We start from the raw sequence: 243,793 nt of genomic DNA on the forward strand, positions 1-243,793 counted from the left end.
CCAGGCTGATGATGATGATATTTCTTGCTCTTCGTGCCAATCGACTCCCGGGCTATCGATTGCACACAGTGCCTTCGTCCTGGGTGTGCCCTGTCTGCACACTGTTCTCAAGTGACCTTGCTCAATGCAATTATGGCACTTGCCATACCGGCAACTTTCCGCCGTGCGACGTTTACCGCAACGGAAACACTCTAGGCATTCATTCTTGACTCGTCCCTAGTTTGACAGCCTCGCATTAGAACATAACCTTCTAGTCCAGAATGCCTTTGTGAACTGGATGGATGGAAGGTAGGAGCGTCCCCTTTTAAACGGGGTGATAGCAGTTGCCACCATGCTCAGCTTTTTATTTTGCCTTTTATTTTGGTTTACCTATGTTGTGTGTTATTAAAATTCGTAATTCTTTTAAATACGTCTTCCTACCCTTTTAACCTTATGTCACCTCTCTGCTTTTGAGCCACCAATCCTCCAATCGGCTTTTGCTAATTTCCACCGTGTCGCGTGGTTAGTGCCGCGCGGGGCACGAGCACGCAGGGACGGACCGACACGTACCGCCATTTGCTTAGACGAAAAGGGAATGACCATCCTTTATTGGGCCCGAACATATATAGAGACAGACACACACAGGTTATAGGAGGCGCCACACTCTGGTGGCAGCCTAACAAACAGGGCTGAACTGTGGCGACCTCTACATCTCCCCCTTGAAGCATTGGAGGTTAGACGGGAGAGATTCGGGAAGCCAAAGGCGTCAAAAGTTTGACAAGTTCAAACGGCGCGGCGGAACAACAGGCCGGCCGTAACGTGTTAGTGTGACACCGTCGCTGCGGTCACTGACTGCAGAGGACTGTTGCACAACTGTCCGAGGGGGACCGTTGATTCCACAATGTTGGCAGGCTGAAGTTCCTGACAGCGAACTTGCTGCAGTGGTGGTGGTTCCTCTCCGGAAGCAGTAGGCCCGAAAGGCACTAGGTGACGCCGGTTGCACTGTAGGGTGCCACCTCGCTCTGTTTCGACCACGTAGCTTCTTGGTCTTTGCGCCGGACTGAGGACCGTAGCCTGCGCTTGATGAAGTCGCACCCAGACACGCTGACCTGTTTGGAGTGGCGGTAAGTCTCGAGCTCCATGATGCCTGTTGTAGTTGTCCGCCTGCTTCTGCTTGTAAGTCACATCCTTGGCGACGACTTCTTTCGTTGGGGGCCAGTTGGGACATAGCTGGGAGTCTTGCTTTGGGACTCTGGTTCTGAGTTGACGTCCCATCAACAGCTGGGCTGGACTAAAGCCGTTGACTCCTGGAGTATCCCGATAGCTGAGCAGAGCGAGATGAGGATCCTTTGACTTGCGAAACAGGTCCTTGATTGTACGCACCATCCTCTCCACCTCTCCGTTCGAATGAGCGTAGTATGGACTGCTGGTCCTGTGGTTAAAGCCGTATGACGCTGCAAACGCCGCGAACTATTTCGACGAGAACGGTGGGCCATTGTCTGACCTGACTTCTTGCGGGATTCCATGGCGGGCAAAGATGAATTTGAGAGTGTCGATGACTGCCTGAGCTGTCGTGCTCCTCAGGGTCACCACCCCAGGAAACCTTGAGTAATAGTCCACCACCAGGATGAACGTCTGGCCGTTGAGGTGGAACAAGTCCATTCCAAGGAATTCCCAGGGATGTCCAGGTAGGGCCGTGGAGAGCAGGGGCTCGGTAAACCTCACGCGGGTGCAAGCGCACTGTTCACAGTTGGCGACGAGAGAGGCGATGTCCGCCGAGATACCAGGCCACCAAACTGACTCCCGAGCTAGGCCTTTGGTTCTGTTGATGCCCTGATGACCTTCGTGCAAAAGCGTCAGGACCGCTGACCGAAGGGACGATGGGATGACTATCCGGGCGCCTTTCAGCAGAACACCGTCGCAGACAGAGAGCTCGTCTGCCACCGAGGCGTACTTTGAGAGGTGCAGTGGTATCTTGGTCTTTTGTGGCCAACCATGCTGGCAGTAGGAGGCCGTCAGTAGGACGCCTTGCACTCACCATCGGACTCTTGTGCCTGTCGCACGTCTTTAGGGCTGAGTGGCAAGACTTCCGACGTGCAGCCGACTACCTGTGCTGCAAAAAGTTCGATAGTGCCTAGAGGAGTGGGTGGCTTGTAGGTGATGCGCTACAACGTATCGGCTGTGGCTAGCAGCTTTTCTGGCACGTGCAGCATACGGAGCTGGTATCGCATGGTCTTCAGCCGTAGTCTCTGAATACGAGGCGGCAACATGTCCAGTTCCATCTTGTCGAGAAGTGAAACGAGTGGCAGGTGGTCACTCTCGACGTCGAAGGGGATGCCACGGACGAACTCGTCGAACCTTTGGATAGCCCACGTCGTTGCCATGCTTCTTTTTCAGTCTAGCTGTAACGCTACTCGGTCTCAGTCATTGACCTCGAAGCGAACGCGACTGGGCGGCGCTCTCCTGAGGGTTGCGTCTGTAGCAAAACTGCGCCGAGTCCGAATGAGCTTGCGTCTGCAGACACCGTAGTGGTGTACGACGGGTGGTACTTGTCCATGCACCTGTCTGACGTCAAGAGTTCCTTGATTTTCTCGAATGCTGCCTTTTGCTCGTGCTGCCACACCCACCTTGCAGACTTGTTCAGTAAGGCTCTGATGGGCGCTGTGATGTGGCAAGAATCTGGCAAGATGATTCACCATTCCGAGCAGTCTTCTAACGCCGACGACGTCCGTTGGAGCTTCCATGGCTTTGACTGCTTCGACCTTGCCGGGATCTGGCCTGATGCCCTGTGCTGAGACGACGACTCCGAGGAAGGAGACCTCGGGTACCCCAAAACGACACTTGTCCTGGTTCAATGTGATACCTGCTTTTGCAAGGCGAGATAGTCTGGCGTCATGTTCCTGGCGGGTGCGTTCAAAAACCAAAATATCGTCTATCATATTGGCGACTCCTTCTTGGCCCTCCAGGATTCTTGCGATCTGCATTTGGAAGTACTCTGGTGCGGAGGTGATGCCAAAGGGGAGCCGGCAGAAGCAGTATCGGCCATATGGGGTGATGAATGTCGTAAGCTCTTGGGAGTCGTTAGAGAGCTTCACCTGGTGGAAGCTTGCGGTCGCGTCCAGCTTCGAAAAAAACTGTTGCATCGCTGAGGAGGCCAAGGACTTGCTCGACAGTTGGTAGAATATGTCGTTCCCGGAGGACGACCTTGTTTAGTTGTGTCAAGTCGACACAGAGCCGGTAGGAACCATCGCCTTTCCGGACGACGACGAGACCCGAGCACCATGGTGTTTGCTTATCGACCCTACGGATCACGCCTGCGCTTTCCAATTTGTCCAGCTCGCGGCGGGAGATCTCGAGCAGCGGGATGGGGATCCTGCGAGGCACGCTTAGCGAGAAAGGTACGGCACCACGTTTCAACCGGATGTTGTATTCGTCCTTGAGGGTGCCCAATCCATTGAAGAGCTCGGCGTGCAGCGTCGCTTTTGAAGTCTTGAGTTGATCAAGAAATCGAACTACTTGGAGGGCTTGGAGCGCTGGCAGTCCCAAAAGAGGCACAGTGAGAGACTGGATCACGTAGAGGCGCTGACAGCTTGTTTTCCCTTGCCACCGAAGTCGTGCCACATACGAGCCCAGCACGCGCAGTGGCTGTCCTCCCGGGCCAGTGAGCCGAGTGTCGACTTGGCCGAGTTTGGCGGGCAAGGTAGGAAAGTCGCTGGGAACGGCAGATACTTCCGCTGCGGAGTCAACCTTGAACTGCGCTGTGTAGTCGTCAACGGTGACGTCGACGAACTTTGCCGAGGCGAGCGTCGCGACGGCGTGCAGGTGAACGGAGCTGAGCTTGTACTGCTTGAACTTCCGCGAATGGCATACTTCGGCAAAGTGGCCTTTCTGTTTGCAGAAGTTGCAGGCGGAGCGTAGGGCCTGGCAGTCTGAACGTCGATGAGGCGCGCGGCCGCAGAATTCACATGTGGACGGCTCGCGTGAGCGCTCTGTTTGCGGCTGCGGCGAACGAGGCTTAGCGCCGGAGCGACGGCGAGAGGGGAACTTGTTAGCTTTTGTGGCGTCGAGGTTGAGCTCGCGGGAGTGCTCGGTGCGGTTCTGGGGCAACGCCTTTTCCCTGTCGGCGTCTTCGCATTGACGGACTTGTGTCCAGGCGTCCTGTAGTGTCAACTTCGCGTTCCGGCACAGCTGGTCCGAGAGACGGGAGTCGCGGAGGCCGACGACGAACCGGTCGCGTACGAGCCTTTCCTCGACAACGGCTGACGGATAGTTACAGCGCTTAACCATCCTGCGCAGTTCTGCGTAGTACATGTCGACGCTTTCGTCGGGTAGCTGAACACGTCTGTGGAACCGTGACGACTCGTAAAGCTCGTTTGCCGGGTGCACGAAGTGCTCAGTGAAGCGGGAGGCAACGGCTTGGTATGAAGCGAGCGACTGGGCATCGAGCGAAAAGGTGTCGAGAAGCGGGCGGGCCTCCGGGCCCATGCAGTACAGTAGCGAGCGTACCTGCATGTCTCCCGACGCTTGCGTCAGTCCTGAAACCTCTGCGTAGTCTTCGTAATGGCTGAGCCATGTCGCCCACGTTGGCGGGTTCGCGAAGTCGAACGGTGCCGGCGGCTGAAAGTTGACGCCGTACAGTTTCGGCGGCTCGCCGGTCTCGAGGGACATCTTGGTGCCTTCTTATGAGGTGAGGGCTAAGGCAGGGGGGCGTTATCCGGCCACTTCTGACACCATGTCGCGTGGTTAGTGCCGCGCGGGCACGAGCACGCTGGGACGGACCGACACGTATGGCCGCTTGCTTAGACGAAGAGGAAATGACCCTCCTTTATTGTGCCCGAACATATTTATACACACGCAAGTCACAGGGGGCGCCACACTCTGGTGGCAGCCTAATAAACAGGGCTCAACTGTGGCGACCTCTACAGGGACCATTTGAGATTTACCGTAGGGTAGGTTGCAATACTTACACGCTTGAAAATGGCAAACGATGGAATGCATCCAAACTTGTGAAATGCCCTGCACTACAGTATTTTCTTGGAGAATTCACAGACAAGAGTCACTCCAGTGACTACCCTTCCCTTGATGATTGTCTCCCACCTTTTCTTCCAGTTACTACTGGTATAGGGGATACATTACGTTTCTTGTAGCGTAATCGTGCAGTACGCACATCATTACTACGGTGCTGACCGCCATACGAATTGGCCTTTCATGCCCAAATGCTTTTTCAACATTTTCAACACTTAGGTCGTTAGCATTCTTACGGGGGCACTATCACAACTTGGAGTGTAAAGTGCTTTTACGCACAATGTTCAATTCACGAGAGCCACAGAGGTGCCTCGAGTCAGACTCAGGGCGAACGAGCCGCCCATCAGTGCTGTCCCAGGGGGCACACAGATATTTGCACTCAAATCAGATCAAGTTTATTCATTACAAACAAAGAAACGGTTACATTTTTGTTTTACAGACGAGGGTCCCAAAGTCGAAGACTGTAACCGGGACCCTCGGTGGGTAATTATAAGAAAAAAAAAATTACATAGGTGGCAGGACAGGAATAAAACTTGTAGAATGTACACTAAGAGAAACGAAGAGCTCTAGTGCAACAACAGAAAAGTGATTATGATTACAATGTACAGTAATACTAACAAATTATACAAATAACATCGGCGTACAACAGAACCTTTCAATTATGTAAAGAAGGAACAGAACGAAATAGAGAAAAATATAATCGGCAGGCGGAAATGAACATGAAGTAAAAATATCAGTGTGCTAAAAATATACATATACAAAATTTCAACAGACATAACAAGCATGAGAATACATAAAAAGAAGCATTTATGAACAAAACGACTAAAGGCAACAGCAAGCATGTGAGCAGCAAAACATAGGAAAAATAGTGATAATAAATAAAACATTTGGAACGATAATTGCGTCACTGCATCAAAAGGAACTCTTTAAAAGATTTTTTGAAGGCATAGAATGATGTGAGTGTTTTTATGTTTGAAGGTAAGCGATTCCATAAAGATATGCCAGCGAAAGATGATGTTAGTTTACCATAGTTGGTACGGACACGAGGCAGTAAAAAATTTCTGCTAAAGGCAAACCTAGTTCTATTGTAGTTACGTAAATTATTTAGGTCAACGAATTCGTAAAGGAATTGGTTGTTAAGTAACTTGAAAAATAAGATTGTTAAATTATATTGAAACAAGTTCACAGACGTTAAAATGAGGTTTTGACGGAGCAAAATGGATGCATTTTACTGGCGAGGACTGCTAGTAATGATACGAATGGCTTGATTTTGTAAATGCTGAACTGATGACAAGTGGCAATTGTAGGTATTGCCCCAGGCAGCGATTCCATAGTTAATATGACTATGAATAAAAGCGAAGTGAAGTGATAAAAGAGCCTTGTGAGAAAAGAAGGGGCGTGCTTTTATTAGAGCGCGAATGCCAAATGCCGTTTTTTTCTTAATATTGTTAACGTGGGAGTCAAATTTGAGGTTAGCGTCCAGGAGAACACTGAGGAATAGAACAAAGTCACCGGGTGGAATTTGATGAGCACCAAGTGTTAACGCTAGTGGAGAAGTTAGGACCCTGTGACCACTATTGAATGTATTATATTTAGTTTTCTCGGGATTAATAATTAGGTAATTACTTAGACACCATTCTATAACGTCAGTTAGCGCAGCATTTAACTTCGATGTTAATGAGATTAACAACGTGTCGGATAATGATAAGGTGGTGTCATCGGCGTGTAAAACACAGATGAATGTAAAAGGTCGGGTAAGTCATTAATGTAAATAATTAGTAGTAATGGACCGAGAATGGACCTCTGGGGTACACCTAAGTTAATTATTTTAGTTTGAGAAAGGGCACGCGCTACAGAAACCACGTACTGCCTATTCAACAAATAGCTTGTTAATAGAGTTAAGGCGGGACCAGTAATACCGTATGCTTCAAGTTTAGTGGACAAAATGCTGTGATTAATCGTGTCAAAAGCTTTGGTGAAATCCAAAAAGACAGAGCCAACGAATTTGCCACAATCTATAGATTTCTTAATAAAATCGGTTAAAGAGAGGAATGCTAAGCAAGTAGAACTTCCGGAACGGAAGCCGAACTGACAGGGATTAATTATACTAAATTTTTCAAGGTAGTTATTTAAACGTTTAACTAATAAATGTTCAATAATCTTACTTAAGGACGAAAGAATAGATAGTTAGAAATTTAGAATGTTAGAATGTAGTTAGAAATTTGGTCTTTGGCACCCTTCTTAATTACGGGAATAAGCTTTGCCTTCTTTAGACATAGAGGAAAAGTGACGGATTCGAAAATGCGATTAGTTATACATATTGGTTCAGAAATAATATTAGCAACGAACTTTAAATGGTGTGCGCAAATGTCATCTAAACCTGGGCTTGTGTTTTTCAGGCTACAGATTGTTAAATACACCTCTGGAACAGTAACAGGGGAAAGAAAAAATCAGTGAGGTAATCTAGACAAGGTTGGCTGAGTGACTGGGTTGTTATTTATTTGTGACAAAGCAAAATAGTCGCTAAAGGCATTGGCGACATGAGTGGGCTCGCCGTATGTTGTACCATTCAGGTTAATTTTAGAACATTGTTCGGACGTAGAAGATTTATTCATGAATTCGTTCAGCAGCTTCCATTGTTTTTTAGAGCGCAGCTCTTTGGCGTCCGTTCCTGGGTTTCGCGTCGTCGTCGGCCTCGTAACCAGCTCCGCCCCCCTTTCATCCCCCCAGCGCTAGCAGCGACCGACTGATACCGCTGGATGCCGCTGACGCCGCTAGAGAGTCAAGATAACGTGACTGCATAGAACACCGTCGCCGCCATGCAGAAAGAGGAGGAAAGGGTCCCCCCCCCTGTTCTTGTGTGGCGGATAGGGTGCTCTTCAGTTGCCGACGCACCGGTTATTTCACGTAGGCCCCGGCACGTCGACGAATACGTGACCACCTTCCCACGGCTAGACCTGGTTCTTAGCGCTGCGGAAGCGAGGGTATCATATTGTTTGTGTCGGCATCGGCGGCGTTGTCCCTGAAACCAACTCCGCAGCTGGGGTTGACTCACTATCGGCGTCAGCGGCATCAGTCAGTCGCTGCTATCTCTTCCCTCCTCCCTTTATCGTGTTGTCCGCTTGCTGCGCGCGCTTCTGCCCCCATCGTTTGCCGCTGGGTGTACACGCCGCCCCCCTCCCCCCTCTTCCTGCGAGTCTCCGGTTGTCAAAGCGCCGGCTCGAACTTAATTCCTTTCTTCGCTCCTCCTCCAATGCAACCCCTGTGCGGTGGCAATCAGAGAGCCAGATCGGTGGCGGCGGATGTGTATATGTGCACCGCCCGAGCCGAAATTGCCGCTGCCGTTCGCCCTGTGCGGTGGCAATCAGAGAGCCAGATCGGTGGCGGCGGATCTGTATATGTGCACCGCCCGAGCCGAAATTGCCGCTGCCGTTCGCCACTGCGAAATTATCTTGCTGGTAGTAGCTGCCTACTTCGCCCCTACCGCACTCACGAAAGACGTCGTGCACTTCCTGCAACTCGCATTAACCGTCCATCGATCCACACCGATGTTAGTAGTGGGGGACTTTAATGTTGACATAAAGACAAACAGCAATTTCCTAACACTTATGCGGGAGAACATCCCGTTCCTCTCGCTCGTAACGCGTCCCACGGCTGTGACAACCTCGCGAGGCACTTGTATAGATCTCGTCTTTGAGAATTGGTGTACCAAGTCGAACATATATCAGTCTATTTCTCCGACCACAAAGCTTCCTTCATGACTGTCAAGAACTGTTAGTGGAGTCTTTGTTAAAGGATTACGTGTGAAAAATAAAAAAAAATTCTGTGATAGCGCATACATGTGTTGGTCGATTTCTTTGCCTCAATCTATCGAAAAGGTGAAACAGCTTATTTGCTGCGCTCAAATTTCGCATTAGGAAGTAACGTAATCGTCGGTAATTTTTTTGGATTATTGCTGTGTTTATTAAATTCATTATCATAGTAGCGCCTTTTAGCCTGTTTAAGTAGCGTGTTAAGAACATAACAATATTTTTTATAACGCAGGGCCAGATTAGAGTTAAAACGTTGCCGCTTAGTTTTCCTGTATAGGTTATCTTTCTTCCTTAAGCTGGTCAGTAATGCGGACGTCATCCACGCGTTGCAGGCCTACTTATATTTATTCTTACACTTAACGGTCCGGGTGCTTATTGAAACGGCATGTAAAAACAACGTAGAGAATTTATCAACTGCTGCTGCCGGATCTTCCAATAGATTGACCTGAGTCCAATTAGTATTGCTAATGGTATCAATAAATTTATCTTTGTTAAATACTGGTGTAGTGAAAGAGATGTTGGGGATTGGCGCTAGACTGTTAAATGTAACGAAAATGGGAAAATGATCGGTCATATCAGTACGCACTACTCCCGACACAGGGGACGGTGTTATGTTAGATAACGCATGATCAAGAAGTGTCTGCGTTCCGTTATGGCTACATCTGGTATGGCAGTTAATAAGCGACTCGTAGCCATATCCGAAAAAGCAGTCTCAGTAGGCAGAATATGCGCTGGTATTTGTATCGAGTAAGTTGATGTTAATGTCGCCAACGATTAAAACATTCTTGTTTTCTAACGATAATTTGTTAAGTATGACGTCAAGAGCAAGTAGGAAATCAGTGACAGAAGATGATGGGGAACGGTAGATGGAACCAAGAATAAGATTTTTCCGATTATGTGCAAAGAAAGGTTGCTCAGCCTCAATCCAAATAGCCTCACAGGAACTAACATTTATTGAAAGATCGTGCCTACGGGTGTAAGTGACGTCCGAAGCAATGAAAATAGCAGCACCTCCATGACTATCAGACGAACGATGACAGTACTCAGAACTGTAAGATGGAAAACCGTATAAATTGAAATCGTTGTCAGAAAGCCAGGTCTCAGAAACACAAATAAACGAGAAAGAGTGATCAAGATTGTTGATAAAGTTACTAATGTTATCATGGTTCCTCCTAGGGCTTCGAGCGTTAAAATGGATCAGTGAACGATTATTGCTTGAAAGTTGATATTTGAATCTTTGTGGGGATATCAAAGACATGGCAGATTAAGGTGCGCACGCGCAAGGAAACGATGAATGAAAGACGGTTAGGTGAAGATGCGCAGGTCCGCCTCAGATGAAATGCGGAATACTTTGCTGTCACTGGTCTTACGAGCTTTAATGAGGCAACTATCTGTCCACAGGAACTGCCAGTTGCTATCCTTCTTCAGGGCGAGTGCCTTCGCGAAAAGCCTCAATTGTTGTCGGGAGTTAAATCGTCATTTACAGAGACTGGAGCTGGGGGTGGAGTGGAGCCTGAGAAACCAATTTGGTTAGTTTGTAGGCGAGCCTTTCTCGCTTTGCGCAGAAATTCGCTTTTCTTGTCACGCCAGCAGAAGCGGGCAATTACGTTTTTTTCGCCAGACTTCGTAGGCACGCGATGTGCGGTGTATAGGTCAGAGGGCGAAACAGGACATTCAATCACGCCGCCCATTAATTTGAGAATCGCGACACAGTCCTCCCCATCGGTGGACGAGACACCCTTAATCTCAATGTTATTCGTTCGACAATACTGTTCGAGATGCGAGACTTTCTTTTCAAGCTCGTTATTGCGTGCTGTCAGGGCTTTGTTCGCTGCAAGCAGTTCACCCTGTTTCATCATCAATTCATCGAAGACGCCGCTTAGGTGTTCGACACTCGCACTGAGGGTAATATGCTGGTTCAAGCCCTCGCCGGACAATTGATCCTCGATTTTCGATGCTAGGTCGCTTACCAAGGTCTCCATCTTTGCATTGAACAAGGATTCAAGCATATCGACTTTTTTCGATAATTCCGCGTTTGACGGCATTCTTCAGCACAAGACAATAGAATTGGGCAGCAAGAAAGTATAACTGGACAGCAGTTGCGGCTAGAATAAAACGTTACAAAGTCTTGTACAAAGATCGCCAACCTGGGAACAGATTGCAGGAGAATTAGACGCTGTTCAGACCGCCGCAACTGCCACTGCCAAATGAAGACTGGTGCCTTGCAGCGGTTCTTATAGTTTGTCCAGGGAGCAGTCTACGCAGACGCAGCCTGTCGGGACGAGCCCCACTAGGTGGCCCTGCGCAGTTGATATGGCCGCACGTGAAGGTAGCCACGGAAGCTCGCAGAAATCAGCCTGGGAACAGATTGCAGGAGAATTAGACGCTGTTCAGACCGCTGCAACTGCCACTGCCAAATGAAGACTGGTGCCTTGCAGCGGTTCTTATAGTTTGTCCAGGGAGCAGTCTACGCAGACCAAGCCTGTCGGGACGAGCCCCACTAGGTGGCCCTGCGCAGTTGATATGGCCGCACGTGAAGGTAGCCACGGAAGCACGCAGAAATCAGCCTGGGAACAGATTGCAGGAGAATTAGACGCTGTTCAGACCGCCGCAACTGCCACTGTCTACTTTTGTACTCTGAATTTTTTTTCATGTGTGATCTGTGTGTGCAGGGCTGCATCTCATCGTCTTCCCAAGACGGGTACTGAAAATATGCAGAACTGGAGTGCAATCGTGTTCATTTTCAGTTTTCATGTTGTGCGTTCTTCTTAAAATGGGGAAGCCAAAGATGTCATTTTCTATTGTGTAAAGATCTCATCACGAAACACGTGTGTTACAGTGCTAACATGTGTTCTTCTGTAACTAGTAACTTACTTTTGTTGCGAGGAGAGCGAGTAGCGCATTTTCCTTTCAAGGGAGAGGTGATGTGGTATTCAAGAGAGAGGTGATGTGGTATCCCGTGTTGGCTTCTGGTTTCGGTTTTGGGTCGTTTACCTCAGGGCGCCACTTAGCGCCAAACGCTGTAAGTTGCCTCCTGTTTCCCCTCGCAGAAATAAAAGAGCATTATTTGTCTGGTTATGGTCTGGTCCCCGACTGTAGCGGTCCGGCTCTTTCTTGCACCGCTGCGCGGCCCGGCCGTTTAGGCTTCATGCGGTAAATCTTTCGTCCGGCCGCCCCGTCGAAGCTACAACAGACGCCTTGTCGTCCTTTCAAAGCAAGTCTCCACAGTAGACCTAGTGGCGCCGTTCGGCTGGAGACTGACGGTCGGTTCCTAGAAAACGCCAACCCCGCTGCTGCAGCTGGCTCGGAAAACTTTGCATGTCGGCACCTCTGCAGGCCGTTTCTAACACTATATGTGCCTATCACTTTATTTCGTGTGGCCCTCTGCAACAGGGCTCAAAAGTGTGCTCTCTCAAGCAGTAAGTGCATGCTGTAGTTTTAAGTATGATTTTCTCACTTGTATGGAAAACAACTTACTTTCGTTAATAAAATCACGGATTTTCACTGGACGCAGCGAATGCCCAGGTATTTAAAATGTCCTCAACGCGTACTGAAAAGATCCTCGAATGTTCTGAGGACGTCCTGAGGATGTGCTAAGGCCAGGCAGCGATGTTTTGAGGCTCATGTGAGGACGTTCAAACGTACTCAATTGTATGTCCCGAGGATGTCCTGCGGATGTCATTGTCTTGTCTGAGATAAGACGTCGACTGCCATACGTAATAAATTTTACTGCTCCTTCAACACAAGAGAAATAGCGTTGCTAATATTTACTTATCTGTAAACGCCGCTTGAGGGCACCTTTTATATTGATAAAGCATTTTCATACATTAGAGTTTGCTGTGAACGGTGTCTGCAAATGTCAGCCGTGGAGGCGGCAAATGTAGCAGACGAAACACGCTGCGTGCTGCAAGACGCGTGTTCCATTTACAAAGATCGCATCGCAGCTGTGTGGTTATCAGAAAGCCATGATCGATAAATTCGTGCAAGCTGCGTAGAAAGGGCGTTGTTCAGAGACACGGCACAACAGTGTTGGCATAGCGGAAGGGAAGTGATTAAGCAGGAAAGGCGGGCCGACGAATAAGCGGAAATTGTGCAGCGCTGTTTTGTATTTGGTTTTCCGATTTGCGCACAGTTGAATATAGTGCGCCAACCGCTACTATTCCATATACCGCAACTGCGCAGGCCGAGAATGCGCATTTTGCCCGTCTCTATTGTATTGCCTCCAAGATTAGTAACGATGTTTTGAATCCAGGAGGTCATAGTAACCTGCGTGCAGTTTATTAATTTGCGGCGGCGCTGTAAGAACACCTAGAAAACCCAGAAGGCTCCTGTTAGGATTACAAGCAGCGCTAGGTTGTAATTGCATATGCCTTGTTCCTTAGCAGCGTGCAAAATGTGAACTAAGTTGTAGCCAAGTCAATGGGGCTAGATGTCACGCTGTAGGGAGAATTCGTGTGAACTCGGTGTGTAGATTGGGCTAGTCTGTCGTCTCTGCAGTCTTCGGTTGCTTTTCCGACTCCGTTCGCTGTTTGCCCCGCCGCGAACGTCAGCCGTGCAGCGAGGGGCTTACTCGCGAGCGGTGGTGTGTGTGTGTGTGTGTGTTTGCTGTTCTTGGCGTGCCCGCTGACTCTACAAGTTACTCGAGTAGATACTGCGGTTTCCAGACGACACCGGCAGCTATGAAAGCCAGGCGTCGGGTGTTGGGATGCTGCGCCGTTTAAAACGGCGACGAGCATGGAAGACTCTCCGGCTCGCCTCAACGGGCGAAACCGTCGGCGGCTGTCAGGTGGGTTTCGCGCTTTTGCATATAGCCCCACCAATTCGGCGCTAGGACTAAGCCGATTGAAACATCCGCTTAACGTCGGATTAAACGCTTGGTTGGGAGCCTGATCCGGTGCGCCGGAATCCACCTCGCGAATTCCGCAGCAGCTTTCAACGTTCCGTTCCTTCGGGAGCGTGAAACGGTCGCATCAGGCGGATCAACCCCAATGTACTTCTAAATGGCGTTCAAGCTACTGTGTGCGACTCTCGCAAACGATTTTCCGCTCGAATAAATTGTGTTGCGGGCTACGCTTGCCGAAACCACTGTACCGAAACCACAGCGATCTTTACCGAGAGTTTGCGAGTTGCGGATCGTACTTGCATCCCGTTGATTGCTTGCGCGATGTCTGCGCATATGTATGTCATCCTGGATACGGGAATCCCCCGCAGATGACTACGAAGTCTCGATGACACAAGCAGCAGTTGTCTGAAACAATCTCACCGTTATCTTCAAGTAGGTCACTGCAGCCCGATTTGGCGCGAGATAATTGGGGGTGCCCGCTGACCCCGTCGCGTCGTTTGGACCTGGAAAGAAACAGCGAGACGGTGCTCTCCGCTTTCCCGCTATGTTCAAACAAGCTCACGCGCGACCGCCTCCGTTATCGCGTAGGCGACGCACATTCCTCAGGGATGAAACCGTCGGAAAAAGCGTTCGTCCTTGCGTGATTTGGGCGAGAACGGATGTGCATTCGGGCCTTCACGGAATACTTGGACGCGGCTTCGTGTCATTTTTATTTTATTTCATTACGGCGAGCCCCCTTCGTAAAGCGCGCGGGAAAAACGGACGTGGAGAAGGCAATGAATGCTAGCAGGCGAAACAGACGCGATGGTTCTTCCAGCTGGCGTCGAGCTAAGCTGGTAAAGCGAAACTGTGAGAGGCTGGTTGATCGCCGTAGCGTGCTTGGCAGTATGCTTGCAGAGAGGCTTGCGCTGTCCGTTGCAGACGCCTTTTCTTTATAAGCTCCCAAGCACGTAAACCAAGCGCATACTTAGTGCTGCGGGGTTGCACTTTTAGGCAGTGCTTAGGTGCGCGGCTAATTAATAGTCAATAATTACTAGAGTTTAGAAGTGAGAGCAAGGCGGGAGAAGATGCGGGATGCCTTTCAGTTGATTTCATTAAAGAGAAACAGCGCGGTTATTGCGTACACGTGCTTAGTTGATCGCGCTGTAATGGCTGGTTGCTGTTTCATTCCTTTCTTTTTGCGTGCATATTTTAGTATTAGTTTAATAATTGAATTATTCGATGAAGTACAGTTATAGTGGCCGTCGCGTCATGACCAGACGCATGGAAGCCCTTTGGTGTCAGCGATTCCGGCAGCGGTGCGAGCGACACGAGCCCCGATGTTGAGTGACCGAGGCTCGCGAACTTCAGTCTCTGCGTACCCGCGCTTTGCCAGCTCTGTCCTGCAGCGTTGCAAAACAGGGGGCTTATTCGGCAGACACACCTCAGCAGCCATCACACAACGGCGTTCCTCGCAATGAACGACTGCCGATAGCGTGCCGCGGAATGTCGAGCTCGACATGGCGAAACGTGCTTGCACAACGACTCGGGAAAAGGACATCAATGAGCTTTATTGACCAGGCGGGCCAAAAGCCGCGACTGCAGCTTGACCAAAACCAGGCGGCCGTGGCAGGCTTTTTGTGGCGATGCATAGAAAACCACGCAACATGGTTACAGTGCATAGTACAACGGTACACAGCAATGAACAACGCACGCAGGCTATATGTATTGCAGTAGCAAAGTTCGCTGCTTTTCAATGACTACGCAAGTATCAATGAATCAGGCTTCTAAAAACGATGACATGTGGAATTATACAAGCAGCCGCTATAAGACTGCCTGCTTCATTGCGTTCAGGGAGCTGTCGCAATGACTTTATATCGAGCCACGTTGAAGAAAGTCAAATGGGGGCGCAGAGTGTTTCTTTCTTTCTCGAAAAGTTTGCCCAATGGCATAAACAGTTAAATATATAGATGTAGGCCGGTTTCGGCGAGGTGCATAAATAGTGCTCGATGGTTGGTCCCACAGTCTCGCGGGACGAAGGCCCACTGGTAGCGCCGCCGGATCTGGTTTAGGCCAGTGCATGTCAGCAGCAGGCGTTTGATTGTAGCTGCGAACGCTCGAGCTGAGCAATATGGGAAGGTATCCGCAATTGACCCATTTAGGCGTGGCGAGGATAGGGTAAGTGGCGTCCCCACATCAAGTCTCCGCAACAGCACCTCCTCCACAAGTTAAATGGTGCAGCGAAGAATCTCCTTGCTGTGGAGGGCATCACTCTGGGGATTACTTGGAAAAAAGTGCCCCCAAAGTTGATGGCAGTTCACTGTGGGCAGCGTCAGCTTGTACGTCGGCAGAAATAGTGTCTCGGGGAATCCACTGTATCGTCTCTGCAGTCATTTGGTGTACTTCGTCTGTATACCTTCCGAATCTTCTTTCAATATGCCTGTGCATATTAATATAGTCGATGTCGGCGGCGCTGAAGTAGCTGTCACCAAGTTTGTTGTGTCCCGTAAGGCCAAAAGTTTGGCACTGACAGATGGGACCGAAGTTGTCGGACGGCACGCTTAAGTGGCACTTAGGGTTGGATGCCCTGGTGGCTGTAACCAGTGGCGTAGCCAGAAATTTCATTCCGTTGGGGGGCTCACATTGTAGCTTGGCCTCCTCCTTATAGAATTTGTCGAGGGATCAAATACGTGAATAATACCTGCATTGCAATTGCCAAAGATGCTGCAAACGAATTTTTGAACGCTGCACATTGTCAAAACAAGTAAAATATGGATTTTCTCATAAAAGAATATACTCTTATATCCCAAAAATTGTGCCCGAAATAACTGATGAAGATGTTTCCATGTTTTGTGTCTATTTAATAAATAAAGAAAATATCACACATACTTTATAACTATATCGATTTGAAACCAGTAAAAGCAGTGCATGCCGCTGATATGAAAAATGTAAAGACCTTGATATGAAGAAGTCGAGGGCAAATACTTTAATGAAACATTGTCAGTCGAGAACCTTGTTTACATTTTTGTACATATGCAATGGCCAGGGTAAAATCTCAATGACGCTGTCCTTTGTTCCAATATATTGCACAGGTAGAGCTGTCAACGGTCATGTATAGTGAGTAATTGCACCGAAATTATAGTTGCAACAGAGAGTACATATAGAAAGCAGGAGTTCTGCAAGATATACGAGGGCGAATAAGATGAAAGTGAGCCGATGCGAATATATGACAACCGGGGCACTTTATTTAAGAGTAGTCTCCATGAGCATTGAGACATTTGTCCCACTGACTAACGAGTTGCGTGATTCCTGTCTCGTAAAGCTCCTTGGGTTGCTACTTCAGAAAGTCTGGAACTGACTCCTTCCCGTCATCATCCGACAGGAATCTGGTTCTCTTGAGCTGCTTTTTTTTCAATTGCCCCAAATTGTGAAAGTCGCAAGGCGACCGGTCTGTGCTATATGGCGGATGTTTCAGTGTTTCCCACTTGAACTTTGCCTTAACCACATAAACAACGTGGAGACGGGCATTGTTGTGGAACAAGATGACCCCATTCGTCTATTTTCCACGTTGTTTGTTCTTGATTGCGACACGCAGCCGATCTACTGTTTCACAATGCCGGAAACGATTGACAGTCTCTCCAGGTTTAGCATATTCAATCACTAATGGACCCCTCACGATCAAAAAAAAAAAAGTCACCTTTCCACCAGAAATGATGGCCTTTTCTTTCTTTGGAGGGGGGGGGGGGGGGTGAAATCGAATGTTTCCACTGTATGCATTGCCGTCGTGTTTCGGGCTCCTAATATTGGCCCCATGATTCGTCCCCACTGACAATTGCAGCCAAGTCGTCACCCTCATTGTGATAGCGGATCAGATGAGTCAAGGCAGTGCCAAACTTCTCCATTTTCTTCCGGTGGCTCAAAATCTTGGGCATCGATTGCGTACACATGAGCCGATAATGAAGATGTTCATGAATTATGGTGTGAACCGAACCATGACTGATGTTCACCCGCTCTGCTGGTTCATCTATGCTTATCCTCTGTTCTTGTCCAATCAGCTCATCAACCTTTGCATGTGCGTTAGGCGTGATTGCATGGTAGCTTCGGCCCGGTCTTGGACTGTCTTTCCAAATATCACGTCCTTCTTTGAACCGTTCGCTCCAGCGATTTACAGTGGCAAATGAAATGCTATGTTCAACATGCATGGCAGCCATACGGCGACTAATTTATTTTTGGGAAACACTTTCAGCTGTAAAAAAACCTCACGCCACCACGCTGTTCAACTTTTCGAGCGTCCGTTAAGTCACGCAACAATGTTCAACCAAGTCTATGAGAGCATTCAAGAACATTTATCCTCACACCTGCATGTCACTTTTGTAAATGAGAGATGCCTGTGTGCTACGCGCATTCCTCACAGATAATGAACCAAACCATTGTTGCGCGGGGTGGGTTGGCTCACTTTCATTTGACTCACCCTTGTACATTGTAAATGTGAAGGTACAATGGAATGTACAAATGTGAAGACACAGCTTGATAAAGGGCAAAAAAGTGTCACTGGAGAGAAAGTTCACTGCACGCATACGCAAAACCTCGCAACAAGATATGTAAATATATGTATAAGTCTCCAATAAATCTACATATCTAAGAAAAAGTTACTGTATATAATACGTCAAACAAGGCAAATAAATATGTTGGGCAATCACAGATCACAGAATCCTAAGGCCCCACTCCCCCTGACGTATTGCGCGAAGGCGGCGCGCTTCCTTCCCGCTTTTCTCCCTTGCGCACACAAGAGTGAGCCACCATCATCGGCCACCCCCTACGTGAAAAAAAGAAAAATGTTGATATTCTTTTCTGCGACATGAGGGCACAACTGAACCACCACAACGCTTCGTCTCATCGCACCTTGCTGCGTGCTTTGTCAACTTGTCAGATAGTGTGTTGATTTGGCTTGTCTCATTGTATGGTCCGATGTACGACTAGAAATGTTTACGCACCTTTGGTGTCAAATGTTTATTACTACATTATACCCACAAAGTTCCGGAATTCAAAATCTAAAGCACGACCTTAGAAATGTCAATGCATCTTTCCCATCAAAAGTTTATGAGAACGTTATGCCCATAAAGTTTCGGAATTAGAATCCATGCGCTCCGTAGAGTACGCGCCTCCGCAAGATGCCGCGACAAGCCCGCTCGCCATCAAAATGCCCTTGAAACTTTGTGCTCGTATGGAGATCCTTGCGTTATGCGACTCCCGGTGCATGGGCATTGCCATGAAATCCAGCCCGAGTTTGCAATGTTCGCACTGAAATGTCTTTGCAAGCATGAAAAAGACATTCTAGACAAAATCCAGAATGATTTCTGTCACTAGGGTTGTTTTGGTCAACGGTGCATGGCGGCACGAAACAATTCCGTCCGGGTTCGTGAATGAAGGAGGGCTCGAGTACCCGCCGTTAGATGCTCCGCAGTGCGGTGGTGATGAACGATAAATGACCGCCGAGCAGCCGTACGTGTCGGTGTTTATTGGTGTGGTGACCAATGTTGCCTACTGAGCGTGGCGGGCCAACCAAGATTATGCCCGAGGGGGCGTCACATGCTTGTTACACCCCCTTACCCCCAGTTTGTTTGTTAAATAAAAGAAACAAGCCTCCATGTTCAGAGCATAAGGCTCTGCCTCCGTCCTAGCCACGTCGACGGTGCCTCCTACCCAGGCGAGTAAAGGTCCGGTGGCTTCCGCCGTCGAGTACTCCACCTGGGAACTGGTGTTGACAGGCTGGGTGTGACAATGCCGGGTGCTGCCTGAGCCAGCCTCACTCCATCCGGAGGGTGCGCAGTGGTCGGGCTTGTGAGTGGTGCTGGGCTCGACACCGGCCCAATGGGCGCCACACCACTGGCAACGCTTGCTGTCTCCGAGGTGGGCGGTGCTCCGCTGGAAGTGACTGGTGTTGCCACTAGTCCTCCTGCGGGCTGGAACTCTGAAGTGGCAGGTCCCGAGACGAGGCCTAACATGGTCGGCGTGTCTGTGCCAGGTCCCATCTGGCATGCGGACGAGCAGCAATGAGGCGCTGGCAGGAGACGCCACGTGTCTGGTGGACCAGGGTGGGCCAGAACGGAAGTTCCTGGTGAAAATTGGAGCTGCCGACTCCGGCAAAGGCCCGGGATGGAACCCTCAGTCAGCAGCCAGCTTCTGCTTCAGCTGCTTCAGGAGCACTGTGAATCGGAGGTCCGGGTGCAAGACGTCCAAGGGTGTCTTGACCATCCGACATTGTGGGGCGTGGTCCGGTACTGAAGCAGTATGCGGGCAATCAGCGTCCGGAAATCCCGTCTGGCTCTTCTTGAGCTTGTCCTTGACGGTTCGAACCACCCGCTTGGCTGCACCATTTGAAGCAGGGTGGTATGGTGGAACCACCATCCGGCGGATTCCGTTCTTCGTCAGCCAGGCCAGGTACTCTGCGCTGGCAAAAGCAGGACCATTGTCGGACATAACGTCTGGCAACCCCTGGGCGGCAAAGACCTGTTGTAGCGCTGCAGTGGTCGTGCCTGCTGATTGAGTGGTGACAGGTAGAACTTCCACCCACTTCGCAAAGGCATCCACCACCACCAGGAAGTAATGGCCCTTAAAGGACCCCCCAAAATCCACATGCAGGCGGGACCAGGGTCTCTGAGGGAATGGCCAGGGGGGGATTTTCACATGACGCGAGGCCCGCTGATGATCCTGGCAGATTTGGCAGCTCTGCACCATGTGAGCGATGTCCTGGTTCAGGCCAGGCCACCAAACACGGGACCAGGCCACCATCTTGGTTTTTTCCACTCCAGGATGACCTGCGTGCAGCAGCTGCAGGACCCTGGACCGGAGTCTTTGTGGGATCACCACCCTGGAACCCCACAGTAGGCAGCCCTGCTGCAAGCTCAGCTCGACAGCCTTTTGGCTGTAGGCCTGCTGGATCAATTCCTCCCCACGGGACATCGTCTTGACTACCTGAGACAGGACTGGGTCCCGGCTGGTCACATGCGATACTGCAGATCTGGAGAGCACCTGCGGGTACGCATGCTTCAGCATGAACACTTCAGCAGGTTCTGGAACAGCAACAGGCTTCTCAGGCAGGGGCAGGCGGCTCAGGGCATCAGCAGGTCCCAGGGCCTTTCCTGGACGATAAACCAGCTGGTAACTGGAAGCTGCCAGCCTCAAGGCCCAGCATACCACTCAAGATGCCTGTACAGGAACTGCCTTGTCAGGCCCCAGCAGCCCTAACAGCAGCTTGTGGTCCGTGACCGCCTCGACCTTCCAGCCCCACAGATACTGGTGGAAGCGTTCGACACCGAACATGAGGGCCAAACCTTCCTTGTCCAGCTGGCTGTAACGTTGCTTTGCAGCATGAAGCCAATGAAAAGCACACGACAGAGGGCGTTGCGGGCTGTTCCTGGCCGTTCCTGGACGGCTCTCACACCCTGTGGCGACGCATCTACGATCAGGGTGACAGGCTTGCCAGGATCGAAGTGTACTAGCACTGGAGCCTTGGTGATTAGCTCCTTGCTGCGCTGGAAGGCCCGGTGCTGCTTATTCTTCCAGACGCATTGCTGACCATCTCAAAGCACAAGATGGAGCGACTGTAGATGCTCCGACAGGTTCGGCAGAAAACTCCTGTAGAAATTGATGAGGCCGAGGTAGCTCTGAAGCTCCTTTTTGTTCTTGGGCTTAGGTGCCTTGAGCACGGTATCAACTTTGCGGGGAGCCGGGGCTAGGCCAGCCTAGGAAATGACATGTCCCAAGTACTCAACACTGGAGGCCAGGAAAATGCGCTTTCCCAGCTTCAGCTTAAAGCCGGTGTCCTGTAGCCGTGCCAGGACGTTGTGCAGGTTCAGCAGGTGGTCCCCGTCGTTGCTGCCAGTAACTAGGATGTCATCCAAGTACACCGCCACGTGCCTCATGCCCCTGAAGAGGTTATCCATCTCCCTCTGTGATGTGGCTAGGGCCAGGCACGTACCCAAGGGGGCGCCCGGGGGGGCCTGGTCCCCGGCCCCCCTGAAATTATGATGCATGACCCCCCCACCTCCCCACCCACGCCACCACTTCTCCCACGCCTTCCTAAAGCGCCACCAAATCAATATTGAAACTTGACAGCTTTTCGGCGGTCAACATTTTGCTGCCTTTTTCACTCCTTTTAGATAGTGGTAGTTATCGTCATCTCCCGGAGTGTGAAGGCCAGTTTCCTTATCGATTCGGTGCCCACGCGATTAACTCGAGATGTATTCAGTTGTCACCATCTTTTCGACGGTCACCCACATCGCTGTTGCTTCGTTAGTTCAACCTTCTTTGTTTAGACTTATCCGGGGACCAGGAAAGGGATTTGGTTCGTGGTCAGCTGGTCTGTATGCACGTGGAACGAGTTGCGGCCAGAGAAAATGCCAATTGTGTTTAACTTTTTTTTTTGCTTCATTATTTCCTCTAATAGCGGCTCGTCGCGACGCTGACAGGTTCTCTGAACCATATACCCGTGATATGGGTTAGAGCATAAGGTGGAAAATGAAATAATACGAAATGGCATCCATCATCAAACCCTACAATAACCCTTAAACTCATGGGAAATATGACTGTCCCCCGTTAACTCGTCTGGATTTTCGCTACTTGTAGAGCTCTTTTCGTACAAAATTGCCAACTGGAAACAAGAGTCGCAAGTAGTTGAGAAATGAGGCGATCTACTAAGGGAGACAGCCAAGGCAACAGCCAAAACAGGAAGGGAAAGCGAAAATTATCAAATTTAACTGTTGTTTATGAAAATATTTATGGAACAACATCTTCTTATTTAAAAAAGAAGTAGAACCGAGAAAGGAAGTGGAGAACAGTTCCATGTATTCTGTATGACGCTTCTACAGTTATCATTCGAGCCACCTAACGTAGCCACTTCTCTGCTGTGCTTACATAGGTGTTTTTCTAACCTTCCGTGGTGGGCGTAGTACACCTAGAATCGCAGCGTCCTGTGCCCTATGCGGTTATACGGGTCTGGCAGCCACGCATCGTTACGTAACTTCTCAAATAACAATACGAGTCGGTTGTGGCACTTCACTTCGTAGAGCATACTAGAGGGATTCAAAAGAACTGTGATTGTTCCCCAAATATATAGTTCTCTAATTCTTCCAGAGCTAATTCAAAAACGCTACTATAGTTGGATACAAATTAAGTCTGCAGTCAAGCCCCGCCCACGCGCTCATAACCGCCAGCCACTGTTCCTCCGCGAGGATGCAAATAATTCGTACTTCAAACATTTCCTATTTCCCAAATAAGGCGGTAACCACAAAAATAAAATTATTAGCGTGTAATTTTATACCTTCTGCCTTGCCTATTATAGTGGAATGGCCAAAGACTAATTCTTTTATTGAAATGAAATAACATGCTTGCTTTGCTGCAACTATTTATTGTCAAGTTTCATTTCAGTTGGCAGTGAAGTTTCACGAGTAAAACGGGTTCAGCAGTGAAATGAACGGCACCACAGACTTTTAAGATGAAATGCTCTGACTCCATTCAATTTGTCCATGTCTGTTGCACACCTCATTGCTTCCGCCAATGAAAAAACTTTTCAAGAATAGCAGACGCTCCGGAGGTATCAAGTACGACGCCATTTTGAAAAGGCCGCATGACGACGATTTTGTTTGATTCTGTGATTGACTGGCAAAGTAACACAACTCTGTGCGCGGTTTGTGTGCCTTGATTGGCAACTGCTGTTTTCTTTAAGTTGTATTCTACTAAAGTCAACTTTATTTTACACTTTGGCTTCTTTACTTCTTCTTGGCAGTGTTCCTGCGCTTCTTTCCTGCGCAAGTCCATTTGACGTAGTTCCTTGTTTGCCAAGTAAAGGAGAGGTGTATCGCACAGGTGTATCTGTAAAATACACCTTATTTCGTTTCTCTTTTGTGGGTTTACGCATTTTCATGGCAAATGGTAGACATTATTCACATTTGTACTAGTAAAATACCCCACCCCCTCATTTGCATAGAAGTTACCTTGGGGTGGGCCCCCCCCCCCCCCCCCAAAAAAAAAAAAAGAAATCATGGGTATGGCCTGGCTGGGGCTGAGGCCACGCCAAAGGGTACGATGGGTCTGGTACTCTGCCACTCTGGTACGATGAGAGCGGCCCATTCAGACGTCTTGACGGGCATGAGGATGCCCTCTCGCTGTAACCGTTGCAGCTCTGGGATGACCCCGTCCTCCAGGGCGAACGGCAGTGGGCGAGGCTTGAAAAAACGTGGCTGGGCTCCCTCAGGTACATAGATGCCAGCTGTCATGCTGGCGAATGTGTCCACCCCTGGCTGGAACAGAGACTTGAACTTGGTCAGGAGGCTGGGGACATCTTTCGCAACATGCAAGCTGGCTTCCTGGTACTCTGGCAGACGAACGCCCAGTGCATGAATCCAGTTTCGGCCCAGCAGTGTCGGCGACGACCCCTTGGTTAAGTAAAGGGGTAGGGTTGCTTCCCTGTCGGCAAAGTGAACGTTGACCTGTGCCTGACCCTGGACCTGGGAGAGATGCCCGGAGGAGCTGCGCAGCATCACGCCCGATGCCTCGACAGACACGCTGGGGAAAGTACGCTTGAAGAGCTTCCCGGCCATTGCAGACAAGCAGGCCCCTGTGTCGAGCTCCATGGAAATGGGGTGCCCGCAGACTTCGACGGTCAGCATGTACGGCGGCACAGACGACGGAACAAAGCCTGTTGTGCCACATGTCGAAAATCGGTGGGTCCTCGGCCACGATGTGGAGCCTGGCCGCGGAAGAACTTGAGTCTGCTGCCGCATGCTACCGCCGCATACCCTTGCGACGGCAACCTTGGCCGCAGGCTTGTGTGGTACCTGGGCTTGAACCAAGCTGCTGCTGCTGTCCATTGTTCGTCCTCCCCCTTCGGCATAGCCGTGCCAGGTGCCCAGCTTTCCCCCATGTGAAGCCTTGTGCTTGAGAGAACTGGCACAGTGAAGGGGAGTTGGCACCACCACAGCGACTGCAGGTACTGCCCTTTGTCGCCAACTTGTTGACCGCCACTTCTGCCGATGGTGAGCCAGTCGCACGGGCAATCTCGCCTGCGTCCTTGTAGGTAACTTCCATTGCCAGCACTGTCTTCACGGCGTCATCCAGCGAGGGGTCGGGAAGCTCCGGGAGTCGTGTCCGCAGACGAAACCGTCCCGGAGCAGCGAGTCCAGTTGGTCCCCGAAAACGCAGGCACTCACTAACCCTTGTAGCGCAGCAACGAACTGCCTGAGGGTCTCTCCTTCCTGGCGGCTCCAGTTGTTGAAGCGGAAACGCTCCATTAGTGTGGATGGTGCTAGGTTGAAATGCGAGCGCAGTTTGGCAAGCAGCTGACCCAGCGTCTTAACATGCGGCGTGGCTGGCTTGAGAAGGTCGAGCAGGAGACTGAAGACGAGGGTCTCGCAGCTGGCCAGGAAAATGTCCCGCTGTTTGGCCTTGGGTGCGTCGTTTGCCCGGAAGAACACGTGGACTTGCTCCTTGTAAACTGGCCAGACGGACCCATCTCCACACAGCGGCATGGTGGCAGTAACGGGGGGCAGTGTTTCGCCGCTCGTGGCGGCGTAGCACGATCCGTGGGTACTCATCGCCAGTGTCTCGATCCATCCGGATTCATTAACGAAGGAGCGCTCGAGGCACTCTCCGATAGATAAATGCTCCGCAGCATGGTGGTGATGAACAATGACTGACCACCGAGCAGCTGTGCGCGTCGGTGTTTATAGGTGCGGGGACCAATGTTGCCTACCGAGCCTGGCAGGCCACCGAGCCTGGTGGGTCAATGAAGATTATGCCCGAGGGGGCAGCACATGTTTGTTACAGATTTGGCTCGTCTCATTGTATGGTCCGATGTACGACTTTAGAAATGTTAATGCACCTTTGGCGTCAAATGTTTATGACAACATTATACCCACAAAGTTCCGGAATTGAAAATCTAAAGCACGACCTTGGAAATGTCAGTACATCTTTCCCATCAAAAGTTTATGAGAACTTTATGTCCATAGAGTTTCGGAATTGGAATCCATGCGCCCCATAGATTACGCGCCTTCATGAGATGCCGCGACGAGCCCGCTCACAATCAAAACGTCCTTGAAACTTTGTGCTTGTATGGAGCTCCTTGCGTTATCTGACTCCTGGTGCATGGACGTTGCCCCGAAATCCAGCTCAAGTTTGCAATGTTCGCGCTGAAATGTCGTTTTGAGCATGAAAAAGATGTTCTAGACAAAATCGAGAATGATTTCCGGCGCGGGGGGTTGTTTTGGTCGGCGGTGCATGACAGTACGAAAAAATTTCGGAAAGGGGGCTGAAGCCCCCTGGCTACGCCCCTGGCTCACGGTGACAATAGCCGCAGAAATTCACTTCCATATCGCAAAAATAATCATGAATAGCCGGGCGCACGATTGTGAGGGCACAGCTTCTCGAGGCGCCTTTGTTGCAGTTGCCAAGTGGCATATATTGACAAGGCTTATACTTTATTATGACCATAGGCAGCCCCGACGCAGAAAAGAAATGAGAAAACGGGACAAAGAAGTAGTCGCACAACACAGGCGCTATTCATTCTATACCTGCGAGGACAGTTGAAAGGGTATCATTGTTTGCATTCCATCTGCTGCTTAGTTGTGGTTCTGATCAACTACCAACTTACTCGGCTAGTAATTTCAATTGCAGGGATATATAGTGTTGATATAGTACAACCATCCAGTTCCTAACGTCGTGTGGGCACCGAACAGATAGTGCGCCATGCAGTGCCATGCTTAAATGGAACAGCCTATTGAAGACCGTATACACTTTTTAAATGGCACGAGCTTAGCCTTATACGCGTTATCAATGTGTGCGAGGTTACAGCACATACACGCCACCTTAACAAATCGAAGGGTGGCTGAGCGTATTCAGCTTGTTTAGCGGATCATCATCAGGTGATGCGGCGGCCAGAGTGGTTGGGAAGCGAGGTCATCATCATCATCATCAGCCTGGTTATGCCCACTGCAGGGCAAAGGCCTCTGCCATACTTCTCCAACTACCCCGGTCATGTACTAATTGTGGCCATGTTGTCCCTGCAAACTTCTTAATCTCATCCGCCCACCTAACTTTCTGCCTCCCTCTACTACGCTTTCCTTCCCTTGGAATCCAGTCCGTAACCCTTAGTGACCATCGGTTATCTTCCCTCCTCATTACATGTCCTGCCCATACACATTTCTTTTTCTTGATTTCAACTAAGATGTCATTAACTCGCGTTTGTTCCCTCACCCAATCTGCTCTTTTCTTATCCTTAACGTTACACCCATCATTCCTTCCATAGCTCGTTGCGTTGTCCTCAATTTAAGTAGAACCCTTTTCGTAAGCCTCCAGGTTTCTGCCCCGTATGTGAGTACTGGTAAAACACAGCTGTTATACACTTTTCTCTTGAGGGATAATGGCAGCCTGCTGTTCATGATCTGAGAATGCCTGCCAAACGCACCCCAGCCCATTCTTATTCTTCTGATTATTTCAGTCTCATGATCCGGATCTGCGGTCCCTACCTGTCCTAAGTACATGTAGTATTCCCTTACCACTTCCAGTGCCTCGCTACGTATTGTAAACTGCTGCTCTCTTCCGAGACTGTTAAACATTACTTTAGTTTTCTGCAGATTAATTTTTAGACCCACCCTTCTGCTTTGCCTGTCCAGGTCAATGAGCATGCATTGCAATTGGTCCCCCGAGTTTCTAAGCAAGGCAATATCATCAGCAAATCGCAGGTTACTAATGTATTCTCCAATTCTTCCCAATCCAGGTCTCTGAATACCTCATTTACATCGCCATCATTTATTGGTCCTTAAAGACCCCTGGAAGAGGCATTACATAAGGGGGGGGGGGGCGGAACATTGAAGTCAACAACGTAGGTCACTGTCAAACATTTTTGCAATCAGTGATCAGCAGGATATATACAAAAGAAAAAGTACGAAAACCCTTTAAATTAACACCCCGCAACCCCCGGGGAAGGGGGAAGGACTGCGGCGGAGGCGATGGAGAAGACGGAGGAGGCGACGACGACGAAGAAGCGATAAAAGACAACAGGGACAGACTGGTCACGTACCACGACATACTGACACACTACACGAAACAAAGAGAAGCATACCCACAACCCCACAAACAACTCGACAGGTCTCAAGAAACAGATTGGAGAAGATTGCAAACCAGAACGTTCCGAAACCCAGTACACTTAAACAGAATAAATTCAACACAATATCCAGACGCTAGCTGCAAGCTCTGCAAACACGAACACGCAGACATGGCACACATCTTGTGGAAGTGCACACAGATCAGTTCAGTATACGTAGAGGACAACATAGAACCGGACCTTCTCGAGGAGCGATGGCTAAGCGCTCTGACTAGCTCAGAACTAGACGACCAATTATGGGCTATCCAGCGGGCCCGGGCAGCGGTGGAAAGGCTATGCCTCACCGCACACAATGCCCGGGTGGCCTGAGCCCGGGCTGGCAACCTCGCAGGTCCTTTTTGCATTAAAGTTTTTTTCCGTCCGTATAAAAATAGCAACAGTAAAGTAAACAGAGGCAAACAGAAGCAGGCAAGAATTTTCACATCATGTTTTGAAATAGGGTGTCAGCAACTGCCGGAACTTATATGGATCGCGTTCTATTACAATGTGGTCTGGTAATGAATTCCATTCTTCAATTATAAGAGGCAGGAATGACTTGTTAAATGCGTTAGAGGAGCCGTACAGACGTAGAATGCTCATGGAGTTGAAAAGACGGCGTGATGTTCCGAGAGGTGGAAGCAGAAGAGAATACCGAAGCGAAGGAAAACAGAAGTATAGCTTATGAAATAATGACAAACGGGCGATTTTTCGTCTGTGCGTCAGAGGCTTGATGTCAAGCGATAATTTTATGTTAGTAACACTGGGGTGGGTGTCGTAGTCAGATGAAATATATCAGGCTGCACGGTTTTGATTGGCTTCTAGGCTATCGACTAGGTAAGCCTGATGTAGATTCCAAATTCGGGAGCCAAATTCTAGTTTGGCTCGCACAAAAGTTTTGCAAGCTAGACTGCGAATAGAGGGAGAGGAGAAGCTGAGGTGCCGTCTGATGAACCCAAGTGATTTCAATGCATCAGCTGCAATCTTCGTGATGTGCTCGGACCAGGTGAGTTTGCTGGTGATGTGAATTCCAAGATAACGGTAAGATTCAACTTGGGAAAGGGTGGTTGAGTACAACGAATATGCGTAGCTGAGGTTAGTGCGCTTGCGTGTTACCTGCATGTATTTGCACTTTGATACTTTCAGCTTCATTAGCCATGTCGAACACCAGTCTTCAATTCTGTCTGTCATTTTGAAGCAATAACTGATCATTGGATGTGGTTATGTGGCGGTACAAGACGCAGTCATCTGCGAAAAGACGAATGCACGATGAAATGCTGGAAGGAAGATCGTTTATGAAGATTAAAAACAAAAGTAGGCCGAGCACCGAGCCCTGCGGGACACCAGAAAGAACTTCAGTTGTGGGCGAATGATCATTATCGATAACAGTGAATGAAAGTTTGGCTAAAAGGCGCTGATGGGGTACACGATCGAAAGCTTTCGAGAAATCGAGATGTATGACGTCCATCTGAAATGAAAAATCTTAATTTAGGTGAAGATCGGTTGTGAAATGGAAAAGTTGGGTTTCGCATGAGTAACCGGGTCTGAAGCCGTGCTGGTTGGGAAAAAATAAGCTGTTGGAATCAAGGTGAGATGCAACTTGTGAATATATTATATGCTCCAGTAGTTTGCAAGCAATGCATGTTAGTGAAATCGGTCGGTAGTTAGAAGGATCAGAACGGTTACCTGCTTTAAAAACCGGTACTACCTTGCTCAGCTTCCAGTCATCTGGAATTGAGCCGGTAGCAGGCGATTGCACGAATATTATTTGCAGAAACTGGCTTGATATGTACTTGGTGCATTTCAGTATCTTAGACGATATATTATCCAATCCAGGGGCGCTTGAAACTTTAAGCCTTTCAATAAGTTTTATGATACCATGTGTAGTGATGATAACAGGCAGCATCTGTGAAAACAGAAACTTAGATAGGGAAAGGATATCTAAGGTTGGTTCATTAGTAAAAACTGAGGAAAAGTAAGAATTCATTACATCACGGCGTTTGTCTGGTGGAACTTCAGAACCGTTATTGCTAACCAATGAGATATTATGTGTTGACTTAATGGCTGGAGTTAAAAGATTCCAGAATTTTTTTGCATTGGAGCAAATAATGTCCTGTAAATCCAGATTATAAAATTTTCTTTTTGAGCATTGCAAAAGTTTTGTGTAATCGCGAAGACAAGAGAAATACCTTTCCCAACGCAAAGCGCTATCCGAATGTTTTGCTGCCCGGAAGAGTCGCTTCTTTTTATTTGAGAGTTTTCTGAGGGCATTAGAAAACCAGGGTCTGCTGGCCTCGCCTCGAATGCAAACAAGGGCTATATATTGGTCAACGAGTGATAACAATTTTTGTTTGAAAAGCAGCCAATTTTCATTTACTCTTCTGGAAGTGGAGGACATGTGGAAGTAATGAAAAAAAATTGTCCAGCTCAATAATATTCGGAATGTCAGCCTTCTTATAGTCTCGAATATATTTGACAGATAGTTGACGAGTAGGGATGGGTACGGACAGTTTGAACAAGAAGGAGCAATGATAGCTGAAACCGGAAATGCATGATAATGACTGAATGGATTCAGGGTTCGAAACAAGAACAAGGTCAAGAGTATTGTTTTGGCAGGTTGGCATGTCAACTATTTGTGTAAGATTGAAAGTAAGAACTAACTTAATAAACTCCTTCGATTGGCCACTGTGCACCGATAAGTCAAGCCAGTTAATGTCAGGGAAGTTGAAATCGCCACAAAGTAAGCACCTCGCGCGGGGATAGCGGGCCTGAAGATCTAGTAGCATTGAATACAGTTTGTTAACAAATGAAATGTCAGGGCCTGAGGCATGATAGCATGCAATTAAAATTATTGTACTGTAAGGCAGTGTTAATTTCAGAGCAACAATCTCATGATTACTGATTGGTAAGACACAGAAATAAGGCACACTTGACCTCATGAAAACAAGCACACCGCCACCCCTCCGCCCCACTCTGTTGCGCCTGTACACTGTGAAAGATCGCACATCGTGTAGCAACTGATCATTTGAGATATCAGAAGTTAGCCAAGACTCAGTAAATATTGCTATGTCTGTACTGCTATCATTTAGGAAGGCTTCAACAGCGTCTTTCTTCGGCAGATAGCTACGAATATTGGCTAGAAGAACCGGCAAAATATAATAAGTCGGTGCGAAGTATCTCACGCAGGGTGACTGCGGCGGGGGGTGTGGTGGCGACCCGCAAGCGGGTGGCGATTGCCATAATTGCAATTCGTCGACAGAATTTGTTTTGGAATTGTATATGAATTGTCTGCCATTCATGGTGAGCTTGTCGAATTGGATATTAAAGTCAGTGCCCCTTTCTTGAGCGTGAGTGAAAAGCATTTTTCGGGCTGTTGACACGCGTGTTGAACAATCATCACGAATTGCGTAGGACGTATCTTTAAGCTTGGGTCCCGCTGATAGAATGTTAGATTTAACTTTGAAACACCCGAATTTTACAACTCTAGGGCCTCCTGTAAACCTCCTGTAAACGCTGGGAATAGCATTGGAGAGATCGCATCTCCCTGCCTGATGCCTTTCTTTATTGGGATTTTGTTGCTTTCTTTATGGAGGACTACGGTGGCTGTGGAGCCGCTATAGATACCTTTCAGTATTTTTACATTATGGTAAAATGATGGTAATACAATGTACCTTATTGGAGCCATGTACAGACCGCCTTATACGCCACCTGAATTTTTGGAAGACTGGAACATGCTTTTGTTTTCCCATGTAAATGAAAATACAAGACTAATAATGGCCGGCAACTTCAACTTACCTGATATCAACTGTGAAAATTTTTCCAGCAGGCATGTAGAGGCTGCAAGTGCCAACATGTTTCTTCAAGTCATGCTTTCGCATAACCTGATACAAATTGTGAAAGATCATACAAGAGTTACTCTTACGTTGCAGTCATTGTTGGACTTGGTTTTTATCTCTAGTAAAGTGTATGAATGTGATACGTAAGTAGAATGTGGTATATCTGATCACAAACTGATCTCTGTGAATGTGATCTACAGCAGTTGTGTCAGAACGAAATCATATACGTATACCTATGTTAAAGATTATTGCCATGCAGATGAGAAACCTTTGTTCATTATTTATAAATGTCACTTGATGATTTTCAAAGTGCATCAGAAACGGAATCTGTTGAAGAGCTGTGGAGGTATCTTAAGCAAACAGTACAGCACTGTGCAGATCATTTTATACCCACACGGGCAAAAAGAACAAAACAACGCAATCCGTGGATAAATAGAAATATAATTCCTATGATACGCAACATAAAAAGACTGCGCAAAGGGAAAGCTACGATAGCAGAAGTCTCAGCTGCTAAAAGGAACCTAAATACAGAACTGAGGCAGCGTAAGCAATTCTTTTGACAAAATGCTTGCTAACTTTCTAAAAGTGTCCCCAAGAAAATTTTTGCATTTTTCAAAGATAATGGTGAAAGTATTGAACAGATATCACAAGGAACGGAAATTATAGAAGAGAGTGAAATTTGTGACAAGTTCAATCGTTATTTCCTGTCAGTGTTCGTGAAAAGTCAAGATGACGCTGAAGAATATCAGTTGCCTTCTTCGTTTCCATGCTTAATGGAAGAGCTCTGCATTAGCCAAGAAGGAATGCTTAACCAGTTATTGTTGTTAGACACAAAAAAATCTGCCCGGCCTGATGGCATACCAACTGTATTTTTATGATGATAGGCAGCGTGGTTATCTTATTATATTTCAAAAATCTTTGAAGTGTTGCTTGTTACCCCAAGACTGGCGCAGTGCAGTTGTCCCAATATTTAAGAGTGGTAATCGATTGTTAGTAAATAACTATATGCCTGTATCTTTGACATCTGTGGGCTGTAAACTGATTGAACACATAGTAGCGAAACATATCCGACAGTTTCTAGAAAAAAAAACAGATTTCTTATGTCCTTTCCAGCATGGCTTCAGATCCGATCTTTCTACCGTTACGCAACTCATTGAAACAATTCATGATTTTTGTATTTCTCTGGATGCAGGTCAGCAAACTGGTGTTATATGTATTGATTTCGCAAAATCTTTTGATAAAGTTTCCCATCATAAACTGATATTTAAACTTCACAGTGTAGGAATCGATATTCAATTGCTTGATTGGATTGGTGCATATCTGTTACATCGTCAACAAGCTGTTAAAGTAAAGAACACTGTGTCGAGTAAATTATAGGTTTATTCAGGAGTACTGCAGGGCTCTGTATTAGGGCCTCTTTTGTTCCTGTTATATATTAATGACATTGCTTCAGTTGTCGAATCACCTGTCAAAATTAAGCTTTTTGCCAACAACTGTTTAATTTACTGTCCAGTTGCATGCATCGATGACCAGCCTAAACTTAACCACTGTCTTCAATCATTAGGTACTTGGTGCAAAAAATGGGGAATGGAAATTAATTATAAGAAATCCACTTACTCACACATAAAAAAAATAAATCTCGGCTTTTGTTCGAATATTGCCACATCCTATATGGTCGCCGCGGGTATGTCCCAGGCGATGAGAACAACGCTGAAGTAGCGCGCGAGTAGAAAAACAGACGACGACGCGTTGACTGCTCTCATAAACTGCTTTTACACGTCCTCGACACCGGCTTTCCCATCTCCGACTAGGCTGTGACACTGGTGGAGGTGCGGGGTAGGATTGCCTCATGATCGGCACCCCTTCGCAAAGCCATACATCGAATGCGGAATCATCTGCGTTCATCAAAACTCCTGTTCGCCGATACAGTCGCCGCCTGCTAGGCCTGACGCCCGAGTTCAACCCTTTGCAGGACCCTGCAAGAACGCATCTACTGATTTCCGCCATGGCCACTGCAACTCCATCGCAGGTGACGCTGCAGAATCCCAAGATCCCAGAAAACTTCCATGGTGACGCTTTTGAAGTTGCCCGAGATTAGCTGGACCAATTTGAGCGCGTAACCAGTGATAATGACTGGGGCTCCCAGCAAAAGTTGTCTAATGTTTATTTTGTGCTTCAAGACAGTGCGCGTACATGGTTTGTGACCCAGGAGAAAAATTTGACCATGTGGGATGCCTTCCGCACCCAGCTGCTAGACATGTTCACTAGTAGCGACAGAAGAGACAATGCACAGCGCCTTCTCCAATCCTGTATTCAAAAACCAAACGAGAGCGTTGCCATGTTTGCAGAAGATATGGCCTGCCTTTTTCGCAGAGCAGACCCTGAGATGGCCAAAGAAAGGAAGTTGTGCTATCTCTTGCACGGCGGGAAGGAGGAACTGTTTGCCGGGCTCGTGAGGAACCCACCGACGACGGTGGCCGAATTTACCAAGGAGGCTACCGCTATAGAATGGGCACTACAGCAATGGTACCACCAATATGATCGCAAGAGCTCGCTGGTGAATGCTTCAATTCTACCTGAGAGCTGCAGCATGTCTCTGCATGAAGTCATCAGAGTGATTGTGCGAGAGGAAATCCGGCAGCTCGGGATCTCTCCCATGGCACCAGCGGTGGCTTCTCGTTCGGGAGGAAGTTCGGGAGGAAGTTCGAGAGGCCTTTTCGTCGCCCGACTGGCAGGCGGTGCCGCTATGATTAACCTACACGGAAGCTGTCTGCCGTCCACCTCCCGCCACTTCGATGCTGCTAACACCGTCGACCACTACAACGCAGCCATCACCACCACCCCCGACGCCCTATTTTCGACAGTCACAGCCGCCGCCAACTATGCCGTATCGCTGCCAGTCGATCGCTGCGCCTAGTTTCTACGGTGAATCCCCTGCCGGCTACCTGCTTCGAAAGACCGATTTGTGGCGCACCGCTGACCGCCGGCCTCTGTGCTTTCATTGCGGCGAAGCAGGACATGTTTACCCCGCGTGCCACTACCGCGCGGCTGGGTATACAAGATTTCCCAATTGCAATTACCCTGTGTCTGATGCTGCACATAGCTGTGAGGGAAATTCTACAAACTTTCGGCCAGAAGGTTCAACGACGCCTAGATCGCGTTCCCCTTCTCCGGCTCGTTACACCACACCGACCCATCGCGATTTTTCTGACGCCTCTAGGGGCAGGTTCCCTAGCCCGTGCCGGGGAAACTAGATGCAGCGACCTCCGGGGGTGAGGTTGCAAACCGGCTAGCTACCCAAGAGCCCCTCCCCCATCTCCGACGATCGACGACTCTACAACTCCGACGACTCCAACCACACCCCCTGTAACCAATGCCGTCAGCGCCGATCTTGTCGTTTGCATTGACGGCCACCAAGTGGCCGCTCTCGTCGATACTGGTTCACATTTTTCAATAATTTGTCAAAAGCTGGCCGATAGGCTGAGAAAAGTGAAAACGCCGTGGACCGGGCCCAACATCAGAACTGCCGGCGACCAGTTGATGCCGATTGGAAAATGCACAGCCAGGATAGTAATCGCTGGTGCAACCTTTGTCGCCACCCTCGTCATTCTCTTTGGGTGTTGTAAGGAACTTATATTGGGGATGGATTTCTTGAGAGAGTATGGTGCAGTGATTAATGTTCATGACCTCGTCGTCACATTTTCTATGACCTCGGACGACGTCGACCCCGCGGAACACCAGCGACCCCGCTTACGTATCGCTGACGATGACGTCACGCTTCCGCCGCGAAGCTGTTCTCTCGTGCCTGTAATCTGCGAGAACTTGAACACCAGGACTGGCGTCGCTGAACACATCGACGCACTGCTACTGAGTCGAAGGGTTTCCATCGCCAGGGCCGTAATTAATGTAGACGATGGGCATGCTGAACTCCTGCTGACAAATTTTACCGGGGAACGTCGACACATTGCTAAAGGCACGGCTGTTGCTTACTTCGACGAATTTACCTCAATACAGGACTGCCTCTCAGTGGAGCTATCCAACGTGGAACAGCAGCCGAAGCAGCGCGATTTTTCATCGAAGCCATCGTCCTAAGGCATGGCGCTCCCGCAGTGGTCATAACAGACAGAGTAGCTGCGTTCACGGCTGCGCTTCTGGATACCGTTTTGCGACTAAGTGGTACGACTCACCGAAAGACCACGGCTTATCATCCCCAAACCAATGGGCTGGCCGAACGTTTGAATAAGACTCTGGCAGACATGATGAGTATGTACATCGACGTCGACCACAGGAACTGGGACGTGATTTTACCATATGTAACATTTGTGTATAACACGGCTCGCCAAACAACACGCGTGGCACCTTTCAACCTCGTTTACGGCGGGGAAGTGACAGCAATGTTGGACGCAATGCTGCCACACGAGTGCGGTGACGATGGGACTGGCGCCGAGGAATTTACGCAACGTGCAGAGGAAGCCAGGCAGCTTGCGCGTTTGCGAATCAAAGAACAACAGGAATATGATGCCCGACACTACAATCTTCGACACAAACCCGTCACATACGTCGGTGACAACGTGTGGGTCTGGACTCTTATTCGTCGGCGGGGGCTGTCTGAGAAGCTCCTGCGAAGATACTTCGCCCGTACACAGTTCTGCGCCGCATCAGCGATGTGAATTATGAAGTTGTCCCCGACAGTCATAACTGCTCCAAACGCCGGCAGCATCTGCTCGAGGTTGTGCACATGCTTCGTATGAAGCCATACTTTTCCTCATGACCTCAACTTTGCACCGTCTGTGCACAGCCTTCGGAGATTGGTGCATCAGGACGATGCTTTTTTTTCCAGAGGAGGGGCAAAGGCCACATCCTATATGGTCGCCACGGGTATGTGCCAGGTGATGAGAACGACGCTGAAGTAGCGCGCGAGTAGAAAAACAGACGACGACGGCGTCGCGTTGACTGCTCTCATAAAGTGCTTTTACACGTCCTCGATACCGGCTTTCCCCTCTCCCACTAGGCTGTGGCAATAAAACACTGAGGAAAGAATTTGAGCAGTGTCACCAGCTTCAAGTACTTGGGCGTAACAATTAACGATAAAATAAATTGTACTCATCATGTAGAAGATGTTTATCAGCATATAAAATATTATGCTTCTTGAGGAAAAAAATGCCAAAAGCGACGAGACGTAAATTTATTGGAATATAGAACTTAGATCCGTCCGATCTTAGAATATGCTAGTACAGTATGGAGTCTGCATCAAAAGGTTCTTAATAAATTGGAGCGTATTCAGCGTCTCTCTCTGTATGTTTTATATGCGCGAAATATAGGCGCACAGACTCTGTTGCGGTCATGTAGAGAGTATGTGATTTGGAATCATTAGAATTAAGAAGGCAGAATTGTCGATTAAAACTATTTTTTCAGATAAGGCATGAGAAAGTAAAAATAAAGAAAGAAACATACATAAAGCCCTAGTCTAATAAAGGATTCCTACGATCAACTAACGACTTCCTGGTGCAACCAATAAGAACCCGTACTGATTTTTCATTTTTTCTTTTTTTTCCTGACGCCATAAGCTTATGGAACAACTTACCTAAGAAGCTGTGCAAAAAAATGATGTATGCAATTTTCAAGCTTTCATTGATAGTCATTTCGATTAATAGGCTGTCATTTGTTAGTTGACCATTGTATAATGTGTGCTTGTGTTGAGAACCTTATTCATACACCCTCCCTGTAAAGACCCTCAACAGAGAGGGCCAACAGTATGACTAAAAAAAAAAACTAGTGATTGGTCTGCTTACCTACCCACAAACTCGCTCCAGCGTATTGAAAATCAAAGTATACACTTGGCATTAAAATTCGCGTGCCTATATGGTAATATTATGATATGTTGAGCATGCATGACATTGCAGGTCAGCAACAAGTGTCTCCCATGAATTTCAAGCTTCATTGTTTTTCACCTCTGGTTCGCATGAGGTGTGGTTCACGCATCGTTACATTGGGTTGGTGCGGCAGTTGGGCTATGTCGTGCTTTGTTCGATGTTGGATTGTGCAACATTTTGACGAGACACACAGAAGAGGAACACACACCACTGAGTGGTACTTGCAACTATCGTTTTATTCCGTTAGTGGAATAAATACAGGAAGATACTCAGGGAGGGAGGGCGGTAGCGACAAAAACAAAAACAAAAAAATGTTTTGACAAACAAGGCCATCTACCAATGCCAAGCCAGCTTTGTCATGTGATAATTTTGGCTGCACTCGCCATCGCAAAAAAAGGAACAGGATACGAAATTTCCGATTAGCACGTGAGGAAATCTAATTCCTTTGCGCTAAGGGAGACTGAGGGCGTGCTCACGCACATACTTCCCAAACGCGCAATCTCAGCGGCTTTGATTATCTCTCTTGTTATTTGGCTGCCATCTTTGCTCACAATCTTACAATTCTTAAAGAATGGCTGACATCCGCAATCATTACAATGTATCCCAAGGTGTCCGGCGACTGCTTTTGTTTCATTCTTTTTTTTCCCTCAGTCTTTTCCCTCAGTTTTTTTTGCCCTCAGTCTCCCTTAGCGCAAAGGAATTAGATTTCCTCAAGCGCTAATCGGAAATTTCGTATCCTGTTCCTTTTTTTGCGATGGCGAGTGCAGCCAAAACTATCATATGACAAAGCCGGCTTGGAATTGGTAGATGGCCATATTTGTCAAAATATTTTTAGTTTTTTTGTTTGTTTTTGTCGCTACCGCCCTCCCCCCCGAGTATCTTGCTGCATTTATTCCACTGACAAGGGAATAAAACGATAGTTGCAAGTAGCGCTCTGTGGTGTGTGTTCCTCTTCTGTGTGTCTCGTCAAAATGTTGCACAATCCAACATCGAATATGCTATACCAACACGCCCAGTCGTCAACCTTGGCAAGTGCTTTGTTCGATTTTTCCGAGCTTCACGTTTGATGTGTTGGCTAAATGTCGAGCATCTAGCAGAGCTGGCAAGAGGCAGCAGGCGATGGCTGTCATCGGTGCCCTCAGATGCCATGCTGTTTACTGCACAGCCTGTTTAACAAAAATATTGAACAAACACATTGCTTCTCACAAGAACGAAGGACGCACCTTCAGGACTTGGAGAACCGTGCAGAGCCGCTCCGTTTTAACTTGTGGGTCAACAGCGCGAGGACAGGACAAGAAAGGGAACAAACACGAACGCAGACTATTAACATACAATTTATTTGAAAATAAACAGAGCTTTATTTGAAATTCCAACCTTACTTGTACGGTAGACCCTTTAAGGCTGTCAGTGATCACCACGCCCTGTGCTGGCTTGCCAACCTCAAGGATCCTTCAGGCAGACTAGCTCGTTGGAGCCTGCGCTTACAAGAGTATGACATATGTAACAGTTGTCTACCGATCTGGGAGGAAGCACAGCGACGCTGACTGTTTGCACGTGCACCACTCCCTACGACGCCATTGGACCGTGACCATGACTTGCCATTTGTCGGCGTTATCGATGCCATAAAGATGGCTGAGCACCAGTGCGCTGACCCTGAGCTGCTGCCGCTGATCGAGCACCTTGAAGGAGTTGAAGGTGTTTAACTCCGCTCGCTCATGCACAGCTTATCATCGTACTACTTGCACAATGTCCTTTACAGGAAAAACTGTGGAAGCGGTCTCAATACGTACCTCCTTGTCGTGCCGTCGGCGCTGTGCCAAGACATTTTGCAAGCCTGCCATGATGAGCCATGCGTGGGACACCTGAGATTCGCTAAGACATTAACAAGGATACGACAGAAGTATTACTGGCCCCGGCTTTATTCTTCTGTGCAACGGTACGTGAAGACCTGCCGCGATTGTCAGCACCGCAAGAAATCGCCAGTTAAACTGGCTGGCTTTCTCCACCCTGTGGACCCTCCTCAAGCACCGTTTCAACAAATAGGAATGGATCTACTTGGGCCATTCCCAGTGACCTCATCGCGCAACGAGTGGATAGTTGTAGCTACCGACTACTTAACCCGGTACGCCGAAACCGAAGCTATTCCGCAAGCAAACACGTATGAATTGGCCAAGTTTTTTGTACCCCACATCGTCCCATGACATGATGCTGCACCGTCTGTTGTCATCATCGACTGCGGTACAGCATTTAGAGCCGAACTTATGCAGGACGTTCTCCAGCTGACGCATTGCTCTCACCGTAAGAGCACTGCATATCACCCTCAAGCCAATGGATTAACGGAACGTCTGAACAGAACGCTGGCTGATATGCTCTCCATGTATATCAACGTAGAGCACAAGACGTGGGACGAGATTTTACCCTATGTGAACTTTGCGTATAACACTGCTATACAGGAGACTGCACAGTTCACGCCGTTCGAACTTGTATACAGGCGCCACATCACATCCACACTTGACGCCATGCTACCTACCTCTGGCTGATAATAGCCCGACCAGTGAACACGTAGAAGGGTTCGTACAAAGAGCTGAGGAAGCACGCCAGCTTGCTCGGCATCGTATCTGGAGCCAACAGCATACTGACACCCTTCGATACAATCAGGGTCGACACAACGTCCATTACAATACCGGCGCCTTCGTGTGGGTCTGCATGCCCATCCATTGCCGTGGACTCTCGGAAAAGTTGCTCCGCTGGTATTTTGGTCCCTACAAGGTTACACGCCACCTCAGTGATGTGACCTACGAAATCGTTCCCTGCAGTTCTGACCCCGGTTCGCCCCGTCGTTGTCCTTGCGCTGAAGTTCATGTAGTGCACACGAAACCATACTATGCGCGTACGTGAATTCCGAGATGCACCTGAGGAGCTCCATTTCTTGTCGTCGCTGAAAGAACTTTTTCATGCGACCGAGATGGACACAGTGTGTTGCGACTGACTTGCCCCCTCGACAGACACGCATCGTTGGCCCAGCATGCGTGGAACTCCTGCTGCTTGTTGCGGCCTTCGATGCTGAGTCGACCGCTGCCCGGGATGTTTTCACTGCCAAACAGTGCGTGGTGTGTTCATGCACTTGATTGTACATCCGCGAGGTAATGCATTGTTGAAAATAGCCGTATCTTAAATAGGTTCATCGTGAACCACCCTCTCTTATTGGTGAATCCTGTCGTGTCTAATTACGCGTGCGTATCGTCGCATAAATAGCGGCAAGATTTTACCTGTCGTTAATATATTAATTATGCAAAGCATCATTATCATTACTTATCGCTGTGGCAATGTGAAGCATGACATACAGCAACATGGATTCTAAAGATACAAATGAGATAGGTGTAGCAACCACACGAAAAAGAACTCGCACGTGAATATTAGTGGCTGCAAATCGTTCACTGATAAGAGAACAAAGTAAAAAAATACCTAACTGCTATGAAATGTGAGCTAGCAGAATGCATTGTGTGTTTTTATAGAAGCATTCAATCAATCTTTATTATTAGACTTCTCGTTGGTAACATTGCAGCATGTGAAATATAAAGAACCCTAAACTCCAAGACTAGCTGCAGTGGTACCTTGGTGACCATTGCATATGAATAGTACGAAGATAAATGGCACTGAGAACAATAAAAATAATACATAAAGTAAAGAATAACACTAAGCATAACAGAGTAAAAATCATACTAAATTTAAAAAATTAACGGTCTCGCCTTTAGGGTGAAGCAATGAACGCCATAGCAACGTGTTAGAATGTTATAGGACGTGTAAGACTCGTAGCTGTAGCGGCAGCGTTAATTGATGTAAGCATAGGCTAAGTAAAAAATGAGCTGTTGTCTTAAGGGATCCTCCGTTTGAATCCTGCCTTTGGACAATCTCATTTATATTAATGCCAACATCTTTCTAAGCGACTCCCCGCAGGGGCGTCTGCTTCAGCAGGCGTTTGATGTGTTGCAACACCACGTACCCGAGCACACGAGGGTTAGACCCTCCCGCGTGTAGCCGTGCGCGACTTAGCCGTGTCTGGGGAAAAGGGGATCCTGGGGGTTGAGCTGATGCTGGGTATTTGGACCTTTAAGGCCCCCCGGCGGAGGCAACACACCCCTTTGGCCTCTGCTTCACATAGACGGCACCCCCGGACTGACCCACCCGGGGGAAATCGGTAGTTGCCTTTTCCTGTCCCCCTCTTCAATCTTTTTCTTTCCTTCGTCACTTCCTAATTTTTCTAGGCGGCTAGGGTTAACCTTGTGTATGTGCCCTCCCTTGGGTATGTTATATTAGGTTATAGCAGCAATGCACGGCTGGCGTCTGCAGCATTACACGTTAAGTGCTACAGCGTCCCCCTGTTGGGCTCCGTGGTGGGTGGCCACCATTGCCGCTGAAAATGACCGAAATATTATGGCAACACTTGCTTTTCCACGTCTACTTGATCGTCACCCTCAAAAGAGGGGACGCACCGATGAAATTCTTAGCCTCTTCAAACCAAAAGAAATTTTCCCCCGATTCCAAGTTGTTCACAGAGAAAAAAACGGAAAAACCAGCTAGGACCGTATCCCCATTCCTTGTTGCAAAAGGCTTGACTGATGCACTTGGCCCAGGCTATAAGGTCACCAAAATCTCGAGCGGGGACCTGCTCCTTGAAATCCATGATAAAGAACAGTACAACAAACTAAACAAACTTGTGGCATTTGGAGATATTCCTGTAACAGTCTCCCCTCATCGGTCTATGAACACAGCGCGCGGTGTAGTATCTGATGCAGATCTCATCGACTTGTCCGAAACAGAGCTGTTAGAGGGCTGGAAAGAGCAAAATGTTACTAACGTCAAACGAATCATTATCCGAAGAGAAAATAAAGAAATTCCAACAAAGCACCTGATCCTCACTTTTGCCACTTGCGATCTGCCACAAACAATAGAAACCGGATACACAAAGATAGCTGCCAGACCATACATCCCTAATCCAAGAAGATGCTTCCAATGTCAAAGATTTGGCCACGGATCGCAGAGCTTCCGTGGTAAACTCACATGTGTGAAATGTGGAGTTCAAGGTCACACCTCAGACAAGTGTGAAGCAACACCTCACTGTGTAAACTGTGATGGTGAACATCCAGCATACTCCCGATCATGTCCCAACTGGAAAAAAGAAAAGGAAATTATCACTCTTAAAGTACACGAGAACATCTCTTTCAAGGAAGCACGTAAAAGGTGCTCACCGTTCCATACCATAACGTATGCCGATGCGACGCATCAGGGGGCAGCGCCGCACCGACCTTCGCCACCTGCCCAACCCGCACACAGCGAGTTGTTGGCTGTGGCATCCCCCGCACCCGAGGTGGCAGTAGTCAAATCTGCTCCACCCACCAAGACAGAGAGGCCGGCTACCCTGGGTACGTCGGGCCTCAAGACCACGCCTCGCCAGGCGAGGTCTGACAAACAAACAAGGAGCCCGCAAGCGCGGGCATCCAGTGCCTCCCAGGAGGCAATGGACACAACACCGGACGTTTGGTGCCGAAACACCGGCGTGGCTCTCTTGAGCTCGCCAAAACAACCAAAAAACCCATAAGAGGGCCAGACGACGGTCCTGTTACTTAAAATACACCACTACACACCTGAACCCAGAACACTTCTCATCCCAATAAAATGGCTGTACAAATTATTGATTGGAATGCCCGTGGCATTCTAAACAACTTGGATGACATCAAGGAAATAATACGAGTTTAATCCTAGGCTGTTCTGCGTTCAGGAAACACACTTGAAAACATCAAATACAAATTTCTTACCACAATACACATTATTCCGCAAAGATCGCGATGATGGCCATGCCGCGTCTGGTGGCGTGGCTATTATAGCTCAGAGGTCAGTTGCTTGCCAACACCTCCACCTTCAAACTAATTTTGAGGCAGTAGCAGTTAGGGCAATCTTATTCGATAGGCTGGTTACGGTCTGTTCACTTTACGTACCACCCGAACATCGTGTGCAACTAAGGGAACTTGAAACGCTTGTCAATCAACTCCCCGAGCCATTCATTTTAACTGGTGATTTGAACGCCCATAATACGCTTTGGGGTGACTCGCGCTGCGATACAAGAGGGCGTACTGTAGAAGACTTTCTTTTATGTACCGGTGCGGTTCTGCTGAATATAAAAGAACCCACTTTTTATAGCACCACACATAAGTCATATTCATCAATAGACCTAACCATAGCCTCTCCATCTATAATGACGTACCTTGATTAGAAGGTCCTAAAAAACCCTTACGGAAGTGACCACTTCCCTATTCTCTTAACTTTAACAAAACGAGCTGATCCCGCTCCACAGATTCCCCGATGGAAAATCGACTCGTCGAATTGGGAACTCTTTGAAAAGATTACGTATTTACAGCGCGATGATTTGCTCTCTTTAGACATAGATGATGCTGTGCCATACTTCACACGTTTTATTATTGACGCCGCTGAAAAATGCATCAAACAAACTAACGGACTTACTAATAAGCGTCATCTGCCTTGGTGGAATGACGAATGCAAAGAGGCACGGAAAAAACAAAATAAAGCTTGGGACCTGCTTCGTGACTCTCCAAATGCGGAGAACCTCATTAATTTCAAGAAGGCAAAATCACAGGGCAGGAGAACACGTCGACGTGCTAAGCGAGAAAGCTGGGAAAGGTACATATGTAGTATCAATTCGTACAAGGATGAGGGTAAGGTATGGAACAGAGTGAACAGATTAAAGGGCAGGGAAACACAACCACTTTCTTTAGTAAACGCTCAAGGCGACCTCATGAAAGATAAGGCAGATTTCCTGGGCAAGCATTTTGAAAATATTTCTAGTGCCTGACACTATGCGCCAACTTTCCTAAAGTTCAAGGAACGTATAGAGCGAGAGCGCCTTGAACGAAAATGCGCAGCAGATAAACCGTACAACCGTCCGTTTAGTCTCGCTGAACTGAAGGCTGCTCTCAGTTCCTGCAGCAACTCAGCACCAGGTGGTGACCGCATAATGTATGCAATGATCCAGAATATGCATCCAGAAACATTGAAGACACTTCTGTCTCTTTACAACACTATGTGGGTATCTGGGCATATTCCATCCTCATGGAAAGAAGCGATTGTCATCCCAATTCATAAGCAAGGCAAAGACCCCGCATTAGCCAGTAGTTATAGGCCAATAGCACTAACAAGCTGCATGTGTAAATTATATGAAAAAATGGTAAATCGGCGTCTAATCTATTTCCTGGAAAGCAACCGTCTACTTGATCCCCTTCAATGTGGTTTCAGGGAGGGTAGGTCAACAATAGACCACCTTGTTCGCATTGAGAGAAATATTAGAGAGGCTTATATACACAAACAATTTTTTCTCTCTGTATTTCTGGACTTGGAGAAAGCCTATGACACAGCATGGCGATTTGGAATCCTGCGAGACCTATCTGCAATGGGCGTACGGGGCAATATGTTAAACATGATAGAAAACTACTTGTCTAACCGCACATTCCATGTTAGAGTAGGCAATGCCTTGTCCAGGCTCTTCACTCAAGAGACTGGCGTGCCACAAGGGGGCGTGCTTAGTTGCACACTCTTCATTGTGAAAATGAATTCCCTTCACAAAGTTATTCCATCTTCAATGTTTTATTCAGTATATGTGGATGATGTGCATTTAGGATTTAAGTCTTGTTACCTTGCAGTTTGCGAGCGCCAAGTTCAACTCGGACTGAACAATGTCTCAAAATGGGCAAATGAAAATGGCTTCAAGCTAAACCCCCTCAAAAGCTCCTGTGTACATTTTTGTAGAAAGAGAGGCTTGATACAAGATCCAGATATTACGCTGCATGGACAACACATAACACTCAACACTGAACATAAATTTTTAGGCATAATACTTGACTCAAAACTAACCTTCATCCCTCATATCAAGTATCTGAAAGCTAAATGCCTTAAAACAATGAACATCCGAAAGATACTGTCACACACAACATGGGGAAGCAACAGGAAATGCCTCATTAACCTTTACAGGAGCCTTGTACGATCGCGGTTAGACTACGGTGCCATAGTGTATCACTCTGCTACACCCAGTGCTCTCAAAATGCTGGACCCTGTGCATCATCTTGGTATCCGCCTCGCCACCGGTGCCTTTAGGACGAGTCCGATTCAAAGCCTCTATGTAGAATCTAATGAATGGTCGCTCGATCTGCAGCGGTCATATTTTACTCTTAATTATTTTCTGAAAGTACAAGCTAACAAAAATCATCCTTGTTATCCCACCATAAACAATATGACATCTGCAACACTCTTTCATAACAAACCTACAGCCAGAGAGCCATTCTCGATCCGTGTGAGAAAGCTGAGCGAGGAAATGGATGTCCCTATTAATGAAAATCGTCTAATGGCTTCTGCCAAGCCGTTTCCGCCGTGGTTGTGGCGCATCATTGACTGCGATACGTCATTTGTGGAGGTAACAAAGCACGCTCCAGAGGCCCACATTCATATGCATTTTCTAGAATTACAGTTTAAATACTCGTGTCCAGAATATTACACAGATGCATCTAAATCACATGCTGGCATGTCGTATGCAGCCGTCGGCCCATCCTTTTCTGAGTCCGATCTTCTGCCCCCTCAAACAAGCATATTTACAGCAGAGGCGTATGCAGTATGGTCGGCTGCAAAACACATCAAACAGTTAAATCTACAAAGGCGGTCATATACACAGACTCATTAAGCGTTGTGAAAACATTGATGTCATGCTTCAACCACAGAAATCCAGTAATTGCAGATCTTTACTCTCTCCTCTGCACTATTTATGCCTCTGGCCAACACGTAACGGTATGCTGGGTGCCTGGACACAGAGGTATTGAAGGTAATGTCCTGGCAGACCGAATTGCTACCTCCTTAGACACGAAAACTTGCAACATGTCCGGAGCCGTTCCGGTCTCAGACCTAAAGCCATACTTACGGAAAAAACTAAGAAACCACTGGCAGCATAAATGGGACGCTGAAATCCTTAATAAACTCCACATAGTTAAGCCACATTTAGGATACTGGCCATCACTGACCAAGTCCAGACGAAGTGATGTCCTATTCTGTCGTCACAGAATAGGGCACACTTACGGTACACATAGCTTTTTGTTGACTGGCGGAGAACGCCCAATATGTAGTAGATGTGGGGAGACACTCAGTGTTCAGCATGTCTTCCTAGAATGCCGCGAAACACAAGTCGAGCGGAAAAGACACTTCCCCTTAGCATATATACAGTGTATACCACTTCACCTGGCACTGTTTCTAGGCAGAGAACCGCTATTTGACATGCAATCTACCTTGGCCTTTTTAAGCGACGTTGACACGCTCCACGTTTTCTGTCCGAGAAATTCGTAACACGGTCTCATGCGAGAGGCCACGGTTGCGATGTCAACCTTTGGAATAGCACACGTCTCCGGGCCCTTGCGCTCAAGGTATCCGCTGAGGCTCTTGTGCTACTCGTCAACAATCACCTGTCGATTTATATTCATGTAACGCTATAACACCATATTTGTACATCCCATACTTGCATCATACCCTACTTCAGTCATTCTCATATTTTTTTATTCCTTATGTATTTAAGCAATTTATAGCTCTCAGTTTTAGGCCTCTCTACAGCCACGTCACATCAGCCATTAGTCAATTCAGTGCTCATCACCACTGCCTTGGCGCTCTTTGGCCACACCTGGCCCTTGCGCCAATAAACACTACATATCATCATTTCTAAGCGACTTTACCACCACTTTACCATATCGCATGTTTCAAACCTTTTTTCTGGACCAATCGCAGGGTAGTGCACAGTCGTGTCAATAAATATACACCATTTCCAGGTTTGAGTTTTGTTGTTGTTTGGTACCTTTAATATTTAAGTATGAAAACATTTAAGATAGGTGTTGGCATTTCTTTTTCTCGTTTTTTAAATTACATTTGTTCGTGGGCTGCCATTGTAAAAATTCTGAGAAATCATTTTGTAAAGAATGTAAGGCCCGGTCCGGTATGAGCAACTTTAGTGATAGACTGGCGTGGCGGTGATGCCATGCAGCAATTTCTCTAGACATCGAAATAATTTCGTGCATAGTATATGTCATTCTGTTAACCTGAACCATAGTTGTTGGTACATCATATACCGTTTGACTTGTGCATTGCATTCAAAATGCCCCACCCATGTATCCTTTGCACTGATTCATTTTGCTCCTGCCCTGTGTAAGGTGGTACTCATAGTCTTTCCCGTATGCAATCTTGTCGCTGACCAGTGTCGCCGACGTGCAGGTGACTCTACAAACAGCGACAGCATGCCAGACAACCATGACTGCGACTTCGAGCCGGCCCTCGAGTTCGACGACACAGAGCTGGTGCAGACCTCGCTCGGTGAGCTGCGTCGCCTTTGCTCATTGGGTGCTCCAATAAGTAGGTGGACTCAAAACCCGAATGGCGGGGCCACACTTCTCTGTACGTCCAGCTTCACCACCATATGTCGGAACACGTAAAAGCCCGCCATGACGGACAGTGGGAATTGAGGTTCCGCAGTTTGTACGATTATGTGCACTGAAATATTTACACCTCACCGTAAAAATTGAGTTACAACGCTTATGTAAAGAAATACTTTTATAAGTTTCGAGCCCAGCAGATAACTGGTCTTTTTTGCCGTGCTTTCGGTTACGCTAACAAATTTGTTTCAAACACAAAGTTGAGGCGTATGGCGTACATCAAAAAAGACTGACGCAACTTTTGACCGTAAAACGTTAGCTGTGCAATTCCATGAAAAAAGGACAAACCAAGGTGAATAATTACGGCAGCGATAGCTGAAGGTGCTGTGTTCATCGAGATGAAAATCGTGCATGTGAAACGTATGAAAGTACACATGATCGGAAACTGTCTTACATTAGCAAACACGCACCATGAGAGTGTCAAGAAGCAAGCTTCAAGTCGCGGTTTCTATCATGGTCGTGGCTGCAGAATTTCAAACTGGGCAAAATGCAAGAACGCTCGTGCACTTAGATTTAAGTGCACATTGAAAAAATCTGCAGGTGATCAAAGCTGTTTCCGAGTCCCTCATTACACCTAATAACCAGATGGTGGTTTTGGCTCCTAAAGCAAAAGAATTTATTCCTTTCAGAAAGTGAAAAAGCAAGGCACAATGTACGATCGTTAAACACTGATAAATGAACACCATCATTGCAGCAATCTAGCCTAAAGTATAAGCCCATACGTTCGCCTTGTGAACATTTCCTGCCTGTGGTATAGTATAATATTTCCCACGAGACTAGAAATGAAATAGACTTTATACTCTGCACTAACCCTGGCATCATACAAGATGTGGACGTGCTCTGCAAGGTGCGCTGCAGTGACCATAGGATGGTAAGAACTCGAATTAGCCTAGACTTGAGGAGGGAGCGGAAGGAACTGCTACATAAGAAGCCGATCAATGAGTTACCGGTAAAAGGGAAAATAGAGGAATTCCGGATCAAGCTACAGAACAGGCATTCGGCTTTAACACAGGAAGAGCACGTTAGTGTTGAAGCAATGAACAACAATATTACGGGCATCATTAAGGAGTCTGCAATAGAAATCGGTGGCAACTCCGTTAGACAGGGTACCAGTACGCTATCGCAGGAGACGCCAATGTATGACCATTTCTACTACATTTCTACTACAAAGCATTCACACACAAGAGATGCAGCATACTTTCAAAATGTAACTGATGTGCAGTACAAACCAGAATGCAACTGAGAAATAACAATGAAAAGCAATAAGTCGGTGAACAGATTATCCTTATAATTATATCCTTATAACATGCCCACACATTGAAACACAGTGACGGAAGCTTTTACGCAACCTATATAACTTACATATACCTTTACACCCTGCCCAATTACTGGCAGATGACCCGCTAGTGCCATTTACTAACCTCTTCCACTTTTTAGAGACAACTGGTTATTTACACAAACTATAATGCAATGCAGGTTCTCCCGCTCTAACATTGCATTTCCTTTTGTCTTGTGACTGGCGCAGCATGGCCTTAGTTGCCTTGGTGCCATTAAACACCAACTAACCATCTAGTCTGTGTCCATGTCCCTTCACGCTACAATCCAAGATCATGATTTAGTTCTGTTGCACCCTTCGCAAACATAATTCTAAATAACTGGCAGCTCTTCCGAGTCTTTAAGGTGCATTTCTGTAACCGCATACACCCCTATTTGTTCTCTATTTAACTGCTCCTCAATCTCTACCCACTTTTCCTTTCTTCTGCCGCCATGCATGTTTGTGTAGCCTATTGCATGGTGAGCTTTCTTGTTCTCTTCCTTTTTCTGCTATTGACGGCGATGCTATTCTGAGGTTCCCCTATGGAATCTCCTTGATTACTACCTACCCTGGCCTCCTGAGCCCCCCGTGCCCCCCCCTCCCCCCAAAGAAAAGAAACAATTGCGTGACCAGCAGTTTGCCAGCCCACTTCTCGTCCAAGCCTGTAATTGAAGTGATCCCATTTTGTTCAAGTTTACCACACCTTCTTACTTCCCTGTTTACATCTACAATCTTGAGACCTTTCTCTCGGTTCATTGTTCATATGGCCTCATTAGCAGCCACTACTGCTCTTTGCACGTTACTGTCACGTACAGGCACCTTCAGCCCCGTGCACACCACAATCTGCACCTGAGGGGACAGCTCGCGCCAGTCGTCTACCCCATTCGCCAAGCACAGGGCTTCCCATTTGCCAAGCACTGGGTTACCCATTCGCCAAGCACTTGCCTAGTACTGTCCCTTTTTTGTTTAGGACGTCATTTGGCCCACCTGTGCCTACGACAAGGTAGCGTCCATGGACATTTTCCGTGAGCTTTGCTTTTGCTTGCCCCATGACAGCGCCCAGTGTCCGTCCTGGAAATGTCCCTACCGCCGCTCTTTTGTCACCTTTCACCCTCTCCACAATTGCCTTTGAGCTCCTAGCCAGGTTTGAGTCGCCAGCGATAATCACCCTTTCACTCTCTCCTACTGTTGAGACCTCTCTTTGCATTCCTTTATTATCCTTTTCCGTGTGATTCGGAGTTGACAAGGGACACAGGCAGAGGATACAGGGGTCAAGCGGAGGGAAGAAAGAAAATCTCTGCCAGAGGGGGTGCGAGAAAGGCGGTCGACTTGTGCCGTGCGATGGGCCTCCACAAGCTCTGAAAGAGTATTCTGGATGCCCATCGCTAGCAGACGAGAAGTGGGGTTGTAGGTGGGAAGCGCAAGGCCGACTTGTAGGCTTGGCGGATGAGACAGTTCACCTTGTCTTCCTTGGCGTGAGAGAGAAAGATATAGAGGAAAGAGTAGACAAAGTGGCTGAGGACGAAGGCCTGGACAAGACGACGGAGGCCGTGCTCGCGCATGCCGTGGTGCCATTTAGTGACATGCCGCATAAGTCGGATGGTCTGGTGGACTGTGGTAGTTAGGCGAGAAAGGACGGCAGTTTATTTGCCGTTGGATTAGAGGAGGAGACCCAGAATGCAGAGGCACGAGACAGAAGGGACGGGTTGTGCGTCAATAATAGAGAATTTTAGTGCGTCCAGTGTGCCAGCTGGTGGTGCAAAGCTTGACCACACAAATACAGAGCCAATTACTATATTCTGCTTAGCTGCTGGTGTAAATTTTCAACAGCAGCATAATCATGTTCACAATTACGCCGCTGCTGAAAATTTGCACCAGCAGCGAAGCAGTATACAGTAGGTTACTGCAATTTTAGTTCTGTGTTTGTCTGGTTAAGCTCTATGCCACCAAGTGGCTGCACCACTCCGGTCGCTCATGTTTATGCCCCAGCCCATCCGGCAATCCGCCCAAACCACCCCGTTTGCCAGAATAGCAAACATGCTAAAAGTCTAATGATGCTAAGGGTGGGGGATGAGGTGTGGGCCGTACCTCGAGCCGGGAGGAGTAGAAGCTCCAACGTTGACGGGGGAGCAGGCCAGCCCAACTGCACGAGCATGACCGGCGACGGCGTCTGCACCTGCCTGGAGGATGGCATCCATCTCTCCAATATTTTCGGTGGTCACCCAGAGGGTGATATCATCGGCATAGAAAGCATGGCACAGGTTAGGAAGGGTAGCGAGAGCGCATGCCATGGGGAAAAAGGTGAGGTTGAAGAGAAGGGGGGAGAGGACACAACCCTGGGTGGTGCCCTTATTTCCAAGAAGGATATTTGGAGAAAAGACGGCCTAATGAGATATCAGCCATGCGACGGGCAGGGAAAGCCGTAATATAACCGTGGATACGAGGACCCACGTTAAGGATGGAAAGAGCGGCTAGGATGGTGGAATGGAGGACGTTGTCAAAGGCTTTCGTCACGTCCAGTGCCAAGACCGCACGAGTGCGCTTGGCATGAAGAGGGTGAAGAATCTCTTAGGAGAGCTGGAGCATGATGTCATGGGTAGAAAGGGAAGGGCGAAAGCCGAACTTCGAATCTGGGAAAAGGTGTTTGTTGTGTAGAAAGTTCTGCAAGCGATCGAGAACAACGTGCTCCAAGAGCTTACCGAGACAAGAGGTGAGGGAAATGGGGCAAAGATTTAGGATGTCTATTGGTTTGCCAGGTTTGGGGATGAAAGTTGCCTTAGCGTGGGTCCAATAGCAAGAGAAGAACCCGGCTGAATTTTGGCGTGAGCAATGTAATGGTGTGAGTCATTACACTGTTTCAATGTGAATAGCGTTATTTATTTAGAAAATACCTTACAGGCCCTGTCAGGCATTGAGTAAGGAAGGCAATGTAACAGTGAGCTGCTGAGTACAATGGAAACAACTCAAAAATAAATCTAACACAACTATACAGTGGCTGAACTAAAAAACAAAACAAAGCACAGAATGCTCAAGCATAACAGCAAATAAGAGGAAGGAGATTAAGTAAAATGTGCGCACAGGCATTCACGCAATATTTTACGATCAGTTATCGAAACGATTTCATCTGGAAAACCATTCCAGTGGGATACGGCGTGAGGTACAGTAGATAAATTGAAAGCAGTAGTTTTACCGAAAATGCGCTTGAAGCTAAAATGATCATGTAATCTTTAGGACGTATGGGCAGGGGTTTCGAGGGGTAATATGCATGGCTTATCGGAATGAACATATTTGTGAAATATACAGAGCGAAGCAACCTTACGGCAGATGTGTAGGGGCTGTAAAGAAATATTGAGCTTGATCTGCGTTATACTGGAGTTCCGATCAAAATTCCGAGTGATATATTGGGCAGCTCTGTTCTGGATGCATTCCAGCATGGTTATGAACTATTCAAAATACAATCTGCGGAAACGCTATTTGCGATAATTGAATGTGGTGTCATAGCTGGTGTAGTATATCGCCCCCCAAGCTCAAGCGTAGATGACTTCATATCCATCATGGAAAGTGTACTTCAATGTGTAACCTCGCATTCCCAGATAATAATCAGTGGTGACTTCCGTACAGATCTGCTAAAGGATCAGTGCCATGACTGCTTGTTCCTCCTACAATCATTTAATCTTAGAAATGTTATAACCGAACAAACACGTTTCTCTGAAAATTCTGCCACACTTATTGATCACATGTTGTGCAGTCTTGATACTAATGTAGAAGCTGGTGTTTATGATTTTGCGATTGCTGATCACCACCCGACTTTCTTTTCATGCCACAATCGTACTTACACCATACTCGTAAAACAGAAAAGTTGCTCCCGAGATATCACACACGCGTTAATTATTTATTTATTTATTTATTTATTTATTTATTTCTTCATACTGTCAACCCTCTGCTGAGGGTCCTTACAGGGAGGGTTTAAATACAGGCAGACCATATATACAGGTGCATCAAGCGGCAGCAGAATCACAAAAATACATGTTTAACAATTTTTCTAAAATTATACGCAAGTACGCACCCTCTTGCAACACACTATGTTCGAAACGCTGTATAATGACGACGTGCAAGTAGAATGCGGTAACATTATTTGCAGTATCACGAGTGCAATTAAGCAGTCATCGTATACGTGCACACGACGTAGGTATGATCACGCCATATGTCCTTGGATAACACAACCTATTCTAGCACTACTGAAGAAAAAAGATTACTATTACAATAAGCTGAAGTTAAACAAAACAAATGAATATTACAAGGCTCAATGTAAGTACTTCAGTAATCAGTCAGTTAGGCTAATGCGTAAATCTAAAAAGGCATATCATGCACGTCTCAATGCCTGTTGCAACATAAAACAAACATGGCAAATAGTCAGAGAAGTGACAGGGCTTGATAACAAAAAGAAAATTCTCCCTGACAATGTCACAAATAGCCTTACCAATGATTTTAATGACTATCTTGTCACTGTTGGCGAAAACATTACGAAACAATTTAGTACTGCACGGCCCACCATTTGTGTTGAAGAAAAGTGAAAACAGATTTAGCTTTCAGGCCATAACAGAAGAGCTGGTGATATCTGCTATAAAAAATCTACAGTTGAGCAAAGCCACAGGAATTGATAGTATGCAAGCTAGGGTACTAAAAGACAATCCAGATATTTTGAGTGCTTCACTTTGTCATCTATTTAACCATTCATTGAATGCGAATTCCTATCCAGATGTATTAAAGACGGCCAAAGTTGTACCAATATACAAAACGGGCAACCATAATATTCCCAGTAGCTACAGACCGATATCCGTATTGAGTAGAGTAAACAATATCTTTGAAAAATTAATCGCTCAACAGCTGAAGGACTTGGCAAGAATAACATAATTTGCCCGGAACAGCATGGTTACGTCCCAGGGAAATCCACATCAACAGCTGTGCTTACTTTACCTCAAATGCTGAACTCTGCCCTCAACCATCAAAAGAAACCCGCTGTGGTTGCTCAGTGGCTACGATGTTGGGCTGCTGAGCACGAGGCCACGGGATCGAATCCCGGCCACGGCAGTCGCATTTCGATGGGGGCGAAATGCGAAAACACCCGTGTATTTAGATTTAGGTGCACGTTAAAGAACCCCAGGTGGTCGAAATTTCCGGAGTCCTCCAATACGGTGTGCCTCATAATCAGAAAGTGGTTTTGGCACGTAAAACCCCATAATTTAATTTTTTTTAACCGTCAAAAGATTGTTATTGGAATTTTTATTGACATAAAAATGGCATTTGATACCATTTGTCACTTGGCACTACTGAAAAAAATGATGTGCTATGGTATTATCGATGGCGCTCATGACTTCTTTTCCAGTTATCTCACATTGCGAAAGCAGAAAGTACTAATTGATGGTTTTTTATCCGAATCTGGGAATGTCACATGTGGTGTACTGCAAGGATCCATATTGGGTCCCATTTTATTCGCTCTATACGTTAATGATTTCCCTCGAATTCTACGATCATCTAAAGCATTAATGTATGCGGACAATACCGTAATTTTATTCACAGGTAGTTCACTTGAAACCTTACAATATACTGTATCCAATGAACTACTAGCTGTTTAAATGTGGTTTTGTGAAAACCAACTATTACTAAATGCTGATAAAACAAAATACGTTGTTTTTCATTCACGAATGAAAACTGTGAACTACGTTTCAATTCATCATCATCATCAGCCTGGTTACGCCCACTGCAGGGCAAAGGCCTCTCTCGTACTTCTCCAACTAACTCCAGTCATGCACTAATTGTGCCCATGTTGTCCCTGCAAACCTAACTTTCTGCCACCCCCTGCTACGCTTCCCTTCCCTCGGAATCCAGTCCGTAACACTTAATGACCATCAGTTATCTTCCCTCCTCATTACATGTCCTGCCCATGCCCATTTCTTTTTCTCGATTTGAACTAAGATGTAATTAACTCGCGTCTGTTCCCTCACCCAATCTGCTCTTCTACCTGCCGTGGTTACTCAGTGGCTATGGTGTTGGGTTGCTGAGCACGAGGTTGCGGGATCGAATCCCGGCCACGGCGGCCGCATCTCGATGGAGGTGAAATGCGAAAACACCTATGTACTTAGATTTAGGTGCGCGTTAAAGAACCCCAGGTGGTCAAAATTTCCGGAGTCCTTCACTACGGCCTGCCTCATAATCAGAAATTATTTTGGCACGTTAAACCCCATAATTTAATTTTTTTTTTAATCTGCTCTTTTCTTACCCCTAATGTTACACCCATCATTCTTTTTTCCATAGCTCGTTGCGTCGTCCTTAATTTAAGTAGGACCCTTTTCGTAAGCCTCCAGGTTTCTGCCCTGTACGTGAGTACTGGTAAGACACAGCAGTTATACACTTTTCTCTTGAGGGATAATGGCAACCTGCTGTTCATGATCTGAGAATGCCACGTTTAAATTAGCATATTATTAAACAATCGAACCATTGAATGGGTTCCAACTATTAAGTATCTATTAAGTACCACTAGCTGCTTTAGGCTATGGGACCAAATATCGTTGTACGCACTTTTCATAATTTGGTGTAATTAAATTCCCTTTTGATTTGATGATGATTTGATTCTTGGTATGGTGACCATACAGCGGATGCAAATTCTAATTGTGGGCGTATGAACTTCAGGTATGCTAATTTATGCACGTCAGCAGATGAATTTTGCAAGTTGTGACTCGGAAAGCCAAGCGTTTTAGATGCAGTTGCGCAAGTTGTAGTAATATGCGAAGACCAAGAAGAGTTTCTAGTGAGGTTTACACCAAGGTATTTATAGGTTGTGGTACGTGAAAGAGTCATGTTATTTAAGGTGTATGTGAATATGGAGCTAGTGCTCTTGCGGAGGACGATATATTATTACATTTGGAAGGGTTAAGAGACATTTTCCATATATTACACCAGTCGGTAATTATGGGAAGGTCATTCTGCAAGATGGTATGATCGTTAATGGAATTAATCGTTCGGTAAACAACACAATCGTCGGCGAACAGTCATATGCAAGAGGAAATGTTTGAAGGTAGGTCGTTAATAAATATTAGGGAAAGCAGAGGCCCCAAGACACTCCCCTGTGGTACACCAGACGTGACCTCAGTAATAGAAGAAGGACAATCGTTAACAACTGTAAATTGGCGACAAAGCGATAAGAAGTTTCTAAGCCAAGAAAGGGTTAGTGAGTCGATACCCTAGATGAGATATCTTAGAAGTGAGCCGGCAATGGGCAACATGATCGAATGCCTTTGAGAAGTTCAATTGCGTCTGTTTGTTCAATTGGTCAATTGATTGGAGAAGTCCAGTTGCGTCCAAAATCGCATCTGTTTGTTGACTGTTCATACTGCTGTGTACATTGGTGGTGAACTCCACTAACTCACAAGATAGACCTTTCCTGAAGCCATGCTGTTTCTGAAAGAAAAAGTTATTTTTTTCTCTAGGTGCGAGTAAATGTGCGAGGCGATTATGTGTTCAAGTACGAGCAGTAAAACAGCGCTAAGCAGGACTAGGAGAGGGACACAGACGACAGCACTGTTGTCTGTGTCCCTATCTTTGTCCTGTTGTTTAGCGCTGTTTTACTGCTCGTAATCATGAACCAACCGGCCCAAATGCATACTCTTCTGCAGTGTTCAAGTAGTTTACATGACACAGATGTTAGCGATATTGGGCGATAGTTTTCAGGCCTATGTCTATCTCCAGTTTTAAAAATGGGGACAACCTTCGCAATCTTCCAGTCAACAGGCAAGACACCAGACGATAAGGACTGCTTGAAGAGATGATACAGAATGACACTTGAAAGAGATACTGCGTTTTTTAATAGCTTAGTGTTAATATTTTCATTACTACAGGCAGATGTTGTTTTAAGTTCTTTAATGAGGCTAACAGTGTCTTCAGTTGAGATATTTATGGGTGCCATAAATGGGTAATCGTAATCCGGAACCAACAGGAATATCGGAATGGTCTTCCTTTGTAAAAACAGAAGAAAAAAATGCATTAAATAGCGATGAACATTCCCCGTCTGAAAGAGGTTGTTGTTTGTCGTCTAGGAGGGAAATGTCCGAACTGTGATGGGGTGTTAACGTATGCCAAAATTTTTGCGGATTAGTCTTCAGGAGAGAAGATAAGTCGTAAGTGAAGTACTTGTGAGTGAAGTACGACGTTTATCGTGGGATGGGTCCAGCTGGCCTTTCTTTTTTCTTTGTGTGTGTGTGTGCATGAGGTATAACTTTCCAATTATGCTGAAGGCTACTTGCATATGTCAAGTACAAAATTACCTTTATTCACACCATTTGCTACTCCACAGTGAAATTTGAAGGTTTGTTATATTCTGCCAACGCGTACAACTTGGAAGAGAGAACCAGCTCGCATCTGATGGCACAGGTGCTGCTATTCCAGAGCCCCTTTGCACCTGATTGGATGCAGATGTATGCGCTTGTATGGGAGTGTTCAGCCTGTTTGTGGGGAACGTCGTTTTGTGATTGAAAGAAGGTGCGAAACCGACATGCCTTTACGGGACGACTACAGTGACGTCAGAATCAGTTTATCTCCCGCGAGAGTGCCGTTCCGATTTAAAAGCCCAGAACCAGCGTGTCGGAAATATGGAAAACCGCCTAGGAGAGATTAGTTCCGAAAGCTGTGCGAAATATAGCTTCGTACTGTAGTGATACGTCCGAGGCTAAGTTCCCCTTCTACAGATAAGTTGTCAATAGATTATTGACATCAATTTGGTACCGGGCTGTAATCCAGGAGTCTTATCACTCTGATATGTTGGTAAAACTTTATTGGATGACAAAACTTCATTGGTATGAATGTGATAGAGACAAAAATATGAACTGCTTGTTAAAGGAAAGAGACTGAAAACATGACTAGAGTTGACGTTCGCCTCCATGACGGTGAGAAAAACTTGAAAGTGTTGTGGATGTCATGAAGTCACATTACAGTATAACCAAGGCTGTAACGCTGATTGCAAGAGGTTAACTGTTAAGATGGAATAGGCAAGTGATAGAGAGAAAAGAATACAGAGAAAGGCAGGGAGGTTAACCAGAGGTAGTTCCGGTTGGCTACCCTTAGAATGGAAACGTGTGTGTCTGTTTATTTGGCGTCTTCATATTTTATAATATTTACACAGATATCAGACTACGAGTCCAAAATCACCTTATAATTTTGATCTTCTTTGCCGAATCTCCACCGAATTCCCCCTCCACTGGCCTTGCACATACGTACCTAATGGCATCCCCCTCGCCCCATCATTTGTCCAACCACACTGTGGTGCCCGCAGTGTGCACACAACGGGGCTCCAAGGTGACACTATCCCAAATTCCATTACATCAAGGCTGTTGCCACAAATATTTTGCAGTGCAACGAGTCTCTTATCTCACAACCTCGCAAGACACACTTCCCCGAAGAAAACACTTCCACTCCCCGTTGGGGCATCTGGCCTGTTTGTGGAATGTCCTGGCATGGTGCAGTTGAGCAGCGAGGGGTTCACTTCAAAGTCACGGCACTGCTTCTGCGCGCCACCTGGAGGAAGCCCCAACTCACAGTCAACTCACTTATGCACTCTTTGTAAACCGCAGCTCCACCACCCCCTATGGCTATAACTCCCCACCACCGTCTTGGTGTCGAACCATGCGTCTCTTTTGATCACCCTGCATGACCTCTACATGCAGCCGCCCGCACAAACAACGCTGAACTCCACTATCAGTATGACAGGCCGTTGACCAATGACAAAACTTATGCAGATCGAACGCACCTGTCGCAATCTATCTGAAGTGATGTAGTGTTCATCGATTGAAAGAGGATACTCGGATTGCATGGCGGCCAGTGGCGCTTTTCGTGGCCAGTGAGCGCTGTGTGGTTGCTGATGCATGCCGCAATGCATCACAAATGCTTTCACATGATACAAAAATGCATCCATACCCAGCGCCCACCGGTGGCGCAAAAGGTGCCGAGCAGCCTCCGGGTATCGCTGTTGAATGTTTGTTGTGCATAAGTTTATCAATAGTTGCGCTCGCGCTGGTGCACATGAAAGGAGTGCATGAGTTTTCCGAGCAGTTTGTTTGTTTCTCATTGATAGGACATTGTGTAGCTGTTTATTTTGCATCGTGGTGCCGAAGGAAAACACTGCCGTTATTGTTTCACATCATGGCAGATGGCAGCATGTTGCGGTGACGAGGTTGTCCAAAGTGATGTGCTCACACCCATGAAAGAACACCAAGCACCATGTATCACCATGGCACATCCTTTGTTGATGAGCGCTAGTAGGCTTCTTACTTGTGTCACAGTCAACACGGCGGGGCTGGCACCAGCAGTGCTGAGCAGCGGCCGCGTTTCAGTCGCAGCAATGTCAACATGGTTCCGCACGCCAACCCGAGTCTTAGATAGAGGCCAGCACGGAGCAATATATGCGTGGAAGGGCACAGCTATGGCAACACAGTGCCTCCTGCATTTTCTTTGGCTTTGGTTATATCAATGGAATTAGCATTCGTTCGAAATTTCGATGAGCCTCTTTGATGCCAACTTGGATCACTGGGTAGCCCATCGTACAATGGGTAGAGCATCGGACTGCTGTGCTAAGGGAACTGGATTGAAAACCAGTCGTCGGACGAACTTGCGTCACTGGGTACGTGATACTCGGTATGTGTCTTGTGTGTTTCCGCTGGTTTTTTGGTCTTCTTTACGATGTACCAACTAGCCCAGCTCACCGCTCTGCTATTTTGATAAGCCTCTTTGACGCCAACTTCGATTACTGGGTAGTCCATAGTATAATGGGTAGAGCATCGGGCTGTTTGTTTGTTGTTTGTTTATTTATACTGTCACTCCAAGGATGGGACCATTACAGGAGTGGATAGAAATACAACAAAAGATATGCAAAATATCGGTACATGTGGAACAAAGAACAATACAATAGCAGTATCTGTAAAAAGTGACATGCAGTGATCAAAGACAAAATACTCGCAATATGCGCATCAGAAACAAATGCTATGATGCAGTCATATCCGGAAAAATAAGATTCTCCAAACCAGCAGTAAAAGCACTGACAGAGGAACATGTGACAAGTGGATTGGGTAATTCATTCCATTCCTTGATTGCCCTAGGAAAGAAACTATACTTGAATATATTATTCCGTGTAACTGGTGGGTGTATGTATAAGCTGTGCTTGTGTTTGGAGCGTTGATCTGGTGAAATTATACAGAAATCAGTGAAATTAAGTTTAACCTGGTTATGAACAATTAGGTAGAAAATTTTCAGTCGGTCAAACTTAGCCCTTAGTTCTAAAGCGGAGAGGTTTGCGCGTCTGCATAGTTCAGTAGGAGAGTGCACGCGCTGATACTTATTAAATATGAATCTGCTGTGCTAAGGGAACCGGGTTCAAGACCAATCGTCGAATGAACTTGCGTGACTTGGTACGTACGTGCAACTCTGTATGTGTCTCTCGTGCATTTCCACTGGTTTTTATCCGCTTTACAATGTACCAACTAGCCGAGCTCACCGCTTTGCTACTTCGATGAGCCTCTTTGACACTAACTTGGATCACTGGGTATGCGTCACTGGGCAGTTACCGCTTTTCATAATAGTAGTCAGTGGGCTCGTCGGCTGTCTGCCAGTCAGCATGACCAACCAGTTGCTTTTTTACATGCAGTTTTTCCTCTTCGGCATGACAGCAGTCAGCGCATTGAAAGATTCAGCGTCCTTGTTCATCACCACAGCAGCTTCCTACAGAGACTGCGCTTACGCACTGCCACACCATGACGATCGCTGGGCGTCAACGTGTCCAGGCCTATCGACATCATCAAGAGTGCGTAAAAGAAGCCAGCCACCACCAGCACCTTCCAGTGGGCTCGTCGGCTGACCGCCAGTCAACATGACCAACCCGTTGCTTTTTTACATGCAGTTTTTTCCTGTTCAGCACGACAGCGGTCAGCGCATTGCAAAATTCAGCGTCCTTGTTCAACACCACGGCAGCTTCCTACGGAGACTGCACGTACGCACTGCCACACCATGACGATCGCTGGGTGTCAACGCGTCCAGGCCTATCGACATCATCAAGAGCACATATAAGAAGCCAGCCGCCACCAGCACCTTCCAGTGGGCTTGTCGGCTGGCTGCCAGTCAACATGACCAACCCGTTGCATTTTTACATGCAGGTCAGTAACGAAGCTTTTACTGTTAAATCCAGCGATAGATGTTTCATCCAGCTGATGTGCCCATGCAGCCTTTGTATGCTCCGTTTGGTTGTTCAGGATTTTGTCTTCTCTTTTCTAATGCTTTCTGGGGACGTAGAGCCCAATCCTGGACCTGGGCCTACGACTGATGAACTGTTAAACGAACTACTTAATGGTCAGAAGAAAATAGAAAAATAGTTGGATGAAATTGAAATGAAACTAAAGGTGGTTGACTAGTCGGCATTGGCTAATAAAGAAGTCGGCAACGAAGTCTCTGGCCTCGAGAAAAGTGTGCAGAGATTGCAAGACAAATTTGTCGATTTAGAAGATCGTTCCAGGAGGAACAGCCTTCCAGTTTTTGGGGTCAAAGAAACGGCTGCCGAAGCTCATGATGATCTAAAGCAGTCTGTGTTAGAGGGTGTGTTTAAGAGCGTTCTTGGTGTGCAAGTTTCTTCGGCTGAACGACTTCATAGGATTGGGCGCAGACATGGGACTAGACCATGCCCAGTCACAATCAAGCTTTTCGACCACTGAAAAAAAATGGCCGTACTACAGAATTGTTTCAAACTGAAAAATAAAGATATTTCGGTCTCGGAAGACTTATCAGCACCCACAAAACTTAAAAGAAAGAAACTCTGGGATGGCGCCTCCGAAATTAGAGCTGCTGGGGGGAAAGTCCAACTAGTGTACGACAAAATTAGGATTAATGGCGAGCTATTCCGATGGGATGGTGTAAGTGACAGAAGGATTCGCACAGGCAGACAAACTGAAGAAAGACAGCAGTCACAATGAATCCAAACTGATGCCCAAAAGCCCCTCCGTTTCATCAACCTTAATGCACGTAGCATTGTTAATAAATCTGATGATATTGAAAGTATCATTTTAACACACAAGCTGCATATTCTTATAATCACGGAAACTTGGCTTCAACCCGATTCTGACGAGGAAGTAACACCACCAGGTTACAGAAGTCATCGTAAAGATAGAAGTTCGCGCGGCGGTGGTGTTGCAATTATTCATCAACAATCACTACTGGCGTCCAGGTTACCTGATATACCTGCAATTGAGTGCGTCCTCATTAAAGTATATTTGGATGGGCACAGTTTAATCGTAGGAGGCTTCTACGTCCCTCTACTCAAGATAACTTTTTGCTCGAGCTGAACAAATTCTTTTGTTCTAGCAAAAGCTATTCTTGGAATGTCCTCTTGGGTGGCGACTTTAATATGCCTTCAATCGACTGGAGTGCTGATTTTCCTGAGCCCCTTTCTAGTGCTGCTGAACCTTTTGTTGACCTCATACTATTGCATGATTGAGCTCAGTTAGTAAAAGAACCCATGCGCGTTGAGAATGATACAGCTTCAATTTTAGATCTATTCCTTGTAAGCAGTGCAGTGCTCATTCATGATCCCGAAGTACATATTTTTTACGGAGTGATCACAAAATGATTTCTTTAACAGTTCAACTTGGCCGTTCCACTGAAATCAAGCAAAAAACATGCCTCCTTCCAAACTTTTGCCACGTTAAGGACGTAGACATATTGGACGCCATGGATAGGTCGCTGGATGATTTCATACTTCTTTCTGAATCGGGCACGTGCTGCGTGAACGAGCTGTGGTGCTCCTTTAGGAACCTAGTCTTAAAATGCGTCAGGTACTTCGTTCCAACGAGACTAAGCATTCGACAGCGCATACGCCCATGGATTACAAAGGAGATAGTGCGGCTGGAACGTAAGGCTAAATGAATAAGAAAACAGCACCGTCAGTATACCACAAAGGGAGTAAACTTTCCAACATACGTCTGCAACTAAAGGAAAGCATTAGAAAAGCGAAGGAATACTATCAGTGTGTCTTTGAAGAATTTTCTGCTGTCTTCCCTGGCAAAGTTCTGGCGTCATATTTCTTAGAAAAAACAGCCCTTGTCCAGTTTCCACATCGACGGGAAAACCGTAACTGATGAAAGTTTGATAGCAAAATCTTTCAATCAATTTTTCGGTTCGTTATTTATGGATGATGACGGTAGCAAACCAAGCTTACCTTCCAGTTGATTGCCCGCCAATTACAAAAATCTCAGTGATCGAAGAAGGCGTTTTATCTCTCTTGTTAAATTTGAATACAAAGAAATTGGAATGGACGGCATACCTGCTCGCATGCTATTGAAATTACTTTCGTTGGCAGGAGATATTGAGACTAATCCTGGACCTAGAAATGATCCAACTGTACTTCCTGCTGATATGCTTGATGTTCTGAAGACGTTGCAAATCGGGCAGTCGGTCATGCTTGAGCAGCTAAATTCAATTAGGGCAACCCTTGCTGATCATGAGAAAACGTTCAGCAAACTCGGCACACAGTTGACCAAGATTGAATCCGACCTGTTGTCACTTTCAAATATAAAGTCCCAAGTAAATAACATAGAAAGCGTCGCTAATAGCAGCGCTGCTCAGGTAATTGTGCTGACTGACCGCATTAATGAGATAGAAAACAGATCCTGAAGATGTAACCTGTTTTTTTATGGGCTCAGCGATGCGCGAAATTAGTCGTAGCGTGTTTCTGAGGAATCGATAATTGAACACTGCCACAAAAACCTGGGCGTAACTATTCAAAGTCGTGATATAGAACGTGCCCACAGACATGGAACTTTTCAGGAGGGAAGACGAAGGCCAATAATAGTAAAATTCGGCCACTTTAAAGATAAAGAAGGCATCCTTTTCTCAAGCGGTAAGCTGAAGGGCACCGAATACGGCATTAGTGACGACTTCTCCCCGGAAACTCGTTTGGCCAGAAGACGTCTAGTCGAATTTGGAAAAGCGCAACAATCTTCATTCAAGCTCCGTTACGACAAACTTATCTCTGGCCGAAAAACCTACGTTTACGATCACGCTAAACAGTCGGTTGTCGAGCGTCAATCCTAGTAGCAAGTGCAAAATCCACTGAGGCTGACTCAGCGTTTTAAGCACAATCTATCATTGCTCTACACTAACATCCACAGCCTAATACCCAAACGGGATTCGTTATGCAGCCTCATTTCCTCGTTGTCCACTAACATTGTAGTGCTAACGGAAACATGGTTAAATTCCACAATACTTGATTGCGAAATTCTTCCTGATCTACCAGAGTTTGATATTTTTCGCAAAGACAGGTGCGATGGAACCCGTGGCGGCGGTGTGGCTATTGCTACTCATCGCCAACTTAAGTGCTCTTTTGTAAATATAAGAACGCCTCTAGAAATGATTTGGACATGCTGCCATGCCACGTCACCGCGCACGCTCATCGGCTGTTGCTATTGTCCACCCAGCACTGATAGCTCCTTTCTTTCGTTTTTTCACGGTGCGTTGTTTGAACTAACAACGGCTTATCCTAACACCCCCATACTGTTACTCGGGGACTTCAACTTTCCAACTACAGTAGAACCCCGCTGTTACGTTCCTCACTGCTGCATTTTCCCGGCTGCTACGTCGTTTTCATCCGGTCCCGGCATAGCTTCCATAGGACCCAATGTATAAGGAACCCCGCTGTTACGTAGTAGGTGTGAAAACGTTCCCACATGATGCGTCGCAACCCGAACCCGTTTGGGCTAAAGTAGGCAACGCGCTCCAACCGCCATTTTGGCTTTTGACGAGTTTTGACCGGGCTTGGCTATGGAACTGGCTGCAAGAAGCCGCATGCCAGTTCGAGAGGCCGCCACTAGGTGGCCATTCGTGAAAAATGCTCTCACTATTATCACTGTGATTACGGTCACCGCATGGTTTGTTAGACGGGTCGGCTTAAGGAGGAAGGAAACTCAGGAGTGGCCCTGACGTCACTCTTTGTGAAGCTATAGCTAAAGGGAAGCCGGAAGTTGGCGTTGCTCATGGCGTTGCTCTGCCTATCAGGCCAGCTCTCCTCTCTTGTTTACATTTCTCGCGAAACCACGCCGCGCTGCGTGCAACCGGGCTGCTCGGACGCGCGCGCTCCGCAGCAATACTAAACACTCGTTAGCACGTTAGCATGATTACGGCAAAGAGGGCAAAATTTCCCACGGATATTCCTTCGTCCGTTGCCATTGCCGTGGCGCGGTGACGACGAGGAGCACGAGCCGCATGATGCCGGGGAGTTGCCAAATCCTAGCTTTGGAGAAGCCGTCGCGGCTCTCGACCTCCTCCGCAGGTACGTCGCACCTCACAGCGACGCTGACAGCAATGCGGCCTTCCAGGCTATTGAGAAACGTGTGGTGATTTCTATTGAGTGAAAGAAACGGCAAGCCACCATTCTAGACTTTTTTAAGTTCTAAGCGCACTCTGTGGAAATAAATTGTGTATAGTTGAAGCTGTACTTTTTTAATTGGTTTTCTGAGCTTTCCTCACTGTTGCGTTTTCCCGGCTGTTACGTTTTTTTTCCTCGGTCCGGTGAAAAACGTATGAACGGGGTTCCACTGTATTATTGGAGTAACGTTGCGTCATGTCTAACACAAACAAACATGGCTAGCGAATTTATAAACATTTGCTAAACCTACACGAATAACTCAACACTCATCAAATATCCTAGATCTCGTCTTAACGTCACACCCCGATAAGATGCCTCCTCTAACTTACGTCAGTGGTCTTAGTGATCACACCATCATCCGTGCCACGTTTCCTTGCATTATACTGAAAAGTAAGATATCAAAGAAAGTACTAACACGATATGATAAAGCCGATTATTCAAGCATTAATCGTGAACTTTCTATCTTTCATGATCAACTTGCCCTTACGTATCAGCGGCGGTCGACCAAGAGTAACTGGGCACTTTTCAAAACAAAAATGCTGCGTTTAATAGGTCTTTACATTCTAACTATCACGATAAATGAAAGAGCGCATTCCCCCTGCTTCAACACTACTTTGAAGCGCTTTAAACAATAAGAAAAAAGCGATTATTTCGTGTAGCCAAATGCTCAGGTTCTTCTGCGTGGGAAAAATATACCAAGGCCACTAAAGCATAGAACTCATTAAAAGCACACACAAAACGTAATTTCTCTTCTACTACCGTCCCAAACGTGTTGCACTCTAACCCACGGCGTTTTTGGAAAACGATAAAACCCAAAACTAATAGCTCTATTTCTCTATGTGATAATTCTGGCTCACCCATTTCTAACTCAAATGTTCCTGATGCCTTGAACCTTGCATTTTGTTCAATGTTTACAAAAGAACCTGCCAATGAACTACCAGACTTACCATTTTTCGATTTTACACCAATGGAAAGTATTAATTTTAGGCCGGTAGGCATCGTTAAGGTAATAGATGGCCTGAAGTGCTCATCATCCTGTGGGACCGACGGTATTAATGCCAAAGTGTTAAAAAATACGAAGTATGTCTGTAGTTCGATCCTCTGTATCATCTTTCAGCAATCACTTGACACAGGCAATGTTCCAAGAGACTGGAAAACAGGGAAGGTCATTCTAGTCTTCAAGAAAGGTGATCGGTCTTCCCAAGGTAACTACCGCCCCATTTCACTCGCCAGCATATGCTCAAAGATCATGGAACATGTCATTTACTCTCATGTTGCTAACTTCCTAACTTCAGTGAAGTTCTTTCACCCTAATCAACATGGCTTCAGGAAAGATCACCCATGCAAAATGCAGCTAGCTTTATTTATTCATGATATTCATTTAAACCTCGAATCTAACATTCCAACTGACGCCCTGTTTTTAGATTTCAGAAAGGCTTTCGATAAGGTTCCACATTCTCGCCTTTTACTAAAATTATCACGCCTCAACATTCACCCACTTGTTCTTAACTGGATCCAGTGTTTTTTAACTAACCGAAAACAGTTTGTATATGCTAACAACCTTACATCTTCCGTTTCCTCCGTTCTATCTGGTGTACCTCAGGGCATTGTTCTTGGGCCACTCCTATTTTTAATCTACATCAATGACCTGCCATTCCCTGTAACCTCTGCAATACATCTTTTCGCTGATGATTGTGTCCTATACTGCCCTATCAATACCGTCGCAGATGTCTCTACTCTTCCGGAGGACCTCTTTCGTATTCAAGACTGGTGTGCTACATGGCTCATGTCCCTAAACGTTAGTAAGACTGTGCATATTTCATTCCATCGTCGACCTAGCTACATCCTCCCTGTCTACAAGATTAACAACTGTACTACATCTACTACTGACTCATTCAAGTACTTAGGAATTCACCTATCCAAACATTTGTCTTGGACAAATCATGTAAGCCACATAATTAATTCAGCTAACAAAATTCTTGGTTATCTTCGCCGTCGTAATCTCTTCATGGCACAACCACCCCTGAAATCAGTTGCCTATAAAACGCTTGTGCGACCGAAACTTGAATATGCATGTGCTATCTTTGACCCTTACGAAACTAATCTCACTGAAGCCCGTAAAAGTGTACAAAACCGTGCTGCTAGATTTATTCTTTCAGATTACTCATATCACCACTAGTGTTTCATCACTAAAATCTCAACTAGACCTATCGCCTCTTGCCTCTCGTCGTCGCATCTCTCGCCTATGCCTCTATCACAGGTTTTTTTTTATTCCATACCTCGTGACAGCCAGCTTGTCCAGCTGGCTCATCGTGTTCGTCGAACAGGCCATCCGAACTCGATAATCCCACCACAAGCTCGCACCACTACGTTCCTGCAGTCATTATTCGTCCGAACTGCCCGAGACTGGAATGGCCTTCCCAGACAAGCTGCACTCATCCGCGATACAGCACGCTTTAGATCTGCCATTGAGTGTTCCGACTCATCTTTCTAATTTCGACATCATCAATCCCGCCTTTTACATGCCCACCCCTCATGTAATGTCCTATTTTGGACCCTTGAGGTATTAGTAAATAAATAATAAATGAATACCTACTGCTTTTCTCATGAGATATGCCGAGTGGTGTTCGAAATATCTGTGTATCCTATTTAGCAAGTCTTTATCTTGTGCAGAAGTTCTGGATGACTAGAAGTACGCAAAGGTTACCCCACTACCCAAATCAGAAAACAGGTCGCTTATCACTTCATACAGACCGATTTCATTGTTACCATCATGTAGAAAAACTCTTGAGCACATTATATTTAAGCATATTTTGGTGTTCCTGAATGACAACAATATAATTGGTTCCAGGCAGCATGGGTTTCGGAAGGGACTGTCTACAACAACACAGCTACTCGAAACTATCCACGAACTCGCAGCAATTCTAGACAGACAGGGCCAAACTGATATAATATTCATAGATTTCGAAAAAGCATTTGACTGCGTGTCTCACACTAAACTGCTGTTAAAGCTACAAACAATACTTAAAAATGATTCTTTGATTTCATGGATTTCTGCATATCTGTCGTTAAGGCGGCAAAGTGTGTTTATCGACGGCGCGCATTCTGGATCAGCACCAGTTCGGTCGGACATTACATAGGGGTCCGTCCTTGGGCCTCTTTCTTTTTCTAATCTTTGTCATTGATTTAAGGGGGGACGCGGGTTTTACATCGCAAAAAATGGCCAAAAAATGGATTTTTTGAAAATCACATTTTCAGTTTCTATAACCCTTTTTCTATCTGATACCCAAATACCATCACTGTAAACCACTTAGAAGTGCTCAAAAAAATTCGTTTTATCAGCCAAGGTGGGGAAAAATCTCGCGCAAATCAAGAAAGAACAGCGTTTTTCACGCCACAATATATCCGGAACGGCGCGACCGAGCGCCGCCATCTTGGTCTCGTTGGAAAGCGCATTTCTCCGTCTTCAAATTTGCCGCTTCAGCGATATCCTCCATACAGAAACAAGCGCACAAAAAGCAAACGATTGAAGGTCGTGCCGGAGTCTGCGATTGGCCGCGCCTGCCACGTGACTCCAGCGCGGTTCGCCATTGGTCCGGCGCTCGCGTCGTCTGCTCGGCTCTTTGCACCTCGCGAGTTTGATGTCTCCACTCGCCGTAATCTCGACGTGTCAAAACGGGCGCTACGCGGACATCGCAGTAGCGTGGCTGATCCCTACGCTTGTGGACGTTTCAGACTCGCGGCTAAGCATTCCGGGCATCGGCTACGCGGACTTCGCGACCAAGATTCACGCGCGGAATCCTCGGACATGCGGCTAAGCCTTTCAGCACTCGGTGTTTCGAATTCATGATAAATTCGTATCGCGCACGCAATCCTCGGAAACGCGGCTAAACATTTCGCGCATAGGGATTCTCCGACTCGGCGATCATGCACATAGCGCGCGGACTTCTCGGACCGTCACGTAATCATTTTGTGCATCGGCGCCTCCGACTGAAACGTGAAAATACGATTATTTGCAGATGACTGTATACTATATCAAGAAGACAATAGCGTAAATGATCAGGTCCGTTTGAATTGTTCACTAGCCAAGGTAGAAGCATGGTTTGCCACATGGCAAATGAATGTTAATGCAAAGAAAACAGTTGCTATGTCAGTAACACGAAAACATCACCCCTTAAAATTTTCTTACAGTTTCAGTGGTAATAATCTATCTGTGGTTAGAAGCTACAAATACTTAGGCCTCGTAATTTCATCCGACCTCAGATGGAACGAGCACATATCTCATATTACAAAAAGGCAACGCGGCAACTTTGTTATTTGAGAAGGACGCTATGACAGTCCACACAAGAAATCCATTTTCTGGCGTACAAAACATATATTAAACCAATTCTTGAGTACACCTCGGTAATATGGGATCCGTACACCCTGAAGAACATTACACAATTAGAAAAAATTCAAAGAAAATTTGTTTGATTCGTATTCAACTGTTAGAGCTGGCACGTATCTCCGACTGTTCTTATTAGCAAAGCCAACTCGGAAAAATTAAAATTAAGGCGATATAGGGACCGTCTGAAATACATGTATTTACTTTATCATGATATGCTGGGGATAGATAAGGGTATGTATATTACTTTAGTTACCAGGCGTGCAACACAATCTAATCATCTGAAAAAAAATAAAGGAATTTTTGTGCAGAACAAACATATTTAAAAACATGTTTTTTCCTCGGACGATAGGTGAGTGGAATGCAGTCCCTGCCATACAGTTGAATGCCTGACAGTCCAGTCATTTTGCAACATGCTGAATAGCGTTTAGACTTGATATGTATGTGTATGCATATGTATATGTGTGCATAAATTTAATCTTTCTTTCTTTCTTTTTGATTTACATTATACGGAAGTGCTTTTTTTCGCTTGCTTGTCATTATTATTTGTAGATTTTTGCTGCTCAACCAACTGAGCATGCGCGATGTCTTTCAGCATACCAGTATGAATGTGACTCCTTGTTATTAATATCGCGTTGTTATCAGTATGCCCTGTACAGCTCGTGCGGTTCAGCGAATGTACATATTCTAAAATATATTGAAATTGTGTAAAGCTTTTTCCTTCGATTGCTCTGTACGACTTGTGCGGATCAGGGAATATGTCTATTGCAATGTATTGAATTCTCGTAATGAATTTTGCTGTTCATTTTTTTTGTTCATCTGTATATCGCACTGTCCACTCCTGCCCAAGGCCTAAGACTAAGGCCGGCAGTATCCTGTAAATAAATAAATAAAACCTACTGGGTGTTTCTGAGAAGACCAATTAAATAAAAATAATCTGTGGCATATATAGCATGCTTGTAATCCATGAGCTGTATTGCTCAAGCAGGCGGGCATTACTTGCACAACACATGGAAATGCATAATCGACTAATTTATGAAATCCCCAATTATCTTTAACTCATTACCTCAAGGCGCATATTACAAGTTTAAAATTGTACATTGCAACGTGGTTCTGCTTGGAACGAATTTTTGAAATGACACCAGTTTTGAAATATTAATTCCTGAACTTCCAGAAGAAATACATTGGTGTTGCAGTTACTTTTCTTCTTCATTGCATAAAATGGTGCTTTGTTAAAAAAAAGTGTAACAACAGTGCAGTTTTTCCGCCTGTTCCATGGCACATATCTTGAAAAACGGTTGCATTCAGAGAATTATCTTCAAGTGGATATATGCCATCGGGTGCAATTTGCTCATTGCAGTGTGTACCACAAAACCAATCCAAAAACCAAACCAAACCAATTTTTGGAAGTGACCGCCTAGTGATTTGATTGTCTGTTACTATCCCTTGCCTTTTTTTCTAGTTTTTTTGTTTTTCTGTGTCTGTTTCCGTTGATTGCTGGCACGTACGTTCATCGATGCGCAATGTTATTTTTTCAGGATTTTATCGCCCCCTTCCCTTTCACTTCTGCCTTTCCCCTTATATGTGGTATCCGTCTTCCGTCAATAAAATTCAGTTGACAGTCAGCCCTTGTGTCTCGTCCTTGTTACTTTGTGGATGCATGTGTTAGCGCTGTTACAATTTTCAAATCAAGTATGCACCAACTGGCCCAGAAAGAAGTTTTAATAATAATGTACCACAAGGTTATTGCTTAAAATTTGAATTAGTCGATTATGCATTTCGATTTCTCGTGCAAGCAATGTGTGCCTCTTGGAGTGCACTGGTTCAACGACTAGAATGGCTTTATATCTGCCACAGGCGATTTCTTAAGGGTTGCCAGAAACATAGGGTGTCAACGCATCAGAGTTTATTACTCACCTCTTGACCTTGTGGTCATCACACCAGCTCATTTGAGCCACTCCAGAGCTGTTTATCCCCAGTTCCACCCATCTGATCCTTCTTCGTACAACCAACTCTGAATGACTTGCCTCGTCGCGTGGTGCTGCACTCCCATATTATCGATTGTATTTTATTTATGCACCTCATGTTATGCTCCTGTATAGGGTCCTTTGAGGTAACCGAATAAACAATTGCATGCTCATCAAAATAAATTGCTAATCACATTAACGTGTTCAACTATCCTGAAATGAATGCGCAGCTAAATAGTTCCCCCAAAATTAAATGCAACTGGCCCCTTTGATTGCGTTGTCGAATCTGAGCAGCCGAAAATGCACCACCGCAGTACGAGCGCTGTGTCTGTTCTGGCCGCTCTCTCTCTGGAGGCCCAATGACTGTTGTGTCCACCTGCATGCGTAGTGGAGTGTGCCGCCTTTATCTTTAGATAAGGGTTCCACGAGCAGCGTACATGATAAGGACCGCGCGTTAGCCAGAACGGATAGGCTTGCTGTCCGAAAGCAGACCACCGATAATACCTTTGCTTCCCATCTTGAGGCACGGTGAACAATGTCCCAACAAGACGCCTCAGGTGCGTATACGTGGGCGATTGTGGACTGCGGATTGCAGAGGCGTCGGCACTTCATGAAGGTGGCCTTTTGCCGCTGCCGCATTTCAGCATTATAATGCCGACAACTGCGCATGTGATGTGGTATTATAAATGCACGAAATTTCCACAATATTGCCGACTCAGTATTCACATTCATGGTGTAAATCTCTGAAATTCCTTAAATTTCAGTCATTCCACCCTATCTGACTAGTGTCGCCTTGTGTCACAGAACCAAAGCCGCCCTTTTTTATCGAATCTGCACCGGGTCAGCGCAATTACTCCAGCTTGGCGGTGCAATACGGGACGTATAGCGCAACATTGTTCTGTGTGCACTGCTATGATCTCACTGATATCAACGCATAGCGCAACGTGTTATAGACGGAATGAAGTACAAGAATCGCCCCACATGCAAGCGCAGTTGACAATGGGTTATTCCATGCGAAACGTCCCAGACTCAAAAAGTGACCATTATTGAAGGGGGGGGGGGGGGGGGGAGTGCTGGATGTAAAAAGGCATAGAGTTTTTCACTATATTACCTAGAGGGAAATCTGGCGCTGCTGCGCTGCGGTATGCATGGGAATGCCAGTATATTGTGACTTCGGATTGGCATCGTTCTCGCAGAGCGAGGCAAGCACCGTTCCATCTGTCACAATGATTCATTTTCAACTAAAACTGCACGTAAGAAGCTGTTTTAGCTTTATTATTGCACAAAAACATGTTTTGTCTAACTGGGAGAACTTGTTATTGCATGTGCAATTATATAAAACATAAAAAGTATCAGCAGGCCGCTAAAGTTGGAGGACACACGACGAGATTTGCGCTCGCTTTGAAACAGTTTGTTGTCTGTTCTTGCTTTTCTTCGCTTGGCCATGCATTGTAGGTGAGTAAAGATGTAATATGCGTGAATTGAAACGTTTCATTAGATTTTACTTTAAGAACGCATTATTTGTGTAGCCATATCCACATTTTAGACGAAGCCTCTTACGACACCAGCCAACACAAGCCTCACAGACACATATACAGTCATTCCCATGATGGCACAGCGCCCCTTAGGAAACTCCCATAGACAGTGGCACAAGATTTCCCTCTAGATGTTATAGTGAGAAACTATGTGACAAGGTTTCACTGAAGTGTTTTTTTTTAGGTTACGTGAGCGCTTTGAAATTTACGTAAAGAAGCAAAAGTTGGTTGGAGGTACATGTTTTTTCATTCAGGTCTGAAACTAGGTGCAATAACAGTTTTTCAGAACATTGTATTGGCATCCTTCTTACATGTGACGTCTTAATTGAAAGTATTTTAGAATTTTATTTGGCTAAGTTAAAAAACAATAAATGTTGCGTTTTCAGGAAGCTTTTGTAGAAACTGCGTTTGTTTTTCAGGTACAGTTTTTCTCCCTTTTTGCCTGTTGCTATGGTGTATGCTAAAAATAATTTGTAGTTATTAAGAAATATATATTTTTCTAGAGAAATACCTCCAAAGTTGGGAAAAAATGAATTTCTGGCAGCATTCAGGCTGAATTTAAGCATTAAGGCTCTGCAGATAAATATATGTCAGATAGCTCAATTAGCTTGTGATCTCGTATTTTTATTTGAGTAAGTTTTGTCTTAAGCAAGAAAACAATTTTTGAATTCAACAACTAATATCACAGGCACTGCCACCACTCTCCTCATCGTCTGCACGTCATCATCTGCTCTTCTTGTCATCTGCTGGCCAGCGGGTGGTGGCTAGTACACGGGGTGATAATCTTTCAGTTTTATAGAATTTTTAAAAGTCACAGACACCATAATTGTAGTCCTCGATCTGGATTGTTCAGGTAGGCGGACATTACTTGCACCAAAAGTCGAACCACATATAGCCTGTAAATAATACTTACACGCATTGCTTGGTCTATTTGCAGCCATGAAAATACAAAGGCCTTCGTATGTCTGCAGTTGCAAAATGTTGCTACTGGACATTATGAAGCAGATTCCAGCCCATTCTATTTCCTTGGCTGATGTTTTGATATAACCCACGCCAAATCAATTTATTACATATTTATTCGATTATAAGGCGAGGGTTATACTATACTAATCATTATACTAGTCCACAAAAAGGGAGACGTTAAAGAATTCAAAAATTATAGGCCCATTAGCTTACTCCCAGTATTATATAAAATATTCACCAAAATAATCTCAAATACAATAAGGGCAACACTGAACTTTAGTCAATGAAGGGAACAGGCTGGCTTCAGGAAGGAATATTCTACAATAGATCAAATCCATGTCATTAATCAAGTTATCAGGAAATTTGGAGAGTACAATAAGCCTCTTTATATAGCTTTCATAGATCAAAAAAGGCATTTCATTCAGTAGAGATACCAGCAGTCATAGAGGCATTATGTAATCAAGGAGTACAGAATGCTTACGTAAATAGCTTGGAAACTATCTGCAGAGGTTCTACAGCTACCTTAATTCTACACAATAAAATCAGGAAGATACCTATGAAGAAAGGGGTCAGACAGGGAGACACAATCCCTCCAACGCTATTGATGGCGTGCTTGGAAGAAGTATTTAAGCTCTTAAACTGGGAAGGCTTAGGAGTAAGGATCGACGGCAGATATTTCAGTAACCTTTGGTTTGCCGATGAGATTGTTCTATTCAACAACAATGCAGACGAGTTACAACAAATGATTGAGGACCTTAACAGAGAGAGCGTAAGAGTGGGGTTGATTATTATGCAGAAGACAAAGATGGTGATGAATAGCCGGGCAAGGGAACAAGAATTCAGGATCGCCACTCAGCCTCTAGAGTCTGTGAAGGAGTATGTTTACCTAGGTAAATTTAACTACAGAGAATCCTGATCATGAGAAGGAAATTCATAGAATAAAAATGGGTTGGATCGCATATGGCAGACATTAATTGTCAGCTCCTGACTGGAAGCTTACCATTATCATTGAAAAGGAAGGTATACGATCAGGGCATTTTACCAGTGCTTACATATGGGGCAGAGACTCGGAGACTGACAAAGAAGCTTGAGAGCAAGTTAAGGACCATGCAAAGAGCGATGGAACAAAGAATGCTAGGCATAACCTTGAGAGACAGAAGGAGAGTGGTTTGGATCAGAGAGCAAACGGGTATAGGTGATATTCTAATTGACATCAAGAGAAAAAAATGGAGCTGGGCAGGACATGTAATGTGCCGGTTAGATAATCGTTGGACCATTATGGTTACAGAATGCGTACCAAGAGAATGGAAACGCAGTCAAGGATGGCAGAAGACTAGGTGGAGCTTTGAAATTAGGAAATTCACAGGCAGTAGTTGGAATCGGTTGGCGCAGGACAGGGGTAATTGGAGATCGCAGGGAGAGGCCTTCGTCCTGCAGTGGACGTAAAACAGCTGGTGGTGGTGATGATGATGATGGTGAGGAGAGGGTGCACTTAGGTGACCTGCGAAAAAACACAAGCATAGGTGCTAATGTAAGGCGATGTAGAGTAGCCAATGGATTATTCAGGCTTTGCGGCGATTGCTCGAAATAATCAGAAACCCCCTGAATAATCGGAATACAGTCATACATTTTTGTAACGAATTGCTTGGGACCCCTAAAATCCTTTGTTATAGAGGTCACTTCTTTATAAAGAGAACAAAAATGATTTAACGTGAGTCCAAGAGATGCTTAGTGAAATAAGTCTATATATTTTTGTGCAGACTTTCCTTGATAAAATGCGCAATTCCAGTGGTTCACGGCAGCGAAACACGGGAATGATATGATGTCAGGTAAAAAGCTACAGCTATCGCCTTCCTTGCCGTCTGCAACCATGCTCAGAGGCACTTCGTCACTGTTATCTTTGGTGACATCCATATACCGCCCTAGGTAGCTTTGAAGACGTCAGTTATGATGATGTCAACTGCGACGTCAGGTGCCACTCCACCCACAGCAGCACTGCATTACACCGCGACTGGCAGCGTATGAGTGTAGAAATCCCTGGAGCAGTACAACACTCCCTGCCATTGGCACTTTTGTAAAGTACATCGCTAACGCTGCCGTTAGCACAGAGTGCAGCCAGGTGGCCTCTGTGGAGGGCCGAGCATGTGATGTTCGTTGCAGGTCAACCGTTGGCGGCATCTAAATTCCTTAGTTGTTCAGGCAATTTCATTGCAGTAGTCTTCGTTGTACTCACGTACTAGTACTCACGTACGGTGCAGAAACCTGGAGGTTTACAAAAAGGGTTCTACTTAAATTGAGGACGACGCAACGAGCTGTGGAAAGAAGAATGATAGGTGCAACGTTAAGGGATAAGAAAAGAGCAGATTGGGTGAGGGAACAAACGCGAGTTAATGACATCTTAGGTGAAATCAACAAAAAGAAATGGGCATGGGCAGGACATGTAATGAGGAGGGAAGATAACCGATGGTCATTAAGGGTTACGGACTGGATTCCAAGGGAAGGGAAACCTAGCAGGGGGCGGCAGAAAGTTAGGTGGGCGGATGAGATTAAGAAGTTTGCAGGGACAACATGGCCCCAATTAGTACATGACCGGGTAGTTGGAGAAGTATGGGAGAGGCCTTTTCCCTGCAGTGGGCGTAACCAGGCTGCTGCTGCTGCTGCTGATGATGATCAATAATGTAATAGAAGTTATTATTTATGTAGTTATTATGTATTTGTCCATACAACTATCAAAGGCATGCTGCAATGAGAGACTACTGAAACAAATTCACTGTTAGAAATTTGGCGGCAATGATGCAAAACATAGTCTTATTGTTGCCTTGTTTACTGAAGCTTTATTTCTGCTTCCTTGTTTAAAAATTGCCCTTTCGTACATTCGTGTTCTTTCTTCGAGTTGATTAACATATCTTTTGCATTTTCCTTTTCAAGGCACCCACGGGACTCTCCCAATCAAAGGTGAGGCAATTGGCTATGTGCAAGGATGTGCAATTGAGTTTAAATTAAATGTGGATGAGAACAATGAAGTTAAGCTAGTTCTCCCACTTGGTTACCTGTCATTGTAATGTGTGATGGTGCATGACAGGGGCTAAATGCTCTCTTGATGCAAAACTAAGTGTTCGGTAAGGGATTACGTTTAAAAATGCAGAAAAGGAGGTGTGTCTACAGCGGCTTGTGAGGCAGTGTCCGTCAGCTGATGGCAGCAGCATTGAACACCACACTCTTGCACGTGTATACAAAAAAAAAATGAATGGCATTACCAGAATTTATTATGCACATTTATGCTGTTACTGATAAATATGGATATAATATAATAAGGTGTTTTGTAATGGATAACTTAATGCCTTCTGGTCTGGCTTCTTGTGTTTCGATTTCATTTCATTCGCATAGTATTTGCCTTTTTGCCTGCACATGTAGGTAATGTGGTTGCATTGTTTTGAACATGAACTCGTGCCTAGTGATGTTTCTTTGTTTCCTCTAATTGTCAGTCAAATAATAAGTAAGTCAGTCAATCAAATTATGGTGCCCTGGAAAAGCCGTGAAGTCTTTGTGTTAGTGCAATAAATGATAGCAGTAAAGGGCATAACGCAATGTCAAAAGCATTACAGTATGGAAGTACTACCACTAAATATGCGAATGATCACCACAGTGAAAAGAAGAATGAAGTTGACAAGTGTGGCGAAATGGCCTTGTTGGTGTGTCTTGAGTGGCAGCAGCAGTAGTAAAGACAAAACACAGGGAGACGCAGGGGTATCCGGTGTGTGTGTGTCTCTCCGTTTTTTGTCTTTGTACTAGGTGCTCAACTGCTGCCATGAAAAGAGGGCTGTATTTTCATCACATGGAAAGTATAATATTTCGGAAAAAATGATAAGAAGGTTGCAGTTGAGGTAGCTGAATAGCTGTAACTTTAGCAGCACCCCCCAGCTGTAATGTAGCGCCCTGACGACAAGAAGGAAGAGCTTTCTTTGAGCACAGTAGCAGTCTACATTGTAATGACAGGATGCTTTAGCTAGCTCAAGTTTTATGAGCTGGTATGCATGGAAAGTGCAGAGATGCTCTTCTTGAGCAACAAGGAGGAGTTTCGGCAAAGGGCTTGTCTGGGCCCTATTGTCATTGTCCACTTTTCAAAATGCTGGCCTTAGGTTCAGCCTTCCCTTGTTTTGTACTGTGTTCATCCATTCAAGTGTCCGCTTTCGTGACTACTTTTTTAAGCAAGGCTTAATTGGAAGTGGGCTAGTTATTAGCAGTCAGTGGAACATTATTTTCAACAATACAAAAGCGATGTACAAAAATATTAACCCTGATAGCCTATAATGTGGCTAGTTACCAGTCCAATAACTGTACAACCAAGAATGTACGAGTCAGCTGGAAACACACACACACACGCACACACCGGGTGTCCCAATTACCTTGGACCAAGATTTTTTTAAAACCCATGAGCTCTAGAGAAATCGTACCGACTGCATAGTAGCCGTAGTCGTGCGTATTTACAGCGACTATATTTTTCATCACAAAGTATTAATTGATTTTAATTAGTAAACTTTTAATTATTGCTTGAATCATAAACATATCAATTACGAAGTTGTAGTTGTAGCACGAAACAAATTGCATTTGTTTCGAGCTAGGCTTTGCCTCGTTGGTTTTTCTGAGAAAAAACGAAGCGCGCGAAACATCCAAAATACGAAATAGATACGCGCTTGCACACCGCTACTCAAGCACTCCCTAGCAAATACCATATTTACTCGCGTAATGATTGCACCCCTGAATCTTGTCGTCAAAATTTGATTTTTTAAACTTCCCGTGTAATGATCGCACCCCGAACTTGCTGCAGCGATATGTAGTTTGCCAAGTCTAGCTAATAATGATCGCGCTTACCATCTGTCGAATGCTACACGAACGACTCTTCAAGACAAACCAAGCGGTCTGCACGCACTAAACATACTTAAGTAGATGGCTCATTTCATTACTTTTGTGGCGACACACTCCGCGCATATTTCTGCGCACCCTCCGTCTTCCTATCAACTGGCCCAGCATAACACAGCTGCTCGCTGGACTGCATGGTCGATAAAACATAGCGCCACCGCCATGTCACCCGAGGTATGCGTCACTGACGGTGGCTATAAAAACAGGCTGCCTGGCTGAGAAAGACCGCTTTCTACCTTCCGCTACTGGGACGAACGTAGCGTTGGTATGTCTGTCCGCTGCCATTGTTGGTCGATTAAAGAGTCGTTATGTTTTTATGTTGGGATTCGTCCTTCGGCAGACACGACATCCCACACTTTCATCACTTCCCGCACTTCTATGACAAAAAGAGGTACAACCAAACTTGCCTTTATTATGTAGGCTTTATAATGGTTGTGGTCAACAACAAAAAAGGCACCTTTCGATTCTTCTCATCTGCACTCGTGGGCAAGCAACAAATCACGAGCGGCAACGATAGTAGCCACGTTTACACTGATATGTTAGAAGTGTACCCTATTCATATGCTGACGCTTGTAACACAGTTAAGATATTCGCCTGCCCTTAGCGGAAACGTGCCGTATTAGGATATTAGTGAAGACAGACGCTGCAGTTTCCGCAGCATGCCGGCCATGTGTTTCTACGTCACTGGCAGCTAAGCGTGCCCTTCTGTTTCTATCCCCTCAAAGTGGAAATGGCTACGTTATTACTGTAAACTTGTTGATATTAACGATATTATTCATCACTGATAAGGAAGAAACTGTTTCAATGCACGTAATGTACTCACGAGAAGAAAAAAAAATCGCGTTTGGCGCGTTCAACTTGCTCCGCCAGCCGCCATTTTTGTTTTGGTGTCCCGCACTACATACAACAGCAGCCGCCTATTTGTTAACCTGTTGTCATCCTGCAGCAAACGCGGGATGAAAAAAAATGTTTTCTTATCGCGGGAAATTTCACCCGCGTAATGATCGCACCCCTGAATTTGCGTAAATTTTTTTGACAAACATGTGTGATCATTATGCGAGCAAATACGGTAGCTACAGATACACGGCTTTACTTGTAGCGGCAGCTCGATACAGGGTTTCACGCTATGTAATGGTCGCGGCATCATGAGAACACACCACTGACGCATTGATAAGCGTAGTGGAGCCATAGGAGGGAGGGAGGCATTTCAAAGCTGGGAAACTGTGACGGCGCACTTGTGCCTGTAATTTTGCACACTCATCTTGTTCTGTAGATAGGCACGCCCAGAACGTATGTTCCTTTCATTCCCTTTAGCAGTAGAAACAAACCTTGCCAGGCTATATCCATCTAGTGCATTTTGGCAGATCTGTATGGCCAGCGTATGCTGTTGATTACGTAAATCATTTTTGCTTGATGTGTTAGTTTGTACATAATAACGAAAGATCTCAACTTTACCACACCAGTGACCTGCTCTGGGGGCAACACATGGAGAGAAGAGGAAGGCAGCCAAGCTATTCGGGATGTAGTATTGTGAAGGATGCCTGAGTCCGTCAACAATACTTAGAATGTATGAAGTCCTTTGCGAGATGGGTAGCTTCACAAGAAAGCGACACAGGACTGCCCCGGTAGTTCAAGAAGCAGAAACTGATGTTTTGGCGTTCTTTGCTGCTAACTCTCACTGTAGTGTGCGCAATGCCAGTGCAGAGGCCGGAACCTCAAGGTCATCTGTGTGGAGGATATAAAAAAAAAAGGTCATGTGCACCCATACCATGTACATTTTTATCAAAAACTTGAAGACCGAGAGTTTGAAAATGGACTTGACTTTGCCAATTAGATTTTCATGAAATGTGAAGTAGAACAGGACGTTCTCATTCATGTGCTTTGGATGGACGAGGCAAATTTCTCCAGAAATGCACAAGTTAATCTTCACAAAGCGCACTACTGGAGTGATGGGAATCTCCACTGGCTTGCCCAAACATTACACCAATACCAGCGGTTGTTTAATGTGTGGTGCGGTATTTTTGATGGCAACATCATCGGACCCATCTTTTTCGACAACACCGCAACGCTACATCGACATCCTCAAGGGCCCTGTGAATGGCGTCTGTAGCAATGTTCCACTTGCTCACTTTCGGAACATCTGGTTTCAGCATGATGGTGCTCCTGCGCTTAGTAGTAGTCAGTCTCTAGCGTGGCCTGATAAGCTTTTTCCTGGACCGTGGATTGGCTGGCACGGACTTGTACCCTGGCCTGTAAGGTCACCAGACATGACACCGCTGGACTTCTTGTTGGGCTACGTGAAAGATTTTGTGTATAGCAGCGAAACTACTGCACTGGATGCCCTAAAGGCAAAAATAAGCAGAGTCTGCCATGAGATCCCAACGTCATTAGTCAAACCTGCAACAGCACAAGTGTTGGAAAGAAGCAAGTACTGTATTGCTTCAGACGGGGACCTGTATGAGCAAGTGGCAGTTTTACGCCAGCTCAAAACTGGCGTAAAACGTGACTGTTTAGTGCACCTTAATGTTACCCTATCCTTACATAAAAAAAAAAGCTTGCGACAAGGATAGAGATAGGTAAAATACTGCTTGGTTTTCCCTCTTTTCCAGAGTTCAAGAGACAGAAAGGGTAAATGGCTAAACCAGTTGCACCTTTGGATGTTTCTTTGTGGGCGGCTGAGACGCCTTACATGCTTTTGGTTTATTTTTTATTGAAATAAACTCCTGAATAGCTCTTTTTTGTTCTTCTGAGAGCTGGCCTTCTTTCTTTTTTCATGCTGTTTCACGTACTGTTTCTTTGTTTTAACACAGGCTGAATTTCTTTTGTAGCTTTGTTTTATGACATTCGAAGGTTAAAGCTATCCTGAGTGCCTCGTGATCGAGCACAACATTCATGCGTCTGCCAGATGCAGATGCGAGCGCACATCCATTTCATATTTCATGGACTTTTGTTTTTTTCTTGGAAAAAACAACCAGGCACACTTCGGCATGAAATAAATGCTTGATTCTGAGGTTGTTTAAGGTGCGTTACAACTTTGTAATTGACATGTTTGCTAATAAAGCAATGTATAAAAAGTTTGCTAATTAAAAGCAATTAATTAATACCGTGTGATGAAAAAATTATGATTGTAAGTACACAACTGCCGCTCTCGTATTTTTTAAAAATCTTGCATATATATATATATATATATATATATATATATATATATATATATACACACATACATACATACATACATACATACATATATGAGGGTTGATCCAGAAATATAGTTCCCATCAATTTTAGAAACAGACATTGTTTATTCTCATAAAAACATACATAATTTGAAAAGTGAAACTTTGCTCTATTTTTCTACATTATCGCCATTTTTTCCACGCATTTTTGTAGAGGTTGGGTGTTGTTGTGAAGCAGCGTTACACCGGCTGCCAATCGTCCTCGCCGGTGGTTCTGGATAGCTCGCCTCAGTTTTCTTAGTGTTGCACAATATCTGTTTGAGTTGGTTGTTGTCCCACGTTCCATGAAATCGATTAGCAGTATCCCCTTACGATCTCAAAAAACACTGGCCATGGCTTTGCTAGCAGAAGGAGTTTGTTTGAACTTCTTTGCAACTGGGGACTGCGGGTGACACCACTGTTAGGATTTTTGTTTCATTTTGGGAGTGAAATGAAACACCCACATTTCGTCTCCCCTAGCAATGGAGTCCTGCAATCCTTCCTTATCTTCTTGACACTTTTGAAGAAACTGGCGAGCACAGTCACGACGTTTCTCCTTGAGGTCTGATGTCAATAGTCGCAGTACCCATTGAGCGCAACACTTGTGATATGCCAATTTTTCTATCAAAGCTCTTTCCACTGTACCGTAAGAACTCCCAGGAATCTGAGCAGCAAGTTCATGGACGGTGGTCCTCCTGTTTTGAAGCACTTCGCGTTGGACCATCTCGATAACCGTCTCCTAAACTGACAGTCTTCCACTCCATTCTTCATCGTGGACTTCCTTCTGACCAGCACTAAACTCCCTGCACAACTTTCGGACGTGTTGAACGGACATACACTTGTCGCCATACACTTCTGTCAACTGACTATGAATATCCACGGGTGGAGTCCCTTTGGCGTGCAAAAAGCGAATTACGGAACGAATCTCGCACTTGGCGGGATCAGCAATGGGAACCTTCATGTGGGACGGCTGCTAAGCCAAAAATTAGCAGTGCAGCGAAGCGTGGCCAAGGAGAATCGGAGAGTGGGGGAACAGCCGCACATAGCAGTGTTGCTGGATTTTGCCTCGCACCTTCCTGTGTGTCTGGAACTCTTTGGGAACCTTATTTCTGGATCAACACTCATATATATATATATGTATATGTATATAATATTGCCGCATTGCTATTTGTGCCAAATACACCCTGATGACGACAACGATGACAGGGCTGCTTGAGAGTACGAGCACGAGAAAGAAAAGACAAAGACCTTCTTTGTGCTGGCCTGCATCCTGCACGTCCTTTTCGTGTACAATGTGGTACTGCTACTTGCCGTAATAATGCCCCTGTGCTTTGTGACCTGCAACAATATATATATATATATATATATATATAATATATATATTTAAGCCCGCTATATGGAGGAAACTTCATGAAAGAGAAAATTTGTCATGCACCCTATTGTAGCTGTGAAGGAAACTCAGAAACTCGGTTTCTCAGAAAGAGGTATATAAATTTAACATAGAAATAGATTGAAACCATATCTCCCACAAACATTATAAGTTTACTGGTCTTGCATAGACAGAAAGAATAACTTATGCCTAGTCCAAAGTTATGTGCAGTGTTTATCTCAAGGGTTACTTATCATGTTCCAAATTTTAAAATTAACTTTTAATATTATTTCGCTATAAATGTTAGGACATTTGGGCATGCGAAAATTCCCATAGACTGACAGGTCGTGTATTAGATATAATAGAAAACATCCATAATGAGTGGATTTGAAGCACAAAAGACAACATGCCGGACAGACAGTGCTTGTCTATTCTGAACGACCCCGTCTTTGTTTCAGGTTTCAAATATACTCATGTGTCGTGTTTTAGACTTGAGAGGCTGAGTGCCACTTGTTTGTTGAACCTCTCAGCTGCCGAGCCCAACCTCGCGGTGCACCTTGATCTGAGAGACACAACGTCATCAGCCAGTGCACGGTCGGGGGCGGCAGCTAATGGCCGGTACTGCAGCAGCAGCAGCAAGGGTGGCTCCTCGCCCGAGTACCTGGACTCCTCGCCGTCCCTCTCCGAGAGTCTGCTGGATGACAACAACTACGAGGCTGTGCTGGGCCTCGACCTTGAACCGCCCCCGGAGCTGTTTCCGCCCGATGAGGGGCGACGACAGCTGGAGGACTTCACTGACATCGAGTGCCATGGCATCGTCGACATTGCCGGTGAGCAGCATGGCAGAACTGCTTTGGGCAGCGGCAGTTGCTGCGACGACACAGGGTGATTAGGTAAAGTTGCAAAAGTTTTTAGTACCTGGTAAAATGAGAAACATCATTTATATTGGAGGAAAATGAGCCATGCAAGGGAATCTGAATCACTCCATTGTTGGGATGTACCCCCATTGGCATCATATATGTCATCATTCATGTCTGGAATGCAAGACAGTGAAACAAATTCCCAGCATTGATATATGAACAAAAAGAGTATAAGCCTAGTGGCCCAGTTTTAGTAAGTCAGCCACAGAGTAAGAGGAACGGGAGTGCCAATTTGCCTGATAAGACATTCCAACTCGGGCACCCGCGAGTGAGCTGCTTTGTGACCCAAATCGTAGATGGCGTGGAAACTTGTTGCCCAGAGCTGTGTTACCTGCAGTGGCCCAAGCGCAGCATTGCGTGTGGCGAGGAATAGTGGACCTTCTGTTTGTTGTAGAGGTATGCATGCATTTCTGCTGGGGCTCCCGTGTATGTGTGCACACACAAGAGCCATGTGCATGCGCTAGCGAATACCGCTCGCCCTTTGCTGAAGTTTGCACGACATTTAGTTGCTTTTAAATGCATAAAAATTTACTTCTGTAAGTTCCAGTGTCGTGATAGTGGCTGTTAAGCAACCAAGCTTTTTATACTGGTATGCTTTTACTAAAGCTACATTCGTTATTAATGAACTGAAATAAAAAGCTTAAACTGCTCTACACATGTGTGCATTCAGTCGATCACTGAGTAATAATCTCATGCATAGCGTTGCTTACTTTAGCGCGTTTTTGTATCTTGTCTGTGTTCGTGAACTTCAGTTAACAATTAACGGAATGTTTCGGCGTGTGTCATGGCGTTCTTCAGCCAGCATGCTATGCAATATATGAGTCTTCCCACCAGGCCAACATCTATGCCACTTAATTTGGCAAATGGTGGCAGTGGTGCCCTAAAATGAGGAAATGCAAGGCACTCGGGAACATCTGGAAACTTTTGTTTTATGTTGGAACTCCTCTTAAAACAAATGCAAACTTATTCAAGTTACGGTCATGAATGTAGTAGCAGACAGGCACAAACTAAGGGGCCTTTCATATTGTTTTCTGCTGAGGTTAGCTTAGTGCCTGCAAGCACCATCATAAGCCAATGTGCCGCTACTGCTACGTAAGGTCAAAGGGCGTGATGTTATCACCTTTATCCCCATTAGTACAACTGTGATGGGCTATTTTAACGACACAATATTTTTTCAGTTTTGTAAATTAGCTGATCCTATTTTTTTTTTATGCTGCAGTCGCAATTGATAAATGTGCCGCAATGATATACTTCTTCAACCAGTCACAATAGTGAAAGTGCATATTGCCACTTGACGCGTTTGTTTCTCAACTTTAACTGCTGCACGGGGTGAATATTTGGCGCCAACAGCTATGGAGAGATAGAAAGGCAGGTGAGGTGCCTTGCCTTCAGCCATGAAGGAGGGGAGCAGAGCACACGGTGAGTGCCTGTTATAGCCAGGGAATTAGTTTGCAGCACCAAATGCATTTCAAGACAGGCGAGTTGGCACTCAGGTACTATGGCGATGGAAAGAAATGCGAACAGCAAAGCGCGTGGCCGAAGCGTAACTGAAGGTATAGTGCACGCCCTCCAGTCATCACCATAGACAGGCGGGCACATCCGGTTTGATCACGCTGTGCGATGGTGTGCCCCTATTCTGCGATATTTTTGTTTCTGTTCTGCTTGTGTTTTGTTTGAAAACGAGGAAAGGTGACGGTACAGTAATGATGACAGCGCGAACTGTACCATCGCGATGAAAAGAACCGCGGAAAGCCTGGCTTTTGGCACAGTCAGCGCTAGTGCGAGGATACGTGTCCAACTATCATCTGCTTTGGCTGTTGCTAGGTGAATCTCTGCTTTCAGTCGGTGCCACTGTAGCACTAGGATCTTGTCCCGGCTGGTGCTACTGCACTGCGTGTGCTTTCTGAGTGCCAGGCATGACTGGCAGATAAGCTTTTCTTGCCAATATGTTCGGCAAGTAAAATGTGGCATGCTTTCATGCTGTCGCGATGCTTGTGTGCTTAACAGAACTGAAGCGTGAATTCCAGACCATAGCAAATTTATCGGTCTAAGAAAGATATAAAGAACAACTGAAACAAAAGCTCAAGCTGGCACAAAGTCTGAGGAAGTCACGAAGCAGATTTGCTCGACAAAAACATACTTTGCAATAATTAATATTTGCCGAAATCTCCTTCGGCCAGGATGACGGATTCCATGCGAGGCAAACAGGTCTGTGGCTAGCTCACTGCCACGAAGCCTGTCCCACTCGGCGGGGACAGCAGCCTAAAGGGAGTCCTTGTTCATATAATGGAGTTGCAGATGTGACAAGCGTGATTTCATAATTCCCCAGACATTTTCAATTGTATTTGTCTGCTCCTTTTGCTGGCCACGAAAGTTTACGGATGGCAAGGTTCTCTAGCAAAGCCTCCACGGAACATGAAGTATGGGTTGGAGAAAGGTCATGCTGATAATAGAACAGCCCATCCTTGAATGGCCCATCCAAAGCAAAGGGTAGGACAGCCTGCTTGAGTACATTGCAGTATTCTGCTGCAGTAAAGCGTTCATCTAGCCGTATAAGGGGACCCAAGCCTTCGGTTGTAATGGCACCCCACACATTCATGGAGTAGCGCCCACTGAGGCTTGTTAGCTTGAAGCAGGTGGGATAAACGCTGCATAAAGTAAAAAAAAAAGAATGTTAAGTTTGTGTTTATGTGTGTCAAAGTGGTATAATACGTTTAGCCCAATTGCTGCTGTATCCAAACATTTTTCTTGTATATTGTAGCGAAGTAGGCACCTGGCACTAGAACAGGGACTGCGCTGCAACTCTAACATAGCTTTTATTCGTTCGCTCAGAATGCACCTTGAGCCGTTAATTCATGACATGCAGCAACCAAAAAGTACCCAATCTTATTGCAGAACACGTCTGACTTTAAAACGCCGAAATATGTATTATGTCCTTTAAACGATCGGTAGTCACACCCTCATGTGACATTCGTCGTAGAGCTATCTTTGTTAAATTTTGATACTACTCTGACCACACTAGCACTAAGTGAACGAATTCAGGATCACATATTTACAAAGAGCATCGCAATTCAAGAACACTAGGGTGCAAAGGCTTACCGATGATTGTCTTGACGCCAAACTGTTAGTCTCTCGTGACCCTTCGTGGTAAATGTGCTCTCATCTGCGAATATCACCTGGCCCCAATCCTCCACAGTCCGGTTTTTGTGCGATTGTGCGAATTGTAGATGGGTGGCTTTGTGGTGATCCGAAAGCAAAGGCTTTCTTGCGGCTGTCCTGCTGTGAAGGCCCACTTCGTGGAGGCGCTGTTGAACAGCTTGAACGTCAATGTTTAGCCCGAGCTCGTTTTTATCTGCAGGGCTGTTAAAAAAGAATTGTCTACGGCGGTTGCGATAATTAGTAGGTCGTGTTCCGCGGTTGTGGAATGTGGCCGTGAACCGTGAGCGAGGTCCGAGAGTCTACATTCAGTTTTGTAAGCTTTCAAAACTCTGTTGACTGTTGAAAGCACTTTTCCGGTAATCTCTGCAATTCTTCTCTGGGGAATTCCTTGGCGGTACAAAGCGATCATTCCGATCCTGTCAGCGTCTGACGAACGCGGCATGTTTTTCTTTTCAAACTGAAGGGACTCAAGCCGATAGCTTTGCTCCTACGCTATAGGAGAATAGATCGTGCTTGTGCAGCTCCACTACCAATCATCATTCTTATTCTTGAAGCTTGTTCTTTTATTTCCATGATCACCGCTGCCTCACGGCAGCGAGGATCAAGCTCGTACTTAACACTTCAGTTCTGTTAAGCACACAAGCATCACGACAGCATGAAAGCGTGCCGCATTTTACTTACCGGGCATATTGGCAAGGAAAGCTTATCATCGGCCAGTCATGTCTGGCGCTACGGTGGCGCTGATTGAAAGCAGAGATTTCGCCTAGCGACAGCCAAAGCATGTGAGAATTGGACACGTATCCTCGCACTAGCGCTGTCTGTGCCAAAAGCCACGTTTTCTGCGGTTTCCGTTTCTTTTCATCGCGATAGTACAGTTTGCTCTGTCGTCATTACTGTACTGTCACCTTTCCTCGTTTTCAAATAAAACAGAAGCAGAACAGAAACAAGAATATCGCAGGATAGGGGGTGCACCATCGCACAGCGCGATCAAACCAGATGTGCCCTTCAAGGGATGTACGGTAGCACAATTAAAAGACGGGACAAAAGAAGACACACAAGGACACACACAGCACTCACACAGAGTGCTGTGTGTCTTCTTTTGTCCCGTCTTTTAATCGCGCTACCGTACACCCCTTGAAGATGCATTACCAACAAGCCCACATTGCAACCCTCGGATGTGCCTGCCTGTCAATGGTGATGACTGGACGGGGCGCACTATACCTTCAGTTATGCTTTGGCCATGCGCTCTGCTGTTTGTGTTTCTTTCCATATCCATAGTACATTTCACTCCGTCGGCACAGCCACATAAAGCTAACAGACAGTGACAACAAGGAAAGCATAGGGGAGAATTACTTGTTTGTTTAATTTAAATGTAGAACTTTTAGATACAGGAAAATGAAAGTGGGTGAAGGAACAACTGGCAGCAGGGGGGATACGAGCACACGTCTTCGCATTGCGCGTGCAACATGCTTGCCAGCTGAGCTACGGTGACACCGTTTTCCCTTCCACTTTTTCAATGGTTGGAGAAAACGAGTTACAGCGCTGAACAACGGCACATGACTGTGACAGACGAAGTGCTGTCTCAGTCATCGGTATTAAATATTTATTATTTTGGTGCGTATGAGGCTGGGTTTGAGACAAGATATCGACATAATAAACAGTTCTTTTTATGAAGTGCATCAGCTTTTCAATTATAACCTTGCAGTAACCCAAGATATTTCTTCTACTCGTACCTTCAAGGTTGCATGTGTATCCACCTTTCTTTTCAGTGGTACCGATGTATGCTGTTTGCCTTGATGCCAGTGAAGAGAGAATGTTGAGTTACAGTAGATGGTTCATCTCCATAAGTGTCAATGAACACAGTCGACCCCGGATATATCGAACTCGAAGGGTATCGTGAAATAGTTCAATATATCGATAATTTGAAATATAAAATATGCATGTCTAAAGCTTCTCTAACAACTCCACACATCTCAAGGCAGTATCCCGATGTCATGACTAACGGGAACTTACCGATCTGTGCATCCAAGGCGCGTAAAAAAACAGAAATGCAGTGGGATGACCAGAGCACTTGGGAAGAAAAAAATCTGTGACCTTTGCTTACTTTTTCTTCTGCACCATCAAGTTTGTTAAGCTCTCCTCAAGCTTGTTGACAGTAGAAGGATTGAAATCTGGGCCAGTTAGTACATACTTGAAGGAAAAAACCAGTCGTTGTGGTGTGAACCTCTCCTCTTGTCCTTTGTGTTTTTTGACTGGTTTTTTCCTTCAACTTGTTGACAGTGTCCAAGTGAGAAAGGCCAGCTCCTTCCATTGTGCCACAACAGCGACGAATGACGCTGAAAGCTGATGCAAGTTCAGCTGCAATGCATGGTGGTTGGTCCTCTTCGTCGGAACCTTCGCCGCTGCTCGAGTCTGCGTCCTCGTCACCCATGATGTCAGCCACAATGCCCACATCAGCGCGATCCGCTACAGCTTGCATGCCGTCGTCAGCGCTGACGAAATCGTGTGCTGTAACGCAGCCTGGGATGGTGCCTGGAAATGCCGAGAGCTCGTGAAAAAAAAAAAACAAGCGTACAATGCCTTCTCGACCTTGTCAAAGGTTCGGACGCACACATGACACACTCCACGGCGACTGGACTGCATTGCCTTGAGCTTAACATCGGCTTTGTTCTTCAGGATTGTACTCAGGGTGTTGCGAGGAATTCCGAACGACTTTTTCTCGATGGCGACCAACGACTTTTTCTCGCCAGCCTCCACCTGTCGAATGATGTCCGCCTTTGTCGAAAAATCCAAATTCTTGCATTTTTTCGCGGCCATGGCTCCGGTACATGCGCCAAAAGCGGAAAGAAAAACGCACTGCACCACACGAGTCTAAAGCCTTCACGTTGGCCTCGTGAATAAAAGGAACAAAGCAAATCGAAAGACGCACCGCTCGGCGTCTCCGCACTACCAAAAGCCCAAACTGCACTGACCTTGTTTGTCTCGCTGCACCAGCGGTGTCAGCCAACCAAAACACTGGAAACGGGCGCATGTGGTCAGTGTGGTTTCTACCTCCCGCTTCCCTTTCACACCCAATCGCACTCCAAGTGCTCCTCGTCACGTGCCTTTTACCCACACGCCCCTTTCTCAGAGTGCGGAGCGGCGCGCGTGAGATCGCAGGAACATCGGGAGATGTTCGTGAGGAGAAGCGCACTTGCAGGGGTGAAAGAAGCGCACATGCCAGGGCGCAGCTCAGCACGGAGTTCGATACATCTATATGCCGGCGCACGGGAGTTCTATATACACGAACAATAGCGCTGTACTTTTGCATGGGATTCCCAAGTGGATTTTTCAACTGTTCGATATAGGCAATAATTCGATATATCTGGGATTGACTGTACTACGCGTATGTGGCTTAGTTTACAGAGGTATCTGTAGATAAAGATGGAATGAAATCGTCTACTTCAAGGTTTTCCTAGGGGTGAACCTAGACAAACTAATGCCAACTTCCTTTGTGTAACTATGCAGTTTAAAAAAAAAAGGAGTGCCTCTAGCCATGTGGCAAGCACATGCCGTAACATGGCAAAACCGATGATGACACTTTGCCCAGTGTCCCTTGTCATCATCGGTTTACTTGCAAGTGTGCACATTTTTTTTAACCAGCCACAACACTGTTGGGTGCACAACACTCAGTGCACACAGGTGTTCACCAGTTTTATATGCATTAACTATCTTGCAGTGAGCTGCAGGTTGCTGCTTGTGATGCACATGTATAATTGCTGCAGTCAACAGCAAATATTGAAAACTCTCGCCGAAGTAGTTCAGGCTCGCGTTGATGAGTATGGGGCTGTTTGTTTCCAGAACACTATTGGCACCCCCAGTTGATAGATGTGATGAATTATTAGCCTTGTATCTAGCATCCACAGTTGTTAATCACAACGGGAAGTTCTTCGTGCAAAAGGCCAGGATATGCATCGGGTCACACCTTGCACCAGGACTGAGCGACCTTCCGCTAGCCGAGTTTGACAGAGACCTTGAAGGCAGTGGGTTGCCCATGTGGTAAAAATTTTCCACTTCGTCGGTTGCCCACATGGTCAAAATTTTCTGCTTCGTCGGTGATTATTCTGTCGTCTTCCATGGGACTGCAGAAAATGCCACACACAAAAAAGAAGAATTGTTTTTCGAATTCTGCAATGCGTTTATCATTACTCTCACCAGAGAAGTCCCTGTTAATGACCACATCCGCTTCCTCAATATGGACTTGCACTTCATGCCAGAGCATGCCTGCTGGATGTGTGCCCCAAGGTCGAAAAAATGCCTTCTTTCAATTGACTCCAACCACTCCAAGTTGGTGAAACGTACCATTGCACTCACCGCTATGAAAAATGCATTCACACGGTCAAGCCCTCATTGAGTGGCACAGAGCTTTGCCTCGCAAGTCAAGCGATTGGGAGAAGCAAATTTCCTTGATTTTCTTTTATTGGACGTTGTGGATTCCCGCTGCATCAACTGCGAAGAAACAGTCTTGCGCCACTGAAGAAAAACAACAGGAAAAAACCGCCATCATCTCTTATGTGCACCGAATATCACATAGAATCAAGAAGGCTGCAGGATGCTCCAAAGTTAGAGTTGTGTTTTCGGCAGCCAATAAACGAGGTAGTTTGTGCAAGCATGTGAATCTGGGTGGCAAACGGTCTAAACCCTGCAGCAAGAATCACGTCAGAGGCTATGTGGCATGCAAGTGCGGCGTCGTTTGCAAAATACCTGTCTTGTGGATATGTTTGTCTTGTGGATATATATATATTACACACTCTGGAGCATATCTCTGGAGCCCCCGTATATATATGTGTGTGTGTGTGTGTGTGTGTGTGTGTGTGTGTGTGTGTGTGTGTGTGTGTGTGTGTGTGTGTGTGTGTGTGTGTGTGTGTGTGTGTGTGTGTGTGTGTGTGTGTGTGTGTGTGTGTGTTTGTGTGTGTCTGTGTGTGTGTGTGTGTGTACGGGGGCTCTTGCAAATAAAATTAGTTGGAAGTAGTGCCTGGTTGTCTTTAAAGAGGAAAAGAACCGCGACTTCAGAGAGGACGTAAGACGAAGAAGTGGACAGGATGAGCGGTGGCTAGCAACTGAGGTTTATTACCATGAAACACATAACAGCGAAAGGCCGCACCTGCGCGCAACGTGCCTTAACATACTGAAGAGGCTCCTGCATTCACCTTGTTCACATTTTGCTCATCGTCTTGAAGAGCAAGATGAAACACAAGTGGCGAAAAGCACCCTAGATGACCATGGAAAGTGCCAAGGGGCAAAAAAAAAAAAACATCTATCACTGGTTAATAAAAAATCAGGTTTCTTTATCTAGGAGAGCCAGTGAAGGCTCACTTACGCACGTGCGCATGTGTGCCGCTTCTGTAATGTCTCGCTCAAGTATAGAATCTGCCCGTCCTACAATGATGGCTTGATTGAATTTGGGGTAGCAACTTTTGCATTCCCTGGTGTATCCGGGGAGATTGGCGCTGCTATCACCCTTCAAGGAGCGGAAGTACTGCCACAGTCTATCATTAATACATTGGCCAGTTTGGCCAACGTAAACACTGCCACATCGTGGTGGAAACTGGTGCACCACATTGGTGGCACAGTGGTACTTGTGCTTAGCAGTACAGGTGACCTTGCGCGGACCGTCTGCCATGTGCCTACATAGTTGGGGTAACTTGCAGGGGGCTTAGAACAAGAGTTGAATGCCCTGTTTAGCCGCAACATTTTTCAGGTTGTGTGCCATTTTTGTGCACATAGGGCATGACTTCTAGGGGGCCTCTGTTGCGGGGGGTCGCCTGCTCCTGCCCACCTGCCTTGTGCCGCAGCTTGCACAACAGTGATGCCCACTGCCTGATGAAGGGCTGAAGGAAAGCCTGTCTGTTCCAGCTTATTTACTTGGGTTTGAAAACTTTCAGCTGTTGCTGGCATGACTTCAAAAGGGCTGACCTCAAACAAGTGATAGCTACACCTCTCTTAATTAGTTTCAAGTGTGAAGAGGAGAACAGTAAAATGGCCTTCTTAAAATGCGACATATAGGCCCAGCACACATGATCAAGCATCTCAAAGGAAATTTGTAAGTCTAAAAACTGAATACTCTGCTCTTGCTTCTGTTCAAGGGTAAAATTTAAGGATTTGGAGCAGTGTTTAAAAACTTTTAGTACTTCTAGTACACTGCTATGACTCGCTTTGTGGTCAACGTTTATGAGGACTAAGAAATCGTCTACATATCTAAACACTATTTAACACCAAGGTTGGTGGCGTCAAGCTGAGCTTGAAGCTGGCGGTAAAACCTAGCCAGCTAGATTTCGCACAGGATAGGCGCTACACACGAACCTATGCAGATGCCCTGTTTTTGGTTGTATAAGTAAGTTCCTTTCAAATTTTACAAGAGTTGCGCGTAGGTAGAACCTTAAAAGTTCCAAAAAACCTTCTCTGGAGATGCCAAAATTGTTTTGAAAAGACACTACACCAGACAAGTCGATTAGTTTGCTGACTGTGTGAAAATGTTCATCATGCGGAACAGAGTAGAAGAGCTCTTCAATATCAAAATGCTGAAATTCGCACTTAAGTCACTTTGTTGAAGCACTGCTGTCACATCTGCCGAACAGTTAACCTTGTATGGGTCTTCAGACGGGAGGCTGTTGAGATGCTTCATGAGGTATCTGCTGAGGATGGCCTGCCAGCTGCCTTTTTCTGTAACTATTGTTCTTAGGGGGCACAAGTCCTTAGGCGCCTTAGCGCAAAAGAACATAGTCAAGCCATCACCCTTAATATCTTCCACTTATCTGTGCAGGGTTTGAAGATCCATCTCTTAGAGCAAGTTCAAAGCAGCCGATTTCACCTTAGCTGGTTTTGAGCTGGACTTTTTTGTCTTCTTTTCGCCGTCCGTGTCCTTGTGTGCTTGACCTGTCTTAAGGAAAATGTTTGAAAGCCAGTTTGTTCACTGTTTCCTGCTTCTTTGTGTCCCACCAGGTGGCGATGTGTATGGTCGCAATGTGATAGTCATCTCGGCATGCCGACTGCCACCCCACAAAGAGCTGAACCACCCCAAGTTTCTCAGGTGCGTACCATCAATGGCATACACTCACGCTGATCTACCGTAGCGACTACTGTTTTACACTGTCCCCTTGCTTGTGCAGATGGTTACTTCATTAAAACTTCTTTCTGGGCGTGTCTCGTCTATGATACTTTGTGGTTGCATTTGTTTGCACTATTACAATTTTTATGTCAAGATGGTTACTTTGCAGAAAAGAATTGTGTGCCTCCCACACACTGTGGGAATCGGTGTAAGCAAAGCTTTCTGCATTGTTTGCTTTGATTGACGATAAGTAGCGGTGATGTTTACAGTGAACGTTTCATTTCTTCAACATTTAGTCCAACACAAGAACGGTGAGTTGATGTTAAACTTTACCTTGCATGCACCACTGCTGCTTGTGTGCGTAGTACTCAGAACACATAGCGGGAGGTGTTTGCTTGAGGCATTGTTGTCCGCCATACTTCATAACATCTGAGAGAGTTTAGCATATGCATTTGCCTCACATGGCACATCCCATTGTGGCGGAAGTATTAAACTGTAATTGAATTATGGGGCTGTACGTGTCAAAACCACAATCGGATTATGAGGCATGCCATAGTGGCGGACTCCTGATTAGTTTTGACACCATGATGTTCTTTTAAGATGTCCCTAAATTAAGTGCACATACATTTTTTTATTCCACCCCTACCGAAATGTGGCTGCCACAGTTGGGATCAAACCCTTGACCTCGAGCACTGCCATAGCCACAAAGTGACTGCGGCGGGCACAGAAGTGTTCATTTGATGTGTGACCGTTTCCATAGTTTCGCCTAGACCCTATGGTGCGCTTCAATGCGGATCTGCTTCTTCACAGCCTGTGTAAGTTGTCCACTTGAGAGATATGCATGGTGTTTATCTTTCAGAAATAGAAACGTACTGTACCATACCTTGAACTTAAATTTATCCTGTTTGCCCACAACCGCTCTCGTGTCTAGTAGTAGCGTTGACTTGCCTTCTCATGTCACCTTTTCTTTATCCCCCCCCACCCTTGTATGGCAATTGTGAGCGAGGAGTGGCAAGGCTATTGTTCACTCGTTGCATGACTGCGTCGGTTCTACCCATTCTCTGCTTCTACTCCCTCTCCCCTCTACCATTCTATCTAGCTTCCCTCTGGACTTGCACGTTAGTAGAAAGTGAAGTGCTGCAGTTTCTGCAATGCTTTTGAGGGGGCTCACGGCTAATTACAGCTGTCAAGAGGCTATGTGGCGATGCCCAGGGAGCTCCAGAGGGTACATGCACATTCGATGCTGTGCAAAGTCGAAGAGAGTTTCTCGCATTGCCTTTCCTCTCTGCCGCGCTCCTGCCACATATACATGCGCTCTGAACGACCCCTTGACGCAGTGTGCCAGACAGCAGCAGCAGCAGCAGTGGGAAAGTCGAAAGAAGAGGCAAAGAAACCTTCGCTCTATAGGGTCTCTAAAGGCAAATATTTAGTCAAGCTAAAGTGATAGGTTAGCGCTCCAGAATCTCCAAGGCCTCAATATTAATGCGAACAAAGCGTGCGAACAGCTTTACCTTACTGATATATTGCCATGCACTTGTGCCACGTGCTTGGGCCACTCGCTCCCAGAAGAAGACGAGGACGAGCTGGCTCATGAGCTCACGCCTTGGTCTTTTGTCAGTGCTGTGCTGCTTCCTCAATGACGCGAACTTTAATAGCCTCTTTTAGAAGTCTCCGTTCAATTAAACGTGACATCTTATGGTGGAGGTACTGGGTATTCTAGACCTGTGCAACAGAGCTCTCCTAGCAGCAGGAAAGTTCGACCAATACCGGAGCTCACGCCAGTACACCGCGCCAGCCAGAGAATCCAGGGACTGGCCCCTGAGTCTGAGCCTTTACTTGTGAGGACAACGACAACGACAGCAGGTATGGATGCTACATCCCATACTATCACAACTAACCCTGCGACGGCTGTTCCGGTACCTCATGATTACACGCTGCAAAAACCGTGCGTGCCAAGTCCCTTCCATGGCGACTTTCTGGAAGACATGGAAGACTGGCTGGTGAGCTTCAAGCGCATAGCGGAGTTCAATGGATGGAACGACGGATCAAAGCTCTGAAACGTCTATTTCAGCCTCTTGGACGGTGCCCGCACGTGGTTCCAAAACCGCGAAGATAGATGTGTTAACTTTAATGGCCTCTATTAGAAGTCGCCTTTCAATTAACCGTGACAATATAAAGACTGCTCTACTGTCGACGACATCATAAAAGAGTGCTGACGCTTTGAGAAAGTAAAGAGGTGTCGTGTCAAGCAACAATTCATACGGCCCCCTAACACTGCCGTTGCCTCAACGTGTGAGGACGTCCAGCCGCCTGGTACCAGAAGCATCTTGTGCGGTGTGAAATTGAGGCTGCACCTCCATCTGTTCCTCAGGCCTATTCTTTTGAGACCCGCGCAGCAGTACCGTTGATCTAAGTCTTCGCATGCAAAAAGTTGGTGAACGAAGGCATTCATCCTATCCAGTTGTCCTGCTGTCACGATCCGCCCGGGTTCGAGAACGAGGGAGGGCTTGAGGCAGCCTCCATTAGACAGACGCTCCGCAGAGTGGTGGTGATGAACGATGACTGACCGCCAAGCAGCTGTGCTCGCCGGTGTTTATTGGTGCAGTGACCAGTGTTGCCTACCGAGCCTGGTGGGCCAACGAAGATTATGCCCGAGGGGGCATCACATGCTTGCGTCACACCCCCAGTTTGTTTGTCGACAAAAAAAAAAAAAAAAAAAAAAAAAAAAAAAAAAAAGCTGCCAACTTTAACGTATGAGACTCTGCCTCCGTCCCAGCCAATTCGACGGTGCCGTGCCTGCTATCCAGGCGAGTAACGGTCCAGTGGCCTCCGCGGTCGAGTACTCCGACGGGGCACCGGTGTTGACGAGCCAGTTATGGCATCACCGTGTGCTGCCTGAGACAGCCTCCGGAGGGTCCATAGTGGTCGGCCTTGTTACACCGGACCAACAGGCGCTGCACCACTGGAAACGCTTGCCGCCTCCGAGGGGGGCTGTGCTCCGCTGGAAGCGACTGGTGTTGACTCTAGTCCTCCTGCGGGCTGGAACTCTGAAGTGGCAGTCAAGAGTGCTGGCCGGGTCCCAAGGCGAGGCCAAACATGGTCGGCGTGTCGGTGCCACGTAGCCATGCTGGCATGCGGACGAGCAGCGATGAACATGAGGGCAAGGCCTTCCTTGTCCAGCCATCTGCAGCGTTGCTCTGCAGCCTGAAGCCGACGAGAAGCAAACGACACAGGGTGTTCCTGGCCATCCTTGTCTCGGTGTGCCAGGACATTGTGCAGGTTCTGCAGGTGGTCCCCGTCATCGTTGCCAGTAACCAGGATGTCGTCCAAGTACACCGCCATGTGCCTCATGCCCCTGAAGAGGTTGTCCATCTCCCTCTGAAATATGGCTGGGGCTGAGGCCACGCAAAACAGTAAGCACGTGTACTGAAAGAGCCCCAAAGTTGTCGATATCGTGACACACTTCAGGGAGGCATCCTGGAGCACCAGCTGCTGGTAAGCATCTCTGAGGTCGAGCTTCGTAAACTTCTGTCCACCGGACAACGCTGACCAGAGATCTTCGATCCGGGGCAACGGGTATTTCGCAACGGTACCGACTGGGTTGATGGTAACTTTGAAATCCCCCCAGATCCTGACACTGCCGTCTTGCTTGAGGACTGGTACGATGGGAGTGGCCCATTCAGATGTCATGATAGGTACCAGGATGCCCTCTCGCTGTAACCGTTGCAGCTCCTGGGTGATCTCGTCCTTCAGGGCGAACGGCAGTGGGCAAGGCTTGAAAAAACGTGGCCAGGCTCCCTCAGGTACATAGATGCCAGCTGTCGTGCCGGTGAATGGGCCCACCCCTGGCTGGAACAGGGACTTGAACTTGGTCAGGAGGCTTGGGACATCTTTCGCAACATGCAAGCTAGTTTCCTGGTACTCTGGCAGACGAAGGCCCAGTGCATGAGTCCAGTTTCGGCCCAGCAGCGTCGGCGATGACCCCTTCGTTAAGTAAAGGGGAAGGGTTGCCTCCCTGTCGCCAAAGCAAACGCTGACCTGTGCCTGACCCTGGACCTGGGAGAGTTGCCTGGAGTAGCTGCGCAGCATCACGCCTGAAGTCTCAATGGACACGCCGGGGAAAGTACGCTTGAAGAGTTTCCCGGCCGTTACTGACACACTGGCCCCTGTGTCCAGCTCCATGGAAATGGGGTGCCCGCAGATTTCGACGGTCAGCTTGTACGGCGGCACAGACGACGGTACAATGCCTGTGTGCCACATATCGAAAATTGGCGGATTCTCATCCACGACTTGGAGCCTGGCTGCGGAAGAACTTGAGCCTGCTGCCGCACGCCCCCGCCGCATACCCTTGCCACGGCTACCCTGGCCGCGAGCTTGCGTGGTACCTGGGCTTGAATCAGGCTGCTGCTGCTGTTTGCTGTTCGTCCTCCCCCTTCGGCATACACGTGCCAGGTGCCCAGTTTTCCCGCACGTAAAGCATTGTGTTTGAGAGAACTATCACTGTGAGGGGGAGTGGGCACCACCACAGCGACCGCAGGTACTGCCTTTTGTCGCCAGCTCGTTGACCGCCGCTTTCGCCGACGGTGAGCCAGTCGCACGGGCAATCTCGCCGGCGTCCTTGGCAGCAGCTTCCATTGCCAGCGCTGCCTTCATGGTGTCGTCCAGCAACGGGTCGGGAAGCTCCAGGAGTCGTGTCTGCATGGCGGGGTTGTTGATTCCGCAGACGAAACGGTCCCGGAGCAGCGAGTCCAGTTGGTCCCCGAAGGCGCAGACACTTGCTAATCCTCGTAGCGCACCAACAAATTGCCCGAGGGTCTCTCCTTCCCGGCGGCTCTGGTTGTTGAAGCAGAAACGCTCCATTAGTGTGGACGGTGCTGGGTTAAAATGCGAGCGCAGTACGGCAAGCAGCTCACCCAGCGTCTCAACGTGCGGCGTGGCTGGCTTGAGAAGGTCGAGCAAGAGGCTGAAGACGGGTGTCCTGCGGCTGGCCAGGAAAGTGTCCCGCTGTTTGGCCTCGGGTGTGTCGTTTGCCCGGAAGAACACATGGACTTGCTCCTCGTAAATGTGCCAGGCAGACCCATCTCCCTTGAATGGCTCGAGCCTTCCGTACAGCGGCATGGCGACAGCAACGGGGGGCGGTGTTTCGCCGCTCTCGGCGGCGTGGGACGATCCATGGGTACTCGTCGCCAGTGTCACGAGGATCCCATCTTCGTCGCCAGTGTCACGATCCACCCGGGCTCGGGAACAAGGGAGGGCTCGAGGCACCCTCCGATAGACGGACACTCCGCAGCGTGGTGGTGCTGAACGGTGACTGACCGGCGAGCAGCCGTGCTCGTCGGTGTTTATTGTGGTGCGGTGACCAATGTTGCCTGCTGAGCTTTAGCAGGCCACCGAGCCTGGCGGCGAACGAACATTATGCCTGGGCGGCGTTACATGCTTGCTACAGTGATGCCTTTTTTCAACGAGGGAAAAGCAGACATGATCCTTGTCCTAGTAGCTGCAAGCAGACAGAGACGGCAGGCAGCAAGAATAGTTCGAAGCTGGCACCCGGGTACGCGACCGAGCCGGATGACAATATGCAACACCTACGAGTCGCTGAAGCAAACCAGAAGCTTCACAAGAAAGAGGCAGAGAGCTTCAGTCATAAATAATGAGGTTCGCTCCAATGTTTTGTGTTTCATGGCGGCTAATCCACACAGTAGCACGCGCTGCATTGCGCACAGCTCGGTGTGTCCAACTCAACTACCTGGAGGATTTTGAAAACAGCTGGACTGTACCCCTAGCATCTGTAGTTGCATCAATGCCTGGAGTCAAGGGATCTCTAAAAGAGACTTGACTTTGCGAATTGGATTTTGATTCAGGAGGAGCAGGATTCTGACTTTCTCACCAAGGTACTCTGGACTGACGAGGCGAACTTTTCCCAATATTGCCAAGTAAATATCCACAATGCACACTATTGGAGTGAGCAAAATCCCCACTGGCTAGGAAGATCCCGCCACCAATATCAATGGTCTTTTAATGTTTGGTGCGGAATATATGACAGCACAGTCATTGGCCCAGTGTTTAACAACACTCTGGCGGCAATAGGTATGTGAGTTCCTCAAAGAACCTGTTGAAGACTTCTGCTGCAACATGCCACTAGCCTGGCTTGACGCAATGTGGTATCAGCGCGACAGGGCCCCAGTCCACACCTGCAGTCAAGTACGAGCATGACTCGATGTTACCTTCCCAGGGCAATGGATAGGAAGAGACGGGCCTGTCCTGTGGCGGGCAAGGTCACCCAGCCTCAACCCTCTTGACTTTTTCTTGTGGGGCTATATTAAGGATCACATATACACGACGGCAATGACGACTCCAGAAGCCTTGCAGGAGATGATTGAAGTCTGCCAGATCATTTCACCGACGGTGCTCAAGGCAACGACAGCAAGCCTTCTCAGAAAATCCCAGTATTGTATCGCTGTAGAAGGTGACCTCTTCAAGCACTTACTGGGAAAACGCATGAAAAATAAACATAAATTCAGTGAAAGGCGGTGTCTGGCCATTTAAGATAATCTTATTCTACCATTTTCAGCCTTCCGAAAACTGAGTTTTTTTATTTAGGGATGTTCAATTTCCTCACAGCTATTGCGAAATGACGGACTTGTTGCTTCCTGAAGCACAAGCGATAACCGCTGCATTTGCTTATCGCTATAACAAACTGTCGCGAGGGGAGCACATCACTGGTGTAAATGGGATAGTCAACGCCTACGTCGCTGCCCTGTTGCCTTTTAAGCGGCTGTTTGTGCGCAGAATGTTTCGGAGCAGTGCAATCATGACATGCAAGCGGCATGTCACGTGGTGTTTTCTATTTCGCCGGCATCATCAGTAAGCTGAAATACACTAATACTTAACGGATAGAAATACAGAAACTGTTTATTCGGACATTTTGCAAACCACTCTGCAACTTTCTAATTGGAATTTTTTTCCTAGCTTCGTTACTTCAGAAGTTGGTTAATTAATATTGACTAAAAATCTAAATTAAGCAAAAATACAAAAAATAGCATGACACACTATATACAAAAGCATGCACTTTTGTATTTATTTAAATACAAATACAAGCTGGCTAAAGTTAGCTGAGACACCCTGTATACAGTGACTTTTGCTTAGATACGTAGATTTATTGAAGACTTATACGTATATTTAAATATCTTGTTGCAAGGTTTTGTGGATACATGCAGTGAACTTTGTTTTCAGTGACACTTTTTTGCCCTTTATCAAGCTTTATCTTCGTATTTGTGTATTCCACTGTATCTTCGCATTTATAATGTATATTTTGCAGAACTCCTGTTTTTTATATTTGATCTCTGTTGCGACTATAATTTCGGTGCAATTACACTACACGACCGGTGACAGCTGTTCCTGCGCAATACATTGAAACAAAGGACAGCTTTGCTGATTTCAAACTGATATAGTTCTTAAGTTCGTGCGATATTTTCTTTACTTATTAAATAGATAAAAAATGTGGAAGCATTGATATCAGTTAATGGCAAAATTTTTGGGACATACGAATATATTCTTTAATGAAAAAATACATATTTTACTTGTCTTGACAGTCCTTAGCGTCCAAGAATTCATCTGCAGCATCTTTGGCAATGACAATGCAGTTATTATTCGTGTGTTTGATCCCTCGACAAATTCTGTAAGGAGCAGGCCGAGCTCCAACGTGGGCCCCCCGAACGAAATTTCTGGCTATGCCACTGCCTGCCAGGAATGCGGCTTTGCGCCAGTGTATGGGTCCTGCCGTGTTCTTGCAAAGCACAAGGATAAAGATGTGCGAGAGATTATTGAGGCTCAGGCTATCTGTCAGAATAGTGATACGTGTGTTAGTGCCCCTTTGGTCGACTTGTTAGATAAGGAGATGGCTTTTTTGGATGGTTCAAATTTGGATGACATGGCACCACTGTGCATGTGTTAAATAGGTGGTTGTTTCCTGAAAATAAAGTTGTGGAAGTTAGTGCATTGTGGTGTCGTCTCCCTTCTGTCCTTGTTCTCTGGCGCTAAATATGCTTTACATAAACCCTTTTCGACATCTCCCTGTAACAATATTCTGTAATATTGGCAATGGCTTGCGGCAGGGCATTCCTCTAGTTTACTGACGAAACCAAAAGTGACTGTAAGCGAGTGTGTGCAATGCTGTCATAGCTAGCCTTATTCAGCACGGCATTGTCAAATTTTGCTTGGTGTCATGACACCACAATAATGTCGATGACGCCAGGATTTGGCATTTCCGGGCTAGCCTTAGTATCGTCAAATCAAAATTTCTTACAAGCATTTTCCGCAAGTCATACTTGTCAAGTGTGAGTCCTTTACATGTGAGAGAAGTGTGGTCAATGCTGTCCGCAATCTTCAATTACTCCTGTCTCGCGTTAGCTAACTCCAAGTTTTGCCGACAAATTTATTAACTTCACCATACCGCCTAATTGTCTGCAGTTTTCGACTGCACTTGCCTTCCCCTTGGCACCCATGCTGTAATTCAAATGGTCCACCAGTTATCTGCCCTAAGCATTGCATGGCCTGCCAAGCTCTATTCTTTTCTCTTAATGCCAACTAGAATATCGGTTATCCCCGTTTGCTCTCTGATCTACACTGCTCTCTTCCTATCTATTACCATCACGCCTAACATTTTTCAATCCATCGCTCTTTGTGCAGTCCTTAATTTGTTCTCTAGCTTCTTTGTTAACCTAAAAGTTTCGGCCCCACATGTTAGCACCGGTAAAATGTACTGATTGTACACCTTTATTTTCAATGATAATGGTGGGGTTCCAGTCAGGAACTGACAATGTCTCCCGTTTGTGCTCCAACCCATATTTATTCTTCTATAAATTTTCTTCTCATGATCAAGGTTCTCTGTTAGTAATTGACCTAGATAAACTTACTCCTGCGCACACACTCTAGAGCCTGGCTGCCGATCATGAATTCTTGTTGTCTTCACCGGCTATAAGATTACATTTGTCTTCTGCATATTAATCTTCAAGTTTACTCTTAAACTTCCTCAGTTAAGATCCTCAATCATTTTTTGAAATTCATCCCCGGTGTTGTTGAACAGTACAATGTCATCTGCAAACCGAAAGTTGCTGAGAAATTTACCGTTGATACTCACTCCTAGGCCATCCCAGTCAAGTAGCTTGAATACTTCTAAACATGCAGTGAATAGCATTGGAGAGATTGTGTGTCCTTGCCTGATCCCTTTTTTGATAGGTATTTTTACTTGCGAAGAATTAAAGTAGCTGTAGAGTCTTTGCAGATATTTGCCAAGGTATTAAGGTGTAGTTCCCATACACCTTAATTATGCAATGCCTCCATGACTGCCAGTATCACTACTGAATCAAATGCCTTTTTGTAATCTGTGAAAGTCATATAGACAGGTTCGTTGTACTCTGCAGATTTCTTAATTACCTGATTGGTAACATGAATGTAATCCATTGTAGTGTATCCCTTCCTGAAGCCACTGTTTTCTTAATTGATTGAAGTCAAGTGTTGCCCTGATTCTATTGGAAATTACCTCGGGGGATATCATATTCAATACAGAAAGCAAGCTAATTGGCCTATAGTTATTCAATTCTTTAGCTCTCTGGTACACTTGCAGTCGTGAAGCATTGCGTATAAAGGGCGGCAAGCTTTTCATGTGTGATATCCTCTCCATCTTTGTTTAGATGACTGTTATTCCATCTTCTCCTGCAACGTTTTTCTAGAGAGCGAGTTGCATGCCATCAAAAAAGAAAAAGGGAACTGCAAGGGTAAATTGGACATACACTGTAGTAGCATTGTAACATTGCAAACAATGACGGAAAAGTCAAACAAGAAACTGAAAAAATAATGCACTACTGTATATCGGAATTAAATATCTCCGAGACCAAAAGTGTCGCTAGAACACTGCACTGAAGGGAGGGGGTGGGGGAAGAAAACGGGCATAATGGCTGAGGCATAATTTAGTAATACAGCTCAACTGAATGTTTTCCTTTATTCCTTTTAATTTATAAACGATAGTGAATATGAATAACAAAACAGTTGGAGACTGCGCCAATGTAGTGTGTGTCTGTTCATGGTAAAATTTCAGACTGTGCAGTTTTGCACTGTAGCGGGTGCAAACAGGCACCATGTGTCTGTTCCTGTAGCACTTGTTAAATCTAGAGTGCATTGATGACAACACAGTTATGCCAATGTGCAACGTAACAAAAGCATGCAACCCAGCGTCTGCAGCTGCATTTTATTCGACCACTGCTGCTGGCAGGTGGCACCAGACAGTGTTTCCTACAGTGTTCTTATGCTCACTGAATACAACTGTGGCTGCGCCAGAGTTGTATTCAGTGCTTGGTTAAAACACGTTGGCGGGCTAGTTGGTTAGAATTCATGGTAGAGTGTATAAGCGCGACTGGACGAGGACGAAGAAAGAAACAGATACACAGACACAGCGCTTCACTTTCAACTATAGACTTTATTTTCGCACGCGTCGATAAATATATACCGTGCGAGCGGAAACAAACGTAACAGCAGAAAAAGAACATTGAGTGGTACATTTCGTTGAACCGGACACGTGTGCAAGGCAATGGAAAAAAAGAAAAAACATGTGAAACAGATACACAGACACAGCACTTCACTTTCAACTATAGATTTTATTTTCGCACGCGTCGATAAATATATACCGTGCGAGCGGAAACAAACGTAACAGCAGAAAAACGTAACATGTTTTTTCTTTTTTTCCATTGCCTTGCACATGTGTCCGGTTCAACGAAATGTACCACTCAATGTTCTTTTTCTGCTGTTACGTTTGTTTCCGCTCGCACGGTATATATTTATCGACGCGTGCGAAAATAAAATCTATAGTTGAAAGTGAAGCGCTGTGTCTGTGTATCTGTTTCTTTCTTCGTCCTCGTCCAGTCGCGCTTATACACTCTACCATGTATTCAGTGCACAACACAACAGCAGCATCTCTGTTGCTTAATTCTCATCCTTCAACGGTGCAAATGTTTGTCTCACCGAACCTGTCATGTGCATGTGTCTATGTGTAGTGTTACTTTGCACTCTCTCTTGAGCAGATTTGTTGGAATGAGTCTACTGTGCCACTCGCCAGAGGTCTTGTCCTTTTACGGCACTCCCATTCATTCGCGTCCTCTGGCTGCAGGTACCTGATGCACACACTGGATCAGTTTGTGGAGAGTGACTACACGCTGGTCTATTTCCACCACGGCCTCAACAGCAAGAACAAGCCATCCCTAGGGTGGCTGTGGACCGCCTTTCGCGCGTTTGACCGCAAGTACGAGGCATTATATCATTTTGCAGTCGTTATGCTCATAGGTGGTGGCAACTCAGCGGAGTCCTCACCAGGGTGGTTGTCCCTCCTGTATATAGTGAGTAGCAACAGGGCTGGCAAATTCAGTCTGACCTGCCGAGGAGGCTGGCTGCTTGCTAGTGAATGAACATTCTAACATTTATGGCGTTTTTCACTGGTCGGTCTAGAGCAGCCGCCGAAATCCCCGAGCGAGCGCTTGGGTTGCACAAGTCCGAATCGGCCAGCGGAGTGCAAAGACGCTCCGCGGCAGTCGCAGAGTCCGTCATTTCCATGTCGTGCCCGCAAGGATTGTGCATAGACAACATACACAGAAGGCTTCGTACAGCACTTGCGTCACCTCATAATCGTTGTCATCCGAGCTCTCGTTGCCAAACGTGAGCTCTACAGCAGCACCAAACGCAGCCATTTTGTGAAGCAACACAATGTTGTGCGTACTGACCAGGTACCCATTTCACTTGAAGACGGAAGTGAGGTGAGCTATTTTCACCCTAATCCTCGCCTCGGTGGCGGAGCAAGTGAGAGTGATCTGCGCGGAGCGAGTTGATCCGAAACGACCAGTGGAAAGCGCGAACCCGCTCCAGATCGATCAGTGAAATTCGGATTTGTTGCCACGGAGCAAGAAATCCTGCTCCGAATCGACTAGTGAAAAACGGCATTAGTGGGACATCTGTCAAAAATACGGCCAATTTGAAGTAATCTTGGAGGAGAAAAAATGAGCCACCATCAAGCAACAGGAAGAGTATTTCTATCATTTTCATTGAACTTTGCACTAGTAATGCCAAGGCGTGGATGTATAGGCATATTGGTACTACTGCATTGGTAAATGTAAAATCGCGAAGCACACAGAGGCAATGCCGAACATCACAGTTCTCTTTTATGTAACAGTGCTGTGGAGTTTAGCTCATTTTTTGTCTTTGTGTATACATTTTTTAAGGTCAGCTCTGAGGCTGAGATGTCAATTGTCAAGGTCTTGAGGGCCTGCCTCGGCTGCGGCAGGACATGAGTTCAAAACCACGCTACCACCAGTTACCCACTGGTTACTTGGATAACGCTTGGCTTTCTTTAGGGGTGCGATGTTCTGGGGAGAAAGCCCATGCCATGGAAATCCCGTCGAAACCCCTGTGGGCACAGTAATACTCTGAAAAGGGGGTTCAGGGCCGCTCCCATGGTGGCACTTACCCATGTGTCATGCTAAAGCATCTAGTATTAGGCAAGCACGTCCTCAGGTTGGGTAGAAACACCGCTTTACAAGCGACCCCACAGTGGCCGAGCACCTGGCCGGGAGTGTGCTTGTACCTATTTTGCTTGTAGGTACTTGGCGGCAGCGCTATAGTGCGTCACCCACACCCGTGGCAGATGCTCTACCAGAATGTCGTCTGTGGTTAAACTGTTCATTGTGTTTAGCACATTTGCCACCATTCGAAGCGATCTATGAGAGCTTAAGCAGGGATAAGAAGCGTCCTGGAAAGCATCCTTTGCCAATGTCAGCATGCATCTCTGAGTTGGATGTACTCTGTTTTGTTGGTGCTGCACACTATGTTTTTCAACACTAGAGGGTGTTACGGAAACTTGCACGCATAGCAGTAATGCTTTAGGACCATTTTTGTGTATGTGAGTGTGTGCGATGAGGAGATCATCCCTGGCCTGCAAGTGAACATGGAAGTCAGGAGACTGGATCTGCGCAACATCTGCGAAGCCCTGGCAGCTTTCAACAACAGCCGTGGTTTATTAATCAACCGCACCACATTCTCTCCTGTGAGAGGCAGAGGTGAAGAGCAGATGGGACAATGACTTGACAAAGACAAGACAGTCACCTAAGTAACTTGTAACAGAAAGCAGCACACAATACACACAGTCACTTGGGAGGTTACTTCACTGACATGGGCCACTAAATATGTAATGTATACAGTTAAACTTTAATATAACGAACTTCAGTATACATAAATTCTCATTATAACGAAGCGTATTACTTTTTATAATTTGTTGTCCATAGAACACCATATATTTAGAACCTCAATATAGTGAAGTGTGCTTATACTTGGTTTCAATATAACCAACTTTCACTACCAACACCGAGACAATAAATTGAAACTTCTGCGTACACAGGTCAAATGGTCAAATTACATGCGGCTGCTTGTGAATGCACTTCTCAAATTGCACGCCGTGCAACCAAGAAGGGGTAGCATTCATGCGATTAAGTGTGCGCGAAGGATAGGGGTAGGTTGGCGCACATCTCCTTTCTTAGCGCGCCTGTGGCTGCACATGGCTGTCGGCGCGGCTGAGCGTATACGCAGCCTGTGCGACCTGTTGTAGAGGTAATCTTCTGCATGTACAACGAGTGGGCATGCCGAGATGGCATGGCAGCATGTGTGCTGTCTTCCCACGAATTTTGTACCGGAGGAGGTACCAAACAATAATCTCGAGTTTTGTAGACAAGTTGAACCAAATGAGAGGCAGACAAGGCACACCACTGCCGGCGCTTTTCTTCCCCACGGTGGTCGACAGTATCAACCATTGGCGCAGAGCAGATGCAAAAGTGTGACTGGCTTCGTTTCATACTACTGATGGGAAGGTATCCTTGATCGACATGGCATGAAACCTTATCGTTCGTTGCTGACTCCGAAATTCAACAAGATGGAATATTTTTCTCATTGAAATGTACTTTATCTGATTGCCCGATACTTATGAAATCTTTGCGGCCCCTTCGGTCTAAAAAAACTATCATTGACTGTACTTACTTGCATAAAAGGTCGAATTGCAATATAATGAGATTTCTATATAGCAAAGCCAATTGCCAATTATACTGACTTTGTTGTATTGAGCTTTAACTTTATATAAAATGAAGAGCAGCACATGAGCTAAACAGGGCTATGACATTGAAGGCGTCTATTCCTACCCTCAGATGCAATTGTGTATATTTATTTATTTGTTTAGAAAACACCTTACAGGCCCTGTCGGGCATTGAGTAAGGGGGGCAATGTAACAAAGAACTGTGAAGTACAATGGAAACAACTAAAAAATAAACGTAAGACAACTGTACAGTGCATTGCACTACTTTCTGTTAGAAGTACTATGTATAACACACTAGGCCATGAAAAAGTTTAACTTAATTAACTAATATAGCCAGTTTATTTTTGTTCCTTTAACGTGACCTAAGGTTGTAGTGTTCACCAAGGTTGTAGTGTTATTATGTATTACCCACTCCCCTCTAATGCTTTGCCCTGAGGGTAAAATAAATAAATAAAAATAAATAAATAAACCACGACATCGTCATTGCTTACAATAGTAAGCAATGAAGCTTACACAGCAGCTTGCTTACACAGTTTATAGTAAAGATGAATTCAGTCAATAAGATTATACCGTCATCTCTTATGCACTCTGTTTATGTAGACGATCTCCAAGTGGCTTGCTGCGCTTCAAATTTGCCAACCTGTGAAAGGCAGCTTCAAATGACAATAAATAAACTTACACAATGGGCTACCAAAAATGGTTTCCGTTTCTCCACACAGAAAACAGTCACTGTTTTGTTCTCTCAGAAACGAGGACTACACAGCGATCCAGCGCTAAAATTGAATGACGTCATACTGCCGGTGAAACAAGACCATAAGTTTTTAGGAGTAACCTTTGACATCAAACTAAACTTCCTAGCCCACATTAAAACACTAAAGATTAAAGCAAATAAAGCTCTGAAAGTTCTATCCCATAAGCACTGGGGTTCCGACCGAACCTGTCTTTTACGTATTTACCGGTCTCTTGTGCGTAGCCTTTTAGACTACGGCTCCGTGGTTTACGGCTCAGCCAGACAGTCCTACATCCAACGACTTGATCCTGTACATAACCTGGGATTGCGACTGGCAAGTGGTGCCTACAGAACTTCACCTATTCAAAGTTTATACGTCGAGTGTAATGAACCCTCCTTACAGCAGCGCAGAGCATTACTCACCTTTTCCTACGCACTCAGAATTCAGTCATCACCGCAGCACATATGCTACAACATTCTCACACAATGCAACTCACGCTTACACTATACAAATAAACCGACCATGATTAGGCCACTTGTCCTCCGGTATGAACAATACTGTCGGGATTATGACATTCCCCACGAAGTCCTCCAGGTTGCCAAGAAACCGCAACAGTTGGCCCCGTGGTACGATTTCACACAGTTGTGCGACTGGACATTAACACATTTAAAGAAAAGAGACACTCCACACGAACACATCATACAAGGATTCCGTTCTCTTCAGGACAAATATCAAAACCACATGGAATTCTACACTGATGCCTCCAAAACAAAAGAACACGTGGGTGTAGGGGCCGTAACAGAAAATTGGGAAAAAAGTATTCGTCTACCAAAACATGCCTCTGTTTTCACTGCTAAAGTTTATGCTGTATGGGTTGTAGGTAAAAAGATTATTACTGGCAAGTGCAAAAACACAGTCATATACACTGATTTGTTAAGTACACTGAAGGCTCTAAATCTGAAATCTGAGTATGAACCCCTGTTAGGAGATATACTAAACATGGTTGCGCTTAACAAATACGGAAGATCAATCCGCTTCTGCTGGGTACCAAGTCATGTTGGGATACCAGGTAACGAAGCAGCAGATAAATGTGCATCGATGGCAGCGCACAAAGACATAATAAAAACAACACTTCCATATAAAGATAGTATCCGTGCCATTAAGAAGGCCTTGACGTCAAAGTGGCAACACGAATGGGACCATTGTACAGAAAACAAGTTGCATCTCACTAAACCCGTACTTGGTGAGTGGAAGTCGTGCAACCACCAGGAGCGCTTCTTTGAAGTAGTTTTATGCCGACTACGCATTGGGCACACACACCTCACACACACTTATCTACTTACAAAAGAAGACGTGCCGACATGTGAAAAATGCCAAGAACAACTAACAGTCATGCATATATTACTCACATGCACACACATTGAAGTACAAAGACGAAACCTTTTGCACACCCTATATCAAATGCACATACCTTTACATCCTGCTTTAATTTTAGGAGATGATTCGATAGTCCCATTATCTGACCTGCGTAAATTACTAGACTACACTGGCTTTTTACACAATATATAGATTAACACAGCCTTTCTGCTCTTAAATGGTATTATAAAACACCTCGTGTTTGGCGCAGCATAGCCTTAGCCGCTTTTGCTCCACTAAACCACATTTAACTAACTAACAACAGAACTTCATCATGCCAATGTTCGGCAACCTCGAAGCACTCGATGGATGGTGGCCATGCTACGTTGAGTGCCTTGAAGTTTTCTTCATTGCCAGTGACATTGCAGCAGAAAAAAAGAAGTCAGCCTTCTTTAGTCATGGACAGAAGACGTATGCTCTCTTGTGAGATCTTGTTAAACCTGCCCTACCTTGCAAGAAGTTATTTCCGTCTTGGTTACCATTACTGCCGGAAGCCATCTGCTGTTCAGTGTTTTAGGTTCAACATATGCATTCATGCGGGAGTTGAGTCTGTAAGTGACTTCATGGCATCACTCAAAAGTCTCTCAGAATACTGCAACTTTGGAACTGCGCTTGGCAGTATGTTGAAGGACCGTATCGTATGTGGCATCAACGACACAACTGTGCAGACGAGGCTGCTCGAGAAGGCCGACCTTACGTACGAAAATGCCATCAAAACTGCTGTTGATATGGAAGCTAGTAAGCAAGATGCCGGCGAGATAGCAAGTTCTAGCAGAAGTTAATTTCCTACGCATAAGGTTGTGGCATTAAAGGTGCTTGCCACATGCTACCGCTGCGGGGAGGAACACCTCACAATCGAGTGCAAGCGCGTCAGCCATGCATGCAACTGCTGTCGAAAGTAGGGACACATTGCTCGAGCGTGCAGCTTGAAGAGAAAACGCACTTCATCACGGAAGGGCAACTCTCCAAAACTACATGGCTCTGCATCTTCAGCTCGTAAAATGTCAAGTGAAATGCATCAAGTCAACACTGTTGACAACAATGCACTTTGACATGTGGCCAATCGACACCGTTGCGCCTTTGCCGCCTTTTACTGTGACTGTCACCGTTTGCGGCAAGCCGCTCCGTATAGAGCTGGACACCAGCGTAAGCATTTCTGCCATTGCAAGAAAACGTCTTCAGGAGTTACTACCATCGGTGACTTTCATGCCACCAGACTTGCTCCTATGGAGCAAATCTGCTCACACAAGTTTAGGGCAAAGAAGATGTTGCTGTACGTACAGTTCCGCGACAGAAAAGCTGTCTTACCTTTGTTCCTGACTAGGAAAGGTTCACCAACACTGCTAGGCCGCAATTGGATTTGACATCTGGGCATTGATATTGCTGTCTAATGTTCATGCTGTTTTTGATATGAAGGACGTTATTCAAGCATTCCCTGAGGCATTTGAACAGAGCTTTGGATTTTTCAGGGGCCCAAAAGCGACAACTCGGGTTCCGCAAGGTGTGGTACCCAAGTTCTTAAGCCATGCCCCCTGTCTTTTGCCCTGAAGAGCTTTAGTGCCTTTGAAGGGAGGGCATTCTCGAGCCTGTTGCCTTTTTTGCCACGTTGCCTATTGTTCCAGTGGCTAAGAAGGATGGTCATGCCAGAATTTGTGGATATTTCAAGATTACTGTTAATCCAGTGGCCACGTTGGAAAAGAAACCAATTCTGAGAATTTAGGATCTTTGGGTCAGGGGGTGAAAAGTTCACCAGACTGGATTTGAAGGATGCCTACCAGCAAATATAATTCTCGATGAAGACTCTAGGAAGTATGTTACTATTTCCACACATATGGGGCTATTTCAGTTTACACGTCTTCCTTTTGACGTTTCATCTGCACCAGCCTTGTTCCAAAGAAAAATGGAGAACCTTCTTCGAGGAGTGCCGCATGTTGCAGTATATATTGATGACATTCTTGTCACTGGTCTGAATGATTCGGAGCATCTCTGCAACCTCTGTGCTGTTCTCTCTAAACTTCGTGATGTTGAAATTTGACAAGTGTCACTTTTTTGTGCCACAGGTGGTGTACCTAGGGCACATCATAAGCAAAGGAGGGCTATCTCCAAGCTTGAGCAAGGTATCTGTAATCCTTCACGCACCTGCACCCTGCGACATCAAGGAACTCCCAAGCTTTTTGGGGCTTGTGAATTTCTACAGGCATTTTCTTCCAAACACTTCTGGATGCCTCCGCCCTCTGCATTTGCTTCTCAGGAACGAGCAAAAATGGGTGTGGGTAAAAGAGCAGGAAGATGAATTCACTACAGGGAAGCAATTGGTAACACCAGCTTCTGTCCTAGTACATTTCGAACCAGAGAAACCACTGTGCCTCAGTTCTAATGCATCTCTGTATGGGATTCGTGCACTTTTGGCACATCGAGAAGCTGATGGTCGAGAACTGCCCACTGCCAGATATCTTCCACTTGCATGGAGAGAAGCGATTGTGGTCCCCATTTTGAAGCAAAGTAAAGATCATTCGTTGGCAGCAAGTTACCGCCAGATAGCTCTCACAAGTTGCCTTTGTAAGCTATTTGAGAGAATTATTAATAGCCGAATCATACATTTCCTGGAATTAAACAAAATGCTTGATCCCTATCAGTGTGGCTTCAGAGAAGGGCGATATAAAACCGATCACCTTGTGCGCATTGAAAAAAATATTCGTGACACCTTTCTACATAAACAGTTTTTCCTATCCATATTCCTCGATATGGAGAAGGCGTACGACACAACGTGGCGCTACGGACTCGTCAGAGACTTGTCGAGAATGGGCATCATGGCAATATGCTAACCCTAATAGAAAGCTATTTGTCTAACCGCACTTTAAAGGGGCCTTAAAGGGGATCCTGGGGGTTGAGCCGATGCAGGGTGTTTGGACCTTTAAGGCCCCCGGCGGACGCAACACACCTCTTTGGCCTCTGCTTCACGTAGTCTGCACCCCCGGACTGACCCACCCGGGGGAAATCGGTAGTTGCCTTTTCCTGTCTCTTTCTCCCTCCAACCTTCATCTTTCTCTCACTTTCCATCTTTCCTGTCTCCTTCTCATTTCTTTATTACTTCCGATCTTCCTGGTAGCAAGGGTTAACCTTGTGTGAGTAGTTAACCTGGGTTATTTCATATTTGGTTATAGTGGTAGCGTACAGCTGGCATATCTAGGCCCTGGTTTTACAGGCCCTGCAGCGTCCCCCTGTTGGGCTCCATGGTGGGTGGCTGGTGCTACTGCCGAAAAATACACTCTCACTTATAGCTAGTTATTTCCCTTCACTACCTGATCGCTCCCTGAAGAGGGGGCGCACCGAAGAAATCTTTGAATATTTTGGATGCCAAAAAGAAACTTTCCTGCAATTTCATGTCATCCCTTCTGAAAAACAAGAAAAACAAGCACGAACAATCTCACCTTTCGTTGTTTCGAAAACCCTAACTCAGGCACTTGGACCAGGTTATAAAGCATCAAAGATGGCTAGCTGTGATCTCCTTTTGGAACTCCATGACAAAAAGCAACACGAGAAACTGCCTAACCTTGTATCATTTGGAGATGTCCCAGTGACAGTGACCCCGCACCGCACGATGAACACCACTCGTGGTGTAGTCTCAGATGATGATCTGATGGAGCTTATGGACGTTGAACTATTAGAAGGCTGGAGCGATCAAAACGTAATCAATGTTAAGAGGATTCTGCTAAGGCGCGATGGAAAGATGATTAAAACAAGACATCTAATTCTTACCTTTGGTTCAAGTGTGCTCCCTTAGAGTATTGAGACAGTATATGTGAAGATCCGGGTCAGACCATATGTCCCAAACCCTCTGAGGTGCTTTAAATGCCAGCGAGTTGGCCACAGCTCATCGAACTGCCGAGGCCGCCAAACTTGTGCAAAATGCAGTGCTCATGAGCACTCTGCCGAATCGTGTGAAAACACTCTCCACTGTGTGAACTGTGATGGGGAGCATGCCGCGTACTCATGGTCGTGTCCATCCTGGAAAAAAGAAAAAGAAATTGTAACCATCAAAGTAAAGGAAAATATAAGTTACGAGGAGGCACACAGGCGGGTATCCTACATGCCCAAGAACTCTTGCCGATGTGACGCGCCAGGGGGCAGTGACACAAAGGCTTCCGGCGGCTGTCCGACCCACAGGCAGTCAGTCAGCAGTTACACCATCTGCCCCCACGGCGGTTGCAGCTAGCGCTGCTACGCCAACCCAGCAGACGGGGCCATTGACCCCGAAGGTGGGCGCAGCTGAGGTTGCCCCAAACTCCCCGGCCCCTTCCAGCACTGGCAACAGCTGGTGCAGCCAAATCCCTCAGGGAGCCCCATCGACCTCCGGGCTGGTGGGCGCAGGGGCCTTGCCTTCCGAGGCGGGACCCTCTCGGGAAACTTCTCGCTCGCTAGAGTGTGAGTCCGGCGCCTCACAAGAGGCAATGGACACTACACCTATCCTCACGGCGCGCCTAGCGCCTAAGGAACGGCGAGGCTCCCTCGAGCGCTTCAGAAAGGGCAAGGCACTGCTTACAGGGCCTCGAAAGAGCTCTGTAATCTAATCTCTGAGATCTCTGTAATTAATACTTCTGTTTGTGTACGCACAGCACCTATTTACTTCCAACATGGATACACAAATAATTCAATGGAACGTCAGAGGTTTCCTTAGAAACCTTGATGATGTGCAAGAACTCACCCACAAACACAATACAAGAGTACTGTGTTTACAAGAAACACACTTAAAATCTAAACACACGAATTTCCTCCCACACTATGTTACATTTCGCAGGGATTGCGATGATGCTGTTGCATCATCGGGCGGTGTCACCATTGTTGTTCATAAAGGCATAGCGTGTCAACGTTTGCAGCTACAAATGCCCCTTGAAGCAGTGGCGGTTCGTGCTGTTCTCCTAAACAAACTCATCACCATTTGCTCACTTTACATACCCCCGCATTACCAATTAAACAAACATGAATTTCAGTTCTTTATAGATCAAGTGCCAGAACCTTATGTTGTTCTTGGCGATTTCAATGCACATAGCAGCCTGTGGGGAGATTCTCGTATCGATGTGCAAGGTCATCTTGTTGAACAGTTCCTTTTTTCTTCTGGTGCATCTCTGCTGAATAAGAAGGAACCCACATATTACTGTCTTGCAAACAGAACCTTTTCTTCAATTGATCTTAGCCTAGTTTCCCCGCCTATACTGCCTGAACTCGAATGGGAAGTTACCAACAATCCTTACGGGAGCGACCACTTCCCCATACTGCTAAGATCACCTAAAGAAAACGAATATCCACCACAGGCTCCTAGGTGGAAGATTGAGACAGCTGATTGGGAGAAATTTCGAACTCTTACTAGTATCTCATGGGCTGACATGTATTCGTTAAGAATTGATGCTGCACTGGAGTTTTTTACAGCCTTCATAATAGATGCAGCATCTAAATGCATATCAGAAGTAAATGGCTTGGCGTGCAAACGGCGTGTCCCGTGTTGGAACACAGGACACGACGAATGTAGGATCGCTCGTAAAAAACAGAACAAAGCGTGGGGGTTGCTACGCGCCTCTCCCACTGCGGAGAATCTTGTTAATTTTAAGAAAGTAAAGTCCCAAGGCAGGAGAACGCGCTGACAGGCCAGAAGAGAGAGTTGGCAAAAGTTTTTATCGGGAATCAGCTCGTACATACATAAGGCCAAAGTCTGGAACAGGGTTAATAGGATAAGAGGGCGACAAGCATATTCACTCCCTTTGGTAAACATACAAGGCGATACCCTGCAAGGTCAGCCAGACTCACTTGGGGAGCACTTTGAGAGCATGTCGAGCTCAACCCATTATTCTCAATCCTTTCTCAAATACAAACAAATAGAATAATGTAAGCCAATAATACGAAAATCCAGACAGAATTAACCCTATAACCGGCCTTTCAGTATTGCCGAGTTGAGAGCTGCCTTGAACACATGCAAAAGCACTGCACCGGGACCTGACAGAGTCATGTAGGACATGATCAGAAACTTACATACTGACACACAAGTTACACTACTCACACTTTTCAACACTATTTGAGCTGCGGGATACCTCCCATATAAATGGAAAGAAGTGATTGTGGTTCCTGTCTTGAAGCAGGGAAAGGACCCTTCCTTGGCAGCAAGTTATCGTCCGATAACTCTTACAAATTGTCTGTGTAAGCTTTTTGAAAAAATGGTTAATCACAGACTCATACACTTCCTTGAACTAAACAATATGCTCAATCCCTATCAGTGTGGCTTCAGAAAAGGGCGGTCGACAACCGATCATCTTGTGCGCATTGAAGGATATATCCGCGATGCCTTTGTATGCAAACAGTATTTCCTCTCGATATTCCTCGATATGGAGAAGGTATATAATACAACATGGCGTTACGGGATCTTGCGAGACTTGTCGCGAATGGGAATCTGTGGAAATATGTTGAAAATAATTGAAAGCTATTTGTCCAATCGTACCTTCCGTGTAAAAGTCGGCAATGCATTGTCACGTCCTTTTACGCAGGGAACTGGTGTACCCGAGGGAGGCGTGCTCAGCTGCACTCTCTTTATCGCTAAGATGAACACACTACATGCTTCACTACCACCAGCCATTTTTTATTCCATATACATAGACGATATTCAAATAGGCTTCAAATCCTGCAACCTCACAGTATGCGAAAGACAGGTACAGCAGGGCTTAAGCAAGGTGTAAAATTGGGCAGACCAAATGGATTTAAAAATCAATCCCCACAAAAGTTCTTGTGTTCTTTTCACAAGAAAGAGAGGCCTGATCCCAGATTCTTGTGTAGAACTGGGCAGACAACAAATTCCTTTCAACAAAGAACACAAATTTCTTGGTGTTATACTCGACTCCAGGCTTACTTTCATTCCTCACATAAAATATCTTAAAGGAAAATGTCTTAGAACAATGAACTTACTTAAAATCCTATCCCATACAACGTGGGGTAGCGACAGACAGTGTTTATTGAATATTTACAGGAGCCTAGTTCGATCAAGATTAGATTATGGTGCCATAGTATATCACTGTGCTGCCCCGAGCGCGCTAAAGATGTTAGACCCCGTTCACCATCTCAGTATCCGCCTGGCCACTGGCGCGTTTAGAACAAGCCCTGTCGAAAGTCTATACGTCAAGTCAGATGAGTGGTCACTCCATTTTCAGAGAACATACATCAGCTTAACGTATTTTCTCAAGGTTCGCTCTAATAAGGAACATCTGTGTTTCACAACCATTAACGACTTGACGTATGAAATACTTTTTTGGAATAGACCCTCTATGAGACTTCCTTTCTCACTGCGTGCAAGAGAACCTAGCACAGAAATGGATGTCCCAGTTCTCGAACATCTCCTAATGCCGCCAGCTAAGCTATTACCACCCTGGGAGTGGCAGGTGATAGGCTGCGACATATCCTTTGTAGAGGTCACAAAGCATGCTCCTGACCTCGAAATCGCTGTGCACTTCAGTGAACTTCAATTGAAGTACTCCTGCTGCGAATTCTACACAGACTGAAATAGTCCCTTCATCATATAGGTTGTTTCGCAGAGATAGGCAATCAAGAGGAGGAGGGGTAGCAGTAGCAATTAAAAACAATTTGAAATGTTCAGTGTTAGATGGTATTTCGGGCCATGAAAACGTGTGGTGCAGGATCACGTATTGCGATAAGCGCATAATCTTGGGGGGCGTATACAGACTGCCGAATGCGGCACCTGAATATGTTGAAATGATGAACGACTATCTTTCAAAGCACACCAATACAAAGTCAAAAATTATTGTTGCTTACCCAGAATAAATTGGAATACTCTTACACATGACGGTTGGGAAGTATGAAGCTGAGAATCGCTACTGGACACCGCCTTCAGTTTTTTTTAGGTCAACTGGTTACTGAAGATGCCTGGATAAGTTCATCCTCATCGTCGCTTCTAGGCCTAATATTCGTGAGCAGTAGGCTGCAGGGATTTACTGTGTCCATTGAAAATGGTATTTCCCATCACAAGGCGATTATCTTATCTTGCCCTGTATCAATGACTCGACAACACAAAAAACCAGTCTCCATATATGTAAAATATTATGCGCGTGCTGATGATCCTGCCGTGTTCAGCTTCTTGGAAACAAACTTGCCGGAGTTCAATAGAATGACAGACGTGAACGAACTGTAGTCATGTTTTAAAGACTTTGTTTCTTCTTGCAAAGCTAATTTTATTCCACAAAGGAAAAAAAACGTATCAACAGAGAATACCCATGGGTAGCCCGAGAAATAATACAGATAAAAAGAAAGATAAAACGCCGACGGAAAAAAGGAAAGAACGGCGCCACCTATAATCTTATTATTACTTTACAGCATAAAATCGCAGAAGCCAAATCACGTTTTCATAACATTACCTTTGTTCATGACTCAGAACCCTCAGAAATTCTGACGATATTTGGCTGATAAACACAAAACCATTTCACAAATAAAAACTTCAGATACCTATATTTCCGAACTGGAAGGTATTGCGAAGGAATTTAACACTTTTTCCAACCTGTTTTCACAAAACATGCCTCTAACGCCCAGCTAGAAACGTATCCACTGATAGTGTCCATGCCAGAGTTAACTATAAGCGAAGTAGGCATCATTTCTTTTTTAGGAAAATTGGATATGATGAAATCCCCTGGCCCTAACAACATTACTAATTCATTTCTGAACCGTTATGCCAAATGGGTATCCAAATACCTGCACAAAATATTTATCACCTCCCTTGAAACAGCAACGTTAGCAGAAGATCGGCACAATGCTAAGATCATTCCAATTCCCAAATTGGGTTTGAAATTAGAATGAAATAACTAGTGCCCTGTGTCGTTAACAAGTGCTTGTTGCAAACTATTGGAACGCATAATTTTCAAAGCCATAATATCCCGTTTAGAAAGAAACAATCTGCTTTACAGCCGACAACACGGATCTAGATCAGGTCTGTCAACCGTAACCCAACTTGCTGAGTTAACGGATGAAATATCTAGTGCAATAAGCAATGGAGACCAAATAGACGCAATATTCTTAGATTCTTCCAAGGCATTTGATGTTGTCCCGCTTCAAGATTTAATTACAAAACTATCAGCTTTTGGTATTGACAGCTAAATAATTTTATGGATTTGCAGCTTTTTACTAAATCAAAAACAAACTGTGGTCATAGATAAATATGTCTCGCAGCAACTTGAAATTTACTCAGGGGTTCCGCAAGGTTTCGCTCTTGCCCCCATCTTATTCCTTATGTACGTCAATGATATCCAGTTCAGTGCTCATGGAATGGTACAAACGCAGCTTTTTGCTAATGATTGTGTAGTATACACAGTTGCACGTAATATAGGACACCAAATTGAGCTAAACAATTCACTTCAATCCATCTGTTCATGGTGCGACACATGGGGCATGATACTTAATGTGCTCAACACAAAATGCATCACATTTACTAACAAGAAAAATCCACTTCATTTCATGCATACTCTAGGAAACACCTCATTCATTAATATCATGTCAAACCTTAACTGGGAACTTCACATCTCCTCCATATGTCAGACCACTGAAGGTAAGCTGCCCTTCTTACAAAGGAAGCTGCGCAATACTCCGCCACATGTCAAATTAAATACCTACAAAACACTTATTAGACCATCATTAGAATGTGCTGATTTAATCTGTAGCCCTAATCAAAAACACCAAATTGATAAAGTAGAGCGCTTACGAAAACTGGCAATCACATTCGTATATTCTGATTATTCAAGGCAATCCAGTGTCTCTGGACTATTATCGAAAGCGCATTTAGAACTTCTGGCACAACAAAGAATAATCTCAAAACCTAAATTCATTTACCTTTTGTACCATGGACACTTCAAAATTCCACGGTCACGTTACTTATTTGATTCCTTTTTGCACCTATCAAGAACTAATCACAGTAAGGCAGTTCGCCAACCTCCAAGCCGCGTTGATATACATAAATGTACACTGTTTTCCTCCGCTATCTCTTACTGGAATGACTTACCTAACAGTGCTGTGTGTTGTAATACTGTGGAATCTTTTGTAACCAAATTTAAAACCATTCATTTTTGTTCATGATTGCTGTTGTTTTACCTTTGTATCCGCCGTGGTTGCTCAGTGGCTATGGTGTTGGGCTGCTGAGCACGAGGTCGTGAGATCGAATCCCAGCCATGTTAGCCACATTTCAATGGAGGCGAAATGCAAAAACACCTGTGTACTTAGATTTAGGTGCACGTTAAAGAACCTCAGGTTGTCGAAATTTCCGGAGTTCTCCACTACGGCATGCCTCATAATCAGAAAATAGTTTTGGCACGTAAAACCCCATAATTTAATTAATTTTTTTTTTACCTTTGTAACCACTCCTGCAAGCGCCGTCAAAGCCTGCAGTATGTTCAAATAAATAAAATAATTAATAAGAAATGTAAACCGCACAGATTTATATATCGATTTACAGCTTGCATGAAATTGGTATGTTTATGATGGTTTTGCAGACGTACTATTCACTAATTAGTGCTATATTTTATAACAGTATATACTAATGCACCAATTTTGCCCACTTTAATTGTATTAAGATTCAGTTTACAGAATTGTGATAGTCTTTCATTGTCAAGTTACAGAGTTGTAGACTTGAAAGTAGAGTGTCTTGACATTCCAAGAAATTTCAAGAATAAAAAAAGGAATTAATGGCCTAAATAAAAGTTCTGCTTCCTACAGTCACTTCAACTTTTTCTCTTAAATCCAACAATCCTCATCAAAATTGGTGCAGTGGTTGACGAGAAATATTTGTTCATTCCCATGTATTTACACAGGAACTCCCAAAGGAAAGGGTCTGTTTAATCTGGGTTTGGCCCTTTAAGCACGTGTTAGGTTTCATACCCATGAAAATTTTTTTATCATAGAAAGACTGAGTTGTTTTGCTAAAAAGTTCCCTAAACTCGATTGACCATTTATGTACAACTTTTCGTGCAACATGTGCTGGCCTTCTGCTGGCAAGAATGTGAACCGGAAGATCAATCTTTGATAACAGATTCTTTTTGCCCAACAGATTCTGCAATGGCATCGTAAGTATTTATACTAACAAAGAGCATTCATGCCCTCTGTAACTGCTTCTGTGAGCTAGCTCACCATGTGGCCAGTCCACCACTGTGGTGAAATTCAATTGTGGCTTATTGTCACAGTTGAAACCACTCTTATAACAGTACCAGTCTTAACAATGTATTGGACCCATAACTATGAGCAGCTTGGGCACTGTGACCCTTTGTCTCTGTTTTATGGCAAAATAAACCGGTTACTACAATGTTCCCATGCTGCGTTATTGGTTATAACTGAAATCTGGCTACTGGGTATGTGTGCCGAAAGGAAAACGAAAGCAAAATCCTGGAAAAGAAAAGAAAACGTGAGCCATCACACCCGTCTGCATGCGGTGTGCTTTCACCTACGCTGCGTGCTGCGCACGTCGCCCAACACTCCTTTGCTGCATCTCCAGCCTCACGCGTACCTTTCACGCCTTCAGAACCTGGCTCACAGTGCAACGAAGGCGCGTGGGTGGTGGGTGTGGCATCCGGTGCAGGTGTGGAAGCTGACATTCTTTTTTTCCAGCATTTTGCTTTCTTTTTCTTTTCAGCACAGACACTCATTAGCCATATTTATTGTACATTGTTGTAAGAAGTTTATCATAGAACACAGAATGTTCACGGTGCTACCATAATTTAAATGGGTCAGACTTTACGTCTTTCTGTCTTATAAAATGTTTGATGCCAGAACGCTATTTCTTTTTATTGAAAAATCTAAGGCGTCTCATGGAACAACTACTGCTCTAGTAGAGGTTTTTGAATTGCTGGAAGGTCCATGTAAATGTAGATGTGGTCAAAATAAGGTTTGTTGAAAAGAAGCAGAGACAATTGCTTCAAGGCTAGCAGTGACAAGTCTGCCTTTTTGGCAATCCCAGGAATTCAGTGGCACATGTGAATTTGCTGGAGGCACCACAATGCCGATGTTGGGCGTTTCGCTGGCTTGAAGCCAGATGGTGTGCAGTAATGGTGTCTCGCCACGATACCACAGAATGTGGTCTGTGGCCTTCGCACTGGAAGATCGGCTAAATGGTGGGATGGTAGCCAAGAAAGGTGCTGAATGTGCACTCTTAACATCTCGACAACTGTGTGAGTGGTGATTTGGTGCTCCTGTGCAATGACAGTGGTTGCAGCTGTTGAAGAACATCTCAGGAGGCCAAGACATGTCCGAAGTGCATGGGATTGTATGATCTGTAGTGCAGGTGAAGTTTGTGAACTCAAACGCATGTGTCCAACTGTGCACTTCTTCCTTTACAACCAATTCTCCTACATTATACAAAAAGCACCTCAGTGCTGTGGTGCATCACACAAGCTGTGTGAGAACATGGTGTGCACTCCCGATTATATTTCTGAGTGTTGGTGGCATCAGGCTCAGTTTCTGGCATCATCAGGAATAAGAACAGCTGCCTGGGGGAAAGCATTGAGAGATTTTGAATACTTTTTCAATACAATCTCGAGGCTTCAGAGTGGATCACCAGGATGGACAAACTGGATCATTGAAACGCTCAATTGTTAGCGTGACCGTAGTCGCAAGCTATTAGACGTTACTGTGCAAAAAGGGGGGAGGGGGTAGCAGCATCGACATCGAAGAAGATTTCGTTGCGGGCTGGATTTCGCGATACAGCGTACTATCAACTATTAGAACCCATAGATGACGCCAGTTTGAACCGGCACTATTCAATAACCTGCTGATCCTTCTAGGCACTTCTCTGATATGCACCAAGGCATATCACCCCATCGCCAATGATCTTGTTGAACGTTTTCACTGCTTCATCAAGACCTCGCTCAGACCGCAGCCTAATGCCACTCACTGGTCCACATCACTACCACTGGTTATACTGAGTCTTCGGGCTACACTGAAGCAGCATCTGGTCTTTATGCCTGCCAAGATGACTTTTGGAGCACCACTGCGCCTTACAGGAGAGTTATTCCACCCTACCATTTCATCGCTGTGCCCTAACCCCACCGACTATATCAGCAGGCTGCGAGCTCCATTTCGATCACTTCGTGCTCCTAAACCACGCTGCCAGGAACGTACCTCATCGCATATTCCCAAAGAGCTGCGACATCCTCTTACAGGAGAGAACACCACAGCCACCCAAAGTGAACGGACGTGCCTTCGGCGCGCTCCGGACCCCGAAATCTACCCGAAGAGAACAGACGTGCCGTCGGTATGCACTCCGAAATGATCAGGTGTGAGCTTTGCCCGTCGCTCCCTGCCCGGGCCTTCCAAGCCACCGTGTGCTGTGTGTGCCAGTCACCACGGCATACGCACGAATCTCCTCCGTTTGCACCGCTTCCGATCGCTAAACCTACCACCGCCCCGAGCTGCTGACAACGGAGCATACCAAGGTGCAGTCGCTGCCTTCCTGTCTGTTCACCATGCCTCCATGCTACGTGACAGACAACGAAGGCTGGTCTGTGGCAGCTCCTCGATGACCAAGGTGTAAGCCAACGGAGACTTTCCTAATTTTGCGTCCCTCTGCTGGTCTGCAACTTGCCACACTATGGCCCCATGTGCTCCACTTTGCCGTGAGTCGTGCAGCCCGCCTCACGGACTCTGAAACCCTATCAGTTACTACCACAATTCATGCATCAAGGAACCTTGCTAACCTCCATGTCACGGACTTAAACATCCTCCCTAAGCTGTCTGTCATTGAATCAGTGAACATTTCGAACCGACTCTTCCCTATTAAGATATACGAGCTGCCTCCGCATAACTCCTGCAAGGGTGTGATCCATCAAGTTGAACCCCACACTTCATCGACAGAGCTCCTCAAACACCTCAAGGCTGACACCTGCGACATCTTGTCTGCTTGCATGATGGGCAAGACCAGCACAGCCCTCATTACATTTCGGGGATCCCATGTCCCGTATACAGTGTATTATAAGAACGGGGCGCAGCGATGCGCACCTCACCACCCAGGGCACAGTTCTGTCACACATGCCTGGCCATCGGTCACCGACAAGACGTTTGTCCATGCCATGATTTACCCCGCTGCAAAATTGTGGCACTGACATCCCAGATTCCGAAATACCACACGAGTGCAAGCCTGGCTGTCTAAATTGCGGCAAAGATCACGCTGCCGATGACCCCGGGTGTGAGGTACGTCGACAGGCTGATCTTGCCGTCCGCAAAGCCGCCTACCTCAAACGACTCGGCCTCCACGAAGACCGATCAACTGTCCGCTCCTCTGGCGACATCAACTCCACTCCGCATTGTCAACAGCCCCTTCAGGACTCAACCGTACCGTCGAAAACTAAGAAACAAGCGGAACCCCCTCGTGAACGTAACACCTCTAAAGCAACAGGACACACTCCTAATTGCAGCCGCAGCAGCCCCCCCCCCCTCCCCCCCAACTCTGCTCCCAGCCTTCAAGAACTCACCGGTAAGTCAGCCACCCCTCCCTACCCTCTCCCAACTACTCTCCGCACCCTAGCTAAACAAAACGCACAAGATTATCGCCAGGCCCTGATAAAAACTATAGTACCTTATCCTCCGAATGCATCCCGTACACTTACTATCGACCCAGCCCCTGTAGCCTCACTGCCAGCAACTGAAAAAAAATGGACGAGTCCAATCCTACCCATCTTGACGACGGCTTTTCTTCCCCCTCCTCACATGTACCCCCGATCCCCTGTGCCATTAATTCCGATGTTATCAAACACGCATGTCCAAGCTGCTAACACCGTAATGGAAACCCACTTCAATAGCAAGCTCGAAACTATTACTTCATCCTTTTATGTCAAACTTGAAGCTACCATTACCTCACTCACTTCTAAATTCGAAACAGTGCTTGAGGCAAGCCTGGCCCGCACACTCGATCAAGTAGCCAACACTTGTGTTCCAACATGATATCTCTCGTACCAGGTAAAATCTTTCTCACTGCGCCCAACTAGCATGGAAGAAGCGGCGCTAACGCGCGTCCGCAAACCATCTGGGATCGTTTGTCAGCCCCCTATCCCCTACCTGCAACGCCGTCAGTTGAGCACCATGAGTGATACACCGCACGTTTGGCAGTGGAACTGCAGAGGTCTCGCCCGCAAGCATGACCTCTTGACGCAGTACATTGCCACTCAGCCGGGCAAACCAGACGTCATTCTAATACAAGAACCCAGCTCATCGATCTCTATCCCCGGATATAATACACAGACTACACCAGAATCTGAGCACACTCTCCTTACTTTCACACGAAAAGGTCTAGCCCTCAACCCTGTCCAGCACATGCCATACAGCCACACTGTTAAACTATCTCCCTCACGCCCTTTTGCAAAGAATCCAGTTCATCACGTCTGTGTAACAAATGTATACAGCCCACCAAAACAGTCCCTTCAATTCCTAGAATCAACAGCACATCTCCGATCCTCACGATCACCTCATCGCCGGATATTTCAGTGCACCTCATACAGCATTGGCATACAAAAAAATAGTGCCAAAGGCACGAAACTCCTAACCGTCATCCAGCAAGAACGACTCACCCTTCTTAACGATCCCGACTCACCTACCCGTCATGGGAACTCTGTGCAACAGGACATTACACCAGATCTCACCCTCCTCAAAGGTCCAACCAAGGCCACATGGACCAATATGCATGACACGTTCAGTAGCGATCTTATGCTTATCAAGATCACCCTCCAGGCTCCCAACTATAGATGATCGGTCCGCCCTCATTCACTTACTGACTGGAATAAGTTTTGTAAGGACTCCAACTCAGACAATCTTTCCACCCCTACTGACTATGACACTGGGATGCAACAAATTCATCAGCGCACTCAGCTTCACACCCACACCTTAAAGCAATCAGAGGATGCACCGGCAGCTGATGCCCATCTTCTTCAGTTTTGGGAGGCCCGTCACAACCTTATACACAGGTGGAGACAAAACAAGTGGAACCACTGCCTCCACAAACGCATCTCCCTCGTCAATGATGAAATTGCCACTTATTCAGACTTTCTTACATGGGAGCAGTGGTGCAGCATTTGCGATAAACTCAGCGACACCCTACACCTTGCATCGGCGTGGCGTCTAGTCCATGGACTACTTAATCCTTCTCAAACTAAAATGGCTGCACGCACGACCCTAAGCAAAATTCTGGACGAATCCGCATCTCCCGACCACCTTTACCATGCCCTACGAGCAAACCATATCACCACTCCTATGCAAACCGCGTACCAAAGACTACTCTGGGCATGAACCTAACAACATCTCCCTGGCTGCGGACATCAGGTTAGCCGAAGTCGAACAGGCTGTGGCTGAAACCCGTGTAAACATGGTGTTGTGCCCCGACAATCTCGCTGTACACTAGCTTCACAATCTAGCTGACCAAGATTATGACAACCTACTTGAACTGATGAATAGTGCTTGGCATTCCGATACACTACCTAGAGCATGGAAGATGGCCACAATCACCTTCATCCCCAAGCCGGGCAAACCGCATATCATTGACAATCTTCGACCCGTTTCCCTCACTTCTTGTGCGGGAAAGCTTATGGAGCGAGTAATCCTCTGTCGAATTCACACACACCGGGACACTACACAACACCTCCTGCACTCCCTTCTCGGGTACAGACAACACATTTCAACCCAGGATGCGCTTCTCCAACTCCAGGAAGCAATATTCGCATCCCCAGCAACGCTCAACTGAAGGCAGTTCCTGCAGTCGACTTCGAAAAGGCTTTTGATAATGTCCATTATGACAGCATGTTAGAGCAGCTCCAAGGAACGATGTGGAGCCAGGCTGTATAACTATGTCCGTTGCTTTCTTCGCAGCCGCACACACTGTCTCAGCTTAGGCAGCGTCACATCCCCAAACTACGACCATCCCCAACGCGGCATTCCACAGGGCTTTGTACTGTTGCCCACTCTTTTCAACCTCACCATGTGCCACATACTTCGAGCGCTGGTCACCATCCCAGGTATACACTACACTATATGGTCAGTCGAAGCAACTGACCACGGTGGCGGTCAGACCTGTGACACAGCAGAGGGTGCTAAGAATCTCTGGGTCTGGGACAGGCCACCATTGGAATCTGAACCTGGCAACGTTTAACGTTAGAACGTTATCTAGTGAGGTGAGTCTAGCAGTGTTATTGGAGGAATTAGAGGGTAGTAAATGGGATATAATAGGGCTCAGTGAGGTTAGGAGGACAAAAGAAGCATATACAGTGCTAAAAAGCGGGCACGTACTGTGCTACCGGGGCTTAGCGAAGAGACGAGAACTAGGAGTCAGATTCCTGATTAATAAGGATATAGCTGGTAACATACAGGAATTCTATAGCACTAACGAGAGGGTGGCAGGTCCTGTTGTGAACCTAATAAGAGGTACGAATTGAAGATCATACAGGCCTACGCCCCTACATCCAGTCATGATGACTAGGAAGTCGAAAGCTTCTATGAAGACGTGGAATCGGCGATGGGTAAAGTCAAAACAAAATACACTATACTGATGGGTGACTTCAATGCCAGGGTAGGCAAGAAGCAGGCTGGAGACAAGTCAGTGGGGGAATATGGCATAGGTTCCAGGAATGGCAGGGGAGAGTTGTTAGTATAGTTTGCAGAACAGAATAATATGCGGATAATGAATACCTTCTTTCGCAAGTGGGATACTCGAAAGTGGACGTGGAGAAGCCCGAATGGCGAGACTAGAAATGAAATAGACTTCATATTCTGCACTAACCCTGGCATCATACAAGATGTGGACGTGCTTGGCAAGGTGCGCTGCAGTGACATGGGATGGTAAGATCTCGAATTTGCCTAGACTTGAGGAGGGAACGGAAGGAACTGGTTCATAAGACGCCAATAAATGAGTTAGCGGTAAGAGGGAAAATAGAGGAATTCCGGGTCAACCTACAGAACAGATATTCGGCTTTAACTCAGGAAGAGGACCTTAGTGAAGAAGCAATGAACGACAATCTTATGGGCATCATTAAGGAGTGTGCCATAGAAGTCGGTGGTAACTTCGTTAGACAGGATACCAGTAAGCTATCGCAGGAGACGAAAGATCTGATTAAGAAATGCCAATGTAGGAAAGCCTTTAACCCTACAGCTAGACTAGAACTAGCAGAATTTTTTAAGTTAATCAACAAGCATAAGATAGCTGACTAAAGAAGTATAATATGGATAGAATTGAGCATGCTCTCAAGAACGGAGGAAGCCTAAAAGCATTTAAGAAAAAACTAGAAATAAGCAAGAATCAGATGTATGCGTTAAGAGACAAAGCCGGCAATATCATTACTAATATGGATGAGATAGTTCAAGTGGCTGAGGAGTTCTATAGAGGTTTATACAGTACCAGTGGCACCCATGACGATAATGGTAGAGAGAATAGTCTAGAGGAATTTGACATCCCACAAGTAATGCCGGAAAAAGTAAAGAAAGCCTTGGGAGCTATGCAAAGGGGGAAGGCAGCTTGGGAGGATGAGGTAACTGCAGAGTTGCTGAAGGATGGTGGGCAGATTGTTCTAGAAAAACTGTCCACCCTGTATACGCAATGCCTTATGACCTCGAGCGTACTGATATATTGAAAGAACGCCAACGTAATCCTAATCCATAAGAAAGGGGATGCCAATGACTTGAAAAATTATAGACCGATTAGCTTGCTGTCCAGAAACCTGGAGGCTTACGAAAAGGGTTCTACTCAAATTGAGGACGACGCAACAAGCTATGCAAAGAAGAATGATGGGTGTAACGTTAAGGGATAAGAAAAGAGCAGATTGGGTGAGGGAACAAACGCGAGTTAATGACATCTTAGTTGAAATCAAGAAAAAGAAATGGGCATGGGCAGGACATGTAATGAGGAGGGAAGATAACCGATGGTCATTAAGGGTTACGGACTGGATTCCAAGGGAAGGGAAGCGTAGCAGGGGGCGGCAGAAAGTTAGGTGGGCGGATGAGATTAAGAAGTTTGCAGGGAACGACATGACCACAATTAGCGCGTAACCAGGGTAGTTGGAGAAGTATGGGAGACGCCTTTGCCCTGCAGTGGGCGTAACCAGGCTGATGATGATGATATACCCTGATGATATCACCCTTTGGGTGAATCACGGCTCAGCAGGACACATACAAGACACCCTGCAACATGCTCTAAACAGCATACCCACATCGGCTTGAGATGTTCCTCCACCAAATCGGAACTATTACTAGTCCATAACCAGCGATGGCAACCGCCTCGCATAAAACTCGAACGGCCTCCCTATACCACAGCCTAAAACTACACCTCTTGGGACTCCACATCCAGCAAGATGGTGGTGGCTCTACCACTGTCAATCACCTCCTAAATCAGGGCTAGCAAGTTCTCGGCATGCTCCGTCGTATTTCCAATTCCTCTCGTGGGCTGAAAGAAATGGATATGTTCAGACTTTGCGATGCCCTATTAATATCCCGCCTGCGCTACCATCTCCCGTACACTCGACTTACCCAGCAGCAGAAAACCAAGTTGAACGCCTTGATACGTAAAGGCACCAAGCTGGCTAAGGGACTTCCCCTTAATACCAGCAGTCAGCGCCTGGTCGAAATGGGCTGTCACAACATGATTGAATGAACTTGTGGCCATCCACAGACGGCGTCAGGAAATCCACCTTCTTCTCGCATGACAGGGACGGCACATTCTAACGTAACTAGGCCGCCATGTTCTACCATGGTCTCACAGAAGATCCCCCTCCCTGCATACACTGCGGCAACCGGCCAATCACCAATCACATTTTGTGGATATGCCACCTGCCCCCTTCTAGACTTCCTTATCCCACCTCTTTATCCCAACCTCCAAACCCCCGGTGGCTGACTATATCTCAACCGCCATCAAGCGCACTGACAGAGGCGGCCTGGACTGAGGCCACCTACTCGGTAATCCACTGAGCGACACTAAAGTTTTCTCTCTCTCTCTCTTACATTTTCGTCTGCCATGATTTCGTATGGAAGCCCCTGCAACGCCCTTACGACGGTCCATATCACGTCATCTATCATGCGGACAAGCATTTCACTGTGGACTTAAATGACCGACAGGCCGTTTAATATCTATTTATCTATCAGGCCATCTCTATCGATTGCCTCAAACCTGCCTTAGTTGAGGACCCACTCCCTTAATCACCAGATAAACCAATTAGCCCAGAGCCATTTGGTCCTCGCCAGTCATCAAACACACTTCAACTCCGAACACCTCGACCCAAACTCTTCAAAGTATCATTCCAGCTACCTGCATGGCTCCATCACTAGAGGGGGGGGGCCTCCTGCAGTAGCATCGATGTCGAGGAAGATGAGGAGAATGGTGGCTGGCTAGGAACAGGCAAAGTGGGCAGGTGGCTCGGATCAGGTGTGACGGGCACGAGGTGGCTGGGAGATTTATCTGCCAAGGAATGACTGTCAGCTAGGGCCTTCCGCTGAGTAAAAATATACTCTTGTTTATTGTGGCTCATTGTCATCACTGATTTTGCACGCCTCAGGGGCAAACTTATTCACTCAACATCCTGTCTCGGTGAGTCGGAGTTCCTCGATTCGTCTGTGCCCATCGGCATATTCTACTGGTAGTAATTCAGCTAGCTGGCATTGGTGAATGTAAGGTGCAGTGATGCTACCACTGCACCCATTGTGCCGAACTGTGCTGAGAGGCAAACTCTGCCATATCCTGCTACATTTCTGCAAAATGTGAGAAATCTGTGCCCACTCTGTGCTGAAAAGGTTGCTCGTGCTTTCAAAAAATGGAACTATGCCCTCAAGCGCCGTTTTACTGCAACATCTAAAGTGGCATCGTGTGGACCAGCTCCGTGGTGGGCTGAGTCAAGGGATTGTATTTCTTCCATGGGTTGCTGTCTATATTCAATGCTTTCCATCCCGAAATGTGCCGCTTGCTTAGGCAATGGGACAACCTCAATGTTCTGGCAGCAGCAAGCAATGACGCTGGTGCCAAGCCATGCCTCATGCTCCTCTATGAGCAATGGGGGCTTTAATGTAAAACGGTGACAGAAGTTTCGGACACTTATGGTGTCTCACTCAATTTTTGCAACAAACGCACACATCGGCATTTACATAACAGCTGTGACCAAGTTTTCCACTATTCAATTTGTCCCCTATCTCCCTTTTTTCATTGTGTGGCAATTTCGTGACGCAAAATGGCCTACGGCTGCTACCAAAATTTTGGTTGACATGGCCGCAAACAGCAACTTTCGCCATTAGATACTGACGAAGTGCTGCAGGTCAAAACTTGCTATATCCTATACGGCTGTGACAAAAATCTACTGCCAGCTGGAGCAGTGGTGGGCAGGCCATCGCACCAAGATGGCCTCGAGCACAGTCGAACCCGACTATATCGAACCCGTTTACATCTAATTATTCCATATATCGAACAATTTCTGGACACGGTAAAAGTTACCATGAGTATACAGTGGAACCCCGTTCAAACGTTTTTCACCGGACCGAGGAAAAAAAACGTAACAGCCGGGAAAACGCAACAGTGAGAAAAGCTCCGAAAATGAATGAAAAAAGTGCAGCTTCAACTATAGACAATTTATTTCCACAGAGTGCGCTTAGAACTTAAAAAAAGTCTAGAATGATGGGTTGCCGTTTCTTTCGCTCGCTAGAAATCACCACACGTTTCTCATAGCCTGGAAGGCCGCATTGCTGTCAGCGTCGCTGTGAGGTGCGACGTACGTGCGGAGGAGGTCGCGAGCCGCGACGGCTTCTCCAAAGCTAGGATTTGGCAACTCCCCGGCATCATGCGGCTCGTGCTCCTCGTCGTCACTGCGCCATGGCAATGGACGAAGGAATATCCGCGGGAAATGTTGCCCTCTTTGGCGTAATCATGCTAACGATTGTTTAGTATTGCTGCGGAGCGCGCGCGTCCGAGCAGCCCGGTTGCGCGCAGCGCGGCGTGGTTTCGCGAGAAACGTAAACAAGAGAGGAGAGCTGGCCCGATAGGCGGAGCAACGCCATGAGCAACGCCAACTTCTGGCTTCCGTTTAGCTATAGCTTCACAAAGAGTGACGTCAGGTCGACCCGTCCAACGTCCAACAAACCATGCAGTGACCGTAATCACAGTGATGATAGTGAGAGCATTTTTCACAAATGGCCACCTAGTGGCGGCCTCTCGAACTGGCGTGCGGCCTTTTGCAGCCAGTTCCATAGCCAAGCCCGGTCAAAACTTGTTAAAAGCCAGAATGGCGGTTGGAGCGCGTTGCCTACTTTAGCCCAGGCGGGTTAGGCTTGCGACGCATCATGCGGGAACGTTTTCACAACTACTACGTGACAGTGGGGTTCCTTATACATTGGATCCTATGGAAGCTATGCCGGGACCGGATGAAAATGACGTAGCAGCCGGGAAAACGCAGCAGTGAGGAACGTAACAGCGGGGTTCTACTGTACATAGCAAAAATTATGCATACATCGAACAAAACTAGTAGCGACTCCCGATATATCGAACGTCAAGCGGCTGAAAGTGCCTCCGGAAGTTGGCTTTCCCTCGCGGTGACGGGAAAACCCGGCGGCGCGGCTACATCCAACCGCTCTCCCTACGTGACCGCGCTACCTCGGAGCCGCCGACACCCCCCTACAAAAAATGATCCTGGCCCGCCCGCCCGCAGCGCTTGCTCAGACAGCCAATCAGAGGCTCTTGTGCCCTCGTCGTGCAAGATGGCAAAAGTGCGAGTTGTCTCGCTGCTTATCTGATTCATTGTGTGCGCTTTCTCCCGCAGTGTTGCCGTGATGAAGCGGCAGAATTCGCCTTTCGTCGTGAAGCTCGAAATCATCAATCGGGTCGAACGTGGTGACAAGTCGGATGACCCCGCAACGTACAAGATTCTGAGGTGCACTCTCGGCACGATCTTGAAGGGGGAAATTAGGGCTAAAGCGGCCTAACTCTCGACCCGGTGCCCGTAGTGCCCGTGGCGCCTGACGCGTACGCACGGCCGTGTACGAGTGGTTCATCCAAAATAGCTTCAGCCGTACCGACTTCCACGTGCTCGGTGATGACTGTAAATTCTGATTAATGCGACGAAGCCGTTGCCGTTGTTGCCGAAGTTTGGAGCGAGCTGTCAGAATTTCCGGAAGCTGTTGACGAATCAATGGTGGACGAGTTTGTGAGCGCAAATGATGGTGTCGCGACCACGGGAGAGCCCGGAAACGAAGACTACATTGCCCACATCGTGCTGAGCACAAGTGAAAATGGGCACAATGAGGAAAGCAACAAAGGAACCTTGCCCACATCCTCCAAAGTAATTGGTGCACTCGCACTAGTCCAGTGCTTCTGCGCGAATGCAGAATGTTGCGGCCTCAGCTGCTCCGACTCCTTAAACAAAGTGGAAAAGTGTGTTCCCATGACGCAGCGAAATTGCCCAAGCAGAAGAAAATGCAGGACTATTTTGTGCGAAACTAAGGTAGTTTCATCAATAAAGTGATCTTATAAATGGTGTGTGCTTTTATGACATCCAATTATTTAGCAGGCTTATATCGAATTATGCTCTATATCGAACTGATAGGTTTTTTTTGGCGAGTTCGATATAGCCGGGTTCGACTGTGTTCGGACCAGTAAACCGCTTTGTTGATTGGGCGTGACATCAGAGGCTTGACTGGTGGCCGGAAGCCGATATTCAGTCTGCGAGCGACATGTCGACAACTACAGCAAACACTTTCGCGAAGTTTGTTTTTGTGCTTACTGGATAAAATGGTGAAAGCTCGAGTGTAGGCAGAAATCACAGCCTCATCTGACAGCGTTACATGTGCACAGTCAAAGGTCATGCGTATACCTGCACTTTGCGATGGTGCGACATACATTGAGCTGTGTGACGAGCAAAAGCGAACTGCTCCCACAGTCTTGACCATCACAGTATTTTATGTAGACGGTTGTCTGTGAATCACAGCACAGGGAGTACACATAAATATTTTATACCGCTGACAGTGCCTTTTCTCAAAAGAGCACTCCATCTTAAAGAATACATTTATAGGAGCAAGATCACGCTGAAGGTTTTCAAAATACTTCTGAATTCTTTACGTAGCACGTCCAAGTGTTTCCATGCTTTTTTTAAGCATTTCTTAGAACACCACCGCTTTGTCGCAGTCCACAGTAAGGACTGCGATAAATAAAAAGGGGAGGCCGTTCCTGCATTTTTAGTGTTTGGATTTATGAACCAGTGATCACTTACTGGCATTATGAAACATCGTTCCTGCGCACAATTGAAGATGGACGAGAAGACACAGACAACACGAACACCGGACTTCAACTGAATTTTATTCATGGACAACAGGGCTTTATGTACACAGGGAGAGGGGGGGGGGGCTGCTAGTGCGCAGGACCACCAAAAAATATATCCTTGGTCCAGGCAACAGTCATCAGAAGTGTCAAACCAAAAGAAGAAAGGTATAATAGCAAAAGGTGAAAAAAAAAAAAAAAGGTGACGAAACCTTTACCTTTCTTTTCTTCCCCTCTTTTTTACATCACTCAGTACAATCTTGGTCATCTCCCGCCCTACCTAGCTGATTCGACACACTCGTTTGCCCTGAGATAATTAAGTTCTTTTTTCCCGAGTACAACAGCAGGAGCACTGACACAGTAATCGTTTTCATTGGAGATACAAAATGCTTCAAAAATCTTTCCCGGTTTTTCTGATTGCTATATTTGCACAACACACGTGTTAGTTCGAAAAACGCCTGGCATGCTGCCTTGTGCGAGCAACGGCGAATGTGGTCGGCTAAATGACCAGCGCCACTTAGTGAAGTAGCATTCCTGCGGTGCTCTAGCAGGCGTTCATTCAGACAGCGCCCGGTTTGGCCAATATAGCATTTCCCACTGGCGAGGGGAATACTATACACAACACCGACGTCACATTCAACGAGGGCTTTGGTGTGCTTTATTTTGCAGGCTGGCTTCTTCTGGGATTTGTTTACTAGGCGTCACATTCGTCCCAGCTTTTCCGGTGCTGAAAACACAACACGCACCCCGCACCTGTCGCCAACCTCCTTGAGGCAGTGAGAAACCTGGTGCCAATAGGGCACTACGACTGAGCGCTGTAGCAGGCGTGCGTCTTTTTCTAGCCTGCGCCTCCCACCAACCTTTACCTCGCGAATCTGGCTCTCTACCACCGAGGCCATGATTTCTCCGTGGAACCCAGCCTTCTCCAGACGCCTTAGCTGGGCATTGACACTCTCACGAACTTGATGTTCGTAAGACTTCTCTAGAGCAGAGCGGATGCAGTTTTTTGCTATAGCTCTTTTTATGAGCTTGGAGTGGGCCGATTGATGATCGAGAATTAGTTTTTTCGACCGTGGCTTGTACTGCCAGCACACGTGCGCTCCATGAAAAATAAGACACATGTCGAGGTACTGGATGCGACCATCGTGCGGCAGTTCGTGCGTGAACTTCATTCCAAAGGCGTTACTAGCAAAAATATCAAGAATGTTGCCTATACTGTTTCCTCTATCCTGAGCATCAGTCGTATTCATTACCACAAGGTAATCGTCGACATATCTAAAAACTTTCTGCACACCTGTGTTGTAAAGGGACGCTTGAATGCGCTTGTCAATACTTGCTAAGAAAATGTCGCTTAAAAGTGGTGCTAGGCAAGAGCCGATGCACACTCCTTCTTTTTGGATAAAACAGCTGTCATTAAAAGTGATATTGGTGGATGAGAGATAAAAGGATATTAGGTCTAAAAAATTGTCGGTTGATAACCCAGTCATGTTTTGGAAGGCCACTGGTGCCATGTCTTCAATATGGCTTCTAACCACGCGGAAAAGCTCAGGATGAGGCAATGAGTAGAACAAATCTTCTACATCGATAGAAAATGCAAACCTCTTTTGACACGAGGTTTCACAGCCAGAAAAATATTCGATAACCTCTGTAGAATTTTTTACCAGAAAAGGGTCTTCTAACGGAATGGTACTAAGGTGCTTCTGCAGATACCTTGACAAGGTGCCCTGCCAGGAGCCCTTCCCAGTTACAATAGCCCTGAACAGAACAGATTCCTTGTGTGTCTTTAAAGTAAAGGAAACACTCAAAGACACAATGTCAGCAGCGTTGATGCTCTCTTAATTTTTCTAGGTTGAGCTCTTCTTGCTTTTATTCCTTTCTTCTTTTGGTTTGACACTTCTGATGACTATTGCCTGGACCAAGGAAATATTTTTGGGTGGTCCTGCGCACTAGCAGCCCCCCCCCCCCTCCCCCTGTGTACATAAAGCCCTGTTTTCCATGAATAAAATTCAGTTGAAGTCCGGCGTTCATGTTGTCTTTCTCTTCTCGTCCGTGTTCAATTGTGTGCTGGACTGATGTTTCATAATGCTAATCACAACCAACTAGCTCAGCTGTCCATACTTAGCGATCACTTATTGCTTTTGCACGTATTGCCCGTTGTAAAAAGCCCATATAATATAATTTGCAGTCACTTCTGTAAACCCAATCAGAAAGTCCATTTTACTTTTCCGAAATGTATATTTGGCTGCTCTAAAAACTGTTCCAAATTGGGCTGGGCTTGTAGCATCACTGAAGTTGTAATAAATGCCCTTGTAATTGTTTGCACTACTGCATTGCTGTTCCTTTGCCCCAAGAGCACATTTGAGACCCCATAGCGTTATTATACTGTATTTGCATCTAAATACTGCAACTGCGAATATAATGTGAGCAGGAACTTTCGATCCTTCAGAAAAAGAAAAAAAAATGTAAATAATAATTATGATTCAAAGTGATGTGGCAAAGAAAGAGAAAACAATACATGAAATCCAATGCTCAGAGGGCTTTGTTCGTCATTACTACGAACTGCACTGACTTGAAAGGACGAGTGCTGACGTCTTTGTTACTGTCGGACAGAACGCTGTCGTCCACAGCGACATCCACCTAGGTTATTGGACAAACAGGGCTCAGGGAGGCTGAATGACGACATGAGCAGCTGTGCACATGACAAAAAGAAGCCTTTATTGCTGTCTGCCTGCTAAATATATACCTGTTGCAAAGTGCGGCCTGCTTGCTCTCTGTGCCATCTCGTAACTGCAAACTCAAGCACATGGCGGCAACCATTACATCTTCCTTCCCGAGATAGTTACAGATCCAACCTGCATAGTGATCACACTGCACGACTGTATCACATTTGCTTTCATTTATCATGTTGAGGCGAACTTGTTTTGATAGGCAGCCCCTGTATTTCAAGTGAAGGAGGTGCGGCTGTAGAGCGGAGGCGACGTGCAGGATGAACTGTGTTGCAACGTTCCCTTTGTTGATGGCGAGAGTGCTGCCCATCCTTGGATATTCTGGCTTGCTGAAAAAGGCACCAGGTAGTGATGATTGCCCTACAGAATGCTGCTAGGAGTCTCAACCACATATGATCGAGGTCGCTGAGCAGAGCTGAGAACACGACCGCTGCAATCACCCGACCGCTGCCCTTGACCCACACATCATCCCCTGGTTTCAGAGGACTTAGAGGGCTTGCACTGTGATGGCGATTTAGTTTTTTGCCTGTTGCACCTTGGCCATAGAAATCTGTGCCTTGAACTCCCTGCGACTGTGCCATGCCAGCAGAAGTTGTTCTGGCAATCCCAGAAGGCAAGATTGCAGTTTTTGTCCCATCGGTAATTGTGCTATAGAGAGGCCCAAAATTCCAGGTGTATTTTGGTAAGCAAGTAGGGCCAGATATGATTCTGAGCTTTTCTCAAGCAGGTCCTTCACGGTCCGCACCATTCGTTGCGCCTCACCATTACTTTGAGGGTATTGAGGACCGCTTGTCTCACGGCGGAATCCGTAAGGTCGAGCGAACTCAGGGAAAATCCTTGGATGCGAACTGAGGTCCGTTGTCTTTTCGCACAGCATCTGGAATCTCGAAACAAGCAAAACAACTTCTCACCGCAGCAATGACCGCCGATGCTACTGTAGTCCCCAGTGTGATTGTTTCAGGGAATCTGGAGTAGTAATCGACTATCAGGACATTGTCACGTCCTTTAAACTGGAATAGCTTGATTCTCAGGCACTGTCATGGCCTTTCCAGTGTGGAAGTTGGTATCAGTGGCTCGCAACGCACTACTCGAGTCTTGGCACATTTTGCACATAGAGCCACAAGGTGTTCAATGTGCATATTTCAATTTGGCCTTCAAACGCACTTTCGGGCACATTCTCGACAGTGGCGCACCTCTTGATGCCCTTCATGCAGCAGTGTGAGGGTGTCCTGGCATTGAGCAGATGGAACGACGATACGGCGATCCAACAAAAGCAAGCCTAACTGCGAGTCGGCCTAGTTGGAACAGATTCTTCGTAAAACTTTTTGTGCGCAGACAGACAGGGACGAAGAATATAAGCAACACGAGGACGAGCGCTAAACGCTCGTCCTTGTGTTGCTTCTATTTTTCGTCCCTGTTTGTTTGCGCACAAAAAGTTTTAAGATGAAAAAGCAAGCCATCGTACACAATCAGTCTGTCTCTCTTTTTTTAGTATATAATCTATGTGAATTGGTACTCTGTTCCTGGGTGGCCAGCCTCTCTCACAATATGTCACAACTGAGGAACTCTCTCCATCCCAAGCTTGACGAAGACGGATATCGTCTAGTCCACTTGCCGCTAGTAGAGGTAAATCCTTGAGGACTTCACTTACTTAGATTTCCAAGCTGTTAATGACTTTTGAGTTTGGCGAGTCGCAGGGTGGTCATGATAGTAGAGAGTGTTAGTTTAGGGTACACAAGCGGTTTGTGCAGGCAAGAACTAGGGGCAATGGTACTGCGCTTGTGCAGACCCCTACGTCTGGGTCTGCGCATACATAGTGCCGTCGCCCCTAGCTCTTGCGTATGCAAGCCGCTTGCGTCTCCTAATCTAAATCTCTCTAGTGTATTGGCCGTAGCTAAGACTTTTCCAGGTACATATTTGACAATGTACTGATAGCGCATCAGCTTGGTCTGCATTCGCTGTACTCGAGGTGGCGAATACTTCCAGGTCCTTTGTCAAAAGGAGAACTACAAGCAGAAAATGATCCGACTGGACCTCAACGCTTACACCATCGAGGTACTGTCGAACCTAGTCACGGCCCGTGTGATGGCCAGAGACTCCTTTTCCATTTTACTGCAGTGTCCTTCTGTGGGAGTGAGGGATCTTAAAGCCTAGGCCAGAGCACGTCGAATTTCAGAAGCTTGGTGCAGTGACGCGAAGCGCCGAATGATGAGACAAGACTGCATTGACGGGGAACCATGGAACTGACTTTATTCCAATGGCAATCGCTTATATATTGCTGATTTAATTGACAGCGCCCCCTATACACAACACATTCCCCCCTCATAAAAAAAGAAAGGAAAGAAAAATCGATCCACTTTCGCGCACTCACTTCACAGCACATGGCACGAATGACGCTCTTACAGTCAGGTAAGCTCGTAGTCTTCATATCGCGCTGGCATTCTTCTTGTTTGTTCTGGCCTGGTGCGTGGTGGTGCTGTGGTTGTGGCCAACTGCGACCGACAGATGGCCTGCTGATCGGGAACCTCTAGTATAGACTCCGTTACTGTGGGCTGTGCACCGTCAGAATGGGTAGCGCTTCCCTGGATCTCTTCTGATGGCACCATTTCAGATTGATTCATGACGGCAGTAGGGATTATTTGCTCCGCCATCTTCCCTATGGGAAGATCCAGGTCACAGGAAAACCCTGAGGCTGCACTGCGTTGCGCTGTAACCGTGTCAGCTAGGGCTTGTGCCTGTCCTGTCCCTACTTTACCAATTACTGTTAATTTTGATGCGTTCCATTTCGTGCCGTTTGCCAGCAAAAACGAATTCGTACCCACTCGTCTCTCCACTTGGATCGGCAAAGAAAACGTGTTTCGTCTTTGGTCCACCTTGCTTTATTTTTACGAATTCGCCTGGCTCAATGGTAGACGCTCCGGCACTTCGTTTTTCATAGGTGTACTTTTTGTTCGTTGTTGCTGCTCCGTATCGCGCTGTTTCAATTTTTCCATGGTGACATGCGGCTTATTGAAAAATTCCCTTTCTGGAAGGCCGACAACATCCAATCTTGTTCTGGATCTTCTTCCATGCAGTAGGTAAGCCGGTGACGGTCCTGTAGTTGCATGTGGGGTGGCCCTGTATACACCCAGGTAGCCCCAGATTGCCTCCTTCAGTGGTCTTCGTTCCAATGCCATAACCTGAATATATTCCTTGAGAACGCGGTTGAACCACTCAATCTGACCATTGCATTGATGGTAGTACAATGTTATAACGCAGTGCTGGATTCCCTGATCTCGTAAAAACTGCTCAAAACATGTCGACATAAACTGACGCCAATTGTCAGTCGCAATGCTTTTCGGGTACCCTTCTCTCACAAAAAGTTCTAAAAGCACTTTCACTACTGCCTGTGCAGTCATTGTGGACCCAAATGCCACCTCGGGCCACTTGCTGTGGTAATCAATAATAGTGATTGCAAACGTTCACTCCGGAGGGGCTCGCTCCATCGGTCCAACAATGTCGATTCCAAGCTTTTTCCACGGCTTCTCAGGCCACATTACTGGCTCCAATGGGGCCATTATGGTTTTTGCAGATTTATCTGATGCTTTGCAGATAGCACAATTCCTAACCAGAGATTCAACATCACTGTCCATTCCGGGCCACCAGTACTGTTCCCTCAACCGTTGTTTGGTCCTTACAATGCCTGGATGTGATTCATGTGCCATCATGACCAGCCTGGAAGTGAGTGTTGCTGGGGGAACGACCTGTTCAGCTCGAAACAGTAGCCCATCTATAACCAATAGTTCTTCTTGTATACGAAAAAACAACCTTAGTTTTCCAGCTAAATGGCCCTTTTCCGGCCATCTGGACATAACATGCTGTGCCACCTCATTTAGCAATGAATCCTCAGCTGTTGCTGCTTGCAACTCACTCTTAGTGATCATGCTGGAAATCACAGCTACTACTTCCTCCACAGGTTCGTCCTCTGCAGAGTTCAAAGGTAATCTAGAAAGCGCATCCGCAACGACATTGGTGTTCCCCTTTGTGTACTGCACAGTGAAGTTGTATCTCAACAGTCTAGCACACCAGCGTTCAATGCGCAGTGGGAGTCTTCCAACCCCATTTGTGGACAGCAGTGCCACCAAGGCCTGATGATCAGTTCGTAAGACAAACTTGCGGCCCCACAGATAAACGTGCCAATGTTCGCACACCCATAAACATGCCAGCACCTCTTGTTCCCCGGTAGAGTACTTGCGTTCTGTTGGAGTTAGTGTCCTCGAAGCGAATGCCACTGTACGTACTTCTCCGTCGACTATCTGCTGTAGCACAGCTCCCAGTTCATATGCCGAGGCGTCAATGGTCACTAGTACAGGCAAAGACTCGTTGAACATAGCCACCACCCCACATGACGACAGCATCTCCTTGATCCTGCAAAAACTCTCCTCGGTGCTCTGGTCCCACACGAACTTCTGTTCTTTACGAAGAAGCCGTCGCAGCGGCTCCACCACGTATGCATAATTGGGAAGAAAATTGGAGTAATAGCCTACGAGCCCAAGGAAAGACTGCAGCTAGACTACATCAGCAGGCATTTGTGCTTTAATCACAGCATCCACCTTTGACTTGAGACTGGAATTTTCTTCTGTGAAAAATCCCGCAGCATCGCTGAAGCCGCAGTGAAAGGGAACCTGTTGGCGAACTTGGCTTGATAAACGTGGTCAGGCAAAATAGACACCAACGACCCAGTATCTACCAGCAACTGAAGTGGCTCGTTCTCAATAACGACGTCAACGATCAAAGTCCTTCGTTCCACTTGTCTGACCACCAACACAGTGAGCACGTCCTCCTCGCTAGCGCCGTCGTTTCGGACCGTCTGCACATCCCGCTCCACTGACCTGCCACAGACCGCTCGGAAATGTCCCATCCTGTGGCACTGGGAGCAACGCTTCCCCCGTGCTTTGCATTCCTGTGAATTAGCTAGGTACCTTGTAGAGCCGCACCGGTAACACCTGCGCACCGGCGTCATTGCCGCGTCGCTGTCTGGGCTTCTGCCTTGAGATACGTGCTGCACTATGTCCGTTTGCGACCACCCTTGGTCATAGATCGCAGCACCCTCCGCTTCCTGCTCGTACGTCTGCTGCATTTCCACTGCCTCTGCGAGTGTAAGTTGTGACCCCTTCACGAGCAATTTCTGGCGCAGCTCAGTGCACTGTACTCCGTCAACAACCCTGTCTCGCAGAGCCGCTTGCAAGAAATGCCTGAAGTCGCACGTCTTTGCTAACTGTCGGAGGGCACTGATGTACTCTCGTATCGGCTCATTCGGCAGTTGCCGACGTAACGTGAATCGACGTCGCTCGACCAGTACGTTGGTAGTGCTTGAGAACTGCCGCTCCAATAGGCCCAACGCCTCCATGTAACTATCCCCTTCACTTGCCTCCGTCTTGTCTTTTCCTGCTGGTTTCCTTGCCTCCGGCTTTTGTCGTGTCTGACGTTCGTGCCAGCTCTGGACCCAATGTGCGAAAAACACGCCGTCCCTTGACCCCAAGACATTGCAGCAGAAGGGCCTTTTTCCGCAGGGGCGGTTGTGTGTCCAGCCCCGTCGCTTCAGGGAAATTTGTGAAATCATCACGCGCCACTGCTCCCATGGAATTTTCGCATCTCCAGGAGTCTCCAGGAAAGGTGGTAATGGCGGTAGTCCGTACGCTGCCATCTCGTAGGTGACGCCCCTTGGAACAGCACGAAGCCAGGTAAGGGAAAGCAGTTTGTCGTTAGCTCGCTAGCTTCGCCGACTGTGCCAGATTGTAGTGACGTGAAACACCGAATGATAAGACAAGACTGCATTGACGGTGAACCACGGAACTGACTTTATTCGGATGGCAATCGCTTATATATAGCTGATTTAATTGACAGCGCACCCTACACATTACAGTTCATTCTGGAGCAAGCCGGCTTCCAGGCCATGAGAGCTTGCATCAGCCGATACTATAGTTGGGTAAAGTGGGATGTACTTTGCCACACATGTATCAGAACTGAGCAATGACCTAATGCGGGCGAAAGCTTGCTCTTGGCTGTAACCCCAAGTCCAGGTGTCGTTCTTGTTCAAGTGTGAACAAATGGGTGCATAGGCGTCAGACAGGTTTGGAATTAAGTTGGCCACATGGTTGGCCATTCCAAGGAATCGGCGAACATCGTTGACATTGACTGGTGGTGGGAGGTCCATGATAGCCTTGACCTTATTTCGGAACTGACATTTCTTTTCGTTGAGTGCTGCCTGCTTGATTTAGGCGAGCCAGGATGTCAGCTAGGTGTTGGTCGTATTCTTGGTAGTCCCTACCGAAGACTAGTGTATCATCTATCACATTGACAACTCTGGTAGTGCCTTCAGGTAGTCGTGACATGAAGCATTGAAAAATATTTGGGCACTTTCGCGATAGCGAAAGAAAGACGTCTGTAGCTAGCAGCCAAAAGAAGTGATGAACGTTTTCAGTTGTTCACTCTCGCAACTTAGTTTCATTTGGTGGAAGCTGGATCTTGCATTGAGCTTGGAAAAGACTCGTGCCCCACCAAGCTTGCCCATGATGTCTACAACCGTTGGCAGAATGTAGCATTCCCGCTGGATTACCTTGCTAAGATTTGTGAAATCGACATAAAGCCTGTACCTGCCCGATGGCTTCAGCACAACGACAAGGCCTGAACACCATGCAGTTGGCGTGTTGACTATTTGGATGACCCCTTCAGTTTCCATGCCATCCAGTTTCTTCTTCACCTGCTCGAGTAGAGGGAGGAGCATTCGTCTTGGAACACTCAATGAAAAGGGACAAGCATCTGGAAAAAGGCGGATGTGGTATTCATCTTGCACTTCCCCCACTCTACGAAAAATTTTGGCCCGGGTTGACAGAATGCTCTAGATCGAGTTCAAAAATTGAACAGCGCCTAAGTCTTCAATTGTTGGTAGTCCCAGAACATGTGTCGTCTGATTCTTGACAACATACAGTGTCTGCACAGTTACCCGGTTGTGCCACTCTGAAGTTGCAGTGAAAGATCCCAGCATGTGCAACCTTGGATTTCTGGGACCGGATACCTCAGTTTCACACCTCATCCAACCTGGCAGACAATCCCTGGAAAGAATGCTTACACATCATTACTTTTGCTCCTGAGTCTATATTGAACTCTGCAAGGTGGGCACTCATGCATACGTCAGTGTATCTGCCCAATGTGTACTGAGTGCGTGGAGTTCGACGGAACCCAACAGCTCTTTCTACTTCTTGGCCTTGTAAACGTGAGCAAAGTGACCTTACTTACAGAAATTGCATGTAGCCTTACGATCGGGGCATTCGTTCTGTAGGTGGAGACAGTGGCCGCAGTAAGTGCAAGTTGACCGAGTTGGCTGCACCAACTTGCAACAGCATGACAACACGCTTGGTACTATCTTCTTTCGGCATGCTGCGTCGAGGTTTAAGCTGTCGAAAGCTGCGCTCTTGCATGGGAGAGATGCTCTTTCTTGGCTTCCTCATGCACATGCACTTGGCACACTGCTTCTTCTGCTAAAAGTTTCACACGTCAGCACAACTGGTCAGATAGCTTATCGCAAGCAAGGCAGTCTTCCACTTTGGAGTTTTGGTACCCACAACGCTTGACAAGATAATGAAGTGCCATAAAAAATTATTCGACTAAGTCCTTTGCTGTTGTATTAGGTGATGAAATCAGCGGCTTTCATAAATTTGGTTGACTGGGTGAAAGGAATGCGATGCTAGCTTATCCTTGACCTCCGCAAACGAGAGGGTTTCTGGAGTTGATGCTCCCAGTGACAAGACGCTACGTTCTCGAGGCCCCATAAAATACAAAAGCGTGTGCACCTGCACTTCATCAGTGGCTGTGTTGAGACGGGCGGCAAAAGCAATGTCTTTGTACGCCGCTATCCATGTTGGCTACTCCCCCGGGCATGTGAAGGTAAATGGTGGCAGGGGCTGAAGTGCAGGCATTCCAACACATAGCATGTTGACCTTGGTATTCCCGGCGTCTTCGTCGGCTGCCTCATTCATAACCGCTGCGGTAAGTGGTGACATGACGACACGAGCGACTCTGCCTGTAACAACAAAAAGAAGCCTTTATTGCTCTCTGCCCATTAAATATATACTTGTTGCAAGGTGCCGCACCCTTGCTCTCAGCAAAATTTCGTAGCTGCAAACTCAAGCTCAAGGTGGCAACCACTAGGAACAGGACTTCAGAAATGCCCCTGACACAATTGAACATGGAGACACCTTTTATGGATTGCACGGTGACGCATTGCGCTACTTTGAAGACCGCTCACTTGACCTGCATGCAGAACAATGCCGATTGTCTTGCTCAAGGTTGCGATTAATATACCGTAACCACATCGATGCAGCAGTAACATCGTTCTAAATCAGGAGGAAAAAAATGGTTCGAAATGCACAGATGACAACTGCCAGCTTGCTGCTCTTGCGAGACACACAGGAGGGCTCCATACATGGGAGCGATCACAGTGGTGTTTACTGGTTTAGTGCCCTGCAGTTTTAAGCACCATTCAAAAATGAAAAAAAAAAATAACAAACAACGGTGTTATTGAAGTCGAGGTTTTGACGGAAGCCCGTCTGGTCGGGAGGCATCATGAAGGCACCCTTCTTAATGGTGTTATTAGGAACTATAACATTATGCATTATATTTGTGTCATATTGTTATATTTGGTGTTATTATTGTTATTGTTAATTATTTTTACCATTGTTATTGGTGTTAAATTTGTGTCACAAACCTGTACATGATGCGGCATGTTCTGAGACCAGAAAACTCATTATACGCGTGTGAATATGGCGTCCCTCTGTTTCTAGTGCATGCACACTGACGCCTGCGCTATCCTGACGCAGGTACAAGAAGAACCTCAAGGCCCTCTATCTAGTCCACCCGACTGGCTTCGTCAAGATACTCTATCAGCTTTTTCGGCCCTACATTAGGTGAGTGTCTGCTTCCCTGGCATACCCGAGTGATGAATAGATTGAGTGCTTCAGCAAATCCAAAAAAGTATTGGAAAGAAGTTCTGTACCACATCTGCCACTTAACTGACGTTGCTTAACTTTTTCTGTGGCACATTTTTATGTTGAGAAAGCCACTCTTTCCTTGCCCGATGGTCTCCATGCAGCCTTTATACTTTACTTTGTGAGAAATTAGAAATATTTTGTATTCAGTATTTGAGTTAATCTTTTTAAAGTGGCTGACCCATTTGGCTGTTCTCTCTCACATTGCTTACAGTTGGCGCTGTAAGGATATTGATATGTGCACATTGTTCCATCCCTTTCTGGTGACCGTTTTCCACCAGCTAACCTCCGTTACAAAGTTGTCACTCGGCACAAGGCACGCCTTCATCTATCGGAACTTTCTGGAATGTTTTTGCTGATTCTATAGTGAAAGAATCTTGTCCAATCAGATTGTGTATGCAAAGTGAATAGCATTGTACATTCTGGAACATAAGTGAGTGCCAGTGATTGTGCTGGAATGTACGATAAGTCATGTATAAATAGCTGGCACACTTTTGACCATAGATCAGATTTTGACAATTGTTCTTGCTGCTATCATTGTGCTTTGCATATTACTTGTTTTCCAGCACACAACTTTGCCGAATAAAGAGGTAACCTCTTAACTCGCACCTTTCGCGGGGTCATGTTTTTAACTGTCACAACAATGTGACAATAAGCTTCCCCTGAAGATTTCATAAAGATTTGATTGATTGACCATTGATCGATTGATTGATTGAATGATTGATTCACTTATTTGTGCAGTGCCAAATTTGGACGGAAAATCTCTTACGTGAACCACCTGCACGAGCTGAAGCAGCACGTCCACTATGACCAGCTGCGCATACCTGAACAGGTGCTCGAGTGAGTAGTACACTGTGGGCCATTATTGATCTCTGTTTATTTTATTTCTTTACACATACTGTCAATCCCTCATGGGATTATAACAGGGAAGGGTGATAAGATTATTGGTAACAACCTTGCGAGGAAAGCACAGGGGATGTCAACTCCTCCTTTTAATGCAAGTGTAGAAATACAAAGGGAAACGGATGTGGATGTAAACCCAGTAAAATGCCTGTGGGAGTGCAGCTTTTACATTATGCAGACAATGTTCGTATGGACTGAGTTACGGTGACAACTATGCCCCCATACTTGAGTATTCGTATATGTGTAGTAAAACTATACCTGGCACTGTCAGTCATCATGGCCACGGTGATGTAGGTTCATTCATCTTAAGCATCTGGTTAGACCTATGCTGGAAATTTGGTTAATTATGCAGAAATTGTGTTAGATGAAAAATGTTGCAGTGCAGACGTATCGACATTTGCTTGCAGCACTGGGTATGTCATTGTAAAGCGGATGTGTTTGCACAAAACTTACACAGCCGCACTAGCATTCTCTGCTACCCTGTTCTCGTGAGTATGGTACAGTGTCTGGCTGAAACTTAAGCACACTTTGCGGCCTTTTACCTACAGAGGGTGTGGCTTGTGCCTCTCTGCTTTTTGTATTTCTTGTACTGTACATATATCAAGAAACGAGACCGATGTGGGCAGAAGGTTTCAATGCTGAGATTGAAACCAAAGAGCGTTAAAGGCCAACTGCAACAAAATTTCAGACTACATAGAAAGCCTAGTGTTGGATAGTGTAGATATAAAGAAGCATATGTGCAAAATTTTACGTTTGAAATATGAGTGGAAGCATCACAAAAACCTCACAAAAATGGCCATTTTTTGTACCGAAACTGAAAAAAAAAGAAAGAAAAATGCTGCCGCCATTACTGCACACCGGAAATGAGGCATGACCAAGAGCTTGCCTCATCATTACCTCCAAGATTCGGCATCATAATCACACTGCAGTACAATCTCAGAGGTGACATGCTGGGTCATGGTCGCTGACCACCAGATGCACCCATCGCCTACTGAGGGGCTGCAAATAAGGAAATTGTACAACTATCAGCCCTGCAGCATCGGCAAGATTGCTCCAGTGGTACTGTATTTACTCAAATGTAACTTGACTGCACTTGTAGCATGACGGTCAACTTTCCAGTCACATGAAATAAAACAAAACTGCGAATGTAAAGCACGATGAATGCAAAAAGAAATGGCACCTTTATTCAAGGAACCACAATTGGAAAACGATTTCTTTTTGCTCACCATGGTCATCTGAGCTCGGGCAATCGCTTTCCCAGATAGTGTTACGTTCGCACCTAATGTGTCCCCAACAAGTGTCCCTGGCACTGCGCCAAGCTGGCCACCGTGCCAAGAGCATTGTCGGCCGTATACTTCAAGGAGTTCAGTGATGGGTCACGCCGAGTCTTGTGAAAATGAAACTATTTCGGAAAGTGATCACTCGAGAATCCAGTCGTCTTGCATGCCGTCAAACTCGTTTGAGATTAAGCACTTCTTAAAAGACCTCACAATCATATCATTTGGGGGCAGTATCGAGCCACTGCAAGTACCACAGAGCCCTTCCAACTGGCCTCTCTTTTAACCCCTTAACTGCCAATGATGAGTTACCTCGGCCTGACAAAAGTTGCACTACTTTGTACAATGCCTTTTGCTAATTTTCAGAAAAGAGCAGCGAAAAGAATTGCTATAGGCATTCCTGGTCTTGTTTTTTAGGGATGAGTCGCAACATAAATGCAGGCAAAAATAAATCTACACTTCGATAAATTAGGTAAACAAAATTTCTCATGGCAGTTAGGGGGTTGCTGGTCCCGTCATCTGCGATTAGACTTGTTGACGTCAGAGCCATGGCAGAGTTTGCCAGCTACATCACAATGGCTTGTCTCTAGAAGCAGGCATCATACCGAACTTTCTGTATCACCATAATGTCTTCAATGAATGGAGTGCACGCGTAGAAGGCTGCAGGGTAGTGCAGCACTGTTAACATAACACCAGTCGCAGGCATGGTGAAAATGGCGCCATTTCGAACAAAAATGACTTCTGTCAACTTGTCCTTGGGATTGGATTGAGACGTAAAAGCACAGGTTGCCAACGTAACACTAAAAACCATGGGATTTAGAATATATGTTTTAAAAGTGTCAGTGTTGTCGTTATTGGAATGTAATGCGAAGGTGGAGTTCAAGCAATGAAAATAATGAAAAAAAAACTCTGGTTACAATTTAGTAAATATGGTATGTACTACTCATATATAACCAGTTTAGCTAAAGTGAACTTCCATTGTAGTTTCCCTTTAAAGGTGGGAGGGCTGTTGCATAACTCTCATGGGGAACAGCCTCGCAGGTGACGCTTGCAATGGTATGAGCTTTGTGCACATACACTCTAGTCTATTTTACAGGCACGGGCGGTTATGCAGTGCTCACTGGGCGGCTTGCTATGTGTTATTAAACAACTGACTGGGCTTTGGAAGAGGGTAGGTGTGGCAGTGAAGGTTGTTGGGTGCAGGCACGACCGCAAGCTCCTGTCCAGTGCGAAGGGGGCGCGGATCCCACACTCTCACAGCAGTGGCTTCTTCAACCAGGCCGCGACCACATACCAGCCAACCCAGCAGTTCCGGGCCTCTCTTGAGCAGTGAGTGCAGAATTGATCAATCTATCAATAAATCAATCAATCAGTCAGTGAATGAATAAGTAAATCAATCACAATCAGGTGCTTTATAAAATAGACAACCAGGCTAGTTGATTCATCAGTACTTGAATACAGCATGACACTGTAACGAGAATGGACAGCAAAGGGGCAACAAGCCACTGGTGGTGACAAGGCCAACACTACAATGATCTAATGAGGGTGCTCTGTGCTAAGCATCAAGGCCAAAAAGGTGCACGCAGTTCTGTAAAGAGAGTGGTGCCGGATCGTCCACCAAACCAACAAGTTTCTTCGGGCATCAATATGCTAGCAGCTGCCTAAAAAAGAAAGGAAATGGCACGGCCGTGAGCAGCAGAAGGTGCTCCTCGTGGGAGACCATGAATTTGCTGCTGAACACTTTCAGATTTGGCAGCGTGGCTCAAAGTTCACCGATCAACTGGAAAAGCTGGCCTACTGCAGGGCCATCTCAAGGAAAGTACTTGAAGAGCTCCGCCCAGGCTGTTTTCTTGAATGCATGGACATTGTGAGTCGGACTAGGGACTATTAGTGAAAGCCTGTAAGTTTGTGTCCCCTCTTAGATTTCTTCACCGAAAAGAAACTCAGGCTCTCGCTTTCTGATAAGGAAGGCCATTCCGTGGTCCTATCGGAAAGCCTATTTTCAGAGAAGGCTAATGCTGTGATTATGAAGAACTTGATACGAGTTTCTGAGAAGGCAACCAAAGTGAAGCAACATGCACTCAAGTTGCTGGACAAGTTGGGACTCAAAAAAATTGCAGCAGGTGTCAAAAAAGAAAAAGGCCTTAAACTCAACATATTCCATAATGTTTAAAAAACGGTGCTAGAAACGTACGCTGGACAACAGAATAGAGGATGGCACACACACAGCGCTGACTTACAACTGCAGTTGCAACGGCAGTTGTAAGTCAACGCCGTGTGTCCCATCCTCTATTCTTTTGTCCAGAATACATTTTTAGTGGTATTTTTTAAACATTATGGAAAACCACCAACTCGCCCAATCTGCCATTCTTCTTCAACATATTCTTTGTTGCAACAATGCACAAGCCAGGTGTACTGTTTCATGTGATCCTCTTTGAGAACCCCACGTGGCTCCTGGTGCTTTCCCAGTTCCTCTGGCAACAGCTTGCGTGTCTGATAACAAGAGACCCATTCCGGGCCTTCGTTGAACATCTGAGCAGCAGCGACGACCCGCGTGACTCCACGGCATTGATGTCAAGGAACGTTGTTACTTGCTGCCTCACATGAGGCGATATAGAGCTTGGAAAATTTGCATCGTGCAGTCCAGCAAACAGCTTGTATTTCGGTCACATTGTGGTTTGGGCGTTAAATCTTTCCTGGAATTCTCACGTTTTATCTTCGGTCAACTTATGTCAGTGTTGGTTAGGAACCATACGTTCAGAAGGCAAGTGTTTGTGTATATTATCCTCTGTTGCACCATTTCAAGGGACATCTTCCTCACCTGCAGAATGTCGGAGCAAATGGAAGGAATGTTTTTCGTTGTGTGGACAATTATATTTGGTCTTTGTAACAGCTGCTTTTCAAAGAGTGCAGGTTCGGCTTAAAGTTCACGGTGGAGCTGGCCCAGGATAACATCCTCCACTTTTTTGACACTAGGCTTTCTTTTAAGCTTAGGCGACCCACTCATAAAAAAGCCTCTATTGAATTTCTCATCGAACTGTTCTAAACAAATAAAAAATTGTTTTTTTTTATTGTCTTGTTTGCCCACCTTGTTGTCCAGATCTTGTACCTACAAACTGGAGACCAGCTTTCGTCATCAAATAGCCCGTCTAAAATCAGCCTCAGTCACATAATAGGTGCTGCTCATACCAGACTCATCCCTATCATAAAAGGAGATGTCAAGGGCAGTCGCAGACAGGATGAGGGCATAAAAATACTAACATTCCTATATGTGCATAAGCTCTTGCATGGTTTGCAAAATGTTGTGGCATGCTATGGAGTAATGACAGCGTTCACCACACATAACAGGCATTCGCAGTTGTGTTTGCAGATCAAGAAACAACATTGAAACTCTGTTGCGTACTGAGAGGGTGGTTGTCAAATAAAACACAAGGAGCACTGCACTTTGTGCAAAACTGCTGTACTCTGTGCCATTCAGCTGTGGCAAGTCTTACTTTGGCCAGGCAGGTGCATCAGTAACAGAGCATGATTTGTCCCGGTCCAACTCGGCATGCTCCCACTTTAGATGGACTGCTGCCATAGTTGTGGTTGCAGGCCTTTGTCTACGGACACCCACATTTTGTCCCTTGACAGGCGACATATTAACTGCAAAACTGTAGAGGCATTCTACAATATTAAAAAAAATGGGAGATGTATGCGTCAGCCTGTCAGCTATTTTATTAACAGAAAAAGACCTTGTGTATCTTTGCTGCATGTGTTGTGGGATCGACTGATACCAAAGGTTTGCAAAGGTTTGCAATGTCTACCTTTACACCACCTTGTTTGTCATGATGTTAATTTCACTACCAGGCAGTGCTTGTAAGTTCTGCATAAGTACTGTTCCTTCAATAAAAACATCAGTTGAGAGCTCATGTCATCTAGTTCTTTGATCAATGTTTTCGTGCGCAAACCAAAGTACAAACGGGGGCCAACTCACTCAGCCTTTCAGTTCTTCTAGGTAGTAAATTGCACCATACCACTCTTGCCATGAGAACAGGCTTGAAAACGAAAAAACAGACGTCGTATTATGACATGATGTTATGGATTTTGACATTCTAATAGAGCCCAGCACTCAACTCAGCAAGGGAGCTTTTACTGAGCACAGCACTTGCTGCACAGCAGGCTACTTTGAAAGTTTGAGACGCCACACTGACGTACCAGTGCACGGGTTCCAGTATGAAATTTTAAAAAATGAAAATTTGGCCTTCATTTTCTTTTCAGTAAGCAGCCTGTCATCATGAAAATTAATGAAAATATAGTGCTCAACCTTATCAATCTAAACTGATTGAATGTTTTTCTTTAGTGACACTTTAAGGCAAAAGAGACGTTTCACTTTTATATGCAAAAAAGGTGAGGTGTGCAGACAGGACACAAGAGAAGAGAAGTGGACAACACGAACACCGACTTGGTACCCATTCTGTAACCCTAATGGTCCAACGGCTATCTAACCGTCACAAACTTGTCGCACTAAAATTCAGTACAAGCAAAACTAACTCGCCACGGCCAGCTTGCTTATTTGCTAACAGCTTCACAACCCCAGGCACGGCGAGCATGCCTCAAAAGTATCCGAAAAAGGTACGAAATGAGTTACAATAATTTTGGGGGTTCAGAGAATGCGACACGAACTCCTCCCAGTAAGGTTCAGTACACGCAAAACTAACTGTGGCACACAGCCTAGCTGCTTTTCTCTAACTGCGCCACTACTCCGAGCGCGGCCACTGTCCTTGAAAAGTACCCCAATAATTACCGAAATTAGTTACAATAATGCCTGGGGTCAGAGAAAGCGCCAAAAGTTGTCCCGGTTAGATTTAGTACACGTGAAACTGCGTCACACGGCCGAGGTGCTTTTCATCACAAAGCCAGGTGCGGCGAGCATGCCCAAAAACTACCGAAATAAGTTCCAATAATGCTTGGGCTCATAGCGTCACAAACATCTCCCAGTACGAGTAATTCACTCAAATTAACTACGCTTGGACGGCGAAGCTGTTTTTCGATAACTGCGTCACTATATAGGTTCAGTTTTGTGCGGTAAGCCTAAATGTGCTTCAAGTGCGTCACAGACAGTCAAACAAAATTCCTCACCTTGCTGTAGTGTAGCAGTGCAGTGGTGCTGTGTCGAAATGCAGACAAAACACAACAGAACGCCGGGAGCCTAAAAAAAACGGGCTACATCCAAAACAGACGTGTCGCCGAGCACGCGAGCTTCGCATGCGCAGCCGGCCTCGGTCGCTCCTGTGGCATGTCCGGCGCATGACGTATGCACGCGCATCTGGCGTACCGCTAGCTTGTTGCTAGGCAACGCAAGGAAAATAAGTCGCAAAGTATAAGTTCGTTTACACGCAAAACTTTTTTTTGGTTTTAGTGGGAAAGAATAAAAAATATCAAACGTCTGTAAGTTCATTTCACATTCTTTTTTTGTGATGCTCGCGTCAACTAACGGATGGAGTTGAAACTAGGCGTGACGTGTTTCCTGTTGCCAGTTTTTTCCGAGTGTCCCTTCTTGTTGAATTTCTTTCTCTATGATTGCAGCATCAAGAAGCACAATAGTGGTGACCCTATTCCAAATGTGGTTCGAGACTGCATCACGTACCTGGACAATGACAACGGTACGTCTCTACAAGTTGTGTCACATTGCCGAGCACTCTCAAGCAATGGGCAATGTTGCCTACAAAATGTTGTAATGGGTATCTCGGTTCACTGCGAACCTCCTTATATATCGAAGTTCCATCTGACATAAAATTAAGTTGTTATATCCAATATTTCTTGTAAGCATATGTTTGTTACATCAATCAGAAACATTTTAGGTTTACTTTTATAGATCTTATAATTCAATATACCTTGCATTCATTATATATTGGGGTGCAACTGTAGATGCTTATTATGGATTGTGGCAAAAGCCATGATCTCACTCCATCTTATCAAGCCATGATTGCACTGTGGTATCGCATGCTTGCCTTGTCTGGGTGCAGCGCATAGACTGATGCACCTGCTCAGAAGTGGTGATTGTCTGTTGACATGCCGAAACCACATTGATGCATCACTGACAGCCTCCTAAATGAGAAGGTAAAGACAGAGACTCAACTCCCACCTCACTGGCTGCTGTGCGAGGCAATAAGGAAGCGGTGCAGCAAGCAGCTGAGCAAGTGAGCGGTGACATTCGGAAAGAGGGGTGAAAGATAAGCGCCGAGCCTAGCTCCACTAGCATAAGCAATGAAGGCAACCATATCCAGGGACTTGAGGCTAGCGAGCTTGGCGCCAGTAGGATCACTCACTGGGCCTCTTCAATTAGCCGTCCCGGACTGTCAAGAACTGCCTGAGACTGCATACGCAACACTCATTGGCTGAAGGCATCGCCTTGGGCAATCCGGGTCGGAATAACAGAAGAGGCCCACTGTCGCAGGTAAAAGGCGAGTGGATGCTGCCTCTTTTCCTAAGCAACCCGCTCGTATTCCATGGTATTCTTTCTGTTTAAGTTTTGGGATATTGAGAGTTCGGCACAAAGACTCTTCAAGGTATAGGGTGAGAAACATCTGGAGTTGACACTTCGGTAGAAAAAGTGTCTATTTAACTGATGTTATAAAATATAAGATTTGTAGTTGACGAGGGTTTCTGTACTTTGTTATATATGAGGGTTGATCCAGAAATAAGGTTCCCAGAGAGCTCCAGCCACACAGGAAGGTGCAAATCAAAATCCGGCAACACAGATGCGTGCAACTGTTCCCCCACTCTCGATTCCCCCTGGCCGCGCTTCGCTGCGCCGCTCATTCTTGGCTCAGCAGCCGTCCGATATGGAGGTTCCCAATGTTAATTCCGCCAAGTGCGAAATTCGTTTCATAATTCGCTTTTTGCATGTCAAGAAGACTCCACCTGTGGATATTCATCGTCAGTTGACAGAGGCGTATGGCGACAAGTTTATGTCTGTTCAACACGTCTGAAAGTGGTGCAGGAAGTTTAGTGCCGGTCGGAAGAAAGTCCACGATGAAGAACGGAGTGGAAAACTGTCAGTTTCAGAGGCTGTTATCAAGATGGTCCAATTTTTCAAAACAGGAGGATCACCGTCCGTGAACTTGTTGCTCAAATGCCTGGGAGTTCTTACAATACAGTGGAAAGAGCTTTGACTGAAAAATTGGGGTATCGCAAGTGTTATGTTCGATGGGTATTGTCGCTATTGACATCAGACCACAAGAAGAAATGCCTTGACTGTGCTCGCCAATTTCTTCAATAGTGTCAAGAAGATAAGGAAAGATTGTTGGACTCCATTGTTAAGGGAGACGAAACGTGGGTGTTTTATTTCACTCCCGAAACGAAACAAAAATCCAAACAGTGGCATCACCCAGACTCACCAGTTGCAAATCAGTTCAAACAAACTCCTGCTGGCACGTCATGGCCAGTGTTTTTTGGGATTGTAAGGGGATACTGCTGATATTGCAGTGGTGGCGTAGAGGTAGAGCATCCGCCTCGCATGCAAGAGGACCGTGGTTCGAATCCCGGTGCCGCGCAATTTCCCACCGGATTAAAAAAAAGAGCCGCATGTTGATAAAATTGTATCAACAGGCCTGGAGTGCGGCCTGATCCCGTTGACCAGAACCGCTAATGCACTCCCTCACCAGAGCAGGATTGGCCATCCTGGTGCAGTACTTGACCACAACCTCCTATAGGAATACAACAACCAAACCCTGGCCCTTAGTCCCCAGCAGCTGCGAAGCAACTGGCCTTGGCGGCGGTCAGACCTGTGACGCAGCAGAGGGTGCTAAGAATATCTGGGTCCGGACAGGCAGCCATTGGAATTAACCTGGCAATGTTTAACGCTAGAACGTTATCTAGTGAGGCGAGTCTAGAAGTGCTATTGGAAGAAGTAGCAGGCAGTAAATGGGATACATTAGAGCTCAGTGAGGTTAGGAAGACAAAATAAGCATATACAGTGCTAAAAAGCGGACATGTCATGTGCTACCGGGGCTTATCGGAGAGACAAGAACTAGGAGTTGGATTCCTGATTGACAAGGGTATAGCTGGTAAAATACAGAAATTCTATAGCACTAACGAGAGGGTGGCAGGTCCTGTTGTGAAACTTAAGAGGTACGAATTGAAGGTTGTACAAGCCTACGCCCCTACATCCAGCCATATAGGCTTGGGTATAGGGGACGAAACAGTTTCTCGTTCCCGGCGCCCGAAGCTTTTTTTTTTCTTTTCCGCTGTCGGTGCACGTGCTCGTAAAGTTTGGTTTTGTGCTTCTTCGGTTAGAAATCACCCTGCTCTACTACAACCAAAAGTCCCTTCTCCTCAAATGCCTCGAGGAAAAAAGGGACGAGACATTACAGTTAGAAGCCGACCATGCCTGGTCTCCTGGCTCTTTGCATCTGTGTGGGTCCATGCAGCGCACGCAATGCTTGGGGCACCGAGAACGAGAGCCGGTGACATGCCCATTTCACACCAAATATCGATAATTCTATCCTCTCTGGCTGCAGTACTAAATGCTTGTTCTTGGAGGAGGCTTTAAAACAGGAACTGACACTGAAGTAAACATCAATAACCACAATTTATTTTTACGCAATGTAAACGTCGCTGTTGGAGAACCACAAAACCTTCTGCAACGCCTGCACTCCGCGGTGACCGCTCACTCAACGTAGCCAGACCCGCCAGACGGCGCAAAGCCAGCCCGCTAAAATGCTTGCAGCTAAATGAAAGGTGTAGAAATCGTTCGTAAGCGTTTTTATGAAACTTTTTTTGAAGTTGTTTAGTCAGTAACAATAAATAATACAATAAAAATGCTGCTTATTCTTTTTTTTTTTTTTTTTTGTTATCCATAAACACATTCGTAAAGTCTGGCAACAATGCGACGCGCGCGCGGCGGCGTCCGCCCGTTTGTTGCTGCATGTAAGCGAAGCCAGTGAACCACCGGCGTCGTCCCGCCGTGTCTATTTCTGCCGCGCAATGTTCGCCGTGAAGAATGCTCCATGTATCCCGGGCTTTAAACATTTCCATGGGAGTTCTCCAGCGCTGCCAAACAAGCGCAAACACCCACATTCTGTCATTCCAGCACGGCCGCGCAAGCCGCGCGACGGATGTTCGACGGAGGCACCAGCTAAAAAGGAAAAACACACAAAAACATTCTGCGACTTCCGGAAGTCGGTGGGAGATCGATCGTCGCGACGCCTGGTGAGCACGACAGGCACTCCCGCCACTTCCGCCGGCGTCGATCGCCGGGCGTCGGTTTTTCCGATCGGTCCGGATAGCCGGTGGGAGTCAAATTTTTGGACGCCGAGGGGCGAGCGTTCGACGCCGGGCGTTTTTCGCCGCCTGGACGCCGGTTTTTCGCTCCGTGTATCCCAGGCTTTAATCAGCAGGCGTAAGACAGCGGATATAAAGAAGTATAATATGGATAGAATTGAACATGCTTTCAGGAACGGAGAAAGCCTAAAAGCACGGAAGAAGAAACTAGGAATTGGCAAGAATCAGATGTATGCATGAAGAGACAAAGCCGGCAATATCATTACTAATATGGATGAGATAGTTCAAGTAGCTGAGGTGTTCTCCAGAGATTTATACAGTACCAGTGGCACCCACGACGATAATGGTAGAGAGAATAGTCTAGAGGAATTGGAAATCCCACAGGTAACGCCGGAAGAAGTAAAGAAAGCCTTGGGAGCTATTCAAAGGGGGAAGGCAGCTTGGGAGGATAAGGTAACAGCAGATTTGCTGAAGGATGGTGGGCAGATTGTTCTAGAAAAACTGGCCAGCCTGTATATGCAATGCCTCATGACTTCGAGCGTACCGGAATCGTGGAAGAACGCTAGCATAGTCCTAATCCATAAGAAAGGGGACGCCAAAGACTTGAAAAATGATTGATCGATCAGCTTATTGTCTGTTACCTACAAAGTATTTACTAAGGTAATCGCAAATAGAATCAGGGACACTTTAGATTTCTGTCAACCAAAGGACCAGGCAGGATTCCGTAAAGGCTACTCAACAATAGACCATATTCACACTATTAATCAGGTGATAGAGAAATGTGCGGAATATAACCAACCCTTATATATAGCTTTCATTGATTATGAGAAAGCGTTTGATTAATTCGAAACCTCAGCAGTCATGGAGGCATTGTGAAATCATGGTGAAGATGGAGCCGTATGTAAAAATACTGAAAGATATCTATAGCGACTCCACAGCCACCGTAGTCCTCCATAAAGAAAGCAACAAAATCCCAATAAAGAAAGGCACGATCGCACGATCACGCACGAGGCACAAAAGGCAGTAAAGGGAGACACGATCTCTCCAAGGCTATTCACAGCATGTTTACAGGGGGTATTCAGAGACCTGGATTGGGAAGAATTGGGGATAAAAGTTAATGGAGAATACCTTAGTAACTTGCGATTTGCTGATGATATTGCCTTGCTTAGTAACTCAGGGGACCAATTGCAATGCATGCTGACTGACCTCGAGCGGCAAAGCAGAAGGGTGGATCTAAAAGTTAATCTGCAGAAAACTAAAGTATTGTTTAACAGTCTCGGAAGAGAACAGCAGTTTACGATAGGTAGCGAGGCACTGAAAGTGTTAAGGCAATACATCTACCTTTGGCAGGTAGTGACCACGGATCCAGATCGTGAGACTGAAATAATCAGAAGAATAAGAATGGGCTGGGGTGCATTTGGCAGGCATTCTGAGATCATGAACAGCAGGTCGCCATTATCCCTCAAGAGAAAAGTGTATAACAGCTGTGTCTTACCAGTACTCACCTACAGGGCAGAAACCTGGAGGCTTACGAAAAGGGTTCTACTTAAATTGTGGACCACGCAACGAGCTATGGGAAGAAGAATGATAGTTGCAACGTTAATAGATAAGAAAAGAGCAGATTGGGTGAGGGAACAAACGCGATTTAATGACATCTGAGTTGAAATCAAGAAAAAGAAATGGGCATTTGGCAAGACATGTAATGAGGAGGCAAGATCACCGATGGTCATTAAGGGTTATGGACTGGATTCCAAGGGAAGGGAGGCGTAGCAGGGGACGGCAGAAAGTTAGGTGGGTAGATGAGATTAAGAAGTTTGCAGGGACAACATGGCCACAATCACCACATGACCGGGGTAGTTGGAGAAGCATAGGAGAGGCCTTTTCCCTGCAGTGGGCGCAGCCAGGCTAATGATGATGGTGATTGCTGATTGCTTTCACGGAACGTGGGATAACAATCAACTCAGGCAGGTATTGTGCAACACTAAGAAAACTCAGGCGAGCTATCCAGAACCGCCGGCGAGGACGAGTGGCAGCCGGTGTAATGCTGCTTCATGACAACGCTCGACTTCACGTCCTCCGTCAAACCCAGGAACCTTTTACAAACTTTGGGTGGACTGTCATGCCCCACCCACCGTACAGTCCAGATCTCGCGCCTAGTGATTCTCACTTGTTCCCCAAGTTAAAGGAACATTTGAGTGGCGAATGCTTCCAGAGCGACGACGAAGTCAAAGAAGAGCTGAAACGCTTCCTCAACGGGTTGGCGGCGGAGTTCTACGACATTGGGATGCAGAAGTTGGAGCACCGTCTACAAAAATGCATAGAAAAAGATGGCGATTATGTAGAAAAATAGAACGAAGTTTCATCTTTCCAATGATGTACGTAAGTTTCTGTAAGAATAAACAATGTTGTCTATTTCGAAAATTGATGGGAACCTTATTTCTGGATCAACCCTCATATTTGTTCAAGGTTTAGCTGTATTCAAAGATATAATTAGAGTTGCACCCCAGTAATTGCTTCCTGTTAGGGTACGTGGAAACACCCTATTTTCAGTTTGCAGGAAAGTTGTTTGCATCTTTTTCCTTGCTTCCGTGGTGTAGAAATGTTTGCAAGTGGTGTGAGTGTTTGCCTTCTCAAATGCAGCCCTGGAGATGGAAGGCATCTTCAGACGTTCTGCCAACACCCAGGTTGTCAAAGCGGTGCAGGCACTCTTTGACGAAGGTGAGCTTGCGAAAGCGAATGTGGCAGGGTTGAGGGTTTTATTGCAATATGGATATGTGTATTATATGATACATGCCATATGTGTGTGTGTGTGTGTGTGTGCGTGCGTGCGTGCGTGTGTGTGTGTGTGTGTGTGTGTGTGTGTGTAATATGCGTAGTATATGGATACGTGGGGCACATTCGTGCCATCAATACCAATGTCACCGTGCTGTCCTGCTATCTACTGCGTGTGTGCAGTCGGTGGTAATCCACAAGATTCCATGCAAGAGTTGCAATGTATCCTACATAGGTTAAGCTGAGAATTTTAAATGAAGAATTCAGCAGCACCAGAACGATGTTAGGAAGGGCAATGCAAGTTCAAATGCCTTGGCGGATCATCACATAACTACTAACCACACCGTCGATTGGGATGCTGCAAACATAATCGTCACAGAGAAGTGCCTATATTCTAGACTATTCTTATTCTTCAAATTCATATTCAAATGACTAGAAGCACAAACTCAAACTTTCGTCCCATCGCGAGTCATATCAGCCAAACACCGAGATAATAAGCCTTGGTTAAACAAGGAAGTTCGGGCCCTCATAAATAACAGAGATCATCTATACCGTAAATATTGCTAGACGACAGACACTGAAACATTCATACAGAAGAAAAAGCTTGGAAAGAAGATAGCCAAAGATGTGTGTGAGGCAGAGAGCGCATATTTAATTACGCAAGTAGTAAGGTGAAAAGCAACGCTAAGCTTGTCTGGAAATAGATTAAAAGAAAGATTAAAACTCATGGCGGTATTCCAAATATAATTGATGGTAGTACAGTGAAAACCTCGTTAAACCGTAGTTGGCTGGAGCTCGGAAAAAGTACATACTAAATGGTAGTACTGCTTAACTGAAATAGAACGAGATCGGCCACTTACCTGTCATAAACGGAACTCAAAGAGAGTGCGATGAAAGAGGAAGACACTTCGTGCGACAAAAGTGTTATTTTCGCTTGATGCCGCGGCGGCTTAGCAGCGATGACAGCGGCCTCAAACTTACTAAAGCCGTTACCCAGCTTTTCAGCCAGCCCCCTCTTGGCAAACACTCGCATGGTAGATTCCTCGTTGGCATTACATATTCTCCATGCACAAGCACAGTGACATTGCAGAAGTCGCCGGGCACCTTTTCATTTGTGTGGTGCTGTTCTCGTTGCGACGATTGCATTCACGAGGCTAATTAAGGAGGCGAAAGACCAATTTTACAATGTAACATTGAAGAAGTTCCTCTCAGAAGCACCGGCTGAGTTTTGGGTATATGTAAATCCGCCCAATAAGCAGTGCTGTACTAATCCCGAAATTCACGATGCTGAAAGGGCTGATCAATTTAATCTTTTCTTTTCGTCGGTTTATACAAAGGATGATGATGCAGTGCCTAGCGTATGTGAATTCTCTGCCCGCCCTCCCATTTCAAATATTGAGATAACTGAGGAAGGTGTTCTAAACCTTTTGCTCAATATAAACACTAAAAAGAGCCCTGGGCCAGACGATATTCCCAATGAATTCTTAGTGAGGTATGCTGAATGGGTGTCTAAGTTCCTTACAAAAATATTTAATTCCTCAGTATTGAATGGGTCCTTCCCTACCGCATGGAAACTAGTGAGAATAATACCAGTTCGTAAAACTGGGAACACTTCAGACATTAGCAATTACCGTCCAATTTCCCTCACAAGTACATGCTCTAAACTTCTGGAACATATCATATCTAAACACTTGTCACAATACCTTGAAATGTATAACTTGTTATCCCCTGTGCTGCACAGATTCTGTAAAGGACTATCTACGATCACTGAATTAGTTGAATTGGTTCATGACACTTCACAATTGATAAATTCCCGTCGACAGATGGAGCTCATTTATTTGGAATTTGCCAAAGCATTCGATAAAGTTTCCCACTTCAAACTTTTGTTCAAAATTAATACTGTGTTTAAGAATCCTAACCTCACAAAGTGGTTTACATCGTACTCACACTGCCGTCAGCAGTATGTTCAAATAAACGCGCATAGGTCCAGTCTTCAACCGGTGTTATCTGGAGTACCTCAGGGAAGTGTCCTAGGACCTCTTCTATTTCTTATTTTCATTAATGACCTGACACACCACATTTCTGTTCCAATAAGACTATTCGCTGACGACTGTGTTGTTTATAATAATATAGAATCTTCCAGTGACCAAATTAAATTGCAATGCAACCTTGATAACATTATGAAATGGCGTTCTGACTGGCAAATGGTTATAAATCCAACTAAATCAGTAGGCATGTCTATTACAAGAAAAAAGAAGATCCTGCAATTTCCTTATAGTATACATGGCAACAAGCTTAAAGAGGTAGAGGAGCACAAATATTTGGGTTTATTATTTAGAAGTGACTTAAGCTGGAATAGGCATGTAGAGGAAGTAAGTAAGAAGGCGAATAATGCGCTTTGGAGCCTAAGACGAAATTTACACACAGCAACCTCTGAAGTCAAAAACTTGGCCTATAGAACACTGGTCAGACCAATCATTGAGTACGCAAAAATTGTCTGGGATCCTTACACAGAGAAAAACTGTAAGAAACTGGAAAGGATTCAGAGGTTAGCTTCTTGATTCATCTTCAACAAATATGGTCCACTTCACTCCCCTTCAAAACTATGTCAGCTTGCAAATCTTCCCAATTTAGAATTAAACATTAAGTATGATAGGCTGAAGTTCCTGTTCCTTATTACTCATAATGAAATAAAAATTAATAGAACGAACTATTTCGAAATTTCTACTAATGAATCTTTTAGACATCGCCACAGCATCTATATTCCCCCTCCGGTAATCCGTAATGACACATTTAAATATAGCTTCTTTCCCAGAACGATAAAAGAGTGGAACATGCTTCCTGATTTCGTAGTTCAGTCTACCTCTTCAAATTGTTTTCTGAGTAATTTGCATTCCATTATTTATTCTGAGAGCGCGGTGCATTAATTATCTGACTTTCTGAATCGTCTGATTTTATGATTTTGTTATTATCTGTGTATGTTGTTCTTATTTTACATGCCTCAAGGTACATTGATTGGTTTTCTCTGCTTGCCCTATTCCAATGTATATGCAATTCAATTTGTTTTACGTACGTTGTATTCAGATGTATTGTACGCCCTGCCTGAATCAGATGTGTTGACATTGCTTGTTTTATTATTTTTTCCCCACTCCTGTAATGGCCCTAAAGAAAGGGCTGACAGTATCAATAAAGAAGAAAGAAAGAAGAAAAAGATAGTTCGGCGAGTCGAGTTCGGCGAGTCTTGTCGCACAGATCGCCGAAAGCACAAGTGCTGTCGGCGCGAACAGCGGTGCGCGTGCAGCAGTTTGCACCGTCATCGCAAGGTAGATTCGCCCACGCAGCGCGGGCGATGACGGTGCAAACTGAAGGTTCATGGAAGCTTATGTATACTTCAGAACGTGACGTAAGCAGCGCGCGTATGACGGGGTTGGGGGGGTTCCCTCATTTTGATTGAGCATGTGACGTGTTTTTTGTATCTCCAGCGATTCCAGATAGAGCCGTGATTGCAGGTTTCTTTCTTGGTCGATAACTCTCGAGCGATTCTAGTCAATCTTGTGGCCTGTTGCATCCGTGTGCTCGGCAAGGGCATTCAACACTGTGCGTTTCTTTTCGACATCTTTCTGATGCTGCCTCAGTCTCTGTTTGAAGTTGCCCGATTCACCAATGTATGTGTAGTCGCAATCTGCGCAGGGTATCTTATAGACTACGCCAGAAAACGATTCTCTTGGAAGACTGTCCTTACCGCCAACGAGTGCTTGCCTCAGCTTACGCACGGGCATGTGCGCCACCTCAACGTCATAACTGCATAGAATGCAAGACTATGGAGACAAGACTATGGAGCATGTTTTATTAGAATGTGAAGACGTCTACCCATTGGTCGATTTAGGCACCACTGGCCTCCTTGAAGCCCTTGGGTTCAGCAGGAGCAGTGGTAAACATGTCCGCAATAGGCATTAGTAAGAGGCGATTGGAGGATTGGTGGAAGTAAAGTAGGGAAGCAACAAAAGACGGAGACGTACAAAAGCACAGTTCGCCATAGGGGATCAGAAAATTTGGGTGTGGTAGTTCATAGGGTATTTTTTGTTTCTTTTTTTATTATTTAACCTAAGTAGGACATTAGGCAGTATGATAGCAAGAGCTTGGTGGCGCAACCCACCGCCCCTTTCCAAAGAGGACGCTCATAACATCCATTCATCCATATTGCCATTACATCGGTAATATACAGGCTAGCAATGCAGGCAATCAAATTAAAGCTTCAAGCATGGGCAGAGAATGATGGCATTTTAGGAGAACTTCAGTATGGCTTCAGAATAGGTAGGCGTTTAGCTGATACCTTATTTGTTCTTACTCATTGTATTGAAATATCAAAAGTAGGAAGCAGACTGTTATATGTGGCCTTTTTAGACATTACAGGAGTCTCTGACAATGTAGACCGCAACATTTCGTGGGATATTCTGGAAGGAGAAGGCTTAGGTGACGATTGTCTAGAGCTTTTGTGAGAGATTTACCTAGAAAATACCGTTTGCATTGAATGGAAAGGGATGAGGAGCGAGGAGAAAGTTCATATTGCTATGGAACAGTGTTTATAATGACGAAGAGGCGAGCAGTGAGAAGACGACGACGACGATTGGAGGCTAGCGCGGGCGGTTGCCTCTTGGTGAAGTGTGGTGTATTCCCTTGTAAATATACTTGTATGTAGCTTTTTGTCTGCGTCTCCCTACGTAACACATCTGGTGGAGGTGGACGCTCCCTGTACCTCGTCACAGAGCTTCGCAGTGGACGGTACGTCGAGCCTTCCTTCATGGCTCCCGGCGGCGACAACCCGACTCCGCCGGTTCCGACACCTGCTGCCCCTTCGACGACCTACATCACTCTCCCTGCTCCCCGTGATCCTGGCGTATTCTCGGGCAAAGATGGGGAAGACGTCAATGACTGGATCAGCCTGTACGAACACGTCAGCCGCAATAACTGCTGTAACCCTGCTATCATGCTCGCCAACGTAGTATTTTACCTCGGTGGCACATCTCCAATTTGGTTTCAGACACACGAAGATGAGGTCACCAGTTGGGATTCGCTTAAGCAAAAGCTCCGAGACTTGTTCGGCAACACACACGGTCACCAACTTGCCGTGCAGAAGGCGTTATCCGGCCGCTTGCAGATGTCAATGGAGCCCTACGTCACGTACATTCAGCACGTCTTGGCTTTGTGCCGCAAAGTTGACGCACACATGACTGAGTTTGACAAGGTCTCCCACATCCTCAAAGGCATTGCCGATGACGCCTTCAACTTGCTCGTTTTCAACAACGTGGCGACGGTGGATGCAGTTATAAAAGAGTACCGCCTGGAACTCGCTAAAAGCCGACGTATTGACCAGCAGTTTGCCCATCTGCCCAACACCCCAGCGACATCTTCCTTTGCCGACGCTCCTCGTCCCAACAACACTGGCCATGTTACCCGGATCGTCTGGCGTGAGATCGAGGCCACCTGTCCGGCTGCTTTCGACTCCAGCCCCTCCAACGCACATGCAGTCACGGTTTCCCTGATCCAAGCAGTTGTCCGCCAGGAATTCGCAAACATGGGTCTTCACACCATCTGCTCGGCCCATCGCCCTGATAACCACCCGGCTTTATCGATTCCGCCCCGTCCCGCATCTTATTACCCACCACATTTCTGCAACCCATGTGAATGGCGCACTGCTGACAACAAGCTCATTTGTTTTCACTGCCGTCGATTCGGGCACATTTATTGGCACTGTCGCAGTCGCTGGAGTTCCCCGACCTGGTCTACTTATACTGACTACTCTCGCACCTCAGGTGGCCCTTGTCGTGCCTATGTCGTACGCTCCGATAATGCTGCCACTGATTCTCCTGCACCGAACCGCCCCTATTCTCGTTCGCCTTCGCCCCAACGACGACAATCTCGCTCTCCCCAGCCCCGTAGCTCCTTTTCGCCGACTCCCTTCGGACGCCGCTCCCAGCTGGAAAACTAGACGATGCAGCACCTCGAGGTGACGCTGCATTGCTCCCTACGCCGCCAAATCCTCTACTTGGCGTTTTCCACTCATCTGAACCTTCTTGACGTGCAAGTCGACGGTGTTTCTGTGTCTGCTCTTATATACACTGGGGCGCATTTCTCGGTAATGAGCACTGACCTTTGTAACAGGCTGAAGGAAATAATCACGCCCGCCACGATGCCTCTTGTCCGTGTCGCTTATGGTGGAACAGCCCCTGTAATTGGTATGTGTGCCGCCCGCGTCTCCTTCGCTGATCGCTCCACTATCGTGCTATTCACAGTCATCGCCCACTGTCCCCACGACATCATCCTCGGCTTAGACTTCCTCTCCGCACATTCTGCTCTCATCGATTGTTCCGCCAGTACTCTCCGCCTTGACCTGCCTGTTCTGGATCCTGCTGAACCACACCCCAGTCGCCTCAGTTCTGTCGACTTCGTTCGCTTGCCACCTTCGGCACTGACTTATGTTGACTTAGTGTCATCCCCACCAGTACCCGACGGTCACTACATCGCGGCTCCTATACAAGACGTCCTCCTTACACACGGGATCACAGTACCTCATACAGTTTTATCTATTACGGCGAATTGCGTCTGCATGCTAGTGGTCAATTTTGGCTTGATGACACAAGTGCTGCCACGCGGGATGTCTCTGACCCAGCTTTGCTCATTCAAGGATCACTCGGGAGCATCTATTGCCGTAGACGATAATTCAGCCGATCCTCCTCTACCATCACAGTCAGCAACTTGTACCATCGCCGACTTACAGAAGATGATTGCGCCCGACACGCCGTCCGAACACGCTCCTGAGCTCTACCACGTTCTGTTTTCCTACCACGATATTCTTTACTTTAACGATCGTCCTTTGACCCAAGCTACAGCTGTTAAACATTGCATTAATATCGGCGATGCCCCTCCTATTCATCGCCGCCCGTATCGAGTGTCACCAGCTGAGCGTCAAGTTATTCACGCAGAAGTTCGCAAAATGCTTGCCAAAAACATTATTGAACCATCATGTAGTCCATGGGCGTCACCCATTGTATTGGTAAAAAAGAAGAATGGGTCATGGCGCTTTTGCGTGGATTATCAGCACCTTAACAGGGTTACCACAAAGGACATGTATCCCCCACCTCGGATTGATGACGCCCTTGACTGCCACGGTGCTTGCTACTTCTCCTCTATTGACCTTCGCTCCGGCTACTGGCAGATTGCCGTGGAGGATCTCGACTGCGAGAAGACTGCTTTTGTAACACCAGACAGTCTTTATCAATTCAAAGTGATGCCGTTCGGTCTATGTAATGCTCCTGCCACTTTTGAACGCATGATGGACTCCCTTCTTCACAGTTTCAAATAGCCCACGTGCCTGTGCTACTTGGATGACGTTATAGTATTCTCCCCAACGTTCGATTGGAGGCGATTGGAGGATTGGTGGAATAAAAGTAGGGAAACGACAAAAAACAGAGGCGTACAAAAGCACAGTTCGCAATAGGGAATCAGAAAATTTGCCTGTGTCAGTTCAAAGTTTTTTTTTTCCGTTCTTTTATTGTTTAACCTAGGTAGGACATTAGGCAATATAACAGCAAGAGCTTGGTGGCACAACCCATCGATTAATAAATAAATAAACCAATAAATAAATAAATAAAATGCGATTATCAGGACACGGAGTAATCTCCCCGAGATATAGATGCGCACTCTGCACCACCTAACGCATAATCACCCCCTCCTACACTCTTCATCTTCATTGTGAACAAGGGAGCCATAGCAGTCTCTTAACATCATTTTATGTTTTATTTCCTTTTGAGTCTTAAGCAAGTGCTAGTTTATTTGACAATGTATCGCCCTCACCTGATGAGTTTTTGTCAAACTTTGGACTACAATCTAAGAAAGTAAAAAAGAAAAAAGATCGGAGCCGAAGGTTTATTTATTTATTCATTTATTTATTTATTATACCCTAAGGGCCAAAGGCATTACAGAGGGGAGTGGGTAATGTAGGATACAAAGACAATTAATAGAATACAGTGAATTTTGCAAAACACAAATTCAACATTCTCCAAAATAAACAAAGGTTGTTAGTGCATTGCGAGGTCATTGATTATCTTCAATGGCTGCAATATCCGGAGGGAGGCAGTTCCATTCGACAGATGTCTGGGGAAGGTAAGACTGAAAACAAGCTTTAGTATTGTATTTTTTGATACCACCCTTGTGCCAACAATCAATGCAACAGGAGATGTGTTCCGGTGGAGAAATAAAATCTTCGTGTAGCATGACGGGATGATATACCTTGTAGAATAGAGTTAGGCGACTGATTTTCCGGCGAGATCTTAAAGGTGGGAGGGAAGGGTTAGTTTTCATGGCTGTGACATTTGGGGTACGATTATAATTTGAAAATATGAAGCGAACGCAGGTATTTTGGGTCAGTTCGAGACAATACGAAATTTTCATGCGCAGGGTCCCATATGGATGATGCGTATTCAAATTTAGGTCGCATTAGTGTCTTTTAAAGTAGGAGTTTTAAGGACGATGGATCAGCAGAGAAGTTGTGACGTAAATACCCTGACATGTGATTAGCGTTATTTGTTACATATTCAGAAAGGGCATTCCATGGTAAGTTTTGTGTTATATGTACTCCTAGGTGTTTGTATAATGCAACGAAATAAGAGGAATGCCATTGAGACAATACGAAGAGGAAATGCTAGAGCAGCGAGAAACGTGCATGAACTTACATTTGGTAATATTCAATTCCATTGTTCATGTTCTACACCGGTTAGAGACTAAATTGAGATCGGTCTGGAGAGTATTAATGTCGTCGAAGTTACTTATTTCTTGGAAAATTACACAGTTGTCAGCAAAAAGGTGGATGGCAGAAGATATGATGGACGGAAGGTAATTAAAGTAAATTAAATGTAGGAGTGGTCTAGGACGGATCCTTGTGGTACACCAGATAGCACGTTAGTAAGCGGTGAGGTTGTGCCGTTAGTGAAAACAAACTGCCAGCAGTTAAGAAGGAAAGGTTCCATCCATCTAAAGACATGTGGATCAAGATTAAGATGACTTAAATTATAAAGCAACAATTGATGGCACACTTTATCAAATCCTTCCGAGAAGTGCAATTGCAACATGCAATTGGCGCAAGTTGATCTGTCAAGAATGCAATGTAATTTGTCGGTGAATGACAGTAACTGTGTTTCGTAGAAGCGAAAAAAAGAGTTGTCATCAAGAAAGGTGGCAATGTTTTTAAAAATTATATGTTCTAGTAATTTGCAGCATATGCTAGTGAGTGAAATGGGACGATAATTTTGAGGCGAGTGCTTCTTACCGGATTTGTGAAGTGGGACCACCTTCTCGATTTTCCAGTCGTTAGGGAGGCTTGATGAATTGAGCGACTGCTGGAACAGTTTTGGTAGTTTAATTGAACTATAAGCGCATCTACTTTTTAGTAATTTAGAACTAATTTCATCACACCCCGAAGAGGAATCCTGCTTTAAAGACTCAATTAATTTAGCAATGCCAGCAGCATCAATAGTTATTGGTGACATAATGGAAAATCTGTGGTGCGACATATCTGGAAGATCAGCTGTCGAGCTTGAGGAAAAGCTTTCAGTGAATGTTCTATTCAGTGTAGTAGCACAAAGATTATTTGGGATTAAGTTGCGGGTGGTATCTTGCAATGTAATTAAAGGGTCGTGTTCAGGGTGTGTAATGCACCAGAACTTTTTAACATTTTTTTTCAATATAGATGGTAAAGTAGAAGACAAGAAGTTATTCTTTGCAAGTTTCAGGGTTTTCACGTATGTGTCGGAAGCAGTCTGGTATGTCGACCATCGCTCAAGAGAAGGTGACAGTTTGGCAAGGCGGAACAAACGTTTCGTTTTGTTAGATAGTCGCCTGATGTATGAATTGTGCCAGGGTGCTTGAGGGTTAGAGGTGACGAAGCACTTAGCAATATATTTGTCTGATAGTTGGTGTACCTTCATTTTGAACAGTAGCCAATTTTCTTCGACAGAACGAGTATCAAAATTAACAAGAAAATTAACAAGAACTATTGCTGTTTGGTTTGGCATAGTACAACTCAGCTTAATATAAATACGATACTGCTTTTGCAGAAGAAAGCCGTCTGTCACATTGCCAACATTGGCTATTTATCTCCAACCTCCACATACTTTCACACTCACAGAATAATTAAAATCTAAGATATGTATGAGTTCCGCATCCTGCGTTCATTTTATATCTGCTCTTCTGCATTGAAACCAATGAGGATAGCTATAGGGGCTTGTTGGTACAGCATATCTTATTTTGTTGTAGCACAAGTTCAACGACAAGGAAAACAGAAAGGCACATTTGACACACAAAGCGCTAACAATACATTTATTTCTAGTTCTCGCTACATATACCCTCGAAACGTCATGCAGTACGTGTAAAGGCTCGGTAAACATGAGAAAAAAAAAAGGGAACCACGTGCAGGCACTGACAGACGTGCACGTTCAACGCGAGCAAAGATAATCGAGCTCTTTTGTGGATAATGAAATGGAAGGCTTACTGACGCATCGTCACCAAGTGTTGACAGGTGTCTAGCTTCTATTATCAAGTGCGTCATCTCACGCCTGCTTCTACTCATGCTGATCTGGGCTTGCATTTGTACCTTTGGCGATGGATGGCAAGAAAGCCGTCCGCAGCCGCGTCCTAGCCTATAATTTATGGCTCTACCACTTTGACCAATGTTGGATCATCCACACGCGACAGGAATGCGGTATGCCACACCCGAGATACAATAAATTAATTAGTTTTTATGTTTCTTTTCGCATGCGGTACCTGTGATTCTTTCTGGCCTTGTGTTACTACGCAAGCTCACCAAGTTATTAGGCGCCAAAAGAACAACGTTGATGATGCTCCTTCCAGCAGTCTTTGTTAATCTGTGGGAAAACATATGTAAGTAGAGGATGACAGCAGCCTTTGTTTCACTTCATTTCATTTATTTACCTTAGAGACTCCCCTAGGGGGTAATACAAAAGGGGTGGGTGTACATAAAAATGAAATAAAACATTCAAATTTGCCACAACAGGTACTTAGTCACATTGGCAGAAAAAGATGATGGTCAGGTTAAAGCATTGTGAGGAAGGCCGTTCCAATCTTTGGCTGCACGAGGAAAGAAAAGATGCTAAAAAATTAACAGTTCTCACACGTGTACGGGAAACTTGCAGTTGGTGACGAGTGCGAGGAGATATCTATGTGGGCGGTGTGATGTAAGGAGCACTGTTAAGTGATGAATAGTAAAGCTTATGGAATAGACAAAGTATTGCTATGCGGCGGCGGAGGGATAAAGTTTGCAGCCCAGATTACGCTTTCAGGGCGGTAACACTGACTCCACGAGAATAGGATGAGTGAATGAATATACCGGCACGATTTTGTACCGCTTCAAGGTCATCTACGAGGCATACTTCATGCGGGGACCATATGGCTGACGCATGCTCTATTATTTAACGGATAAGTGACTTATAGGCTAGTACTTTGACGTGTTCGAGTGCGTTACGAAGGTGACGTTTGAGAAAACCTAGAATACTGTCACGTGGTCGTGACGTCGAAAAACACAGTAGCGAAACTGTGAAAGGCAAAAACTAGCTTTTATTGGGCGAACCTGTGCCCACAAAACAGGCTACACTTAAAGCACAACGAGAGCGGCGAACACAGTCGGCGATCGTCGTAAATCTGATCAGCGGGTCAAGCGCGTCGGATTTTATAGAGCAGTCGTCGAATGTTCCAGACTAATCGTTCGGACCCACGTGCCTTCCACAAAGTTCTACACCATTCTCGTCAGGCGATGAAATCAGATAACACAAGGTTCGGCGACAATAGACCGCGGATAGAAGCATCGATAACTTTCCAGAAACTTCGGATACATGCAGGCACGTCCCGCGCTGTGTGATAGCATTTGTTAGGCGGCGAAGCGTGGTCGCCCGATAAAGATAAGTACACGTGTCAATACCCCCCTCTTAAAAAAGCATCGACCCGATGCTGCAACCAAACAAAAGTAATAAACAAAAGCACTCGTAGCAAAGAAAACAACAAAAATAACGAAGCTCGTCAGCGTCCGTAAAAGGGTTTAAGGCGCACCACGTGGACCACTTCAGATCGTGCGCGGCGCCGCTGTGAATGCGAAATGCCGTCTGGCGCGACCTCATAGTCCAGAGCGCCAATACGTCGGATGACCTTGTAGGGTCCGAAATAGCGTCGCAGTAGCTTCTCACTGAGTCCTCGTCGGCGTATCGGGGTCCATACCCAAACACGGTCGCCGGGCTGGTACTCGACGAAGCGTCGCCGGAGGTTGTAGTGTCGGCTGTCGGTCCTCTGCTGGTTCTTGATCCGCAGGCGGGCGAGCTGGCGGGCTTCTTCGGCTCGCTGGAGATAGATAGCGACGTCAAGATTGTCCTCGTCAGTGACGTGGGGCAGCATGGCGTCGAGCGTCGTCGTCGGGTTTCTGCCGTAGACCAGCTTAAATGGCGTGATCTGTGTTGTTTCTTGCACCGCCGTGTTGTAAGCGAATGTTACATACGGCAGGACCGCGTCCCACGTCTTGTGCTCAACGTCGACGTACATCGCTAGCATGTCGGCGAGGGTCTTATTCAGGCGCTCCGTGAGACCATTCGTTTGCGGATGGTAGGCAGTTGTCTTCCTGTGGCTTGTCTGGCTATATTGCAGAATGGCTTGGGTTAGCTCTGCTGTAAAAGCCGTTCCTCTGTCGGTGATGAGGACTTCTGGGGCGCCATGTCGCAGCAGAATGTTCTCGACGAAAAATTTCGCCACCTCGGCTGCGCTGCCTTTCGGTAGAGCTTTTGTTTCAGCGAAGCGGGTGAGATAGTCCGTCGCCACGACGATCCACTTATTCCCGGATGTTGACGTCGGAAACGGCCCCAACAAATCCATCCCAATCTGCTCGAATGGTCGACGAGGAGGTTCGATCGGCTGTAGTAACCCTGCTGGCCTTGTCGGTGGTGTCTTGCGTCGTTGACAGTCTCGGCATGTCTTGACGTAACGGGCGACGTCGGCGGTCAGATGCGGCCAGTAATACCTTTCATGTATCCTCGACAGCGTCCGGGAGAATCCGAGGTGCCCAGCAGTTGGATCGTCGTGTAAGGCGTGCAGTACTTCTGGACGCAGCGCCGACGGAACAACAAGAAGGTAGTTGGCGCGGACTGGTGAGAAGTTTTTCTTCACGAGTAGGTTGTTTTGAAGCGTGAACGAAGATAATCCACGCTTAAATGCCCTAGGGACAACGTCGGTGTGCCCTTCCAAATACTCGACAAGGGCTTTTAGCTCCGGGTCCCCTCGTTGTTGATCGGCGAAGTCTTCCGCGCTTATTATTCCAAGGAAGGCGTCGTCATCCTCGTTATCTTGCGGCGGCGGGTCAATGGGGGCGCGTGATAGGCAATCGGCATCTGAGTGTTTTCGTCCGGACTTGTATGTTACAGTGATGTCGTATTCTTGTAGTCTGAGGCTCCACCGTGCCAGCCGTCCTGAAGGGTCCTTTAAGTTAGCTAGCCAACACAACGCGTGATGGTCGCTGACCACTCTGAATGGCCTGCCATATAGGTAGGGGCGAAATTTCGCTGTAGCCCAAACGATGGCGAGGCATTCCTTTTCCGTTGTGGAATAATTGCCTTCCGCTTTTGACAACGACCGGCTAGCGTAAGCTATCACGTGTTCATGTCCATCTTTTCTCTGGACTAGGACGGCACCGAGGCCTAGGCTACTGGCGTCAGTGTGGATTTCGGTATCGGCGAGCTCGTCGAAGTGCGCAAGTACGGGCGGCGACTGCATGCGTCGTTTGAGTTCTTCAAATGCGTCGGCCTGCTGCGTTTCCCACTTGAACTCGATGTCACATTTAGTTAGCTGTGTCAGCGGCTCAGCGATGCGTTAAAAGTCCTTGACAAATCGCCTGTAGTAGGCACACATGCCAAGAAATCTACGCACTGCCTTCTTGTCGGTGGGCTGCGGAAACTTTGCGATGGCAGCTGTCTTCTGCGGGTCGGGGCGGACTCCAGACTTGCTGATGACGTGGCCTAGGAACAGAAGCTCATCGTAGGCGAAGCGGCACTTTTCTGGCTTCAGAGTGAGCCCTGATGACTTGATGGCCTCGAGTACTGTTGCGAGCCGCCTAAGGTGATCGTCGAAATTTTCGGCGAAGACAACGACGTCATCTAAGTAAACGAGACAGGTCTGCCACTTGAATCCTGCTAAAACCGTGTCCATCACGCGCTGGAACGTTGCAGGCGCCGAGCACAGTCCAAATGGCATAACCTTGAACTCGTAGAGGCCGTCTGGGGTGATGAAGGCGGTCTTTTCGCGATCTCTTTCGTCGACTTCTATTTGCCAATAGCCAGACTTGAGGTCCATCGACGAGAAGTATTTAGCGTTGCAGAGCCGATCCAATGCGTCGTCTATCCGTGGGAGGGGGTATACATCCTTCTTCGTGATCTTGTTCAGTCGACGATAATCGACACAGAAACGTAGGGTTCCGTCCTTTTTCTTTACCAGGACAACAGGGGATGCCCACGGGCTTTTCGACGGCTGGATGATGTCGTCACGCAGCATTTCCTCGACTTGTTCTCTTATAGCTTCACGTTCCCGCGTCGAAACTCGGTAAGGGCTCTGGCGTAGTGGTCGAGCGCACTCTTCGGTTATTATGCGATGCTTTGCGACTGGTGTTTGTCGAATCCTCGATGACGTCGAAAAACAGCCTTTGTATCGTCGAAGCAGACTTCTGAGCTGTTGCTGCTTAATCGCGGGGAGACTTGGATTTATGTCGAAGTCTGGCTCGGGAACTACGGTCGTCGGGGTAGATGCGACAGAATCCGAGAGGACAAACGCATCGCTGGTTTCCTGAATTTCCTCGATGTATGCGATCGTCGTGCCCTTGTTGATGTGCTTGAACTCCTGGCTGAAGTTTGTCAGCAACACCTTTGTGTTTCCTCCGTGCAGTCGAGCGATCCCTCTTGCGACGCAAATTTCACGGTCCAGCAGTAGACGTTGGTCGCCTTCGATGACGCCTTCTACGTCAGCGGGTGTTTCGGTGCCGACCAAAATAACAATGCTGGAGCGAGGCGGGATGCTCACTTGATCTTCGAGCACACTCAAGGCGTGGTGACTACGAGGGCTCTCCGGCGGTATCGCTTTATCTTCCGACAGCGTTATTGACTGTGACTTCAGGTCGATGATTGCGCCGTGTTGGTTTAGGAAGTCCATACCGAGAATGACGTCTCGTGAACACTGTTGGAGGATAACGAAAGTGGCAGGGTAAGTCCGGTCATGAATGGTTATTCTTGCCGTGCAGATTCCAGTTGGCGTGATGAGGTGTCCTCCAGCGGTGCGAATTTGAGGGCCTTCCCATGCAGTCTTAACCTTCTTCAACTGGGCGGTGATGTGTCCACTCATGACGGAGTAATCAGCCCCTGTGTCCACTAAGGCGGTAACTGCGTGGCCGTCGAGAAGCACGTCGAGGTCGGTGGTTCTTTGTCTGGCGTTGCAGTTGGGTCTTGGCGTCGGATCACGGCTGCGTCGTGTTGAACTGAAGCTTGAACGTCGCGTCGTCAAGTCGTCTTTCGTCGGTGTAGTCTTGGCTTCCTGACTTCGTCGGGGCGGCGGCGTGTCGTCATTAGGTCGTCGAGATGGTTGCTTCGTCGTCTTCGTCGGCGGCGGAGGATCTTCGTCAGTTCGACGAACAGCAACCGCACCTCCATCGGTTGCTGCTTTTAGTTTTCCGGATATGGGCTGACGGACCGGCCGCGGGCTGGGCCAGTGTATGGTCGGCGCTGCGGCGACAGGTAGCGGCCTGGTGACGGCGAACGGGAAGCTCGTCGAGGGCTCCACTGAGTGGCGGCGAGGTAGTCGGCGATATCGCGAGGTCGTTCGCCAATCTGTGGCCGCGGCGCGTTAACGGCGAAACCTCGCAGTCCCATCTCCCGGTATGGGCATCGGCGGTACACATGGCCGGCTTCCCCGCAGTGGTAGCAGAGCGGGCGGTGGTCAGGAGCGCGCCAAACGTCTGTCTTCCTCGGGTAGCTGCGCTGGGCGACGGGTGGTCGTGCTGGCGCTGGCGGCGGCGGACGACGGAACTGCGGCGTGACAGGGCCCTGGCGCGGTCGCGTAGGGGGACCTTGACGGCGTGCGACGGCGGCGTAGGTCATCGCTTGCGGCTCAGACTGGGGCGATACAGGGGCTACTCCAAGTTGTTGTTGGAGCTCCTCACGGACGGCGTCGGCAATCGAAGCCACTTGAGGCTGTGATGGTGGGAACAGCTTTTGTAGCTCCTCCCGCACGACCGCTCGGATAGTCTCGCGCAGGTCGTCGGTGGCCAGTGATTGAACTCCGGCGTAGTTTGTCGAGTTTGTGCGGCGGTCGAATTGCTGGTTTCGCATTTCGAGTGTCTTCTCGATGCTGATGGCCTCGCGAAGAAACTCGTCGACGGTCTTCGGTGGGCTTTGTACCATTCCGGCAAAAAGTTCCTCCTTCACACCACGCATCAGCAGGCGGACTTTCTTCTCCTCGGGCATGTCAGGGTCGGCGTGGCGGAAGAGACGGCTCATTTCTTCCGTGTAGATTGCGGTCGTCTCATTAGGTAGCTGCACCCGGGTTTCTAATAGCGCTTGGGCTCGTTCTCGGCGTACGACGCTTGCGAATGTCTGCAGGAAGCCGCTTCGGAAAAGTTCCCAGGTCGTTAAGGTGGCTTCTCGGTTCTCGAACCACGTCCTGGCCGCGTCTTCCAAAGCGAAGAAGACATATCGCAGTTTGTCGTCGCTGTTCCAGTTGTTAAAGGTAGCGACTCTCTCGTACGTCTCAAGCCAGCTTTCCGGGTCCTCGAAAGTTGAGCCGCGGAACGTCGGAGGCTCCCTGGGCTGCTGCAGCACGACGGGTGACGCTGGGGCTGCCATTGGGGTGGACGTGGTGGCCATCTTCCTAGTCGTCTCAGGCAAAAGTCCGTGCTCCGGGGGCAGTCCTTGCAGCCTGCGGCTACCTCGCTGGTTCTTGGCGACGTTGGTGTCTTCCGAGTGAGGGCTTGGGTCACGGCTTTGTGGGGGCGTCCGGTACATGAACGCAAAGCACCTCCACCAGATGTCACGTGGTCGTGACGTCGAAAAACACAGTAGCGAAACTGTGAAAGGCAAAAACTAGCTTTTATTGGGCGAACCTGTGCCCACAAAACAGGCTACACTTAAAGCACAACGAGAGCGGCGAACACAGTCGGCGATCGTCGTAAATCTGATCAGCGGGTCAAGCGCGTCGGATTTTATAGAGCAGTCGTCGAATGTTCCAGACTAATCGTTCGGACCCGCGTGCCTTCCACAAAGTTCTACACCATTCTCGTCAGGCGATGAAATCAGATAACACAAGGTTCGGCGACAATAGACCGCGGATAGAAGCATCGATAACTTTCCAGAAACTTCGGATACATGCAGGCACGTCCCGCGCTGTGTGATAGCATTTGTTAGGCGGCGAAGCGTGGTCGCCCGATAAAGATAAGTACACGTGTCAATACTATCTGCCGATCATATGACGTTTGTAACGTGTGCATGCCATGACAGATCATTGAACAAATTAACGCATTAGTATTTGAACGATGTTACTGGTCGTATAGGTTCATTAGCAATTGTGTACGAGAACTTAACGGGGTGCGTTTGGCAGGTAACGGAAATAAATTTACATTTAGTCAGGTTAAGGGTCATTAGCCACCGGTCACATCATTCCTGGACACGGCCTAGATCATGCTGAAGTTTTGCTGCGTCGCATTGGTTAGAAACTGACTGGTAAATTACACAGTCGTCAGCGAACATTCGGATTTGGCAAGATAACTGTTGAGGCAAGTCATTAATATATGTTAGAAACAGGATAGGGCGAAGAACAGAACCTTGGGGGTACACCAGATGTTACAGGAACAAGGTCAGATGTACTAATATTAACAAGAACGTGTTCGGATCAGTTAAACAAGAATTCCTTGATCCAAACCAGAACACTGTGGCCCAAGTTTAAGTGATTTAGTTTTAATATCAATCGTTGAGGCGGCACTTTATCAAAGTTTGTATGTTGGTAATAAGGCTAACATGCAAGTCGGTCTGCATTACGCAGATGGCGTTTTAGGAATCCAAATGTTTGGTTAGCGGAGGCAGTAATGCGCTTTGCATGAGCAGACCAGTCCAAGTCGTATGAAAGCGTGACGCTGAGGTATTTGAATGTGTCCACTATTTCTAAGGTAGTATTAGTAATAATATACGGTGAGTACAAGGGCCTGATGGCGGCGAGTGAAGCACATTACTTTACATTTATTGGGGTTAAGGGTCATTAACCAGTCGTTGCACCAGTCTTGCACTTTGTTAAGGTCATTTTGTAAAATACTGTGGTCAGAGTCGTTAGTAATTATGCTGTAGATGACACAATCGTCAGCGAACATACGGATTTGAGAGGAAACATTAAGAGGAAGGTCGTTAATATAAATAAGAAAAAGTAGGGGGCCTAGAATGCTACCTTGTGGGACGCCAGATGTTACAGGGAGGGGCGCGGAGGTGCGATTAATAACATGCACTGACTGTGATCGGTTAGTGAGAAATTCATTAACCCAATTTTAGATGTCAGGGTGCAGGTTCAGCTGGGAGAGCTTGAGTATTAGGTATTGGTGAGGTAACTTATCAAATGCTTTAGCATAATCCAGAAAAATGGCATCGGTTTGAGTGTTAGCATCAAGATTAACATGTAAGTCATGGACAAACATAGCAAGTTGCGTTTCGCACGAGAGACCCTTACGGAAACCATGTTGGGATGGGTGAAAGAAGTTGTTAGTGTCAAAAAAAGTGCATAATTTGGGTGAAAATGACGTGCTCCATTATCTTGGTTAGGTTAGGTTAGGTAAATTGGTCTGCAGTTAAGAGGCAAGTTTTTATTGCCCGATTTGTAGATTGGAACGACCTGCCCTTTCTTCCAGGTGACGGGGATGCTACAGGAGGATAAAGACTGTGAGAAGATTAATCTAAAGTACAATGCGCAGATGAGTTTAGTATTTTTTAACAGTTTAGAGTTGATGCCATCTGTCCCTGAGGACGATGAGAGTTTTAACTTTTCAATTATTGCCATTATGCCATATTCAGTGAATTCGATGGGTGACATAACAGATTGTACAGGTGAAGGTGGTATAGATAACAGAGCATCAGGTTTAGTGGTGAATACTGATGAAAATGCGCGGTTAAATGCATCGGCACATTCTTCTTCGGGGATTACTTTATATTATGGTCGGCGATAGGGATAGCATCCGGTGGTTTGGGGTTTAGAAATTGCCAGAATTTCTGGGGGTTAGTGCTTAGTACATGAGGCAACGTGTCATGGAAAAAGGAGTGTTTTTCGCAGCGCATAGCTGAGAGACAAACTTTCTCTGCCTCGTAATATTTGGTCCAGGCCACAGCACAATTGGTTTGCTTTGCCAACCAAAAAAATATTTTTTTCCTGTTTTCTAAACTTGATACTTTTTTGTGAACCAAGGTTTAGTGCTGTTAGTCGGTACAGAAATAACTGGAATGTGGTTAGTAGCAAGGTTGGGGATTTTTTTGTTTGAAAATCGACCAATTTGCTTGAAGTGTGCTGCTGTGGAATTCAGCACTGAAAGTGGAGTAGAAGGACGTGAGTTCGCTGTTAATGGCTTCGTAGTTGCCATTGTCGCATAAGTGTATTATATTATTCCATGATTCTTGCTTTGGAAAAGTAAAGTTAAAGGCAGTGTGGATTACTTTATGGTCGCCAATTGCCGGGAGATAAGATATCCAAGATAGGCTAGACGGATTGTTCGTTAATATGAGATCTAAAATGTTGGCCGAGTCATTCACTATGCGTGTTGGTTCTAGGACTGGCTGAGTTAAGTTGAAATTAAAGCAGACTTTGAGGAAATCATTTTCGGTTATACTATGTGACGAACATGGATAGCTATCCCAATTGATATTAGGGAAATTAAAGTCTCTGAAGAGCAAGATCTGAGTGTCAGTGTATTTTTTCATTAGTACATCTAGGACGCAGTTGAGCTTGTCGGGAAAGCTAGTGTCTGCTCGCGGGGGACGGTAGCGAAGGCCAAGTAAAATAATTTGCAGGGTTGCACGAAAGAGAAGCCATAATATTTCAAGGTCACCTGGGTTGTGAACAACGGAGCAGGGTATCGTATTACTAACGGCGATGAGCACCCCGCCGCCTCTAGAGTGCTGGTGATTGTTACGGAAAACATGGAAACCGGGCAAGTCATCCATGACTTCCGCGTCGGATACGTCAGCAGTTAGGCAGGTTTCGGTATCAACAAGTTACATCCAGACGATAAAACCAGATTAGATACAATGTCACGTTTGGAAAGGAAGCTACGTATGTTAGAATGGATTGCTGAAATAGTTGTGTTAGGGCGGTTTTTCGTTATCGAACGGTGTGTTGGATGACGGTGATGCAGCGATTGCTATTGTATTTCTTTTACACATTTTGTAGTTTCGTCGTACATGTACTTAGCAGACCCTATAAACAGAGTTTTGTAGCGTAATGAAAATGGAGCCGATTTAGTCCTCGCATAAGCCAAAAGATGTTTCCGGGCATTTTGCACAGTGCAAGAGTAGTCTTCGCGAATGCTATAGTTAGTCCCTTTCAACTTGCGGCCGTTAGACAGAATTTTTTCTTTTGTTTTATAAAAAAGGAAGTTTACGATTATAGGACGGTTTCGGCTATCACGATGACGGTCGAGACGATGCGCATGTTCAATGTCCTCAGGATTCACGGTCATGTTTAATTGGTCCGTGCAAAGCCGATTTATTTTTTCCTCTGCTTGAGTGGCGGATTCAGACGCACTTGGGTCGGGGATACCGAAGAAGATAAGGTTATTGCGGCGGGCTCGGTTTTCTGTGTCATCGATGCACGCTTCTATATCGGAGGTTGCCCGTGTCGTCACAGCCACAGAAGTCTTAAATGTTTCAACCTGCTGCTGCAGGTCATCAATGTGTTGACAGTGGCTCTCGACGGCATGCATTCTTCTGTTTAGTTTGGAAATCGAATTGTTAGTCTCGACTAAATCGCTTTTTAAACCTTTAATCTTGTTAATTAACTGCGATTGCCCAGCGGACAGTGTCTTTAGTTTAGTTAGAACAGCATTAGAGTCAGGACCGGGTTTTGTTTCTATGCCGCCCGACAGTAGCAGCAAAGAGCGCAAGACATGAATACAATTCATTGCGATGGCGAACAGACACTGGGGGCACGGCAGCAGTACCAAAACATAGTCGCTTGGTTTCTTAGCGTAAAGACTGTAACACTGACTAACCTGCATATTAAGCAGCAGCAGTTTAGTGGAATGTACCGTGGCACAGCCGCCGAGCCCACGGGTTGGCGCGTGATGGTGTTGCTCTTTTATAGGTGATCTGCCGACAGATGTTGCTGACGTAGGCAGCTCCCTGGTGGTAGGGTTGATCATGCTCGTCACTAGCGGCGCTAGTAGAAGCGTAGGAAGGGGCGAAGGGGCTAGCGTGGCTTGGCGAGAGACAGCAGGGGCACGGCCAAGGCACGGTTTCAGGCAGATTGAAGTTGCGTGTGGGACGGCCGAGATGGTAGCAGGCAGAGCTGCGACGATCAGTGCGATGACGAACACCTGCATATTAAACAGCAGCAGTTTAGTGGACTGTATCGTGGCACAGCCGCCGAGCCCACCGTCTTTGTGTAATTCGCTATACTTGAGGGAAACTTTCTGTGGCAAAGAAGGGAAGGCTACGGGCGCATGGCTGCTGCACACGTGTTACTGCACCAAGTAGTCTGCCAGCATGTGACGGTGCTTTTGGTTGCTTGGAGCAGACACCGAATTGACGCAGCTTCACGTGCAACGGTTTCGCATTTGCCCAGACGCGGAAGGGAAAAGCCACAAAATAAGTAAACTTTTACATTCAGTGGTGTGTTCTATCATATTTAACTGTTGCTAATAAAGTGTTTATATTTTCTCTTCTTCAGCTTCAACTAATGTGGATGAAAACACTGAACTCTTTTCAGAAGCGCTCTCACTTGTGTGCGCTTTGCCTTCGTAGCTTTCCCTTCATTGCCACAGAAAGTTGCCCGCAAGTATAGTAGTAGTCTGACAAACTTGACAGCAGTCACACCATCTGTGTGCTTTGTTGCCTACATCTTCTGGGCAGTTCAAGATGGATGATTGTTCAAGGCAGGGTGTAACGAGCAGTTGCAGCACTTTGTGCACCATGTAGGATGAATAGAAATGGAAAGTGGTCGGTACAGCACACGCAAGCAACTTCAGTATTTGGCATCTGAAAAAATCATCGTTTCAATTGGAGCATTTGCTACCCACTACAGTTGATGTGGACTTGTTGATGAGAATTTTACAAGAAATATCTTTTTTTGCTACTTACAACTCAGGTCCGCATTGCAAGGAAATTGGTGAAAGGAAACACCCGACGTCTTCCCCTGTTCAGACTTGCAAAATGGCATGCAACAGTGCACCATGGCTACAGTGACTGTGTTTGAGGCGTCAGCAAGAAACAGTGCTTTCCCCCTCGCAAGGATCCCATGGAGAAAGCTCATGAAGTCAGCTGCAAAAGCTGGTACACTATAGACATCATGTGAGGGATCGACAGCACAGGTTCAGACACGAGCGTCAGGCACAGGAGTGGGGAGGTAACCACGCCTACAAAACCAGAACAAGATTGCAGGGTCCCCACTCACATCATGGGCAACAACAGGTCTTATAGACGTTGTGCGCAAAAGAAAGTGACAGGAGCTACGCAGGAAAAAGCCTCAGTTTAGCCTGAAAGGCAAATTAGTGGACAGCTGTACTAAGTAAGGATGGTAGTTTGATTGGCTGTATAAACTCGTAAACCTAGACATAGTAACTAAATTAATGATCGTGGTGTCACGTGCGCACATGCAAACGGGAATACATCTCACTTGATGGCCGTGGAAACTCTCTGTCGAAACGCTGGACTGAGGAAGGGCGGCCAGCAGCAGCGAGGCGAATTGACCATCGTGCTGCCTCTTGCTTCAACGCAAACTAAGCTGTGAAAACACAGCGGCCTGGGTGGCCACCCGTAGTAGAACCCGCCCTCCCTCCCTACCCTCCTCCCGAAGCCTTGCACACAACGGAAGACGGTGCGCTTCCTCCTCGCTTTCCTTCCTTTCGGGTGCAAGATTGAGCCGCGATTGCCGGCTTACCCTCTCATGCTTTCATTGGCACAGACAGCATATGGTGCGTGGCAACAATTTTATCGCACTTGGGCTTTATACGAAATTTGACGGCGACGGCAGAAATGCACTTGGAGTGTCGTCCATGTAATTGCTATTGCAATAAAATGACAGCAACAGAATTCAGCCCCTTCGCGTTCGCGGATACGGTGAGGTGTTGGCGACCTCATGTGGTGAGCCATCGAGCTACACGTTTATTCCTGTCACGTTGCAAAGGCCTGTGACTGAGCGTGGAGGAGAGAGTTTAGTCCAGGCGTGGCTGTTCATATTGAACTTGAAGAAACTGTACAGGAATTTCTTCACATGCATTGTGCATGAGTTCTATAATGGCAGATTTGATTCATTGCAAAGGTCGTGCAGTTCGCTCTAAGCATGTGGCAGGTGTTGCATTACGTGGCGAAAAGGCTTGGTGCTTTTGTATTGAGACTGCAGAAAAAGAATGACTGTGTCTCTAATTACTGAATATTTTGAAGGGTGTGTTCGCATTTAGCGAACGACTAATATAATGACGTTTTGCAGAACTATTGAGTTTGTTATAAATGGACTCGGCTGCATAACACGTAAACAAAGAAAGCAGATGTACAATCGAAACTAGCACGGAATGAACACAGGCTCTCTCACTGTCGCTCCTAAGTTTAGTGAATTGTTGACGGTACAGTTCACGTGTTGTATAACTGTGTGCCTTAGCTTGAGTACTTAAATTTAAGTAATAAATTTTTGCTTAATACTAATATCATTTAAGTAGAGGCTGAACCATTGTGACAGAAGCATTTCCTTCAAGGGTGTCCTGTCTAAGAAAGACATCTAGGCAACGCCCCCACTTCTCGTCATTCCCATGCATGCAAGTGTAACGCCACTTTTCCCTCTAGTTATAACTGTAAGAAACTCTGTGCTGTGCTTGATAGCAAAAATTTTGAAGTAAATGCTATCCAGTATTCCTGCATATCTATCAGGTGCATGAGTGCCATTGTGTTCTTTGCAGGCAAGTATGTCAACTTTGATGCATACAAGAATGTCCACGTTGCGGCGGTGATCCTCAAGACCTTCCTGAGGGAGCTAGAGGAGCCTCTGCTGACCTTCGACCTTTATGATGATGTCATGAGCTTCCAGGGTGAGTGTTCTCAGTCTTAGCCTTGGGAGAAACACACGGCCGCTGTTTATAACTTGGCTAACCCTTGTGCAGGAGGCAGCACTCACTGGAGGCCTGAAATGTGTGGTAGCATTTGCCATCCAGGGTGTACATTTTTATGTGCCATTCTTCCTGTATGCTTGCAACGTTTCATGTTGTACAGACAAAAAGAATTTATTAGATTTTTCAAACTTCGGTAAAATGTGAACGACAGCGATTCAGAAGCCCCTGGCTGTGCGTGGGCTGCAGTTGTGAAGCAGTGCTGCACCTTCCACTGCTCTCGCTCAAATATGTCTACTTATTTTTCACTAGGTTCTTCTAAGGGCAAAGTTGGTCATTTATTCCTGTAAATAAATGTTTGTTTTTTACTGCACAAAATTGACAGTGACGGTTCGTTGTTTTCAGCGTGTTATTGAAGCATTTTGTGCCATAAAGGAATTGAGCCATTTTGGCACTTTTTTTTTTTACTGTTGCATCTAAGATAAATTAGAAGTACTTATTCGCCTGCCATGACAGACAAAGAAAAACGAATTCCTGCATTAAAATGGCGGCACCAAGATGCCGTGACCGTGACAAAGTGCCGTGACCTAAATACTACCTCCCCGCCCACAAGGAAGGTCCACCTGCAAAGAAGCAGCAGAGACGGTGGTGGAGCAGCAGATCAACCTGGACCTGAACCTTGTTATCCGCCTGGAAATGAACAAAGAAGTAGTAACGAAGAAAAGGAAAGGGCTTCGCTCCCAGGTCATGCAGCTATCAATGCAGCCAAACAACAAATTAATGAAGGAGCTAGTGGAGAACGGTTGCCCACAATACAGGTGCAGGTTAAGGGAATTAGTGAAAGCCTGAACAGCACCAATGAACAAATGGAAAAACTTCTAACAGAAGATACTGCCAAAACTGAATTTGAAAAAATATGACAGGAAAATAACCACAATCTTCTCCACAATAGAGTTGAGGATTCGAGAGCCAGTACAGTTGGATTTGAACAACAGAACAAGGCAGGTGGCACCACCAGGTACACAAGAAGATGCAAAGCAACTATTTAAACTACCTAAGCTGCTGCATTTCCTGCTTAAAGCTGGAAATGATAAAGTTTGGCGGGAGCACTTTGGAGTGTAATTGCTTCTGGGCTCAGTACGAGTCAACAGTTCACCTTAGACCTACGACGAGCAAGGGACAAAAGTTCAGTTAGTATTTATTGGCATCTTTAACCAGAAAGGCAGAGTCTGCTATAGAAGGGCTTCAGACTCTGCAGAGAAAAATTATGACGATGCGATGAAACTACTACGAACAGCAGTCGGAAATCGTGAACACTTAATGGAGCTGCAAATGAACGAGCTGTTGAGAGAAAGTGAGGTCGGCACAAGAAACCGGTGATGAACTGTACAAGCACAGAGTGCAGGTTAACACATTGGCAATCAAATCACTGCGAGTGGCGACTGAGAGTTTCGTGCAAATGTTGCTGACAGCGTTAAAAAGAGCAATTCCAGCGGAGTTGTCAGTGAAGTTCAAGTCGAAAGAAGCAATGAGAAACAGCTCAGCCATGAAAGCTAGCGCACAAAGCAACACAACCGGAAAAGAATATGAAGAAAAGCTGGACAGGCTTATGTCATTTCTGTGAGAGCAAATATCTTTTCGGGAAGAAACACAGCGTGGACAGGAGAGGATAGTTGCGAAGCCAAAGGATAAGAGCAGACAGCTTCGAACTACTTCAAGCTTTTATAGCTCAGAAAACAGAAACTGCCTGTTCTTCAAGCAGAACAACCATGCAACAGAGGACTGTCGTCGGAACATTCCAGTGACGAAAAAAAAAGGCCATTCTTACCAAGAATAGAGCATGTTTCAAATGCACCCGGCCAAAACACACCGCAATTATTTCTAGAGCAAGAGTGAAATGCAAGCAATGCAATCATGCCACATGCATGCCACATCAGTGTGTATAATGGTGTGTCAAAAGAAGGCGGGACAGGCCACCACGTGGCAAGCACAAGCGACAATGTCTACTATACACGCAGCTGAAAATCTAAAGCTTGTGTTTTTGCAGACAGCTGTAGCTTGGATAGGGAGACAAAAAGGTGGCCGACATTGCCATTTGTTATTGGACATTTATTGAAGCTGGCTTAGCAAAAGAAATGGGTGCGAAGATAATACGACAGGAAAGGCTAACGATTGGTTTGTTGGGAGGAAACAAAAAATTCAAGTTATTGAAAGTTTTGCAAGTAACTGTAGCAATGTGAGAAAACAAAATCAGCCACGGTAATCGAAGCTCTACAAGTTGACGTCATATCTCACAGTTGTCTACCTGCTCCAGATCAGAAAGCCGAGAAAATTAAAACTAAAGCTACAAGTGGTAGATGACAGAACTGAGACTGCAACAGATGCCATAGGGCTGCTCATCGACTCAGATTATTATTGGGAGTTCTTTACTCGTAGACCAAAAAAAAAATATCGAAAGCAGACTGATGGCTGTTAAGGCAGTACTGGGTTGGGTATTCCAAGGTTCGTTGGAGCAAACCAAAACAAAATTAAATCAAGCCCGAAATCAAGCAGTCATGTTTCTGAATGTTGAGGCTGTGGAAACAAAACTTCAAGAGCTACAAAGGTTTTGGAGCTTGAAATCAATGTGGAACGCCAAACATAGTTGAATACTACAGAAGCTGAAATTGTGGAAGAATACGAGAATGAGATAGTACAACTAAACGGTCACTTTCAAGTCAGCTTGCCATGGAAAGAAAATGTTAACTTGGAAATCAACAGGGAAAATGCAGTGCAAAGACTCCTTCAACTTTAAAGAAAAATGAAGACACGCTGCATTGCTAGGATCAAGCAGGCCCAGAATACATGACCTTGGGAGTCGTGGAAGAGGTTTAGGAATACTCAGAACCATTGACTACGCTGTGTTACTAGTACATGCCACATCACATTGTTACTCTAGAGGAGCGAGCCACGACTAAGGTTCATGTAATATTCAGTGCCTCTTCACGCATGCGGAAAGGCATGTCGTTAACCCATGGTAGAGTGTATAAGCGCGACTGTATGAGGACGTCGAAAGAAACAGATACACAGGTAAACAGATAAACCATACGAACGAAAACAAACATAACAGCTGTTACGTTTGTTTCCGCTCGTACGGTGTACATTTATCGATCCATGTGAAAATAAAATCAATAGTTGAAAGTGAAGCACTGTGTCTGTGTATCTGTTTCTTTCTACGTCTTCGTACAGTCACGCTTATACACTCTACCATGAATTCTAACCAACTAGCCCGCCAACGTGTTTTAACCAAATGTCATTAACACTTTTCTGTCATGAGAAAATAGGCACTTTTTTGGGTAGTCTGGTCAACAATTTTTTTTTATTGGTACAGCTTGATATTAGAATGTATAGTACCAGTTTCTAGAAGGAATGTGGTTTCTAATGCTATTATTTTCAAGCAAACATTTATTAACTATTCTTCAAAAAAAATTCGTTCATAGATAGATTTGTAATTAAAACGAGAAAACTCCGTAAAAACATTGATGCTGCTTTGCACCAAGAGAACACAAAAAATTTCGAGATATACATTTTGAACAAAAAGACTACATACAACATTGCTGCAAATATGAGCTTTCCATGTTGGAAGTCTTTTATATACAAAGGAAAATGTATTTCTCGGCTGCAGCTTTATCAACATCCTACGCAATAATTGCATGAATGTGCGGGCTAAAAAATTTAATTCGCTAAGTGGTCACTAAACTACGTGCCTTAGCAGAACGTTTCATGTGCAGCGCGCTCATGTCCCACTGTGGTTTCTGTGTCGTCAATATGCATACAGTGTTCCATTTATCAGTTTTATATCGTTTGTATTAGTTTCGTATCAGTTTTGCGGTGTTCAATAACAACACTGCCTCCTAGTCATAGCTAACCGTCTCCTTGTCATTTTGTTGTCGTCACAGTGGCATCCCACAAGGCGGGGCATTGAGCCCTATTTCTTTAACTTAACTATGGTTGTTGAAATGTTACACAGGACAATTCACCTATCAATGTACGCTGGTGATATTTGTCTTTGGTCTTCCGCGGTGACTAGTCTTCAAGTGCACGCAAGAATTCAGCGGGCAGCCACTCGAACTTGTTCGTATCTTCGCAAACAAGGCCTTAGTGTGTCCATCGAAAAATGTGCCTTCATCATGTTTACGCACAAACTCATGGCTCCTGTTTCTCTCGATGGCCAGGGTATCAAATACCAGAAGTCTCACAGCTTCTTAGGTGTGATTATTGACAGGTACCTTTCATGGCGCCCCTAATGCATCTACTTTAAGAGGAGACTAATTTCTATTGTACATGTAAGCTACACGGTGAGAGTACGATATGACTACGGGTCTTAATCTCCTGGTTTGTTCTTGCATGTTTTTTCTTCTTTACCTTTTATCTTCTGGAGCAGGTACTATGCTACAGAAGTTAAAACTGTCTATGGGAACACCTTCTCTTTTAGCCTTTCAATCTGCAGTTGGAAGCTGCTTCGTATACCATGCTTACATGATTTCCTGGCAGCCGATTCCAATGCCCCTGTGGCTATCACTCTTTTTACTGTCTTAGAGTGGGCTGACTCATAAGACAAGAGCTCTTTTTGCGCTCAGGGGTGGTACTTCCAGTGCACTTCTGCTCCCAGGCTGAGCTCGAGGTCTAAAAACTAACTTATTGTTCTTTGGTAGTTCACAGGTGTATTTTAAACCTCTAGCATCTCTTTGACAGTTTCTTGATGGTCTGATGGATCCTGTCTGTCTAACACAATTAGGAAATCATCTACGTATCTAAATACATTCAAAACCTTCTGTTTGTCAGGCATGCTGTTCAATACACTATCAACGGACGAGAGAAAAATATTGCTTAAGATATTGGCTACACAGGACCCTATACATATGCCCTTATTCTGAACACAAACCCCTATCATCAAACTGAACTAGTGTGGAACTAAGGTAAAACTCCAGAAGCCTAATGAAATTTTTGACTGGCATGCCCACAGAATTCTGAAACGGAACAGTACCTTTCTTTTCAATACATGCCTGAACAGCTAAAAACAGCTCCTTGTGTGGGATAGAATAGAAAAGATCATTAACATCGATTGAGAAAAAATGACCTATGGTGCCGCAGGACTGGAAAAATCCTACCACATCATAGGAGTTTTTTGTTTCGAAAGGATCTTATATGTTAAGTGAACTCAAATGCTTTAAGAGAAACTGGCTAACATGACGTTGCCAAGATTCTCTTTCACTCAGGATACATTGGAACGGGACTTCTTCTTTGTGGGTCTTGGCGGTAAAAACATGCCCAAAGTCCTATTTTTGCACTTATGGCTTTTGCTATCTTTCCTAGTTCCAGTTCCTTGCAGAGGGACGCAGCCTGATATTTCACTCTAGCCGGCTTGAGGCTTGACGTGGTGAAATTCTTTTCCACAGCTCGGAAGGCCTTTTCCTTGTAGATTCCTTGCGGGACCACAACGAAGCCTCCTTCCTTGTCAGCCTGTAGAAGCAGCAGGCCATTGTCCTTGAAGAAGGTGACTACTTTGTTAATCCCAGTTCGGTTGCTTAAGACTTTTTTTGAAACTGTTCTTGACAGAGCGTCTACTCCTTCCAGTAGGCACCTTTCCTGGTCTTCAGGTGACGCCTTCCCGGCAACACGCCTGTTCAAAGAGAGTAGTTCATGCGCTGCGGTTTCAGGTTCGAGGCTGAACTTCGGTCCCTTCGCTAGCACGTTTTTTACTTCCTCCATGACGTGTAGTTGTCTCAGGGTTTTTATAGCACCACTGGCCTTCTTGTCTGGGGGCTTGGGTGTGTTGTTTAACATATGTCGCCACCAGAACTTCGCCGTTTGAGCGGCAAGCTTCCTGTATTCCCGGAATTTCTTCTCGGCAACCCACTCAGGATAATTGATGTGACAAGTAAGGCTCTAATAGTAAAAAAAGAGCCACACTTGCCTTCACAATTCCGAACGTACAATCCTACACGCCCGCTTTATGTGTCAGTAGGAAGGCTGAATGGCACCAAAGAGGGCCGAAATTTCACCAGGGATCAGTCCCTTCTTGAGGCAAAACGAGATGTGTCTGGCGTGGCATGAAGGCCATGTGATGTTGGTGACGAGGGCTGCCATATTTGACGTAGGGAGGAAACACATATTGAAGGGCCCACTGTATAAGAAAGATATTCCAGCAGAACTTTTTGTTGGGCTAGTTGGTGCATGTTGCTGAAGTACTAAAATGCCAAACAGACGACACAAGAAGAGACACAAGGTTCCCCTCCCAAAACTGCATCAGGGAGTTTTCCGAGAGGGTGTTCATGACATTGAAGACTTAGGGGTCACACTGGCAGCTGTTGATGGTCATGATGGAAGGCAAAGGCTGCAGTGGAGCAGCGGCCTCAGATGTGCAGGGATTCGATGAAGTGAGCATGGCTGGTGGTGTTATGCAGTGACCCGAGCGGAGCTCCAGTGAGAATGTGCGAAAGGTCTTGGGGAACGTAAAGCACCTCCACCACTTGTAAGGAACCACTTTATTTCAGCCGAGCTTGTGCTACTACCACGAGAATCAAGCTGTGCTGCTGGTGATTATATATACAGTCTAGCCCGGTTATAACGAAGTCGGCGGGAATCGGAAATAACTTCGCTATATCCGCTATTTCGTAGTATGTGGACTATGAAAAAAAAAATGCGAGCATGGGCATACCGATTTATTGCCACTGAAAGAAGTGGTCCAGCGTCCCCTGAACACGTTTCGCGAGTGCGGACTTCAGGATTGCAGCTTCCATACCATCCAACTGCGAACGAAAGATCTGGTCGAACTCCGGACTCCCGAGGTACATCCGTTGCGTGTCAACAGCTGCGATGGCCGCTGTGGAGGTGACCGGCTTAGGGGCACAACTAGCATCGTCGCATTCGCTGTCGGAGGCGCTGTCCGCCAAGGTCTCTTCCATGACACTCCCGGCAACTTCTTCAGTCGTGAAGTCCTCGATGGCAACAAGGTCTTCGTCGGCGAAAACGAAGTCCGTGTGGCTTAGACCCGCAGGCACAAGGTTCAAGTCGCTAGCGGAATCCCAAAGCTGCTCCAAGCAGGCCGTCGCGGCGGCAGCATCAGCGACGCCACTAAAGGACGGCGTCAGCCGAATTTTGCTCTTATTTTCGCGGAAAAAATCTCCTCAAGGACGCAAAAATGTGTTGATTGGCAGATTATTTTGCGTTTGGTATTAAATCTCGTCGTTATATCCGCTGACACGCTCTTATTTACTTCGTTAAAACCGGACCCAAAATGTGTTGAAAATGCAAAAATGGGAAGGGGAAATTGAAATCCCTTTGTTATAACCACTACATGTATTTCGTTATAAGTGGCTTCGTTATAACCGGGCTAGACTATATAGATGGAGAAGATGTACAATGGATGATTATATGTGGAGATGATGAAGTTGAAAGTCAGGCATGTGTTGCGCTCACAATATATATATATATATATATATGAACAGGCACTTGTAGGTTGAGGACGCACGTACAAAAAAAAGGACAACTTCCCACATTTCGACCACGGTCCGCCCTTCGTCAGCGAACACATGAAACAGTAAGGCATTGTGCTTAAAACATGCTTGCCTGTAGTGTGTTTTGCATGTGTGTTCTTTATCAGTTGTAATTGAAGCCATCCAATGTGTCCCAGAGCGCATATCACAAACTCGTGCATAACACCTTCAGAAACACCTCAGGAGCACCTGCACTTGAAACACAATGCGCAATCACGAGCATTATAAGCACATCATTTCTCCAGAAGCTGACGCTGAGCACGGGTAGCGTGAGGATCTTGTTGCACTGACATGACAATTACGCTGCAGCTGACTTCCAAATACTGCATATGCAGTGAGGGTAGCTATATGGATTGTTGATAGGTCATTTTATAATTTTATGTAGGGCAGGCAGAATGACACGGACATATAGAGAAGGCACATGAGACAACGCAGCACTTAACAACTGGCTGTGGACAACTGTTTACGTACACCATGCCCCTTCACACCGAACTACAGAAACTGCCGTTTCGTACTCCAAAGCAACTTTAAACTTCAAAACTTTTTTAATTACAAAACCACATATTATTTGCTCCCAATAAAGACAGGTCAACAATATTATAATGTAGATGTTTTCATTACGTTAAAAGAATTATGCGGCGTGTGCCACAACACCTGGCAGCCAGCAACTCTGGGCGTGGCAGCAGTCGCATTGTTGAAATCGCAATCATGTGAAATGGACCCTCTAAAAATCACATTGCACTGCACGCAACTGGACCGATTTTCACCATTCCAGTCACAGCATGTGAAACAGCCTTAAGCCTGAAAAAAAAAAAAACTAAAACAGGCAGGCATGGTAGTGACACCTGGTGTCACAATGCGTAAGCTAAAAATGCAGAAGCTGATCTACTAGAGGAGCCAGCGGCTTTCATCATCATCATCACGGCACACTAGCTGTGGCTCGCTGCGATCGCCTACATTGCTCTCGTGATCGGCTGTTTGTTGTATTTGTCAACTGCATTACATACCCAAATTTTCGGTGGAGCTACTGCTCACGATAATAAATGATGAGCATCGAAAATTCATTACAACAAGGTCAACTGCTACTGTGCCTTCATTACATATAGGCCAGAAATACATGGGCTTCTATGGGGGTGGCATTGGGGAATGAAAAAATTTAGTTATTTCCAAGAATTCGTTACCTAAAGATTTGTTATGTCTAGGTTTAACTCTATTGAGCAATTCAATAGCTTAACTAGACAACACTGTTGTAATAATATTTCGAACTACATACTATCTATTTCACTGCTGGTGGCAGCTTTTCCAGTCAACCAAACGCTAACATATAATTTAATGATTTAAGCAAACACTAAAGGCCTAACTATAGTATAAAATTACACTCTGCATTCTTTTTGTGCCATGTGATCACTTAGCCACTCAGAAACTAGTATCAAGGACAGCAGATTGCACAAAGAAATGCGAGGAGAGATATGGTATGCACATGTTGGTGTAGTTAAGTTAACTGCTAGTTGACTGCATTTACAGCAGCATTATCTCGGAGGTGATGCTGCTCTGCTGGTTTCTGTCATTTGCTCCAAGTTGGAAGGCCGTGTACAGAGATCGACAGCAACGTAAAGACATCTGTGAGTTCTGCAGGAAAATTCGACAAAAATGTTGAGGTGTCTGTTTTATTTTCCATTCAGACGTGATTATGTTTTTATTAGTGGTTGACTACTACCGAATCACTAATCATATATTGGGTACCCGGTGTGGCCAAGGTTCTGCATTTACACAGCAGTGGTGCCTGTAATTACCTATGTCAACGTCGCTTTCTTTTCTTGAAAGCAAGAACTTGGCATCGCATCCATCCTTTGAAGATGACTGGCGACGTTGGTGATGATTTGTTTTATATGTTACGATGATTATTATGAAGACCAACACATACTGTTAGATACGGGGCCGTTTCCTGAGCCTACTTCGAGTTCCCCAGACCACATCAAATCGCACCACAGCAAATTGAGGAGCGCAGAAACACGGATGCCACATTCCAGAGGCGCGCACGTGCAAACAAGTTGAAGGCCCCCACTTCGTACGCCGCCGGTGGAGCTATTCAATGCTTGACTCTTCCAGAAAGCGAGGGGATAGCCCGGCACTGTTGCAAGTAAAGTGGGTCCTGAAGCAAGACGGCTGTAATGTACTGGAAAGGCCTGGCAGCGTAGCCCCCATACGCCCACTGTGCCGACGCGTTGCAAGCCAGCGAGGCAAGACCGCAGGGAGAAGTAAGACACCGTGAAATTCTGCCCGCCTTGGTCCGCCGTCACCCCCACCTGGCTATTGTGACGGCGAGTTGTAAGTCAGCAAGGCAAGACCGCAGGGGGACCAAGTGGCGACTCTCTTCGCCGGGTATGACATCATCGCAGGGGCGCCTACCATTGGCTGAAAATGGCGTCATCTGAGCGGGCTCGCCCATTGGCCGAACGTCGTTTTAAGCCAAGACACCGAAGGGCTTAAAAGACGCAGACCGGGAGCAGCAGGGGAGGATTCCTAGAGCATTCCCTGATTCATCTCTTTCGAACTTCTTGCGACGGGCCGCAGCGTCCGAGTTGCTGCCAGCCCGTAATGACTCTAAGACTGTTCATTGACCCTCACTGTACATAATGTAAAATAAACCTCCCAAGTTTTTCATCCCGACGTCCTCCTCAACTCCTACAATACCCAGTGGCACATACCCAGTGACCCAAGTTGGTGCGAAAATTAAACGGTTACATCCAGACATCTATAGATACCGGAAAGTGCATAAAGCATGCTAAGAATGCTGTAGTGTTTTAGGACTATTCGGCACTTTAATTTCATTTCATTTTATTTACTTAAAGACCCCGTAGTAGGGGTATAAAACCGTATTACATAAGGCGTGGGAAAACAACGTATACAAACAAGTGTTATAATGCATTCAATTCTGTAAATAAAAAAGTTGTTACATCTTGAACAAATTGTGAAGAGCATGTGATGGCAGCGATTTGATGAGGAAGGCCATTCAAGTCTTTAGATGCTCGGTAGAAAATGAGGCTGAAAATGTATTTGTGCGTGAATGTGGTGGTGCTACCTGCTGAGGATGGCCAATGCGTTGTGACCGGCGCATTGGGGGAACAATGTAAGGTGGTCGATTAAACGTCGAATAGTAGAACCTGTAGAAGAGGGAAAGGGTCGCAATGCGGTGACGAAGGGATAGAAGCGGTAAGGAAGATCTTTTTTAAAGATGATATGCTGACGTTAGTATGTGGAATGAATATACCTTGTGGCGCGATTTTGAACTGCCTCGAGGGCTTTGGCGAGATATGCTTGATGCGGATCCCAGATGGCAGATGCGTATTCGAGTTTCGTTCTTACCAATGATCTATAGGCTAACAGTTTTACATGAAATGGAGTGAGGCGACGGTGACGTCTTTGAAATCCCAATGTTTTGTTAGCCTATGAAATAACATTAGTAACATGCGCATTCCAGGTTAGATCATTAGTCAAGGTGATACCTTGGTATTTGTAGGATTCCACTAATTCCACGGTGACGTCACCAATCTGATAAGAAAAGTGAAAAGGGTAATGACGATGGGTAAACGAGACAAGTTTGCATTTATTAGAGTTGAGTGTCATCAACCAAACATCACACCATTCTTGTACCCGGTTAAGGTCGGATTGAAGGGTTATTTGGTCAGTGATGGTATTGACTGCGCGGTAAATAACGCAGTCATCAGCAAACATACGGATATGCCAGGACACATGCAAGGATAAGTCGTTCATGTAAATTCAGGCGTACCACAGGGCAGACCCCTGTGGTACGCCTGATGTGACGAGTGTAATGTTTGAAGCGTGGTTATATTAAATGAGACATACTGTGAGCGGTTAGTTAAAAATTGGTCAAGCCATTTTAGGATATTAGGATGCAAATGAGAAAGTTTTAGTAATAGGCTTTGATGAGGGATTTTATCAAACGCTTTCGCGTAATCCAAAAATATGGCATCTGTTTGTATGTTACGCTCAAGATTAGCATGAACATCATGAAGAAATAGTGCAAGCTGGGTCTCACAGGAACGGCCCCTGCGGAACCCTTGCTGTGAAGGATGAAAGAAGTTGTTAGCGTCTAGAAAGTTCATAATATGAGAGTAGATTACATGCTCCATGACCTTGCAGGGAACACTTGTCAATGAAATGGGGCGGTAATTTAGGGGAGAATTTTTGTTGCCCGATTTGTAGACTGGAGTAACCTTCCCCATCGTCCGCTTGTCTGGCATGGTGCCTGTGGAAAGCAACTGCGAAAATAATAAATATAGAAACTCTGCAAAAATGTATTTCGTGTTTTTTTAGTAGTTTAGAGTTAATGTAATCGATGCCAAATGATAAAGACAACTTAACATTTTCTATCACAGATTAAAGCCCACGTACTGTGAATATGATGGCTGACATGTTGCATTGTATATTTGTGGTTGGCGGAGGAGGAAGTGTGTCCATTTCATTAGTGAAGACTGAAGAAAACGCGTTGTTGAACATATTAGTGCAGGTTAAATCTGTCACCGATTCACCCAGCTCGTTAGTAAGATTATTGATACACGCTTCTTTGGGGTTTATCACCTGACAGAATTTTCTTGGATTAGTAAGTAAAATGTTTGGCAGGTCATAGAGAAAAAAGGTTCGCTTGGCATTGCGAATTGCAATTAAGTACACAGCTTCAGCAGCGTAATATTTCTCCCACACAGCTGAGCTTGCCTTAACTTTAGCATGGCGATAAAGGCGCTTTTTTATTTTCTAGTCGTTTTAAAGATCTTGTAAACCATGGTTTTTGTCGAGTAGATCGAATGGTTATCCTGGGAATAAATTGGTTCTTTAGTTCACATAGTTTGTTTTTAAACAGCCAGTTATCATAAATCGAATGGTTATTAAATTCATCTGCAAAGGTAGAAAAGAATGCATTTAATTCAGTATTTATAGCCTCATAGTTACCTTTGTCATATAAACAAGTTGTCTTCTCGTGCATGTCGCGTGCTGGGGGAGCGAAAGTGAAGGCAGCATGAATAACTTTGCGATCACTAATCTCACGAAGATATGTAAGGGATGATAAGCTTTCAGGATGACTGGTTAGTATGAGATCTAAAATATTGGCAGATGTCCCCGACACAGGGGTTGGCTCCAGTACTAGCTGTGTTAAATTGTAATTTAAACACACTTCTATAAAGTCGCTCACTTCAGTTTGATTTGTTAGTAAAGCAGTGCCATTGTGCCAGTTAACCCTTTGTGAGGTGCTACTTTTTCCTTGAAATTTCGTTCATAAAATCTGAAGAATAGCATTCAGCAGGGCAAAAGAAAATGTTTGACACGTTTTTCAAGAAACATGGTGCAGTAGTTCTCGAAAGAAAAGTGGTACATATATGTACCACTGAGTTTACTAGAAGAAATTAGATGTGGTACACATTTGTACCGCTGTCCGATGGCGGTTTAAAATGAAGAGACAATGTGTAACAGGAACGATATTTACAAAGTCAATGCTGCTGTCCACTTGTGGAATGGCTAAAAACATTCGACACATAGCGGAACTTGGCATTTGCTGCACAGAAAGCTCGTTCGAACTTGCGGCTGTGTCGTGGAGCTCAACCTACACCTCTGTCGACAGGCCGACCGCTACGGGTGACGATCTCGGCTGAGAAGTCTGATGTCGTCAGGAGCTCCTACCATATGCTTGCTGTCCCCTTCTTGCTTTTACGGGCGACAATCCTTTGCTATTACCTCCGCTTTCAGAAAGAATGCAAATGCACGGCTTGTGTGATTTGACCGGTGCGATAGCCGTCCACTTAGGCCTAACAACCCCAGCCAAAAGCTAGCCCAGAACAGACAATTCAAAACGGTGAACAATTAGGGCGCCCTCAATGTATGTATATGGTTGCAGATGAATCACTAGGTTCCATTTAGTAAACGGGTAAAAGGATACACTTAGTAGGCATGTTGAAGCAGCGTTTTGAGTGAGTTTTTCCCACGCGACAGCAGCACGTACTGAACCGCAATGCAGACATTCGCAAAAACTAAGTTACTCTTCGCGCCATATGACGGAATAAAATAAAAACGCCCATAAGCTTTCTAAATGCCTTGGTAGGTGGCAGCACTAGTAAAATTGGCTCCAATTTGAACAGTTGTTTCATTACGGGCATTTGAAACGTGCTCAAAAAGTGGTACATATTTGTACCACTTTACCACAAAGGGTTAATGTCGGGAAAATTAGTCTCCAAAAAGGAGAATAATAGCATTGGGATGGTTTGAAGTAATTTCATTTAATATGTTGTTTAAGAGATTAGAAAAGCCTGGTTGATGGTGAGGGGGTCGATAACAAACACCTAGTAGTACTGTTTGTGGGAAACATTGACATTTTAACCACAGTGTTTCCAAGTGCACTTTTGCTAGTGCGCAGTGATGCGGAAGAAAGACAGAGAGTCATTTAGGTGCATTTATAATAATCAAAGCAACGTTTAAAATATATGTATACAGAGAGTAGATAACCTGTGTAACGGCAGTCAGTGTGTCCACACACATACAGCACACGGGAATAAACAGGCTGAAACAGTCCCGTGTTTTATGGCTCAAGGTTCGGTCGTCACGGCACTGTAGGTTCACCCTTGCTCGAGCTGGCTGCGACGACGATATGCTCAGGCCCCGTTCAGCACAGTTCTCGGGCTCGGCACGCTCAGGAGTTGCAGTGGCAGCAGCCAGGAGACGCCTTGTTTCACGCGGCCTCAGTGTCCGGCTCGGACGCCACTTGTGACTGACGTGCTACAGTTGCACGTCCAGGATGGCCTCAGTGTCCAGCTCGTACACCGCTCGCAATCCACATGCGGCGGTCGCACGTGAGGACCACGTCTAGCGCACCAACGTCTGTGCCAGACTGGAATGTCGCTCAGCACAGCTCAGGTTCAGCAGTTCAGGGACCGGCAGCCCTCGGGGTCAGCCAGCGCCCTGGTTTTTCGGACGTCCTTGTCCACGCTCGGCTCCACGATCCTCCACACCTTGCCACGGATGTCTCATTTGGCAGGAACTCTCGCCTCGTTCACCCCAGGAGCTCAAAACTGCTGCCCGCCTGGCTCGAACACTGCAAGATAGCGCCTCCTCCCCCGTGCTCGTGTACACGTTCCCTTTTTTGTTCTTCACGGAGCTTGGGTGGCCGCTACGATCTTCTAGCGGCACATCACGGCACTTACATCTGACATTTTACCCCTCACTTTAGGCAGTTGTTTCATTTACGCAACTTTTCAAAGCATTTCATTAAAACTTCTTTCTGGGCGAGTTGGTGCATACTTGACATAAAAAATTTTTTTCTACTTTTCTAAAAACTTTTTTCTAGTTTTTCTAGTTTTCTTCTTTTCCTGCGCCTGATTCCGTTGGCTGCCGTCACGTTCGTTCATCGATGCACAATGTCATTTTCCCCGATTGTATCACTCCCTTCCCACTTCACTTCTGCCTTTCCCCTTATATAAGGTATCCGTCTTCTGTCAATAAAATTTAGTTGTCAGTCAGTGCTTGTGTCTCGTCCTTGATACTTTGTGATTGCATGTGTTTGCGCTGTTACAATTTTTATTTCAAAGCTCGTGCATGGGCAAAGTTTGCAGTCCGTAAGGCACAAAGTGTTCACATGTAAGAGTTTTTCCACACGCACAAAAGTAGTTCATGACGTGTTCACAAACGCAGTAAATGCAGTAGGCGCATACTGCCGTCTTTCTTTTTAACCAGTGGTAGGGTGAGTCCGATGGTTCAATAATTCCCTGCGCCAGCATCTGCTGCACATCTTCGTCTACTGCCTGTTGCACAGCAAACGGTATCAGGTATTAGCGCACATTCACTGGCTCTGTAGATGTCGTGAGTTTGCACGTAACCAAGTTCGTCTTGCCCAGAACGTTCGAAAAGATGTCTTGGTAGTTCGACAGAATTTGTTCGACCTGTGTCTTCTGGTTAATATTCAAGGTGTCAGCGACTTTGATGTCACGATAAGCCTTGCGCTGGGGAAGTGAGAGGAATGGTAGTTCCGGGTCCTCTTCTCTTCCAGCTGTTCCGTCTGCAATGTGACAGCCGCACGTCCCGTGGTGTCCGTCGAAAGTGGTCTCTCCTCATACTTTTTCAGGAGGTTGATGTGGAACAGACTGGTGTGGGTGCCCCGATCAACAACATAGTCGATTTCACTACGTTTTTCCAATACAGTGAATGCGCCTTTCTCGGTTAGAATTAGTTCGTTGTTATTGGAAGGTAACAATAGTAACAATAGTAACAACACCTTGTCTCTGGCGCAGAGCTGACGTGGCTTCGCTTTAATATGTATTATGTATATTTTAGAATTTTGTAATATGTTAATGTAATATTGAAAGTCTGTGGTAACTCCGTTAGGCAGGATACCAGTAAACTATCGCAGGAGAAGAAAGATCTGATCAAGAAACGCCAATGTATGAAAGCCTCTAACCCTACAGCTAGAATAGAACTGGCTGAACTTTCAAAGTTAATCAACAAGCGTAAGACAGCTGACATAAGGAAGTATAATATGGATAGAATTGAACATGCTCTCAGGAATGGAGGAAGCCTAAAAGCAGTGAAGAAGAAACTAGGAATTGGCAAGAATCAGATGTATGCGTTAAGAGACAAAGCCGGCAATATCATTACTAATATGGATGAGATAGTTCAAGTGGCTGAGGAGTTCTATAGAGATTTATACAGTACCAGTGGCACTCACGACGATAATGGAAGAGAGAGTAGTCTAGAGGAATTCGAAATCCCACAGGTAACGCCGGTAGAAGTAAAGAAAGCCTTGGGAGCTATGCAAAGGGGGAAGGCAGCTGGGGAGGATCAGGTAACAGCAGATTTGTTGAAGGATATAATCCTAATCCATAAGAAAGGGGACGCCAAAGACTTGAAAAGTTATAGACCGATCAGCTTACTGTCAGTTGCCTACAAACTATTTACTAAGGTAATCGCAAATAGAATCAGGAACACCTTAGACTTCTGTCAAGCAAAGGACCAGGCAGGATTTCGTAAAGGGTACTCAACAATACACCATATTCACACTATCAATCAGGTGATACAGAAATGTGCAGAATATAACCAATCCTTATATATAGCTTTCATTGATTACGAGAAAGCGTTTCATTCAGTCGAAACCTCAGCAGTCATGGAGGCGTTACGGAATCAGGGTGTAGACGAGTCGTATGTAAAAATACTTAAGGATATCTATAGCGGCTCCACAGCCACCATAGTCCTCCATAAAGAAAGCAACAAAATCCCAATAAAGAAAGGTGTCAGGCAGGGAGATACGATCTCTCCAATGCTATTCACAGCGTGTTTACAGGAGGTATTCAGAGACCTGGATTGGGAAGAATTGGGGATAAAAGTTAATGGAGAATGCCTTAGTAACCGATTCGCTGATGATATTGCCTTGCTTAGTAACTCAGGGGACCAATTGCAATGCATGCTCACTGACCTGGAGAGGCAAAGCAGAAGAGTGGGTCTAAAAATTAATCTGCAGGAAACTAAAGTAATGTTTAACAGTCTCGGAAGAGAACAGCAATTTACAATAGGTAGCGAGGCACTGGAAGTGGTAAGGGAATACATCTAATTAGGGCAGGTAGTGACGGCAGATCCGGATCATGAGACAGAAATAATCAGAAGAATAAGAATGGGCTGGGGTGCATTTGGCAGGCATTCTCAGATCATGAACAGCAGGTTGCCATTATCTCTCAAGAGAAAAGTGTATAATAGCTGTGTCTTACCAGTACTCACCTACGGGACAGAAACCTGGAGGCTTAGGAAAAGGGTTCTACTCAAATTGAGGACGACGCAACAAGCTATGGAAAGAAGAATGATGGGTGTAATGTTTAAGGATAAGAAAAGAGCAGATTCGGTGAGGGAACAAACGCGAGTTAATGACATCTTAGTTGAAATCAAGAAAAAGAAATGGGCATGGGCAGGACATGTAATGAGGAGGGAAGATAACCGATGGTCATTAAGGGTTACGGACTGGATTCCAAGGGAAGGGAAGCGTAGCAGGGGGCGGCAGAAAGTTAGGTGGGCAGATGAGATTAAGAAGTTTGCAGGGAACGACATGGCCACAATTAGTACATGACCAGGGTTGTTGGAGAAGTATGGGAGAGGCCTTTGCCCTGCAGTGGGCGTAACTGGGTTGATGATGATGATGATGATGATGAATGTAATATTTCTTTTGTGTCAGCTTGGCTTTCTGCAGCTCCTGCTGAGCAATTCTGCATGTTTCCTGTAAACCTTTGCTAAGTTCTATAACATCACCATATGTGGTCTTTGTTTCTTCATCAAGAGTTGCTCGTGTCCATAATTCCTTTGGTATGGCCATTGGTCCTCCAATGTATCGACTGTACAGTAAGTCAAAAGGAGAAAAGCCGATACTAGACTGAGGCACCTCTCTATAAGCAAATAATAATGGCACCAAGTGTCTGTCCCAATTCTTTGGACTTTCCTGGCACATGCGCCGTATCATTTGCTTTAATGTGCCATTAAAACGCTCAACAAGGCCATTCGCCATAGGGTGGTATGGGGTTGTTGGCAAATGTCGGAAGGACAGTAGTCTGCTTAGTTCTTCCATTAAACTTGAAGGGAAGGATTGGCCTCATTCGTTCACGATTTCCTGTGGTATTCCCACATGCGAGAACATTTCCATCAATGCTTCTGCTATCCTTTCCATTTCAATTTTTGGTAATGCAACGGCATCAGGATAGCGTGCTGCGCAGTCCACCGTTGTTAGGATATAGCGGCTTGCTTTCGCCGATGTTGCTGAGAGTGGGCCGATTATATCAATCGCCACACATTGGATTGGCGTGTCAATCACCGGCATGTTCCCTAGGGGGACACGTCTGACTAGGTGTTTCTGAACAGTGCGCTGACAGATGTGACAAAAGCACACAAATCGTGTCACCTCAGCCTACACTCCTGGCCAATAGAATTCTTCTAGTATTCTGTCAGTGATGCGTTTAATACCTTGGTCGCCTGCTAAAACTTCTTCGTACGCCATCTTAAGGACGAACTGACAGAAGCTTTGGGGAACAACCAGTTGGTCGACTTCCTTCCTCGTCAACAATCTGTAGTATCTGTAAAGTATCCCCTTGATAAAAACATATTCTACTTTTGCTGATTGCTTCGTCATTTCCTTCCCGATCGACGAAAAACAACCCTCCAAAGTATGGTCTGCTTGCTGCAACTCTTCCAGAACTTGTGCATCCACATCTAGTGCGTTCGATGCAGCAACAGGTAGCTTCGTTTCCTTGGTTCCCCTTGTTGACGCTGCACTCAAGGTAGCTCTATCTTGGGATACGCTTTGGTGTCGAACAGGCTCCTCTGCTGGTGCCGACTCTCTCTGCAGTTTTGACACATCAGACGGGTCAGGTGGCGTGTTGAAACCAAGAGGGTAGAGCACCCCTTCAAAGTTCCCAAGAACATCATCATAGAGTCGCTTTTCCATGCGGAGTGCTAGCGTCATGTCTCGGAAGAAAGGGGAATCTACGCCTACCTTTGCCTCTGGAAGCTGCATAAATGAACCGTCCAGAAGGTAAACAGTACGCATGATACTGGTGAAATTCTTTTCCGGCACCAGTGAGCATCTGAAGACCACAGTATTGCATCCGGAATCTGTCAGCACCGTCACAGGATGTCCATTGAGATATCCAGTTGCCGTCTGCATCTCTTGCATCCGAAGACCAAGAAGACCAAGATGGCTTCTCCATCTGCTTTTACAGGTGGCTTTGTTTTCTCTTCAGATTTAGTGGCAGGAGCCGGGATTTCTTCGTTCCGGGCAGCAGGCATCCGGTTGCAGCCAGCAATGGCACTTGATGCCTTCTTGTTGCTGCTCTTCATGTTCAGGCATTCATCAACTTTATGCCCATGTTTTCTGCATTTCCAGCAAGACGAGGACTTCGGTCCTTTTGACCACATCCAACAATCTGCAGCACGGTGTCCTTGCTTGCCACATAGAAAGCACTCAATCCTTCCTTTCCTGGCCTCTGTTTCGCAATTCATGCTTTGCAGGACTGCTTTACTAATCCCTCTCTCTTCTTTTCCTCTGGCGAAGTTTGTCAGGCCTTGCGCCTCCAAATAATGGTCAGCCGCTTCGGCTAGCTTGTCAAGGTCGCGGCGTCCTCACTCTTTCAGGAAGATGGCGAGCCTCTCAACACAACGTAGCAGAAGCTGTTCCGAAACAATCTTATCTCTTAATGCGTCATATGTTTTCTCTGTTTTTTGCCATCTGCTGCCAATGATCAAAGTACCCAAGCAGTCAACCAGCAAACTGCCGCCCTCGGAATGCTCAGGCTTAGTTTTGCGAAACTTTTGATAGTATCCTTCTGTATACCGGAACCTTTGCAATAAAGTTGGCTTCAGCTTTTGATAGTCTGTGGCATCCTCCGCAGCCATGCGTCCGACCATGCTCAAGGCTTCACCTGACAAACACAAGCTTAATGACAGCACCCACCTGGCTGTCAGCTTGGCCATCCCTGGCTGGTGGCTACCCGCTCGAAGCACTGTATGTACGCATTGAGTTTGTCATGGCACTTGAGAGAGGAATAAGCTTGTGGGGACTTCTAAATGCTTCACCTCTTTTTTTCCCGTGTTTTCTACCGGTTTCAACCGTCCCCGACGCGTGCTCTGCAAGACGACATCTAGTCTCCAGCAGAGTTTGTTCCACCGTCAGTCGAGTGATCTCCTATTCATGGGCTACTCGCGCTACTTCCCTGTCCTCAGCACGCTTATCGCACTCTCCGTTATGCTACTCGTCAATCCACTCTCTTAGTTCTTTACCTGACAAGCCAAGCTCCTTGCCTATCGGAATAAATTTCTCCCAGTCCATTTCTGGCCACTGTACACAAGCGAAGTGTGGCTCTTGAGGATGAAATTCAAGCTTAGTCCTGTCGCAGATGCCAGAAATTGTAGTGTTTAGGACTGTTCAGCACTTTTCTAGTGCGCAGTGATGCAGAAGAAATACAGAGTCATTTAGGTGCATGTACAAAATCAATGCAACCTTTAAAATATAACCCGCCGTGGTTGCTCAGTAGCTATGGTGTTGGGCTGCTGAGCACGAGGTCGCGGGATCGAATCTCGGCCACGGCGGCCGCATTTCGATGGGGGCGAAATGCGAAAACACCCGTGTACTTAGATTTAGGTGCACGTTAAAGAACACCAGGTAGTCGAAATTTCCGGAGTCCTCCACTACGGCGTGCCTCATAATCAGAAAGTGGTTTTGGCACGTAAAACCCCATAATTCATTCATTCATTTAAAATATATAAATATATACAGAGAGTTGATAACCTGCGCAACGGCAGTCAGTGTGTCCGCACACATACAGCACATGGGAATAAACGGACTGAAACAGGCCCGTGTTTTATGGCTCAAAGTTTGGTCGTCACGGCACTGTGGGTTCACCCGTGCTCAAGCTGGCTGCGACGACGACACACTCAGGAGCCGAAGCGGCAGCAGCCAGGGGGCGCCTTGTTCCGCGCGGCCTCGGTGTCTGGCTCGGACGCCGCTCACGACCGACGTGCTACAGTTGCACGTCCAGCACGGCCTCGGTGCCCAGCTCGTACGCCGCTCGCAATCCATGCATGGCGGTCGCACATGAGGACCGCATGCCTGCTGCCCGGACTGTAATGCTGCTCGGCACAGCTCAGCTGCGGCAGCTCAGGGACCGGCGGCCCTCAGGTCGGCCAGCGTCTCGAGTACTGGCAGCAGGAGCCCTAGTTCCTCAGACGTTGTCATCCACGCTTGGCTTCGCGATCCTCCGCACCTTGCCACAGGCGTCTTGCCTGGCAGGAACGCTTGCCTCATTCACCCCAGGCGCTCGGAACTGCTGCCCGCCTGGTTCGAACACTGCGAGATCGCGCCTCCTCCCCCGTGCTCATGCCCGCATTCCCTTCTTCGTTCTTCATGGAGCTTGGGTGGGCCCTCCGATCTTCTAGCGGCACCTCGCAGCACTTACATCTGACAAACGCTAGTTGTGTTAAGTATTTTGGCGCAAATAGCGTTGTACTGTGGGCTTGTTGGTATGGCATCTTGGAATACTATGTATTGTAGCACATACAGACAAGAAAACACGAAGGCGCACAAAAGATGCAGACACGGCAACATAGCGCCGTGTCTGTGTCATTTTTCGTGCGCCTTTTTGCGTCCTTGTCTGCGTCCACTTCAGTAGTATTCCATGTTGCAGGTGACCATTGCTCCAGTTTGCAGATTTCCACAGAATGTGTTTCCCTGTGAATGTTCTTGCATATGAAATGCTCCTCTCAGTGAGCATGATGTCTAGCACTTTAACGTTTTCCGTCTCTCCACAGAGTTGGACCAGTCTGAGAAGCTGGTGCAGGCCCGCTCCTTGCTGCTGGAGCGGCTGCCAGAGGACAACTATGAGCTGCTCAAGTACATTGTCGAGTTTCTGGCCAAGGTCAGCACTGTTGCGCTGCTAAGCACGAAGTCTTGCAGGTTCGATTCCTGGCTTCAGGGGCCGCATTTCGATGGGGGTGCAAGGACATCCACATGCTTAGTGCCGGATGATTTTGTCAAAATCATTCGGATCTCCCCTCTTAATCAATCAAATTGTGGTTTTGGCATGTAAAACCTCAGAATGTTATTTTGTTAAGCACTGTTTCTGGCACTACATTGAAGTCCCATGTTCAAGAACAAATTCTGCTATGTTGAAGAATTCTGCCACATTAGTGTTTTGTTCCAACCAGGAGAGAGCATGTAGCTGCCTTGTAAGCCAGTCAGAGTGGACAAGTTGGTGAATTCCACAATATATTAGAATTTGATAGTGTCCACCATAGCACTCCACAATCCAGTAATATAATAATAACACTCAAAAACCTGTGCCTGTTTGCAAACAGTGTAACGTTACTGCCCCTCCTGTCTGCTGCCGCACCTTCGAAGTGGAAGTTGGTTGACAAAAAACGTTCCTGTGACCTGTTCGATCTGCATAAGAGTGCTGCTTGTATATCAGCTGCTGCGATCGTAATTCGTGCATATTGCGATTTTTTTTAAGTGACAGCATCTACAAAGTGTGCCTAGAAAGTACAATTGTCCCCATTTTACCAGCACAACCATGTAGCATTGTTGCCAAGTGCATGGTTCTCTAAAGTCAGCACTTAGTGATTTCCCAAGGGCTTGCCACTCAGACAGCCACAAAAAAGTTATTACTCTTCAAAAGTTTTCACAGTGCCAAAATGATACTTTGCTTAAATGACCGGTCTTCAGACAAAATTTTTCATGCATTGTCATGAAGGTACTAATCTGCGCCCCACTTATACTGTAGTTCTGAACAATATACTACAACATGAACTTCATCTACAACTGTCAGCCCTACCCCTTATGGCAGCTCAGTGGAGCTGCACCCCGTGGCAGTGCCTAGGTTCAGATAGGGAGAAATGCAAGAACACTTGTTGCAGTGTTTTAGGAGTGCAGTAAGGAATCGCAGGTGGTCACAATTAATCCTTGCAGTGTCCCCCATAAGCGGCTGTGCAGCTTAAGGATGTTAAACACCATAAATAAATTTTGATTATTAGTCATGATCATGTCGATGTCTAAAGCAAAAGCATACATAAATACATAATCTGTTGTGCGGTAACTTCACTGCATCTGCTGCTTCCCTTTGCTGCTTTTAAAGACCCAACCTTTGCATGCTTATGTGCATTGTCGTAGCAGAAAGTTTGTGCCATAAAGGTAAGTATCACAACAAAGAAAAAAATAAAGTTCAGTTTTACTTAAGGCCCGTGACATCTGTGCTAAAACACGATAATTTCAATGGTTTGCCTTTTGTCCTTTCCCCATGGTGAAATGTATACACGCAGCTTCACCAGTAGTCAAAACATGCTAGGAGCTCATTTATAGTCATTTGATAGATTATGCTCAAATGAAGGAGTCTATTTTTTCTTTTTTTTTTTCTTTTGGCACACTGCAGATGGCACCGAGGTACATGCACTAGCTACTCATTGCGTCCAATTCATTCTTACCTGTTCAAAAATTACGGGCCCTGAAGTTTTGTCAGGGCCTGTTCACTACGACTGGCGTTATTATACACAACGCACGTACAGTCTCGCAAGTGAGATTCATTGCTAATCACATAGTACACCGCACACGCACACACACAGTGGTCTGTTACCCTACGCAAAGATGAGCCAATATCAGCGCACGTGGCACGTGGAACAACTGATATTCTTCATTGCACAATCCATCGCAGATCACCACATGGTTCATGTTTGCAAGTAAAAAAGGTCAGCATTGCCAGATGTTGATCATGCAGTTTACCACTTACCAATGTTCTCTGGCGAATAATAGTGCTAATTTGGCTGACAAGAGAATTGTGGAGGTTCACATAAAAAATAATAATAATAAGAATATGCATCCTCATGGTGCCCAGCTACACCAAGCAGCACACAGAAAGGCGGCAGTGGCTGTGTTTTGCCAACCAGGGTCACTGCACGTGTGCTGGTCATGCCACGCTGTGACATTGCCGGCACGGTGTTTTGTACCCCAGGAGAGGTCTGTTCACACCTTATGACTGGTCTTTCAGAGTGATCCCTATCACTTTCTGAAGTGACGCAACATAGCAGCTGCAGAATACTGTTCTGTTTATTGCTCTGCGCTTGAGCTTTTAAGTTACTGAAAAGAAACCGCATGAGTAGCGACACCCACTGCGGCCAAGCAACGTTTCTTGCTGGTAGCTGATAAGGAACTTGGTGCACAAGTGTGCTTTATCGGCGACGCTGCATCTTTTCCCCTTCAAAAGCCCAGTCGCTCCGGCGGGCGTCTTGGTCGTGTTGAGCGGCGAAGTTGCACTGTGCCCGCTTCTGATGCACTCGTTTGTCGAGTCTCTTTGGCCAGCTGGGGGTCGCATTGCGTTGTCACTTCCGCTAGCCATGTCTGCAACTGATCCACATGACGGCGCTGTATTCCCAGGGGTGTCTCCAGCCTTACCATGCAAATCCCCTCCGTCGCTATCACGGTCCCTGGTAGCCATTTTCGCCCTCGCTGAAATTGGCAGGACCAGATGCGCTTTCCAGGTGGGAACAGTGGTTGTGTATTGGCCGACGGAAACTGTTCCTGGATAGCGTCAGCCTCTGCAGGCACCTCGCCTTCTGGGAAGTGGGCAGACAGCCTTGTCCGGGGCTGGAATCCGATGAGTAGTTGTGCGGGTGATTTACCACTTTCAAGAGGCGTCGATCTGTAACGGAACAAAAAACGGGACAGCTGTTCCTTTAATGTGCCGCATTAGTTTTTCTCGAGACCCTCTTTTATTGTTCGCGCAGCTAATCCATTTGATTGTGGATGGTACGGTGCCGTCCTGACGTGGCGTATGCAGTTTTCCTGCATGGACTTTGCCATTGCTGCGCTCGAGAACTGAGGGCCATTGTCCGACACCACGCACTGCGGAATACCAAAATGGGCGAAACTTTCTCTGAGCAGCTGAACAGTTGTGTCTATCGTCACTGCTTTCACAGGCATTGCTTCTAACCACTTGGTTTCCGCGTCAGCTAGGATGAAGATTAGATAACCATCAACAGGGCCTGCAAAATCCATATGCAATCGGTACCACCGCTTTCCTGTCTTGGGCCACGAGGAAGAAACTTGTGCCGCAGGCATCGACCAACACTGCACGCGCTGGGGGCAGCCTTTCACCAACCTTTCAATGTCATTGACTAATCCGGGGTACCAGAACAACGTATGCGCATGCCTCTTCATGGCCCCGATTCCTGGGTGTGTGTATTGTAGCTTGTTCAATAAGCACTGTCGGGCTGTCTCCAGCATGGCCACACAATGACCCCAGTAAATGAGGCTATGGCTCACGACGAGCCCGCGTCGGCGGGTGAAGTACGGAAGCAGATGCTGCTGCTCCTTGGCAAAATGTGATGGCCAGCCATGCTCGATCCATTCCCGGACTTGCCGAAGTGTGCCGTCCTCCTGGGTCAGAGCAATTATTTGTTCAGATGGAAGGGCACTTGCATCTAAACCTTGCGTCTAGAGCACATATTCCATTACCACTTCACTTCCACGTTCATGATCCTCTGGCAAAGGCATGCAACTAAGAGCATCTGCGTTACCATTGTGCAGTCCCTTGTGGTATTCCAGATTGTATTGGTATGCTGATAGAAGGAGCGCCCAACGCTGAATTCGAGCTGCCGCCATCTGCAGAATCGGTTTGTCTGGGTGGAAGAGCCCACTGAGTGACTTGTGATCCGTTACTAACGTGAAACGGTTGCCGAACAGGAAATCGCGAAACTTCGAAATTCCAAACACCAAGGCCAGCGCTTCTTTCTCTATTTGTGAATAATTGCGTTCTGCTGACGTCAGCGTTCTTGAAAGGAATGCTATCGGATGGTCCATGCCCTCAATGCGGTGAGATAATGCTGTGCCTAAACCGTCTGATGAAGAATCACATTCTAGTCGCAATTCCTTCTGTGGATCGTAGTGAACCAGAAAATTTGCCTTTAACAAGGCACGCTTTGCTTCCTCAAAAGCTCTTTTCTGCTCTTCTTTCCAGTTCCAGCATTGGCCTTTCGCTAGCAACCGATAGAGCGGAGCCAGAGTCATAGCCAAATTAGGCAAAAACATTGAGTAATATGGTATTAGCCCCAGAAACGACTTAAGTTGGCTTACTGACTCTGGTTTTGGTGCAGCAGTTACGGCTTCGAGGTTGTCCCGCAGCGGATGAAGGCCGGTTGCATCAATCTTGTGCCCCAGAAATTGCACTACTTTCTCTCAGAACCGACATTTGGTTTTGTTCAGCTGGAGGCCACTGTCCCACAGTCTCTGCAACACTTGTCAAAACGTCGACGTGTCATGCTGTTTCTTGGCGATTATGATGTCGTCCAAATATACGCGCACTCTTGGTAAGCGACTCAATGCGCCGCTGAAACAGTGCGGGAGCAGACGAGATGCCGAAGGCTAATCGGTTGTGCGAGTATAAGCCCTGGTGCGTGTTGATGACGGTTAACTTTTTAGCCTCTTCGTCAAGGGGAGCTGGTTATAAGCATTCCGCAAGTCCAGTGTAGTGAATACTTCTCCCCCATAGAGCGCGGCAAAAATGTCATCCACCTTTGGCAAAGGGTACTCAGGTGAGTGGCAGGATTCACGGTGAGTTTAAAATTGCCGCACAGCCTGATGTCCCCATTCTTCTTCACCACTGGTACAATAGGCTCAGCCCACTCGGAAACACTCACCGGGGACAGAACGCCTTGCTGAATGAGGCGGTCGATTTCCGCGCGGCTTTGCGAAGCGCGAATGGAACCAAACGAGCCCTCAAAAACCGTGGCGCCGCACCTTCTTTCTTGTGCAGTTTCACGGATGGACCTTTGCAACAGCCCAGCCGGTCTTCAAACAAGTCTGATAACTGATCAAGCAGATCTTTTATGCCATCTTCAGGCTGCAGCGCATGAACGCCTGGTAGAGCCTGTTCTTCGAAGAGTGACAAGCCGCCTTCGCAGAAAGCTTGAATTGTGTTTCTATCGCACAGTAGTGGTCCGTCACAGTCGACTACCATGAGTGAACTGTCCACTTGCGTCTTGCTGTGCTCCACCCTCATGGCGACTCGGCGGAGCACTGGAAGAGGCCCCAAGAAGCAGGCCAATCGAAGTGGCGTTCTTTCTAGCCCAGGCCGCCACTTACAGTGCCTCTTAACCCTGTGAGGGTCGATTTCTTTCGCCATATGCGACCACCCAGAGTCAATCTTTTTTATTTCATATTCCAATTCTTCTTAGGGACTTATTTCGAAAAAAAATGTACCGTAATTTTTCTAGGGTGACCGTAAAGTGAGAAAAAAAACTTTTGTGTTGGTATATATGCACTCTTCAGTCATAAATAACAACAGTAAAAAAAGGAAATAAACTTATCAGAATTAAAAATTTTATGCATTTTTATGCACATAGTTCAAGGCTTTGAAAATCCGCACACGAGAATATTTTGCAAGTCTCAAATGTTCCTGCTCTTACACTAATACGTTTGTCCATAACGTAATCAAACTGCGTAGGTGCGCGCACCCAAGAAAACTGCTTGGTTGTGTGCCCATCAAAAAAAGCAACACGTGTGACAAACTTCCACTAACCTTCATCTTATCGCCAACCAGCTAGGGCAATTAGTTTTCGCGACTCTTAAAAAAGAAACGGAAACGCATGCACGGCGGCATCCTTCCTATGCACACCCCTGTGAGCACTAAATGTGCGAAAAACAAGCGGTTGCCCTTTTCACTTTTGCAAATGCAAAAAGCCGAAACCGCCCGCGATACAAAATCCAAACGGCCGCCCGCACATGCACACGCCAATGCGCGAGCGGTAGTATATAGATGCGTGGGAGCAAACTAGCGCTAAAACAAACCATGCAACGAAAACCGAGAGAGGGAGGCGCGTGAAAAAAATTCCCTGTATCCCCTCATAGTGGCAGCACATGACAGAAAAGAAAAAGTTAAGAAATCGGTGCGCTTTTTAAATGTACAGACGGCGCCGTAAATATACGGCATCGACCATTTTCGGACTTGTTCGGAGCGCCATATATTCATGTCATTGACCGTCAAAGGGTGAAAGACGTTTTTTGGAATAACACTGACGGATGACCCTGTGTCGATCAGCATCCGCAGTGTCCTGCCGCCCCAGACCACGTTTCGTTCCATTGGTCGCGTCCTCTGGTCAGCATTGTTCTGGGTGGATAGGGTGAAAAGCATTTCTTCCCCACTGTCTTCCTTATCGGACAGTTCGTTGAGCACGTATGATCCCTGTTGGTTGGTGCGCCAGCATTGACACATTCTCGCCAAGTGTCCTCTAGGGCCACATTTCCGGCACACTTTCCCGACATGTTGGCATTCGTGTGCCGAATCACTTGAGCCGCATCTCCAGCACGAAGGGCGTGGGTCTCGTCTATCGTACCCGCTGTCAGTATTTCGTCCGCTGCCATGACGCCGTTGAACGAAGAGCACATTTCTAGTCTCTTTCTCGCCATCTGCATTCCTCATGGAACGGACGTTACGGTCAGCCATTTCTGAAGACTGCGAATTCGTCAGCTTCCTTTGCGTCAGCAGGAACCGCCTGGCGTCGTCGTCTCGGATACCACAGACTATCTGGTCTCGTAACATTCTGTCCAGAAAACTGCCGAAGATGCAATCTTTCGCAGGACGATTGCAATCTTCACAATCTTTCGTAATCTTCTACGAGATTGCAAAATTAGAGCAAAAGTGCGTAAGCAAGCCTTCGGTGTCACTATCGGAAAAGGAGATACGGTTCCTTAGTTTATCTTTGTGACCATTGTAGTACATGTTTTCCCCATGCCTTGCACACATGTATGGTTCATCGAAATGCACCACTGAATGTTCTTTTTTGCTGTTATGTTTCTTTCCGCTCGCACGGTATATTTTTAACCTCTTTTTTAATTTTATTTATTTCATACTGCAGATCTAGAACAGGTCTAAGCAGGGTGGTTAAACACAACAATATTACAATGCATTATTCAATCAATTAGGGTGATAAGACACAACAGTAGTACAATGAGTCAATCAATTGAAACAGGCAACAGTTATTCCAGTCTGTTATAGTTCGGGGAAAAAAAGAATACTTGAATACATCCGTCCGTGCAAAAGAAGGTGTTAGTGAATTCGGATGATGGTGTCGAGTAAGCCTAGACGTTGTACTGGACAGATACGATGCAGGATTAATTGTTAAGTCTTCATTAGTAAGCATGGAAAGGAATCGAACTCTCAAATGTTGCCTTCGCTGCTCAAGGACTTCGATGCCATTGTCACGCATTATTTGTGGGGGGGAATCATAGCGAGAGAATTTTAAATATATGAATCGTACGGCTATATGGGCTATATATATTTAACGATGCGTTCGAAAATAAAATCTATAGTTGAAAGTGAAGCGCTGTGTATGTGTATCTGTTTCTTTCTACGTCCTCGTTCAGTCGCGCTTGTACACTCTACCATGCATTGCACTGCATTGTAAGATGGAAGAAAATGCTACTTGTCTACTTCTATGATACCCTCATGATAGCTAACACTGAAGTAGAAGTTGTTCGCTCTTTTAAAATGTTAGGAATCTACTTTTCAAAACGCATGTCATGGGACAATCATGTTATTACCTTGTTGGGAAAATTTCTCATATGACTTGCTTTATGCGCCGTCAGTGTTCATCTTTCCCAGTCTCGGTAAATATCTTATTATATAATTCTTTACTCGATAATGATAATGGCACCTTAGTCTGGCCCATGACAAAGCTCGAAAACATAAATAGACGTCTTCGGCTACAAAAACGAGCCGGTCGTGTAGCCTTGAAAGTTTCTCCTGAAATGCACACTGCGGAATTATTTTATAAATTCAACATTATCAACATGAAATCATTGTATCCCTACAGGCATGCTCGACATTACAAATCTGACGCATCTAAGCATACCAATACATTAGATAGTTTGGCGGAACTTCAAGAAAACCATCCTTTATACAATACGCATAAAGCTGAAAAGTGCAACGTTGAAACATGCCGCGCGAACTATGGAAAGCAGATGTTGAAATTTCGCTTGCCATCTTTACTAAATGAATTGTCAAGAGATAACATTGATATTTCTGAAATATCGTACAAAATTTTGTGATTCGCACAACATTCTGTAAGCTTTACGGTTCATGCAATGTTGGATCTGGATAAATAACCTTTCTTTTGCTTTTGCGTTACTTATTGCCCATATCTTTGTATATTTTAGAGCTATTAACTCTGTATTTTAACTTCATTAGTAAGCTTATTTGTTCTTTTTTTTTACATATTCTGTTCACGCTGGTGTTTGTCATTGCTTACACATTTTTTATAATAGTGTCTTAATTGCTGTGCTAGACAAATATAATTATTTTCTATGTTTACTGGTAATGCATACATACTACAAATCTGTAAGCTGTTTAGTTAGACCGCACTCTTCTCGCTGTATGCCATTTCTAAGGGGCACAGATGCAGTCAAGCCTTTTTCTATCTGCGCTCCTAAACATCCTGTGTGGTCTGTCATGAACTTAATGGAATTTTTGCATGTGTATATGTCCAGTTTCTTATTTTGACAAATGCATAATGCACAATGACTTTCGCCATTTCTTATCAACACAACCATTGAAAATGCGATAGGCGTTCCTGGTATCATATATATATATTTTTAAACTGGCACCTAATATGCAGGCTTAGAAAAAGTTCTACACTTCTAAAAAAAGTTTTTGGAATGGGTCATGGCAGTAATGGAGTTACCACAAAGCAACCATTTTCTGCAGAAACCCTATGCGCTTCCAGTTTCTCAGTTTTACTGGCATGCCATAAAACAGAATTATTGCTAGACACAATGGCATTGCCGCCATTGTGTCCAGCAAGTGGTGTTACAGGTGTGTGCACAAAGTTTTAAGAGAATAAGCGTCTAGAAGAAACTTTGTTTTTCAAAATTTCTGCTTGCTTCCCAAAGAAATCACCGCACATATGGACACTTCGAATGGTTCAGGCTTTTTGTTGCACTACAAAAATAAAAGGTCCTTGAAAAATGGCAGACAGTCGCTTTGTTAACTAATAGTTCATCTTGCCAAAAACACAAGTAGTACTTTTCCACTGTAAAATCAGTTCCATGATTTCGACATGTAGTAAACACCGAAATAGTTACTAAATAGTCGATTAAATAGCCTTTTGGTGATGCAGCATTGGCAGCGCATCACCGGGCTGCACCGCACCCCGGGCTGCTGCTGTACTCGGGCTTCACGTACCACCGTGGTACATCACGCGCAGCATAAAACTCAAAGGACTGCTCATTGATGTTCAATTGGACATTAATGCTTTCACATTCACAACTCATAACAATTGCTTAGGTGCCCTCAGATTTTTATTGCTTTCTGCATTGACTGTTTCGATCGGCGTGCCTGCAGCAAATGCAAACTTTTAAATAGCGTGGTTGAGTTCATCCTGCCTCCGCATTCGCTCTAATTAAGTTTTATGGCCACATTTGTTTTGTGTATCTGAGACACAGTGGCATTGCCATAATACAAATTTTGACGTAGCGTCCTCTTGGTTTGTAATGACGTAGCATGTGTTATAACTGCGGCCATAAGTGGGCTCGACTATATATAACACTATGATGACAAACGTGCATAGGTTGGCAGTGCGGGAGAATACTCACTCACACTCACTCACCATAATTTTTCCAAGCCCCGCACTCACTCGCACTCACCTCCACTCACATTCACTGGCACTCACTCACACTTGCACTCACCTCCCCTCACACTCACTGGGACTCACTCACACTCGCCTCCACTCACACTAACTGGCACTCACTCGCACTACCCTCCACTCACACTCAATGGCACTCACCCACACTCGCACTCACCTCCACTCATACTCACTTGCACTCGCATTCATCTCCGTTCACACTCATTCGCACTTGAACATACCTCTCCTCACACTCACTGGCACTCACTCACACTCACGTCCACTCACACTCAATGGCATTCACCCGCACTCGCACTGACCTCCACTCATACTCACTTGCACTCGCACTCACCTCCGCTCACACTCATTCGCACTTGAACTCACCTCCCCCCACACTCACTGGCACTCACTTGCACTCACCTCCACTCACACTCAATGGCACTCACCCACACTCGCACTCACCTCCACTCATACTCACTTGCACTCGCACTCACCTCCGCTCACACTCATTCGCACCTGCACTCCCCTCCCCTCACACTCACTGGCACTCACTCGCACTCACCTCCACTCATACTCACTGGCACTCACTTGCACTTGCACTCACCTCCACTCACATTCACTTCCAGTCGCACTCGCCTCTGCTCACGCTTACTGACGCTCACGTCCACTAACACTCACTGGCACTCACTCAGACTCATCTCCACTCAGTCACTGGCACTTACTCACACTCACGTCCTTGAAATGAGTGTGAGTGAATGTGAATGAGTGTGCCGCCCTCTGCCACTCACAATTCATATCTATTCAGACTGAAGCTTCCAACTTAGCACTTATTATTTCTGGAGTGCGAGAAGGCGGTGTTTTGGGCCCAGTTTTATTTTTACTCTACATAAAGGATTTGTCTTCTCGATTACACGGTAACATCGGTCTATTCGCTGACAATTGTTTTTCTTACCGCGAAATTAATTGCAATGATTATGACCATATACAAAATTCTACCTATTGTTGGTGTCAGGAGTGGCAGATGACTCTAAATGCCCAAAGATAAGTAATGTTAACAGTAAGTAGAAAGAAACAAGTGTCTGATTTTAATTACATTATTAATGACACATCTCTCACTTTTACATTTCTGGGTAAATATTTAGGTGTCACTTTAACACGCGCTGTCCAATGGGAAACCCATGTTAACAACATAACCTCAAGTGGAAATTAATGTATATCATCATCATCATCAGCCTGGTTACGCCCACTGCTGGGCAAAGGCCTCTCCCATACTTCTCCAACTACCTTGGTCATGTGCTAATTGTGGCCATGTTGTCCCTGCAAAATTCCTAAATTCATCCGCCTACCTAACTTTCTGCCTCCCCCTGCTACGCTTCTCTTCTCGTGGAATCCAATCCGTAACCCTTAATGACCATCGGTTATCTTTCCTCATTATATGTCCTGCCCACGCCCATTTCTTTTTCTTGATTTCAACTAATATGTCATCAACTCGCGTTTGTTCCCTCACCCATTCTGCTCTTTTCTTATCCCTTAACGTTACACTCATAATTTTTCTTTCCATAGCTCGTTGTGTCGTCCTCAATTTAAGTAGAACCCTTTTCGTAAGCCTCCAGGTTTCTGCCCCGTACGTGAGTACTGGTAAGACACAGCTGTTACACACTTTTCTCTTGAGGGATAATGGCAACCTGCTGTTCATGATCTGAGAATGTCTGCAAAACGCACACCAGCCCATTCTTATTCTTCTGATTATTTCAGTCTCAAGATGTATATGCTGAGGTCCAGAATGTAATGTATATGCTGAGCTCCAAAGCGACTCATCTTTCTGAGAAGACGCCTTCATCTTGCGCTAGCAGATAGAAATCTGCTGGCCTACAAAATGCTTGTTCGACCAGTGTTGGAGTATGCCAGTATTCTTTGATTTACGTACTCAAAAGAACTCACAAGAGGGGAAGCAGAGGAAGGCAATAACTTTCATTTATAATAAATACAAGTTGACGGATTCATCGACTGAATTATTAGAAAGAGCTGGTTTATTAATGCAAAGTAGGGCAAAACCTAGCACGACCAAAATTTTTGTTTCAATTTGTTCATGGTGACAAAACAATTGACACATCTGTACAAAGTGCTTTGAATCATTCTGGGTCAACACGACACTAGCACTACAGAACACCTAATGATGAATGCACCTCTAACTCAAATTGCTTTAAATATTCATATTTCCTTAAAACTATTAGGGAACAAAATTAACTTAGTCCTTCCATTACAAACACATTATATTTAAATAACTTCATGACTTCGAGCGGCCGCAAACTTCAACAGTGTTCGCTTGGAGCTTGCCCCTCGTTGATCGTTGAGGAGGGAACAGCACATAGACCAGACGGGTTTAACACATTGCTACGAGTGAGTGAACATCGAGCAACAGAGCACCATAGTGTATGCCAGTGACTACAAAAGTTAGAAGCAAAGTTCTTATCTAAAGAACATCGCGCTCTTTCTTTACATCCCGCACAAGGTTCTACTTTCACAGCACTGGAGTATGGAACAAACAATTCCAATGCATCTTTATGCTTTGAAGGACGCATTGGCATTATTTGTGTACTCGCGCGTGGTGTGTCATCCATTCGGTGTGTATTTGAATGAAAAAAAAAAGCAATTGCGTGGTGTACTGCACATGCATATAGAATGTGCCGTGGGCACAGGTAAAAGCAACAACAGAAAAAAAAAACTGTGCATGCGACATGGGGGGGCTAAGTAGGGGAAGCAGGTAGTGGGCCAGACAAGTCGCTATAGTAATCTTTAGAAAGCTTCTTTGGAGAGGAGGTGCCGCTCGGCTGCTGTTCTTGTTGCCGTGATGACGCAAACAACCATATGCGCGACCACTTTCTTGAGGTATCGCCCGCCCGAAAGGGCCGTAACTGAAGGGCGCTTTGGCGCTAGCGTCAGAGCAGCTGCATCAACTCGACCAATGGGACCTATGCGGAGATTCACATGGCCATAGCACATGGCGGTCTGGAACATGAGCATGGTTTGATTAGTTGTTGTTGAGTGACCTAGAGCCCTCCATGCCTAGAATACTGGGAGCATACTGGGATAGCGTCCAAAGTGCCGGCTCCCGCGGGAGGTTCTTGCGGGGAACTGCCTCATCGCGCCGCTGCTGTGCCGGACTCGTGGGCTTTCTGCGCTCGGGAAGCAAGCGGAAAGCCAGGGGCGTCTGCTATGTGCTGTAGCTTTCTTGCGTTCAGTTTCTACACAAGACACTTAGAGGTTGGTCAACTTCAATGGTGCAATACGGCATGGAACTTACCCATCTTGAAGCGTTGTCTTAGGGCTGGAGCAGCAAGATAATGCAAAAATCATGTGTCGAACAGCATCAGCGGGGCCTAGTTCTTGTGCTAGAGTTCGGAAACGGTAATGTGGGAGCTGTACGTGCGTAGAAAAGCTCAAAATGAAGTCGCATGCACAAGAAGAGAACGAAAACAAAGTTATTCGCCTGGGGAATTGGGCGAAAGGGTGATACATGCAGTTATTAAGAGTAAAGAAAAAAAACTAAATTACTCGCGCAATCAACTGCAGTACATAGGTGCAGTTACAGCTTCGCTCACCACTACAAGCTTTCCAGTCATGGTTGCCAGTGGTTTACAGCCATATCCAGATGTCTTCATTCAACAATTTGTTAGCCTCCACTAGTACTTTATTATACAAAGAGCACCGAAACAGAGCTTAAGGGAAACAAGATAAAGAGTAAGGAGGGCCGTAGCGCTGTAATCATGTTAGCTTATTTCGCTTCAGAGATAGCATGCAGCAACAAGCTTCGCCGTGCTTAGACGAAGTTTGTATTAAATGCAATAATTACAAATAAAAGCAATGCCAGGTAAACTTTATTTAAGAAGGTTTTACACAAAAGGTGTCTCACACAAAGAGACTTTACAGATATCCAGATAAAATTAAAGGCATAGATACCAGCATTCTTGCTGGCAAAAATAAGCCTAGCAATGTACAAACGTAAAAGTGTTATTTCAATCACTTTAGAAAATTGTTCAGGAATACAAACCTGCTCTATATAAATAATATAATCAACAAATATAGAGGTCATCATACCTCGCTGGTGAAGCAGCGCACTGACACGGACACAGAGAAGACACACAAGATGACACTTACTGCACTCGCAACTATTTTATTTCAGAACACATACTTCATATTTATAAACCTGCGCAACCTCTGGCATCAAAGAAAATCAAGGTGAGATTAAAGGCATTTTTAACAAAATGATTTGCCCACGCATACTCGGGCATCAAAGATAAGGCACCTATCTATCATGGTGTGCAATCCTATCTTATTCGTTACGCCCCTAACAAACATTTTTTTTTACACAATACTTTTCCTTTAGTGTACTTCCAAAAAGGCAACCTCACCATGGCTTAGATGTACAGATGGCTGACTGATACAACCCTCTCCCCTCTTGTGAATGTGAAAGGCTTCGATTATTTCCCCTGGTCAGCTGATCCTTATGGTGCGATAAAACTGTAGTGTCATTGTAAAGCGGCCAGCACCCATGTTGTGAGAAGTGCCCTTTAATGGGGGAATGAGTGTTTCCCCCCAGTGACCTTTTGTGTTCCAAAAGTCTTGTGTTTACACACCGACCCGTTTGGCCGATGTATACTTTTCCACACGATATGGGCAAACAGGAGACAACGGATGACCTGCACTCGACAAATTTTTCCTTATGCTTGACCGTGCGCTTAGAACCATTTACTTTTGTTTTTGTTGAAACCCTACGATCCAGTCCAGCACATATTTTTCCGAGTTTGTTAGGTATGTGCCAACTGGATATATGGACCTTGTGAACATTGTGTATATATGGACCTTCTGAAAAGGTTCTCAAAATCTCTGATAAACCTACAGAGGTGGCCAGACAAGTACAGCAAGCCTCCCTTGTCCCGCAGCTAGACGTTTGTAATCAGCTGCGCTCAGCTGACTAACATATTCTTTCTTGGTTAGTAGAATATCGCGATAGTGTTCAGACTTTGTTTTCAAAACAAACTTCCTAATCACATAGCTGCACTAATGTAAAAAAATGAGCCTTTCATCACTTTTGTGAGACGCGTTCGGCGTGACCTGGTTCTGCACCGGACTGGCTGCCTTCTTCTATCAGCCTTTTGATCAAGCTACATCGTCCGGCTTTGCACCACCTGCATTATCTTGAAATCATCATTCACTCTCAATTGATGCAATGCCTAGCAATGCGGTGGAGGCGCGTAACTATGGAATGAGCGAAGAGAGAATGTAAAGAAATGTAGGGAGTGATGACGCAATGTGGAGATGACATTAAGATTTCGCCGTATGACTAAAAAAGTGCATGGGCTTTACTTTACATATGATAGGTCAATGAGAAGAGAGAAAGGAGTGAGGTCTGGAGGTGATATGACTTGGAGACATCCAGTGAACCCGCTAGAAGCATTGAATCTTACATCTGCCTCATCTGCATTTGCCCTGCCCCTCCTCCTTTTATGAAATTTTCCATTTATACAAAATTAATTTTTTTCTAGGTTGAAATGAATATATAACTATTACTGGCCCAGCCGTTTACGCATTTATTATGTGAAACTTTAACTGCTACAACAGCCTTGTTTATAATCCGTGAGTCCTCTCATAAATCATCAACATGTTAACTTGTCTCATGCTATCATATGCAAATGGCCTGGCAGTGGGATAAGTGTAATCTATTGCCTAACGTAGGATTGTTACATAAGCTAGTAAGTGTCACGTGGTGGTGACGTTGAACAACACAGTAGCAATACTGTGAAAGACAAAATTAACATTTATTGGGTGAACCTGTGCCCACAAAAACAGGCTGCACTTATAGCACAACGATAGCGGTGAACACGTTTGGCGATCGTCAAAAATCTGAGTGGGTCAAGCGCGTCGAATGTCTCAGAGTAATTGCTGGGACCCGCGTGCCTTCCATAAAGTTCTACATTATTCGCGTTGCGCACACATGCAATCAGATCGCACAATGTTCGGTCACAGACAGCAGATGGAACCATCAATAACATTCCAGAAGCTTCCGATACATGCAGGCGCGTCCTGCGCTCTGCAATAACATTTGTTAGGCGGTGAAACGTGTCGCCCGATAAAGACAAGTACACATGTCAATACCGCCCTCTCAAAAAGCATCGACCCGATGCTGCAAACAAACGAAAGTAATAAAGAAGCACTCGGAGCAAAGAAAACAACAAAATAAGGAAAGTTCGTCTGCGTACATAAAAGGGTTTAAGACGCACCACGTGAATGCGAAATGCCGTCTCGCACCGCCTCATAGTCCAGCGCCAATACGTCAGATGACCTTGTAGGGTCCGAAATAGCGTCGCAACAGTTTCTCACTCAGTCCTCGTCGGCGTATCGGGGTCCATACCCAAACACAGTCACCGGGCTGGTACTCGACGAAGCGTCATCGGAGATTGTAGTGTCGGCTGTCGGTACGCTGCTGGTTCTTGATCCTTAGGCGGGCAAGCTGTCAGGCTTCTTTGGCGCGCTAGAAATAGGTAGAGACGTCAAGATTCTCCTCGTCAGTGACGTACGGCAGCATGGCGTCGAGTGTCGTCGTCGGGTTCCTGCCGTAAACCAACTTGAATGGCGTGATCTGTGTTGTTTCTTGCACCGCCATGTTGTAAGTAAAGGTTACATACGGCAGGACCGCGTCCCACGTATTGTGCTCGACGTCGACGTACATGCTAGCATGTCGGTGAGGGTCTTGTTCAAGCGCTCCGTGAGACCGTTCGTTTGCGGATGGTAGGCAGTTGTCCTCCTGTGGCTTGTCTGGCTGTATTGCTGAATGGCTTGGGTGAGCTCTGCTGTAGAAGCTGTTCCTCTGTCGATGATGAGGACTTCTGGGGCACCATCGACACAATATTTCACCACTTTGGCTGCGCTGCCTTTTGGTAGAGCTTTAGTTTCAGCCAAGTGGGTGAGATAGTCCGTCGCCACAACGATCCACTTGTTCCCGGACGTTAACGTCGGAAACGGCCCCAACAAATCCATCCCAATCTGCTGGGATGGTCGGCGAGGAGGTTCGAATGGCTGTAGTAATCCTGCTGGCCTTGTCGGTAGTGTATTGGGTTGCTGACAGTCTCGGCATGTCTTGACGTAAAGGTCAACGTCGGCGGTCAGACGCAGCCAGTAATACCTTTCCTTTATTCTCGACAGCGTCTGGGAGAATCCGAGGTGCCTAGCGGTTTCATTGTCATGTAGGGCGTGCAGTACTTCTGGACGCAGCGCTGACGGTACAACAAGAAGGTAGCTGGCGCGGACTGGCGAGAAGTTCTTCACGAGCAGGTTGTTTTGTAGCGGGAACGAAGACAACCCGCACTTAAATGCCCTAGGGACAATGTCTGTGTTCCCTTCCAAATAATCGATGAGGCCTTTTAGTTCCGGGTCTGCTCGTTGCTGTTAAGTGAAGTCTTCCACGCTCATAATTCCAAGAAAGGCTCGTCAACCTCGTTGTCTTCTGGCAGGGGATCGATGGGGGTGCGTGATAAGCAGTCGGCGTCAGTGTTTTCTTCCGGACTTGTATATTACGATGTCGTCATATTCTTGCAGTCTGAAGATTTGCCGTGCCAGCTGTCCTGACGGGTCCTTTAAGTTAGCTAGCCAACACAACGTCTGATGGTCGCTGACGACATTTAATGGCCTACCATATAGGTAAAGGCTGAATTTTGCTGTAGCCCAAATAATGGCGAGGCATTCCTTTTCAGTCATAGAATAATTGCCTTCTGCTTTTGACAGCGACCTGCTAGCATAAGATATCACCCGTTGAAGTCCGTCTTTCCTCGTGACTAGGACGGCACCGAGGCCTAGGCTACTGGCGTCAGTGTGGATTTCGGTATCGGCGGCCTCGTTGAAATGTGCAAGTACCGGCGGCGACTGCATGCATCGTTTGAGTTCTTGAAATGCGTCGGCCTGTGGCGTTTCCCACTTGAACTCGACATCACATTTGGTTATATGTGTTAGCGGCTCCGCGATGCGTGAAAAGTCCTTGACAAAGCACCTATAGTAGGCGCACATGCCAAGGAATCTGCACATGGCCTTCTTGTCAATTGACTGCGGGAACTTTGCGATGGCAGCTGTCTTCTGCGGGTCGGGACGTACTCCAGATCTGCTGATGACGTGGCCTAGGAATAGAAGCTAATCATCAGCGAACCGGCACTTTTCCGGCTTCAGAGTGAGCCCTGATGACTTGATGGCCTCTAATATTGTTGCAAGCCGCCTAAGGTGATCGTTGAAATTTCCGGCGAAGACAACGACGTCATCCAAATAAACAAGACACGTCTGCCGCTTCAATCCTGCTAACACCGTGTCCATGATGCGCTGAAACGTTGCAGGCGCCGAGCACAGTCCGAATGGCATGACCTTGTACTCGTAGAGGCCGTTTGGCGTGCTGAATGCAGTCTTTTCACGATCTCTCTCGTCGACTTCTATTTGCCAGTAGCCAGACTTGAAGTGCATCGATGAGAAGTATTTAGCGTTGCAGAGCCGATCCAATGCGTCGTCTATCCGTGGAAGGGGGTACACGTCCTTCTTCGTGATCTTGTTCAGTCGACGATAATCGACGCAGAAGCGTAGGGTTTCCTCCTTTTTTTTTTTCACCAGGACTACAGGAGATGCCCACGGGCTTTTCGACGACTGGATGATGTCATCGCGCAACATTTCATCGACTTGTTGCCTAATAGCTTCACGTTCTCACGTCGAAACTCGGTAAGGGCTCTGGCGGAATGGTCGAGCGCACTCCTCGGTGATTATGTGATGCTTTGCAACTGGTGTTTGTCGAATCCTCAATGACGTCGAAAAGCAGTCTTTGTATCGTCGGAGAAGACTTCTGATCTGTTTCTGCTTACTCAAAGGAAGACTTGGATTTACGTCGAAGTCTGGTTCGGGGACTATGCACATCGGGGTAGATGCGGCAGAATCCGAGAGGACAAAGGCATTGCTGGTTTCCACGATTTCCTCGATGTATGCGATTGTCATGCGCGTTTTGATGTGCTTGGACTTTTGCCTGAAGTTGGTTAGCATAATTTCCGCTTTCCCTCCGTGGAGTCGAGCGATCCCTCTTGCGGCGCAAATATCACGTTCGAGCAATAGATGTTGGTCGCCCTCGATGACGCCTTCTACGTCAGCGGGTGTTTCGGTGCCGACGGAAATAATAATACTGGAGCGCAGCGGGATGCTGACTTGATCTTCGAGCAAACTGAAGGCGTGGTGACTACGAGAGCGCTCCGGCGGTATCTCTTGATCTTCTGACAGCATTATCGATTTTGACTTCAGGTCTATGATTGCGCCATGTTGATTCAGGAAGTCCATGCTGAGAGTGACGTCTCGTTAACACTGTTGGAGGATAACGAAGGTGGCAGGGTAAGTCCGGTCATGAATGGCAATTCTTGCCGTGCAGATTCAAGTCGGCGTAATGAGGTGTCCTCCAGCGGTTTGAATTTGAGGACCTTCCCATGCAGTTTTAACTTTCTTCAACTGCGTGGCGATGAGTCCACTCATGACGGAGTAATCGGCTCCTGTGTCTACTAAGGCGGTGACTGCGTGGCCGTCGAGAAGCATGTCGAGGTCGGTGGTTGTTTGTCTGGCGTTGCAGTTGGGTCTTGGCCTCGGATCGCGGCTGCGTCTTGTTGAACTGAAGCTGGAACGTCAAGTCGTCTTTCGTCGGTGTAGTCTTGGCTTCCTGACTTCGTCATGATGGCGGCGTGTCATTATTATGTCGTCGGGATGGTCTCTTCGTCGTCTTTGTCGGCGGTGGAGGATCTTCGTCAGTTCGACGAACAGCAACTGCATCTCCATCGGTTGCTGCTTTTAGTTTTCCTGATACGGGCTTGCAGAGCAGCCCGGCGCTGGGCCAGTGTATGGTCGGCGCTGCGGCGACAGGTAGCGGCCTGGTGACGGCAACGGGACGGTCGTCGAGGGCTCCACTGAGTAGCGGTGAGGTAGTCGGCGATATCGTGAGGTTGTTCGCCAATCTGTGGTCGTGGTGAGTTAATGGTGAAACCTCGGAGTCCCATCTCCCGGTATGGGCATTGGTGTTAGATGTGCCCGGCTTCTCTGCAGTGGTAGCAAAGCGGAAAGTGGTCGGGGGCGCACCAAACGTCAGTCTTCCTTCAGATGCCGCGTGGGGTGACGGCTTGGTGTGCTGGTGGCGGGGGTCGTGGTGGACGACGGAACTGTGTCGTCACTGGGCCCTTGATTGGGCGCGGAGGGGGAACGTGACGGCGGGCTACAGCGGCGTATGTCATCGTTTGCGGCTGAGGCTGCGGGAATTCAGGGGCTATTCCGAGTTGTTGGAGCTCCTCATGTACGGCGTCGGAAATCGAAGCCACTTGAGGCTGTGATGACGGGAACAGCTTCTGTAGCTCCTCCCGCACAACCACTCAAATAGTCTCACACAGGTCGTCGGTGGCCAGTGACTGAACTCCGGCGAAGCTTGTCGAGGTCGTGCGGTGGTTGAATGGCCGGTTCCGCATTTCCAGTGTCTTCTTGATGCTAGTGGCCTCGCGAAGAAACTCGTAGACAGTCTTCGGTGGGCTTCGTACCATTCCGGCGAAAAGTTCCTCCTTTACACCACGCATCAGTAGGCGGACTTTCTTTTCTTTAGACATTTTCGGGTCGGTGTGGCGGAATAGGCGGCTCATTTCTTCTGTAAAATCGCGGTGGTCTCATTAGGTAGCAGCACTCAGGTTTGTAGTAGTGCTGGGGCTCCTTCTCGGCGTACGACGCTTGTGAATGTCTGCAGGAAGCCGCTTCAGAAAAGGTCCCAGGTCGTTAAGGTGGCTTCTCGGTTCTCGAACCACGTCCTGGCAGTGTCTTCCAATGCGACAAAGACATGTCGCAATTTGTCGTCGCTGTTCCAACTGTTAAATGCAGCGACCCTCTCATACGTCTCAAGCCAGGTTTCTGGGTCCTTTAATGTTGAATCGCGAAACGTCGGAGGCTCCCTGGGCTGCTGCAGCACGATGGAGGACACTGGGGCTGCCGTTAGGGTTGCCTTGGCCGCAATCTTCTTGGTCTTCTCAGGTAGAAGTCCGTGCTCCAGGGGCAGCTGTTGAAGACGGCGGCTTGCTCGATGGTCGGGGACTACGTTGGTGTTCTCTTTGTGGTCCGGTCTTGGATCATGTCTTGTCGGGGGCGTCCGGTACATGAACCAAAACCACCTCCACCAGATGTCACGTGGTGGTGACGTTGAACAACACAGTAGCAATACTGCGAAAACCAAAGTCAACTTTTATTGGGCGAACCTGTGCCCACAAAAACAGGCTGCACTTATAGCACAACGATAGCGGCAACACGGTCAGCGATCGTCGAAAATCTGATGAGCGGGTCAAGCGCGTCGGCTTTTATACATCACTCGTCGAATGTTCCAGAGTAATCGCTGGGACCCGCGTTACTTCCACAAAGTTCTACATTATTCGCGTTGCACACACATGCAATCAGATTACACAAGGTTCGGTCACAGACAACGGATAGAACCATCGATAACATTCCAGAAACTTCCGAAACATACAGGCGTGTCCTGCACTGTGCGATAACATTAGTTAGGCGGTGAAACGTGTCGCCCGATAAAGACAAGTACACATGTCACAAGCATTTATTGTGCATGACGATGGTATGTGTGTTTGCATTAAATTACCACCTTTGATGCACTGCAAATATTTCTATTAACTTTAAATATCAGTCCTGCTATTGCCTTGAATGGCAATAAAACATGAAAAATTACGTCCTTGTAAGTTCTCTTTTCATAATGTAATTACAACTATGTATTAATTGATCAGCAAGTATATTTGCTATGTACGAACCGGCGAGCATACAGAATTGGTAAATTGACTTTCATGTTAAGAAGGGAACAGCAGAGCGCAGGTTACGGTCTTGTAAAGCAAAATCATCGCATGAAATAAAAGAAGGTAAATGAAAGGCGCAAAGTGTTCATATGAGCAAGCCGTTTATATCGGCTTCGTTCTCCTGGTTATGCATGTCATCTCGTGCTTATTCTATTTTGCAGTACGTTTACATTTGTCATGCTACACTTAACTAAATACCTCCACTCGCAAATAGAATCAGGAACACCTTAGAATTCCGTCAACCAAAGGACCAGACAGGATTCCGTAAAAGCTATTCAACAATAGACCATATTCACACTATCAATCAGGTGATAGAGAAATGTGTGGAATATGACCAACCGTTATATATAGCATTAATTGATTACGAGAAAGCATTTAATTCAGTCGAAACCTCAGCAGTCATGGAGGCATTTAAGGAATCAGGGTGCAGACGAGCCGTATGCAAAAATACTGAAAGATATCTATAGCGGCTCCACAGCCACCGTAGTCCCCCACAAAGAAAGCAACAAAATACCAATAAAGAAAGGAGTCAGACAGGGAGATACGATCTCTCCAATGCTATTCACAGCATGTTTACAGGAGGTATTCAGAGACCTGGATTGGGAAGAATTGGGGATAAGAGTTAATGGTGAATATCTTAGTAACTTGCGATTCGCTGATGATATTGCCTTGCTTAGTAACTTGGGGAACCAATTGCAATGCATGCTCACTGATCTGAAGAGGCAAAGCAGAAGGGTGGGCCTAAAAATTAATCTGCAGAAAACTAAAGTAATGTTTAACAGTCTCGGTAGAGAACAGCAGTTTACGATAGGTAGCGAGGCACTGGAAGTAGTTAGGGAATACATCTACTTAGGGCAGGTAGTGATCGCGGATCCGGATCATGAGGCTGAAATAATCAGAAGAATAAGAATGGGCTGGGCTGCGTTTGGCAGGCATTCTCACATCATGAACAGCAGGTTGCCATTATCCCTCAAGAGAAAAGTGTATAACAGCTGTGTCTTACCAGTACTCACATACAGGGCAGAAACCTGGAGGCTTACGAAAAGGGTTCTACTTAAATTGAGCACGACACAATGAGCTATGGAAAGAAGAATGATGGGTGTAACATTAAGGGATAAGAAAGGAGCAGATTGGGTGAGGGAACAAACGCGAGTTAATGATATCTTAGTTGAAATCAAAAAAAAAAGAAATGGGCATGGGCAGGACATGTAATGAGGAGGGAAGATAACCTATGGTCATTAAGGGTTACGGACTGGATTCCAAGGGAAGGGAAGCGTAGCAGGGGGCGGCAGAAAGTTAGGTGGGCGGATGAGATTAAGAAGTTTGCAGGGACAACATGGCCACAATTAGTACATGACCGGGGTAGTTAGAGAAGTATGGGAGAGGCCTTTGCCCTGCAGTGGGCGTAACCAGGCTGATGATGATGATTATGATGATGATGTTGATATATATTTATGCCCTCCCTGCAACAATTTCTTGTGAGATCAGCAGTATTCCTAAAAGAATAAACGCTACGCGACTTCCATCCACCTGTTTGAGTGCATTCACTCCGTACTCTTTTCGCTGCAGGAATTGAAATATTTTTCCACCCTTGGCCCGCCTGGCAACGAGGATTGAGCGGAAGAGCCATTCGCACAATAAATGACGAGAACATGACAAAACTGTATAAATTACAGCAATGTGGTATGCGCAAGTTTCGCAGGGCTGGAGATACTGACCTGGCTTCATAACACTTTCGACAAGCAGCAGAGAGCCGAGACAATGCGGCAACAGAAAAATAAACGAACAAACGCAGATATGCTCCTGAAATGCACAAAAATCACCTGATTCGATCAGGTTAACAGTGCTCCCAAGTTGTTTATCAAGTATTACACAATATAAAATACGACGAAAACAAGCAAAAGCTGCAGAACTTATTATTTAATGTCTCAACTTGCGTAACTATATGCAAGCTGCTCCACACCTCCCGAGCAAGCGCAGAAACTGGGAGGGCGAGTGTCAAGTGACGAAAGGAAGCACAGCTGCAAGGCGTTTGGGATGAGGAGATATGTCTCTGTGCTTAGTTTTTTCAGGCCTGAAGAAACTCGTTAATTGGAACATATTCCAGATTTTATTTCACTTTGATGCCAAAGCAGTTTTTGGCTGAAATATCACAAACATAGTCAACAGCCCAGAATACCTGTAACCCTAGAATTTACGTTAAGCTGAGCAGAATCCGTTTGCTTTTGTGTTTGTGCTATCGTTTGAGACTGTTCTTGTGGTTCTGCCAAGCACCATTATATTTGAAAAGTAGCACTGCTAGGCTTGATCACACGGGTTCGATCCCCGGCCGCCGCGGCCACATTTCGATGGGGGCGAAATGCCAGAACCCCAGGTGTTCAAAGTTTATCCGGAGTCCTCCACTGTGCCGTGCCTCTTAACCATATTGTAGTTTTGGAAAGTAAAACCATAGAAATTATTACTATATTCGAGATGCTCGCTGAATCATGCATAATGCATACACCATAAAGGCGAACACTCCCGCCTTTGAAATGAGTATGAGTGAGTGCACTCATGAGTGAGTGCACCGACCTATGCAAATATGCTTCACATCACTTTTGAAGTAAGCCATGTGCCACTTTTTCATTGTGCTTTCTTTCCGATCCATCTGTGCAGGTGATAGACCGGAGTGATCTGAACAAAATGACTGCATCCAACCTCGCGATCGTCTTTGGCCCAAACCTACTGTGGTCTCGCCAGGAGCAAGCCTCGCTGAGTTCTATTACCCACATCAACCAGTTCACCGAGTACATCCTAAGGAACCAGCACCTGTTGTTCAGCAAGTGAGCTCGTGGGTGCAAGCAAGCCACACTGGCTATAAGTAAGCCGCCAAGTGGCATCTGCATGGCATCTGCCACAAGCATCGTCTGCTCTGCTTTGTCCATCCCAAAGATCTTTGCTCTGCCAAAATGGAGCTGTAGAACAGCATCCACACTGCATCAATGGAGGAGCAGACAACTGTGCATTGTCTGCTTTAGAAACATGCTCCACATGTCGTCTGCTCCGCTGTTCACACGCTAGACATTCCACTGCACTGGAACCAAGCTGTGCGTTCCCACAACATTGAGTGCTTGTAAATTTGTCAATAGATGAATGCTTGTTAGTAGTTAAACACCTGAAATGAATCTGAAGTGTTCAGTATATAATCTGCAGTGTGTTTGGAGTTTTACTGCCGGAGCTTTAGCAGTTCTCCTATCGTGTTGCTTGTGAGTAAGACAAGTTTTGATTGCTGCTTGACATTAGCAACAGGTGCCACGTTGTAGCATGTTTCTCTGACATCCACGCCATGCTACTGCAAATCAATCACTGCACTCTTTGTGTGACCGGTTGTTCTAGTAGGATGAATGAAGCGTGGCAGTTGACATGTGTGCTGGTAGCAAGGGACATTGTCTGAATCTGGTGTCTTCGCATTATCTGCTTGTACCGTCCGAGTGGCCATGCCCACATGCTCAGTTTATAGATTGCACATAAGCATGTTAGAACCCCTCACTGAATCTTGTGGTGCAATTTCGCGGCCTTTACTTAAACAATTTTCTCTCATGCAGCAAAAACAATGCACAAGCATAACAGTGTGTGCTCTCTATCTCTGTAGTGTTTCTCACAAAAGCTCTTAGCTCTTGCTTTTGTGGTATTAATTGTTGATATCAATCTTCCTGCCACCAGCCACAGGTTCCAAGTCTGCTCGCTCGTACCAACCTGCCGTGGTTGCTCAGTGGCTATGGTGTTGAGCTGCTGAGCACGAGGTCACAGGATCGAATCCCGGCAATGGTGGCCGCATTTCGATGGGGGCGAAATGCGAAAACATCCGTGTACTTACATTTAGGTGCACGTTAAAGAACCCCAGGTGGTCAAAATTTCTGGAGTCCTCCACTATGGCGTGCCTCATAATCAGAAAGTGGTTTTGGCACGTAAAACCCCATGATTTAATTTTTTTTTTGCCTTGTTCACACTGCTGTGTCAGATGTATACAGTGCATGGATTGTTTATTGGGCCTTTTCGAACATTGGCATGCCAGGCTTTACTGCTACTATTAACATTACAGCCAGAGTCTCAATGGAAATTTTATGGTATGGTACAAAAGCTACATGCACTATTTTGAAAAAGTTTAACTCAGGCTGAAACATTCATATCAGAACATCAAGTTCAAAAGATTCTGCTTAAGATATGGGACATATTTCTGTGCTTGATTAGAACTTTGATGTGAGGTACACATTTTTTTGTTTTTGAACGAGGATGGTACCCGCAACTGGAATCTGGAAATGAAAACTTGAATTTCTTTTATTGATGTACGAATTGCCCTCTCTATATTTCGTTCATCCACAATAGTACTGTAGAAGGGGTAGCACCAGTCAGCATTGCATTCTTGGTGAAATGAAAGCACGGAGAGATCATCATGTGTGTGTACCTTGGGCCAGCACCACCTAACCTTTACTCAAGTTCATACATTTTTGGCGAGAAACAAATTCAATTTGCTTCATTTTATTCTAGTTCGTTAATTATGCCAAGAATCAACTGTGATTTGCTGCTAGGGCACACATTCTTTCACAATGAAGTGTTCTTACAATGGTCACAAGGGTAAAACATAAAGGCATGAACTTTTCCGAGAAAGATTTCCCAGAGCTTTTTTTGTGTAGATATTGATTGGTTAAGTTTCATGTCGGACAAAAGAAAAAAATTCAGTTATAACACAATGCTGGTGGCTGGCCACCAATCTCTGGTGGCTGGCCAATTATTCCAGTGTTGAGAAACAACTTTCATGTTGATGCAAATGCTATTGACAAGCTCAGAGCATAAGGATTCACTTCTATATGCAACAATTTTTAATCTTTCGATCCATGTAGTTATCATGGGCAACAGTGACTGTCTTTTTGCCGGTACTTACAAACTGTGTTTTGTCAACAAGCGTGGGAAAAGTGCTGCTGGTTTTGTTTGTCTTTGCCTGAAAGATCTTGTGTGCCTGGGCAGCCTAGTGGTATATGGTGTTTTATTAGATTTTAGTAAGTATGATATTGAGGCGCTAGGCTTTCCTTACATCAAACTCACGCTTGCAGGAAAAGTGATGAACTCACAAAGGACGGTCCACATACCCCCGACGTCCATCAGTTGCTTGACAGAAATATGTACACGGAAAACGACAGTTGCGCTGATTAGATGAGCACCTTTGTTGAAGCGCCCAAAGGTTTAATCATCGGAGCAAAGTCCATGGCTGACTATATTCATGCTCGATGTACAGGTGGCACCTCAAGTAAATGGAGCATGGCGCTGCAGGATATTTGGTTACATTCAGTATCAGGCTTGGCATGCATTTGTGCACTAGCATTGCTTGCTTCCAGTATAGTTGGTTCACACTTGAAAACAATAAGCACAGTGAGAAACTTGACAAGATTTAATGTGACTCGTGCCAGATGCATCAGGATGTACAAGTAACAGCGTTACTGGCACAATGCCAGGCATGCACTGTTGTCTGTAGGTGCTGAACGTATGTGGCACTAGTGACACAAAGTCTCGTGACGGGGATTATATCCCCGAAAGTGATTGTCCCAGGACAGACAGGCAGCAGGATGAAGGATCATCCTACCGACTTTCTTGTCTTCTGGTGACATTTATTCTTATTCAAACAGGAATTATGCAACATGTGTTTGTCAAGGTCCCCCACCAGTGCAACATTTTTGTACTGGCCGTGACATCCCAGTGACACTTTTCCTTTATGTAAATTCAAGAAACACTGTGACTTATGACATGTTCTGTTCCACTGAATGCTGCCAATACCTGCTACTAAGGTAAGGTTTCTGGCACCATTAATTCTTTTAATGTAACGCTATTATCCCAAATTCTGACCAAAAGTGTCCAAATTATTTTTGAAAACGTGCAGTCACCAATACATTTTACTGTCTCTGCCAGAATACAACTCGCTCCTGCTTACACTGCCCCGCGGGTTCTGTGCTGCCATCTACCAAATTATGACAAAGCGCTTGAAACGAAACCATGGCATGGCTAGAAAAATGACCTCAGCTTGTTACTTTGCTGTTTTTTACCAGAAACACGTGGATAGAACCCTGCTCGTCCACGGTAGGGTTAAACTGCAGCCAACAACGTCTGCTCCAAAGGGGCCAACCTGTGAAGCATCGATTTTGTGCAGCTCATTTGACGAGTGCACAGTGGCTCAAAGTTTTGTGCCACATTAACTTGCTGCTTTTGCTTGCCTGACACAGTGTTGCAGCCCATTGACTGTTCTGTTAGCTGCACAGCGCCCAACTTAAATGCTGAATGTTTCATAAGTACCAAGCACTCTTTATGCTAGATCACCACATCATTTGGACTTCATACAAAAGGTAGCCTGCACCAGTTTAATACCATGTTTAGGCACATTATTCGCCTGCTCTATTCAGATTAGATGCGTTAGTCCGCAGCATTTGTCGAACAAAATGTTTTTATTTTGAACAGAATTGTGATGCTGTCTGTCGTTTAGTCCAGAGCTCTATGAAAACTCACCTGGTCATGTAGCATGTTTTACAAAAACAAAATATTAAGCTCACTGAGCGAGTAAAAATGATTTATGGATGTTTCAGAAACCACCTGAGTTCCTTGTATACAATGCCAATTTTGTTTTTTGTCTGTCATTGCTAGGCTGAAATGTGGCATGGGTCGTGTTCGGCAATTACGCTGAAGTGGCATCACCATTCTATTGCTGCAAAATCGGCATCTTTTCGCCTGGCATCACGACTGTTTTGCTTGGGTAAAAACGAGCACGTGGTGTGCAGTGTTAAGCTATGCGCACTGCAGAATATGTGAAATGTGAGCATAAACTTGGGGCCGTTATTTATGGAGCATTTGGTACTGTTTCATATTAACATATCCTGTAGCAGTTACCGCAGCTTCGCTGCCAAATGCACATTGTGCTATTGTGAGCAAATACCAAAGCCTATTTCCATCTTCTGTAGCTGAGTAATTTCCTTCCATTCTCACCTAGAAGTTTGAGGGATGCAATGCTGAGACGCAAAACTGCAAAGCTATGCTGCATCGTTCTTGTATAGAGAAAGTGTTTGAAGTTCTGTACGAGCACCTCGTGCGTGTGTGTCAGGATGGGAAACATTGCTTTAAAGAAGCAGCGGATGTAATCTCTAAGCGTGTGTGTTTTTTGCACTGTTGTGCTTTGCTTAAATGTACATAACATGCCAAGAAGTGTCATGCTTGCAAGCTAAGAAAGTACTGCTTTTTTCCCTTCTAGTCATCAAATTATGCATAAGTCTGTTTTCTTTCACGTGTCATTGCATATTTTTGGGAACGAGCATTTTTAGTATGTGACCCCCCATCCACTGTGGCACTAAATAAGTCCAGGTAATATTTTTATTCTATATAATGTGCAATATTAAGTTGACTCACACATATATATATGTATGTATTAATTTTTACATTAACTACTGATTACATATCTGATGTACGTATGCAGGTGATTTTCTCGACAGAAATGGTGGCACAGAATATAGATGTTGGTTAAAAATGTTAAAAGGAAAAATTGAAAACTTATTTTTGTTCTAGGCTTTATTTTCTTTACCAAATGAAACAGCTGTAACTCCTCTGTAATCCTTCCACCCTGAGGGTACAATAAATAAATGCACTGTTTCGGTATAAAATTTTCCAAGGTTTGAGTCTACATTTGAACTTGTATTTATTTTGATTATATTAGTTGAAACTATATTTGAGTGGTAATGACGATATAAAAAAACAAACTTTATTTAACGTTAAATCAGCAATTAAGCTGCTAGACTTCCAATTCAGCAAAACTAGGCAGATATGAGCCTATCATGTGTTCTATTACATTGCCTGCACTTATTCTGTGTCCTTGTTTCTTCTGGAAGCATGCATCACCCAGCGTGCTTATCCTTATTTTTTTTTTTTTTTTTTTTGTCTTGTGCAAAATGTTCATGGGATATGCTTGTTATCACATACCTTCAAGCTGTTTTGCCAAGCCAAGTTGTTGAACGAGTTTGTGCTTGCATTCTTAATTCCATGTGCAGGTATGAGCGAAATTAAATCTGTGCATCTTTGTATGCACATACAGAAAGTCTCAGTATGACCCGTATCTTTATGCAAGGGCACACAGTCTGCTCCCAAACCTAGAGCAGAGCGCAGCGTGTGTTTTTGTGTGCTTTTTACAATATCATCTGTAACTGTTGCTACACCAAACTGAAACTGACCCAGCAAATTTGTTGAGTTTGTTCAAATAGTTGGGTTATAGCCACTAATCAGTCTAATCAGCGGTAGAAGTGATAAATTCTAGTTTAGATTGTGTTCCACATATGAACGCAAAAAATTTCATAATGATCTTTTGTAATCTTATGGAAGAAGAAAAAAAGTCAGCTCCTTGTTTCACAATCCAAAAAGGTAATTATGTTGTTTACTGTGGTTATATTATTTCACGCACACTATACCATGATTGTTCTAGAAGCTCAATGCATTGACTCAGGTAATGGATGAGATCTGTGGGAAATAGAGTATTGTCGCTGATTACAAGCCAGGCTTTTGAAGGACATCAGGATGACTAATTGCGTTCTTGTAGCCTCTTGATTGTTCTGTTGATTGACTGGTTTATACTCTCTTGTCCTCTGCACGCTATTCGTTGCTTTTCAAATCATGCATCAGCAAGCCCAAAAAGCTATGCTGCTCAATAATTGCAGGACTGCTTTGTTTGGTAGAGCATGTGCTGTGTGAACTTGACGTGCGAGTTCTGTACTTTGGATGACATATTATTTTTTCCTGGACCTTGTGTTTACTATCCGTAGGTTGCAGTGAGCATAGGACCAGCAAAGTTTACAATGCAGGTGTGTGACATGCTTTGAGATGAAAGATGTGTGCTGTACTAGCAGTGGGATTCCAGCATAAGCAAAAAAAATTTACAGATGTACGTACATCATACGCATATGCTTGCAGTGTATCTATTGGGGGATTCCAAAACACTCGGAATTGGTACATATTGGTCTGGCATGTGGCTCCTATGATTTGCAAGACTCGCGCGAACTCGGAAACAATTTCACATGAATGCATCATGTTTGTTTGTTTGCTGTAAGGTCTCTACTGGACCTAGCTTACAGAACTGTGATACCTGTTTTGGTGCTGAATTACACACCTGCAAACTTCATGTTTGAATTTTTTTTTATTTCCAGGTTTTCAAGAGCTTTCGTAAAAGCTTTGAGAGCTTAAGTTTTAGAAAGTTGGAGATCATTTTAAAACTCACTGGAAGTTACCTCAGCGGAATTATTCAGTTCAGAAGTTTTCGGATGAGAACAATTTCATGTTTCATTTGTATTTGTGTGGCTGAGCTGTCCCTGAGCTAAATCTCTTCATTCTTGGCGCTTCAGATGCACCTTGAAAGACAGAACAAAAATGACCCCTAAAATATTCAGTAAAGGCTTTCACATGCTGTGCATATTAACTCAGGAAGTCACAGCGCTGCCTATACAGTTGCAGCTAAACATAAAACTTTAGCAAGCTTTTCGATTTTTTTAAAATTTTATTTACGTACTTTCTAGCAAAATACTTTTGTATGACACAGGCCGTATTCATACTTGACATCATCTATGACAATACACAATGCTTGCACTACCATTCAATCCAAAATTTCTTAAGAACTTGTGTATGATGCCTTTAACAGCTCCATGATTAGCACGACTACTGTAAGAAAAGAGAAGCATGTGATGCCACATTAAACAATAGGTCTAAATGATCTGCAAGAGCACTTTGAATGCTGAAGAAGAGCTCCAAAGCTTTCACACTGAAAGCTTGACACACAACACCGTGACACACAACACATCCGAGCCAAAGCCAATCTGAAGAAAGAAAGTCCATCCATAAATATTGTGCCGTGCTGTCTCAGCGAGTTTTAACTGAATCTAGCATAATGTGCCAGCACAATTCTTTTTCTTTCTTTTTTGCGCACAAAGACACTCTGAGTGCTCATTAAAGGGAAACTGAAGAGTCTGTCGAATTCAATAAGACGCTCATATACTGATGTGGGAACTTTATAAACCATGCACGTAAAATTTTGGACGAAACTTTTCACTTAGGAACGACGTAATTGCGGGTAAAATTGCACTGTCGTTCCGCCCCCCGCCGAGTGCCGCGTGCTGCTGCTGACGCTGACGATGCTAGCGGAGACTGGAAACCGCGGCGTAGTGACTTCAGCTCTGGTGTTCCGCTCCTTCGCAGTCTGCGCGACCGTGCCTGACTGCGCTTGTTTCTGCGTGCGTGCCGTCATAATCTGCCTCGCTCGAGCCTGCATTCCTTTGTTTGTGTCTATGTAGAGTGGTAGTTGACGTGCGCAGCATCAATTGAAGTGGTGGGCCGATCATGCCGGCATTCTGTGCAGCATACGGTTGCACGAACACCAGCGGCCGCTATGATGTTCCATTACTCCCCGCAAGACAATAAGCTTGCAGCTAAGTTGGAGGCTGCTGTGAATCGAAAGAATTTCAGGCGCCCAAGAACGACAGTGCTGTGCTCTAACTACTTCCGTTACGACGATTACTACCTGAGTTTATCAATAATGCATAAATGAGTGAGAGTACGACTTTCTGTTAGCAGGCTTTCTAAACGCAGCACGAAAAGGTTGGGGCAACGAACGCACAAAGGCAGGACGGGTGCGCGCGGACGGATGGTAACTGGTCTTGGAAGACCTTATGAATACACGAACTCGTCCAAACCTGGAATTTGGTTTACTACTAGCTCCTTCGTGTTAGCACGCTGAACGGAAGGTACATGTTCACCTCCCAGCCTTGACGCAGGTTTGGTCGCAAACCGCTGTTAATTTTCTATTCGCATGTGTGTTGTGAAACAGCCTACATGCAGCTACCATAACGCAGCGCAAATGTAAAGTTTGCATATGTTTTAAAGCCGGCACACGCCAGGCCGCTGCGCTCCTGCTCGTGCACAGAAAGAAATCGGCTGTCTCACCTAGCTGACGGAATTCGCCGCCTTTACGGCTCTGGTTACGAGTAGCGTGTGGATTGCACGCTAATGAAGGTCACTACACGTCCTACAAGAGCTGGAAAACTTTTCCCACTTGTAAACCATCTGTGTAGATTGCCGACAGCTTTGGGGCAGCACACAAATGCCGACGATCGCATCCCTGCTTACATTCCACGAGGAGGCATGCAGGAACATAACAGTACAGTTTGCCCGGAAACGAACTCACTGGATCGCTGAATATCAGCTTTGCAAAAAACATACTTACCAAAGAACATTTCTAACACAAGGAGATACTAACACTTCGCTTTCGTTCGTGTCGAAAGTACTGCTTGCTACCAGCATCTTTTGCTTCTTGGAGAGGCCGGCTACGTATACATGTAGGGAGCAACGCTGAACTCCCCAGAGAAACGCAAGCTCTCGAAATTTACCATTACCGTCTCACCAAACCACAGCGCCAAACCACCTTGCACCATTGCACCCAGCCGTGTGGCGGCAGCGGCCGGTCCGGACGAACACCAATGTTGACGTCACAAGGCGCCCGACCAATCACAGGCGGAAACGAGGCGCGCGAGCTGCCCGAGCCAGCTGCTGCACTTTTCGTTGAAACAAAATCTGTTCGCGCTTTCTTTCGCTCAATTTCGATGCGATATTCGAATTCGGAGGGTTGAACACCATTACGTTCAGCTCTTCACTCATTTTTTCTGGAAAACTCTTCAGCTTCCCTTCAAGAAATGGTGTTGAACAAACACCTCGCATAGTTGTGGCATTTTACTTCTCTTTCAAGTTATGAGATGTTCTCATAGTTCAGTAACACACACTCTTTGGCAAATTGGTGAATTTTCTATTACACCAGAGCTTCAGCGTGATACTGAGAAACATGTATAGAAAACACTTGGTTTTGCTCTCCTCTGTGTGTGTTAGTCTACGACATGCTAGATTTTCCAAGACAGAACAAAACAATTATGTGTTTTGCTGACAGTGGTACACATTGTTATGAGCTATGCAAAGTTTAACTTGATATGAAATTGGCTCTGCAACATGGCATCTTATGCTTGCGAAGAGAATATTTATAGTCATAGTTCTTTATAGTCTGTCCATTAACTGAAGGCATGCAAAGTAAGTGAACAATATGATCATGGCCTTGAAAGAGCAATATTGAAAAACTGCAAGGTCTAGACTGTAAGATGTGGACAACTGTAAAGCTTGCACCCCAAAGCCAGTTGGAAAAATGTTTTGTTTAGCCTTTGTAGTGTGTGAAGTGAAAAAAACTGTGGTAAGATGACATTTTCCGGTATTCTTTTTTTTTTTTTTTGTCCAGACAGCATGCGCCTGGACATCTTTTTCTTCCACCTGATGTACTAATTACATCTGTTGATGCTCCTTACCATGCTTTGTGTTTATAAATACCCTTCCTATAAGCTTTTGCATTTCGAATGAAATGCCTCCTCCTGTAATGCCTTGTTGGCGATGCAGGTACTGAATAAATAAAAAAATATAAAAAATAAGTAAGGGCAAAACAATACAAAACTGAACATGCAATCCACCAATTTGCATGGTTTCAAGTTTAGTATCACCATTGACAAAACCAAAGCCAATCCTTTACGCAAGTTGCACCATCAGCTTACGTTATCCCAGTGTGGTCGGCATAAAACTTTAGCCAATATTTGTCAGTACTTTATTAGAATATAATGTGCTTTGCAGTAGAATATTTTTTTTTATCTTTTGAGATCGTAGAAATAATAGAGCTCCATTGCTGTGCATGATAGTAAATCCTAATTAGAACGGAGTCGCATCCGACATGGAAATACCTTCATTATATCCAGAATTCACTGTAAGCATACATTCGTAGCACAGTGATATCGGCAAGAAAAGGTTTATTTACTTTGTTGTATTTGCCTTCCTAATATTGAGTCTTGACTGTAGATGAATAGGTACTCCAATCATGGCACAAAACAACCTGAGGTGCTGCTTGTGTGAGCACCCAGATTTTTCCTTCACATTTCTATGTAAATTACTAACATCTTAAATGTCTTGACGTGACACGGAGGTATCTATAAATATATGTGTACATGTATATCAAGGAAAAAGTGTGTGTGTGTATGACAGAGAAGACTCCTTTTTGTATTGTGCCAAGCCAACACTGCTGTGAATGCAGGAAAGTAGTGATGCCATGCTTGTAAATAAAACTTTTTCTTTTGCACAAAATGTGGGCATGTTTTTTTGTTTTCCATGGCCATTTTGTCTTTTCTATTAGAAGCGTTGGCCTGGTGGGTTTCCCATTTTGTTGACTTGCACATCTGGTTTGATTTAGTACTGACGCTGAAGCTACACAACCTTATGTGCAGTGAAAACCTGTCATAATGAAGTCGCAGGTGACAGAAAAATACCTGCATTATATCCAATATTTGTTATAAGCATTTGCGCTAATGTTATTGACAAAGTTACAATTTTGTACTTAATTATATCCAATAATTGATTATATCCACATTATATTCGGATTCAACTTATTTACAGTGATGAGATGTCAATTGGCTGCATTCATAGCCACGAAGATGGCATAGCAAGGCCCCATACTTGAGTTCATACTCATTTACTTAGATGCACCTGCCTTTTGTTCATACTGTGTATAATGCTAAATGCATATGCACAACTTTTTTTTTACGTAAAAGGCAAACAGAGACATGCTTGATGAAGTACGTCTAGCAAATATCTCTACTGGCTCAGTTGGTGGCGCACCTGCTTTTTCATGTTTTCCTCACCCCGAGTTGCCGCTCTAAAGCCCTGCTCTAAACCCTGTGCGCCGATTCTCCCTGAAGTGTGCTCAAAATGAATAAGGCGACATTAATAAGGAGCACTACAAAGTTAGGCTGGAATGGTAAACATGCCAGTCTGATTGTGAGCAGTGTATTGGTTATACAAAAAAATTACACAAACAAAACATGAGATTTTTGAGACATATTGACTTTTTGTCAATGTAGTTAAACTTGTTGATT

General features: G+C 46.0%; 1 protein-coding gene across 3 annotated transcripts; it reads left to right on the forward strand.

The window, feature by feature from the left end:
* Positions 1–13,324: 13,324 nt before the first annotated feature.
* On the forward strand, positions 13,325–243,005 carry RhoGAP68F (Rho GTPase activating protein at 68F). Of its 3 annotated transcripts, XM_050168775.3 has the most exons (14): positions 13,325–13,602; positions 47,793–47,891; positions 77,553–77,579; positions 84,659–84,958; positions 95,189–95,276; positions 106,456–106,587; positions 147,425–147,511; positions 148,334–148,432; positions 150,976–151,101; positions 155,341–155,417; positions 161,680–161,757; positions 186,032–186,160; positions 208,054–208,160; positions 232,452–243,005. In XM_050168775.3, exons 1-14 carry the CDS (start codon positions 13,551–13,553, stop codon positions 232,620–232,622), a joined length of 1,572 nt encoding a protein of 523 aa, XP_050024732.1. In that variant the 5' UTR covers positions 13,325–13,550; the 3' UTR covers positions 232,623–243,005. The 3 variants fall into 3 exon arrangements, with proteins under 3 accessions (XP_050024732.1, XP_050024733.1, XP_050024734.1); XM_050168776.3 differs by lacking the exon at positions 77,553–77,579; XM_050168777.2 differs by lacking the exons at positions 13,325–13,602; positions 47,793–47,891 and adding an exon at positions 72,594–72,683.
* The last annotated feature ends 788 nt before the right edge of the window (positions 243,006–243,793 follow it).

This window comes from Dermacentor andersoni, chromosome 10, assembly GCF_023375885.2.
Source record: "Dermacentor andersoni chromosome 10, qqDerAnde1_hic_scaffold, whole genome shotgun sequence".
Taxonomy (NCBI): Eukaryota; Metazoa; Arthropoda; class Arachnida; order Ixodida; family Ixodidae; genus Dermacentor; species Dermacentor andersoni.

Coding starts and splice junctions, on each gene's coding strand:
- RhoGAP68F (XM_050168775.3), top strand. CDS start 13,551: ATGGAAGACTCTCCGGCTCGCCTCAACGGGCGAAACCGTCGGCGGCTG. Junction 161,758..186,031: donor GCAGGCACTCTTTGACGAAG/GTGAGCTTGCGA, acceptor TGTTCTTTGCAG/GCAAGTATGTCAACTTTGAT. Junction 186,161..208,053: donor TGATGTCATGAGCTTCCAGG/GTGAGTGTTCTC, acceptor GTCTCTCCACAG/AGTTGGACCAGTCTGAGAAG.